The sequence below is a fragment of the Hetaerina americana genome, unplaced genomic scaffold (genome assembly GCF_022747635.1).
Source record: "Hetaerina americana unplaced genomic scaffold, ioHetAmer1.1.p SCAF_13, whole genome shotgun sequence".
NCBI classification, from domain to species: Eukaryota; Metazoa; Arthropoda; class Insecta; order Odonata; family Calopterygidae; genus Hetaerina; species Hetaerina americana.
The window spans coordinates 5,851,474-6,097,775 of NW_027286403.1; the positions used below are offsets into that span (position 1 = coordinate 5,851,474).

General features: G+C 36.8%; 5 protein-coding genes and 1 long non-coding RNA gene across 12 annotated transcripts in view; 2 read left to right on the forward strand and 4 right to left on the reverse strand.

Moving 5' to 3' along the window:
- Window positions 1-49,622, reverse strand: part of Lap1 (leucine rich repeat containing protein 7 lap1) — a 60,217-nt gene extending 10,595 nt beyond the window's left edge. The window contains exons 1-12 of the mRNA XM_071583174.1: window positions 49,519-49,622; window positions 48,844-48,977; window positions 48,610-48,764; window positions 48,191-48,326; window positions 46,412-46,701; window positions 35,666-35,740; window positions 35,462-35,587; window positions 35,158-35,377; window positions 33,216-33,572; window positions 32,089-32,321; window positions 24,012-24,143; window positions 4,618-4,937 (exon numbers count right to left, since the gene is read on the reverse strand). Coding sequence (XP_071439275.1) covers window positions 4,618-4,937; window positions 24,012-24,143; window positions 32,089-32,321; window positions 33,216-33,572; window positions 35,158-35,377; window positions 35,462-35,587; window positions 35,666-35,740; window positions 46,412-46,701; window positions 48,191-48,326; window positions 48,610-48,756 — 2,036 coding nt within the window. The 5' untranslated portion in view covers window positions 48,757-48,764; window positions 48,844-48,977; window positions 49,519-49,622. The remainder of the gene's footprint in view (window positions 1-4,617; window positions 4,938-24,011; window positions 24,144-32,088; window positions 32,322-33,215; window positions 33,573-35,157; window positions 35,378-35,461; window positions 35,588-35,665; window positions 35,741-46,411; window positions 46,702-48,190; window positions 48,327-48,609; window positions 48,765-48,843; window positions 48,978-49,518) is intronic.
- A 16,128-nt stretch (window positions 49,623-65,750) lies between these two features.
- On the reverse strand, window positions 65,751-81,003 carry LOC139686064 (peptidyl-prolyl cis-trans isomerase-like 4). Of its 4 annotated transcripts, none has more exons than XM_071583176.1 (10): window positions 80,769-81,003; window positions 80,522-80,655; window positions 80,308-80,440; window positions 79,950-80,054; window positions 79,641-79,796; window positions 77,291-77,387; window positions 72,296-72,537; window positions 68,708-68,886; window positions 68,563-68,612; window positions 65,751-68,301 (listed from the first exon to the last, which is right to left on the reverse strand). In XM_071583176.1, exons 2-10 carry the CDS (start codon window positions 80,589-80,591, stop codon window positions 66,508-66,510), a joined length of 2,826 nt encoding a protein of 941 aa, XP_071439277.1. In that variant the 5' UTR covers window positions 80,592-80,655; window positions 80,769-81,003; the 3' UTR covers window positions 65,751-66,507. The 4 variants fall into 4 exon arrangements, with proteins under 4 accessions (XP_071439277.1, XP_071439279.1, XP_071439276.1 ...); XM_071583178.1 differs by having other exon boundaries at window positions 65,751-68,298; window positions 80,522-80,666; XM_071583175.1 differs by having other exon boundaries at window positions 80,522-80,666.
- LOC139686066 (CAP-Gly domain-containing linker protein 3-like) lies at window positions 81,001-108,032 on the forward strand. Of its 3 annotated transcripts, none has more exons than XM_071583179.1 (12): window positions 81,001-81,267; window positions 81,687-81,752; window positions 82,066-82,351; window positions 86,968-87,084; window positions 94,407-94,539; window positions 94,650-94,799; window positions 95,361-95,577; window positions 99,030-99,151; window positions 105,171-105,314; window positions 105,526-105,787; window positions 107,172-107,506; window positions 107,726-108,032. In XM_071583179.1, exons 3-12 carry the CDS (start codon window positions 82,082-82,084, stop codon window positions 107,923-107,925), a joined length of 1,950 nt encoding a protein of 649 aa, XP_071439280.1. In that variant the 5' UTR covers window positions 81,001-81,267; window positions 81,687-81,752; window positions 82,066-82,081; the 3' UTR covers window positions 107,926-108,032. The 3 variants fall into 3 exon arrangements, with proteins under 3 accessions (XP_071439280.1, XP_071439281.1, XP_071439282.1); XM_071583180.1 differs by lacking the exon at window positions 81,001-81,267 and adding an exon at window positions 81,358-81,375 and having other exon boundaries at window positions 81,693-81,752; XM_071583181.1 differs by lacking the exons at window positions 81,001-81,267; window positions 81,687-81,752 and adding an exon at window positions 83,046-83,074 and having other exon boundaries at window positions 82,316-82,351.
- A 384-nt stretch (window positions 108,033-108,416) lies between these two features.
- Window positions 108,417-116,621, reverse strand: LOC139686144 (serine/threonine-protein kinase nekl-3-like). The gene is made up of 6 exons (XM_071583328.1): window positions 116,535-116,621; window positions 114,578-114,857; window positions 114,271-114,490; window positions 113,148-113,350; window positions 112,725-112,838; window positions 108,417-108,726 (listed from the first exon to the last, which is right to left on the reverse strand). The coding sequence occupies exons 2-6, from the start codon at window positions 114,827-114,829 to the stop codon at window positions 108,613-108,615; spliced, it is 903 nt and encodes a 300-aa protein (XP_071439429.1). The 5' UTR covers window positions 114,830-114,857; window positions 116,535-116,621; the 3' UTR covers window positions 108,417-108,612.
- Window positions 116,622-116,962: 341 nt separating this feature from the next.
- On the forward strand, window positions 116,963-119,679 carry LOC139686145 (uncharacterized). 2 transcript variants are annotated; one of them, XR_011700305.1, is made up of 4 exons: window positions 116,963-117,205; window positions 118,000-118,121; window positions 118,197-118,393; window positions 119,511-119,679. It is a non-coding gene; the product is annotated as an uncharacterized lncRNA (long non-coding RNA). The 2 variants fall into 2 exon arrangements; XR_011700304.1 differs by having other exon boundaries at window positions 118,197-119,679.
- Window positions 119,680-121,314: 1,635 nt separating this feature from the next.
- On the reverse strand, window positions 121,315-181,446 carry Zir (dedicator of cytokinesis). Its single transcript, XM_071583182.1, has 39 exons — window positions 181,249-181,446; window positions 180,939-181,035; window positions 179,248-179,426; window positions 177,962-178,178; window positions 173,815-173,988; window positions 168,017-168,138; window positions 167,354-167,633; window positions 166,075-166,243; window positions 165,801-165,994; window positions 164,687-164,867; window positions 158,575-158,700; window positions 158,172-158,310; window positions 157,229-157,370; window positions 156,802-156,990; window positions 156,535-156,638; window positions 156,277-156,445; window positions 154,127-154,305; window positions 151,656-151,753; window positions 148,676-148,805; window positions 146,352-146,520; window positions 145,984-146,142; window positions 144,738-144,994; window positions 138,255-138,436; window positions 138,021-138,160; window positions 135,812-135,988; window positions 135,600-135,726; window positions 135,332-135,522; window positions 135,085-135,219; window positions 132,965-133,117; window positions 132,207-132,365; window positions 128,773-128,949; window positions 128,322-128,582; window positions 128,147-128,241; window positions 125,691-125,862; window positions 123,430-123,610; window positions 122,848-122,993; window positions 122,167-122,293; window positions 121,751-121,877; window positions 121,315-121,663 (listed from the first exon to the last, which is right to left on the reverse strand). The coding sequence occupies exons 1-39, from the start codon at window positions 181,287-181,289 to the stop codon at window positions 121,507-121,509; spliced, it is 6,222 nt and encodes a 2,073-aa protein (XP_071439283.1). The 5' UTR covers window positions 181,290-181,446; the 3' UTR covers window positions 121,315-121,506.
- Between the last annotated feature and the right edge of the window lie 64,856 nt (window positions 181,447-246,302).

A 246,302-nucleotide genomic window follows, 5' to 3' on the forward strand; every position in this document is an offset into this window, starting at 1 on the left:
CGGTGTTGAATATTTTTCAGAGGTATCTCGATCCCTACTTGAGGTGTTTTGTGGAGGGCACTTTGAGTGAGTACGCCGTCCGTCGGATGGGACGTTAAACTGCGGACCCCTTGGCGCCTTTCGTAAAGAGTAGGCTAATGCCGACGCCGGGTTTCTCTCCACCCTTCATCCTTTCCTATCCATCCCCTATGGCGCAAATGACCTTAGCTGTCGGTCGCCTCCCCTCAAAACTACTACTACTAGATGATGAACGCAGTGGCAGACCATCGACATCGAAAGTCGGTGAAAAAATTGATAAAGTAAAAGAAATGTTGGTCAATAACCGCAAATTAACCATCAGAGAAATAGCGGAGGACTTGAACATTGCCTATGGATCCGCCCAAGACATTGTGGTTAATGATTTGGGTTTCCGTCGTGTAGCAGCAAAGTTGGTGCCAAAAGACCTCAATTTCATGCAAAAAAGAGACCGTGTTGACGTCGCAAAAGACATGATTTGCGAGGCTGAATCCGATCCCACATTCATCAAAAGGATCATTACTGGAGACGAGACGTGGGTTTATGAGTACGACACGCAATCCAGACATCAGGCAAGTGAATGGCGTTCACCAAATGAGCCGAGACCAAAAAAACCACGTCGTTTTCAGTCAAAAAAGAAGGCAATGCTGACGGTTTTCATGGATTACAACGGTGTAGTGCATCATGAATTTTTGCCAGAAGGCCAGACAGTAAACAAAGAGTATTATTTGGGCGTTATGAGACGTTTGCGTGAAGCAATTCGCCGAAAGAGACCAGAAATGTGGGCAGAAAACTCGTGGATTTTGCACCATGATAACGCACCGTCGCACAGTGCTATCATTATTCGTAATTTTTTGACGAAAAATGCAACAAATACCATCCAACAGCCACCGAATTCACCTGATTTGGCTCCCTGTGACTTCTTTCTGTTCATTCGAGTTAAAAAACCATTACGGGGAACGCGTTTTAGCAGCCGAGAGGAAGTAATGGAAAAATCGCAGGAAGCACTGATGGACATACCGAAAACCGACCGTAACTTTTGCAAATGTCAAGTTATGACACTAAGATTTAAAGGGAATATCAACAACAGATGTACCAATTTAACAAAAAAAACAGAACTCAAATCGGAACGATGGGAGCGCCACACGGTGGTTATTCCGGGAACTTTTTGATCAAGGTAGTATATGACATTTCCTTTGCGTAATGATAATGTATATATTTTGGAATATATCCACAATCAATTGTTATTTATTTAAGGTTTCTTATGATGACACCAAGCTACTATTTAACTTAATTCTTTTTATTAAGTAAAACTTGGGTGTTGATCAGAACAAAAATTATCCTTTCATTGAAAAGAGAAAATTTTATCTTTTTCACAATTTGGTGAAGTTTCAACCTATTATGCACTTTATTTACCTGCACACAAATTAGTGCCATTTTGCTCTTGGCTGTTCACAGAATCATTGTCTATTTGGACATGAAATATCCACTAAATTATGAGCCTATGCTTACATATTAGGTTTAATTGCAATAAATATTCCTAATGTTGCTCATTTATGCAAAAGGAGAAAGTTTTCTCATAGTGGAAACTATTGAGAAAACCCTGGATCACTGAAGTAAATGAAGTAATACATAACAACCCTGATATTGAATGGAATATATTCTTGGCCCAGTGACAATTTACAACCTCTCTTTTAAGAGAATTAATGATGCAGACATTAATTTTAGCTCTTAGTTTCTTGACATTGGTATCAGACATATTAAAAATTGACTTTTCTTGCAAGGCATCAACTATCAAAATGGTTGCACATGTTGATTACTGATGACCCCATGTATTACTGAAAGCCACTGCAAATGACCTCAGAAGTCGGTCGCCTTCCCTAAAACTACCACTGAAAGCTGATGATATATAGAAAGGGTAATTAATGAGATCAAAGAAAAGGAAAAAAGGTGTGCAATATACTGAGAAAAAATAAGTGCACTACAATATGTGGATATCATAGCTACACTTAGAGTAAATATATAAGGACCTGACAAGTATACTAGCCTGTATGGAGAACAACCAACAACCACAACATAAACATGGATAAAACCAAGATAATGATCTGCAGGAAAGTAAAGAAGATCTTCATGTAAGATGAGGAAATGAAGCACTGGAACAAGTGAAAGATTTATTACTTGGGCAGCGAGATTACTAGTAATAGAAGAAGCAGCTAGGATATGGTAAGCAGATTGGGTAAGATGAAGGCTTTCAATCATAAGAAATTAACACTAATATAAAGTACGAGGGTCATCCGGAAAGTAGTACCCGTTCGTGCCGCATGAAGTGCTGACGACGCGAGTAGCCGCTGGACGAGGTCAGATAGCTTCAGTGGCTTGTCTGCCTTCTCTGAGCCAAGTTGCGTGACGCTAGCATTGCCTGTGTTGTTTCTGTGATTGTTTACAATGTTTAAAAAAATTGAGAACGCCGCCAGTTGTGAAGTGAGGGCAGTGATTAAATTCCTCAATGCAAGAAACGTTCGCCCATGTGATATTCATCGCCAATTAAAGGAGGTGTATGGAGACAATGTAATGGACGAGTCGTCTGTTCGGCGGTGGTGTCGCAACTTCAACATGGGGAGGGGGAACACACACGACGATGAGCGTTCGGGGAGACCGTCTGTCATTACAGACCAACTGGTGAGCTCAGTTGACGAATTCGTGAGGAACGATCGGCGCGTCACAATTGATGACATCTGTGAGCATTTTCCCAATGTTTCTCGAACAATTGTTCATGAAATTGTTAAACACCATCTGCATTATGCAAAAATTTGTGCAAGATGGGTCCCTCGCGTATCTCAATGAGCTGGCGGCGAAGGACTATGCAGCAGGAATACAGAAACTTGTCACACGTTATGACAAATGCCTTAATTTGCTTGGAGATTATGTTGAGAAGTAGTTTAAAGTATCCTCTTTCAAATAAAATTTTTTATGTTTGTTAATATTTACTTTTGTGTCTTTATTTCACGAACGGGTACTACTTTCCGGATGACCCTCGTAGTACTATATTCCCTTCAAAATTAGAAAGAGAACAAAGCAGAAAACTTTGGCTCATGTGATTTAATGAGAACCAATGGCATTGGAAAAGGTTGGAGCTTGACCTTTTGAAGCTGATTCTCTCTCTGATCTCCTGCATGTTTGCATCATCGCCTCAAGTGCATTGTCTCAAGGTGCTTCTTAGGCTTGCAGTGTTCTCCCTAAATGAATTAATCATTTTGTTGGTGTTTTGCATTCTTTTGTGAATATTATTTCAGCTCAATACTAATTCCCATGGATGAATTCACTTTTTTATTAGTTTTTTGGGAATTTTGGGCATGACATTTTAAACAACAGACCTTGTGAGTTAATTAGTTGGTAAGGTAGTGTGATCTTAACAAGTAATGGAAAGGAAGTAGCAGTACACCACACTGCACAGTCCACCAAGAAGATTGATCCTGTAGCATACATTTAATTGAGTGATGACAGAAGCAGCATAGAAGACTACTCCATTAGCTGGCTTAACTTAAATGTAAAGATGTGAGAATATATATACTTGGAGCAGTAGTTTGTTGCATGAAAATTTTTATGGATTTCGTGCCCTCAAACAATCCTTTCCTCTTCAGGTAATTCCTATACTCCTCACACAGCTGAGCCCAAGGGTATCCTTCTCATTTCAATCTATTTCTACCATGAGGTAGAAAGAGAGAAAGCAAGAATATTGAGTTAATAAAATTTGGCAACACCTAACATGAAATGTCCTGGGAACACCCATCATCCTAACCCTTCATAGAGTGCATTAGCTAGCAGAACTGAGGAATTTCAAACGGCCACCCCAAATGGCATTTTGAACCGAGTATATTTTGGACATCATTATCAGTTCATTAAAACTTATACCTATATGGAATTTACTTTTCTAAGGATAAGATACATTAAGGATATGAGCAATACAGAAAATAAAATAAGTAGCAATGAAATTATGGTGTTAGAGAAGAATGATGAAAATAAAATGCATTGATACAAGGTAAATTATGAAAAATTACAGTAAAACATGGACGAGGAGAGAAGTCTATTGAAGATACTTCCTTCTTCTGCAAGAAGAGGCAATAAATTATGCGCATTTTGAGACACCATTATTTTTCAGAGACCATTATAAAAGGACCTGTAGAGGGGTCAAATTATATAGCCGGGAGGACTATTAAAAAGCAATCCTCTGATTGATAACCCATGATGATTATTTCATGCCTTGAAACACATGCAGTTTCTCCAGGTATGATTAAATATCATTATTTTGCACAAAAAATATTGGCACCCACTTCTCTCAGCATTTTGGACAAAAAAACAAATAAATTTCTTAGATCACAGAAAAATTAAGGCCAATTTTTCTACGCTCCCACTAACTATTTACTATTTCCTCATTGTTTCCAGTATATGAAACAATTTGGAAATTTCTACAGATATGGTGTCTAGTATACTGGACAACTTATCTGAAAATATTCTTATGATACGTTACACAAGTTCAGATAATTCAAAGCAAAGCAAATGGCCAATTCTAAGCCTCCCTCACCCACTACAAAGATACTTTACCTCATATTAGATACTTCCGCTGGTGGTGATTTGCCATAGTCCAATGGTGAGGGCCTGCAGTCATTTCCATTTTCAGATTGAATGATATCGTTTGAAATATCTACACTATCTGTCTTGCAGTCTGGTTCAGCAAATTCTGACATAGCCTCATGCATAGAATGATCCTCAGTCCCATTCTGTTTTAATTCCATTTTTTTGAGATCGGAATCTTTCTCAGCACTCATGTCGACTGACTCACTGGGCTGCATTTTCACTGATGAGTTTTCTTCCTTCACCTTAGGTGATTCATCATTGTCGGAGGATCTTTTTGAAACTGGCTCCTATACAAAAAATGAAAAAATCTTTTGAATGACCATTGTCAACCAAGTTCTTATAACATTATTAGTGTAGTTAGTTTCATCACACAAACTAAAATCTAGGATCGTTACAGAATTATGAAATATTTTGAGTAAGCGCAAACAGCTACAAAAACTTACTAATGAATGTAAAAATGCAAGCAAAAGCTCTAATGGAAATCAGATGAAAAATTCAATATTCAAAATATTTTTCTCTGATTACTCCTCAAGCTTAAAGAGATAAAAACGATTATTTGGGCTTCAATACATATGCGCCTCTTCGCTAACTAGGGAGAAATTTATTTGCTGCATTGGATAATATATATCCACAGCATATGAAAATCGTCATGCTTTATGAAAATATGTACATAATATAAAATTGCATTTCCTTTCCAAGTTTAGAATATACCTCAAGAGTTCTCATGGGTGTCATAACAACTATCCTCAGCTCTCAAAATTAAAGAATATTACCAACCTCAAATCTAATTGAGTTGTTTACACTGAAGAGAAAATTTACGTTAGTTGAACTAATAAAGAACATATAATGAGTTCACAAAGCAGTCTTGCTAGAAATATAAAAAATCAATCACAAGGCAACAAAAGTGCAAAGACAATCTACTCACAAAATACTTATGTTATTAAATAGATGATCACACAAAATCAAATATTACACTCATAACTGCCTAAAACAGTCACCTCAGCACATAATTTAGTGAAAAAAAATAACTCAAAGCTAATAGGTTATGTGACATGACTTGTGCAGTTTTCTTTGATAGCATCTAAACATATACTACATGTCAATCATTACCAACTATTTCCATTTAAATAAAAAAATTACAGAATGTCATTAAATTAATTCATGAAATTCCATTTCTTCTAGTATGTTCATATGAGGCATAAATAGAAAAAAAAATAGTGCAGGGGTTTCAAAATTCAAACGCTTTCCAATTGCTATGTAATTAGTGGTCTCACAAATCTAGATAAGTAATAATTAACCAAGCATTCTAAAAAAATATAAGGTAGAAATAACAAAAGCCAAAAAACAACAATTATTACATAAAATGTGATTTGGTAAATTTTAAAACCATTACACATAAAGGACAATCCTTGCTAACAAACAAAGCATTATACAGCTAGGCCTACATTTAAATTAATACTAACAAGTTGAGCGTCTTCTTTTCAAAGGGAACTTCAGCCTTATCAACTGATCTGGAAAAAATGAAAGAGCCACAGAAAACAAAGCAAGCAATTAAATTATGCCAATTATACCCACAATGTTTCATGTAATCCCAATTGCAAATCAACAAAATGCTTACAAAAGGATTTTTACTCACATTCACCCTCTTTCTGGTAAGCAACCTTTGCAAAGTCACAAGAAACTGAGAATGAAGAACAGTCACAGGACAAAAGACTTCAATCACAAATGAAAGAGTAAAATGACAAACCAAACGTTCACATCACAGAACTATTCAAGCAGCCTAACTATTTAACACAAACAGTATGAAAAATTAATACCTTAAGTTAATTTTTCAATGAATAAATACAAGAAACTTTAACCTACATTGAATTATACACAAATCACAAGTTTTTAACTGCCGCCAGTCTGTTTTTGTCATTAATTTTGGAAACTCCCATTTACACAAACATGAGAAAATCTCTATATCTTTTTCAACAATTTAAATTGATATGTTACCATAAAATTAATTGGAAAGATAAAATCTATAAAATGAACTTAGCATTATGTCTTATCTATTAGAATATAAATCAGTCTACAAATACTCTCCAACAAACAATAAAGAAAAGGTACAGGAATCATACAAGTCCTCACGTCAATCTGGCAGGGGAGAACAGTGCTAGGGTAGCAAACAATGAGATGGTTTCTCACTCCAGGTTTATAACCATAAAAATTCATTGCACAGGTTTTAATACAACCATTTTAACTAAATAATTTCCCCAAAGTGACCACACAAACCTAAACTGCTAAATTTACATGTATTCAATATTTTCCTCATAGCATTTGTGGGTACATAAAAATTGATAAAAATTATTTCTAATAATAGCACTAGCTTCAGAGAAAAAATCAGAACCAATATGGAGTATTTATCTATCATGGTATTCTCGCCCTAAGTTGTAATTGCCTAATAATTAACACTCAGTTGTAGTGCCACAGTAAGTAGGCAGTTGTTTTATAGCACAAGACAGATAAGTACACAAATATTATTTCAATGCACATAGATGAGACTTACAATTCTCTACCTTCTTGCCAATGACATATGGCATTGAAAGTCATCAGTTCAAAAAATTACTGAAATAGTTATTCATATTGATTTTTCATGAAGAAAATACAAAATTAATTTTTCCTCTAACTATCCACTTCTATTTTCAGCTAAAAAGGTTAATTGTACAAAATTCCAGATTATACTATTCAAATCTAGATGTTTTCGAAGGTTTTTCTCTTTCCTGGCTTCGAATTTCATTTTCTTCATCTCAATAAATTAATATAATATTTAAACAATAGTGGAAGTAATTTTAAATAACCTATATGACATTCATTCGGTGACAAGCAAACTTAACAACTATTTTAATGTGTTGTATAACCACCACCTCACAATTTCACAATAGTGAACATCCATATAACATATTATTGAAACTAGAAATTTTTGTTCATTATGAGCAGGCATCCCATTACTCTTACACAACAAAATTAATAATCCATCTCAATGACAGTTGCTCATAATTACTATTAATAGGCTAATGAAATGAGAACAAATTACATAGGAAAAGTTATACATTTATACTTGGGAACTCGATTACTCCATTCCAATGATATTTGATGTCAGATGCTAAAATTATGTTGATTATAAAATTAGTCTACTATTTTATCATTTTAAAAACTATAAATACAGGAAATGCTTTATGATGCACAACGTTTCTCTTAGTTCAAGAAAAATTTTTTATGACAGTATTAAAATCCAAATTCATATTTTAAAAGCATACTTAAAACCAAAAATCTCACAGATATTCATAGTTAACATACTCAGACAACCTTAAAATATTTTTTTTTAAATTCAATCATCTCCATAACAGGCACATTTCATTAATGCCAGATAACATGTCAACAGATGGAATTAGATTTCACGATATTAGAAGAGAAGAGTGGCACTTCCTACATATTAAAATGTTAGCTAAATGTCTTAAAAGTAATGCTATAGCTATAATGGTTTACAAATAATGCAATAACTTATCAAATGAACTAATTATACCAAATCATTTTATTCACAAGCTTTACAAAATGATGTCACTTACAAAGAAATCTAACAATTTTAGAAGAACACACATTCTAATTATGAAAAAAAATAATTTATTTTTCTTAAGTGTTCATAACATTATAAATTATATAATTTTCTGAGGATCATTATTTAATAATTTCCTTACTAATAAATACACTGTAACTCTTGCGTCGGACAAGATGTGGGAGAGGTTCCTGATGATAAATATTGACACTCGTAAATTGAATTAATTAACTTGAAGAGGATTCATAAAGAGTATCTACCCTGAGAAAACATGAAAAGCACAAAAGAGTTACAAATGAAGTAATGTTAAAACATTAAAAAATTTCAAAATACCACAAAATAACAACTTATTACACTATACAATGTTGGCAACTAGGCTTAATGGCTTTCAAAACAAACATTCAGAGTTTACCTTAGCTAATAATACATAACAGTGCTTTGAGAAGCAATTCAGATTACTTGAAATTAACATGGTTAAAAAAATAATAAACATAAGCTCTTAAATCAAGATTTTAGAATGCTAGTATATTTTGATAAAACAATCATATTATGTGACTACAAATATATGATGAATTCTACGTGCTATAAACAATGCTTCAGAAGATATCTCCAAAATTTCTTCACCAAAATTGTTAGTATACTAGCTAAGAAAAATCACAAATACTAACCAAAGGAAAATAAATGAAAGGAGGAAAGTAAAACAGGAGGAGCGAAAGCAAGCCATACTGGAAGTTGAGATATTAATAGACACACCCACATTTAAATAGTAAACATGTGTAAACGCACGCTTCCAAGATTAGCCGAAATCCAATAATCTAAATCAGAGGTCAGCAACTAGCAGCCTGTCAGTCAGATTCAGCTCAGAAATGATTTCATTCAAGCCCTCACGTGTTAAAAACACCACACAGTAATAAAACAGTCTTTGTCACCCTGGAAGGCCAATTGTAGTGTGGATGGCCTACCAACATTTATGAACTTGATAGAAAATTTCTGACAGTAAAGGTTTGCCAGACCTTGAGTATAAAATTGTGTAGTTAACTCCCATAAATTATATCAATACCAATAAGACAAGTAAAACAGGAACTGAATTAGGAATCATTAGTTATAAGAACTGAAGAATTATATACCAACTTGAAAACATACTTCCAAACTCTTGTTATAGAATGATACTTTGTTAGAAAAATACGTCAAAGTATTCACTTTTTCGGTGATTATACTCCATAGAAACATTGGCATTATTATAATACAGCAACTAATCCATTCCTAGCTTCCAAATACTCTTCCGCCCTTGCTTCATTGAATCATAAATTAGTTCTGCAGATGTGTGGCATGAGATTTAAATGTAATTAGTGAGCACAACTTTCATAAAGAAAACTATATAGATGCCTAAAATTGTATTTGCAACTACAAGTTCTATGTATGAATTAAAAATAACTGCTAAAGCTTGGTCTGAAAGTTCACACTTTGGAAACGAAGACCGAGTATGGGTTTGGGTTTCCAGTGGCACAAAGAACAATAACAAAATACAACAAGAAGTCTGATTCAGACCATGTATTTAGGTTTGAAGACCATCCCATATGGATATGATTTGGTCGGAAGCTTTATAGCTCACTTCCTCAGCATATCCACAATTTAACAATATGGTTCTGTCCACAGCACCAAAGTTTGAAATATAGCTCAGAGTAATTAACCCAGATAAGTAATAACTCAAGCTAAAAATATGCAGCTTGCACTAACTTTTGAAGTTCATTTCCGTAGTACTCCATAGTGTTAACCATATTTAAAACAATCATAATTGATGGTTTCCGGCGTAACTTTATGGAATCGATTCATAGTTTTCATTTCCAATAAAACAATCATGTTTCACTATATACATAACAAAGCACATAAATTAGAACATGATATTCAATCTGAGAGGTCCTACACACATTATTTCAATGATATGGCACGGTCTTGAACTATTTTTTGTCAATTTAAATGTCAGCGATGTATATACATGTATGTATGTATGGACAGTTTTCACAGTGCAGGCTTTTATTGAAGGATTGAAAAATATAGGTGTGCTACAAAAGGTATATCTAAACAATATTTTTTCATTGTTCTGGACACTGGAGAAAAGAAATCATCAAATTGTTTTGATCACTCGGCGATTTATAGCCATGGCATCAGGGAGAGGTATACATGGGGTGGTCAATAATTCCTTAGAAAATCCAAGACATAGCATGTATAGTATCAGAAAAGATTTGCTTTTGTAAAGTCTTATCTTTCAATAGATTACTTTTGAAGTTTCAGCTATGGTTTCATTTTCATAGATGGCTGAAGCAATTAACTTTTGTTTATTTAGAAAAATGGAAAAAAATGAGTTTTTCCCAGTAATTAAACACTTCTACTTAAAAGACTTAACACTAAAAGAGATCAGCGCCTAGTAGGATGATTTCCATGGCACATCTGCTCCTCTGTTTGTGACTGTTTACAATGGGATGAATGAGTTTAAACATTGCTGAACATCCACAAATTATGAACATTGTTTGGGATGTCCAGTGGAAAAGACTTCTTTCAAAATGATTAACCATATCCACGAAATGGTTATTAGTGATCGATGAATCAAAGTTCATGAAATAGTTGAGGCCACATGCATATCATAAGGTACAGTGTTTCTAATTTTGCAAGAAAGTTGGGTGCAAAAATATCTTGGTAAGGTGGATGCTGTGTTTGCTCTCAGTAGAGAATAAATGCAATCATGTGGTTGATTGACTTGGTTTGGTGCTTTTCTGTTACAATACTGATGAGTCTCAGTGTCGATGCGTACTTGTGGATGAAACATGGACACACAACTATACTCCAGAAACAAATGTCGAAAAATAAAAAAAACATCTACCCAAGATAATTTGTTTTTCTATTTTTTCTTAAGGACTTATTGAACAACCCACATATCTTGTGAATTGATGGCAGGATAAATCACCTTTGATTTTCTATTTTCATTCATTACCAGGCTAAATGATTGTGCAGAGTATAGTAAAAGTTTTAACAGAAACTTTAAGTTTGAAATGTTGTAGAAGAGCCTCAAAGAGTAGTCACTGCTTGTTATTAATGACAGTAAATCTGAAGTAATCAATAAATATATAACCATGTAAGACAAAACACTGATTCACCATAAAAAATTTCCTAAAATAACAGAGGACTTAAAATCATACGAGGAGTTATCAATCATTCACATAGCTATGAAACCACAAACAAATTGGAGAAACCTAAATGTGATTTTTTTAACAGAAAATGAATTTACAGATGTGCCTTCATAGACACTTTTTTAAGTTAATTCTGGAAGGAATTTAAAATATTTAAAATTGAAAAAATGTTATGAAAAATATCTTTTAAAAAATCTGTAAGTTCTGCCATTTCATTAGCAATGATTCAACAAAAAAGTAAAGAAAAATCCAAATGACAACAGGAATAATATTTTAACTAGAAAATTTTCATAGTTACCAACAATAATGAATCTCTCAATGATGAAATTTTACTAAAAGTATAGAGATTGAGGTTTGCAACAATATAACAAATAACCCAACCAAGTCTCTAACATAATGATAATAGCTGCAAACTATTAGTGAAAGCTATGCATACATAGTTTCTACTTATAAGTACAAGCATCAAAAAGAAAAATAATTAGAAGAAACTACAGGAGGATTTTGGAACTATCCTATAACCTGTATCAAGTTCTTAAGGACAAACAATGCAATAACAGAAAGTATTCTGACCAAAAGAACCCATATATTTGGAGCCATTCTATCACTATCAATAACTGTGCTTATAAAAAATGAGTATACGTACTACAAGGAAAAGGAGATCTTGAGGAAAGGAATAACAAAGTGAGAAAACAACTTCAACAATTGACAACGCTAGTCTTGGTGATGCCAAAGTTAACTTATGAACTGAAGAATTAATTGCAACCTATATGAATTATACTAACACTACCTAAGAAACAGATTTTATTGTAATCTTAAGTATGACACATTAATTTACAACACGAGGCATGTCATTTATCAAGAAAAAAAACAGTGAACAGAATTAATGATAGATGAATTGCCATCTCGAAACTTATTTCTCTCATTTGCAAAAATTTTATTAAGTGAAAAATTACTCTGAATGACCATTCATTTGAAGATAATCTCACATGCAAGAAAAGAGGCAAATGAAAGTTAACACTAGAGAAAGATAATAAATTGTCCCCACTCCTCTGTGATGATTATGAGGTCATACAATAAAATTACACTAATGAAAAACTGATGGCCTCCATATCAGTGCAAATGTAAAATAGAAGGCGTCTCATTTATTGAATCAATACTGCACAAAAATAACATTTATGATGATAATTACACAACTACTTTCCATTATATGATTAAACTAGTGTATTAGCATGATGATTGATTAGGTGTGCCTAATTAATTTTTAGGAAGTCAAGCATGGTGCTTAAAAAAATGTTCTCACATACTGACTGAGTCCAAGGAAAACTAGTCATATGGCATGGTGTTGTCAAGGTCATGCAGCAACCTGAGTGCTCTTAAATGCCAAAATACTCTAAATACATTAATCTGCTTTTAAAAATTACCAATAGTTAAGCATTTTTTTTCACGAAAAGTCACTTGAAAAAATCAGTAACTTTAGATGAAAACAGAAATATGTACCTTTTTGTATATTAGGTATCTTCATTTTTACTATAGTTAAACAGATGATTGGCTTTAAATATATTGCAACTTACGCATTTTTTGTTCAAATGCAAAACAAAATGAAAATTTGATGAAAAATTGGTAGTCTTTTCAAGATAATGGCAGTCCAGATTGCAAAGAGGAATGGATTTCTAACGGGCTAGCTACACAGAAGTGAGAGGAATCATGAATGTCATCAAAGTCTATTTTAAGGTCTAATGTGTCTCACAAAAAGATACATTTTTTCTGGAAATATTTTGGTCTGAAAGGAGTTCTAAATTTCTGAATTTTACATATTTAATGCATGTAAAAGCGACTATCCACTTATCTTAATCCCCATTTGAATTATAAAAATACTGGCAATAGCTCAAAAACAATCAAGACAGAAGACTTTTTTTAATGTGATTTTATTTATTAAGGTAAATTGGTGGGAAAGGAAAATAACTCGCTCTTTAACTGGACTGAGCTAATAATTGAATATTATTCAATTACGAGCTCAGTCCATATCTCATCCACTCTAAGTGCCTGATTTTTTAATTATTATGCTGGTTAATCATGTTGACCATAAGCAGCACAAGGAAACGATCTATACATCCTGCCCCCAGTAAATCATTCCTCGCACAACAAGTACAAAGACTAATTGGTGCAATTTTGTACTTTTTGTACTTGTGCTGTACTGAAAACATTTTCACTTCAATTGTGTATTTTTGAGCTATTCTAATGATAGAATAAAATTCCAAGCTAGTCTGTTGCAAATTTCATTCTTCTGCTACAAATGAAATTCACCACAAAAGCTCTTCCCTAAACGCATGTAAAGATCAAAAGAAAATGATGAACTGCTCCTGTCCAAAATAATGTATTCATCATTATTCTGGATAACAAGAAAAAATGGGGCAATGCCCATCACCACTTAGATTAACTTTTACCAGAGAAAACAATGTTGTAGTGGTGCTTAGGGGTATACTTAAAGGCTTTTCAACTGGCCAACATGCCATTTTAAAGAAAATATTGTTTATAGTTTGAATATGAAATGCTTTTCATGCCAACATAGAATTGTTAAATTAAATGCCATGCTCAAAAATAGATATAAAAATTGTTAATAAGCACTGGCTTATGTAGTCTTCTATCATCAATTGTAATTGTAGCACAAACATACAAGTTTAGTCCCCTCACAATACTATCATCCTATCATTTACAAAGAACTAGCACCATCACCCTATGATTTACTGAAGGACTGTTAATATGTCATGCACAGAGCGTTCTTAAGTATCTCATAAAAAATATCAAAATTAATTCCCTGGTATTTCAACATACTTTATTTTGTTTCATAGTGAACATTGCTATTTTCAAACACTCACTATTAGGCACAACAACTGACTAGTACACTCAAAATAAGTTATATATTTTTTAGCAAATAATTAATATTACCAATAAAGTACAATCTGATTACCACTACTAAAATCATGCCTAGACTAGTTAAAATACTAGGATCAGCACTTATAAAACTTAGAAGGTATTGACTGATATACACAAATACTGTTATCTCTCACAGACCATGTTTAAAGAGAGACAAAACCAGATCTAAAAATATAATTTTAATATCATAGGTAAAAGATGGCTCACATTCCACATCCACATTAGTTAAAATATATTCTTTTAAATCAGTAGCCAAAAAGAGGTCCACGTGAAAAAATGTTCACCAGATCACATCATGACACTGAATTAATGCCAGCCAATCATCTCCCAGTAGATCTTAATGAGTCTGATGCAAACTCAATTTATCAATGTAAAACATTCATCAGATATAAACTGACTTTCTGACTATTCAGTGTAACAGGAAGTAATTCAAATGAGCAGTGCAACTCCACTGAAACAAATGGACTGCATCACTGCTATAAATAACACTTATTTTATTGACCATCAAATATCCTTTGCACTGTCTAATTTGTTCAAGACTTTGAACACAGCACTTCAGTCAAATACCTGATTTTCTCATAAAACTGACAACTAATTAACCAACTTCTACTACAATAACAACACCATATATATGGTTCATTTTTCTAAATAACATATGAAATTCAAGCAACCTTCATGGTTTTTAGCAACAAAAATGGAATCATAAAAAGATCAGCAAACAACTAAAGGCACACATTAGAAAAACGGACAAAAAATGAGCTATTTTCACAAACCTATTAACAGTATGTACTAATTATTTCTGACACTCTTTAAATAACAGTTATTCAAGTACATCAATATAAATAAAATGTGGAAGATTGCTAGTCTTAAAATACTGAAATAAATTAAATACATTAACCTCACAATATGAGTTCTTCAGAGATATACAAGGTATGGTTATCAAGTAACAAGACTGAGCTTCTGAGAAGTAAACAACCTTGGAAAAGCTTGAAGTATGAGAGGTGACCTTGAACAAGCATAAACAAGATAGCGCACAACACACATACAATGTAATTAGCTTGCTGTCGCACTTTGTTTTGTCTCTCGTGGATTAAAATCATGAATGTTTTAAATTTCAGCAACAGGAACTACACAGATGCAAACAGATTCTTAGGGGCAAAGAAGCTTGCTGTGTGTTTGTGCACTTCTTAGTAGAAAGATTGACTCAATATCAAATCGATTTATCCAAAAATTGAACTTTCTTCTGGATATATACACATAAAAAATTTATGAGAAAAAGTAAAAAATAACTGAAGAAATCACTGGAAAGGTTCACCAACTAAGCATCTATGATTGCAGGAATACTGATTAGGAGGTCACGTTTTACAAATCAATGTGAACAAGGCAAGCACTCTCAAGGTTTTCTGGGTCATGGTTAAAATGAAAATTACAAGCAAATTTGCTTGGCTGATACTTGGCTGATATTAACCGAAATTTAGAAAAAAATCATCACCAGTGCTAGGTCATCCAATATCATCCTGATGTGAAATTGCAGCCATGCACACAAGAAAATCCAAATGGTAGCCAGAGATAGAGGACATCAAATTAATAATGTTCAATGCCACAGAGTTCATTTTAATTGTGAATTAAGAAAACTTTTGAAGCACTGTTCTATGGGAAATACAGCTCTACCAAAACTATTGCAAAGAGATTCAGAAAGGTAGGACCAAAAATTAGAAGAAGCAGCCATTTGGAGGGAGATGGTTCTCTCTCTCATCAGAAGATGATGACATCCCACTCTGTTCTCTCGGTGAAACAGTTTTTCACCAAGAAATGCACTATGAAGCCAGAAATGACTCCCAAACATAAGCCTAGCCAGAACCGGGTCTAAATGCAACTTTTTATTTTTTAAATTCAATTCTGCACTAAAGAGTTAACTTCCTTCAAGCTTATATTTTATGTGCTGGGGAAAACAATAAAGCTTCTGAAACAATTATTCAAACATGCTTACTTGGTTTAAAGCATTGATTTGATCGATGGAAGACAAGAATAAAATGATGAAGAGCATGCCAGAAAGGAGTACATTAAATGGGAATGGAGTTAAAATATAGATAGCTTTTGATAAAAAAAGCTACACATTGCCAAGAGTGTCTTATTTTTAATAGAAGTAGCCTCATAATATATTAGCAGCAATCTAATTACTCAATAGCCACACCATGTGATACACACTATGGAACACTTCAAATTCCTTTAAGTTATAAAACACCACGGTTTTAAAAAGTTCCACGTATATACTCTACAGCACTAAACTCACATCTTTCATCACTATTACTATTTACCACCAGACACAACCATGAAGTTCCTATTTACCTTTGTATAAAAACTGAAAAATAAGATAACCTAAAACTTAAATTACTCCAACATTTCATCATCCAATATGGTAACAGTGTGTCCGTGGATAAGGAAGCCATAAATTAGTAATCAATAGCCATATATATTGAAGATTAGTCAACGTTCATGATATGGTGATGTACATGCTCTTCACCAACTAATCACCATTTAAACTTTGAGCAGCAAAAGAATTCATCAATTGTACATTAATTTTCTTGAAATTGATACAAATTTTATCTGCTGATAAAGACAACAGGAAACAGCATGTTGTGACTTCAAGAGGTTCTAATACTTTTTCATACTCATGAAAATATTTGTGAAAATAAATTTGAAACTTACACAGATAAAACTATTCCAATAGAATTAAAAATTACAACAAATTGTGAAAAAATATGTAAAATTAACCAAAATGAATTAATTCTCTAAACTTTGTTTTTCCAACTTTTACTTTTTAAGAGATGAGTTTAAACTTCAATTATATGCTTATTAAATCTGCAGATACTCAATATGAACATAGTGTTCATCAATGAAGTTTGAAAAGTAACTTAACCTTGAAGTTGTAGTACCTTAGCTATCAATAAATATTCATCAAAGGTATTTTTTTCTAATTATGAAAACTCAATCAAGTCGCAGATTTATTTTGTACCACAGAAAACTCCCTTGTCTGAGAGTCTGATTTTAAGTCTTGCAAACTTCATATAAGAACTCACTATGTAAGCACAGTTTGACTATAAGCTGATATGAATCGTCCAAATGTAGAGACTATTTGACATGTGGTTAGTAATCAGTGTAATAAGTAGACAATGCACTCAAGATCATTAGGTCAATTTCCTAGATTCTGTGAAGGTAAATATTTTATCAATGAATTGTCCTCCTGTTTTAAGAAATAAGGGGATCGAGATGGTGCGGGGGCTAGCGTACTGGCTTCCCACCCAGAGGGCCCGGGTTCAAATCCCGGCGGTGTTGAATATTTTTCAGAGGTATCTCGATCCCTGCTTGAGGTGCTTTGTGGAGGGCACTTTGAGTGAGTACGCCGTCCGTCGGATGGGACGTTAAGCCGCGGACCCCTTGGCGCCTTTCGTAAAGAGTAGGCTAATGCCGACGCCGGGTTTCTCTCCACCCTTCATCCTTTCCTATCCATCCCCTATGGCGCAAATGACCTCAGCTGTCGGTCGCCTCCCCTCAAAACTACTACTACTACTACTTTTAAGAAATAAACTAACTCCAGTTGCATTGCTTGTTATCCCTCACAATTAGCTGTAACATAGTGTCAATTATGGATGAGCTAAGCAGGGTTTTTTAAATAAATCAAATCATGAATTGAATATAAAATGATTCTCCAATTTTCACATCACCTATCTGCCTGAATTTTCCCAGTATTGCATATGTGCAACACTTCCAACTGGAAAATATAAAATAATTTTTGTCTTAATACTAACATAGAACATTAGATATGCCAAAATACCCAATTAAAAATCCTAGAACAATGATTTCTAACTTGAGAAAATATGAACATTCTAATATTAAAGAAAAAAAACTCCATTCAACATTTTCCACAGAAATATAACATAATATGCTCACATATATAGAATAATCAACAACAAAAATATTTAGCTATGACAAAGGTTAGGGGTGAAAAAAATATTGAAATTACAAGCAAGACTCAAATTTATGGAATAATGGGTTAACAAATAGTTTTGGAACGTATGATTTTCACAGCCCAATTGCAACAACATTTATAGGTTGTATACCTACGTACACTCAGTGGCTCCATCATTGTCAATTAAAACCTGTCCAACCACATATATGAAAGCAGACTGAGAATTAACTTGAAATTCCAACAATTATCATTCCGTATTTCAGAATAAAGAAATATAGAGGAGTCTGATACCATCTACTTGATTTTAAGGCTGCGTACGATAAATTTTAAAGTGTAAATTTCATCAAATTTAATAAATAACAGAATTAATTCATAAAAATATTTGGTGAAGTCACAACCTGATGCAAATTTGTGCGCTACCTTCTTCATAAGAGCTTAAATAAACAAGAATGAAGTGATTGCACCACCTGTGTATCTCGAAAGTAGGTGTCCCAAATGATCCAAACACCCTTCCTTCGATTATCCCAATTAAAAGCAGCATAACAAATACTACCTTGATCAAAAAGTTCCCGGAATAACCACCGTGTGGCGCTCCCATCGTTCCGATTTGAGTTCTGTTTTTTTTGTTAAATTGGTACATCTGTTGTTGATATTCCCTTTAAATCTTAGTGTCATAACTTGACATTTGCAAAAGTTACGTAGCCAAGAGTACATCTATCTCTGTGTGTGTTGGCGATTTTTTACAATTTCAGAAATGGATTTAAATTTGCAACAACGAACTTGTATTAAATTTTGCGTAAAAAACGGATTTAGTGGCGCACGGACGTTGGAAATGTTGGAAAAGTGTTTCGGCAACGATTCTCTAAAAAAAACGGTCGTTTACCAGTGGCACGAGCGGTTCAGAAGTGGTCGTGAGTCAATCGAAGATGATGAACGCAGTGGCAGACCATCGACATCGAAAGTCGGTGAAAAAATTGATAAAGTAAAAGAAATGTTGGTCAATAACCGCAAATTAACCATCAGAGAAATAGCGGAGGACTTGAACATTGCCTATGGATCCGCCCAAGACATTGTGGTTAATGATTTGGGTTTCCATCGTGTAGCAGCAAAGTTGGTGCCAAAAGACCTCAATTTCATGCAAAAAAGAGACCGTGTTGACGTCGGAAAAGACATGATTTGCGAGGCTGAATCCGATCCCACATTCATCAAAAGGATCATTACTGGAGACGAGACGTGGGTTTATGAGTACGACACGCAATCCAGGCATCAGGCAAGTGAATGGCGTTCACCAAATGAGCCGAGACCAAAAAAACCACGTCGTTTTCAGTCAAAAAAGAAGGCAATGCTGACGGTTTTCATGGATTACAACGGTGTAGTGCATCATGAATTTTTGCCAGAAGGCCAGACAGTAAACAAAGAGTATTATTTGGGCGTTATGAGACGTTTGCGTGAAGCAATTCGCCGAAAGAGACCAGAAATGTGGGCAGAAAACTCGTGGATTTTGCACCATGATAACGCACCGTCGCACAGTGCTATCATTATTCGTAATTTTTTGACGAAAAATGCAACAAATACCATCCAACAGCCACCGAATTCACCTGATTTGGCTCCCTGTGACTTCTTTCTGTTCAATCGAGTTAAAAAACCATTACGGGGAACGCGTTTTAGCAGCCGAGAGGAAGTAATGGAAAAATCGCAGGAAGCACTGATGGACATACCGAAAACCGAATATAAAAAATGTTTCGAGGATTGGATCAAGCGCTGGCATAAGTGTGTTGCAGTCGATGGGGATTACTTTGAAGGGGACAATATAGATTTAGATGAATAAACTTGTATTTTTAATTTTCTGAATAAATTCCGGGAAATTTTTGATCAAGGTAGTATGCTTACTATAATTATGAAATATAATTCAATAATGTTTTTCTGTACTAATCACTCCTCATCATGAATGAGGTTCACACAACACATCACAAGAGTGAGGTCATATGTATATCAAGCTCTTCCGCACCCGATATTATACACAAATACTAACAAAACTACTGAAGCTCTCTGATGTGGGATTTGGCTCATAAGGAAATTTGCATCCATATTACCCTGATTTCAGTTGATAAACCTTTTAAGAAGTATCACAAACTCTTTTAATATGAACATCAAACAATTCCACAAAGTGAAGCCTGAAAGTGTAACATATATTTTATGAAGTAATTAAAATCTGAGGAAGTTTGACTGATTAATTTCAAAATCAATATTAATAATCCTTCACACACCTATCGTGATTGCTGGCATTGGCATTATTCAGCATTAGCATGGAAATAGGAATAAACAAAACAAATCCCATATTTTCAGCTTATAATATACACATTTGTACACCAAAATGTGCTCTAAAATTAGCATTCATCTCATGGGCTGCAAACATATTAGTATAACTTTGACCTAAAAGTGCAAGCTGATTCACTGGAAAAATTCTTAATATTACATATTTTTTCCCACCTCAGTCATAGGGTTGCCTTTAATAGAGATTTTGATAATTTCACAGTGTTGATTCAGTAGCAAGCAACAAAGGTTTAACATTTTGTTGTAAGAACTTCCTAAAAATACCAAAATAAATCAAATGTAAATAATGTCACAAGTTAAGTTACATCTTGCATATGTTGCTGCTGTGAAACTTATGTGTGATTGGCTAACAGGGGCATTACCACTCTGTTAATAAGAGGGTAATCTGAAAACTTTCTGAACTCAAAATGAATATGACAACACACTTTAACAAAAGTTAAGGAATGTGTTTGCACATGCAATATAATGTACAAACCACATTTTCAGTCATTTTGGAACCTCAGTATTTGTTTGACAATCGTTTTAGAGTCACTATGAGGGTTTCGGGAAAATGCAAAAAATTGACTAAAAAGCTGTCATTAAATATTTGTTTTAAAAGACAATACACCTATGTAAATCATTGGATGCTACACATGGGGACTTTGCTAAAACCAAGAAATTTTGGGCAGTTTAATTTAAACATGGCCGTACTAACAAGGCTGATTATAAGCGTTTGGGGCAGCCATAAACTGCAACAACTGATAACATTGTAAAAAGTTCACCAAATGATACTGGGCTACCATCAAATTATAGTTAGAGAGATAGCAGAGGCTATGGACATATCAAAAGAGCATGTTCGTCACATACTGACAGTTGGACTTATGTAATCTATCATTAAGTACCACATTCCCTCACTTTTGACCAAAATTGCATTCAAATGAATATTTCCATGGCCCTGATGAAGCAGTTTAAGCGAAGCAAATGAGATGTTTTTGCCTCAACGCATAACTTTAGATGAAACTTGGATCCACCACTACACTCCTGAGATGAAAGTACAGTTAAGCTAGTGGACTGCAAAGGGTGAATCTGCTCTAGAAAAGGCAAAGACAGTTAAATCGACTAGGAAGGTGATGGTGACTGATTTTTAGGATAGTCACAAAATTGGGTTCATCGATTAACTTCAAAAAGATAAATCAAATATGGGGCAGTATTATGCATCATTACCTAACAAATTGAAGGCAGAAATTGCAAAAAAGGATGGCATTTAAAGAAGAAGAATGTGCTTTTCTATCAGGACACCACACCTGCTCACACTTCGGCAGTCACTATTGCTAAAATTTACGAATTGCACCTCAAATTTGTTGAACGCTCACTGTACTCGTCCCCAGGGACTTTTTCCTGTTTCTTTACCTTAAAGTTTCACATGGAGGACAGATTTTCAATTGGACGAGGAGGCTATCACAGTCATAAATGCCTATTTTGTGGAGAAAGACGTCAACTACTATTTGGAAGAGTTAAAAAAGTTAAGAGCCTTGCTTGAAAAAGTGTATCGACTTAATAGGAGACTATGCTGAAAAATACAAATAAATTTGAAGAAAAAATGTGCCATTAGGTCTGTTCTGTCAGAAACTTTTCAGACTACCTTCATACATGGATTTATTGTATCCCTCCTGATAAACTTGGACTCTAAAGGTATTCAACCTTAAATAGAATGAGTGTCATTAAGGCAAAGAAAATGGTTGCTTACAATACAAATGTTGGTAACATGAAAATAATAACAGAAACTAAATGTTGCATAAACAGTTAAAATGATATTGAAAAACCTCAAGGCATCATAAGAGAGAAGATTGTCATTGAACATTGCATTTAATGTTGAATTCGTGAATTGCACTTCAGAACATGAAAACAAGGCAGCTTAAATGTATTTTGGCTCAGTGACGTCGGATTTCTGGTCTTCTACAAAGAAGAAAGGTTGTGTAGCTGCTTATTTTTCATTTAACAGTTCAATTTCCTTTGTATTGAGTGTTAACATCACAATACTTTGATCCTTTTCTGCCTGATCCAAGTATTTTTTGTATATTCTAACCTGAAAATCAGAGTGGGTCTTACAGGCCGGGAAAGATGATATTAGAAACTTGACCTAGTATATAAGGCATTTCAGGAAATAATATAAATTATGATATAAACCTATATTTTCCTAATTCCTTGGATTACATTCACTTGTGCATAGCACCATCTCTTAACAGAAAATTTTCAGAGCTCATCTATTTCCCTTAAGGTCTATATCATGATCACTCTGTAGATGGTTACTCTTAGGTAAGACTACAATCGATCTAGTTATTTAGCAATAGGCAAAACTAGGGATATTGGCCAACCTAATATCAAATTTTCCGCGAGCTGATTATCCCTTCAATACAGAGTACACTTGCTTGATATAAATATTCTTATGGCGGCCAATGTAAGGATTAACTGTACCTATATATATCATGGAACAAAATTCATTAGAATCAAGACATAAATTTTAGCAAAAATGATTGCACAGAAGCATTAAGAAGACAATCACACTTCTGTCAGATAATCATGCATCATACATCTACGGTGTGTAATGATTTCATACCCTAGTTTTAAAAATTAAGCAATACCTATTAGATTCAATTACAGAATTGCTGCCAACATTTGACTACACTACAAGGTTTATTTTTAAAAGTAATAAATCATGAAAGTTGGAAAAACAAATACTTGAATACCAAAAGTGTAAACTATACAGTCTTAAGGAGACTCTCAGTCAAAGTTTCAATGCTAAATCATTTTCTTCCGCTTTTGTAACTTCATTTTATAGATGAACTGTTACTTCTAAATCTGTCACCTTCTGGAAGTCACAATATGAGCCAAAAATGTTACCAAACACACTTTTCCACAGAAATTACATTTTAGAGTTCAGCTACCTATTTATGTTTTATTGTGGCAAGAAATAGAAAACTCTTTGGGAGGATTCCAAATAAAAATTGAAAAGATTAATAACTGACCACATTCTAAACATAAAAATAATGCCAGAAAGATGATAAAAAAGCAATGGCATGGCAATGCTTGCAATCACATTCATTTATGCACCAGGTAAAGTAGGGAATCATTATTGAAATGACACTAGTGTGTGGCATCTCCACACTCTCTGGAGAAGATTTAAACCAAAACTTGAAATTGAAATACATTAAGAACATTAAAAAAAGGTAGAGTCTAAACCAAGTTATTCTCTCAGACTAGGATACAGAGAAAATACTCATTTTCCACACTATTCAGTAAAACGGTACACTTGCAACAATTAAAAATGTTTAAGCTAACTTAAGAGCCAATATCTATTTCTCACCATTCCTGGATCATGCACTTCATTCACTACACTTGGAGAAGTTTGAGCTTTGGTCACTTTGGCTTCTTTTATCTTGTTTTCCTGTATTCCTGATGGAATCCATTCTGCAACTACAGGAGTACCACTCTCTCCCTAAAATATTAATTTTTATATCACTAGGCAAGCTGCCAAGTTTCACAGACACTGAAGAACAAAAAAAAACCATTAGATGAGGGATGAACATGATGCTTTTTCTCATTCCAAACATGGAAAGTTCCAAAATTTGCACATCTTTCAGGAATACATTGATGCTTCCCTTAACAGGTTCATATGGTGTTACAGGTGAGCTGGAAGTTGAGAAATCAGGTAATCAAGACGAAAGATCTTTGATGACCCATTATAAAAATGGCCATAAGATGAATATTTATTTTCAGAGATGCTGCCACATTAAACAAGAATAAAGATAATCAAAAACCAACCTCTAAATGGATATTTCAACTTTTCAAACTTACTGAGATGCAGAAAGTTAGCCCGAATCCAAAATTTGCTCTTAAGATGCTTAGGTACTCATCCAAAAATGAGAAATTTTCTCATGCTTATTGCTCAAAAAGATTAAAAGAAAATGTTAGAAAATTCCAAGGCTAAAGATAATTTTATTCCCTACTAATCATGGAAATATTTAGTTATTTCAGGCAATGGACAAACTCAACGCACAATGGTATATGAAGACTTGGCATATAAGATATGCAATATTCTGAAATAATCACTCTGAAACTATAGGAGACTGGAATGAAAACGAAATTTGATATATCACAGATGAAAGAGGCAGCATTCTCAAAGAGAAAAAAAATAATCATTACTGTGCTGCAGAAGTCTATGGGAGAAAGCAAAAAGATGCCTAGTATTGATATTATTCTTATTTTATATTTCAAAATTTCAGAAACTTAATTTGCTAAAATATTTACTTCTTAAGTCGTCAAAATTCTTATACCTAGTATACATGAATGGAAATTGTCCACCAACTACTTTCTCCCCCACCCTTCTGCTACTGCCAACAGTGCAATTGTTAATTTACAAAAAGAGTTAACTATCTATATACTTGTCATGTAATAATAATGATATACTATACTTAAGGTGGAAAATTATCAATGAAGGAGCTATTATTAAAATTTAACTACAGTGAAAAGGAAAATCCACAATAAATTATAGGTGATGACACATCTAACTCAATAATATGCCTCATTTAGGTTATAAAGTTTATGTATACACGTAAGTAGGGGATTTTTCATTCAAATTTTAAAACTTAGCCATAACTCTTTTTTTTAAATAATTTATTGCTTTGGATTCCATAAGGTATCAATCCAAGGTGCATTTACTTACTATTGATTGAGACTACCATGAAGTGTTAAATGTGAGCTCGGTGAGGAAAGGACCACTCAAATGCATATTTGAATGCTCCTAGATATACTTGCATTGAGAGTGAAACAAATGCTTGAACATTTGATAATAACTACAAGACAAAATATGTAGGTCGTTCACTAAATCCTTAGAAAATCCTAGAGATGGCACTAGTAGTATCTAAAAAGGTTTGCTTATAGTAAGCCTCATATTTTAAAAGACTGCTGTTTAAGTTTCAGCAATGCTTTCATTTTCATAGCCAATTAAAGCAACAAACTTTTGTTTATTTAGAAAAATGGAAAAAATTAGTTTTGTGCGTTCATTAAACATTTCCATTTAAAAGGTTTAAAACGTAAAGAGATCAAAGCCAAGTTGGAAGTTCATGGAGAATCTGCTCATGTATTTACAACTGTTTACAATTGGATAAAGAAGTTTAAACATGGCCATACATCCACAAATAATGAATATCGTTCTGGACTTCCAGTGGAAATGACTTAATCCCTTAATCCCTAAAAGATTGACAAAATCCATGATATGATTTTGACTGATCAATCAATCTATGTTTGCAAAATAGTTGAGGTTAGAGACATCACAAGGTACAGTCTTTTCAATTTTGCATGAAAAATTGGATGTGACAAAAATCTTGCCTAGTTGGGTGCCATGAAGCTCTCAGTGAAGACTATATACAATTGTGTGGCTTATCCGGAGGCTAGTTTGGTTCTTTTCCGTCGTAATTCTGATGAGTTTTTGCATTGATAGATAACTGTGGATGAAACATTGATACACTAAAGGAGGAACGGTCCAAACAAAGTTTCTAATGGCGATCCAAATGCAAAGAAGGTGAAGATGGTAAAATTGGCCGACAGGGTGATAGTCACAGTTTTTGGGATGAACACGGAATCATCTACATTGACTGCAAGCAAAAAGGGCAAACTATGAATAGAGAGTATTATGTATCATTATTACAATGATTGAGTGAAGAAATCAAGAAAAAACATTCTCATTTGGCAAAAAAATTCTCTTCCATGAAGACATTGCACAGGTGAACACCTGCTCAGTTTTGTAGGGAAAAATTATGGAATTAAAGCTTGAATTATTACAACATCCATCCCAATCACCAGATTTGCCACCCAGTGACTTTTTATAATTTCCAAACTTGAAAAAATGGCTCGACGGAAAACAATTCACATCAAACTAGGAGGGCATCACCAGCACTGATATGTAATTTCAAGCCCTTCCAAAATACTACTCATTGGAGGGCTTAAAACAGTTGGAGAAACATTGGGAAGAATGTATCAACCTAAAAGAAGATAATTCTGAAAATTAAAAAAAAATCTACCCAAAATAATTTTTTTTTAAGGACTTACTGAATGACCCACATAATTTAATGTATATTGAAGGACATTCAAAGGTAACTTACAAGTAATTTATTGGTGCTTAAGGTGCATGCATAAACTTAGCGTAAACTACGCGCCCATGCACACCCAAATTCCTGAGACAGATCAAAGGGTAATAGCTTGAGTTTTTCTTTTTCACCAATTCCAGCTTACCAAAACACATGCCACTCAATTAACCTTCTTATTTTCTCCCACCTACATGTACAATCTTGAATCACTGTTCAAGGGTACTGTTAAAATAGTTCACTAGATAATCATTTCCCACATCACTGTTTTCTCAGTCAAATTGTCAACCCTATTCATTATAAGATAATCATACATTGCACAGTGAAATTTAAATTAATAAAGACAGAATTAAGTGTGGTCAATCACTCTTCCTTTTGCCGTACCATAAGTATTCTTCTTGTTTTATTTTTAAGCTAAATTCATCACATATTTTGGTTGAAAAAAATTCACCGATTCAGTAATCACTTTTCTTTACTTTCATAAGATCTGCATATGCGCATTGCATTAGTGCATTCATTGGCTTTAAGGGATCTCGTCAAGGCGTACTGAAACCTAAAGTCTGTCAACCTATTTATACTTTTCTCTCAATTTTATGATTCTATGAATAAAAATATCCAGAAGTGGACCATTATTCTTTCTCTTTTTAAGTTCTTCTTAAATTTAGTTCAATATTCTTTTACAGTGGAAACAATGAATCATATCACTAACAATATATTTTTCAAGGAATATGGAAGATACTGATAACAACGGGCAAATAATACAGATCTGTAAGTACGCAGGTCTCTTTTATTACTTTGTTTGTGGGTGAAAATAATATGAAACCCCTAACATGCAATACTGAATCTTCTACCACTCAAGGAGTATACCCTAACTCCAACTCCATCTCTAAGGGGGCATATGAGGGTCCTACCAAACATCATTCTTCTAAACATACTGTCCAAAGGGAAAGATCGACTATTCAAGCTAATGGTCAAAAAAGAGAGAATAAAAACCAAGAGTATACAAAAACAGTAGAAAGAAGCATAACTTCACTTGTTTAGACACTCGCTTCAACACAAGAAGAAACACTGAGCCCAAATATGATCCAAAAGCAGCCAATCCAGAGAACCTCCCCTGTATCATCAAATCACTGGGGAAACCTACGATCCAGATAATATGATCACGGCTAATAAATCCTGCCTTCAAAAAAGTTACAAGTGAATAATTTAAATCTAGTACAAGCATTCTAAAGCACAATGAAAAGCTATAAAAACCACAAATGGTGAAATTATACCTTTAAACCTACAGATGTGTTGAAATTCCAGGTTTTCCTATCTTATCAGCACATCCCCAACACAGCTGCTATGATGAATATATTCGAATTGCCATAAATCTGCAGAATGGCAGGAGAGCATAAAAAGTTTCTCATATTCAAAGAATGGTTTCAAAGTTAACTATCACAGAGAGTCATAGGACTATGTGATGACTTATAAGGCCAACATAGATACATTTCATTTATTCTATGTTTTCAAAAAAAATGGAGAATCCTGGGGTTGGTCGAAGTAATCAAAATTATGAGGTTTTGCTTTAATCAAATTGAATGGTTATTTTTTCATTTTTGTAACATTTCCAAGCTACTACAGGAAAATATAAGTTATTTAAAAGCTAAATATGCATATAAAAACAATTACTTTTACCACTTCTAACAAACTTTACTTTTTACACGTAAAGTGGGCACCAAAACTTATTGAAATATTTTCATGTCATTACATGTATTATATGAGGAAAATAAGATAGTTGTTGGAAGGGTGTAAGGCCAGTATATTTTCAGGATTTCTCCTAGATAATACATACTCCACATACAACTTAGAATGTAGTTTTTTTAGACTCTAGGGAAAAACTAATGTAAAATTTGGACTTCTTTGTATTTCTTGTACCAATTTTAACATTAATCATCTGGCTTTTCCTTTTTGAATCTTAGGATATGGCCATGCTAAGGCCATAGGGTACTAAACATAAAATTGTCCTTCAACATTCTGGAAGCTTCTCTTTATAAGTTTTTTATTGCTTCTAACCATTGATTCTTAAACTTTAAATGTGAGGAGTAGCATTTTTTGTCATTTTATTACAACTCTAAATTATCAATAATTCATATTGGCTAATTACTTCTACACCATTTCATAGTACATGGAATGTAGCTGTTCATATCAAAAGCCATCTGATTAATTCTTCATGTAATTGGTAATCTGGTTAAGGTAGGTTTTCCATGGAAAAAGCTCCCAAGAAACCAAATAGTAGTGACAGTTTCCTTGCCTCTCTTTTAAACAAAATCCAATATTCAACATAAAAATAAGCCACTCTTCAATTCTGCATACTTGCTCCCTCCCTTCATTTGGTCCAATATCACTGTCCTATTCCTGCCCATTCCTTGTTTTCTTAACATTCTCCCCTCTAACACATTCTTTAACATTACACCGCCAAAAAAAATGCTCTGCATCCATCATTCCTACCGCTTTTTGATTTTTCCCAACAATCCTTCCTCCTCCCCCACCATTACTAGCACCTTCTCATTTGTTTACCTTTCTGTCCACTTGACCTTCTCCACACCACATTTCATAAGCCTCCGATCTATGCCTATCATCCTCCTTCAATGACCATTCTTCCATACCGTACATAATTACACTCCATGTCAAAAGTTTTAATGAACCTTTTCTTAACATCCTCACTCAACGTCCCTGTAATTAGTTCCCCCCTGCATTTATGCTGGCCTTCCTCTTCCTGGAGAACTGCAAAACATTTGCTTTATATACATATTTTCTTTCTAATAATAACAGACAAAGACTATTACAATTTTCTACTTAATATCCACATAAATTTTCCAGTTATTAAGCGGAAAATTGTAATAGTCTTCGCCTCTGTTATTATGGAACAAGTCAACCACATCACACCAGATTTTGTAATTTATCATTCTCATCATCTTATTCATAATGCATGGGTTCCTTATTTTTTTCTATTTACAGTTCCTATCATTTCATTTGCAACCCTCAATGACCCTTTTTGATATGTTCCCACTTTTCCTCTGTAGTGCTCTTTCCTCACTAATGATTGATTCTACTGCCTTCTGGTACTCCTTTGATTTGATTGGTGCTTCTACATTCCATTTCCTAACTGTCAGCCTTGTTTTACCTTTTTGAATGCTACACCTTATAATTGTGATTTGAGTATGCATCCACTCCCGGGAAACTGAGAATTAATCATGCTGTTCCTAACTCATTGCATAACCATAATGTAGTCCAATTGATACCTTCCTGAATTATCTGGCATTTTCCATTTGTACCTATGCCTTTTATCATATCTAAATTAAGCACTGGTGATGATTATCCCCTATATCCTGCAGAACTCTATTGCTTTCTCCCCAAAATCATTCCTTGTTCCTAAAGAATAGTTTCCTACCTCACTACCATTTCATCTTCGCCTGCCGTCATGTTCCAATCCCTCACCACTATCAAATTCAGGAACACCAACAATTATGCCCTCTAAGTGAGTATAAACCCAATCAAATTCTTCCTCCCTTTGATTGCTTGGTGGTATGTATGTCTGGACAATGATCAAATTAGTTGGTTCCACTTTTGTTTCTACTATATTAAAACATCTATATTTCCTCTATTCATTTCTCACTTTATATTTTCTAACTTTCCTGCCCTCAACATCGTCCAAATATTCCAAGTCCCTATTTTCACTAATTGAGTCAGCTTCTGTATCGTCTGTACTGCTACTCTCACTTTCCTTTGCAAGGATTTAATGAGGTGCTGACCCCAGAAGCCTTCCCTCTCCCGCTGTCAGCCATTACACATGACCAATTGGGCCAAATCTTTTAGTTGCCAGGACTCATTCTAATAATCTTCTCCATCATCAGTTTGAGGGGTATTCATTGAAGTAGTTTACTGTTGCCTTTCTCCAGAGCATTTTTAATGTGATAACATCACTCAACGGCCACCCCGTTGTGGTCAGCCACCTCCCTGAGGAACAAATGTTGTGCAGACTACCCTTTACCCTATCTGGCATAGGTGACCCTACCAGGAGCATATATCATTGCTCCTGTCATACAGCTTTAGGGATCATCAAAATGCATAAGCTCTTCCACTACGTGACGGCTGTAATCCATTGGGAAGGGTTTTTCTATGTACAGAGGATAGTTAAATAAGATTCATAGTTTTTGGCTAAATGAGGTGAAATGAGATCATTATTTACAAAAAGAAATTTTGCACTTTTCCACAAAATAAGTATAGTAAACGATGAATGTTTCACCTCACAGATATATCTTTCGGTCTTGCACCTGAAGATGACTATACGGCTTGAAAATTTTATCATTTACTAAACTTATTCTGTGGAAACTGCTAAATTTCTTTTTAATTATGAAAGTTATAACATCACCCTCTAATTAGGATGACCATTGTGTTCACACCCTAGATTTCAATGCTCTATATTCTTTGCATGCAGGCTCCTTAATTTATAAGTGTGCTGTGCATTGGTGACCTGCTTGTCATTTTTGCTCCAGTTTTTGTATATACATTAACTTCTGACCACTTCAATTTAGGAGGAACCTCATGAAATTTAAAAAATTACCAACTCTGTTCAATTTTCAGCTAGTCAATTTTTTATAATACAAAAAGACAAATTCCAATATTTCAGGGATGAGGTTGACACCCACACTTAAGGAGTAGTATAAGTTTCAAGCTACAAGGAAAAGAAAGATCAGATCATCAAGCAATCAAACTTTGTCAACTTACATCAATCTCAAATGGAATAATAACTGGTGGAGAGAGATCACTTCCACTTAGGTTAGGATATTAAATAACTCATTAGTATTTGAAAATATTTTAGCAATAAAATATATAATAAAACCATTGCTTTCCAGGATCTACCAAAATCTTTGCAAATTCAATTTGAAATGTGATACATTGCTTACAAGTATAACTTTCTTTCATGAAAAATTAATTAGTTCACGATCCACTTTAGCCTTTGAATGAATAATTACAAATATATAAATAGATAATTGTCTTTTATTTTGGGTGAGATTGAAGACTTTTTAGCACCCTCATCCACCTAAACCCACACCTCTTTGAGGAACATATTACTATTGATTGCAAATGTAAAGCTGATGAAGGTACTATTAAATGATGTAGTTAGTTTTGAGGCAAATAAAAGTTTTTATTATAACACTGTCTTACTTATAACTGACAACATTTGATTAACACAATTAGCCACTCTAAAATGGGTCCCCATGGAAGATAATGTACTAAAATCTGGAGCATTACCTCTTGCTGGTGAGGTGGACAAAAGGAGCCTTGGCAAAGTGGGGGTGGTGCAGGTACAGGGCCATTAGTGGCATGGCTAACCCTTTGCAAACTTCGAGCATGCCTCGCCAAAGCTCTTAACTCTTTTGGATAGGGTGTTGGTGCCCTGAGAAGACGACCTCCAACATCTAACTCAGAATCAGCAGCAAACCTAATGTGCCTTCTCCTTATTCTTTCTTCTTCACTTCTGCCATCTAAAAAGGATGAAAAGTCCCATATTATCCAATAATATCCCCTCTCCCCAAAACATTTTAAATTCATACAGGTTCTGTCTTAATTTCACCACCTTGCAACATTAAAGTCAAGACACACACAATTTTAAAAATTAATTCTGCTATTGCTAATTGCCATTTAGCAAAACACCACAGATTTTCTAATTTTATCATTCAAGATTTAACTAAAAACTCCTCTTGACATTATCAGCCTCAAAATATTTCACTTTGGAATCAAACTTAAATGAATTAAAGCTCATAGAGAACCATACATAAGAGCTGAATTATTAAATATTTTTGCCATTGACTTCTGCAGTTACATTTTCCAAAGAACCTACAACTACAGTGGTCTTAAATTTAACAAAAGGGCATGATCAGTGCAACACAAGATTACATTGAAATTGAAAAATAAATAACTTGGCTTTTCCACAGAGAAAATTTATCTACGACCTAGGTTTTTTTTATGGTATAACATCTTCAGGTTTAAAGATGTTATACCATAACAAAACCTAGGTCGTAAATAAATTTTCCATGAGGAAAACGCTAATTAGTTATTTTTCAATTTCAATATGAAGATTTTCCACCAAGGTACGCCAGAAACAGTTTTATTTAACAAGATAACATATAAGGGAGCAAAAGTGCAAGACATATATACTTAACAAAATGGGTTGAAAAATACTTTTTGCATCAGGTTAATTTAGTATAAGCCAATGATCTAAGAAGTTAACCACAATTGGGGTCAAGTGAAAACCTTAATGATAGAAAGCTTATCAAATGAGAACATCTGGAAACATCAACTTTTAATTCCATGAATTGATGAATTACACACACCCCGATATGGATGTTATACATAGAATTTAGTAACTTTCAACTAACCTCCTTCTGCATCACTATCTCCTACTGGAATGTACCCAGGGACTACAACTTGGGGGGGTGTTCGAACCTCAGCAGAGACAGAACATGTTTGAGGTAACATAAAACATGTAAGGACTCGTTGACCAGTTAAAGGATCCACATCAGGCTGAAGTGGAACTAATGGTTGGGCTTGGTTATCTGAAAGCCATAAGGCGGCAAGGGATGATAGCCCAAGCAGAGAGACAGGTAAGTTGCTGAGGCGATTTCCGCTAAGGTTGGCCACTTTCAAATTGGTCAAATGCCCAATCTCCCCAGGAATTTGTACCAATCTGTTTCCAGCCACACTCAGGATACGAAGATTGCAGCAACTCCCGATTTCTAAAATGGCAGAGAGACAAAATCATATCAATAGAAAATGATTCTAAACTCTAGGTCATGTCATGAAATCGTCCTCAAGCAGTTCCAGGGCTACCTTACTGGACTGAGAAATACTAAGCCTATTGCAGTGACTCAAATTATTTATAGGTTAATTGAAATGGTACATAAATATTATTTTGGATCAAAACATTAGTAATAAACATTTTGTTTTAATATTTCAGTAATTTTTCTATTCAATGAAATGCAGGTAGCGCTTTGAACCTGCTTACACATCCAAATAAGCCATAACTTAGCCGCAGGTTTAACTAGGGGTCAAGCCAGTAATACATACACAATAGGAATACACTCCCCAACCAAAGCTAAACACACAAGCAAGTTCCGCTCCAGTTTTAAAATCACTCTCAAATCTTGAGTATGATCATAATACTAAAATACAATGATAATGATCCTATGTTCAATTTATTCAATAGAATCATTGATTAATTAGTGATATGACCATATTTGCCTACATTACTATTTCAGACAACTAACTAGAATTTAAACGCAATTTACAACTATCTTCATGGAACTTTTTAAGCATGAGCATAATGTACAATCATGTTCAACACATTTTATAATACATAAACAGTTCCTATTGATATGGTAAGATCTCACCTCATAATTCCCAAAGAGAAGGTTGCAAACGGCTTTAGAGCCAGTTTGATGATTTTTCAACTGTTTTTATGAACAATTACTTTTATTTATTGACTACCATGAAACAGATAGAGAAATGATATAAGTGAAACAGTCATTCAAGCATTCATGAATGAATTCATTCATAATTTTCCACCATGCTGCCACATATGAAAGAGTAGAGCATGATGCAGTTTCTCATATTCTTACTATCAGCAACTTCCTTCATGGAGGAATATGAAACCACTTCACCTGATATCAAATTAAAGGCTTAGCCACTTATTTTTATGATTCCCATTCCCGATGTTTTCCGCATTTTTACAAACAAAAATGCAATCTTTATTCCCAATTTTTCCCTAAAGTGTCTGGAAACTGACAAGGTACTTTTTATCTGTTGATCATTCCTCATCACTTATCATGCTACTAGTATCACTGAAGTCGATCCAAACACAATTTTAGCTTTTGATAGGTCCTGATTTCTTGAAGAAATGTTGCAACCACAAGCTGACCTCACAACTAAAAGTAAGATCACCCTTATTGGGAATTCCCTTATTATATTCCTGATTCTAACATCAAATTCCTAATTTTTTTTTAAATCTGCCATTTTCCCCTTTATTATTCAATTTTTCCCGAACTGAGAGGCCACCTTGACTTATTATGGAACCCAAATTATCCAACACATCCAAGCAGGATGCAGCAGTTAAACATCCTTAAACTCAATAACACTCAGGTTTTGTAACAGAATCAGCTTCTCCATTGAGCAAATCATGCCAGCTGGTATTTTGAAATTTTACCATCAATTCATCAACAACTCCCTGGTAAAATAATTAATTTGAAATGTATTTATCTGATAAAACTGCTCAAATACTATGCTTGTTCTGAGAATTTAAGTTTGCTTTTGCAGTTTGCTCACCTGGAGGCAAGTCTTCAAGCATATTTTCATCAACATTGAGAATTTGAAGTTTTCTCAATAAACCTATTGAGGGAGGTAAGGTCTCAAAATCATTTTGGCTTAGAATCAGCTCCTCTAACATGGCCATCCTTCCTATTGACTCTGGTAGCACCGCCAGTTGATTGTCATCCAACTTCAGGGTCATTAAATTCTTCAGATTCCCAATAGAACCTGGAATTTCCTAAAGACAGAGAAAATAAGAAAAATAGAGTATAAAACGTACCATTTTAGCTTATTTTTGCATGAAACAGGTACTGAAGTTTACCTGGATTTCATTTCCTGAAAGAGTCAGATCACTTAGTTTTTGGCAGTTTTCTATATCCGATGCTACCCAGGTAATATTGTTGTTACTAGCATCTAAATGAATTAGTTTCTTCAAGTTCCCCACAAACTGTAAAGATAAAACAAAGATTAGCGCATACATTAAAACAGAACTAATTTAATTTCAGTATTATGCATGTCAACATACCTGTGGAATGCCTCTAATTCTATTAAAATCGCACCATAATTCCGTAATGTTTGGTAACTGACCAACAACTTCTGGCTAAAGAGAAAAAAAAGTACATTAAAAAAACAAAATTATTACAGTGTAGAGCTAAAACTCTATAATGGCACAGCTCATTACACCTTAAGAGGTCAACTATGGTCAATATTCACATGAAACTAGCAACTTTTACACCGATAACACACACTAACTTCAAATAGAGAAGATGAAATACTTAAGATTGGAATTTCAAAATAAATGGAAACAAAAATTGTAACAATTGATAACAACAGTACAGCATCAACCTTAATTTCTTCTGCCAACATTTTTTACAGTGACTTAACCTTATTTCTCTTCCCACAAGTCTTTTACTCACATAAGTCTCAATGGAAATTTAGCACAGATGGATACAAAAATGCATTGAGAAAATTATGATAACATGTGAATTAAAGAGAAGCCTTAAGTTTTACAAACCAACTCCCATGCTCAATAGCTGTTTCTGCATGCAAGCAAAGCACTAGAATGCTCTTCCAAAGGAACTACAGCTTAAACATGCCACCAAGTCTTGTCAGCTAAAATTTTAGGTACGTAAATCCTAATCTACCTGTTCACAACAGTACAGTAGTAAATTTTAATGGATTGTCAAAGATGAGCGACAAATAAAGTGCCAGAACTTACTCAGTTACATGTGATTGGCATTAGCGGGGAATGACAGCCAAGAAGGAAAGCCAATGAAAATCCAAGCACCTACTCAAAAGAATTCAACACCAATATTAAACTACTCTGGGCATGAATAATGATAGTCATGAAATTTAAGAATATCAATGAGTCAGTAAAAACTGACCGTTAACTATTCTCATGATAAATTATTGAATGGAACTACAATAAACCCAAAACACACAGACAAAGAATAGATCTATTGCACATTACTGGATTAAGATTTCTTATTACTTGGTTTTTAACCCCTTCTTTCCATTATGGAATGAATCTCATGATTAAAAAATAATTGTTTTACATCAATGCTTGAAAGGATTATCTATGACCAACCTTGAACGCAGTCAATTTACAAATCCAAAAAATGTGCTCCTGATCAAGTTGTCTGAATGTACATTTTATTAAATTAAAAAACTGGTACTATGCAGAGTTAAAATATACGTCTCTACACAGAATGTCAATGGTCATTTTTCATAGTAGTTTTAGGGGAGGTGACCGACAGCTGATGTCATTTGGCCCATAATGAATGGACAAGAAAGGATAAAAGGTGGAGGGAAACCCAGCACTGGCATGTCTACTCTCAATGGAAGGTGCCAAGGGGTCTGCAGCTTAACATCTCATCTGACAGACAGTGTGCTAACTCAAAATGTCCCACACAAAGTACCTCAAGCATGGATCGAGATACCAATGAAAAATATCTACTGCCACTGGGATTCGAACCTAGGCCCTCAGGGTGGGAAGCCAGTATGTTAGCCACCGCACCATTGCCATCCCTCATTTTGCATGTACTACATACATCATATTATTTATTATTATTTTTCTGGGGGGGATCGGGATGGTGCGGTAGCTAACATACAGGCTTCTCACAGAGAGGGCTCAGGTTCAAATCCTGGAGACAAAAAATATTTTTCAGTGGTATCCCGATCTCTACTTGAGGTGCTTTGTGGAGTACACAAGGAGTGAGAACGACGTCCGTCGGATGGGACGTTAAACTGTGGACCCCTCAGTGCCTTTTGACAAGAGTGGGCTAATGCCGATACCGGGTTTCTATCCACCCTTCTTTTCCCATCCATCCCTAATGGTGCAAATGACCTTAGTTGTCGGTCGCCTCCCACAAAACTACTAATACTTATTATTTTATTATAATATACATATTTATTAGTAACTCATATAGGCCTTCATCACAATCAGATGAAGGTGGCTGGGAAAACCTAAATATTAATTCTTAAGTGAGCATGTTTTGGTTTATTTTATTCCCTCTTCAGTGTTTCTACATTTGTGGATTTATATATTTGACATGACTCCCTCCACAACATTTCCATTAATCAATGTTAAAATGCATCAATTATTGCCTCCCTCATGCCTTCATACAAACCACTGAAATTGAATACCCTCAGGGCATTGTGCATTTGGCCCCTGGGAGCATGTCTGCACACAGCTCTGAACCTTGCCCACTATGGGGCATACCCTTCTTGTTCCCATCACCAGTCATTCTGGCCAATCACCTCCAAATTCCTCCCCTCCTTTGCCTTTTCCCTAGCCCCCTCTCTCCTCCTCTTCTTCGAGGCCTGTCATCCTGTCCTGCCCATCATCAGTGCCCTCAATCTTCATCCCTCATTGAAACACGAGGTTGTGCCACCGAAATATTCATTCAAAAAACTGTGAGGGCACTTTTGTGTCCCGCTATGTGCTCTATACCATCGCCGCATGTGACTTAACACAAAAATTTCTGGTTAATGGTTAAATTGTGAGACCATCCTAATAAATCTGGTAGAGTTGGAGTCACATTTCGGACTATAGAAAACATAGTTCCTTTGGAATTGGTCAAGGTATAAAAAGGCTGCGTGTTTAAAAAGTTAGCTTCAACTTCATGGACTTTGGCACATCGCACACGACTACGAATGCCTTTGACATTGTATGTACAGTATTTCATCACAACATCTTGTTCCTTTAAAGCTCTCAAAAGTTCAGAGTTTAAGAGGACGCCTCAATAGCTTAACTGACTAAAGCACTCGACCGGACATAGAGGGATTCGGGTTCGAATCCTGGTCAAGGCGAATGACTTTTACACTCTGAAATTGTTCCATTGAAATGCACAATAGTGGATGACTCTGTTAAAAGTTACTGTGGCGGCATCTCCCGCAGTTTCTTTGGAACATATCTAACAGGTTTAGAAAATAACATAGGCCCTGCAATTACATCTCTTTTCCTAAAAATATCTTGAAGACTTCTATTAATATGAGCATGAATTTGTAAAACACTGCCTAATGTTTGTAATAGTAAAATACTTACAAACAAGGCAACAGTGTTAATTTTCAGAGATTTAAGAAATAGTTGGGCATTAAGGATTTAATTAATCCATATTTATGATTGACAGAGTGGATGTGCTGCTTGGCAAAAAGTAATAATTTACAATATCCACGAATGTGAATCCAAGAAATATCTAGAAAATAAATGTATAAATAGGGAAATAAAAATTAATACTGTCTTTTTAAATAGAAAAGTATAAAATAATAAGGAAATGGTTTTTTAAGCGTAATGTTTCACCACATTATTAAATAAACATGATTCAAACTCATAAAAAAAGAAAGATTATTTCAAACCATCATTATACCCTGAATGGATCAGATTGGAAGTAATAAGACAAACCAATTCAAACATGATGGGTTAACAGACGTTTTTTGTATCAACTGCATCTCTAAGGAGAAATTATGTTGGAAAAATCTTCATTCATGGCATTTGAAGAAAGAATCAGTAGGTTTAGAGTGCAAAAGAATCAGCAGGTTTAGAGTGCACTGAAATAAAAACATTGGTATCTATTGACTGTTATTTGGAAAGTTTCTCCAAAACATTAATACACAATAATATTGAACTGATTTAAATCTATCTGGCTCAGACTGAACAGAAATGAGAATTAAAACACATTAAAAAATAAAAATGAAATATTGACTAATTCTTTTAAGGGAAATGAAGCTTGAAACACCTTCATTCGTGGTATTTAGAGAAAGAATTATATTCAGAGGAAAGAATTATATTCAGAGGTCCACTTTATGCTACCATAAAATGGATCTCTTACAGTGGATAAGTAAATTGTCAACAAGTTGGCATTTTTGGGAAGTTTCACTAACAAAGCTCTTACCACATATGTTCCCTAGGTCATAGTCTAGTAAGCACAAAAACAATTAAACATGCATCAAAAACACCAATTCTAAAATTCCTGCTAGGAATTTCTCCAAATGAATTAATTATTGGAATACAACAGAAATATAATTTCCTTTTATTTACACCTTAATTAATCTCATACCTCTTTACCCAATACAAATAATCAAGAAAAAAACACCCATGCCTGAACCAAGATCTTAACCCATTACCAAGTGATTAGCAGGAAAGCACACAGACCACAATATTTAACCTAGCCAGCAACATGAATAGCATCTAAATATTCAACCTCTCACACAAACATAATTGAGACAGTTAAAGACACTTACTCACACCCCTTCCATAGAAATGACAGCATGAAAGAATAACAAGATTATAAACCCAAATAAAACCTATTACTGTTACCACTATTGAAATATTGAAAGCACCAGTCTATGATGACATGAAAACATAACAGAGAAAAATGTTGCGGGTGTAACTAATTTAAATTTTAAACATTTATTTCAATTGAGTTATAAAATTTCATAAAAATACATTTTCAAAAAAACCATTTTCTATTTGCTTCTAAGTTTATACCCAATTAAATTTCATGAGAGAGAATTATAGAAAAATCACATACATGATAAAATGTATCATAATTCTAACTAAAACACACATCACACTTATCAATTCCTTCAGGATGGTGTAAAATACTAAGATTAAAACTTAGAAAGTTTTTTTAATTATTTAAAATTTTACCATTATAATTAATCATAATATTGTTGATAAGTCTCTATGATTATTTTACTTACAGGTTTAGGTAAACACTTGACACATTTCTCTAATAAAAATGTTCATTAAAATACATGCGTTTATGAAGAATAAAAAATACACAATTTCCTCTGGTACCTCAACCAATAACTGTTTGGCAAAAAGAATTCTTTTTCAATCTTCACTGTGCAAATTCAAACACTGTACTGCAAGACATCAGACAAGGGTTCGATTAGAAATGAAGTATGGATGGCTGTCAACCATAAAGGCTAAATATACATTTAGAACAGCATAAAGTTAGTCTGCAACAACTATATTAACTACAGAGCTTTCCCATTGTTTCATGATATTCTAACACATAACCACATTTTTTTCCTTTTTAAAGATTAAAATGTATTAAGGTACATGCTATGCTCACTTTTTCAGGCTTATATTAGAAGTTTATTAATTTTAGAAGTTTTAAGTTGAAATGTAAAGCAGCCACTGGGTAATAAACTTCATTGTAGTCATGAAAATATTGTTTGTATGTGATGTGGACGGCATATTGTATGTGATGTGGAAGTGTCATTATGTAAAAATATTTTATCTCTTCTGTTTTTATCTGTTCGTATGTAATTTTCGTTGTTAGAGTTATCTTTGACCTAACCTGACCGTTGCCACCAGGAAATTTGCCTAATTGCAACGTAATTGTGTAAATAAAATAAAAATAAATATTCAGAAAATAAGTAGTAGTAGTAATGGCTCACATTTACTCACAAGAATAAAGATTTTGGTAAAGGTTAGATGGACAAAAAATGAAAAATTAAAAGGGCAAAAATCATGCATCTGCGCCATATGATGTGATACCATGAAGAGGGAATGCAAAATGTCTTTAAATAAAATAAAATCCTAATTCAAACTATTGTAAGGCATGTTAGAATAACCCTGAATTCATAAGTTTATATGTAGATGGTAGATACATCTCCATTCATTATTTCTAGCATATTTTTTGCTTTAACATAATAATAACAAATTCCTTACCCAATGATTGAAGGAAGTCTCATTAGAGAATAATTTTAACTGCTCACTGCATGCAAGAAACCCTACCATCAAGGTAGCTTTAAAAAAGCAGAGTAAATTCAATTGGAACATTATACTTCCTAGAGTAGGGCCAATGTTGATATGACTCTTAAAGTATTCATTTATGGTTCACTATACTGGTGGTCTACAATCCCTCAGAGTACATACAGGATCACTGTGAATGAGTGGATTCTTTTCCAGATATGTATTTCTTTTTCTGTTATACAGGGTGCGTTCCGAAGGTAATTCAATTAATTATTTTAAAGTAATTTATTGAACAGATTTGCAGAAACGCTTAAAATTCTTCAAAGTACTGTCCTTGGACCTCCACACATTTTTTACAGCGACTCTGACATGACCAGTACGCACCCTGGATGGCGTCTTCAGGGACCTCTTACAAGGCCTTTACCATAGTTGATTGGATCTCTTCCATGGAAAAAAAAACATGTTTCTTTCAGGGCTGCCTTAATCTGAGGGAACAAAAAGAAAGTCTGCTGGGGCGACATCAGGACTATAGGGGGGTTAGGGCAGCATTGGCACCTGCTGTTTAGCCAGGAACTTGCAGACTCATAGCACGTTGTGGCAAGGTACATTGTCGTGATGGAGTTGCCAGGTATCGGAGATGCCTTTTCTTTTCCTGACGACCCTTTTAACAAGTAACAATGAAAAACTCAACAGTAGACGACAATTTCAGTTCATTGGCAACCATCTTGATACTCAATCGACGGTCAGAGTCCAACAATTGTTGAAAATGAGCCACATTGTTACCAGTTTTGCTGGTTGATGGCCACCCAGAGCATTGTTCCTCGTGAAACTCTTCCCGGCCCTCCTTAAAGGCCTTTAACCACCTCAAAATTTGTGAGTAGGAACAGAGTCCCGGTAAGCTTCACGAATCATTTTGTTCCTCTTCTCAAGAGATTTTTTCAGTTTAGCACAAAACTTAGTAATTGTGTAATTTGCTCGATCATTGACTCAATTTTTTTCATGGCACGGTCGGTGCGCAGAGATTTACAATAACTGACATCTGACGCTTCCTAAGCTTGGAGAGCTCTGAGACCAGTTTCACTGCAAAGCTTAGCATCCCCTCCCCCACCTACTCCAAGGGGTTTGATCACACTCCGACCAATAGCAGTGGCACGGGAAATTCACTTGCATTACTTTTGGAACCAACCCTGTAACTGGAGACCAAACTCCTGACACTGAGGACATCATGATATTAGCTGGAAAGATCCTTAAAGTCCGTTTTGTCTCAGTAGCAGTAGCTGACCATATTATTTCATTGTTATATACTTTGTCATTTCATAATCACCATTATTGTTTAAATGAGAAAAGGAAGGGGACCCTGTAGGATGCCAACAACAACTTTTACAAAATTGGATATAAGTCCATCAACTAGAATATATTGTTTTCAGTCAAGAAATATAAACTTAACATATTACTTTAGCTTCCATTCACATATTTACAGTCAGTAGACAAGATTACTATGCAGTATTTTTTAGGTCTAAGAATACAGGTATATTATAACTCTTACTTTCTTGAATCACCTGATTTGAGCATGTCATGGATGAAAAAAAGCTTAAATTGTGTTTCATAAGATCTACTGTTTTAGAAACCACAATGCCCTTCATCCATTTTTCCTACCTCCTTACGATTTCTCCCAACAAACCCCTCTCCTCGCCCACCATACCTAGTGCTTCCTCATTTGTTTTCCTTTCAATCCATTTCACTTTCTCCATTCTTCTCCACACCCACATTTCAAAAGCCTCCAATCTACTTCAATCATCCTGCTTCAGTGACCATGTTTCCGCATTGTACATAGCTACACTCCATATTAAAGCCTTTACGAGGCTTTTCTAAACATCCTTGCTCAACATCCCTGACATCAACTCCCTCCCTAGTGATCTCATTACTGCAATGGCATCACATGTACCTCTCCCCTTCATAAACCCAAACTGATCATCCCCTAAGTAATCTTTTGCCCTACTCTCTATCTTTTAGTTGATGATCCTGGGAACAACTTAAGCTGCATGGGATATCAAACTTATTGTTCTGTAGTCCATACATGCTGTAGCCTTCACCTTTTTCGGGAGAAGAACAAGCACTGATCTTACTAAGTCTTCTGGCCAGTTTCCTTCCTCATATATTCTACGAATGAGTCCATATAGACTCTTCCGCCCACATTTTCCTAAACCTTATAATAGTTTTGCAGGAATGGTGTCTATTCCCACCACTTTATTTAATTTCATCTCCCTTAAAGCCCTTTCTATCTCATCGTTGAGTATGCCTGGATCTAGCTATCTTCCTTTACGTCACATTCCTTTTCTATGTCTAACCTTGTTGGCCTAAGTTCTTTACCATACAGTGCTTCTATATATTCCTTCCATCTTTCTTGGATCTTGTCTGAGTCAACTATTATCTTACCCAACTTATCTCTAACTGTTAGCACAGATCTTCCCTTCTTACTTCCTGATAGTGATTTAACCTTGCTGTAGAGCACACCAGTTTCATCCTTCCTCTGCAAACTTTCCATTTCCTTGCACTGCATCTTCCACCATGCTTCTTTTGCTTAATTTGTTGCCCGTCTCAATTTATTAACTCTATGTACTTCTTTTGCCTAACTCAGGGTTTACATTCTTCCATTTTATTCTCTCATCCATCTTTGTAACATCTCATCTGTGATCCATCATTTCCTTGTCCTTTTCCTGTTAATGGTTCCTATAATGTCTTTTGTGGCTTTTGATATCCCTTTCTTGATACATTCCGATTTTTCTTCGATAGTACTCAGCTCTGTACCTGCAACCATGATTTTTTATACAGTCTGCTGATACTTCTACCTTATCGATCCATTTAATGCTTCCACATTCTATTTCCTTACCCGCCACACCTGCCTTATCTTTTTGAAAGGGATGCTACATTTGATAACAATTAAATTGTGGTCAGTCTGCATCCACTCCTGGGAAGCTGTGCGAATATATCACACTATTCCTAAACCTGTGCCTAAACAGAATATAATCTAACTGATACCTTTCTGAGTCACCTGGCATTTTCCATGTATATGTATGCCTTTTGCAGTGTCTAAACCAAAAGTTGGTGATGACTAACTGTCCTCCTGCAGAACTCTACTGCTTTCTCCTCACGGTCATTCCTCGTGCCTAAACCGTAGTCCCCCACCTCATCACCATTCCTTCCTTTGCCTACCATCGCATTCCAATCCCCCACCACTATCAAATGTTTCCCTGCAGGAACACACATGATCATGTCCTCTTAACTGATCGTATATCCTATCGACTTCTTTCTCCTTATGGTTGCTCAGTGGCATGTACACTTGAACAATGACAAAGTTCGTTGCTTCTGCTTTTATCTCTTCAAGGAATATTCTATCCCTTGTGCGTTCTGTGTTGACTACACTTCTTCCCACCCCTTTATTTAATATTATGGCAACCCCTCATTGGCTTTCGTCTCCACCGCTGTATATTATTCTATAATTATCACTCCATTAATCCCTGCCATCCTTCAATCTCACCACACATAAACCTATAATATCTATATTTCCTCTTTCTATCTCTCGCATAATATTCTCCAATTTTCCTGTCCTCATCATTGTCCTAACATTCCAAGTTCCAAATTCTAACTTTAGGTCTTCTTCTCCTGCTGTTGGTTTTCCCTTGCAAGGGTTTCATGGGATGACGACCGCGGAATCCTTGCCTCTCCCACTGCTGGGCACGACACTAGGCCGATTGGGCCGAGTCTTGTAGTCATCAGAACTTATACTCTCTATATTGTCCATCATTATATTCTTGGGAATAATAATTGAGGTGGTTTCCCGTTGCCTTCCTCAATAGTGTTTTCAACGTGACAACATCACTCAATGGCCATCCCACTGGGGTCAGATGCTTTTGCAGCCGCCTGACTGAGGCGGCTCCTAACCGTCAACCTATCTGTCATGGGTGACCCTATGAGGAGCAATTATCATTACTCCCACTAGCACAGCACTAGGAGTCATCAGAACGCACAAGCCTTTCCACCACATCAAGGATGTAGTCTATGAGAGAGTTCATTTCAGTACGTAATATAAATTTCATAAAGTAACACCAGAGAAAATAAATTTTAATTCAAAATAGGTTTTGTGCAATAGGCTTTCATTACCAACATACCTGTATTTGAAATTTGAAACAACTTCAGCAAAGTTACTTGCTGTAAAGTAATGGGTGATCTGCTTTGAAATCATGCAAAATGGCAGTTTATAAAGGAAATCACCTGTTTTTAGGATTGAACACAAGAATCTTGTTTGACTTTCCTCATACATGAGTGATGACAAGTGCCAGATCTTATTTTGCACATGCTATATTTTTTTGCTGAAAGTGGCCCACTTTAAGTGTTTCCTAGCAATTCATGAAGTGTGTTAATGTATATATCTGCTTTTTATACATTTTGCAAAGGTTCAGGACCAGTTAAAGAAGAGAGGGATCAAAATGAATGCATACGTAATCATTAGAGCTCATCAAATATACTTGAAAATATGCATTACTACAATTGCATCAACAAAATTTCATATTGAACTAAATAAGTGAATTTATGTGAAATAATTATATGAGTCAAGCAGTGACATTTGGGTGTAGTGTAGACAATTAGTGGATAAAATTAATTGTTAATGATGCATTATCAAAATCACAAAAAAAACACTACAGGAAACAAGTTTTCAAACATGAGATGATTCAATGATACCAAAATGACTCCTCAAAAGAGGCAAATACCATTTGCTTTCATGTTTCAACACTTGCTATATGAATCATATGGTTTATGGCCATTGTCCTACACTAAAGAATTTTGAAATCACAGAAAGAGAAAACCACAGTTTTCTACATTAATGAGAAATTACCACTTAATGCAGACAAAGGTCATTCACTGGTAGATTCCAATAAACCAAGAAATTATTTCATCCTTACAAAGAAAATTCTAGTTAAAAAGGTTTATTATATGGTCTCTCTGAATAAAAACTAGTACTCATGAAAATTCTAATAATAAAATAAAAATGATTTTAGTACTCACCACATCAGAAAACTCATTTTGTCCAATGTCCAGCCGCTGAAGGTTAACTAGCCGAGCTATTGATTTAGGCAGGGTATTTAAATGATTTTCTCGAAGTTCCAAAATTCTAAGCTTTTGTAGTCGCCCAAAATTTGCAGGCAAGAACTCCAAATAGGCATCATTTAAATAAAGTTCTTCGAGGGCAAGTAGTTGCATAAATCCTTCAGGTAACTTCTCCAAAGGATTCACACTAGCATCCACCATGGTAAGCACCTTACATCCTTTGATGCTATCGGGTATACCAGAAATTGCTGAAAAATATATTAAACATTAACAAATATATTTTAAAACCAAAATAGTGTGCACCCAATAGTATTAGTTTCAATTTGTTTCCCCCCATGATTCCTGTAACCAAAAACCATTATTTTTAGAACTAACTTGCCAGTTGCAATCATTGTAATCATTATAATACATTAATTATCAAGTGCAATAAAAATTTCTAAAATGAACAGAATATGCTCAATGTGTTAGGGCAAAAATAATAAAATGACAATACGCAATTAATGCATACTTAATTCATTGACACAAATCACCTAAAATAGGAGTGCTCTACATAACAAATTTAACAATTCCCCACTCCTGAATAATCACAAACGTTATCATAACAATAAAGATAATATATGTTCCAAAGGAACTACTCTTAAAACAAGTACCACAACATTAAATATAAGATTTTATGGCTTCCAAATAGAGAGCATTAAATATGCACATATCTTTTTTTTCACTTTATCAGTATTTGTATGCATGGCCATTGCTATATCATGCTTTTTAATTTAATTACATTATACTATTTCATTTATTATGATACTATTACTGTCGATTGCATATGTGATAATCTTTTTGATTTGCCTTTGTTTGTACATGAAAGAAAACCTATTTGGGCAAATAAATTACTCTTACCTACTTTAGTTTAGTACTACAACACAAATGAATGGATCCAATTTTCATTTTATACCTGCAGTATGCATCCAGTTTGTTATTTATACTACTAGTATGAATGAAAAACATTTACAAAAGGGTTTCTCCATTACTGCATGTATTACAAAATTGGGCCAAAACTCAATGCTTCATCTCAGGCCTGAGCTATAATTTTATAACCCAAATTCTCATAATCTAATATTCAAAATACTTATTGCAGTATTACAGAATAATCATTATTATTGGTCACTAGTTCCATACGTAAAACTGCAGATTAAGACAATCAAAATAATTTTTAAAATGGAGAATTCGGTTGCAATTTTACATAGTTGCTATCACAATCTCATTCAGAAAAGCAACTATATACAGTTGCCATTTACTATCATGGTGTGTAAAAAGTACTGTGGTTGGAGATGTTTCTTCATCCTGTTTTCTAAGCAAGTTCAAATTTAAATGAATTTGTATTCCAAATCAATAGGTTTAATCGCCAGTCTTTGTATAAGACTAAAGTTTTCACACACACTTATGTAATCTCATCTTTGAAATTCGGATTGAATAAAATAACTCATTAACAATTGCTGTGCCAATCTTGATTGCATTTGGGTGGCAGGAACTTGTTAATAATGTATGAGCTTATTAACCAGTGATCTGTAAATGGAATACTGTGCAAGTGGTAAGGTTAATATTGGATTACAAAACAGCCTTTGATAAACACGAAATACTACTGTTACATTTAATATCTATTTTGAGATATCTATTTTAAACATAATAGAAAACATGCATGTCGAGTAAATATGGATAGAAATCCAAGGTAAAACGTACCATTTTTGCTTATATCAAGATGCTCTAAGTTTATTAATGATGATATTGCGGCAGGAATGCTCTGAATTTCATTATCACTAAGACCGAGATGTCTTAGTCCATGGCAGTGAAATAAGGGCCTGGGTAAGTCCTTTATCTGAAATAGTGACCAAACAGGGCACATACATTAGAAGTTAACAGACACTAAAATGAGGCAGATGCACATCTGATGTTAGAGAAAAATATTTCATTGGACAACGCACTGAAAAATAAGTATTCCCACAAATTAACCAAAAACAATTGCATTGACACATGATTACATCTTTCCCAGCAAAATAATAGGAAGGCTCTTGTTATTCTTCAAAGACAAACTTAAACCATGGCTACAAACACACACGCATGTAAAAAGAATGATTGAGAATAAGTCGAACAATTCATACCCTGTTAGCATCCAAGTACAACTCCTCCAACGTTCTTTCAAATGCAAATACTTCCGGCGGCACATCGGAGAGTGAGCAATGACGGTAATCAAGCCGAACAATGTCCTCTGTATCCGACTTAATGCATGAAAAGCATTTCCAGGGCATGGCTTCAGCTGGAGAAATAATATACGAGACAATAACCAAACGTCAGAATTTTTAGTGGCGTAGCTCATCTAGCACCGATATACTTACATTAAATGTCATGGGTAGAATCCCAAAAAATAAACTGAAATACAGACGTTAACAATATCAAATCATAAAATAAGCTTCGCACGAATTCGGCTCGTTGAAGTTAACATGTAATAAAATATTCCAAAGATAAGATTCTGAAACATAAGAAAATAATTCAAAACACGTATGGTCACACTTAATATAACGAGTTTTCAACCGCAAACAATTCAAAATATAGCAACTAAATACATCTTTTAGCATATATTGCATATATTATAAATTGCCAAATTTTCAGGTAAAGCACACACATTTCACGAGGCGTTAATTCAGCAATTATCATTCATGACTTGGCTTCTATGACTGAGTTTCTTGAGAAATTTCGTTTGCAAGTGACACTATTAATTGCATACGATTATGTTTGCCTCTTCTTAAGTGTTTTTGAGTACTTGGTGTACCCGCCCACACAAAACCTGTTTCACGTCAAATTAGGAAGAGGCCACTGAGAAAATATTTCTCAGTCAATAGCCTGTGCGTCAAACTGAAACGTTAGGCACGCCAATATCTTGACACACCTTTTGTGTAAACTACACATAACAGATAACCGAAGTAGATAAGCGGAAATGAGAAGTTTTGAATGGTATAACGGGTCTACTTATTAACTCAATTAAGAATGAAGTGTGAAAGAATTACACTTACCGCGCCCCACTTTCCGTAGATACAGATATATTAATTATCTACAATAAATTACATTTAAACGTAAGGTCACAGCATTGTAGGAAACACTTTTCGGTTACACTTAGGGCACTGCTCTTCCATATTTGTACTCATTGCACTGATCTCGCACACGAGAGACACTACGAAATGATAATGATAATAACAGAACATCCCCAAAAAGCGTTACGAACAAACTGGTGGTCCAGCGCAGGGCGACTAACCTTAGCACGTCATATGTTGGCAATCGGGTCAGATTGATGAGAAATAGTTAAATGTATTTTTTTCATAAATAAGTCTTCTCGAAGTTATATTTATGGGAATAATTTGGAGTAAATAAATAGGTCACTGAAATTAGTAAATTGAAATACTGCGGTAATAGGTGGTATAAATAGTTGTTAGTGGTAATGGTGGCAAATTCGTTGAGGCTGACGATTTTTTAGTTAAATTAAATGTCCTACGACTAATTCGAATCTAATATTAATTCACAAAAGCATTATTTCTCTCCCTTCTGACGGGATACTCGAACCTACATTAATATAGGTCACGTAGCTAAATAATTTCCAGTATCATTTCAGGTATTTTATTTATCGGGTAATTTTTCGAAGTGTGCAAAATTCTTGTTAGAATCTATTTCCTAGTATTTTTCCTAACTTAATTTGTCTTCTGACTATTTCGTGCTAGTCCTGCTCAAAATTTTATAAATTCCCCAAGCTTCAAAGACTTCCAACAGGCATACGCATTTCTCAGGTTTCTGGTTCTTATATGGTTCAAGTTTCTGAGCTGAAAGAGTTGGCAAATGCCATGCTCCAAGCATATGCATTTACCGTAAATGTGCTTTTTAATATCTGGACACAACTAATCTTTTTTTTTTTGGCACTTCCGCCAGAGTTCCTTCCTCATTGTGAAATTTTCTCTGGTTAATTCAATTATTTTCAGATATCATTGCTGATTTATTGGTTTTCATTCATTCAATATGATCTCTCCAATTTTGTTCTGTCTGCTTTTCTTCTACCTTTGTACAATAATGATTGCCCATATTTCAAGAATCTCATTTGTTCAATTTATTATCGTTAATTTTCACGTCAAATATTACTTGTTGAGCCTGGAAGATATTCATTAAGAATACTATCCCAAAAGTAACTAAAGCTTAATTATCAAATATCGGCCTGGCATCCATGGTTCGAGTCCCTGTCAAGGCAACTTTTTTACACTTGTGATCTGCTCAATTCTCCCTTCCCCACCATTCCTGTGTTCGTCTTTTATATGTTCCTATCCCTTTTCCTTGCATATGTATACATGTGAATATAAATGTATACACACACATACATATATATATATACATTTATATTATTATTATTAGGTAATCTACTGGTTAAGGTAGGTTTTTGGATGGACACAGCTCCTAATAAATATTTTGTGACTCCTAGCAAAACAACATCCTACTCTACATCAGGCCCCTCTTCATCTCTGAGTACCTTCTTCCTCCCTTCATCCCGTCCAACATCCCTATCCTAATCCTTCACTTTCCTTGTTTGCCCAACATTCTCCCCTCTATCACAGTCTTCAACATCGCACTGCCGGTCAATACCCCCTTCATCCACTTTTCCTGCCTCCATAGGATTTCTCCCAACAAACCCCTCTCTTCTCCCACCATACCAAGTACTTCCTCATTTGTTTTCTTCTCTGTCCATTTCACCTTCTCCATTCTTCTCCACACCCACATTTCAAAAGCCTCCAGTCTACATCTATCCTCCTGCTTCAATGACCACGTTTCCGCGCCGTACATAGCTACGATTCATATCAAAGTTTTTACGAGTCTTTTCTTAATATGCTTACTCAACGTCCCTGTCAACAACTCCTTCCTCCTTGTGAAAGCCTCTTTGCCTAGCGCAATTCTTCTCCTTACTACTTTGTAGTAGGGACGTAAGGAGAAGTCGCACTGAATTTCCAATTCACTCAGCATTGCTTGCAACCCCTTGGCTGACTGACAAACTAAAGCTTGGTCATCAGCAAACCTAACTGATTTTACGAATTCCCCGCCCACTTTTCCTTCCTCCTCCATTCCTACCTCCAGTTCTTCCCGTGCCTCCTTAATCATTTCCTCTGCATACAGCTTGAACAGTAACGGTGATAATGGGCAACCCTGCCTTACACCTCTTCCTAACACTGCCCATCCTGACTCCCCGTTTCCTACCCGCACCTGAGCAGTCTGAGACATTTACAGGTTGCGGATTAGCCTCCTTTCCCTCCAATCTATTCCTATTTTCTGCAGAATACTCATTAGTTTTTCCCAATTCACCCTATCAAACGCTTTTTCGAAATCTACGAAACAGGCAAATACCTCCTGGTTGTGTTCTATATTCCTCTCGATTAATAATCTCATTACTGCAATGGCATCACGCGTACCTCTCCCCTTCCTAAACCCAAACTGATCATCCCCTAAGTAATCATTTGCCCTACCCTCTATCCTTTTGTTTATGATCCTGAGAACAACTTAAGCTGCGTGGGATATCAAACTTATTGTCCTGTAGTCCTCACATACTGTAGCCTTTATCTTTTTCGGAATAGGAACTAAAACTGATCTCACAAAATCTTCCGGCCAGATTCCTTCCTCATAAATACTACGAATCAGCCCATGTAGCCTCTTCCTCCCACATTTTCCTAAACATTCAAATAGTTCCGCGGGAATGTTATCCACCCCCACAGCCTTATTTAGTTTCATCTCCCTTAATGCCCTTTCTATCTCATCGTCTAGTATGCCTGGACCTAAGCTATCTTTCTCTACGTCATGTTCCTTTTCTATGTCTAACTTTGTTGGTCTAAGTTCTTTACTATACAGTTCTTCTAAATACTCCTTCCATCTCTCCTGTGTCAATTATTATCTTACCGGCCTTATCTCTAACTGTTAGCGTAGATCTCCCTTTCTTACTTCCCGATAAAGATTTAACTTTTCTGTACACCGCACCAATTTCACCCTTCCTCTGCAAACTTTCCATATCCTCACACTGCGTCTTCCACCATGCTTCTTTTGCTTTATTTGTTGGCGGCCTCAATTTATTGTTTAATTCTTTGTACTTCATTTTGCCTAACTCTGTATTCACATTCTTCCATTTTCTCTGCTCATCCATCTTTGTAATCATCTCATCCGTGATCCATGGTTTCCTAGTACTTTTATAGTTAACGGTTCCAACAGTGTCTTTTGCGGCTTTTGACAACTCTTTCTTGATACTTTCCCATTTTTCTTCGATAGTACTTAGCATATATATATATATATATATATATATATATACATATACACACACAACACAGACACAATAACACAAATAGAATAGAATAGCAGCATTTAAGAGGACACATTATATATATATATATATATATATATATATATATATATATATATATATATATATATATATATATATATATATATATCTATATATATAATGTGTCCTTTTAAATGCTGCTATTCTATTCTATTTTTGTTATATTGTGTCAGCCCATTATATATATATATATATGTATATCCCTCCCCGGACTACAACCTTGACGTGGTGGAAGGGCTTGTGCGTTCCGATGACCCCTAGAGCTGTGCTGGCGGGAGTAATAATTATTGCTCCTGGTAGGGTCACCCATGCCAGATAGGTCGAAGGTTAGGAGCCAGACGAAAGGTAGTCCACGCAGCGTCTGTTCCTCAGTGAGGCGGCTGCAATGGCGTCTGACCCCAGTGGGGCAGCCAGTAAGTGATGGTGTCACGTTAAAAACACTATTGAGGAAGGCAACGGGAAACCACCTCAATTATCATTCCCTAGAAAAATATGATGGACAATAGAGATATTTTGAGTCCTGGCAACCACGGGGCTCGGCCCAATCGGCCGTGTGTCGTGCCCGGCAGCGGGGCAGGCAAGGCTTCCGCGGTCGTCATCCCACGAAACCCTTGCAAGGGAAAACCAGCAGCAGCAGGACAGAAGACGCAGGAGAAGAAGACAAAATTAGTTAGAATAGGAACGTGGAATGTTAGGACAATGATGAGGAGAGGGAAATTGGAGAATATTAAGCGAGAGATGGAAAGGGGAAATATAGATATTTTAGGTCTATGCGAGGTGAGATGGAAAGATAGCGGGGATTACTGGAGTGATAAGTATAGAATAATATACAGCGGCGGGGACGAGAGCCAACGAGGGGTTGCCATAGTATTAAATGAAGAGGTAGGAAGAAGCGTAGTCAACATAGAGCAGGTAACGGATAGAATACTACTAGTGGAGATAAAAGCAGAACCGACGAACTTAGTTATTATTCAGGTATACATGCCACCGAGCAACCATAAGGAAGAAGAGATCGATAGGATATACGATCAGTTAGAGGACATGATCACGTGTGTTCCTGCAGGGAAACATTTGATAGTGATGGGGGATTGGAATGCTACGGTAGGCGAAGGAAGAGATGGTGATGAGGTGGGCGACTACGGTTTAGGCACGAGGAATGACCGCGGGGAGAAAGCAGTTGAGTTTTGCAGGAGACAGGGGTTAGTCATCACCAACACTTGGTTTAGACACCACAAAAGACGCAGGTATACATGGAAAATGCCAGGTGACTCAGGAAGATATCAGCTAGATTATATCCTGGTTAGACACAGGTTTAGGAATAGTGTGATAAATTCCCACAGCTTCCCGGGAGCGGATGCGGACTCAGACCACAATTTAGTTGTTATGAAATGTAGCGTACGTTTCAAAAAGATAAGGCAGGGGCGGCGAGTTAGAAAATGGAATGTAGAAGCGTTAAATGGGTTGAAAAGGAAGGAATACAAACAGGCGGTAGAGAAAATCATGGAGGATGGTAAAGGGCTTAGTACTATCGAAGAAAAATGGGAAATGATCAAGAAGGGGTTGTCTACAGCCGCAAAAGACATTATTGGAACCGTTAACGCTAAAAGGACTAGGAAACCATGGATCACGGATGAGATGATTACAAAGATGGATGAGCGGCGAAAATGGAAGAATGTAAATACAGAATTAGGCAAAATGAAGTACAAAGAATTGAACAATAAATTGAGGCGGGCAACGAATAAAGCAAAAGAAGCATGGTGGAAGACGCAGTGCGAGGATATGGAAAGTCTGCAGAGGAAGGGTGAAATCCGTGCACTGTACAGCAAAGTTAAATCGTTATCGGGAAGTAAGAAAGGAAGAGCTATGCTAACAGTTAGAGATAAGGCGGGTAAGGTAATAGTTGACGCAGGAAAGATCCAAGAGAGATGGAAGGAGTATATAGAAGAACTGTATGGTAAAGAACTCAGACCAACAAAGTTAGACATTGAAAAAGAAAATGACGTAGAGGAGGACAGCTTAGGTCCAGGCATACTAGACCATGAGATAGAAAGGACACTAAGGGAGATGAAACTAAATAAGGCCGTGGGGGTAGATAACATTCCCGTGGAACTTTTAAAATGCTTAGGAAAATGTGGGAGGAAGAGGCTATATGGGCTGATCCGTAGTATTTATGAGGAGGGAATCTGGCCGGAAGACTTTGTGAGATCAGTTTTAGTTCCTATTCCGAAAAAGGTAAAGGCCACGTCATGTGAGGACTATAGGACAATTAGTTTGATATCCCACGCAGCTAAAGTTGTTCTTAGGATCATAAACAAAAGGATAGAGAGTAGGGCAAATGATTACTTAGGGGATGATCAGTTTGGGTTTAGGAAGGGGAGAGGTACGCGTGATGCCATTGCAGTAATGAGATTATTAATCGAGAGGAATATAGAACACAACCAGGAGGTATTTGCCTGTTTCGTAGATTTCGAAAAAGCATTTGATAGGGTGAATTGGGAAAAACTAATGAGTATTCTGCAGAAAATAGGAATAGATTGGAGGGAAAGGAGGCTAATCCGCAACCTGTACATGTCTCAGACTGCTCAGGTGCGGGTGAGAAACGGGGAGTCAGGATGGGCAGTGTTAGGAAGGGGTGTGAGGCAGGGTTGCCCATTATCACCGTTGCTGTTCAACCTGTATGCAGAGGAAATGATTAAAGAGGCATGGGAAGAACTCGAGGTAGGAATGAAAGTGGGTGGGGAATTCGTAAAATCAGTTAGGTTTGCTGATGACCAAGCTTTAGTATGTCAGTCAGCCAAGGGGCTGCAAGCATTGCTGAGTGAATTGGAAATTCAGTGCGACAGGTATGGGATGAGAGTCAATATTAAGAAAACAAAGGTTATGCGATTTTCTAGAAAGAAAAAGGCCAGGCTTAACATTAAAATAGGAGGGCAAAAACTAGAGCAGGTAGAGCAGTTTACGTATCTCGGTAGTGTTTTGGACCAACACGGTCAAAGTAGTAGGAACGTAAGGAGAAGAATTGCGCTAGGGAAAGAGGCTTTCACAAGGAGGAGGGAGTTGATGACGGGGACTTTGAGTAAGGATGTTAAGAAAAGACTCGTAAAAACTTTGATATGGAGCGTAGCTATGTACGGTGCGGAAACGTGGTCATTGAAGCAGGAGGATAGACGTAGACTGGAGGCTTTTGAAATGTGGGTGTGGAGAAGAATGGAGAAGGTGAAATGGACAGAGAAGAAAACAAATGAGGAAGTACTTGGTATGGTGGGAGAAGAGAGGGGTTTGTTGGGAGAAATCCTGTGGAGGCAGGAAAAGTGGATGAAGGGGGTATTGACCGGCAGTGGGATGTTGAAGACTGTGATAGAGGGTAGAATGTTGGGCAAAAGAGGAAAGGGAAGGAACAGGATAGGGATGTTGGACAGGATGAAGGGAGGAAGAAAGTACTCAGAGATGAAGAGGGACCTGATATAGAGTAGGATGATGGATTTTGTGTTTTGTTAGGAGTAATAAAATATTTGTTTGGTAGTTGTGTCCATCCAAAAACCTACCTTAACCGGTAGATTACCTTAAAAAAAAAAAAATATGTATATATATATATATATATATATATATATATATATATATATATATATATATATATATATATATATATATATATACATACACACACACACACACACACACACACACGAGGGTCATCCGGAAAGTAGTACCCGTTCGTGCCGCATGAAGTGCTGACGACGCGAGTAGCCGCTGGACGAGGTCAGATAGCTTCAGTGGCTTGTCTGCCTTCTCTGAGCCAAGTTGCGTGACGCTAGCATTGCCTGTGTTGTTTCTGTGATTGTTTACAATGTTTAAAAAAATTGAGAACGCCGCCAGTTGTGAAGTGAGGACAGTGATTAAATTCCTCAATGCAAGAAACGTTCGCCCATGTGATATTCATCGCCAATTAAAGGAGGTGTATGGAGACAATGTAATGGACGAGTCGTCTGTTCGGCGGTGGTGTCGCAACTTCAACATGGGGAGGGGGAACACACACGACGATGAGCGTTCGGGGAGACCGTCTGTCATTACAGACCAACTGGTGAGCTCAGTTGACGAATTCGTGAGGAACGATCGGCGCGTCACAATTGATGACATCTGTGGCATTTTCCCAATGTTTCTCGAACAATTGTTCATGAAATTGTTAAACACCATCTGCATTATGCAAAAATTTGTGCAAGATGGGTCCCTCGCGTATCTCAATGAGCTGGCGGCGAAGGACTATGCAGCAGGAATACAGAAACTTGTCACACGTTATGACAAATGCCTTAATTTGCTTGGAGATTATGTTGAGAAGTAGTTTAAAGTATCCTCTTTCAAATAAAATTTTTTATGTTTGTTAATATTTACTTTTGTGTCTTTATTTCACGAACGGGTACTACTTTCCGGATGACCCTCGTGTGTGTGTGTGTGTGTGTGTGTGTGTGTGTGTGTGTGTGTGTGTGTGTGTGTGTGTGTATATATATGTATATATATATATATGTATATATATATATATATATATATATATATATATATATATATATATATATATATATATATATATATATATATATATATATATATATGTACAATACACAGTAACACATAATATAGAAACACAAAAAAAGAGAACACTCACACGTATTTTCTTGATATTTCGACGGAAACAATCCGTCTTCCTCTGAAGATGTAGAAGTAATTAGAAGTGTTCTCTTTTTTTGTGTTTCTATATTATGTGTTACTGTGTATTGTACTATTCGGCACTTCCGTGTTACGTCTATGAAAGCATATATATATATATATATATATATATATATATATATATATATATATATATATATATATATATATATATATATAAAATGGGCTGACACAATATAACACAAATAGAATAGAATAGCAACATTTAAAAGGACACTCACACGGTAAATAGTTCGAGCTTTCGGCCCTCTCAGAGGCCTTCTTCAAGTCAGAAGTCTTGAAGAGTCTTCAAGTCAAGTCTTCTTCTTGAAGAAGGCCTCTGAGAGGGCCGAAAGCTCGAACAATTTACCATGTGAGTGTCCTTTTAAATGTTGCTATTCTATTCCATTTGTGTTATATTGTGTCAGCCCATTATTGTGCCGCTCATGTGAGTTTTTCCGTACAATCGTTATATATATATATATATAGATTTTTTACATACATATATATACTTATATATACATATATAGGCTGCATAGGTGTCTGACCCCGGTGGGGCGGCCATTGAGTGATGGAGTCACATTAAAACTACTATTGAGGAAGGCGACCACCACCTCAATTATCATTCCCAAGATTAAAATGACGGACTTTACAGTTGCCCATCCAAAAACCTACCTTAACCGGTAGATTACCTAGTAATAATAATTTTGGAAAGTAATAATTTTTATATTTCTTCTAATCCATAACATATTATTATTCTTTGTAATGGATTTGTTTAATGTTTCAAAAACTTAGTTTTTTGGTGAGATTTGGTTAATGTCTCAATTTGCCTCTATTTGCTTGTTCATCAAAATCCTCTAGAATTTGATCTCCTGGTTCATACTGTTCTTGAGAGCAGAGGTTCATTACTTGAAATTGTTTCTAATTGGTATTGTTTCCCTCTTCTCTTCATAATTCTTGGTTTTCAAATGGATTTGGATTGAAGTTAATTGGTTAGGAATGGAATTAGTTAGTTCTATAACATGAGTTTTCAATCTCTGTTGAACAGATGCTAACCACCTTGATATTTCTTTCAAGTCTTTAAGTAGGTTTGATCTGGTTCTTCCACTGCCTATTCTATTGGGAACATTCTCTTCTGCTTTTGAAGCCAGTTTCCTCTTCACTTCAGTTGATCCACTGGTACTTATTTGGCAATGCCTGATTCACACCTGCACTATACCTATAGGAACCACCCTTATCAGCCATTGGGACATGTCATGTCAGCATTGAGTCAATAATCACAGAGTTGAATATTTATTTTATTATAGAACATGCTTTATGTGAAATAAAATCAAAGAAGCCTCTGGGAATAGATAACAACCCTACATAACTACTCAAGAATTTAGGAAAGCTAGAAGAGTTCCTTTGTAGCATTGGGGTGGGAGTTGGGAATAGAGATTTTGTTAGGTCAATATAAGCACCAATTCCAAAACAGGGTAAGGTCTGCGAGGACTAATTAATTAAAAGCTTTATTTCACATTCATGAAAGGTGGTATTTCAGAACATCAAAAAATATTTGAGAAGATATGAAATGATTGCTCAGGCGATCAGTACAAATGAAGAGTTTTACCAGTATGAGTGTGTCCTTTGTGGATTTGGAAAATGTGTTCAATAGATGAAACTGGGAACAATTGTTGAACATTTTGTAGAAAATAGGAATTACCTGGAGAGGTAAACTACTTATCCTGAATCGGTGCATACCTCTGACAGTGATGATAGTGAACTGAGTCATGAGGTGCAGTATTAAGCAAGGGAGTAACCCTGGAATGCCCACCATCACCTGTTCTTTTCAATATATATTTGGATGAAATGGTAAGGGATGTATGGTAAAACTGGAGGCAGGTGTGAAAGTAGGCAAAAAAATCATAAAATCAGATTTGCGATTGGTCAAGCCTTATTTACCATTCAGTCAAAAAATTACAATCATTGCTTAGTGCATGACAGAATCAGTGTGATAGGTATAAGATGAAAATTAACTATGAAAAAATGAAGTTAGTAAGATCCTCAAAAATAGAAAGGCCGCAATAGCAATATATTTGGGGACATAAACAACAGGCTGAACTGTTCACCTATTACGAAAGGATGGAGCAGTAAGTGTATTAAGAATATTTACATGAAGTAATGAAGCTTTTACAAAGTGTAAGGAGTTGATGATGTGGACTTTAATTGAAGGTATGGAGAAAGGCCTAGTCAAAATTTATTATGGAGCCTAGTTTAGTCACCATCATCATCTTCTAAAGGGGGAGCTTTTGTCATTGCAGCCATTGGTCTCTCTTCATTGCAGTTCTTTTCAGTTTATTGCTGTTCTTACTCTCATAGTACTTTTTATATCATCTATGAATTTTTGTCCTGCCTTCCTCTTCCTTATTTTCCTATTATTTTTTCCAGGAAGTTGTTATGTCTGAGAACATATCCAACTATAATTTTCCTTTTCTCCATTTCTTTTATTGATTCCTTTCCTCTTGAATTTCTCTAAGTACTTCTATGTTGCTTTTCTTGTCCATCTATCTTGTTATTCTTCTCCAAATTCACATTTCCATTGCTTCCAACTGAGCCTTTTCCCTCTTTCCCAATATCCAAGTTTTGCATCCATGTAGTAATGTACTCCAAATTAACGTTTTTGCAAGGGATTTTATAATTTCCAATTTTCTGTGATTGTTTCCTATAAGATTCATTTTATTTTCACATGCCTTCTTTGCCAAGGCTATTCTTTTTTTACTGCAGAGGTGTATCTGGTGTCTCTTGTAATTACCCTCCCAAGGTAGCAGAACTCTTCTACTTGGATTATCATTGATTCCCCTATCATTAAATTAACAGGGGGTTCGCTCCTGTTTCTAGAAGCTATCATAGCTTTGGTTTTCTTCACAATTATTTTCTGTTTCCAGTTTTTCAAAGCTGTGGAGAAGGTTTAGAGAATTCTATTCATATCTTTGGCTGATTCTGAGAGAGTCACAATATCATCTGCAAACCTAATGCAGTGTATCTTTCTTCCATTTATCTTAATACCATTTGTTTTTCCTTCATTTTTTCTATAATCTCTTTGATATATAAGTCAAATAAATTTGGTGAAAGTGGACATCCTTGTCTTACTCCCTTTCTAATTCCAAGAAACTGTGGGAGATGCTGCAACTTTTGACAGAGTCATCTGCTAATATGCATTTCAATGCAACAATGTCAGCATAAAAATCATTCGACTTGACCAGGATTTGATCCCGGATCCCTCGAGGTCAGGCCAAGTGTTTTGGCCAGTTAAGCTATTGATCCCTTTCTAACCTTTGCTTCTTTCTAACATCCCTTTACTTCCATTTAAGTGCTTTGTTCTGGAAGATCTGAAATATAAGATTCCTGTCCTTATAGTCAATTCCTTTCCTCCTCATCGCTTCAAACATAAGTTCCCAATGTAAAGTATCAAAGGCTTTTTCCAAATCAATGAATGTAAGGAAAGCTTTTCTGCTCATTTCTAGCCTTCTCTCTAGAATGAAGTATGGTGCCAGAATAGCTTCTTTCGTTCCTTTACCTTCTGGGAAGCCTAATTGATCTCCAAAATTTCCCTCCCCTTTATATTTGATTATGGTCCCTGTTATGTGTAAAAAAAAATTGGAATAATGTGGCAGGATAGCAATTGTACTGTAGTTCATGCATTCAATTGTTTCACTGCTTTTGGTATCATAATAGTTTTTCTTTTAACAGTCTTCAGGTATCTCCTTATTTCCATAACATTCATGGGTCAATTTTAGTCTTTTTTCATTTTATTTCCAAGGTTTTAAATATCTTAGCTGACATATTCTCCACAGCCGTCGATTTTCCAGCATTTATTAGCTATTGGAGAAAATTATTAAATTCCCTCTTCGTGATTGGGGACCCACTTTCTGTTCCTGCTTTTTCTCTACTTTCATAATTATTTTCTCTTAGAGCTATTTCTTCACAATGGTATAGCTGGTCTATGAATTCTTTCCAGCATTCATACACTTCTTTATTATCTACTAACAACCTTACCTTTTCGTTATTAATCACTGTTGACCTTATTCTTGGTTGATAATGTTGAGCTTTTATTTTACGATGGTCTAGATCTTGTTTTCCTGCTTGGATATTCTGCTATTTCCTTCAACCATAGTTTTGTTCACATCTTCTTTTCTTCTCCACATTTGCCTGTTACCTTATTCTTTACTCTCCATATTCTTCGTTGCTCTTAGCTTATTTCTCTTCTCAATTAGGTTTAAAATTTCTTCTGTTATCCAAGGTTTCCGACCTACAAGTCTCTTCCTACCCTGGACTTAATCTGTCACTTCTACTATTTGCTGTATCATTTCATTCTACTTTACTCTTTCTTCCCATTTCTCAGCTATTTCAATCGACTTCTTCAGTTTTTCCAGTGGCCATTTATTCTCAACTACTCTTCTAATTTTTCTGCCTTTTGCCATAACTAATTTATAATCACTGTCAAAATCTGGACCTGGGTAACTGTGGCTGGATTTTAATTGATTCCTGAACAATTTTGAACGACTATGTAATCAATCTGATACCTTTTGATTTTTCCTGGTGCTTTCCCAGTGTACCTTCTTCTCAAGAGTACTTCAAACAATGTGTTTGTGATGACCAGGTTGTGTTGATCACAGAATTCTAGCAGCCGTTCTCTTCTATCACTAATGTTTCCTAGACAGAATTCCCTGAGGTTTTTGTCATTGTGAGATCTCACAACAGCACTAAAATCCCCCATTACCTTTAATTAAATCTTTGTCTTTTGTTACCTAATCAACTCTTCGTCACGGGTGGTGACCTAACATGCCCTTGCAGTGGCTTGCGAGGTATTATGTATATGCACATCAATATCCTTATAAATTCTTACCATCTCATCTTCTGAACTTGATGTTGGGACGTATACTTGTATAATCACCATGTCAGTAGGTATGCTTTCAATTTTAATCATCATAAGTCTATCATTTACCATACATGAGCTAGACCTTTATTTGCCAACTTGGAATTTAGAATTAGTGCTATCCTATTCTTTCCCTTCTCTACAGATTGTTTTGAAAGCATCACTACTGAATTCTCCAATTCCTATCCACCAGGTTTTACATATCCCCAGTATATCTATATAATTTTCTTTCATTGCTTTCTTTATTTCCTCTAATTTACCCAACTTCAGTAATGTTCTCACATTCCAGGATCCTACTATTATATCTTCCTTACTTTCTGTCATATGGATTTCGCTGGATAACAAATTTAAAAGCATTGTTCCTTCTCCTGCCGGATCTTGAGTTCTGAAGCCCACAATCATTAATATTCCTTTGTATGCAATCCATAACCCATTGTCCCTGGCTGTATAAACATAAGATATCCATGAGGATCCTTAATGACATGGTTTCTCCTCGCCTTCTCCATCCTATGCTGTGGGCCATCTTTGTGACTCCTCTGCCTTTAGGGACTGTTTCTAGTCCCTGGGACCAGAGGGTGCCCCATCTCAATCGAAGGACCTTCATTCGGTCTCCAGTGCCACGTTAGCCACCCTTAGGTGCCCATCCCCCACCACGAGGTGTGGTTGGATATTTCCCTTCATCGAAGAATGAGACCTAAATGACATTTCTCAACCCCTCCAGCATTTTAGGGGACAGTTTAGCAAGACTTGGAAACTGGGTCATTGAGGCAAGAGAGAGAGTAGAGTAGTGACTTTAGCGATTACTGTTGAGAAGAATGTAAAAAGTAAAATAGAAAGGAAAAAAGTTTGAGACAAGATGCGAGGACTAAGAAAGTTGTTGGGTGAAATTGGCAAAGGCAGGGCAATTGGATGAAGGATTTATACTGAGAGACAATGGGCCAAGATGGTAACAGAAAGGAGAATGCTTTGAAAGCAAGGTAAAGGGAGGAAAAGAAAAGGCTTTTTTCATAGAATTGAGGGAGATTTCATCATGTTTGTTAGAGCTTAGGAGTAGAGCAGTATTAAGTGCCAGGGATCTATTTAAAATCTGTTAAATACAGTAGATGATTGCAACTAAATAAAAATTTTCCATATGGTATTTTGTTCTATGAAAGTGTTTAAGAAAAAAGTGGCATTATGAAATGGCAGTCTACCATTGAAGGGAGGTAAAGAGTTGGCACAAATATTACTATATATTACTTAATATAAGCCTTGCACAACAGGTCATAACCTGACAACTAAATACACAATAAACCCTTCAAACCCACGTACATTTTATGTCTCTTAATTTCATCCATGAAGGAAGAGATGGTGGGGAAGTGGGGGACTACGATTTAGGAACAAGGAATGGCTGCGGGGAGAGAGCAGTTGAGTTCTGCACGAGACAGAGGTTCATCATCACCAAAATTTTTAAGATAACACAAAGGGCATAGGTACAAATGGAAAATGCCTGGCGACTCAAGAGCAGTATCTGAGTTTATTACTTATTATATTTATTTAACAACTTCATTGGGGCTGGACTGAGAATTAACGGTCCTTTCTTCTTACTGAACCCCTAAGCTGACTTCTGAACTCCTAAACATTACATTGAAGACAATTACAAACACCTAAGCACAAGATAGAGGAAAACCCACCCGGAATAAATGGAAACCGTGGAGTCTGGGTTAGTGGGTGAGGATGTTACCCTGCTGATATGGGAGCTGGCATATTAATTGTTACGGTTAGGCACAGATTTAGGCACAGCATGATCAATTCACACATTTTCCCAGGAGTGGATTCGGTGATACATTAAGGATGTATTGAACATTATCAATGGCCATATCAACGGCAAAAGCCTACAAAGATCAGATTGGATGCTATGTCAAGATAATTCATGGCCACACAATGCAAATGTTATAGCAAAATAAATGTGAAGTGTTCCTCATTGTCTAGACCTAGCCCTATGGTTAAACTTATCCTGTTCTTCAATATGAAGAAGCACCATGGAACGTTATTTTCATCATCAGAAGCAGGCACAAAGTGTACATATTTCAACCTGCACTGGCTAGCTATTATGCAATACTGGAATCCAATCTATAAAACTTGTGCTACATTTACATTAAGCTTATAATAAAAATATATGCTTGGATATGATCACTCTTCATTAAAATGCCTTTTTACAAGAAGAAACTTGGAGAAATTTAATATCCAAAGATATTCCATCTGCTGTCATCTATAACTAGTACATCTCATTTCTAGGAATGAAACCTTTTGATGCATAGGAAAGAAAAACACTATATACACACTAATATAAATTTGCTGCAACCGGTTTTGATACAGCATATTATCACCTGGCTGCAGTAAATTAATAGCAGTCTTTTTTTTCTTTCCTATGCACCATAACGGAGTTCCACCAAGTAATGCCATCAACCATCAAATGAAAATCTTTAGGTCAAACTGATCAATCAATTCAGACAAAAGAATACCTCAGAATTGATCCTAGGCATATCACATTTTAACAGTGGAATTGGATGAGAAAAATTATCACCTAGATGGAGCCACGGATCTTGTTGCAGGATCACCAATGCATCAGAATGGAAATTTCCGAAAAATGTTTGACCCATTTTAAGAGCAGTCAACAAGATTTTCTGCGCTGGTTTGTCACCACAGATGAAACTTTGGTTTACCACTATACCCCAGAGACAAAACAACAGTCAACACAGGGGAATCATTGATTCACCACCACCAAAGAAAGCAAAGGCAATATGGTCTGCAGTAAAGATGATGGCTTCAGTTTTCATGGATGCAAAAGGGATCCTGCTGATAGATTACCTTACCACTCGTTATACAATAACTGGACAATACTATGCAAGCCTTCTGGACCAACTACAGCAAAAATACACGAAAAAATGACAGGTTTGGCAAGGAAGAGAGATCTTTCATCAAGACAATGCACGCCCACACAAATGTGTGATTGCCATGGCAAAAATACATGAACTAACATACAAATTGTTGCACACCCATTTTATTCACCTGATCTGGCTCCATCAGATTTCCATCTCTTTCCCAAGCTCAAAATTTCCCTTAGTGAATGGAGATTCTCTTGAAGCAAAGAACTAACAGCCAAAGTAGACGGGTATTTTGCAAGCCTGAAGGAATCTAACTATCAAGATGGGATCAAGACATTGGAATACTGCTGGACCAAGTGCATTAGTGTACAGGGAGACCACATTGAAAAATAAAATTAGTTTCACTGTGTAAGTTGTTTATTTCTATTTCATTCCAAGAACTTTACAAACTACCCTCATACTATTAATAAAATTGCACAAGATAAATGTATTTTTCACTTGTTAATTTCAATTCAATGTTAAACTTTTATACACAGCTTTGACATAACACCACCATTAACACTAAGCACAACATTTTATTCACAATAGATTAATGTTCCAAGCATGGTCAGACCACCTAGAATAAGAGTCAACAGATTACACACTTGACAGCTTTCCACTGAATAAGTTGATCCTTCATTCTGTCTTCTTTGTGAAAATATTAGAGTTCTTAGAAGCTGGTGACACTTTTCCCATATACTAGTGTAATTGTTGAGGGACACGACCAACAGCTGAGTTTATTTACACCATTATGAATGGGGAGGAAAGGATTAAGGGTGGAGAGAAACTCGGCGTCGGCATTAGCCTACTCTTAACGAAAGGCACCAAGGGGTCTACTACAGCTTAACATCCCATCCAACAGACAGCGTACTCACTCAAAATGCTCTCCACTAAACACCTCAAGTTAAGATGAGGATTTTGATAAAAAATATTTTGTCACAGGGATTCAGCCCAGGGCCTCAGGGTGAGCACCAAATTTCTTACCCACATAAATCAGGGACTCCCAAAAAGTTAAAAATATCACCAAGGGTGTCCACCATCTAGAGGCATCACCTGGAATCAAACCCAGGCCCTTGGCTCAGTAGCTCAGGACCACATTTCCTACAGGACAAATAAAATATCAAAATTACCTTCCTCGGATAAGTTCTCCACCCTTACTTTTGATGGAATTATCTTTTCTGTGTGTTTGCTCTTCCATAGAAGATTCACTTTCAGTCACATCACTGGAACTTAAACTTTCACTTGATTCCATTTTCCGTTTCTTCTTCTTCTTCAAAGAAACTGTTGAATCAGCCTTTCTAGCCTTGCGGGAAATTTTAATCTGTTTATTTTTCTTCTGAACAGCAACACCTTTCCTCAACTTCTTTTTTCTCTTCAGACTATTAAGCTTCTTAAATTCAATGGAGTCTGATGATGAAGATGACTCCTCAGAAGTTGACTCAGAAGAGTCATTCTTTCTTCTCAGCTTTTTCTTTGGTCTCTTCTTAATTTTCTGATGTTTGCCTCGGCTTAGTGACTGACTTTTTGGTTCTGATGATGAAGTATTGGTGACCTTCCTCTTTCGGTGTTTCAACTTAGCTTTTGAGTGTTGAAAAGAGCTATCAGAACTTTCTGAGGATGAGCTCCTTTTCTTACGGTGAATGTTCTTCGATACTTTTACCTTCTTTGCTTCTACAGCAGGTTTCTTCTTGTTCCCCTTCCGCTTCAAATTTAACCTTTGCTCTGTGAGTGAACTTGAACTAGTAACAGATTCACTATCATCAGACTTTGACTCCAAGTCACTGTCATTACTACTACTGAAACAAGTACTTCCACAACTACAACTAGTGTCACTACAGCAACTACTAGAACTACTGAATCTTCTCCTCTTTTGGATTTTCTTAGAACTGACTTTGCCACCCTGATCTTTTTTCATTTTAACTATTGACCAGGAGTGTTTTTTACCATCTGATACAATCTGCCTAGATACTTTTTTATCAGAGCTCTTTTTCGATGTTCCAGAACTTCTTCTTTTCTTACCTCCTTGACCACCATTATATTTCACTGAGCCACCACTAACAGTATTGCTGAGCAAATTTTTGCACATCTGATCTTTCTCCTTATTCTCCAAATTGTCTCTTCCTCTGCCACTAGTTACCTCTCCATTATATTTACTACTTCTATCATAATAATTTGAGTGAATTTCACCATTTCTTTTTCTTATGCCATCCCCATTACCAGAGCGCTCCCTCTCTTCACTTCTTTTTCTTCTTCTGTCTCTTCCACCCCTTTCCTCATTTTCTGAACTCAGGTCAGCTTCATTTCTGTACACTTCCATTTCACTCCTATGATAACGGTCGTCCCTCTTCGGTCTATAACTCCTGCCTCCAAACTTTCTCTCCTCATACCTAGAATTTTCACCATGGTAAATGTGGCCATTCTTTTTTAAGATTCTATCATTTCTCCCACCGTGCCCTTTTTCTGAGCTCCTCCTCCTATCTTCTTCCTCATACAATATTGTCTTCAATCTGTCACGACCTTGATTTCTTCTTTCCCATTCTTTCATAGTATCTAGATTCTCCATCATTCTTTCTGAACCTCCACCTCTCCCATTGTAGTAGTCCCTTCCTTCTCGGCTATGCCTTTTGTCCCAAATATGATTAAACTCAGAGCTTCTATCTTCTTTATTCCGTTCATAACTTCTTTGGCCATTATAATCATGCCCTTTGTTCCTATCAATCAAATGTGCCTTATCCCTGGGTTTACCATCATTATATTCCCAGGTCATATGTCTTCTTCTAATTTCCACAGCCTTTTCCTGGTATTTAACCCATGACTCTGCAGTACTTTCTTCATGACCTCTCTCCTGACGAACAGGTGATCTACTCATGCTCCTAATGCTCACAGCTTTTTTGTTGGGGTTGTTATTATCTTGCTCCTGCTAATAAGTAAATTCAAGTATATTAGGTGGATGGTAGCCAATTATCTTTTGACAGGCTTTTAAGTATATATGATGATAAAAAAGTTCTCCTGCAATTATTTTCCCTCTTAAGTTATACTTCATCCAAATTAAATTGAAACAATGATTTGCATTCCTTACTTGAGGGCAATATGATAACTTGAGTGATGATATTTAACCTCTCATTTTTCAGGAGATCTCTAATTGAGATATTAAATTATTAACCATTTGATAAATTCTCACCCTAAATCCTTCTCTCTCCTGGTTATTGGGAAAATAATCCACGCCTTTTCCTATTTTGGTAAGAGGAATCACAAAAATTATCAAAAGATGACAGATTTTTCTCATTATTGAATACCATCAATTTCTTTATTTTTGACAAACTTACCTTTTCCTTTCCATCTCATTTTGGCCACACTTTGGCTAAAATCCACATGGATTCTCCGGTCATCAATCAGAACATTGTCCATCTTGAAATATGCACTTTCACAGGCTTTCTTATCCTCAAACTCAATGAAGGCATATTGTAAAGAATCTCCTGTGTTTTTATCTCTGATGACCTCACAACTGCAATGAAAATATGACTTGGTGAATACTTATTGACAGATTCTCTGAATGACCCACCCATAGATTACAGAATGCAATGCCCCTTTGTTATAAGCTCCATTAATACTTTTGAGCCAATTCCATCGCATTACACAACAGCATAAAGGAATCTTTATGGAGCAAACAATTCTCTATAAACTTCTTTCAAACAATACTTCATTAAATTAAAAAAAATAGAATTGAGGTAATTACAACAAAATACACCCTCCAAGCTGTGCTTCAACTCACATAAATGTTTCCACAAGTCCTAACGACTATAAACTTTTTAAATCAGGTACTACACTAAGGACATAAAATTTGTGGATGAGTGAGAACTATTGCTATGGTGGGAAGAAGCATATAACAGTATCTCTCTGCCATCAAATTACCATGCATAGTGAAGAGCATCTCATGAGGTAAACCCAGGTGGTTTATAACAAAAATCCCATCAGCTTGTTCTAAGGTTAAAAGTTGTCAGGAGAAACTTAGGATTCTAGTTGAGCTAAGGTTACTTTATCTCAGAAAATATCTGGTGGTCTATGTCCCCCTGGGATATCAATAAATCAATCCTGGTGTGTCATCAGGTTTTAGAGAGCCTAATTCCCAGTTCACCCATCCACATATGACCTTGAGGTTTTGCAAGCGGCTGCCTTACATGTACCTGACTCACTCAGCCAGCAAATATGGTGGTTTAATGCTATTACAAGGGACTTTAGGAGCTAAATTATTTCTTTATCCCAAAGGATCAAAAATGAAATAATGATCAAAGGCTCAAGTCAAATGGCTCTGTAAATAAGGAAACTTTGCTACGAGACTCCCTACATCATCTCTTTCCCTATGGAAGGACCTCACATAGACTGAGTAAAGGAGGACCAGCTGAAAATTTGTAGTAATTTTCATAAAAATATCATGGTAATACTTCCGGAGAAAAAGCTATTTCATGAAAATTCTTACTCCTATTAAGTTACATTTCATAAATATCAATCTCACATATGCCAACTCTTTACACTCTTCCATGTACCAAAGTATAAAAATCAGAAAACACTTATTTAGGTGACAGAGTGAAGAACTACAGGGAATGACTCATTTTTTGCTTTGATTATTCTAAGAAATAATCATATATTTGAAGGATGACGAGGGTCATTTCAGTCCAGAGAATGAGGTTTTGACCTATACTAAAAATTACACATGACATTGGTCAGTTAATGACTGTTGCTGAGAGTGAGTTAGTAGGCTACTGTTCTGCTATACTCAAAAGGAAAAGGTGATGGATATGTAGAAGATAGGTAGCGCTAGAATAACTACATCTGTGAAGGGGAGGGATAAACCTTTAGAGATACATCTTAGCACAACCCATTTATTGAGATGGCTTTTGTCACTACCAATCACAAAAGAAATTATTCAAAATTCTAGCAAAGCAAATCATGCTCAAATATATTTGCTGATTTAAATTAGAGCTACGCTGGATTCCGATGCTAGATAAATTAGAAAATACATTAATGTTTGCATGTTATATCAAGCATGGAAGAGCAAGATGTTTTCAAGAGAGCTATCATCTATTGTTCATGTAAACTGCCTTGGAGAGAATCAATTGCAGAGGTGCTTTAAAAATGCACAAAGTAGTAGCAGTAGAAGTAGTTAGCAAATTATATAGGAAGAAAGAACCTAAGTACATTTGGCAGATGAAGTAAGCTTCTTTTTTTGTTCCTTTGAACTGAAATAGTGCATGAAACAAGATAAGTTGATCTAATTTCAAATGCCTATATGTACCAAATATATGAACATACCACCCAACATTTTGAACAATGATTACCATTATTTACTGGGAACAATGAAATAATTGTACACTAAAAATACAGGGGTTAATTTAGGATAGAGATTTGAGGGGGAGGGCTTCAACAGTGGGGTGGATTGAGAAGTGATATTTGCAAGAGGTATGAAACAGTACATTACATACTCTAGTGGGAGTCAATTTAATGGAATCCACTACTTAAAGAGGAAAACATTTTCAAAAATTAGCATATCACAAAATAAAAATTGAGCTGGCTGGAATGTTATTGTAACTGAAATAATTACGAGGGTTGAAGTTAGTGGACAGCCAGTGTTTACCTTCTATCTAATCAAGACAATCAAGGTTTAAATATCAAACATTGAAGTGAAACATAGATAGCATTTGGCTTTACTTTCATGTAAATACTAATGCTTTGAACACCCTGTGTTCAACTTAATGCCTAATAAAACACTCAAGATTTAAAAATAAAAACATGTCGTGGAAGTAAGAGAAACGGAGAGCATCTGGCCTTACTCTTTGAGAAAATACCAATACCGAAGCTAAAGATAAAATCTACCTTCCTGGCAATAAGGAAATCAAGCTAACAAAAACACCATAAAAATTCAAAAACTTTCCGCCAGATATGAATCATCAAATAAAGCAGCAATCATATTAAGCAAAAAAGGGTGTGAAGAACGGGAGTGTTATATACATATACATACATATACATATACACATACACATACATATACACACACACACACACACACATATATACACACACACATATATACACACACACATATATACACACACACACATATATACACACACACACACACATATATACACACACACATATATACACACACACATATATACACACACACATATATACACACACACATATATACACACATACATAATATATATATATATATATATATATATATATCATCACACCCTCTACTCTAGTAATTAAAAAATGCCAAAGTAGTGATTTTTCCTCCAAACTAAACGGTTTATACCTTTAACGATGAGGTGTAACCAAGATATTCATGGTTGCTTCAAGGTAATATCATATCAATTGGCAAGCCCTTGTTTTTACATTTATTTTCATTTGTTTCACTCAAATCCCATTCTCACACTTATTTTCCACATTTCCACTGGGGAGGTGCATCCCACCAGTTTTCAGCACCCTTTGTCCAGGCTTCAACCAAACAGTACCACAAAGCAATTAATTTCATATTATTGAGCAGGTCTTAGAACTCAACCAGGAGAGTAGCAACCATCCACTGGTTCAAAGGCAAAAATTTAGTGGTCCAATTCCAAAAGAGGGATAGCACAGAGTCTAAATAATATATTCTTGGCTATCCTTGGAATGAATATTCCCACCAAATTATTTTGTATACAGTAAAGTGTAGCTAATTTCCTTAACAAAATTTTAATTACCCCAAGATTTTCATGATGGGTAGGTTGGGAGTTTGGGCATGAAAATTGGAATGCAGGGTAATGGCTCACATCAGGTAGCATTATTGATCCCATTGCACAATAGCCTGTAACACATTAATGAGCATATAAGAATTAATAGATGAATTACATAACTTAAAAAAATGGTACCTTTTCACTTTGCCAAATCGGCCAAATATGATTTCCAAATCTTCATCTGTGGTTACTGGGTTCAACTTGCAGACAAATAGAATGTTCTCTGGGGGTGCTACATCTGCATCTGGGATATCCCCAACAATCTCAAGAATGGTAGCACGGGCCTGAGCTTCTCTTTTCTGCATCATCTCTTCAACTTCTTCAACAGTTTTTCCTTTAGTGTCATCAACTTCTTCATCCGGAGCAATGCGTCCATTCTATGAAACAAAATGATAAATGGCCATTCCATCACAAATATATTTATAACAATTATTCAAAATGTACACAATATATCAATCAAAAAATTTCTTTCCTCATATTTCTAAACATATAGAAATAGATAAAGGATGAAGGCAATTAAAAGCAACTGGACTTCATGGGCAATGCAACTGACAGTCACTGCATAGACCAACAATTATAATTGCATGATGAAAATACTGGTGAACAGTATATATCACAGTACAATTCTCTTAATGTAGTAATTAATTTATTATGATACTTTAAATAAACAAATGGTATACAATGCATTAAATGTGACACATGTAATGCATTTCCACATTTTTTGAGACATGTCCTTCATGGTGAAAGTGGATGGCATTATTAGTATTCAAAGAGCCGTTATTTCCTATTTTTGTATTCATGTCATGTATTTTTGTATCCAAATAATTTGCCATTGCTAAAAATAGGTGCAAATACATCTTGGGGTTTTCAAGCCTTTTTGAGATCAATAGTTTTCTTTATGCTCCTCAGCCACTAGCTCAATATAAGATCATGTGTAATCCAACCGTTGCATCTTATCATTAGTCTATTTGAACCATACACATGCCTCCCCATAACATTATCAAGGTGAGTAACTATATACCATATATGCTTGTGTATGGGTAGACCCCTTCAATATTTAATTAAAATTTCCAAATTGTACCTCATGTATAAGTTTACCCTAGGTTTTTCCGTAATTATCAAATATGGCTAACTTGATTCCAGTAGATTAATTTTTCTTTAAGGCATTTTCTTTAAAGGCACATTCTCAACAAAATGGGCTAAATGAGAGATAATTTAACATTTTCAACACACAGGTTTGTTAGGCACAAGTTAACAAAACTTTAGTATTAGTCACGTCACACAACAATATATTAGGTTTCAGATACTATTAAATGCATTGGCTACGTGAAATGGCATCAGAAGCTATCCTGTAAAAGCCGTCAATGACATTTCTGGATGCTATCCGAGAGTTGGGCTGCTAAGACTGTGGAATAATAATGATATCACTGAAATAGTATCGACAAATGCTTTGCTCTGTGGTCACCTGTCAAGCTCATCATACAACATGAAACATGGAAATGAATAATAATTCAGGGAGTTGATGGAGCTGATTTTTATCCACTTGCTACAGGCTGTCAAACATTGATGTGTAATAGTTATGAAGAGAAGGTTATGAGATCTATAAAACAGTTTTGTGGTGCACAACAAAGATTTTGTCCATTGGTTTCAAATTCTCTAAGACAGCCGATTGCCCTCTGCTTTCCTTGGTGGTGGTGGAGTAACATCCTCACCTGCCAACCCAGAGATCGCTGGTTGATTTCAAACTAGCTGGGTTTTCCTCCACCTAGGATTTGGGTGTTTCTAATTTTCGTCAATGTGTGTGTGATATTCAGGGGTTAGGTGGAAGAAGTGACCATAATATATCAATCTTGAATCAATGAAGTCGTTAAATAATTAAAATATTGAAGACTATGATAGAGGTTGAGAACATTAGGTAAGCAAGGAACAGGAAGGAATATGATAAGGATGCTCAGCGAAATGAAGGCAGTGTCCATTATTGAAGAGGGGTTTTTTGCTGTGCCAGATGTGAGGCTGTACAAGTAAATGTATCACTGTACCGTTATCTAGCCTGTGTTCATCCAAAACCTACCATAACCACAGAATTATCAATAATAATAACAAACACAACACTGTATAACTATATATTTATGTCAGCAATTTTGTTTGTTAAGTATTATCAATATCCATTCATACTCCATTGCCTCTTCAAACATCACTCATGCCATAGGGCATTAAAGAAATTGCATTTTAATATGCAATTGCATAAAAAAGTAAAATCAACTTTGACTATAGCAATTTCCTTTCAAAAAACTCTGGAATCTTCTCCTAATGAAACGCTATTATTCATTGAATGAATTTTTAAATGGCAAGCAATTTTGCATTGTTTTTATTGCATAATTTAATGTATATGTTCTTTTTGAAGCAGGTTCTTAGTATTAATATGCTGTATTTTGTACTTTTCTTTGTGTTTGATGACTCCCTTGTCTATATGATATGTATTTCTTCATTTTTACTTATTTAGTGACATTTAAATATGTCATGTAAATTAATATTTGATTTACATAGGTAATTACCTTCTTTAATAAAAAACCAAGGGCATCACTTGAACATGGATTTTTCATTATAACATAACATGGGGATTTTTTATATAAAATACCTATTATTGAAGTTAAGAGAGGATTGCTTTGAAAACCTATGTATCAGGGTAAATTAAGTGAGCATTAATAGTCATATATGTAATATAAAGAATTTAGTATGTGTAAATGTAATACAAATCATTTGGCTTCAGTTGAATCCGATTTACCATTTTGGGAAGCTAGGAAAATGGACTCACAAAAATGAATATAAAATGTGCATTCAGACAAAACATGATGAAGATGTTGGGTAAGCTGAAGGCTCAAAGGAATGATTATAGAACATATTTCTTGAAAAACCTCACACATAATTAAGCTTTTAGTACTATGTATTAGTAATGGATAATTACTGTATAAACAAGTTTAAAACATTGAAGTTGGGTTAAAGCAACATATAAACAAAGATGGCATAACTGTGATATTCCAAAATATCTTTGGCCTCATCAACCGTCTTCCGTTTTACATTCGGTCCCGGTGCTTTCTATACTTGCACTCCTCAAGGGCTTAATCAAATTCTGTAATTTTTATGATTTGTCTAACTTCCTCACCAAGAACTGCAATTCACGATATCATTTCCTGATGGTACTGTATACAATTCCTGCATACAATTGTCCTATACACAATTCTTCCCCATACAATTCCTTTGATCTCAATGTAAATAAGGGGGATCTGACAAATAAGGAGGATTATCAAGGATGGTAATTGAATTTTTTGCCAGAAACTGGCAAACAATCAATGTTGAATGTGCAGGTGCATTGTCATGGTGAAGGATCTATCCATCATGTTTGGTTAAAACAGTGTGCACTGTTGATTTACCTAAATTCAGTTCATCAGCTATGTTTTGGACAGTATTTCGATGATTGGTAAGGACAAGGGACTGCACACGATTGTCAAAACAGGTGGTTGGAGGTTGCCCTGGCCTTCCATCATCCATGGCGTCTTGTCGGCCATCTTTAAAATGCTTAATCCACTAGAAAACTGATGTTTCTTCAAAGCATTATCACTGTTAACTGCTGTCAACATTTCACTGATTTATTAATAACTTTTACCGCACTTCACCAAAAAAAAACCTAATATTGATTCGTAACTCTGTGATTTTGGCAATTTCCATTTTCAACAAACAGTAAATACAAGGACCACAGAAACTAACATAACTTGCACCATATGCACAGCTTGACGATCCGCCAAGCACAGACGGCTCATTGGGTCTCAGGCAACTAGTGCCGCTAGTGGGCAGGTACAGTCCACCTCAAGGCAGCCAGATTGCACCAGTTCACACATTTATTGCACAGGCCACGTCTAAGTAAAAATCAACACCGCCTTGAAAGGCAAATAATTTTTACACTGGAATATATTGCATTGTAATGCACACTTGGGGGATGGCTCTGTTAAAAGCTACTGTCACGGCATCTCGGGCAGTTTTTTCGTAATTTGTCACTTAATATTACTTGGTTCTTCAATTTGAAAATGAGTGCTTGTTCATATTTTCTCTTCTAAGAAGTCAATACATCTTACTCTCTTCTTCACTGCATTCATTAATCAGGATTAACAAATGTTAATTTGGTATTCATCACTTTAATCATTTTTACCGAATCAATAATAAATACATACACACCTATATCTTTACAAGTTCCCGCATACCATTTTGTCTACTAACTGAAGGCTTACAAGGGGGGACCGCGATGATGCTCTAGCTAATGTGCAGGATTCCCACCCAGAGGGCCTAGGTTTAAATCCCTGAGGCAGCAGATATTTTTCAGTAGTATCCTGATCCCTACTGGAGGTGCGGAGGCACAGTGAGCACGCAGTCCATCAGATGGGACGTTAAGCTGCTGTGCCCTTAGTGCCTTTTGTTAAGAGTAGGCTAATGTCAACACTGGGTTTTTATCCCCCTTTCATCCTTTCCTGCCCATCCCTAATGTTGCAAATGACCTCAGCTGTCGGATGCCTCCCTTAAAACTACTACTGCTACTAATAACTGAAGGCTCGCCATTGGTTAAAATCATTCTCAGACTATATGAACACTATTTTAACACATAAAACTTCTACCCCTAGAGTAACCACACCGACCAGATCAAACTCAAATTCATAATTGCAGTAGGCGGAGGTTCACAGTCCATTGGTGTAAAACTTCGCATGGGGGAAGGACTCGGACCTCAAGTTCAAAACATATCCCCATATCATAAAAATGCTAGTCATACAATAAGAGATAAATACGTATAAATTATAAGACTTGGGTATTTCAATCTTGTTTTTTTTGGAGTACATCAAAGTTTCAAAGCATTTCATTTTCTTCACAATTTTCATTTAACTACAATTTTGAGGTTCTAGGAAGAAAATAGCATGGTTAACGTGCACATAGATAGTGGAGAGTTTACTGTCATTTATTTCGGAATGTATAAGAGACTTTAGCCTGAGGTTGTTCCAGCTCTTGTGGCAACTATGTGAGAACAGTGATAGTCTACAATTATTACATGCCAAAACATGAAATATGTACTAAAACCAAGGGACTAACCATGAGTTTTTCTCTAGTTGGCTCTGGAGATCTATCAGGAAAGATTAGATTAGGTGGATCATTAAAGGGGTCCTCCAGTATGACCGTGTGCGTGATCCTGTAGTAAAAAAAGTATTCCAACATTATACAAACATTATTATAAATTATCAACTATGAAAAAAGCAAATGAATTTCAGAATAACTGAAGGAACCAGCTTGAACAGAAGAAAGAATACTCAAAAGGGGTAAAACCTCTAAAATCACATAGATGATATTTTTAAAAACATAGTCCAGGCAATGAAATTTCTTCAGTTAAACCAATTACTTAATAACAGAATATGATGTGCTAATCTTGACTTTCATTAAATATTAAATACTAAGCATAAAAATGTATTCCTGGAGGAATTAATTAGAGAAAGTGCAGTCCAAGGAAGTGATGCAACTTGCAGAGAATATAATTCCTAAACAAATTCTTCCAGTTTCATAAAGGAGAAGATTTACTAGGATTATTAAATTCTGATCAAAGATAAGTATTACAAATTTCCCAAATAATTCATTTTTTCATGACTCCTGAAAAACCATTTTATTTAAATGTGCACTGCAGAAATTCTAGTGTGATAATTTGATGATAAAAAGCTGGTAGGGCAGATAACTTGCAACAAGTTGTGCAATCCTGAACAATTGCAGCATTTCATATAATGACATGACCTGTATACCAATGTAAAGTATTCCACCAGTAATTTTGATTTTCCATCATTAATATAGTTACATAAACAGAAAATGTTGACGAGTGAAAACTATCACTGCTTTACTAGTGGATGTAATCACCTATCGAATAAAATAATCTTTGCCACCATTCTTTCTTAACTTCAATGTGCAATTAATATCAATGCAATGTTCTGCATATACTTAATCTTAGTTTTTACCAAATTCAGAGAAATGAAATCAGTGTTTAACCAACACAATGAAATTCTTATAGAAAACATGGAATGGAATAATAGAAAGATGGTGACACTATGAAGTTTGTATGCACTGAACCACTTATCTGTGGAATATACGCTCACCCCACTCAAGATATTCAAAACATGTTGAGTGGATGAGAAAAAGGATAGTATGGCAAGGTCCACTTCCCCACCCTCTAATCCAGTTCTTCTGATTCAAGAGTGTCCTCCCTCCTCCATTCCATTCTATTAAAACTACTTATTCAGGTATTTTATGTTTTAATTTTGAAGAAATAAAATATTTTGAGGCAGATTTCATACTTTTTATCCATTCACAGCAATGAGGTACTCCCTGTAGCAGTACATATGAGTCGGATCTCTTGCCTAAATTTTGAGCTCTGGTAATTTGTAACATTCCAGTCAACCAAAAAAAAAGACTTTTGCCTACTCGTACAAATGCCCAGACATTTCTCAGATTTCAAATGTTTAAGCCCATTGCCAAACTGATACACATGAAAGGAAAACTCTTCATGACTAAAATAATACACCTTGACTATTTGAATACCTATTTTGGTATTTTTTTATTTCTTTGTGCAATTGTACATGTATTCATTTATGACCAAAGAATTCAATAATTTCTTGGTACATTATCATAAATGCATCTCCTGAAAATTCAAGAATATTTTCTTGAAAACTTGACTTAATCCAGAAACTGCACAATTGTGTACCAATATCTGCATTGGATTTAAAGCACCTAGTTCAATCAAGTATATAAGTTTTCAGAAGATTTTTTAAGTGCATGTGTGGTTGAAAGGAAAAGGCAAACAAAATCACAATTTCAATTTTGTCACAATATTGACAATTCAATGAAGATGATAACCCACAAATTGAAATCTTGCAAACCCCTTGCTACATAAGCAGATACACATCATACATGAATATTTATATTATGTATAAGGAAATTCATCACCAAATATGCTGGTAATTTACCACTAAGAATGTAATGAAAATAAAACCTGGAAAATTATTTACTAGCTGCCATACCCAATTGTATCTTTAGTTATTCATTTAAATTTGGGTGGAAGTTCTTTTGTGACTTTATGGAAAGTAATCAAAGAGCATCACATACTGAAACTAACCTATAGAATGATTACCTTGAAGACTATATTATATCCTTTCAAAATAACACCAAAACGATTAATGAAAATAATAGTTTATTTATATAATGAGCATTGCCTCAAATAGGCAAAACTACTAAATCTAAAAAACTGTTATCAGCACGATAAACAATGAGCATTATTTACACACTTGATAGATCTTTGCATGCAGACGACATATTAGTCTGGGCGAAGACTAAACATAGTAGACCAGATGAAAAACCATTTTTGACATTTAGAGAAGAGTAGAAAAACCTTTCATGCAAACACTACCTTATGTCTCTGAATGGATGGTGGGCTTCATCACAAATGACTTCCTTTATTTGGATTAGAACATCAAACCCTTCCGTTACTTCTCCAAAAACACAGTGCTCATCATCCAATGAATGTAACTCGTCTCCCAAGGTGAAGAAGAATTGAGATCCCACCCTAAAATGTAATTATTCAGAGGCGACATTAGATTTGCAAGAACATGACTGCTATTGACAGCATGCTCTATCTAAAAAGGAAATTGATACTGATAGCCAAAATGATTTTACTGCGACTGAAAGTTATAGGCATTAAAGAGGTGAATCTACTCACATGCGATTGCCACAGCTGACCATTGACACCAAGCCTGCCCTGCTATGCTTGATTTTGGGCATCTGCTCTGCTTGATAGTACCTAGCATCATCACCTAGAACCATACTGTAGATAGTATTGATATGAAAAAAATTGGTATTAAAACATGGGATGCATTTTGATCTACAGTTCTAACAAAAAATTGGTATTAAAACATGGGATGCATTTTGATCTACAGTTCTAACATCCGTGCACAAATTAACCACAAATACTGGCACAACAAATACTACCTTCAAAATGTTTGTCGAATAGCGCCAATGACCAACTAAATCACAACCTATACCAATAAACTATGGGTTGACATGCAAGCATAAATTACCTATATATGGACTCCCCGCCATTCCCTGTCCCAGTTGGATCGCCCGTTTGGGCGATGAAGTTGTTTTGAACAGAATGAAATAGACAAAAATTGTAATATTTCATTTTACACAGCTTCAGGAAGTTCGTACAAGCTAAAAATAAAATGAATTGATTAATTCCTTCGTGGAAATGCCATATTCCAAAGAAATTCAAAACTACATTCAAAGACTTACTAATGGGTCTTTCATTGATGTAAAGGTCCACTGTTATACACCCCATTGTAGTTTCAATTACAACTGCCATTATAACTAGATGTTGTTCCGTCGAGTTGTAGTATAGCTCGTTGTACTAACCCGTAAAGTTGAACCTATAATAACCCTATTTAATTTGGAATCTTTTAGGTCGAAAATTGTAACCATTAGCAAAAATTTCTCTTCAAATTACATGAAGGCAAATGTAATTTATAAAAATTCAACTTACTGGTTGAATGTTCTATGCTGGATCACATCTTGAACAATTAAATCGCAAATTGCCAATAGTACTTCCCTTTATTCTCATTATTATGGAGGGAAAGTTTATTCAACGAATACCATGGAGGATCTAAACTATTATTAACGACTACCATTCAATTTGACCACAAGAGAAATCCAGTCAAGCAACTGTCACGTCGACTTCATCTAGGGGCAGTCATACAGGCAATCGAAGCCGACGAGCCACACTGCGCCCTCTTTTCTTGATCTCATTTCAATTAAATTGCTAGGAACATTATAGATGTGTAAAAATGTATAATCACATGAACCTCATTCTTGTATCAACAATTCTCGTCACTTATTATTCATCTACAGTAGCAATAAAGGTATCAAAATACAGGATTTCAATTTTTAATCTAGACAGTCGACATCAAATTAACGCACGTTAAGCGCACCGATGGGAAATCAGATGTATACAATGAAAAGTCAACGCGTTAATATGGTCAATGGTATCTTGAATTTTACCTTCTATATTAACCTATTGGTTCTACTTAAAGTTGGAAAAATATACTTTTCCAGCCAAAGGGCCATGTAGTCTGTAACTTCAGTAATTAAACGTAATTAGAACTTTCAAATCTCTGGCATTCCTGGTGGGGAAGTAATACTGCCTCTAGTATTTCATTACTGGTTTCATTATTTATCTCTATTGTCACTTTTCCTTTAAAGAACTAATACTTACTCATTATTTAAGTACTGTTCATGCTGCTTAATACTGGTGTTAAACATTCGAATACTCTGTTCAGGATTATTTCAACTTCATAATTGATTCGTAGTAGCCTCATATGCAATAGCTCAGAGTGCAGTACTAATTACTTAATAATCCGTTACTCACTAATAACTCGTTTACATGGTTCTTGGACTTTCGGAGGTGAAGCATTTTTCGTGTGGGATGGCTAGTGCAGTCAGCTGGCTCCAGATATCAGCTGTGAACTTGGTGAGTGTTTTCTGCCAACAAAAGTAGTAGACAGGTGGATTACTTGAGAGCTTGTGGTACCATCATTATGGTATTATTTTGAATTGGGTGAACCTAACCATTTCGGTGGTTAAAATTTATATTAGAAGAAGTTAAAATAGAAAATGAAGATCTGACTTATTTCAACACACGTTAGTGTTGGTGGTGTTAGAATACGAAGTGAAGTGATTTATGTGCCCGTTGAATTGAACAGTGAAAACTGAAAAAAGATGGTATTATAATACGGAAGATGTTTTGAACATTGAAAATTAAGAGGACGTATATTTACTTACAGATCCATATTTTTCACGATGGTTACTAGAGGGAGAAATAACGAGAAGAAAACCGAAGACGTGCGGGATCTGAAGAGAAATAAACGTGCTTTGCCTATATCTCACGCACCAGTAGATGCACCTCTCTGCTCCGGCTGCAAGCAATTTGACTTGGCATTTTTTGATCCAAGTTGCCCTGGCTGTTTGGAAATTATAAAAAACCCCAAAACAACGATAGCAGAAATATTTGCGATATTGAGGCAGTGGGTGCCACAAACTCAAAGGAATATTAAAATATTTGCAAACCAAGTAAGGAGCTTAACTTATGATTTATGGATTAAATAGTAATCTTAATCACGGGCCAATTTGATTTATATTTCGCTGGCAAATCCATGCAGACACTCATGATTTGGCCATTAAAAATCGTCATCTCCATTCATCATCGATGTATTTCTCTCAGAGATTCGCCAAATGCCTCCCAAGATGATGATCATGAATGACAATAACAACTAAAATTTGCTCGCTATCGTAGCTATTAATTATGCTAATAACAATGTGTAAATAGGTATGTGTTGAAAATTTCTGCATTAATTACTTTTCATGCCTCACTACCGCCTTTATAGCTCAAAGCATTGCTTTTAGAGCTACTCTCCACCTATCCAAAGGCATGATTAGTGGGTGCAATAACCTGCTGTGTGGGGGGCTATGTTTGTGGGACTCTAAGCTAAGTAGTACTCCTATTCTTTACTCAACTGACTTTCGTTTTCAAATTTACCTGCACATGAACGTTTTGAATTTTGCACCAATTAAGCTTCCCAACTATTTATTGGGGAACTAAGAGGTCCCAACTATTTATTGTGAGAGGCCCCCTTCAACTTGGTAGTGCCTCAGCTGCAAACTCCTGCTGCACAGTTCTAATAATTGAAATAAATGTAACCTTCCCTGCATTGCCTTCTCCTACAGTGAAGATCTTAATAAAATTTTATCTTGTCCACCAATATGGGTATGCAAATATAGGACACATCCAATTAGGTAAGTGAATACATTTTATGAATGCATATTATGTTACTATCTATGCATTATGCTTGCAGCACTGAATCTTCCACCTGACCCCAAATTCCTATCCTTTTCACTTTTTTCTCAACTTGTCCTGTAGCATATTAGAAAAATTATGATTTCCCCTTGTTTGGATGGTATCTCCTTACAAGTAATATGGGTGCAGCAATGGTCACAATAATGCCTCACCCATCATGCCAACCAATTCACGAGCCATCTTGAGAGTGACTTCTCTCCCAGTAAGCTCATAGTTTTTTGGGTTCATTTCATTGATGTTAGTTTTAAATTAGTATACACAGAATTGATTACTCTGAAATTCTCTCCAAACTCTATTGATCTCTCATTTGTCTTTAGGATCCTCCAACTCCTAGGAATTCCATGAGAACCAACATCGCACCTGCCAACAACTTCCTACCCTTGCTTTAAATCAAACAAACTCATTGATAATCGTGGATTAAATATGTGTAATGGATAGATAAATGCTCAACATCACTTAAAACAATTAGACTGGTAGGGTTCTCCGCATGTTGTTATTAATTAATCTTAGCCCAAGTTATATTTTATGGTTGTATTCCAAATATATATGTATATTTGATAAATAAATGATGATAGGGATTTTTGTTAATAAATAACACATAGTTTAAATAACTTAAAAGATCGCCAATCCTAGGTGCAGTAGTGTGGTAGCTCATGGTTGAACATTCAATTATGGAGTATAGGGTTTCGGTGCCTAATCTTGTTGATGCCACTGTATGCCAACCAGCTTTACCCAATCAATGTGAGTTATGGAATTAGCTTTTCCGTGGAATCAACAAACAGGGAAAGGGACTAGATCCGTATAATTTAGTTAGATTTTCGTATGACATTGTTTTGTGTTAGGTGAGCTCTTCACTCATCTAAAAAAAAATTGAAGTTGATAATTGTATTTTATATTAAAGTCTAATCCCTGGAAATTTTTAGCCATTCCTATTTTGAATAGATGCTAACGCTCCCAGCTGCACATCATTAGTTATTTGGCAGGGTATACATATGAGTGTAGAAATAAGAGCTTCATGTATTTTGATAGCTCTCTACCCCGCAACACAGATTTAACTAAGGTAGTTAATCTTTCATGTGTCGGATAGAGTTTTGGGATAGAAATTGGATTCTCTCAGATTCAGGTAGCATTCCATTCCACCGAGCCAACCCAAAACATTAGGAAATGTGAAGTCGGAAACCATAACTGACCCTGACTCAGGTATGATATGGAATGTTAGTAGATCTGAAAAAACTGCAATATATTAATCGTTAAATTTAATTAGGGAGTAGGCGGGAAGTGGTAGCAGAGCTTAGGAGTTAGTTAGGGATGGGGGTAAAGGTCTCTGTCATGCTTCCAAGTCTGGGCTTAATGTTGCATGCTTATCAGAGAAATTTGTGTCGTTACTGTTTTACTGTTGTTAAACTTCCGTATGAGATTTGAGTAATTAACCACTGGTCAATAAGTACATGGGAGAAATTATGCAAGAGTTAAAAGAAACCCAAAAAACTTTATTCACCACCCTCACAAAAATATGAGAAAATAAAGACTGCTTAAATGCCACAAGATTTCTTAAGATAAACTTATGTGAACAGTATAACAAACCCTCATTAAAAATTCACACACGACCCAGGTTTTGATAGTAGTAATAGTATTTAGGGGAGGCGACAGACAGCTAAGGTCTTTTGCGCCATAGGAAATGGATAGGAAAAGATGAAGGGTGGAGAGAAACCCGGCGTCGGCATTAGCCTACTCTTAACGAAAGGCGCCAAGGGGTCCGCAGCCTAACGTCCCATCCGACGGATGGCGTACTTACTCAAAGTGCCCTCCACAAAGCACCTCAAGTAGGGATAGAGATACCTCTGAAAAATATTCAACACTGCCGGGATTTGAACCCTCTGGGTGGGAAGCCAGTATGATAGCCACCTTACCATCTCGACCCCCCCCCCAGGTTTTGATGCATCACTACTTAGCTCTGCTGACTTAATGATGATGATAATATGTCAAAATCCAGGTCCTGGTTGGCTTTTTAACTGTGGTTTGTGAAAGTTTTCTAGGAAAGAATAAGATGGTACAACATTGGAGCAAATTATATTACTGCAACATTAGCACATTAGAACACCCATGGCCAGTTTCCATCAGAAGGAGAGATGTTTTGATTTTCACTTTGTTATAAAAGATGAGGATAACCTAACTTAGGGCAGGGTAAATTCTTCTTGAGAATTGTTTGTTGAACATGTGTATTCACCTACTCTCCTCTGCCAGTCTAAACCCTTTTCATTAGGATCTAAAACATATAATATACTATTCAGTTTATCCAATCCCATTTGAAAAAAAACCCTAAGGTCTGTGCTTCATTGCCGTTGAAGATGGATGGACACCATCAATGCATTACGAGGAATTTAAAGAAGTATTCATTCTTTACACTCATGTCCTTAATGACTATAAAAGTTTTAATTTCAACATCCTAAGTGGATTTTAAAAACTACTTTCTTGATGAGGTTCTGGATAGAACTTAAAAAATCTTAATATCGGATTGAAATGTGGAGCTTGACTTTCTGCAGTTCTGTTTTGGACCATCCTTAAACTGAAGTTTCAATTTTTTATCCCCCTGCTCTGAAACTTTACCCAAATAGACACTTTGTAACTCTCTGATCCAAATATACTTGTACTGAAATTGATAACTTTGTACCTTGTTAATCCAAAACTAAATGGTGAGTTATGTGAAATCACATCCCCCATTTTAACTCCCCCTTATTCTCCACAATTTGCATTCCTTTAAAATGTCACTGTCAAAATCTAAAAGCTTCTGTAAACTTCTGATTCCATTCTTCAACCGCTCTCTGAGTACCATCCCCCAAACTATTTTTGGACTTTCCATCAAACCTCTATCACCTCCATTCCCAAAACATTTATATTGAATGATGATCAAATACAGTTGCCTAGACCTAGCCAGTCTTCCCAATATCCTAAGGCTCTGCCACCCGCCCACACTTACTCACCAATGTCTCAAAGTGTCACATGCCTATCCGTGCAATCAAATATGTCGCAAAACCTGTCCCCACTTCCATTTTCCTTCTGGATTCCAGGCCTCAAACAAACTCACAATGTTCCCTCTTTTCCTATGAAAATTTGGACATGAGAAATTTTTACAGGTTTTTTCAGACATTTACCTGATATATGCTGCAATAAGCTCACTTCATACTGACTAAACTACCACAACCCTTTCCAACCACCTCCAGGATCATAGAGCCTCTTCATCCCTGTTTCTTATACACAGTGCACACCATTGCTCTAAACTAATATAGAAAGGTCATAGAGTTATGAATAATAATGAGCAATAAATAGTTGCTGTTTCCATCCTTCCTAGCCTCCTCTCCTGAAGCAAGATACAAAGCTCAAATATGTAGAATAGAAACTGTCTAATTTAAAAGCTTTCTCTTTATGAAGCCTCACAAACTTATACCTTTTAAGTGCCAAATTCCCTGTGAGCAATGCAGAAGAGTTATCCCAAAAATGCCAGTATTGCTGTAGGTGACTTTTCTTGATGGTGATGCATGAAACCACAATTGAATAATTCTTATTTTTTTAATTTATTCCCTTTTTTGTACATTATGATATAAGTTTTATTGACTTTTAGCAAACTATTATGAGTAATAATTTTTAAGGACATATTTCTTAAATTCTGCATTTTTTCCTTAAAATAACCTTGCAATTTTGGCACAAAATTTGGCAATTACACATAGCATTCAAAGAGTTAATGAAATACACAACTTCTCTTTTAAATGTCTCTGAGACTTTATAAAAATCCTAAATTTTCCAGTTTTAATGTGGCTTCATTAAAAATAAACAGGTTATCCAGCGAGGAGCACATGTAGATGATCGAGATGGCTTGACAGATATGACCTTGCTTCATTATTCCTGTAAGGCAGGAGCCAGTGGTGTTGGAGATGTTGACAGTGCTTTAAATGTGAGTTTTCATGATTAAAGTGTAACCTCCGTGCTTTTTTTAATGCTTGTTAAGTTATCTTTAACTCCTTATCATAGGCTGTTTTTTGTAGTAAGTTCATAAAGTGCCAGCTTTTCAATTATTAGGTTTAAACTAAAAATATATTAGCAAAGTTTGATGCAATAAATTTTCATATCACATTAATGGCATTGGAATATTTGTCTTTATTTCATTTAGCTTTCGATTCCTATAGTTTAATGATTATTCTTTAAGATTGCTGCGTTATTGTTATTTGTTTTGCTACAATTGGATTCTGCTAATTTATATAATTCAAATGTCAGTAAAAATATCCCAACTTCAACTTCTAAATGAGCTTTCAGTCATTAAGTCAGTCCCCTGGGTGTTGGGTAAGCTGTTGACCTTTAGATATCCTGTAAAATAAGCAATCATACTCGACAAATACAGTCTTGGAAAGCATGTTGTTGTAGTGAGAGGAAATAAGGAGTCTGTCCCCAAGTAAAATGGTTCAAAGTTTACCCAAATGAAATCCTATAATGGTGCTGTGACTTAGCAAGTGGCTGAAATAGGGCACCAATTACATATATGAGGGGGCAGAGAACATAGAGTTTGGTACAGCCACACTCATTTCACTCAAGCTATGTTAAAAATTACCTTAATAGCTGCAGCACTTCAATGTACTTAGCAGCAGGAAACCACCACTAAATGTGGGTGACCTGAAAACTTTCTGACCTTAACATGAAGATGGCAGCATTTTTCAGCATAAGTTAAGGAATGTGTTTGTGCATGCATTGAAATGTACTCACCGCAATTTCTGCCATTTGGGGCGATAAGTCGTTGTTTAACAATCTTTTTAGCAAATTGTTGTGAAAATAGAAAAAATTGAGTGTCTAGCAGTCGTGAAATATTTGTTTTTGAAAGGCAATATACCTATGCAAATCTAAGACAGGTTGGACGCTGTGTACAGGGACTCTGCAGCATTATTTATGACCATGAAATTTTGGGCACCTGAATTTAAACATGGCTGTTGCAGCTTGGTTGATGTCGAGCATTGACCAAATGCACCATTGTCCAAGGCCATCATGATGGCCAAAAACTGGGACGTACACAAAAAACATCGAAAAAGTACATCAGATGATACTGGATGAATTAAGGTTAAAGAGATAGCAGAGGCTATGAGCGTATCAAAAGAACATTTTTGGCATATACTGACTGAAGAATTGGACATGCGAACGCTATCCCCGCATTGGGTGCCGTATTTGCTCACTTTGGATCAAAAACACATTCAAATGAACATTTCCGAGGCCCTGTTGGAGCAGTTACAAAGAGCAAGTCAAATTTTTTTTGAAAAGGATGGTATTTGAAGAAGAGGAAAGTGTTTTTCCAGAAGGACAACTCCTGCTCAAACTTCAGCCGCCGTCATACCTAAAATTAATGAATTGTACCTCAAATTAGTTGAACACTCACTGTATTCACCAGATATGGTCCCCAGCTACTTTTTCCTGTTTCTTTACCTAAAAGTTTTGCTTGGAGGATGGAGATTTTCATTGGACGAGGAGGTTATCTTATATGTAAATGCCTATTATGTGGAGAAAAACATCCACTGCTATTTGGAAGAGTTAAAAAATTTACGAGCATCCCTGGAAAAAGTGTATAAACTTAAGGAGAATATGTCTCAGAATAAATTTGAAGAAAAAATGTATGGTTTATTTGTTAGGTCAGAAACTTTTCAGACTACCTTTATTTTTTCCCAAGTATCAGCACTCGCCAATTTTTCTCTTTCACTTTTTATTGAATCAAATAACAGATTTGATGGAAACCTGTTCAATAAAATATTCTTAATGTGAACCAGTACCTTATTTGAATTTTCAGGCTGGGATTATATAAGTAAATACATCAGTGAAATCTACTAGTTGCGACTAGCAGTTTTAGGTCATCCCTGGCATATGGAAAGTAACATAATTTCATTGCAGAGATCAGGGGAAAGAAATTTGATATATTAGGTGTAATTTTAATGAAGTGGCTTTTAGTAGTAGGCTTTTTGAGTGGTAGCTATGGGATAATTCACTAAGTGTCCGTAAATGGAAAACTGTAAGGCCATAATAATATTAAGAAGTGCTGCAATGAAAGCAAAGAGCTTCCTTCAGTAAAATGAAATCATCATCATGGCAAAAGAAGCAATAAAACCTAAGTTACTGTAGTAGCCCAAGACTAAATTCTGATAAATTAAGATTGCCCTCCCCTCCGGCACGCAAACCAATCCTGACTTTACCCCTCCCAAACCTTCCTGATTATCTCCACCCCACCCCCACCCTGGCTGTATATATAAGAAGGGCTGCAAATGTAGAGAGCTCACCTGATGATGAAGTTTTACTTCAAAACCCGGGTCGTGTGAATAAATCGTTTTCGTGTGGAACTACAAAGTTAGTCCTTTCATTTATTTATAATGAATAGGTTCCATAAAGTTACGCCAGAAACCATTGATTAAATTAAGATTGTCAAATTGAAGGATGTATGTACGAGTATATATTAATTGCTCTGAACTAACAAAAAAGTAACAGTATAACATTAATTTATCCTTGCTGATTGGAGCGTAATTGTAGGAAAGAGTTAATCAGTCAAAAGATTTATATTAGAAAGTGAAATAGAAGATTAGAAATGCTTGTGGAGCTCTGTGAACAGGACAAATTAGTGGTGGAAAACCCTATTTTGAAACCACTTATGAAGGAGATGGACACAGAAGATGCTCAGAGGTGTAAAAAGACACCATATACATGGGAAAGCCCAGAAGTACCCAGCCTGACCTAGAGATGGTGGTAGTTGTTTGAAAAATATCACTGTATCAGAAAATATGCAATCTATAAAGCATATATTTCAAGTTTGAGGATGCTACGTTGTTTAGTATTTGTTTGGCTGCCATCAATAGTAAACATTTTCAGTGAAATTGTGAAAATGGAGAAAATTGGTCATCATTATGTGATACAATACTTTATTTGAAAGGCCTCAGCCCAACCAATATAAAAGCTGAACTGGATTCTAATCTGGGTGAGTCTCCTCCTTCATTTACAACAGTAAAGTATTGGGTAGCAGAGTTTAAACGAGGTCGTAAAAGCTGTCAAGACAAGCATCGCTTTGGTCAAACAAATGAGGTGATGACTCCAGAAATGGTGAAGGAAATTCACAAAGTGATTACTGGATGATCGGTGACTGAAAGTGCGCAAGCTAGCAGACAGTAGGCATTTCAAAAAGTGCGGTGCATCGCGTATTAACTGAAAATTTGGACATGAGGAAGCTGTGTGCAAGATGGGTGCCACGCTTGCTCACACTCGAGCAAAACCAGTGTCATGAAGATGTTTCAATTGAGTATTTAGCAAAGTTTCACAGCAACAAAGCAGAAGTTTCACACCTGAGACAAAAGAACAGTCAAAACCATGGATTCAAAAGGGAGAATCGGCTCCAATGAAGGCAAAGACTGTTTCATGTGCAGGCAAGGTCATGGCATCAGTTTTTTGGGATGCGCGTGGGATAATTTTCATTGACTATTATGAAAAAGGAAGAACTGTCAACGGTGAGTATTATGCGAACTTATTGTAACGTTTGAGCAAAAAAATCAAGTAAAAGCAGCATTTGGCTAAGAAGAAAGTGTTGTTTCATCAAGACAATGCACCAGTTCACAAAGCTATTATTGCAATGGCCAAAATTCATGAATTCAAGTTTGAATTTCTACCTCATGCACCCTATTTGCCAGATTTAGCCCCCTCGGATCATTTTCTGTTCGCAAACTTGAAAAAATGGCTTGGTGGTCAAAGATTTTCCAACTGTGAAGAAGTGATGTCGGCAGTTAATGGCTATTTTTAGGAGTAAGACAGTTCATATTATAAAAAGAGTATCGAACTTATTGAACAACACTGGGAAAAGTGTATAGAGCTGAAAGGAGTTTATGTTGAAAAATAAATATATTTTTTTCCAAAATTTGTGTGTTTCCTTAGTTGGGTCAGGTACTACCGGGATTACTCTTGTAGATTAAATTGTGTAAAGCAAAAATGTATTAACTATACAATATAGGACTGCAAAAGCTATCCAAGGAAATATAGCAATATAATAATAACAGCATAAGTAACAGAAATGCTAAAAGCAACTGAGTTAAGGATGGCTTTTCAATGTGCATGAGAGAAAGGATGGAAAACCTCAGCTGCTCAAGATCAATTGAAGGAAGATAGGGAGAGTGGCTCACTGAAGTCCGTGAAAGAAACTGGGGCAAAGAAAACCATGGATTACATCAGAAATAATAACTAATGGGAAAGAGAGGGGTGTAAAAAATCAACAATTGAGGAAGGGTAAAATTGTTACAAAATCTTAAGAGATGCAATCAGCCTTAAGGCTTAAAAAGATAACATAAGATGAAACTTAATGAAGAAATCGAGCATAACCTCATCCAAGGAAAATAATGAAGTAGCTTACAGAATGATGAGAGAGTATTTCATTAAACCCAGAGTAAGCAGGACCTTTCTGTCCAGCAACAGTGACTTTCTTATGGAAGGTAGAGACCACGCAAACCAATGAAAAGAGTATTTGGGGAAACATTATGACTGAATATAAATGCACCCCAGAATACTGGGGGAAGAGAATTCTGTTGGAAATGATGAGAGGGGAAATTATATTCTCATTTGATGCTGCAGTTAAGGATTTATGGGCAAATCAGGTACCATAGATTGGCAAAATACCCTCGGAACAAATAAAAATTCAGGAAACAAGATCCTGACGCAGCTAAAAAACCAAGTATGTGATGTGTATAGAAGAAGAGAAATGCTGATGTAGTTGACAAATGTGGATACCTGACAACAGTTTGTCTAACAACCCATTCATCAATAATTACAAGAATTATCAACCAAATAATGAAGAGCGAAGCCAAAGAACGCTTACAAGGGTGGTTTGAAATGTCAGTGCAAAAATGAAAATACTTACTCTTTGGGATAAACCATTTTTATTCTTTGATGTAGTTTCTTTTTAGACATAAATTTCATCTAATGCTGCTACAGTTTGTCAATCCTCTCCAAATGAGTTGGAGATGCCACAACAGTAACCGCAGAGTCATCTACTCCATAGAACACTTAAAAATATCTGCAGTTTGATGAATGTTAGTGGATTACTCCATTGAAAGTTACTGTCATGACATATACTACATTTCTTTGAAATTTTGATTGGTTAAGTATTTGAAAATATTCTATTGAGTGATACAGTTGGAAGACTCTACCAAACCTAAAGGTTCTTTTCTTGCCTGTTTATGATTTTAATATGTAGCTGTAACTGCTGGTACTCATGGAATTGTCTTTCCTCAGGGGTGTGGTTTCAATTCAACTAGGTATAATTTTACGAGAAAGAATTGGTTTAAGCCACAATATAAGTAATTCATTAATATATTTACAATGCTGTTCTTCGATCTTAAACTAGCTCCTCAGTATGTGATGCAGCAAACCATTTCATGAATCATCAATGGCTTAAACCTTTGGTCTGTTTTCATCCAAGCGATGTGTCATGGTTCTATAAATTGCTTCAGATTTTTCCTGTACAATTTTATGCTGCATCTTCTTATACAGGATCTTCACTTGTTCTTTCCTGGCTTTCCTTGTTTTTGAAGGTTATAATTTCTCGACTTTCTGTTATATATTTGCCCTATTTCAGTCCTTGAGTTTTTATACTATCTTCTTTTGTGTACAGCACTTTGTCTGTGATCTATAATTTCTTTTTCATAGGCGTCTTTAGGCTAATGGTTTTTTCTTCAGCTTCTTAAAACCTATTCTTCATCCTTGCCATCTCTCTTCAATTTATCGTTTTTTACTTCTTTCCTTTTCCGTTCCCTGCAGGAAATTATTTTTGGCTCAGATTCCTATACTCCTATTCCTCTACTACCATTGAGTCTGTTCTCTTCACAATTATCAGCATATTATCAAAGTTGCTGTTGATAGTTTTTGCTGTTAATCATTGATTTCTTAATCTTTGGTTTACTGCTCAATTTGGTATTTTCTTGTATCTCTGGGCTTCTTCAATATGGTGGTGTCTTGTGGATGGTTCTGAAAGTCTGTTCTTCACTACTAATTTGTAATGTTCACAGAATTTCAAAAACCTTTCTCCTTTTCATTTTACTTCCTTGGGCCAAAGCTTTCTAATATATTTATTGCTTACCCTTCTCCTACAATTGCATTTCAGCCTGAAAATATAGTCAGATTTTCTTCTTCTTTCATTTTTTTTATTACTTTGGTGATATCATCATGTACCTCCCTCCACTGCATGATCATTGTCTGTTGTTGGCCGGTAAACTTGTCCTACCCATAGGTTTCATTTGATATTTTGCTATAATGTTTCTTTAATTAGCTTGTAGGAAACTTTTCACTATCAATACTCACACACTTTCAAATTATTAGACCTACTCCTGAATTTATAATAATGGAGCCTGTGTGAATTATCACATAGGGAATACCAATCCAAAACATTCTTCAGGCCATTTCACTTCACTTACACCTATGTTGTCCAACCTCATTCCACATTATCTCTTTTTTTGCATCTTGCAACCTTCCACTTGCCAAGAGTGACTGGAAATCCCAAGTTACAGTGCTTAATTGATTGACACATTTGACCACATTCTTGAATAATCCCCTCCTGGAGTACTAGTTTGTAGACATGAGGCGGTTCCATCATGCCTATTACTTAAATCAATAAAATAAAGAGAGCAGAATGGAGGAACTGCTGATCCTCAGAATGTTATTGTTGTTGCTTCCTGATGCCTTCTACATCTCAGGACTGCAGCATTGAAACCAATTTTGACAAGCCTGCAATGGGGTGAGTGTTACTGTACTGATCATGTCTCCACTCCCATTCATATTTTTAGGACTTCCGTCCCTTCCTCTGGGTAATTGACAGCCTATTGTTTGACAATAGCATTCACCAATTTCAGCAAATGACCTTCATTGGGTTTAATAGAATTTTAAGCCATTTTACTCAAGGGTAATCTCCTACATCCTCCAAGTAATGCCATTCATTGTCCATGATTGCTTTTTCATAGTGTGTAGTCTATTTAATGGCTAACCTTTATGTGTTGACTTTGACCAAACTTCATCAACCTAGTGGATGTGCTCAATGGCTTAATGCTTGGTCATGAGTGATTCTTTATAGTTCCCATACATAAGCATACCTTGTTTCACTGGAGTTCACTTGACAAATTAATTGCCGTAAAGGTTTTCTTGTGTGGGTCTGTTGCCGGGTATAGAAATTCCAGTGCATTTTTGAATCTGGAATATAAAAATTGAAATATTTTATTTCTATTTTAGGTTGTTGAAATGCTCATAGGTAGTGGTGTCGATGTTCACTTGAGATGCAAGTGGACAAAAATGAATGCCTTACATTATGCTGCATTCTTTGATGTTGCACCTATCATAAAAGTTTTGATAGAAAGATGTAAAGGTAATCATTATATTGTTCTCATTGAATTTCAGTATCTCTAAATGATAATACTCCTTTGTAGAACTGTAATTATCTTTTACCTTCAAATACATTTTCAATTTAAATTTCAGGTATTGACATAAATAGCACTTGCCCAAGCTATGATAATGGAACTGCCCTGCATATATGTGCAACAAACCTTTGCCTAGATGCTGCCAATGTCCTTTTGGAATTGGGTGCTGATGTTACCTCAAAAGATGACTCATCTAGGATTCCATTAGGCAATTATATTTCCTTATTATTAGATCTTACCATGAGAAAATTTAATTTTGTCGATATATTGGCTCTCAAAAGGGTGTCAAATGAACATGATCATCATATTTTAATCTTAATTTGTTTACTACAACCCTCCATTTGTCTCTATTTAGTGTTAATTACCTCACTCCTGATGGCTTGACTGTTTTACATCCTTGACTTTTCCTATCTACTTATCTTTTATATGTACACATGTGCTGGTCCAAATTTTATGGGCCTTCAACTTTATAATAAACTCCCAGCCGAGATTAAGACGCCAAGAAGTGTGGCTGCAATTAAAGTCAATCTGCTTAGGTTCTTAAAATTAAAAATGTTTTATTCAATTGCTGAATTTCTGAATAATGCCTGATGTGTTTTCTATCCATTGTATGTATTTTGTTACTTGACCTTAATGTGTCCTATATCAAGTGTAACAGTTGTAGCAACTTAATCGCTGGACAAATAAAATGTATTATTATTATTATTATGTAGAATTACTATTTCTGGAAATCTGATAAACCTCATGCTGTGCATCTTACTTTTTACAGAATGCATTCCAGACAAGTCTACTTATGACCTTATACCTGATGTTAATGAACAAATCATCAGGATGGAGAAATTACTTACCCCTGGGTATAAGCTAGATGTGGAAGAGATAGGAAAAACAAACCTTGGTGTCATCTCTGGGAAAGCTGTGTTGAAGGCAATGAATTTATGTCTAAATGACAGGGTGATAATTGGTGGCTGTAAGGCTGGAATTCTCAGGTGAATAAATATTATAATTTCATGTATCCTTTAGAGTGCTGTTAAGTCTGCCTGCTTTGATGGAATGATTTGATAGAACGTTATTTTTGCATTGTTTGAATTGTTGGCCTGTAAGCAATTAGGAGAATTTTCTCATGCTTGCATTTGTATTTTATTTTGTGGAAATTGTATCAGTGCTCTAAAGAAAAAATAAAGGACAGCATTTTAAAGCATGTTACCGCTTGATGTAAGTCAGGCTCACTTGGTATCAGTTTTTCATTAAGGTTTTAATAAAATATGCAGCAGGGATGACTGAAATATCAGAGAATATTAGATATTAGGCCTCCCTACTATGTAGTGCTGCTTGTAGTTTTCTCATAAACAGAATAGTCCTTATTTTTAGATGTAACCAGTTTATTTCCATACTGTATAAACATTTAAAGATAATTAAACAGCCTTAAAAACCCTGTGGGTATCTAATCATATTATGGAAAACCTCGTCTGTTTTGTCATTTCATAAACCCATTTTTCGGAAGAACAAAACAAATCAATAAACTAAAATGTAAAAACCCTCATTATTTATTTAAACTCTTGTATGATGATGGTAGGTGGGGGATGAAAGTTTCACTTACTCTGTCTTGTACTCTTTGCCCATCTTATAAATAGATACAACCCCTGGTCAGCAATCAACACATCCTTATATGCATGTTCAAAATTAAGTTTATTTTGTTATTCATTCAATATATACTTCTTGATGATTCTAGATTTTTTCTCATGGTCTCAGTATTTGAAGCCTTAGGGCAGGTATACCGTGGAGTATAAACTTACTCTCTTAAAGCTAACTAATTAGTTTTGGCCAAAAGGTTACATAAAATATATTTTGCGTACATTTGTTTGTTATGCATGCATATACAAATGTATATCACATACATAATAAGTTAGTAATATTTATCACATAATAATTAGTTGAAGTTCCAAAAGGCAAAAAGGCTTCCTCAGGCAAGCTAGCAAATTATGCCTTTTGTAGAGAAATGCAAATCACTACACAAGGCTCCTGACTTCATCTTGTTTCTGCAAGTGACAGGAACTTCAATGACTACTGCTACCCATTACCTTTCTTTCCATTCATTCTAGTCATCAACATTAAAGTGGTTATGAAGTGGTTATCCCCCATGGTTTATAAAAAATACCCGGAAGAAATGGTAGGAGAGGTATGGGGAAGCACGGAGGATGGAATGAAAATTGGTGGGGAACACATTCAGGCAGATTTACTGATGATAACGCTTTTAGTTGTATTTCAGTGATGGGGTTCCAATTGTTGCTGAATGTTTTACAGAATCAGTGTGACAAGCTTGGGATGATAAGAAAACAAAAGTCATTAAATTTCACAGAACTGGGAAGGCAAAGCTAAGCATTAAAGTATGGTGTTAGAAACTAGAGCAGGTTTACATATTTAGGAAGTGTTTTGGGAAAAGGTAAGCAAAGTAATAGTGACATTTAAAGAAGAATTGAATGAGAAAAAAAAGCTTTTACAAAGAGAAGGTACTTGATTACTGGACCATAGGTCACCGAGGCAAAAGGATGAATGTAGATGTAGACTTTTCAGATTCAGTTGTGCAGAAGGATGGAAATAGTGAAATAGAGAGAAAGAAAAATGAAGTTATAGATGTGTCAATTGAGGACGGAAGGTTGTTTGGATACATTTTGAACACTGTTATAGAATAAGAAAGTTGGGTAAAAAAGGAGAAAGGAAAAGATAGGCATATTGAACTGAATGAAGGGAAGTAAGAAATGCATATGTTGTGTTAAGAATGATTCATTATATTTCAGGTATTAGATTATTAATTTAGTGTCTTGTTAGGAGGAGCTTGGAAATGCAACAATTCTTCAGTGGAGGATGCATAAAAAAAGCATTGATTGGCATGTAGACTACTATTTAATAAAAAATAATTCTGGTAGATGGTAGTGCTAAGTTGATGAGTACAATTGATATTCCATTATTTTTCTATTCCTTTCTGTGAACATAAACATGATTGTGGAATTCTGATGGCGATTTCTTATGCTGGAACTGTAGATCTTTCAAAATCTTAAGATTTCTCGGGGAAGAAATTGGTAGTAGTACGAGGGTCATCCGGAAAGTAGTACCCGTTCGTGAAATAAAGAGACAAAAGTAAATATTAACAAGCATAAAAAATTTTATTTGAAAGAGGATACTTTAAACTACTTCTCAACATAATCTCCAAGCAAATTAAGGCATTTGTCATAACGTGTGACAAGTTTCTGTATTCCTGCTGCATAGTCCTTCGCCGCCAGCTCATTGAGATACGCGAGGGACCCATCTTGCACAAATTTTTGCATAATGCAGATGGTGTTTAACAATTTCATGAACAATTGTTCGAGAAACATTGGGAAAATGCTCACAGATGTCATCAATTGTGACGCGCCGATCGTTCCTCACGAATTCGTCAACTGAGCTCACCAGTTGGTCTGTAATGACAGACGGTCTCTCCGAACGCTCATCGTCGTGTGTGTTCCCCCTCCCCATGTTGAAGTTGCGACACCACCGCCGAACAGACGACTCGTCCATTACATTGTCTCCATACACCTCCTTTAATTGGCGATGAATATCACATGGGCGAACATTTCTTGCATTGAGGAATTTAATCACTGCCCTCACTTCACAACTGGCGGCGTTCTCAATTTTTTTAAACATTGTAAACAATCACAGAAACAACACAGGCAATGCTAGCGTCACGCAACTTGGCTCAGAGAAGGCAGACAAGCCACTGAAGCTATCTGACCTCGTCCAGCGGCTACTCGCGTCGTCAGCACTTCATGCGGCACGAACGGGTACTACTTTCCGGATGACCCTCGTAGTTTTAGGGTAGGCAGCCGACAGCTGAGGTCATTTTCGCTATTAGGGATGGACAGGAAAGTATGAAGGGTTGATAGAAACCTGGCATTGGCCTACTCTTAATGAAAGGTGCTGAGGGGTAATAAGCTAAAGCTTATCATCCCATCCAACGAATGGCATACTCACTCAAAGTGCCGTCCACAAAACACCTCAAGTAGGGATCAGGATACCACTGAAAAATATCTGCCTCCTCCAAGATTCAAACCTGAGCTTTCTGGGTGGGAAGCCAGTACGTTAGCCATCACATTATCCCGATCCCCCAAAGAAATTGGTTATCCTATATTCAAAGTTAACTGGGAATAGTAAAAATCCTAAAATATTAGATTTTGTTCTTTCATAATTAAACCAATTACCATAACCATTAGGAATCACAACTTAAGTAAATGGCCTGAAAATTTATGATAAAACTAATTAATAACTTTTTGATTGATTTCATAATTTGATAAGAGGGAAAGTGAGCATAATGCAGTTTGCAATAATCATTTATGTGTTTTAGCTTTGCATTCTTGTATGGCTTTTAACTTTGGACTGTGGATTCAATATGCTTGCTTTAATATAGATATTGTGGAAGCACTGAATTTGCTCCTGGTATTTGGGCTGGAGTTGAGCTTGATGATAATGAAGGCAAGAATGATGGATCTGTGAATGGTGTGGTGTATTTTAAGTGCTCCAGTAACCATGGTAATTATTGGTATTTATTATATTAATATAAGTCATAGTTACGCATTAACTGAAACATTTTCCATGATAATCTTTTGGTACAAGGTGAAGATGAGTTGCACAATAATAGTATTATGGACAGTGCATGTATGTAATAATAATATGTAACTATATGCATAGTCTTCCTTGGAAATCCACCCTTGAACTGGTCCTGAAAAGTTCATATGGCTGCATTTGAGCAGTTATTTCCATAACCTTTGAACTTGTGGCAAATAATCTATAGGGTAAGAAAATATATATGTGGGTTGTTCAATAAGCCCCTAGAAAAAATAGAAAAATAAATTATTTTCTTTAGTTTTTTTTATTATTCAACATAATATCCTGTTAGCTCAATACTCTTTTCAGATCAATTCTCCAACTTTTTAAGCCATCCAAAAAATAGGATTTCAGAAGGTGCTCAAGGCATCTGTGTTGGCGATGACCTCCTTGTCTGACGGGAATCATTTTCCACCTAGCCATTTTGTACATTAAAAAGAAGTCAATTGGGGCCTATTCCGATATGGTGAATGTTATAATAATTTGAACTTTAATTCTATGATTTCACCGTTGAAATTGTGCAGCAGTGCATCCATTTATTGTCGTGATGGAAAATAATTTTTTTCTCTGCAAAATGAAGATGGGTTTTTCTTGATTTCTTTGTTCATCTGGTGCAATAATGATTCATAATACTCTACAATTATTGTTTGTCCTTTTAGCAAGTAATCGATGCATGCTTTCTGTATGCATCCCAAAAAAATCATGGCCATCACCTTGGCTAATACCCTCTTTTTGCTTTCTTCAGAGCGGGAGCCTTTAGAAACCCACTTTTTCAATTGTTCCTTGGTCTCTGGAGTGTGATAGTGTATTAATGTTTTATCCTTAGTTATGTGCCAATGCAGAAACTTGTCAGTATTGTGCAGAAAAGAATTAAATCAGCCATCTAATCAACCACGAGATTTTTTCACCACCGAGAGCAAGCACAGTACCCATCTTGCTGTGATATTTTTCATGCAAAATTGAAAACACACTACCTTGTGATATGCATGTGGCCTCAACTATTTCGTGAACTTTGATTCAATGATCACTCAAAACCATATCATGGATTTTAGCAATCATTTGGGAGGAAGTCACTTCCCCTGGACATCCAAAACGTTGTTCATTATTTAAGGATGTACGGCTGCATTTAAACTCATTTATCCAATTGTAAACAGTTACAAACACAAGAGTAGTTGTGCCATGAAGTTCATCCTACTGGTTTTATTTATTTTGGTGTTAAGGCTTTTAAAAAGAAGTGTTTCATCAATGCACAAAACTCATTTTTTCCTATTTTTCTAAATAAAATTTTTTTTTGCTTTAATCAACTTTGAAAATAAAATCCTATGATGGATATTGCAGAAAATTTAATAGCAGATTAGTGAGAAATGAGGATTACTTAAAGCAAAACTTCAACGAGCTCCATCTCTTGGATTTTCTAAGGAATTATTGCACAACCCTTGTAAAAGCATTATGGCCTAGAGTAATGGATTGAAATAATGATGAGAACAGTTATTTTCATGTCCAAGAGAAATATTATTCCTTGAAACTGACCTATTTTATGCCTGCATATGTTTTCATGATGCACTAAGAAACAAACATATGTTACTTTTAACTTGTTTGAGTGTTGGATTCCAGTCCCTTTGTAAGTTATTTCCTGAACCAAGGGCTGTAGAAAAATATATCTAATCAGTTTTCACAAAAACGCTGCTAAAAAATTATTAATTGTGAATAATTTTAAATGTATGTATGCCTGAATAGTTCTGTATGTTATCCAATTATTTGTAAAAAAATGTTACCTAAAATCTTATTCAAACATAGTGGGACAATACTTAAAAATTGAGTTTTTTTCAGGAAGTTTTGTTTCATGGTATAACTGAAAGGAATCATGATTTATTTTAAGGCTAAAAGTTCATAGTATGATTTTGTGTAGCCTTGGAAATATTTTTTGCCATAAGAGTAGAATTTTCTGATAACTGATTTTCATGCCATTAAACAAATATGTATTATTCCTGGTTTTTATATCCTCACATAATTTTTGGACTCCATGGACAGAGATAAACCCCTCCATGTAACATCAGGCATGTGGCCCTGCTATGCTATTGACTCATTGAGTGCTTTTAAAATAATGCAAAATGGCACCATGCTTTTATAATATTGGCGTTGCTCAGCTCATTAATTATTACATACTAAAATAGATTGAACTTTCCTGAGAGGTTATTGTTTATATGTAACTATTCATAACTTTCAGTTGAATGCTGCATTGCTATCTTGACCTTTTAAAAGGTATAGGTGCCTATTATATTTATTAATAATATGATACATATAACCAATTAGGTAGGGAGTTCACAGTCCCTAAAAGCTATTACACTACTATGTGAAAGAATTTCAAGAGATTTCTGCACAGCATTAATGCCTTGGCTTTTCAGTTTCTCATGTCTTTGATTCTCATTTGTCCCATCTAAAATCACTATCTCATTTATCCTTTCTATCGCAGCCTTTAGAATTCCACCACTTATTATCTTCGTTAACTTTTTTTGCACTAAAAAAATTCACATAACTTCTTCCTCCCTTCCCCTACCAAAAATGGGCGCTTGAGATTTTAATTTGACTAATGAAAATTGAAAAAATAGACTGGGGTTGATTCTTCCCATTATATTCATACGGCCATAGTTATCGTTCACCTCATACAGACTTTGATTTAGTTTTAAAAATTCTACCAACCAGAGAATTCAATCAACTGTCTGGTCGATGTATTTGGTTTTCTCCTTCATTCGGATATTTATTCCCCCTTGTCCACTAGAATTGGAATTGTGCTAGATAGTGGGTATTTTGCCTTGCTGGGGTGGATAGTTAGCTGGCAAGATTAGTAGTTGAGTGAGTCAAGAAGAAAATGAGTTAGATAAAGAAAGAAGAATTGGACGATTGTTACAGATGGACAGTATAACCCGGTGGAGGACCCGAGAGGAATTTACGCAGCGGGTACGCCGGGAAAATACCAAATCTTTTACCGTTAGCTATTTTAGTGAAAGGGAGGAAGTAATTTAGGGAAAATTGGAGGAAGGCAAAAACGTGGATGGAAGTGGGGTGTTTGAGAGATAATAATAATATTTATTTGCCCAGTAGACAACAGACATTGTGAAATACACCAGGCGAGTGCACACAGCAGATGAGGAAAAATAAGTCATTCTCTGTCAGCATCATGTAGTAATCTCAAAGGATACTCCAAAGCACCATGAAAATGCTCATGCAAAAAGATTTTTTTAAATAACGAATATCTCTTCATTTTTAATATAAAATGGTAAGTTATTATACAATATTTTTTATAATATGTGTAAGTTTGTCAATCTTTCTTTATCATTTTCTATGAGCCTGATGGAAAAAATAGCTTCTTTTGTTCCTATACTCCTAAATCCAAATTGAACCTCATTAACCAAGTCTTCTGCTTTCTGCTTCATTGTTTGGAAAACTATTCTTGCCATATCTTTGATGCATGGAAAGTCAGACTGATTTTTCTTAAGCCTTTACATTTTTTTATTTTTATCATAGGATAGTTACTTTCTTCTTGAGGTCCATTGGTATTTCTCTTCTCATAGGCATATCACATATGGATTGTATAGCTGTGTCAAAATCTTTATTTCTCGAATTTTTTTTAGTTCTAAGGATATATCATCGATTCATGATGCTTCATATGCCCTTAAGCCCTTTACTGCAGCATATACTTCAGATCTAGGTACATAGTCTCCTTTCTCATTATCGTCAACTCAATCCTCCTCTTCTAGTATTCTTGCATGAATTTCTTTTCTGTCATAAAGAATCCAATATTATTTCCATCTCTATAATTTGTTTGTATCTTCAGAAAGAATTTAAGTACTGCTAACCTGAGTTTGTTCTGCCTTTACTGAAATAGTCTCATGGTTCTGTGAGCGGCTTCAACATATCCCTGAACGGAGACATACTGAACTTCTTCATACAGGGCCCTCAACCATTTTTCTCTGAGCCTTTCTGTCTTTAGCTGATTTCATTTGTTAGCCTCCTGTAGCATCCTTCCTCATTCTTAAGATCTGGTACTTTCTTCTCTCTTTTGTTAGGTCCAGTACCTAATCTGTGGAACATGGCTTCTTTTTTACATGCATCCATCAGCCTATAGTTATCCTCGCAGGTACTAAAAATCCAGTTTTCCTTTTTTACTAGCTTTCCCCAATTTTTCCTTTGATTTTACATTTTTTCATTTCCTCTTCCAATTTCCATTGAAATCAAGCCTTGGTTCAGTTTCCTTCAGACTTGCTGCTTGTCATTGAGTCTTCATTCTCTTATTCAGCTATTTGAATTTCAGATGACACTTCATTCATTCAGTGGCTTTCAACATCTGCTCTCGGGTAGATTTTGCAGTGCTTTATTTGATTCTTAAATCTTTGTTTCACAAGTCTTTTACCTCCTATGATGATCACAAGTGATTCTCTTTTACCTCCTATGGGATATTTTTCAGGCATCCTCAATGTGGGCGAGTCTGAAAGTGTGTCTGCCACCACTATTTTGTACTGCTTGCCAAATTCCAAAACCATTCTCTTCTATCATTTGGCTTCCCTTGACTACATCCATCTTATGTTCTTTCTTCCTCTTGTTGTTCTACAGTGATTGCATCTCTGTCTCCATGCAGAATTATATTTTTATTTGCATTCTACGTTTTTTATTTATTTGATGATATTGTCACACCCCTCAAATTTGTCACAGTCATATCTGATGTCAGCATGTAAACTTGTACCACCACACTATCTGTGGGTTTCATTGCTATCTTCACCGTAGTGTTTGTTTCTAGTATTGTAGGAGACTCTTTACTCTAATTGCAGTACTCTTGCACAGTATTATGCCTACTTGCATATTTCCATGTATGAAGCCAGTATGAATGACCCTGTAACTACTACTCCTAAAGTCTTATATATTGGGATATCTCATTTCACTTACACCCCAAGACATCTAACCCCGTTCCAAACATCTCTACCTTTACAATCTCTAGTCTCTCACATGCCTATATATTCCAAGTTCCCACCCGATGATGATTGATACATTTGGCTGATGTACTATCTTAAGTATTCTCCAGGTAGAGGATCTGAATGAGGGACCTCCAAAATATTTTGCTCGAGAAGCTTCCACCACGTCTTTTAATTGAACCAATAAAAGAGAATTGGTGAGCTGCTGCTCCTCGAAGGATGATTTGTGGTTTCATGTCACCTTCCACAATGGAGTGCTGCTGCAGTGAGATGTTACTGTAAACCACTGTGATCTCTACGTACACTCATATTCGAGGTCTGTCCAATAAATACGCGAACCGAAGCCAAAAAAACTTGATTTTGTAAAATTTAGTCTACATCAGTTTTGTCCCCTTCAAAGCACTCTCCATTTGTTGCTATGCACTTATTCCATTTTCTTTTCCACTGTTTAAAGCATCCTTGGAAGTCTTCGGCAGTTATTCTTTTTAGTTTTCTTGTCGTTCCTAGTTTTATTGAGTCCACATCTTTCCCATGATGTCCCCTCATCACATTTTTGCATTTTGGAAGTAGGAAAAAGTCGCAGGGGACTAGATCTGGCAAATTAGGAGTTTGGTATGACTGTTATGCCTAAGTGTAATAATTTACATGGCTTGTCTTTTTGTTCATTACTTTCAGTGTGCCAAGGCAAAACTGTTCCAAACCTATTTTCAAGTAAGCAATTAAACAAATAAAAATAATCATAAAACAATGTTCTTTCATAAGTTTTCTTTTGGAAATATAATTACTATATTTAGCAGAAAATGAACATTTCACTTAGAAAATACTTGCGATTGCTATCACAATTATATTTTACCCAAATGTCCAGCTTCCATAAATAGGGGAAAATGCTTTTTAGTGTGTAGGATTCACTTCAGGTGCTCATTATTTTGCTGAGTCACTGGAACTGCTTTGAATGTATTATGATTTTTTCTTTGCAGGTATATTTTCACCAATCGATCGAGTATGCAAAGTAAATGATGCATTCCCTTTGAAAATTTCCACATCTTGCAAGCCTAATTCCAAGCAGGTAGTAAATCATGGAAAAATTGACATTTCACATGTCACGCCAAAAGTTTGTACAGGTTAGTCAATGGGTGAATCTTGAGTATTCATGCTCCCTAAGCTTTAACTGGTTTGCACTAACATCTCGCCAATGAAATAAATCAATCAGTATTCCCTATATTTTAAATGTCATATGTGCAGTGTGTGTTGATGCAGTTCATTCATCTTTCATCAATCTTAAGTGTGTTTTTCAGTATCATTAAACAGAAATGTAATTATCTGTGTCAACAGGGCTGAACTTGGGAAACAAATTGAAGGAAATGAATCTTGGTGACAAAGTAATAGTTCGGAGAAATGGAGTTTCAAGGGAGAATGAGGACAGTTGTGGCTGGGTGCGATACATTGGAGCAACAGATTTTGCCTCTGGTACCTGGATTGGTGTAGAGCTTGACAGAAAAACTGAAGGTAGACATGATGGATCAATTGGCGGCAAATGCTATTTCACATGCCCTCCTCAGCAAGGTATCCTGATTCCAGTAGCCAGATTTAAAAGGTATCCTTTGATTATTTCATCTCAGTCACCATAACATTGCATGAGAAAAAGGACAAAGGGTCATAATGCCCATTTTATAAAAATTTGTTTGTCGTTGAAATCAAACTTAGTAGCACTCTAATAAAATGATATTCTTACCCGCCCTGTAAATTACTAGAGCGCAAAAAGTTTTTTGGTGTATAATTAAGTTAAGTCTATTTACTTCAGATATGACAAGCATTATATCAAATGAACTAAATAATGATTATATCTGTAGCTTTTTAAATTCAATCGTGTGTAATTCTGATAGTGTGCTTGACAGCAATTAGGATATACATTTTGCAGATATGGCAACTTCAAATATTAGGATTCAGAGGAGAAATAATGTTTCGGGTCCTATAAAGATTTTTAAAATATTTATGTTCCAACAGTGGATACTCTGGATGACAACATGTTATCATTGTGTAAGACAATGAGTAGGTATAGTCAATAAAGTAACTTGCATTCACTGGTATATATGTACAGGGTGCGGCAACATAACTTCCTTTTTTGAAAGGTTTTGCGTTGAAAAAGGAAGTTATGTTGCTTCACCCTGTAGTTAAGTATCTAAACTGTAGACATGCTTTTCGAACTCTGGTTTCTGGAATTGTTTTAGACTAGAATTGTGGGGTTTCCTCCTTGAGGATTAACTATATTGATATAAATGATACTCAATTTTATTCTTTTTTCAACAGTAATTTGTTATGCCAGATAGTTAACTCTCTCAGCCTAATTCTTAGTTTCATTGGAAAAGGTATAGCTCCCATTGCTCAGTTGAGAACTCAAGTATGCAAGCATGGGATTTTGCTCCCGAGTATTGTTTGAACAATTACATAATAAAGTGAATTATGCTATTTAAATATGTATCAGTCTGGAATTGAAAGTATTCAAACTAGCCAAGGTTTTCTTGTTACAAATTCAGTTTATATACAATAAAAATACTAGTCCTTGTCCTATTATTTCATGCCAGTCAATGTTTTTAGTAAATCCATCATTGAATAAACTTTTACAATTTGAAGGGGTGAATTAAATATTTGGGGTTCCAAAATATTTGTGATAATATTTCCATACGCATATTTCAGATATGCAGGAAATTTGTTTGAGGTCAAACTTTGCCAAGACATGTATTGCTTTTCCATGTTGTTGAGCCCATCACAGATGATGGTTTAGGTATTTTCCTATTACATTATACAGTTTATCTCTTAGTTATATTCCTGTAAAAGAAGGCAAAATTAAAGGGGATGGCTGGGGAAATTCAGGTGAAGAATGATTGATTTGAGCTGACCACAAATTGTGAATATGGTAGCAAGCTGAAATATGGGCAAGGGCTTGTCTATAATTAATGATCTTTGAATTTTCTTATCAGGTTGTCAACAAAAGGAAAAAGCTCCAATGTTGGATGTCATGCTTTCCAATCTGAAGGAAAAAAAACAGTGGAGACAATATGGGAAGCATATTGTGTATCATCGTCAAAAAAGAATTTAGTCTCTGGATCAAAAATCATGTCATCAGACTCTCACAATTCCACACCTAAGCATCTTCTTCGCAGTTTCTCTACTGGACATTCATTAACAGTGTCATTGGCATCTTCATGTCGACCTCGTAACTGCAGGGCTAATGTACTCAAAAGAGCTAAGAGTTGTGAGGGTAGTGGTCACACTGCTGCTATAGGGATGAATGCCCTATACAATCACAAAATAGGTAAGCCTTCATCATTTTGTAATAACATTAAATTCTTTTGAAATAATATTTTTTTAATTCTCCTCATTACTCATTGTTTCTGATTTCCTTCCGAGATTCATTTTTTTCAATTAACTACAGCCTGAACTCTAGTAATATTTTTTACTTATGACTGCTGTATAACTCATCTTTTCATTCCCATGTATGTTGTTATGTTGATGACAGTTAATGCTTTTATAGGCATTGTGAAGTATGTTGGACCTGTAGAATTTGCTGAGGGCAACTGGTTAGGGTTGGAGCTGAGGGAAAATAAAGGGAAACATGATGGGCTTGTCAATGGAAAACGTTATTTCACTTCAAAACCTGGACATGGCATTATGGTTCAGTCCAAAAATGTTACTATACATGGGATCAATGGTGAAAAGTTATTTGGCTCATAGTATTTCACATATTTGTTGAAAATCATAATATCTGAATCTTTTTATAAGTTGAAAATTGTGAATTTTTACCATTGTATTTTTGTAGTTGAAATAAATCCTTTTATTTATTAAAATGTATAAGAATGTTTATTACTTTCACCATAAGACTTGAAATTTTACTTTTCCCAATGAAAGGTTTCCCTCATAGAAAAACAAGGGAGTGTTGTAGCTCATCAGTTGTAATGGATGAGCCTACCCTTCTTCACTAAGTAAACTATTTTAGCTACACAGGGCAAGAACTGAAATATAAAAACTCAACATTTATTTGCTATTTATAATGCATTTTACAACAATATACTCAATTTATTCATTGAATTTTTTTAATGCTTCACATTTAAATAATGAATGGCTTGTGCATAATTTTGTTTCGAAATAATTTTTTACCATTTTTTTGTTCAATAATAGGAAATATTAATATTATGATTACAGTTTAGGATACAATTTAGCCAAAAAATATCAACCTCTGACTCAGTATGCATAAAAACAAAATAAGTTCAAGTGGCTTTTCATAAAATAATACCTATAATAAATATAGAGAATAGACTAAATATCTTGAGTATAGGATCATTTCATATGTACATATTATTATTTCCTTAATATCGAATACAAATCATCTGTGGTAAAAAAATTCAATAAGCTTTTAAAGTATTATGATGATTTGTTGAATTCATGCCACATTTCTTCTGCTATAGCATGCACTTGTTTACTGTCTGGCCTCTTTTTCATTTCCTTTTCTAAGCATACTCTAATCAGACCCCTCAGCTGCAAATGGAAATAAAATCATATTGGGTTGGTTTCCAGATGTCTTGTAGAATATTCTTTCAGAGAGATCACAACAAAGCATTTAAATTTTAGAAATATATGATCAATAATTAACAAAAACTTTAATGGGACATTATTAAAATTTTCATTCATGTCAACCGTGTTTCATGGAAGATATTGAAGAATATCAATCAAAATTTATTTGAACAAAAATATGAAAGATCTGCCTATACTGTCTGGGCTCAATTGGGATATGATGTGAGAATCTTTTATTAGAAACCAAAGTGTTCAAACCCTTAGATATTATAAAAATGCCAATTCTAAAAGAGTGATTTTCTATTTTGAGAAGATGATGAATCATTTAGCTAATTTCCAAAATTTATAAGCTCTAAAAGGGTTGATTTTTGAATGGAGGTGTTATAATTGGAATTCATTCTTCAATAAAACAAATATAAAATATTAAGTTGGCGAGGAAACAGGATCTGAGGCCCCACACATTTACGAATTTTAAATATGAAGTGTAATTATTGATTGCCCACTAAGTCAATATGTATAAAAATTACTTTACAGTCCTAAATCTTTTTTCTTAAGATGTTGAATAATCACTACCAAATGCATTAAATCCTTATGTTACTGTTTTCTTACTTCAACACGTTCATTTTAGTATACAAGTAAATTATTTTTTTCACTTTTCAATACTGGTTATTGCACTTATACATGCAAACTATGATTTATAAGTTGAATATGTTTGCACACTTTCTGACTTTTTGAATACCTTGAAAACTAACCATGAATATATAATTTTTATGAACAATCTTTTAAGATAGTTTTGCAAGTTTTATGGATAAAAACAAAAATTTTTCATGGTAGCTTTGTAACTAATCACACCATTCGACCTGACCGTTAATAATTATAAAAGTTGAAGTAGGTCCGTATTAAATGAGTTTGTAATTTTCCACAGACTTTATTTTAAGGTACAACATGTTTCACAGACTTGCAGCATCATCAGGTTTTGCTGCATGTGAACCAAACTAGTACCTGATGATCCGCAAGTCCGTGAATGCGATATCCTTAAAATAAATTCTGTGGAAAATTACAAACTCATTTCATATTGACATCAAACAATTCCAGGAAGTGAAGCCTTAAAGTGTAAAAGTATATTTGTGAAGCTAGTATGGTAGTACAAGCCAAACTCTACTTAAAACTTTCTATCCAACACAGCCATGCATCATTGAATATTTCATTCAAAAGTAAGTGCCTCAAGAATGAAGTGTTCCTAGTGTATTTTCAGATATCTGCCAAGTCTTCATCCACAACAGCCAAGAGAACAATACGATAGGCAAACATCCAGTGGCTAAGGGAAGAGCTGAAACTGCTGTATGTTAGAAGAGATTCCTCCTCGCATTATTTATATTGCTTGCACCTAGAACTTTGCTCCAAATTACATGCTGTAGAGTAAATAATATTGGTGGATGACATAGAAAGGACTACTGAGTAAAATCTCTTCTCGTAAATACAAATCCCAGAGGAAAAAACTCGGTAATCTTTTAACAACTTCACCACAAAAATACCCCTCAGTTACTTTTCACAACAATTCTTGAATGGCTCCAGATTTTATTCTGGCCACAAGAGTAGTTGACCTAAGTCACCGTACATTCACTGCGGCAGACCTGGCTCAAAAAGCTTGAAAAGCCTTTAAGCTTTACAAACTCTTTGGAAAGCTAAAAGGAATTAATGTGATGGGAAAAGCAACACTAGTTTCTTTTGATATAAATAACGTATTCACTTGAGTGCCCAGATCGGAAGCCTTCCTTAAAGCTCAAAATTTACTCAAGGACTCCAGCATTGCCCTAAATATTTCAAAAGAAATAATCATCCACATTACAATGGCAATTAATCAAAATCATTTTAGTTTCAATCACAATTTTTACATCCAAGCAGATCATCTAGCAATGGGTTCCCCACTTTCCCCCCTCCTAGCTGGAATCTTCATGAATTTGTTAGAACATCATCTGTTCAATACTGCCAATAAACACATGGAAAAAGTGGTATTGGTTCAGCCATGTTGATGATATTCTTTGCCTGTAGACAGGGTCAAATCACTTGTTTGACTCCTTCCACAATTACCTCAACACGATCCATCCAATTATTTCCTTGTCCATAGAAAAATAAGTCAACGGCATATTTAACTTCCTAGATCTAGTAATTACCATTAAAGAAAATGGACACTTGTTCTCTATTTACAGGAAACCCACACACGCAGATCATATTTCCCAATGATTCCACACACCTTTTTTCTCATAAATATGCAGCCATCCACTCAATGATCCACCAGCGCCTATACACCCCCATTACCCCCAACAAATTCAATAATGAACTTAGGACAATAACAAATACAGCCACCAGCAATGGGTGCAACTAAAACCTAGTTGGAAAAATACTTCAGAAAAAGGGGAGAGCAACTGCCATATGTAGAATTTCCTCCTCTCAGTCTGCAACAACTGAAGACTTCAGGTGGTGTTTGATCCCATTCCTAGGAGACATCTACGATGAAATCTCCCTACTTCACTCACCTCCCTACTTCACTCAAAGTGGCCTTTTACCCATCCCTTACTCTCTCCAAATTCATAGATAATGACTAATGGTAAAGATAATGATAATGGTAAAGACTAGCAAGAAACACTTATTAAATCAGGCATCTATAAACTAAAATATGATAATTCCAACACCTCTTATGTCCGCCAAACTGGAAGGAATTTTAAGATACGAGCAAAAGAACTTGCCAGGTGTCACAAAAATCAAAACTCCAATTCCCTCATTGCAAAAAACCTCATGGAGTGCAAACATAATAGCAATCTTGTCCCAGAAATACTGCATATCCTCATTAAAGGATTAAAAATGGATGCTCTCAAGCAAATCAAGTATCTGAAGGCACTTGGCAGACCCCAAAACAATACTTTGTTGAAACTAGCAACGCCCTCTCCTCTCCTTTCCAAGAAACTGAACTTGAGGGAAAACAAATCCAACAGTTCAATGTACTCATTCTCCCGTAACCCTCCCATGCCCCAGACCAAACCCAATGCCATGTCATAACCAAGGTACCACAGCCTTTCCCTTCCCTTTCCTGAAAAACTCAAACCCCCACCTTCAAATATCCACTCCTGCTCTCCCTCCTACAGAACCACCCCCTCTCCTTTGTCCTAAGGGTATATATTCAACTGCTACATGTGAACTACACTTGTAACTGATGATTCCGCAAGCCTGTGAAATGCATTGTACTTTTAACTAAAGTCTGTGTAAAATTACAAACTCATTTAATATGGTCCTCAAAGAATTCCACAAAGTGAAGCCTGAAAGTGTAAAGTATATTTCAAGGAGGCTTAACAAGCAAAGGCAAAATTCTGACACAGGTACTGAAAGGCAGTTGTTTGTCTGTGGTCAGCATTTTTTTGTTAGGATGAAGGCTAGGGATCCATGCCAGTGGGTGAAATAATCTTCAGTGGAAGAGGGGCAGATATCCCAGAATAGCTGCTTATTGTGTATCATCATCATTGGTATATCTTGGCTATATATAATAAAGTACAATAAAAAATATGTACCCGTGGAATTGAAGTTGCATAGTAGAATTTAAAGTCCACCCTTGGACTTTAACCTCTGCCATTTGAAATCGACAGCTAAATTTTGGAACTCTTAAGTTTGCAAGGAAAATGATATAATATCCACCAAAATAGGTATATTTTTTTATCTATCATTCGTAGTAAACCAGCTATTCCCATAAATACTTGGTCACTTGCCATTCCACCTCAGGAAAGTTTTACCCTGTTACATATAGCTTAACTTGTGAAAATAATTCTGTGAAACATCCTGACCACATTTTATCTTATTGAAGATTCCCTTATGAATAAGATGTTCTCTAGTATAAAACTCGAGTATTTCCGAAATTTGCTCCTTAATTATGGGATCAGAATGAAAACAAATATAACTATATTCAGACTTACCTCATCGGAATACAAATCAGCTGGAATAGGAGGGTAGTTAACATTTTCAATTCTTTGGTATATATGACTCAAATTCATCTGCCTTGAGTGAAATGGTGACTGCAAAGCTGCCATCTGTGAAATGAAAAGTTGCATAAAACTAAAATTTTCTGCAATAAAAATAAGGACAAATTGAATTGAATACAGGCAAGTTCTAGGTCTACTAACTTCAGGGGGAAAGCTGCATGTTACATTTCTTTTTCCAAAAATAATGCCAATTTTTTGGGGTACGGCTGTATGCCTACCTTGACCTAAAGCAAATAATTTTAGCCCCTCTTCCCATGAAACAGGAAGTGATATACAATTTTTACATAATATAATAAACTTTTTCTATATCCCAAAAACCATGCTCATGATGATTACTTCCATATTTCTGATACTTACCTCATAAATCAAACAACCAAATGACCATATGTCACTCTTGAAATCATATCCTTGTTCTTGTATCCGTTCTGGGCTCATATAATAAGGAGTTCCTAAGAATGAGTGGACAATGGATGTCTCTGGGCTGAAGTACCTTGCAATACCCAGATCTCCCAACTTGACACCATTTTTCGAGTTGAGAAACACATTTGCTGGCTTGATATCTGTCATGAAAAATCAAATCAAATGAAAATAAAAAAAAATACTTGTTAAGGCATCACAACCATGAAATAAAATTTTCCAACTTATTTTGTAGAAAGGCTTCTCATATTAGTGCAGGAATGGGAAGAATTTAATTATATGAATGTTAAAGTGTTTATTGTGACTAGAAATTTGCATAATCTTGAGCCCTATGGTATGATATGACCACTCACTAAAAGTGGACATGGGCTGGGTAGCCTAATTAAAACATTCAATAATTCACCTACATGTAGATTTGGGCTCACAATCCCTACCATGGGACAAACGTTCCGACCTTGTTACACTGAACAGAACATTCCACAGTTGCTCATGAAGCTATCAGATGAAAAAGATGCCTGTAATGACTTTTAAAGAGGTTATTTAGCTGTGATGTTAAGGATATTCTATCATTATTAAAATCACATAATCTAGCACTTTTGATGTTGCTCAAGTTCCCCTCATAATGACTGAAAAGATATTAGATATTCCCTTTCAGTGATTATAACTGAATAAAAATATGTATTTAAATATTTATTTATTCACCTTTATCATTATTATTGTATCAGTTTATTACCTAATATCTTTGCTAAAAATTTAAGAGGACAACATTTGCAAAAGGAATATAGTTATCAGAAAATTCCCAAACTAATGCATTTTTTCCTTCTCAGATATTGCCAAAGCTTTTTTTGTACTTATTTTTTAGGTTGCAACTAAAATTTTCCTAGATACAATTGTGGAAGACCATATGTACCTACCCTTAATAAATATAAATGCAATTAATATGAGGGGAGAGTACCAGATGATATGAATTTCCATAAAATTGCACGAGATATAGAGACATTTACAAATAATTTAAGTAAACAAACTTCGCAAGTAAACAAGTAAAATATTCCATATAACTCACCTCTGTGCATAATTTTCTGAGCATGCATGTAATCTATTCCACTTGAAATTTGAAGTACACACTTCCAAATAGTTTTTTCAGGCATTAAATAGCCTAAATTTGAAAAACAATTAATCATTTTTGAAAGATCCCCAGCATCTGCCAATTCAAGAGCAATGTTAAGCTCTGAACCCTCAATGAAGGCAGCTAGATATCCAATAATATAACGGTGGTTCAGTTTCTGTAAGGAAAAAATTGCATCTCTATTTATCATAGTATTTCAAAGTAATCTTTATTACCTATTTGGCAGACAAATGCAGATGCTAACCTGAAGTAAATGAGCTTCTTTTACACAGTCTTGGCGAGACTTAGAATCCACCATGTTCCACAAACTAATCTTTTTCAAAGCAACATCTCTCCCAATAAATTTACAATAAGCTCGATATGCAGTACTAAATTGACCCCTGCCAATTGGCTCCTGGATGACATAACTAGAGAGTGAGCAGAGTTGATGGTTGTTTTGTTCTATACTCTTCAACTGTTTTATTTCTTCAAGACTGAGAGATATGTCGTCACTCATGTCTACAGGATCAGTATGGAAAGCCTCACTGAAGGAAAATAGAGCTTCTTAAATAATAACATTTCATCTTCTACTATATATATTATATATATATATATATATATATATATATATATATATATATATATATATATATATATATACATATACATATACATATACATATACATATACATATATACATATACATATATACACACACACACTCATCAGTTTTATCCAATTGTAAAAATTTTATGATTCATCAAAATTGTCTTTTCTGGAGAACTATAACAGAAATTGATTTCTATAAGTTCAACTGAAATTGGATAATTTTTTTATCCTTGATTCAGCCACTAACCCACTTTTCTCGCAAAAAACTGAGACGAAAAATTCAATAGCTAAGGACAACTTTTCACTATAAGCACTTAGGTTCATAGATTTTGTGATACATTCCTCAGAAAGGAATTGGTTTTAAATATTCTAATTATAACATCTTTTTTTATCTCCCAGCCAGAGCAAAAATGTACGTAAACCTACATGCAATTGAATTTTCTGGTGTTTTACTAATGTACTAAGTAGTAGTTTTTAGGGGAGGCGACCGACAGCTGAGGTCATTTGCGCCATAGGGGATGGACAGGAAAGGATGAAGGGTGGAGAGAAACCCGGCGTCGGCATTAGCCTACTCTTTACGAAAGGCGCCAAGGGGTCCGCAGTTTAACGTCCCATCCGACGGACGGCGTACTCACCCAAAGTGCCCTCCACCACAAAGCACCTCAAGTAGGGATCGAGATACCTCTGAAAAATATTCAACACCGCCGGGATTTGAACCCGCGCCCTCTGGGTGGGAAGCCAGTACGTTAGCCCCCGCACCATCTCGATCCCCCTAATGTACTAAACAATTCTTTCAGTAGTCGTCCTGTTTTTTTCAAATAATATGAGATTATCGTTTAACTATAAAACACTGATGCAATTACTAGTAATGTCCCTTCTCTTAACTATTTAGCTTCAACAAAAAATGTGACATTTGTCATCATACATATTGAGTCAGAGCAATATACTACCAATGAAAACAAATTTAAATTGCTACTTTGCATTAGTTTTATGTGTAAACAAATATAAAATAAAGGTGGGTAAATAAAATGCATTAATTGAATATAAAAAAAAAACACAGTAACCCTAAGGACAGGTTGATGGGTATAGTTAAACCAATACTAATCCCAATGGCATGTGAGATTCACACATCAGGGTAGGGAAGGCGACAACCTTTCACTGTGCTGCCTATGGTTTCCCAGGAAGTTCTGTTCCCCCAAAAAATCACACAACTCGAGTGAACCTGAGGGTGCCAAGAGGTGTGCCCGGGAAGTGAAACCACTCCCTCCGTTCAGTGGTCTAACTCTACCATGGGTCCTAAAATTGAATACATCTAGCATGACTTTATTTAAGTGATAATAATCATCAGTTATTTGTTTTTCTTAACAGCTTGAAGTACTTTGTCTCACTTGATGGCGCTACAGTGAAATAGCCAATATTTTGCCAGCTATACCTATTACTATCCTAAAATGATACCAAAAATCTACCCATACTGGTAATATTGAATTGGAACTATTTTTCGCTTGAATATATATATGATATTAAACATAACATTTCAAGAAATGACAGATGAAATATAACATCTTTTCGACGCTAAAAGCACAGCTACTTAAGAAATAATAGCGCTACTTACCTTATGCAACTTACTAAAGTAATAGGAGATCAGATGGCTATATTTATCAACCAAGAAACATAAAATAAATTATACGGAAGTCACAGACCAAAGATAACCCTTGTAAACTTTGCTAGGAACATGCGAAACACGACAAAAGCAACAAGAAGAAGTGTGCCATCAAATGCAGTCAATTCAAAATTACCGGATTTTACTCCTACCCCTCCACTCCTTGAGGTCAGTCGGCGTTGCCAAAACGCTTTATACTGGAACTTTGGACATCAAAACTAGAAAAAAAAGCAATGAAATATTCAGTTTTTCTATTTTTCAGGGACAAATGTCAAATTGCATTTTAATACGTTCTATTTATAATACTTTGTACCAAGCCGGTGTCAGTGGTAGGTTCATTTTTCGGGCTTATTCCGGGCCATCTACGAGCAGGGGTCAGAACTAAGAGATGCCCACAGACCTCCTCCCTCCTAAATGAGGAGGTGAGGGAGGGCAGCGTCTACCCGGGAAAGGTTTCAATTTCGCTTTAAACCTATCTCGGGAGCTTCGAATTAAGCTCAGTAATCTGGGATCTTTCCCTGTTGTATATTCCATAAATCAGCAATGGGACGGAGAAGATGTTGCGTGTTTGGCTGTGACTCAAGAGGAAGAAAACAGTTCAACTTTCCGAGGGTAATTGAGAGGTGAGTAAGTTGCGTAATAATATTAATGCCTAACGAAGTAACGCGCGCATGTTGCCAGTCAATTATAGAATCACTTTAAGCTTTAATAATCATCAAGAAGTTATTTCATGTGTGGGTTAAATATACACTACTCATGCGAAAGTCGATAGATAGAATAGGTTCTACTTGCCTCGGTTAGTGAAGTACTGGATCCAAATGCAGTATGTTCGAAAATTGTTACCCTACCAATACGATTCTATTGTAATATGTGTATTTTGAACTAAATTTTGGCCAAGTTGTTGATATTGATTGATATACATTAGGAAATGTTTGCATTTCTCTAAATTTTATTTGTTTTACGTGAGGATGACTTGGCGGGCCAATTGCCGTTACGGCGTTGCTAATGTTTCGGAATGTAAGCCTGATATTCACACTTAGAATTCAGTGTTATTTATTAATAATATGTAATATTTATAACCAAAACTTACTTATAATAACTGAGATATTACAAGAATATTGCGAGCAATTATTAGGGTGTAATGGTTTGTTGCGGGCATGATTGAAAATTTTCAGTGGCCGCCACCAAATAATAGAGGTTTTGGAGCATTGCTTATTTTTGATTAGTTAACTGTGTGAGTTAAATAAGCTTTAAAAAGTGAATCACTTCACACAACCTTTTTTACAATATCATGGTTCAAAATTGATTTTTTAGATGCCCCGTTTCCGTTGTTATTTTAAACTGATCATCAATAATAATTTGGTGTGTGATGTACCACCTTTAAACTAATACCTTTTTTTATGTTTCATTAATTTAGGCTCTTTAACCTCACAGAGGCTCATTTGTTTCCAACATTATTTCAGAAAATGCATGTAAAATAAGCTGCTCAAGTTTTTGGAAATCACGTTGCTGCACGAGTATATGCATTAGTGGGAAGAGGTAAGATATGAGAATTTTTTTCTAATGGAATGTATTGTTTTTTAGCATCATGAATATTTTAATTTGCTCTTGTAGCTATTTTGGGCATGATCAGCTTTCTGCAGCACAGTTCCTGATGGAAGTGGATTGTACTTATGACAACTTCATTGGGATAACAGATAACCAATACAAAAACCCTTGAGTTGGCCATCATGAATGTGAGACCTCATGTGGATCACGGGCAATCAGCCCTTGCAAAAATCAGGTCATGGAAGTTTATGGGAAAGGAAAAGGTAATCCCCCATCCTTAGCAGGATGGGTGGTTAACAACCATAATGGCGGTAATGTTGCTATGTGCTGCACTGGAAACTAAGTCCGGGCAACAAAAGAAACCTTAGTCATGATGCAATAGAACATATTTTCAATATTATTTGGTAAATCTGCAGATAGTCACATCCCAATTCACACCAGTTCCAGACAGCATTGAAAACTGCAATTATTAATAATTTTCTCTCCAACCAGACTTAAAGAAATACCATGGATGATGGCTGTAATCTTTTAACTGACTTATCCTCTCTTTTTCGTGAAAATATTCGTTAAATTACATGAAAACCAGCTGACGAAAAAGAAAAGTTGTTTAGTGACAAAGAAATATATTCAGCTGCATATATGGTGCAGACAATTCTTAAGGTTCATCCTTGAGAGCAATGTAGAGTAGCCCCTAGAGCAGAACCTAATTTATTACAGGATACCTTATTTTCTTTTAGATGATGACACAAAATGACCTGTCCCTCGGAAGAACTTTTTTCTGCTCTTGGCAAAAGCATCAATGCAGCTAGATATGTACTAACAATTAGGTCACAGGATAATTTTGTGCAATTTAATAACTCCAATACTGTCTGAAGCAGCTGATTTTCAATTTTTGTGGTGTCACTCATGGACTAGATTTTGAGAATTAACTCCTTTCAGTTCTCACTAAAGTATCATGAATAAAATTGGCCTATATTTTTTGCACTTGACACATTTTTTGTCTTGTGCCTTTCACATTATACAGGCAATGCACAATGTCCTGGCACTACTTAATGGTTGTTTCATATGCCTCCTGGGAATCTCTTTTCCACATGGGTTTTTCTAGTGAAATAAGGGGAATGCCACCAATCTGATAACCTCATGAATGATGGTGGAATATTCTACCATAATATTTTTTGTTTTACAATTTTGTTGGGATGCCTTCATCTTAAATTATTTTCATGGTGATTGCAGCAGTCGTAGTCTTTTGTTTCATAGATTAGTGTAAAGAAAGCTGATCCTTAAGCTGTAAAGTGATCAGATTTCATATACATTTCTCATGAGTCCACAATTCCTTGCACAATGCCACAATTCTAATTAAATTCTTTTTCTTTTTTCTAGAAAATAAGGAATCATCTTTGGAAGATTTAGTATTACCTATCAAAAATTGGCATTCATTTTGTAAGTATTTATTGTAAAAGTATGCATTTCAATGTGAAGTCCAATTTTTAATTAATAATTTGTGGTTTTTGAATTGCACCTGTATTCATTTCTCTGTTCAATAAATATATATAGGCCAAGGCCATGTTTTTCTTTCCTGCAAACATCACCCAAATCATTTCCTTATGCCGGGGCTTCATTTTGGCGAGACAATTTAATGAATAATTGAAGAAATGAATAATATATGGAAGACAATTTATAAAATACGAAAAATATTCCTAAGACTGAATTTGAGCCGCGGCGAAGTAATGCGATGTCAGCGACATTTATCAACCAAGAATATAGTGTAACTGCATCATGGTTTCACCATAAAACAACTCCCTTTTCGAACAGGGGGGTCAGAAAGCAGAGTTGAGTCTTGGAACGGGAGTGAGCGAACCTTGCTTTCTGTAGTGCCGTCAATTAGGGCAATATTTTTTTAAAACATTGTCTGCTCTACTGTTGAAGGGAATGTGATCTTGCTTTCAAAGCCTAGTCAGAAGGAAGGCCAGGCTGAATAGTGGACGTAGAATTAACCTTTGAATTAGGTAAACGTGATAGATAACTAGAAAAAAATAGGTTCTATGATCACTAAAAATTATACCATAAAATATAGATTAATGTTTGCATTCGCCTGAAAAGCCTGGCATTGCATATTGTTTTCCCGTTTTAGATAAAATAATTTTTTCCCTTAGATTCTTAGCAGGCCATTTTTTTCTATGGTTACCGTCATTAGATAGGTTAGCGGCAATTTTTCCCTTTTGGAATCCTCCCGATCTTGTCTAAGTCTCTCCAACTCCAGGTAGGGATAGCAGCCCATAATCCCTTTCATAGAGAATGGCTGCATTCACATGGATCAAGGGAAGTGTTTCTCAACTGGGGTGCTATAATGACACTTCAGTAGTGCAATTAAAATAAGTAAATATTATGCCAATGAAAAATATATAGGTAATTGGGAAAGAGCTTGATGAAATAAAATCTGCAATTAGCAGGGGAAGTTGAAAAACAGCATAGGCAAATACTGCATTATTCTTAAAAAAATAATAGGATATGACCTGGAGGTATAACAATTTTTACTTACATTTTGTATGGTTCAAACCTCTAATGTGTAACACATTTATGTGCTGATGAATAACTAAACTACATCTATACATATATATATGTATATATATATGTATATGTGTACAGGTATATATATATGTGTACAGGTATATATATATGTGTACAGGTATATATATATGTGTACAGGTATATATATATGTATATGTGTATATATATATATGAATGTATATATATGAATGTATATATATGAATGTATATATATGAATGTATATATATGAATGTATATATATGAATGTATATATATGAATGTATATATATGAATGTGTATATATGTATGTGTATATATATATATATATATATATATATATATATATATATATATATATATATATATATATGTATATATATATATATAATATTTGCTATATTTTTAGTTATGTTAGTAGGGTCAACATCAGAATTCAAACAAAACATGGTGCTTTCTGATTGTTACCATTGGGATTGAATGAGGAACTGAAAGCAGCAGATCATGCATACAGTTTCATATAATGACTTTCACAAATAATAAATAAAGGTAGACAGCTAAAACAGATAAAGTAATGACAAATAAGAGGAAATGACAACCTTCTCGCACTGAGTTTATGAAGACAATAACCGACACAAATAAAAGCAATATAATTTATTTGGCTGTAAAACTTTCTCAAACCATCACTGCACAATAAATACATAAAATTCCATACTAAATATTTACCTGAATAGCTATAAAACAGATGACATTTTAAAAAACCTTTAGTAAAAGTTCACACAATCTTGTCACATGACCGTTTGAAATAAAATGGCCTCCTTATGACATGATTTACCTCCTGCTAGGAGGAATCCTCCCAACATTGCAAATTGTAATTAATGGCATTAAGCGATCAGTGAAGCGATGATAATTCCTTTCTAGCTCTCTTTGGTAGTCACGCTGATCAGGCCCAATCAGATTTTTATTTTTGCGTAGAGCATCAGCACACCTAAAAAAGTTATCACATAGATCAAATTTAAAGAAATAAGTTAATGCATGTCAGCTGGAATTTTTAAGGATTAGCTTGGACACTTACTTTTTGGAAAACTCCTTAAAACAAAGTCTTAATTTATTTTGTGTCTTGGTCGGTGCTTTCTGATTGTCAACTAAATCTGATAAGAAAACAGTAGCAACTTCCATTGGCCCCTGGTTCACAGTTGTACCTACAAAATAATTTTTATTATTGACTTGGTTACTCCATCAACACAAAATTAATATTAATACAATCACGACCACTTATGCACCCAATAATTGAATGTGTATGCATGCCTTTACACTTACAAATTACTTCGTTTTAGCTCCAGTGGAAATAAAATCATAGTTTTTTGTTGAAGTTATTCCAAAAGTGTAAAAATGCTCACACATTCAATGTATGGACTCTTATCATAACATTGCCATGTAACATTAAGATGCCATGGAGAAAAATCTGCGAAATATATTTCCAGCACCTACCAATGCAACCCTGGAGAACCATTTGAAGAATTTTAGGATCGGGCGGCTCCTGAGTAGTTGCTAAAGAAAGTTCCACAGTTTTCTTCTGAATATCTTCAATCGCAACTTCAATTGGGGTCAACACAATCTGTAATATTATGATTCACATATATACTATTGTTTTATTCAAATTAGGAACACTTAAAATTGGTGGGAAAATAAATTATACAACCATTCTCCACCACTCTAACTAGAATAAAGAATCTTAATATTAATGATAGTTATCCTATATATGCATACTGTGTATTCATTTGGGTCTGTGTAAATTGTGGCCAAGTATTTTCTAGAGTGGTGAAATTTCTAGCAATGATACTGCAGGGAATTCATGTCAACAAAATATGTCATTGGAAAAAGCACAAAGTAGTCAAACAAAGTTGAAGAACTATGTTGTGGAAAGAATTCAGTATAAGGATAAAAATACACAAAAAAAATGAAGTCTATCTTCTTACCCATAAATGCCTAAAAATCCGAAAACTATCGATTCTTGAGCAAATCTTACCCTTATCCATCATATAAAATATGAGGCTATTTAACCCCACAAATAGGTTGAGATTTTGTCAACCTTATGCCTTTTTTATCAACACCACAAGCTGTAGTATGAACAGCTAAAAACCTTATCACTATTAGAAGAGACATCATTACCTGCTTCCTGTCAACCACTTGTATTCTTGTTTTAACGTAAGGGAAGTGATTAGCTGTTGTCAATATAGTCTTCCTTTTATACTGCTCATGAAGTTCTCCATGAGCCCGTCCATCAGGTGTAAAAGGTGTAGCATAGAGGAACCTTTCTGAAATGAAAATACCACATGAGTATTAATATTCACATAATGTCCCAAATGATGATTTGTGGATTTCTACAGCTAAAATTAAGACATCAATTCATTTATGGAGCTACAGAAGTAGAGTTCAGGTTGTATTAATACAAGCTACTTCATTTTTTTAACTCTCCAATCATATTAGTTTGGAAATAGCCCATCAATTAAGCACCAAAAATGTTCAGGTACATTGTGATTTTTTACAATAAATCTCTTTAAAATCTCAACATTTCCAGAAATTCAATGACTTTTCCTGACTTCAGATTTTTTGGTAAAAACATTCAATTCTCCACTTTAGGGCATTCCATATTTACTAGGCTTTCATCAACTCCATTCATACTATCACCATATAACATCATCATAAATGAACACTAGCACTATAGCATTAAAAAGCACAAAGAAAACTTACTGATATTGTAGTTTCTGTCAAAATGTGTAAGTCGATATCGCATTTCATATGCCTCAAAATATGGTTCCACGTATGTGATTTGAATGAATGCCTTCTCATAATCCAAATTTTTTGGATCTACTGAGTTAGAATCTTTGATTATAATGACATTATCAGCACCAAATCTTTCAGCATAAAAATTCTGCAATGAAAAATCATTAATCCATAATTTTATTTCATTAATGATTAAAGGTGAGACATGACTTTGAAGAAAAATGGCTTTTTTATTACAGAAATAACAGGTCTAATTTAAATATTGTTTACCTTTGATCCAATATTAAAATATGTGATTTAAATGTAATTTTATAATTAAACAATGGATTGAAACATACATTTATATGTATATTGATTACTAATTCAAAAATAAGGGAAAATTTAACCTAGAATGCCTCTTTATTTAAAAAGCCAACGATTTTATCTATGACAGTAGAGTAGGTAACGTTTTTGAGTAAGTACTTAATTTGAAGCCCTTCATTCCTGCATCACTGAAATTTTCTACTGCCTAAGATTGCCAGCATACGAGGATATTCCCAAAAGTACCCGACCCAACAAAGAAAACAGACATTGGAAAAAATGTTTTTATTTTTCAACATAATCTCCTTTCAGCTCTATACACTTTTCCCAGAGATGCTCAATAAGTTCGATGCCCTTTTGATAAAAAGAAGTCTTGCTCCTCAAAATAGCCATTAACTGCCGACATCACTTCTTCACGGTTGGAAAATCTTTGACCACCAAGCCATTTTTTCAAGTTTGCAAACAGAAAATAATCCGAGTGGGCTAAATCTGGCGAATAGGGTGCATGACGTAGCATTTCAAACTTTCATTCATGAATTTGGGCCATTGCAATAATGGATTTGTGAACTGGTGCATTGTCTTGATGAAACAACATTTTCTTCTTAGCCAAATGCGGCCTCTTTTGCTTGATTTTTTTACTGAAACATTGCAATAATTTTGCATAATACTCACCGTTGATAGTTCTTCCTTTTCCATAATAGTCAATGAAAATTATCCCACGCGCATCCCAAAAAACTGATGCCATGACCTTGCCTGCAGATAAAACGGTCTTTGCCTTCTTTGGAGCCGGTTCTCCCTTTTGAATCCATTGTTTTGACTGTTCTTTTGTCTCAGGTATGAAGTAATGCACCCATGTTTCATCCATGGATATGAAATGGCACAAAAATTCTGCTTTGTTGCTGTAAAACTTTGCTAAATACTCAATTGAAACATCTTCACAACACTGGTTTGGCTCGAGTGAGAGCAAATGCGGCACCCATCTTGTACACAGCTTTCCCTTGTCCAAATTTTCAGTTAATATGCAATGTACCGCACTTTTTGAAATGCCTACTATGTCTGCTAGCTTGTGCACTTTCAGTCGGCGATCATTCAGTATCACTTTGTGAATTTTCTTAACAGTTTCTGGAGTTGTCACCTCATTTGGTCGATCAATGCGATGCTCATCTTGACAGCTCATATGACCTCGTTTTAACTCTGCTACCCAAAACTTTACTGTTGTAAATGAAGGAAGAAACTCACCCCGAGTAGAATCCAGCTTAGCTTTTACATTGGTTGGGCTGAGGCCTTTCAAATAAAGTATTGTATAACATAATGATGACCAATTTTCTTCATTTTCACAATTTTACTGAAAATGTTCACTATTGATGGCTGCCAAACAAGCGCTAAACAACGTGGCGTCTTCAAACTTGAAACATATGCTTCATAGGTTGTGTACATTCTAATACAGTGAAATTTTTCAAACAACTACCGCCATGTCTAGGTCAGGCCGGGTGCTTATGGGACCCCTCTCGTACTTAAAAAAAGGTAAACCTTTTGGAAATTACCATATAAATTGAACAAGATGTGAATTTTTGATTGGTTTTTAGGTAGCCAGTTGTCATGAGCATCAAATTAATAATCTTTCAACATAATTACCTATTTTTATAGACAAAGTCACCTTTAAAAACTGCTGGAGCTTTAACTGCATTTAAGAAATTCTGTTCCAAGTCTCCAACCCTGCTTTTGTTATCAATTTCTCTAGCTCACTTTAAATTCCCATTTGCTAATTGAAATTATTACAGAGAAGATATTTTGTTTTAAAAGCACCAAAAAGAAAAGAAAAATACCACTAATGCATTGATGTACTACTAATCTCATGTTCCCCAGAGATTGGGAAGAACAAGTTCTTATATTAAAAAGTTGTGATCAAACAAAATTCATTGCATTACCTCTAGCCTGCTAAATATTTCTGGAAGCTTTGTGAGGGTTGGCTCCTTATAAATGAATTCTTCACCATTTAAGTCACCAAACTTGGCACCATAAAAACCAACACGGAAGTATGTTCCAAAAACCCGCTTGCCCTGAAGCTGTTCAACTCTGTTAAATGCTTCATGCAATTTCCTGAAACAATACATTACATTTTAGAGATGCACTCTTCTTAAGTTCCTTATATATTTCTGCCATAGCTTGTGTTTTAGCAACACTTTAGTAACAATGATTTAGAAACAATTTAGTAACAACATAGTTTGTTTTAGCCATAATTTGGCAGAGACAAAAATATCCTGGGTTTGATTAAAGATTTATTGAATGGTCGAGTACCAAGAGTAGTCATATATGCAGTTAGCTCAAATGCAGTAAACGTTACTTCAGGTGTTCCCCAGGAGTGTTATAGGACCTATTTTATTCCTATTATGCTAATAACATAGACTCCATAGTCACTAGTAAGATACGTACAATTACCGACGCAGTGGTTTACTGTGATTACCATAATTCTGAGGACACAGCAGCTTTATCAGGTGACCTTAATGCTGTACAATGCTGGTGTGGCACCAGGCAATTAGAATTAAACATTAAAAGTGCGTAGTGATGAATTTTTTGAAGAAAGAGCAATGCCCTGCTGAACACCTACTGCATCGGGAACACTAAAATGGAATGTGCAGACTCGATCAAATACTTAGATGTTGTTACCCCCACTTAACTTCTCCTGGGTGAAATACATACAGGGAATATGTGAACAAGCTAACAAAAAATTAGGATTTATTTAAAGAGTACTGGGTAAATGTGTTGAAAAGGTCAAAGAGAAATGTTATCTTTTGCTAGTTAGGCCTCATTTAGAATATGCTGCCAGTATAAGGGATCCTCATGAAGTTGGATTGATTGCCTAATTGGATCGCAAGCAGCGTAGAGGAGCTCAATCTGTAAAACATTGTTATGATAAACTTAGGAGCATATCCAAAATATTAGAGCAGCTAGGCTGGGAATCACTCCTGGAGCGAAGATTAAATCTCTTGCATAAATTGGAAGGATGTCTCTTTAGCAGTGATGTTGAAAATGTATTATTATCCCCATTGTACTACAGTAGGAGAGATCATTTAAATAAAATGAGAGAGATTAAGTGTTGTACAGATAGAGTTAAGACATCAATTTTTCCATGAACGATGAGGGATCAGAATAACATTGTCCAACCACAGTAGGACTTCTAATCAAATTTCTAAAACAATTTCCATTTAACTCTTATCTCAATGTTTTATCCATTATGTATGTGAATCCTGCAGGATATACTTTGTTAAACTAACAGCATTTGCCTGCTGGTAGCCTTTTTTCTTTGGAAATGCTGTTTAAATTTATAAATGTTTCTAGCATTTGCACTACAATTTTAGTAATTACCGAAATATTTTGTTAAATTAAGTTATACCATGGCCATTAAATTATGCATTTAGTAGTATTTTGACAATGTCAACAGCAGTGCTGCAAATATAGAACTGCTGGTGCTCAGCATCAACATTATACGCTCAAGCTAACTAAAACTGTAACATGACATCAAATTCAGGAATGAATAAATGGAGAGCATTTGGAAATATGTTTCAAATGCTATAATTGAAAATGCTCAATCTACAGCATTAATAAATTGCCAAGTGAGTGAAAAACCTATAACATAACCTTCAAGTAATGAATCTCCATTTGAAAAAAAAAACAATTCTACTATGATAGGAAAGTAACAAAATAGATACTTAGTGTTACACAAAAAATTCAACTAGTTTCTCTAAAATGTAGCACCTTCAGGACTTCAGAAGAGCGACTTTTGTCTCATACATAATTAGTATAGTCTAATTATCCATTAAAGATGTAGCCTAAAATTAAAAAAGAAAACTTAGAGGACTCTATTATGCATAATTAATATATCTTCTGCAGTGAAAATACTAACTTGAAAACTTTTTAAAGTTAGTCTTTTTAGCTGGTAAATATTAATCTGAATAGAGAGCCCCCATATGGCATACCACTTCAGAGCTCAGTAATTATGTTAGGTTTCATGCGGCAGCCACAAATGTGTAATTATTTTTTCACTGCACAACGACAGGCTTATAACTGAACGTGGCGGGAATTGCTCAAGCAATGAGAATGGTCAACAACAATGGAGCAAGCTAAGCTGTGAGGTTGTTTCTAAGCACTTATAAAATTGAAACAAAAACCTAATAAGTTTCTTACAATAATACACCCATTAACAAAAACCATCCTGTTTTACATAGTACAAGTGCTGGAATGGTTCATCATTTTTTTCATCATTCAGTTTCAACGTTTAGATTGAACCATTCTTAAAAACCTACTCAAAATAATACACTTAAATTTCCCAGAGGCATAATATACTAAAAGAGCTATGGCAACATGCAACTTATTCTATTCTTACCCATGAATGTTGGAGAGTTTTTTGTAATCTCTATTAGATTCAGCAACAGGGAGCAAAATTTTGTACACATAATTCATTGCTTCATACATTCCAGCCTGTAATAGAAAGTAACAATTAATCAATGAACAGAATATAATTAATAAGCTGCAAATCCATATGAGTGTCTCTCATCTACCGTGTTGAAAGAGTTGGCTGCATGCTCCAGCAATCCTACCAAACCACTTTCAGTGAAGTCTTTTCCAAGACAAACACCTTCTTCATCTGGGCTAAGTACATCATCAGAAACTGCACTTTCTTCCAGAGAATTGGGTGTTATATGCTCAAAGCTGACAGCTCCAACTGGGAGATGGGGTAGGTCTTCCAACATGTGCAAGTATTCTGATACCAAAGCAGCACTATGAACCAAACACATCGCAGCTTCTGTGTGATTGTTCCTCTGGGAGAAAGGAAGTCTAGCTATTATCAAATAACTTTAATAAATAAGGCAAAAGATATTTTGAATGAATACAAATTTGGATGTATATGCAGCAATGCAGATGTCTCTTTCTTTGGCATTTGCCAGCATGATCATTACATGGAAATTAAATAAGCAATATTAAATAAATATGTAAAATGTAAGACATTACCTCCATGTGCTTTTGGGCCATATTGGCCAGCCATGTCAAGCGTAGGTCTGGAGAATTTTGATAGCCTTTGGCAATACGGTACATTAAATCTAAGAGCATTTCTGGATCTTCTTGGAATTCTTTCATTTTCACAGTATCAGACAGTATCATGTGTAGGTTAAACACTAAGTCCTTCACCTGAAAATAATGTGCATGATACTAAATATGGTACACGCAAATAGCATTGTCTAATGTATCAAAAGTTAATAGTTTGTTATCCATAAGCCCCTATACGAGGGTGGCTCAATAAGTACCTGTGTTTGATGACAAAGGGCGTTTCTGAGGGAAGTTTATGTTATCGTGTGCTGTCACCTATCAAACGATGGTGAAACAAGTTTCAGACAGATTTAAAGGCTAGTTTGGATTCGGCAGCCATTCGAGTAAGACGTGTTTCGCGATTTTCGCTAAGATGGAAAAAGAGCAGTATCGTTTGGTAATTTGCATTTTGTTTTTGGATGGGAAGAAATGCGAGGAGATAAAAGTAAAGTTGGATGCTGTTTATGGGGACACTTCGCCATCTATGACCACAGTTAGATATTGGTTCAACGAATTTAAACGTGGGGGAACATCTGTTTTTGATGAGGAGCGACCAGGACGCCCGGCAGACGTGGTTACCAAGGAAATCATTCAAAAAGTCCACGCCATGATTCTCGCTGATCGATGAACAAAAGTGCGCGAAGTAGCAGAGGCCGTGGGTATGTTGACTGGAGCAATTAATATTTTACATGATAAGTTGGCGATGAAAAAATTGTCGGCCCGATGGGTGCCGTGATTGCTCACGGTGGACAACAAGCTGATCCGGCTGTCAACTTCGAAGCAGTGTTTGAAGCAATTTAAGCAAGATCTGAAGGTGTTTTTGCTTCGAGTTATCACTGTTGATGAAACCTGGATTCACCATAACACACCAGAAACTAAGCAACAATCAAAACGATGGATTTCTCCCGGTGAATCTGCTCCAAAGAAGGCGAAGATGGTCCGATCAGCCGAAAGGCCATGGCGATGGTTTTTTGGGATGCAAATGGCATCATCCTCATGGATTTTTTAGAAAAAGGAAGAACGATCACTGGGAAATACTACAGTGAGCTATTGGACCCCTTTGACAAAAAATTGAAGGAGACAGGGCCACATTTGGTGACAAAGAAGGTGCTGTTTCACCACGATAACGCACCAGCATATTCATCCAGAGTTGTCGCCAACAAAATGCATGAAGTATGCTATGAATTGCTGCCGCACCCCCCATATTCACCCGATCTGGCTTCCTGCGACTTTTTCTTATTCCCTAACATGAAGAAATAGCTTGCGGGAAAAAAAATTAGCTCAAACGAGGAAGTTATCGCCGAGACAGAGACGTATTTTGGAGAGTTCGACAAATCCTATTTTTTAGAGGGGTTAGAAAAATGGCCGGAACGTTGGGAGAAGTGTATCTTTCTAAAAGGGGACTATATTGAAAAATAAAAAAATGTTTTTGAAAAAATGGTTTCTTCATTTCTAACACGGGTACTTATTGAACCACCCTCGTTAAAGAAATAAAATACATCAACTTTCCTATTGCTTCAACATTGAAGAAAAAACCAGAATGGCACCTTTATTCAATTACACTTTAAGCACAAGATTTTAACTTAACCTCACAAGGTATAACAAAATCCAGCATCGTACAAAGCCTGCAGAGACGCCCATGGAAAACTGGATTTTGTTGAATACACTCTTATGAAATACAACTAAAAGTTTAGAGAACACTGCTGATTCATTGTTCTCAGTCCATATTAAAGTAACCCAATTCCATGGCGAGAAGACAGGTTTTTTGAGAATTATTATTATCTACATAAAAGTAACACATTTTTCCTGACCATTGTTACTGGTCAGTAGATAAATGATTTAATCTTGAATTGATTTATTTAAATACTTAGAGGAAGGGGTTTTTACAGACACTAAACAAACATTTCTACAAAAATTATCTCCAGAGATATAACTGGTTTCCTAAAATGGTTCTCAAAACGATTTCAAAATATTTCAGAGAAAGAATACTCAATTTATATGTGAAATAGCTATACCCAATAGATAAAATTGTATTTTCCCAAAGACATTTATTTTCTTCATTCTGATATGAAGTTTTCTGTTGCAATAACTGCAAGAGATGATATAACTGAGACAACAGTGAAAATTGGTTCAGTCAACCTCATGTTATTTGGAAACATGATTAAAGAAAGATCAAAATGCATCTTACACCATGGCTATGGTAAGCAAGAGGAGAGAGAGTTCAGAATGTTTTCTTAACCAACTCTAGAAGTCTTCTGGCAACCACTGATATACAAGGTCTGTCTCAAAGGTGGTATGAATTATTTTTTCCCAGATAGATGGACGAACAGGTGGCGGTTTCTCTGGCTGGGTATGAGGGAGGGGAGTCTCAAGAAAGACCGAAGACCAGTGGCAGTCAGCTCCCAGCCTTTGCAGAATGCAGATCATTCACTTGCAATCCCTCAATAATGTGACCTTGTTATGCTCCATCATGAACCAGTTATTGGAACAGCATTATGCCATCAAATTTTGCATGAAACTGGACAAAACCAGGAAAGATACTAATGACATGCTCAAGGTAGCTTATGGTGATAATGCCTGGGTAGATTGGGTGTTTTTGAGTGGCACAAGATGTTTCAAATGCTGAATGTTCAGGATGGACTTTGACCTAAAAATGGGACAAAAATCCTGCAAGAGTGAAGGAGATTAAGTGTTTGCATTTTTTCTGATGAACTTGGCATCCCTAAAAGTGATGTGCATCAACTAGTGGCCAAAAAAATGGGCATGAGAAAGGTGTTTGCAAAGTTGTTGCCACGAGAGCTCTCAGACGAGCAAAAGGAAACTCGCATGCAGATCTGCCAAGAGCTTTTCAACCATATGAGTGAGGATGCAACTTTTTTGATGTAGCCCCACCAGAATTCTTCCTCCTACCCCATCTCAAATCTGTGCTGAAAGGACATCACCACAGCTCAGTTGAAGTGCTACACCAGGCTGTGATGAGAGAGCTTAGCAGCATTCCGGGGGCCACCTTTCAGAAGGCATACGAGGCATTGAAAACACACTGGCCACACAAGTGTGCTACTTTGAGGACTAAGTGAATGTGTTAATTCTGGCTATTAATTTTTTTAATTGACTCAGCCCTATTACTTTTGGGACAGACCTTGTATTACTCAATATTTGCATTATTTTTATGAGATGTTTAATAAAGGAAATATTTGATTTTTGCCTTTTACAAAATAGACCATAACATGATCCTTTTTTTTTGGAGCATTTCTAAAATATCTCTAGTCTGATAAATAAAAATACAGGGAGGATCAGTAAACCACTATTTATCTAGCTGAAAGGAAGCATGAGTAATAGAAACTTTAGACTTGTACTACCTGCTCTGGAAATGTTGTGTCCTGCAGTTCAGAATCTTCCTCAGCATAAACTAATATAGTTTTCAGAGATCTCCTGAGTGATTCCTCGCTGAAAGTTTGACTTGTCCCAACCAAAGAAGAGAGAGACATCGTAACTTGCATTTTCACTCGGGCAAAATTCTGTGAAAAAACAGAAATTATTAAACGTAAAACCTTGATGTCATTATTCACCTTTTAGTATATTATTACAAGATTCAGGTTGTGACTGCAGCAGAAAAGGGAAAACTTGGCAGAATGAAACTAATAAAAAGGAGATGGATTCATATTTCTTCCAGGCTTGTCTCTCTTGTGCAAGACAAAAATTCCAGAAGTATGAATTCAGCAAAAATACAAGTATTTCCATTCAAGCTAAAAGAAGTGTTTTGAATAATTTTTACAAGCTTTTAATTAGTGATTTGTAACAAGTAGCATGCTGGCTCAGGGGGCAGAGTAGTTGACTATGGATGGGAGAGGTCACACGTCCAATTCCAGGGGATGCCTTACAGATTGAGTATACCTTGGGACATTCCCAGGCACATACAAGCTGGGGAATACCCTGGTATGTGCTTTTATTGGTACTAAAACTTTGTAAAAAATCAGAGGTGGGACAAGTAAAGAAACTGATAACATAGTCTGATGTCTGAATTTGTCACACTGTATAGCATAGTTCAAGATGAGCTCTAACCTTCCATGGTAAATTAAAGGATGATTAATATAATGTGAGCAATCTTAGTACTTACATTTCCAATTTCAAAGTTTTGCCTCATTAAAAGGTATAAAGAAGCAGAAGCTTGTGATCTTACACTCCCAATATTGGAGCTGCAATGTTTCAGAAGTCTGAGACAAAGATCTGCACAGTGCTCTGTCTCTTCATCAAACAATAAGTTTGGATACTGAAAAATAATCAAATTAAAATTAATCAGTATACAGCACATTTCTTTAAAAACCCTAGGATACACCTATATTATAATTAGCTCATAACTATTGTAAATTGGGATTATAGATAATACAAATGATGCCAATTTCATCTAACAATCTATCTTCCTATCTTTACAAAAGTACTTCTTGTGTATTCCTTGAAAAAGCAATTCATTTGAAAAAAAATATGGTATTTCTTCTTTCATTTCCAACTATGGGAACAAATTTGTATACCTGACATCAATGAACTATAAGTGGTATATCCATTTGGAGGCTCTTGTGAACTTCTTATTGCATTGTTTGGCTACAGTTGTTTTATAACTTCAATATGAAGGATGAGGTACACCCATTTATTCATCGCCTCCCTCCAACACTGAACTTCCAAGATACACCATGGTAAGAATTCTGCAAATTTTGAATTTGGCTGAATGTAACTTAAGTGAAATGTAGTGTGGTATCTCCATATATATCTCAAAATACCATGGCTAGAATGCTAAGCAGATAATGATAGGGATCACAAATTTTGCTAAGATTTGAGAGGTTCTCTTGATCTTCCTGATCATGGAAATATCCCTTTCTGGGTGTAGGCAAACTATTGAACCTACAGAAAATCATGCTTCATACTGAAAAACTTATTGCAAAGCAAGAATATGGCAACATGCCATATTACTACAACTAGAGAAAGGAAATAAGTTTGAATAATCCCGGAATTTATAAGCTTGAACAAAATTGATACACAAATCAAATTAAAAGTGAAAAATAAGCCACAAGAGGTAGTAAAATTGCTATTTCTTTACCTATCTAAACAAACTTTATTTTAGAAATTCTAGGGTATTTTACATGATTTTCAAAATAAAAATTTTAAGTAATGATCAGTGACTTGTTAAATTCTTACATGAAAATGTAATGTAAATGCTATCACGGAAACCCAGCATCGACATGCAGATGCTGGGTTGCTATCCATCTTCCTCCCATTCCCTGAACATATTATCCCCACAAAATCACCCATCTATCCCTAATCACACCAATTATTTCAGTTGTCAGTCACCTTCCCAAATAACAACAATTAAAGTACTCCCTAAACATCTAAAAGGCTTTTACCTACCACAATAACTAAGTCCTGGTCAAGGCGAATGATTTTTACACCCTAAAATTGATGCATTGTAATGCACACTTAGCAGATGACTCCATTTAAAGTTACTGTTGGGGCATCTCCCGCAGTTTCTTGGAACAATAATTAATCTTTTTATGATAATTTTTCATTTGTAACTAATATAAAGTTAGTTAATCACACATGAATTGTTTTTCAAATTTTATCAGGATTCATAGATTTTTGTGAATCTTAAATTATTAAAAAATACCCACAGAAAAGGGGGCAAGGTAGTCAGTCCATGGGTGGAGTGCTGGACTACTAAGCGTCCGTGTTCGATTCCCAGGCAAGCCTCTCTGGGTAATCTCTGCTTTACCTGACCTGTGTGATTTTTCGGGTGCTAGAACTTCCTAAGAAAAAATAGGTGGCACAGGGTAAGGATCTGACCCCCCCTAACCAGATGTGTGAATTTCACACACCATTGGGCTAAGTATTGATGAACTTTACTGACACCTACTTAACTGACCTTCTGGTTGATTACAGTGTTTATGGTATTTTTAACCTCAGAAATTAACCCAAAAAAATATATAAGCCAAAAATAACAATCATATTTGGACATAAACTCAAGGGGAATCATTAAAATATCTGCTCATCACTCATTATTCTTCATAATTAAAACTCAACAAAAAAAACACTTGAATTTGCATGAATTTGCTTACAGTTTCTAGGCAGATAGGAATTCTATTCGACGATTTCCTCAATTTAACATTCAACAATATTACCCCAGAGGAATATGCTAGGGCACACATTCTTCTGGACATAGGAAAAGCTCTACTATGTAAATGCTATTACCTTGTATACAATGGACCTTTGTGTAGCAAACATGTACTGTAAAATACATGTGCTTTGATTTCTGGCTAGAGCATGAAGTAAAACTTTGAGCACACTACCCAAAAGACCTTGAAGGTTATCAGACATGGATGCCACCTGTGGATATAAATTATAATTAAGACTTATCTGTGCAACAAATTTAAACACAGTTGTCTGATGTTTCAGTAGCATAGAAAAATTTGTAAAAATAAAATTTAACTTTTATTACCTGCACAATACATTCAAGTGTATCAAGAATAATTAAGCTGACCTCAGTGGCCAGGTTTCCCTCAATATGTGCATCTGTTTCTACTTCAGCACGTGGCCGTTCTGGAATGTCAGAACTTGGTCTCCACGCCATTTGATCTTTACGCCAACGTAAACGATCACCTGGCCAGCCTGGGGAGGGAGGATTTCGCTCTGAAAAGAAAATTATTGGCTATAAAACATGCGAGAGAAACTACAAAAAAAATGAAACAACTGCAAAGAAAGAGAACCTTTCCGGCGCATCATCATTTCACTTCGAGCAGACCCTTGACCCAAAATTACATCTTCTAATCGAGATTTGATGTCAGATGTCTTTCGAAAGTTCTGTTGTGCGCATCGTTGGATCGCTTTCTTGCCCTTGAAAATGAAGTGTTGAGTATTAAATGAAGAATGAACAAGGCTATTCATTTTCAATTTAAAAAGCATTTAAGAGAACATTTACCTTATATTCAAAGCATGATATGCATATGTTGAGTACTTCCAACAGCTGATGGATTCTAGACAATGGAAGTTCAGTCCACCACAATTTCAAAACATTTTTGTCAACATTTTTCACAACCCACAGGAAACAGATCAACAGGTTTCGAGTAGTTTCACTGCCAAGGGCAAACTTTCGTGCCTGGAAATTTATTTCCCCATTAATAATGAACAACTTAATAAAAATTCCTCATTTCCCAATGCAGAGATGCAGCTATTTAATAATATTTACCTATTTCTTGGAATATTAAATAAATAGCTAATGCCTACTGAAAAAGGAAATAGGTTTCACAATTTCATCAGGTAAAATGCATTTTATCTTTTTGTTGAATAGTATGGCTGTTCATGTTTTATGGATATTCAACTTTTCCACTAAGCAAAAACAGGAATAATAGAATTCAAATAACTAATTGTTATTAATATATTTAGATAACATAAACTAGGGCAAGGGGAATTCAAAGGAAGCAGGAGAGATGGATACAGAGCATTTTGATTGGTAATGGAATGCTTAAAACTGTGATAGATGGGAGGATGTCACCTAATTGATGCAGTGTTCTGAAAAGGATAGGTAATTGGATGGGAAAAAATTGTATGGAAATGAGGAACAATTTATTGTAGGGTGGAAGGTCAGATTGAGCATGGTTAGGTGTGACTAAGAAATGTAATGGTGCTCAGACTGTTCAGTCCATTCAAAATCTACCTTAAATGGTAGACTACCAAAAGTAATTAATATATTTCATATAATTTAGTATTGTATAAAATCTGAAGAGCTGGCAAGACAAATTGAATAAGAAGTAACTCTTAAACTTGAGGAATTAGAGTCACAAATATATGAACTTTGTAGTAAAGGGATACCAAAAAGAGTTACTTATATAACATGAATGTGCAATTATACTAAATATAACTTTTTAATGGTAATAACCTATTTTCTGAAGGAATATATGATATATACCTATATATATGTGGGTCGCGGTAGTCCAGGGGGTAGAGCATTGGACTGCTGACCGGAGGGCCCGGGTTGGATTCCTGGGCAAGGCACTTTGGGCACCTGCAGCTCCACCCAAGCTATGTGATTTTTCGGGTACCAGATCTTTCTGGGAAACCATAACCAGCAGAGAGAAAGTAACTCGCCCCCTACCCTGATGTGTGAATTTCACATGCCGTCGGGCTTAGTATTGGGTGAACTCTACCATCACCTACCAAACCAACCTTCGGGTTGATTACGGTGTTTATGGTTTATCTATATATATGTGGGTCAGGAATGAAAGTGCACGGGGATTTTGTAACATCAGTTAGGTTTGCTGATGACCAAGCTTCAGTTTGTCAGTCAGCCAAGGGGTTGCAAGCGTTGCTGAGTGTATTGGAAATTCAGTGCGACAGATATGGGATGAAAATCAATATTAATAAAACAAAGGTTACGTGATTTTCTAGAAAGAAAAAGGCTAAGCTAAAGATTAAAATAAGAGGGCAAAACCTAGAGCAGGTAGAACAGTTTACTTATCTCGGAAGTGTTTTGGACCAACACGGTCAAAGTAGTAGGGATGTAAGGAGAAGAATTGCGCTAGGCAAAGAGGCTTTCACAAAGAGGAGGGAGTTGATGACAGGGACATTGAGTAAGGACGTTAAGAAAAAACTTGTAAAAACTTTGATATGGAGCGTAGCTATGTGCGGTGCGGACACGTGGTCATTGAAGCAGGAGGATAGACGTAGACTGGAGGCTTTTGAAATGTGGGTGTGGAGAAGAATGGAGAAGGTGAAATGGACCGAGAAGAAAACAAATTAGGAAGTACTTGGTATGGTGGGCAAAGAGAGGGGTTTGTTGGGAGAAATCCTATGGAAGCAGGAAAAATGGTTGAAGGGCATGGAATACTGATGGGAGGCAAAACTTCCTCTGACTGGTGGTAAAAGAGTCTCCATTTTTAAAGAAAACAGTCTCTATGATGAACGGTTGGTGTTGCGCAGTCCACCTCTCCATTGTAACTAAAATGCTGCTCTAGGGAAAAAACTGTAAGACCAACTGCAGCCCTATACTACAAGTACAGCCTGGCTACTACTAAAGCCAAAAACCTCAGGTAATGCTGACACGCTGCAGCACTATGACTCCCTTTCACATGTACATGCTCTTCAGTGACACTGGTGAAATTAGATTGGCAATTAAGAGGTACTCAACTTACTTGTTTGAATGGATCATAAGATTCGGCTCCACTTGTTTTAGTCCCAAACATTGATGTTCCAGCTATTGCCATGGCAACTGACTGATTGATACCATTTTGCTGGTCCATATCATCTTGTCCTTGTGCAAGTAACATACGACCTATATAAAAAAAATAAAATAAAAAATAAGTTATTAAAGCAAACAAAATTCAAGTTAAATAAAAGCTGAACATAGAAATAAGCCTAATTTTTACCCTTATTTTCCGTATGGAAACAATAGAGTTGCGCCAAGGAATCCATGACAATTCCTATCAAAGGCAGATACAATGCAGCCACTCTTGCTTTGCACTGTGGCTCAGAGTAACGTGGATCACAGTCATGAGATGTCATCAGGTTGCGGATAATGTTTACAGCTTTATTATGCAGGCATGGATTCCTTAATTAAAAGGAGAATTAACCAAAGTTATTTCTATTTAAATGTCAAGCAATACATGAAAAGTATTTCCTACTTAAGGTATGACAATACTTTCACTTATCATTACTCTAAACTTGAGTCAATTCTTTCCCTATTAGAACACAGCTGAGGAACAGTATGGCTTAAGAAGACGAATGGGCAAAACAAGCAATAGGAGTAGTGTGTACCATCAGGGAGTGATGTCTGGAAAAGGGAAAAGGTTTCTTTGTGTGTGTGTTTCATTGATTTTATGAAGGCTTTTGACTGTAATGGAAGGAGAAAGGCTGGAAGAAGTGGAGAGGTACAAATATCTGGGTGCGGAGGTTACAAAAATCTGGAAAGTGAAAAGGAAATTAAAAGAAATAATTTCAGGAAAATAATATGTTATGAAGCAGAATGGATATTGGACTGCAAAAGGGACTAGTTAAATGTTATGCATGGGGTGTTACATTATATGAATATGAAACATGGACTACATTAAAAAGAGATCATGAAAGGATGGATACATTTGAGATGTAGGCATGGGGAAGAATGCTGACCATAAAATGGACACACAGGGTGAGGAATCAGAAGGTGTTGAGGAGAACTGGAGAGGAATGCTGAACACAATCAAAATAATGAAAAGAAATTGGCTTGGACACACACTACAAAGGGACTGCCTCTTGAAGGTGGTGCTAGAAGAAATGGTGGGAGGGTGGTGCAAGATAGGAGGAGGGTGAAAATGACAGACTATGTGGAAGACTGGGGATGGGTGTCTGGAAATGAAGAAAAGGGCACAGGAAAGGAAAGAATGGTAGCTCATGGACACGCCAACCATGGCTAATGACCTATGATGATTACATGGAGACTCCTCAGTCAGTCAGTATATTAATCTGAATAAGACGTAGTTTAAATATCAAAGCAGAAAATTTTGCCCTTAATTATTGCAACCAATTTACATGTTTTAATCATTAGTTGATGTTGAACATTCTTGCCACATAACATTTCTCTTTAGAGGGGGAGTGATTGCTAGAGCTGCATTCCTGCACCCTGTTTCACTTATGAGAGATCTGGCAGCACACCTCCAGGCTCGACTCTTCCAACCGACTGCCGACTCAGGCCTCGTCCCTCCTATATAACCATCCAGCCGCCGTATGGGCGGCCGACCTGGCATAGGGAGGAAGGACGGTCTGAGACGGACGGTCGGCCGGATTGTCGGCGGTGGAGATGTACTGCCAGGTCACAACCTGTGACATTTCCTTTATTAATACCAAGTACATATGTTTGATATCCGGGTTGCGAAATATCGCCCCTTTACCTTTACACAAAGAGAACATAACTGACATATTATCACAAAATATATTTATATTACAAATACTCGGTGCTACTTGCGCCGCATGCAAGGCAGCCATTAAGGCTGCGTAGGCTTCCGCCTCCAGTATGGGAAGTGTCTCATCGAAAGCCCAAATCTCGGTCAAGTTCAATTCAGGTATCGTCCAGGCTGCCTGGAATGGCGTGGCGTCCGCGTATACGTGATGACATCCGACTATCCATGGATCGCAAAGAGGTGACAATAATGACTCTCCTAGACTTTACCAAAGCCTTCGACTCTATTGACAAAGATATTCTCTTAGCAAAACTTCAAAACCTGAATTTTTCTTCCTCGTCTTTACTGTGGATTCGCTCATACCTAAGTAACCGATTCCAAAGTGTCACTACACCTAATTCATCCTCTAACTGGCTTCAAATACACAGGGGTGTTCCACAAGGATCCATTCTTGGACCTTTGCTTTTTTCCCTGTATATAAACGATATTAGTAAATGCATTTTAAATTGCAATCATCACCTTTATGCCGATGATTTACAAATACTACCTTGATCAAAAAGTTCCCGGAATAACCACCGTGTGGCGCTCCCATCGTTCCGATTTGAGTTCTGTTTTTTTTGTTAAATTGGTACATCTGTTGTTGATATTCCCTTTAAATCTTAGTGTCATAACTTGACATTTGCAAAAGTTACGGTCGGTTTTCGGTATGTCCATCAGTGCTTCCTGCGATTTTTCCATTACTTCCTCTCGGCTGCTAAAACGCGTTCCCCGTAATGGTTTTTTAACTCGATTGAACAGAAAGAAGTCACAGGGAGCCAAATCAGGTGAATTCGGTGGCTGTTGGATGGTATTTGTTGCATTTTTCGTCAAAAAATTACGAATAATGATAGCACTGTGCGACGGTGCGTTATCATGGTGCAAAATCCACGAGTTTTCTGCCCACATTTCTGGTCTCTTTCGGCGAATTGCTTCACGCAAACGTCTCATAACGCCCAAATAATACTCTTTGTTTACTGTCTGGCCTTCTGGCAAAAATTCATGATGCACTACACCGTTGTAATCCATGAAAACCGTCAGCATTGCCTTCTTTTTTGACTGAAAACGACGTGGTTTTTTTGGTCTCGGCTCATTTGGTGAACGCCATTCACTTGCCTGATGTCTGGATTGCGTGTCGTACTCATAAACCCACGTCTCGTCTCCAGTAATGATCCTTTTGATGAATGTGGGATCGGATTCAGCCTCGCAAATCATGTCTTTTGCGACGTCAACACGGTCTCTTTTTTGCATGAAATTGAGGTCTTTCGGCACCAACTTTGCTGCTACACGACGGAAACCCAAATCATTAACCACAATGTCTTGGGCGGATCCATAGGCAATGTTCAAGTCCTCCGCTATTTCTCTGATGGTTAATTTGCGGTTATTGACCAACATTTCTTTTACTTTATCAATTTTTTCACCGACTTTCGATGTCGATGGTCTGCCACTGCGTTCATCATCTTCGATTGACTCACGACCACTTCTGAACCGCTCGTGCCACTGGTAAACGACCGTTTTTTTAGAGAATCGTTGCCGAAACACTTTTCCAACATTTCCAACGTCCGTGCGCCACTAAATCCGTTTTTTACGCAAAATTTAATACAAGTTCGTTGTTGCAAATTTAAATCCATTTCTGCAATTGTAAAAAATCGCCAACACACACAGAGATAGATGTACTCTTGGCTACGTAACTTTTGCAAATGTCAAGTTATGACACTAAGATTTAAAGGGAATATAAACAACAGATGTACCAATTTAACAAAAAAAAAAGAACTCAAATCGGAATGATGGGAGCGCCACACGGTGGTTATTCCGGGAACTTTTTGATCAAGGTAGTATATCACCATTCCCGCCTTCAAGACCTACCTACAATTATAAACGAAATTAATGCAGATCTGGCTGCTTTGTCACTATGGGGAATAAAAAATTTATTGAAAATAAACCCAATCAAAAGTCAGTCCATCATAATTGGATACCATAAAATACATTCTAAAATAAGTATTGATAAACTACCACCACTAAAATTGCAAGGATCTATCATACCATACCTAAGGACAGTAAATAATTTAGGCTTAACCATAAATGAAACATTATCTTGGACTGATCATGCAATTGCTATCTGCAGAAAAATTAACTCATCCCTGCATTCACTGAAAAGGTTAAAGCACATTGCTCCCCCCTCCTTAAAGATGCTTCTTGTGTCCACTCTTCTCATACCCCACTTTGATTACTGTGATGTACGAGTATACCAAGACCTCGTAGTATACCAAGACCTTTCAGGCGAACTAAAAACCAAACTCCAGAAGACCCATAATTCCTGTGTGCGGTTCATATGTGATCTTAGGAAGTACGATCATATTTCCGACTCATTTAATAGAATATCCTGGTTAAAGCTAGAAGGCCGCAGGCATTTACATATTCTTTCACTTCTCTACGGAATACTTTCAAAGCACACCCCTAATTATCTATACAAAAACTTCCTCTTCATCAACTCAATCCACAACAGAAATACCAGGGGTAATAACAAACTTCTTGTCCCACACCATCGCACGGAAATCTATCACAAATCTTTTCATGTTACAGCATGCCGTCTGTGGAACTCTCTCCAGATGACATAAAAAACTCTTCATCAACAACAACATTTAGAAGAGCACTTCACAAGTTCATTTTCCTCAGGTACTTAACTTAACCAGTATCCCTCCGTCATTCCACTCAGCTGTTATACAGATCACTGTGTCTACTTTGTTTTTTACCCTGCTTTTTGTTTTGTCATCTCAAGCGGTAGGAGTTTGCGTAATTATTTTTAGAAACATCACGCTTCTCATTACTCCGCATGTGTTGTCAATGTATTTAATTTCTCCATTTCAATTTCAGTAACTTAATAATATGTATACTCTGTAAAAATGATTGTTACAATGTACATGTATCTTTCCTCTAATTAATAGGGTTTTCGCAGGTTTTTCACACCCCCCTTCTCTTCGTGGGTGTTTTTCCTGCGTGGGTTTTTACTAGTTGAGCAATGCCACGCTCTCCCTAGCTTTTCCCACAAACCTCATTCTTTGCTTAGACTTCCCTCATTTTATTGTACTCTATCTTCACTGTCATTTAATTTGAGTATTTGAAAGAGTATTCTTAATTTATATATGTATATGTATGTATGTATGGGTGTGTATGTGCGTACTTATGTATGTATTTATGCATGTGTATGAATGCATATATGTATGTGTGTGTGGATATGTATGTATATGTGTATGTATGTGTATGCATATAGGTATATATGTGTGTGTATGTGTATGTATGTGTGTGTCTATATATATGTATATACTTTTTTCTTTTCGATGTGCAAATTTGGATTAATGAATTTATAGTATGTCTATCTCTATGTGTTTATGTTTAGATTTGAATGTAACTGTAAGTTTAAATGGCTAATATAATATGTATATGACGATGGGTTAAATGGAAGAAGGAACCATTTGGTCTCAATTTCGCCCAAATAAAGACCTCTATCTACGAGGGTCATCCGGAAAGTAGTACCCGTTCGTGAAATAAAGACACAAAAGTAAATATTAACAAACATAAAAAATTTTATTTGAAAGAGGATACTTTAAACTACTTCTCAACATAATCTCCAAGCAAATTAAGGCATTTGTCATAACGTGTGACAAGTTTCTGTATTCCTGCTGCATAGTCCTTTGCCGCCAGCTCATTGAGATACGCGAGGGACCCATCTTGCACAAATTTTTGCATTATGCAGATGGTGTTTAACAATTTCATGAACAATTGTTCGAGAAACATTGGGAAAATGCTCACAGATGTCATCAATTGTGACGCGCCGATCGTTCCTCACGAATTCGTCAACTGAGCTCACCAGTTGGTCTGTAATGACAGACGGTCTCCCCGAACGCTCATCGTCGTGTGTGTTCCCCCTCCCCATGTTGAAGTTGCGACACCACCGCCGAACAGACGACTCGTCCATTACATTGTCTCCATACACCTCCTTTAATTGGCGATGAATATCACATGGGCGAACGTTTCTTGCATTGAGGAATTTAATCACTGCCCTCACTTCACAACTGGCGGCGTTCTCAATTTTTTTAAACATTGTAAACAATCACAGAAACAACACAGGCAATGCTAGCGTCACGCAACTTGGCTCAGAGAAGGCAGACAAGCCACTGAAGCTATCTGACCTCGTCCAGTGGCTACTCGCGTCGTCAGCACTTCATGCGGCACGAACGGGTACTACTTTCCGGATGACCCTCGTATCTATCTATCTATCTATCTTATGTCATCACACGGTATTTGCGATGAATGCCATTTTGAACCCAGTGAATTACAGGTGGAGCTAACTTATAGGCAAACCTTTTACTGAGAGGGTGGGTGGGGAAATGATGGTCTGGTGGAGAAGGGGGAGGGCAGACAGAAGCATCCGCTGGGTGATGCACATGAGGTGAAATAAGTGCATGCAAATCATGAGTGTTTACCTCTCTATTTCTTTCCCTCAGTCTGGGGGAAGGAATTCCCTTCAATCACCCAACCCAAACCCCTTATCCAATGCAGCAACCTAACAAAACTTAATTTTTAAGAGTGAATTCAGTGTGCTCATGAACCTACACTATAAAATAAGAATGCTTGACCACAATACTGTAATTTGGGGTAATCTCTAAATAATATCAACATCATTTGAAAAATTATGTCCCGATTCCATGTAGGAGAATTAATTATCTGCCCTACACCAACTATGGTTACCCAGATAACAATTATATCAGGAAATTATGAATGAAACTAAGCTAAGCTCAGTGTCTCCAAAGCTTCATCCAGATTTGGACCCTCCCTCATTGGCAGCTTAGTGTTAATTGCTTAATGACTAATACCAGCTGATCACATAGGGACTACTAATTTTTAAACACTAATAAAAAGCCAAGATATCTAAATACTTACTGGAGATCCAAAACTGTAGCTAAGTCACCGAGAACTAATCCAACAAGGAAATGTTGTTGTCGAAATTCGGAGGTTAACTCAGCAAAACTGGTCTTATCTCCCCCAACTAAAGTTGATATGAATGATGATTGACTGGTTGATGAAGCTATTGATGGGTTGGGTGATGCAGGGGCTGAACTTGGGGTAAATGGAGTTCCAAATGGTAAATTTAGAGCAACATAATGCTCATGACTGCAAATTATTCTCAGGAAATCCAACTGCAAAGTAAATATTTGACAAAAAGTTCACCAAAAGTGCATGGCCCAATTTGCACTGTCAAGACAATCAAAATTTTGGTGTTCTGATAGTGAACTGAATTCTAAAATAGGAAGTACGTCATTCCCTTTATACGAAGTGGTCATTAACTCTAAGGCTCATTTGATATAGTTCTGTAATAATGGAGAGTAATCACCATGTTGAATACATAAAACAGAAGCAAAATTGAAAGGGCAATATTTATTGGATTAATTTATACATTATTTTTAAAGAAAGACACATAAATGGAAACTTTAAACACAGGCAAAAATTTTTTAGTTCAGAATAAATCGAGCGTTAAGAATATATACCATAGCTAAGGAAATTTTTTTAAGCACAATATAAAAAAAAGGAACATAAAAATAATAAAAGAATGGACGGTATGATATACTGGAGCGAAAGCCTGCAAGCAAAGTTAGTTTATTTTTATTCAAAACAGGTAAGTACGACAGAACAAGTTCCCCTTGAAATAATTCCTACATTAAAATAATGTGAAATGCAAGCATCAGCGTAAAGGTCAGTTCCTTAGCCTGTGTCAACCATCATTTTTCATGATGATTTGGTTCTCAAAACATTATATTGCTTAGAAAAACCAGGGAGTAACCAAAGTCACCAGGCATTGAACCTGGGCCCTCTTTTAAAAAACAGTGTTCTGCCAAAGTAACTGTGACTGCAGCCTCTTATTGTTACCATTTAGGTGTTTGAAATTTTTTAGAATGATTTACATTTTATGCATGCTATTTCCTTTTTTCTTCTGAACTCTTCACACAAAGATTTGGAATATGGAAAAGAATGAAGCAGTAAATGCATTTTCAATGTTTAACTGCCATTAACAATTAGGCCAGGAACGTATACAATGAGAAAAGTGAAGTAAACTCTGACTTTGATAATGACTAGATGAAAAGTGATGTATGTAGCGCATGGAATAAAAAATGAAGGGAAAAATATTCACCTTTAAACTGATGAGACTTCCGGCATCTGGCAAAGAGGAGATTTTGGCTGATATCTGCTTATAATATGATTTAATAAGGTTAAATATGTATCCTCTGTCCATTATAGATAATAAATCAAAGAGAAAAAATGCAAGACTAGAGTTCAAGCCTTGGGTGAGCTGTGGAAACAAAAATATAGTTGGGATTTTAATTTTGGTTGTCAAACAAACATCAAGTCATTTTCTTCATAAAATACATTAATCTTAAAAATGATAAATACATCAAAGCTAAATAGCTAAAACACAAGTTAGGTCAAATCTAGGTTATTTGAACAGCCAATTCTTAATCATAAGTGATATGACAGAAGCATAGTTTAGGACCACAGTACCTTAGGGTCTTTATTGTAATGAGAAATTATGTCATTTGTGACTGTTGCCACAAGTGTTGCAATGTCATCAGCAAACTGCTCCAAAAACCTCATTTTGCGGGGTGCATCAAGACATTGAGTGGCTGCAAGGTGCTCCACCATACTCTTGACAACAATTTCAAAGAAAAACCTAAGGAGAAATTTATTTCCATTTTTTTATTAAAGGAAACAACTATCATCAGTAAATTATTGATTTCCATTGGGTACTCTGAAATAAGTATCCCTTCAGTTTATATACCTGTATTGTCCTTCAAACATTTTTCTATATGATACAAGGTCTGTTCAAAAAGTATCACAACTTATGTGTTTTTTCAAAAATTATATATCCATGAATATCTATTTTGTCCCCTTCAAAGTTATCTCCATTAAATAATATACACTTGTGCCAATGTTTTTTCCTATCCTCGAAGCACTTCAAAAAATTATTTTTGTGATCTTGTTCAGCTCCTCCTTTGATGCAGTCTTTGTTTCGTCCATCAGAGCATAGCGTTGTCCTTTCATGGGCCTCTTTAAGTTTTGGGAACAAGAAAAAGTCACTGGGGGCCAGATGTGGGGAATATGGTGGCTCCGGCATCATTAGTGTTTTGTTTTTGGCCAAAACTTCGCGCACAAGTAACGAAGTGTAAGCAGGGGCGTTGTCATGGTGCAAAAGCCAATTTTTGTTCTCCCGCAAATCCGGGTGTTTGTGGCGGATTGCTCGGCGGAAATTGCGCATAACTTGCAGGTAATATTCCTTATTTACCGTTCTACCCTATGGCTAGAACTCATGATGCACCACACCCCTGCAATCGAAGAAAACTGTAAGCAAACTTTCACATTCAACCGAACTTGGCGTGCATATTTGGTCTTGGCTCGTGCTGCAGTTTCCATTGGGATGATTGAGCTTTAGTTTCCACGTCATAACCATAAACCCATGATTTATCACCAGTCAAGATCCTCTGGTGCAAATTTGGGTCATCATGGACGTAGTCCAACACCTCAATAGCCATGTTAATGTGCTGCTGATTTTGGTCGAAATTGAGCAATTTTGGTCCTAACTTCGCGGCGACCCATGTCATGCCCAAATCATCAGTAAAATTTGAATGGAACGAGCCAATCGATATGTTTAGGTCATCAGCAACTTCTCTAACGGTGATTCTACGATTGGCCAATACTATTTTTCATGGCCAATATTTTCTTCACTTCATCAATGTTTTCATCTGTTGTTGATACGCTCGGGCATCCGGCACGCTTAGTCGTTCACATCTTCTCGGCCCTCTGAGAAAATTTTGTACCACTGATAAACGTTGCTTTGGTCCAAGGTAGCTTCTCCATATGCCACAGCCAACATTTGGAATGCGTCCGTGCACTTAATTTCGTTTTTCACACAAAATTTGATTCTTTGATCCTTTTTTGGAACAGGCAAAAGTCGAAGACAAGCCAAAACACGTTCAAGCAAAACAGCTGTCAACAAGTAACTAAAAATTCAAAATGGCCGAACTTTTCAGCATCAGGGAATGACAAAAGTACCATCATAACGCCACAAAAAATCGAAAATCAAATATACGTAACCTGTGAAAATTCAAAATTTGCTATACTTTTTAAACAGACCTTGCATATAATTAAACTTTTTCTAATCCAATAACACATTCTTTTCAAGAATTTGTCACGATGAGTGCAGTTTGCAACTTTTCCAAGTAAAGTTTGCCAATTTTAATGAAAACGATTTTCAAGTTGGAGGTTATACCAAAATACTTTGCTTAAATAATGCTTGCTTGAATCACCAGGGTGTTTATCACTTGCAGCAGGAAAAATGTAAAACAAGAGTAACTAACTCATGGTTATTGTAATTATCTTATAAAGTGACAATATTACTTCTGTCCCTTCCCAGTACTTGTCACCTCTGAGATAACTCACCCCAAAAAACATAATTTTGAACATAAGCTATTTCTCCAATAATTCTAACTGATACGGGATATCCAATGCATGAAAATTTCCCCCAGAAATTAACACTTTTATAACTGGCAAATGCACTTACATTAACCGCAAATACCAGTTTGGAAATTTTCAAGCCTTTTCAACCGATAGCTACCCTTATTTCTGGCATGCTAGTAATGTATTTGTTAAAAAGCTCAGGTCCTTAAGGGTGCTTGATGAAAATTATGATAAAAGGATGTAAAATGATGACTTTCCTGAAGTCACATATAAAGAGAACTCAAAAGAATTTTCATGGACACACATGCCATGGGATTAACAAATTAAAAAAATGAAATGACCAACAGCTTAACACATAATCATTTACTTGCCATGCATTATTCAAAGCCAATTCTCTAACAGCTCCACTGGATACTACCCACTGAAGGGCTAATTCTTCATGAAAAATTCTTCGAGGTTGTGCCTTAGATATCAGATTCATGAAATTATCATGATTAGCACCTGAAAACAAAATTATTTTTATTGATAAATCAAGACTAATAAAAGAGGAAATATAGGAAGTTAGATGAAACAATCAAATCAAAAGTTCTACATTCTAACATGAATTACAAATTTATCAAAAAAGGGTGAAATGATTTATTTTGAAATTTCCTTATAGAGGAAAGGGAACAGCACTCACATAGAAACAAAATGGTTTGCTCCAAGAACACAATACATTATAAAATTTCCATGAGCTAAAATTAAGGCATGACGGGACCTGATTTAAGTCTCCATTATAATTATTACAACTACAAGAGAAAAACAGTGGAATATTGATGCATCTGCTCATCATAAGTAATAGAAATTAATGGCCCAATTACAGATGGCGACAAAAAATTTCATAATAATGTTTGAATGGGTATTACCCCATTTGACTCATTACCATAATATTTTGCTTGCTAAATATTTTAAAACTAGTAGTTTCTAACACTGTGCCATGTGCCAGACAAATAATTTTAGCAACAGCTAACTGAGAAGGAAACTACAATAACACTGAAGTTGTGGAGCATGCCGGGCCCTAGTGTGGACTTTATAATCATTCCTGGAAATTTGCACTTGAGTTGAATCAAAAAGTCCTTCATATAAGCTATTGAATGCTCAAACAAAAATTTAAATGGCATCACAATGACATCACCTAAACGATGTCTTTTTGGTGAGAGTATCATAAAGGGCTGTTTCCACCAACTCAATACTAATACTTTACTCAACAATATTTTTATTATCTGAGCCAATTAGGTAGCCCAATCGGATTTTGCATTAACTACATACATACTGCAATAACATAATTAACGCCCATTCTAATTCTAGTTTTTCCCCGGATAGCACAGATACCAGACGGTATGAGGGAAGAGGATGATGTGTCTTAAATAAAACTTCAAACGGGAGGCTAATGTACAAGGTAAGTTCAAAAAGTATCATGAATTTTGAATGTTTGCAGGTTATGCATATTTGATTTTTGGCATCTCTCACAGGTACCGAAATGTTCAGCCATTTTGAATGTTCAGTTAATTGTTAACAGCTGTTTTGCTTGGATGTGTTTTGGTTTGTCTTCAATTTTTGCCTGTTCCAGAAAATGGACCAAAGAATCTGTATCAAATTTTGTGTGAAAAACAAAATTAAGTGCACGGACGCATTCCAAATGTTGGCTGTGGCATATGGAGAAGCTACCTTGGACCAAAGCAACGTTTATCAGTGGTAGAAAATTTTCTCATAGGGCCGAGAAGATGTGAACGACTGAGCGTGCCGGATGCCCGAGCGTATCAACAACAGACGAAAACATTGATGAAGTGAAGAAAATAGTATTGGCCAATCGTAGAATCACCGTTAGAGAAGTTGCTGATGACCTAAACATATCGATTGGCTCGTTCCATTCAATTTTTACCGATGATTTGGGCATGACATGGGTCGCTGCGAAATTAGGACCAAAATTACTCAATTTCGACCAAAATCAGCAACACATTAACATGGCTACTGAGGTGTTGGACTATGTCCACGATGACCCAAATGTGCACCAGAGGATCTTGACTGGTGATAAATCATGGGTTTCTGGTTATGACGTGGAAACTAAAGCTCCATCATCCTAATGGAAACTGCAGCACGAGCCCAGACCGAAAAAAGCGTACCAAGTTTGGTCGAATGTGGAAATTTTGCTCAGAGTTTTCTTTGATTGCAGGGGCGTGGTGCATCATGAGTTCTTGCCACAGGGTAGAACGGTAAATAAGGAGTATTACCTGCAAGTTATGTGCATTTGCGCGAAGCAATCAATCAGAAATGCCCGGATTTATTGAAGAGCAAAAATTGGCTTTTGCACCACGACAACGTCCATGCTCACACATCATTACTTGTACATGAATTTTTGGTCAAAAACAACACACTAATGAGGCCGCAGCCACCGTATTCCCCAGATCTGGCCCCCAGTGACCTTTTTCTTGTTCCGGAAACTGAAGAGGCCCATGAAAGGACGACACTACGCTACCATGGACGAGATAGACTGCATCGAAGGAGGAGCTGAACAAGATCACAAAAAATAATTTTTTGAAGTGCTTAGAGGATTCGAAAAAACATTGGCACAAGTGTATTATATCTAATATAGATTACTTTGAAGGGGACAAAATAGTATTCATGAATACATAATTTTTGAAAAAACACAAAAGTCGTGATACTTTTTGAACAGACTTCATATTCTGCAATAGGAGGGGTTAAATCAATTTTTGTGAATTCAACAAAAGTATTTATGAGGGGATGGAAACATTTACGAAATTTGCAGCGAAGGAATAAGCAACACGTTCTGCAAAAGGAGTGGCATGAAGAGAATAATGCATCCCGCAAAAGGAATTGGTAAGAGAAAATAGTGCCTCCTGCACAAGGACCTGAGAGAAGAGATGGTGAGTGAGGAAAGGAACGGTGGAGGAAATGGTAGTATGTCTTCTGAGAGAGAAAGTAGAATGAGGATAGTCATTAGATGAGAGGAACTGAGGAGCAAAGGGTGATGCATCCTCCTGAAAGAACTGGGTAAACAGGATAATATGTCCTTAAGGGAGGTACAGGGACCCTGGTGCAGGGTGCAGTATTCCCTCTGAATGCAACTGCAGGGAGAGAAAGAGGATGGTGCATGGAACGAAGACAGCAGAGACTGGATACTGAAATGGGTACACAGAAATGGATGGTGGGAAGGGGATTATGAATCCAGGTAAGTAAACTAGAGGGAGAGATGGTTCTTCCTACAAATGGAACTAAGGAGAAAGGTATTGCATTCTCTTTAATAAATTTTTTACCCCCATTTCTCTAGAGGTTAATAGCAGTTGGAAGTACCTGTTCTCATGCTGGATGTACGATCTAAGCCTTTTGAAAGAGAAGAGACTTCTTCATCATTTTCTCCAGCTGCATGAAGGTCTGGATTACTGTTACTCCTGAAAAAGAGAAATAACTTCAAATATTGTCCACACAGAGATTCAACTGTGGGTTTAACATCCTACAAAACAACCATAGAAAATAAATACTTCACTATTCAGTCGATAATTTCTGGCTTAATTTTGAGGAAGTTCATGTTGATTAAATGAAGAACAGTATGTATTTTTCCACTGTTCTTTATTTTGGTAATACTAAGTTCAATGCTTAGGCATCATCATCAGCTCCACCAGTGAAAATCCGGCAGATCATCCTGCCCCCCCCACATCGGCCAAGGATTCATTAGCGGTCAGTAGGGTATATAGGTATGATGAAGCCTAAGAGGAACAGTCAGTCAGAAAATAAAAAGCAGTGAAGGTATGCCCCAGATCTCTCCTGATGATGACGCCTAAGCATTGGAACTAGTAGTACCAAAATAAAGAACAGTGGAAAAATACATCGTGTTCTTCATTATACTTCACTATTCATTTATTTTATATGCTTAACATTCCATTATTGTACGTCACCCAAATCCATAGCAATCACTTGACAAAAAATTAAAATATAGCATGAATATATACTACTTTACTGAGCGATGAAGCTTCTTTGGGTTCCAAGTATACTGAAAACCCTAAGAATAAAAATCTATTAAACCCATACTCTTGTTGTTATGATAAACTTAGTAGCATATCCAAAATATTGGAGGAGCTAGGCTTGGAATCACTCGTAGAGCATAGGTTAAATTACAGATTAAATCTCTTGCATAAAATGGAAGGATGTCTTTTTAGCAGTGATGTTGAAAATGTATCATTACCCCATCATACTATAGTAGAAGAGATTGTATCAATAAAATTGGAGATTAAGTGCAGAACAGATACAGGGGTGCAATGCTTAAATCTGGACAATTTTCAATTAGAATTGCCCGCCATATCGTAGTTCCACTGGAGGTCACCATTGGCATTCTTGAAAGCTATAGACATCTAGTAAATGGCCATAACCTCAAAATGGTCTAGACGTTACGGACAAGTGCAGAGTACTATCGAAGAGCCCCAATTATCGAAAGTGTTCACACTGGGTGTTCACCCAGTGAAATAGTTTGATTCTTTGGGTACCCAGAATCAACTGTTTACGATATTGTGGCTAAGTACATAGAATGCTTCTGAGAAGTCGGGGGGAAGGTTTCATTCACCCAGCAAGGAAACCTCATTCAAGGCAATGGATGTTTCTCTGGATTTAAGCACCACACTCTGTAGATTTAAGATGCCATTTTTTCCACGAATGATAAGGGATCAGAATAACATTACCCGACTGAGGTAGGGCTCATATTTGGATCAAAATTATTCTGGTGTGTATTCAACCCCAGCCACATGCCCTAGAGGTGGCTTGCATGGTACTAAAATGCCTATATATCTAAAATTATACTTGCCACCCCATTGTAATGATGGGCATTATATTAAATATACTGTATTTGATGTAGTCTAGTTTCACCAGTGAAATAAAATGGTGCTTAAGTTTATCTAATGTAATAGCGGTAGCTTTATTTATTAATAGGCAAAATATGTACATTTGCATGGAGCTGTCAAGAGGGAAATTCAAAAAGGTACACTTCTGAAAATATCACTATTTAAGTACATACGAAATACCATAAACAAAGTAATTAAAATACAATACACAGATTTGAAGACAAAAATAAAGTTATTACGTTTCCATATATTTACTAATATCATACATGTTTTTTGTAGATTATATTTTACACGGTTTGAACTTTCTGTGCTCCAGGCATTGTAAATAGTAGTTTGTTCAAGAGTATGAAACCCTAGTGTGTGACTCTGATGAGACTCTGTGATGTTCTATGGCCTTTTAAACAAATAAGTTCATGTGATCTTGTGTTGTAATTATGGAAATCCAAAGTCTTTACAAAGGAATAATGGTTTTACAAATTATGAAAAAAATCTGTCTTTATATGTTAGTTTTTAACCAATTGGATCATGGAGTAATTCATACAATTATGATTACGTCATGACACTGCATGCACAGTAATTCATCAGAATATCTTGCTCCTTTACAGACCTTGGAAATTTAGAGTTTAAGAGATTTCTTTGGTAGCTTAACTGGCTAATAAGCCCTGGAGGAAATTGAAGGATTTGGGTTTAAAATCTAGTAAAAGAAAATGATTTTGCACAGAGAAATTCTTGCACTTGATACTTAAAGCTTCAGTTCAAAAAAGTGGGAGAGGAGGGTTATCAACCATAAAACATTATTAGCAACTTGAAAATGTCAATGAGCGCTGTGGGTGTTTATTATTTTATAATACAACTTCAACCGGTGAATCTATCTTTGCATTTGTAAAGTAAAAAAATATAATTTGAATATTCAAATAGAGAAAGATTCAATACCTGGTAGCTTTTCTTGCCTGATCCTTCAATGAATGTAGCATATAACCTGGACTCTGAGGTGGGGACATCCCTGATATTGTGTTATTATCAACTGCATAAGGAAAATTGCACTGATAATTAATGTATGTAGTTAGTAGTGAGTGTCTCCCATGCTGATCATGATGACCTTCTTGCAGCAGCTGAAATGACAGGCAAAAAGAAAAACAAAGGATGGGAAAAATTAATTTCTATTGTTCATAAAGGCATACTCACACAACTTTATTTGTAAAATACATTTTATCCCTTGAATCCTCTGCAAATAGTACCTATGCCTTCAATAGTATACCATTTTACAATCTTGCATTCAGAGCTTTAGGTAATACCATAGGATCATGAAAGATTGCAATTACAGTATGAAAAGGAACAGCGAGCTAATATCGGTAGGAGAAAAATGAAAACCTACCTAATACATGGCATATTTCAATAGTAAGTGTCTTTTTCTTATATTTACATATTGGCATGTCAGAACTAAGTTGTATACCTGCAGTGCCATTTATTGATTACTTCCTAAGTCACTGAAGTTTTTATTTTGAAGGTACAGTCATTTGACTGCTGGTGTTTGCAGTTTACAATTTACTTGAAAATCATTGCACCCTCCACAGGTGAGTTGCATTCTGCGATTCAATTTTTGTGTGCAAAGGATCATTAGCTGCCCAAATTCATCCGGAGTTGTGCCTAGTTTATGGACCAACAGATGGAAGGGTTAGAAAATGGTGTTGAGACTTCAAAAATGGCCATATAAATGTACATGTTGAAGAGAATTGCAGGCCCAGTATCGAGAGCAATGAAATCATTCAATAAGTAGGTCAATAACTGTGATCTAGGGCTCTGGCTAATAACTTTCCTCTTCCTGGTACCTGATGATGACGCTTGAGCGTTGAAACCGGTTGTACGCTAATAAAGGACAGTGGAAAGTTACTTTGCATTCTTAATTTTATTAACTTTCCTCTTGTTAGACACACTACTATTTACACGAGTGTTACAGAAATGCTCGAATATCACAAATGGTCAGCAAGGTAGGTACCGAAAATGCTTACCACCTAACACAAAGTACAAAGAATGCTGAGTGTACAAGTATTTTTGGACTGCTATCCCCATCCTGACCTTGTACTTAGCAACAGTGGCTTGGTAAAATAACATTCTGAAGATGAAGAGGGACTCAGGACTGCCATTGTCAACTAGTTTAATTCCTAGGCGGCAAACTTCAATGCTAGGGGATTAAAGAACCAGGTACAAAATTTCATAAAGTGCTTTAGAATGATTAGTGATTATGTGGAAAAAAGTAGTTTTGCTTAAAACTAAAACCACCAATAACATTTTTTATAATGAATATATTTTTTATGACCAAATGGCCCTTACTCTTTGAATATGCCTCTAAGTAATAAATGAATTAGAATGAAAAATAAGATGATGATAATATTAAAATTTTCCTACGACCAGTAATAGCACTCACTAAGTGGGAAGAAAAATGGTTGAGATGATGATCCTTCTTTGCAGTTACAATGTCATCAATAAAGACATAGTTTAATATAGCTTACATTACTCTCGTTTGCTACCTATATCACTCTGGAAGAGTGCTTCATCATGAATTATTTTCGTTTTCTATTAATAGCACTCATAACTCAATAATATAAGCCACTTTATTAATTAGAACGGCTAATGTGATTATGTTTTAAGTAAGAAATTCAAGTTTCAGGAGATGCGGGAGGAAACTGAGTAAAGAATTGTCAAGCAAAGATTAGTCTTCATTTGAGGAAGAATTGCCTTTGCTGTATGTGAAATAAAATTATGGACCTGTAGTCCTTTTACACAGTCACACAATTCTTTTTATATTTTTAAATCAACATTTATCTAATAAAACCTTCTAACCAATTTATTTCCTCATAAATGCTGCAACATCAACTAGTAGGTCCAATAAACATCCTTCATTTTCCCTCAACAGTAAACAGGATCATAACAACATATATCAAGTATGCATCGTCATTACATGTAAACTAACAGAAAATGTTAATTGTAAGCATTTGGGTTAGCTTTAGGGATATTATACTACTAATGTAATTAAAGTAACTACTCACAATAATGTGATGGTTAGGAAGATTAAGGATACTTACAGAAATGTTTTGAACCAGCATTGCGATTGCTTCAAATGTGTTTTGGCCCAAATTCATTGGCTGTCCTCCAATGATGGGAGGTTTCACCATTAAGTAAATTAGCTTGTCAAATATCAAAGGCAAAAATTTAACAAGTGGCTCAAGTTTGGCATGCTTCAGGTCCAGAATACTGTAATTCAGAAAAAAATTATTTTCAAGGAGAAATTGAGAGCATTTAAGATTTCCCACATAAAATTAGAAACATCAAAATTAATTTACCTATTTTTTAATTCATTTTCAATATTTGTTTCTCCAATCCTTGGTGGAATGTTTCCTTCCTCTATTGCAGAACAGAGATTCAAAAACCTGTTCAAATATCTATCCTGGGGGAGGGGGGAACAAGAATATTTAGTTAAGTAGTTTTTAGACATAATTTTAATAGAAACATGAGAAAAACAGGTTTTAAAGTATATTCCCATAAAGTGGTGGAACTTTCAAAATAAATATTAGATCCAAGGGAATTACTTGAATTACTTGACTTATTACCTGAATGTGAACTGAAGAAGTTGCATCTAATGTGACAGAAAATATGCCCTTATGGTTGTCAACCCATTTGGTTCCAGGGAGCAAGACATCAGGAGGAATGTATGAATAATTAGGTGGTGGATGCTCCATCATGACAGGCAGGCAATACTCACCAGTTTGAAGGCAACCATCCTTAAAAACAGGAAGCCACTGGAAAATATGGCCAGAATCAGAAAATAGAAAGGCTCAACACTGAAATTAAAGCGATAATTAGTGAAAGTTCCCTTTCAAAATGAAAATGGCAAATTCAATTCAAAAGATGTTTATACTTAAAGCTATTTTATGAAAATGGTACTTATACACATTAAAAGATACAGCAATGATTCTTAATTCAAGATTCCATGTAAAATTATGCAATGTAAAAGAAAGGCACATGATGTTTTCTTACAGTAAACCCCACTGGAGTCTCCACAGTTGTCTGCTCAAGTTTTCTTTGGCAACTTATGTGATAGAATGTAAATAATAAGTGATGATGATCAGCCAAGTTAGCTGGAAGTCTTATTTTTATTTCATCATAAAATCCAGGACACCTGCAAAGCAATGTTTAGCTTTGATGACATTTTGTCAAATTTTTCACAGAATATAGAAGGGCAAAACTAAATGAAATTTAAATTTTAAAAGCCAATTTTTTGTAATTTTCTGAAGAAGATCTCCCAGTTAACACAGGTCCTGATAACATAAAATTCACATTAGCATGTGCAATCAGTTGGGATCATAGATAAAATGCTGGTTCTTTGTCGCCTCTTAAAATTTTCCTAATTGCATTATACTTCGGAAGTAATTCCTTTCAGCCACAAACACCTAAATATTCATTCTAATCAGTATCAACTCTAAAAAATTACTAGAAAAATATAATTCTTAAAATTGGAAACGTCTACTTATTATAATTAGTGATAATGACAATTAATTCAAGTTGATCTAAGCCAAATAATAAGGATTTCGATTTTTAAAGTTCAACTTGTGGGCACAAAAAATAAATTTTTTCCAAGAACCTGCCAAAAATCTGCTTAAGTAACTGAATCCTCACAAACTCTCTCACATATAGCCGCATAGCAGCACACCCTTCTTAATAAAAAGTTTTCACTTCTGAAACGGGGAACTTTTGAACAACATTTCTCTATATGCTCTTATGTTATTGCATACTCTGAAATTTAAATATTTGTTGAAATAATACAAATATATTTTATCCCACTCTAAGCGAATTATAATAACATTATTTTATTGATTTAGCAGTTTCAAGAAAACATTAATGCAAAGAAATAGTTCACTCATTCGATGAATTTATGAAAATAAAGAGCAAAGTGACAAAAACAAAAGGGAAGATTACATACTTGTTATGGTAACTAACAGTTGTATAAGCTTCTGAGGTATACTCAGGACAAGATGATTTTCCAAATATCACAGGTAGGGCATGCTGCTCCTCTTCACCACTCATTAATTGAACTTTAACAGCAATATTTCTAGCAGATCCTGAAAAGTGCAATTTAAGGTTTCACTAGATTAAATGAAATAAAAACAGAATTTCTAAAGGAAGGAGCTCTAGAACTGATTTTTTAGCCCTCTTAGGTGATCTCTCACATTCTCTTCAAAGAAAATTGATAATAATAGAGCTTCATTGAAATTTATTACAGATCTTGAGACATTTAAAACAAGTTATTTCCACCCCATGCAAAAGCCAATTAAAATTAACGCATATATTAAATGAAATGTGGGTATTTCATTCATATCACTTACCAGCTCTTCCAGCAAAATTAAGGTCCTTTGGGTAAACAAACAACACATTTCTATATGTATAATGAGGAATAAATACTTCTCGAGATGGGAATTCCAGGATTTCTTTGGTTGGCCTCCCCTTTTCATCTGTCATCAAATAGAAAATGCATTTATCTTCTTAAAAAATCCAGGGCTCTAAAGATTACTTCAAAAATATGATTAATGAAGAATTACCTTTCTATTATAATAAATAATGACAGTGAGTTAATGAAAATAAACAATTAAATAATGATTAAAGTTCTGATTAAATTACAAAAGAAAGCCTAGAAATAAATCATAAGAAATAATTATTATTATTGACATATTTTTAGAAGATATGCAAATGAATTCTGCTTAAATGCAAATTATCACAATAATATTTCAAACAATGCATGCTTATTAAATAATATTATTCCTGATATTATTAGCAGTATTCCTTTCTTTGATCCAAGACACAATGGAATCGTTGGATAACAAATATCAAAAATTATGAGAATTATATATAATTCCCAAGGTACAGTTTACAAGGGCGGTTCATTAAGTACCCGTGTTTGAGGACAAAGGGCGTAGCTGAGGAAAGTTTGTGCTATCATCGTGTGCTGCCACCTATCAAACGATGGTGAAACAAATTTCAGACTGATTTAAAGGTTAGTTTGGATTTGGCAGCCATTCGAGTAAGACGTGTTTCGTGATTTTCGCTAAGATGGAAAAAGAGCAGTACCGTTCGGTAATTCGCTTTTTGTTTTTGGATGGGAAGAAATGCGAGGAGATTAAAGCAAAGTTGGATGCTGTTTACATAGACAGTTAGATATTGGTTCAACGAATTTAAACTTGGGCGAACATCGGTTTTTGATGAGGAGCGACCAGGATGCCCGGCAGACATGGTTACCGAGGAAATCATTCAAAAAGTCCACGCCATGATGCTCGCTGATTGACGAGCGAAAGTGCCCGAAGTAGCAGAGGCCGTGGGTATGTTGACCGGAAAGGCAATTAATATTTTACATGATAAGTTGGCGATGAAAAATTTGTCGGCCCGATGGGTGCCGCAATTGCTCACGGTGGACAACAAGCTGATCCAGCTGTCATCCAGATTTGTCGCCGCCAAACTGCATGAACTACGTTATGAATTGCTGCCACACGCCCTGTATTCACCCGATCTGGCTCCCTGTGACTTTTTCTTATTCCCTAACATGAAGAAATGGCTCGCGGGAAAATTTTTTCAGCTAAAACGAGGAAATTATCGCTGAGACAGAGGCATATTTTGGATAGTTTGACAAATCCTATTTTTTGGTGGGTTTAAAAAAATGGCCGGAACATTGCCAGCAACCATAAGGAAGAAGAGGTCGATAGGATATATGATCAGTTAGAGGACATATTCGCATGTGTTCCTGCAGGGAAACATTTGATAGTGATGGGGGATTGGAATGCGACGGTAGGCGAAGGAAGAGATGGTGATGAGTTGGGGGACTACGGTTTAGGCACGAGGAATGACCGCGGGGAGAAAGCAGTTGAGTTCTGCAGGAGACAGGGGTTAGTCATCACTAACACTTGGTTTAGACACCAAAAAAGACGCAGGTATACATGGAAAATGCCAGGTGACTCAAAAAGGTATCAGCTAGATTATATCCTGGTTAGACACAGGGTTAGGAACAGTGTGATAAATTCACACAGCTTCCCAGGAGCGGCTGCCGACTCTGACCACAATTTAGTTGTTATGAAATGTAGCGTCTGTTTCAAAAAGATAAAGCAGGGGCGGCGAGTTAGAAAATGGAATGTAGAAGCATTAAATGGTTTTAAAAGGAAGGAATACAAACAGGCGGTAGAGGAAATCATTGAGGATAATAAAGAGCTAAGTACTATCGAAGAAAAATGGGAAAGTTCAAGAAAGAGTTGTCTAAAGCCACAACAGACACTATTGGAACCGTTAACACTAAAAGGACTAGGAAACCATGGATCACGGATGAGATGATTACAAAGATGGATGAGCGGAGAACATGGAAGAATGTAAATACAGAATTAGGCAAAATGAAGCACAAAGAATTAAACAATAAATTGAGGCAGGCAACAAATAAAACAAAAGAAGCATGGTGGAAGACGCAGTTCAAGGATATGGAGAGTCTTCAGAGGAAGGGTGAAATCGGTGCGCTGTACAGCAAAGTTAAATCGTTATCGGGAAGTAAGAAAGGAAGATCTGTCCTAACAGTTAGAGATAAGGCGGGTAAGGTAATAGTTGATGCAGGAAAGATCCAAGAGAGATGGAAGGAGTACTACCTTGATCAAAAAGTTCCCGGAATAACCACCGTGTGGCGCTCCCATCGTTCCGATTTGAGTTCTGTTTTTTTGTTAAATTGGTACATCTGTTGTTGATATTCCCTTTAAATCTTAGTGTCATAACTTGACATTTGCAAAAGTTACGGTCGGTTTTCGGTATGTCCATCAGTGCTTCCTGCGATTTTTCCATTACTTCCTCTCGGCTGCTAAAACGCGTTCCCCGTAATGGTTTTTTAACTCGATTGAACAGAAAGAAGTCACAGGGAGCCAAATCAGGTGAATTCGGTGGCTGTTGGATGGTATTTGTTGCATTTTTCGTCAAAAAATTACGAATAATGATAGCACTGTGCGACGGTGCGTTATCATGGTGCAAAATCCACGAGTTTTCTGCTCACATTTCTGGTCTCTTTCGGCGAATTGCTTCACGCAAACGTCTCATAACGCCCAAATAATACTCTTTGTTTACTGTCTGGCCTTCTGGCAAAAATTCATGATGCACTACACCGTTGTAATCCATGAAAACCGTCAGCATTGCATTTTTGACTGAAAACGACGTGGTTTTTTTGGTCTCGGCTCATTTGGTGAACGCCATTCACTTGCCTGATGCCTGGATTGCGTGTCGTACTCATAAACCCACGTCTCGTCTCCAGTAATGATCCTTTTGATGAATGTGGGATCGGATTCAGCCTCGCAAATCATGTCTTTTGCGACGTCAACACGGTCTCTTTTTTGCATGAAATTGAGGTCTTTTGGCACCAACTTTGCTGCTACACGACGGAAACCCAAATCATTAACCACAATGTCTTGGGCGGATCCATAGGCAATGTTCAAGTCCTCCGCTATTTCTCTGATGGTTAATTTGCGGTTATTGACCAACATTTCTTTTACTTTATCAATTTTTTCACCGACTTTCGATGTCGATGGTCTGCCACTGCGTTCATCATCTTCGATTGACTCACGACCACTTCTGAACCGCTCGTGCCACTGGTAAACGACCGTTTTTTTTAGGGAATCGTTGCCGAAACACTTTTCCAACATTTCCAACGTCCGTGCGCCACTAAATCCGTTTTTTACGCAAAATTTAATACAAGTTCGTTGTTGCAAATTTAAATCCATTTCTGCAATTGTAAAAAATCGCCAACACACACAGAGATAGATGTACTCTTGGCTACGTAACTTTTGCAAATGTCAAGTTATGACACTAAGATTTAAAGGGAATATCAACAAAAGATGTACCAATTTAACAAAAAAAACAGAACTCAAATCGGAACGATGGGAGCGCCACACGGTGGTTATTCCGGGAACTTTTTGATCAAGGTAGTACTCCTTCCATCTCTCTTGGATCTTTCCTGCATCAACTATTACCTTACCCGCCTTATCTCTAACTGTTAGGACAGATCTTCCTTTCTTACTTCCCGATAACGATTTAACTTTGCTGTACAGCGCACCGATTTCACCCTTCCTCTGAAGACTCTCCATATCCTTGAACTGCGTCTTCCACCATGCTTCTTTTGTTTTATTTGTTGCCTGCCTCAATTTATTGTTTAATTCTTTGTGCTTCATTTTGCCTAATTCTGTATTTACATTCTTCCATGTTCTCCGCTCATCCATCTTTGTAATCATCTCATCCGTGATCCATGGTTTCCTAGTCCTTTTAGTGTTAACGGTTCCAATAGTGTCTGTTGTGGCTTTAGACAACTCTTTCTTGAACTTTCCCATTTTTCTTCGATAGTACTTAGCTCTTTATTATCCTCAATGATTTCCTCTACCGCCTGTTTGTATTCCTTCCTTTTAAAACCATTTAATGCTTCTACATTCCATTTTCTAACTCGCCGCCCCTGCTTTATCTTTTTGAAACGGTTATTCCGGGAACTTTTTGATCAAGGTAGTATATAGAAGAACTGTATAGTAAAGAGCTTGGACCAACAAAGTTAGACATAGAAAAGGAACATGACGTAGAGGGAGATAGCTTAAGTCCAGGCATACTCGACGATGAGGTAGAAAGGGTATTAAGGGAGATGAAGCTAAATAAGGCCGTGGGGGTGGATAACCACTGCGGAATTATTGAAATGTTTAGGGAAATGTGGGAGGAAGAGGCTATATGGGCTGATTCGTAGTATTTATGAGGAAGGAATCTGGCCGGAAGACTTTGTGGGATCAGTTTTAGTTCCTATTCCGAAAAAGGTAAAGGCTACATTATGTGAGGACTACAGGACGATAAGTTTGATATCCCACGCAGCTAAGGTTGTGCTCAGGATCATAAACAAAAGGATAGAGAGTAGGGCTAATGTTTACTTAGGCGATGATCAGTTTGGGTTTAGGAAGGGGAGAGGCACGCGTGATGCCATTGCAATAATGAGATTATTAATCGAGAGGAATATAGAGCACAACCAGGAGGTATTTGCGTGTTTCGTAGATTTCGAAAAAGCTTTTGATAGACTGAACTGGGAAAAACCAATGAGTATATCGCAGAAAATAGGAATAGATTGGAGGGAAAGGAGGCTAATCCGCAACCTGTACATGTCTCAGACTGCTCAGGTGCAGGTGGGAAACGGGGAGTCTGGATGGGCAGTGTTAGGAAGAGGTGTAAGGCAGGGTTGCCCATTATCACCGTTGCTGTTCAACCTGTATGCAGAGGAAATGATTAAAGAGGCATGGGAAGAACTGGAGGTGGGAATGAAAGTGGGCGGGGAATTCGTAAAATCAGTTTGGTTCGCTGATGACCAAGCTTTAGTTTGTCAGTCAGCCAAGGGGCTGCAAGCATTGCTTAGTGAATTGGAAATTCAGTGCGACAGGTATGGGATGAAAATCAATATTAATAAAACAAAGGTTATGCGACTCTCTAGAAAGAAAAAGGCTAAGCTAAACATTAAAATAGGAGGGCAAAAACTAGAGCACGTAGAACAGTTTACGCATTTTGGTAGTGTTTTGGACCAACAGGGTCAAAGTAGTAGGGATGTAAGGAGAAGAATTGCGCTAGGCAAAGAGGCTTTCACAAGGAGGAGGGAGTTGATGACAGGGACGTTGAGTAAGGATATTAAGAAAAGACTCGTAAAAACTTTGATATGGAGCGTAGCTATGTACGGTGCGGAAACGTGGTAATTGAAGCAGGAGGATAGACGTAGACTGGAGGCTTTTGGAATGTGGGCGTGGAGAAGAATGGAGAGGGTGAAATAGACAGAGAAGAAAACAAATGAGGAAGTACTTGGTTTGGTGGGCGAAGAGAGGGCTCTGTTGGGGGAAATCCTACAGAGGCAGGAAAAGTGGATGAAGGGGTTGTTGACCGGCAGTGGGATGTTGAAGACTGTGATAGAGGGGAAAATGTTGGGCAAAAGAGGAAGGGGAAGGAACAGGATAGGGATGTTCGATGGGATAAAGGGAGGAAGAAAGTACTCAGAGATGAAGAGGGACCTGATATAGAGTAGGATAATGGATTTTGTGTTTTGTTAGGAGTAATAAAATGTTCCTGGTAGTTGTGTCCATCTAAAAACCTACCTTAAATGGTAGATTACCTTAAAAAAAAATGAAAAAGCTAAATCAGAAATTTTTGCGGACATCAAAATTTTAAAGTTTCATCCTCTACAAAAAATGGAAACATCCAAAAACTAAGGTCTGAAACAACATCAATGGTTCTACAGGTAATTGACTGCTGGATAACATGATACTTTAGAATAACTGTTTAGCTTTAAATCTCTAAATAATAATAAAAATACCTTTAACCCTATTAAATTAATTAATTTCTTAAAAAGCATTATACTTTCTAATGGAATGACTGATTAAGACGACCGCACACATTATAACCCTGCAAGTTCAATTAGCATACCTGGATAAGGGAAGAGCCTTGATAGCTCTGGGGTAATACAATACTTAGGCTCTTCGGGAGAAGGAGAAACATCCAGTTTTAGTGTTCCTGGAATACATTTTAGTTTTTTCATGACCGAGCATGGTCTCTTAAGCTCTTGTAAAAATTTATACAAATCTTCATCCCTCAGTTTGTCACTTTCCTAAAACAAAAGAGAACAATCCATACTGATACTTTTATTTACAGTTATACTTACTTACTCATTAACCACTTTGAAACTTTTACAGTTAACCCTAATTAATCCTCATATAGGGATATAGGGAGACAGTCCTGATTAAGTGAAAGCGAACATCAAGTGAACTATGTGGGGATTTAATACATACAATCACATAGAATATTTCCCTGATCTCGTTCATCCTTGATCGCTGATGACTTATAATGACGTCATATAATGCATTAAAGCCTCAAGTGAAGGAAGTTCAAATTTAAATAAAATAATCACCTAGTTTCCCAAAAATATATCAATAATAATTCATAAGGAACTTTGAGCAAAACAATTGTAATAAATGCTCAATAGCAATATTGCATTTATCTATGTATTGCCATGCATTAAGATACCTAAATTATAAGTTCTTATTCAAATAAATGAGGGCTTAATTTCAAAAAAAATGCTGGTTTTCTTTAGTAATATTCAGTTTCAATGTTGCAACACATAGTAACTGCTATTCTTGAGCAATTTAAATGCTACCTTATAATAGTGAAATATATTTACATGCATAATTTGCTGATGCTGCTAAAATATTTAACAATTTAACAGCAGATGTTTTTTGATGAAGCAAGGCTTTGGTGAGTGGCACTAAGATTCCACTAGACGGAAGTGAAACGAGATGCAGACTTATGGAGGAATGTGGTGGTGGAGTTAATCAGCTGTTGACAATTGAGTATGCTATGAGAGTGTTTGTCTGCATTTTAGGCGATGATTATTTCATTGTCAATGATTTGGGATTTTTCCTTGTTTCTAGTTTACTAGTCTATGTTAGTTAGAAAAAGCACTTTCATTTCATCTTCTGAATTCTTAGAACATTGATTTGGCATTTCATAACTGGGGAATGAAATGATAATGGAATTCACTTACTTGCTTAAAAAAACTTGAAACAGTAAGTTTCACAGGCCTGAAGGTATCTAGGCTTGATCCAAAGTCTTCAGGTGACCAGCTTCTTCTTTTTTCAGACACACTACGCCTCTCAAGTGAGCCTCTTCGAGTGAGTGAGCCCACGTCACTAGCTTTTTTTCGGAATTGATCAAAACTACCACTGCTTGATTTGCGATCTGAATGGTGAATAAAACTGATGAAACCAGAAGTATTTGAGATTATGGAATGCAGGAGGAGATTCAAAGAAACAACTTACCCAAACTGTTTGACCCTGTACTTTCTTTATCACTTCCTGAATCCCGCTCTAAGCTGTTCACACCTGTGATGATGTTCATCAGATAAATGGCAGTCCATGCAAATGGCATTCTATATTTTCCCAGCCTTTCACATGAAGCAACTGCATTGACTCTTACCTTATCACGATTCTATAAAAAGAACAATTGATGCGGCATGAAGAATAGTTAACATGATGCAACCTTGATTTAAGAGCCTGATATCACTTAAAAGTTGATTTTATATTAGCAACCGAGTGATGCCAACTAACTTCTGTGGTCCATTCATGGGCTTCATTCTTAACGTTTTTGTATATTTGGCATGGTTTTCCAACTAAAAGAACCAAGTGGAAGCACAAATAATGTCATAATTGAGGATTTCCATTTATTTTTTCTTGGAACTGAAAGACTACTTTATTATTTTATACTTTAACAGGTATCACTGAAAAGTTTTTAGGATTAATCAGGTACTTGAAATCATACATAATATTTATTGGCTTATGGGGGAGGAGAGAGGATTTTTGAGAGAAATCCAACTTGGGCAGTAAAGGTTGATGCAGAGAATTTTAATGGTCTTGAAATGTTGAAGACTGTGGTAGATGGGAAACAATAGTCAAGTGAGGAAGGGAGGAACAGTATAAGCATGCTAGGCAAAATGAAGGGAGATAAGATATCTGTGGACTTGATGATAAGTTCATCATCATGCAGGATTTCAGGTTGTGCCTCGAAAATTGTATAATATGTTTGCACTTATTTCAATTAGGGCATGAAACCTTAAATTAATAACATTTACAGAAACAAAGGCAAGCAGGATTATGTATTGGACGGTTTCTGGGTCAACTATGTGGAAGTTCATGTTCATTAAATGAAGAACACAATGTATTTTTTTCAATGTTTTTTATTTTGGTACTACTAGTTTCAACTCTTAGGCATCATTATCAGGTACAAATTAGTCAAGTTGGGGTCCATTTAAATACCATTTATACCCCACTGTGAACCCCACTAATCGCTTTTCCTGACGCTTACCACCCCTCTCCTCCTTCCCATCAACGCCGATCACAACCCCAGCTCTTTCCCCTCATAATGATACATATATGGACTACTACTTGACTAATTGTACCTGATGATGACGCCTAAATGTTGAAACTAATAGTACCAAAACAAAGCACAGTGGAAAAATGCATATTTATATATTGTCTGAAGTTAAACTACCTGGGTTTAATTAAGTAATACATTCACTGACCAAATGGCAATGTTACTAACCTTATCATCCTTCATATACGGCTCAGCATATTCACTTATATCTCCCTGAAGAACTTTTTCCAATTTAATCACCAGAAACAGGTCAGTTGAAGGGTATGTAATGTCAAAAATGCAAGATCTACTCAAAGTGCTAATATCACAGTACGGAATGTGTGAACCAAGCATTCTCTTCAAAGCTTCAGAATTCATGTCAAAATAAAAATTTTCCGAAATCTTCTTTTTTTCTTTGGCATCATATAAAGCCATAATGGCAAAAATAGGTTCAACTTCTAAATCTAACCTGAAAAAGAATTAAAAATTAAAAGAAGATCATCAATGGCATTATATAAATGATTATATAATCTATGAAATATCAGTATCATTGGCAAATCATAAATCCTAACATCATGTTTTTCATGAGTTTTCATTCATGCCAAACTAAAAGAAATCTCACTTTCACCTTCACAAAAAAATTACTTACTTTCACTAATTAAAAAAATTACTTACTTTCACTAATTTTATCCATACTACTCTAACCTCTACCTCCAGGGTGGAAGGGCAAATACTTAAAAAATTAACTTTTTAAAACTACCACACCTCTGGTAAAGTCACTATAAATACAAAGGGTAATCGTTTTTTATAATTCTAACATGACAATAAAATATTAAAACAAAGCAATCATACTTCAACTGAAGACATTTCACCAGGATCCTGTGGCCTATATGTTCACTGGGTATTTCAGCTGGGAATCGCCGTTCAATTATTTCCTCTTCTTCTTGGGTAGGAAATAATGAAAACAATGCATCCTGTTTGATGAAAGATTTATGTGCATCAATACATAAAATAAAAATAACAATTAGGACATAAGCATCTTCTTTCATGACATGTATTGGTCAGAAAAGAATTTCATGCTATTTACTAGAAGGCTACCATGCCATTTTGCTAACTCCTCAGAAGAAGGGCAACACAAAATTAAGAGCCACAGTGAGTGCAAAAGCACAAGGTCAGACAAGATGGATTTAAGATGTGAAAGCAGACAGGATAATGTAAAATGAAAAGGCAGCTACTTATTCTATTAATAATAATTAACCAGATAAAATATTAAGCATTATTCATGTAACCACATGGCCTAAGTGCAGCCACATAAGAATTATCACTACTACATAAAAAAACACCCCAGAACTGATGTACTTAGGAATAATGTCACACAGCCATACATAGTTCATCATACTAAGTGGTAGAAAGAGCTTCATTTGACTTACAACCAACTTGGACAGGCAGGTGTTTGTGTATGAGGGAACCCAAAAACCTAGAGATCAGAAAGGTGGCAAGGAAACATGAGGTATAGGCCTATTTAAAAGAGGATGATGGGGATATTGAGTGATGACGTGCAGACTGATGCATGAAGTACACAGAAAAGTAGACAGTGGACAGAGAAATGAAGGAAGACCAATGTGATGTATACTTGATCATGGTTTTAAACACTTGACAACAAGTAGCCTTGTTATTCTTCTCCCTAGCAAAGATAGGAAACAGAATAAAGACAACCTGATGTATTTAATTAAATATTTTCATATCATTAAGGCTTTGTTTGCTATTGTAGCCAATGAAGGAACAGTTTTTTTTATACAATAATATTCAAACAGGGGTCGCGGTAGTCCAGGGGGTAGAGTGTTGGACAGCTGACCATAGGGTCCTGGGTTCAATTCCCAGGCAAGGCACTCTGGGAACCTGCAGCTCCACCCAAGCTGTGTGATTTTTCGGGTACCAGATCTTCCTGGGAAACCATAACCAGCAGAGGGAAAGGAACCCCTTACCCTGATGTGTGAATTTCACACGCCGTCAGGCTTAGTACTGGGTGAACTCTACCATCACCTACAAAATCGACCTTCTGGTTGATTACTGTGTTTATGGTTTTTTTTAATATTCAAACAACGTTGACACACTGATTGGGATTATGGTAACCTAAAGTGATGATTGTTTTTCATGCAAAACTACAAGTCCTTTTAAATTGAACGCTCAAATTATTGGAATTTTATAATGCCAGGTGAAAGGTAAACAAAGAGACGCTCGGGGGAAATATTTTTTCCACTTGTGTGAAGAGGATAAAAGGCAATTTAGCCTTAGATTAGGATAAGCCATAGACATATGTGATTTCTCCATTAAGAGATGTCCCAAATTTGGCTAAACAAGTCCTTGCAGGCCTGCAACTTATTGTAGAGCATAATTTTAGGAATTTTACTGGAGTCAGATGCCTTTGCAGCCACCTCACTGAGCATCAGCTGTGCAGGCTACCTTCTGTCTGGTTCCTACCATTCAACATATCTGGCCAAAAACCCATATAGACACTAGGGGTTATCAGAAAACACACACATATGCCCTTTCATCAAGTCAAGGTTTTGGGAGGGAAGGATAAAAGGGAAGAATATTAGGCAATCGAGGAAGGAGATGGAGTAGGATAGGGATAATCACAAGGGAGAAAATCCTATAGCCAATAAAAATAATTAAGAAGAACTACAATATTTCGGTCACCAGGTGACCATCTACGGGGAGAGAATCAAATGGGAACTTGAACTTGGAGGAAGAATATGCACCAGGCACTGTCCAAAGTCAAGTGGGTGTTCAGGTCGGGGGGTGAGGTATATATACCTGGAGGGGCAAGGGGGGAGGGGTTAAGTGATGGTCGGTAGGTGGGGGGGAGTTTGTTGAGGTCACGTGGGAAGGAGTGGGGGAAGAGTGGCGGCTATTAAGAGGGTGCTGCCTATTTTTGAATTGACTAACGAAGTTAAAAAGTGAACAGTTGATGATGCCTGGTTCATTGTTCATAAGTTTATTCTTGTTTAAGTGAATGTGTAAACTCGTAGTAGTAGTAGTTTTTAGGGGAGGCGACCGACAGCTAAGGTCATTTGCGCCATAGGGGATGGACAGGAAAGGATGAAGGGTGGAGAGAAACCCGGCGTCGGCATTAGCCTACTCTTTACGAAAGGCGCCAAGGGGTCCGCAGCTTAACGTCCCATCCGACGGACGCCGTACTCACTCAAAGTGCCCTCCACAAAGCACCTCAAGTAGGGATCGAGATACCTCTGAAAAATATTCAACACCGCCGGGATTTGAACCCGCGCCCTCAGGGTGGGAAGCCAGTACGTTAGCCCCCGCACCATCTCGATCCCATGTGTAAACTCTCACAAGCATCGAGTTTACAGTGTTGTATCGGTTTTAATAATGTTAAGTCGTTAGGAGTGATGGAGTGTTCCGTTTCAAAAATGTGTTTGGCGACAGCTGATCTATCGAAACGTCTGTTCTTCAAGTGTGCTATGTGTTCCTTAAATCTGATTTTGGGATCACGTTTCGTCTGTCCAATGTAGGAGAGTTGGCAGTGTGAGCAAGTAATTTCGTAAATAACTGATTTGTCTAACCGTGGTGTTATGTCTTTCGGGTTCCCTAAACATGTAAGAAGAGTGTTACGGTTAGAGTAAGTGACTTTGGTGCCCATTTGTTTAAAGACCTTATCAAGGCATCGGGTTAATGTGGGGTAGAAAGGTAATGCGATAAATTTATTATTGTTGTCTTCCCGTTGTGGAGGAGTTTTGTATGTTTATTAGCAAGTTTTCTTTTTTTGTTTCTAACTAATTTGTCTATAATTTGGGGTGTGTATCCGTTGTTAATGGCTATTTGTTTGATGTTTTCCAACTCTTTGAAATAGCGTTGTTTGTTGAGTAGTGTCGTCAGTAATCTGTGTATGAGAAAATTAAAAGCTGCCACTTTTGTTGAAAGGGGTGGTGTGAATCTGCTTTGATGTAGTTGTCGGTGTGGGTCTGTTTTCTAAAAATGTCAAACTCTAAGATCTCTTGGTTTCCAATTACTAGTATGTCCAAGAAAGGCAGTGAGTTATGTTGTTTGACTTCAAAGGTGAATTTTATGGAATCGTGTTTTTTGTTCAGCTGGTCCAAAAAGTCATTTATGTCACACTTGCTGGTGTCAAAAATGGCAAAAATGTCGTCTACGTATCTAAGCCAAGTGTTAGGGAAATAGTCAAACGTGTGTCTACAGTCTTTTTCAAAGTAATGTAGGAAGATGTTAGCGACAAAGCAGGAAAGAGGATTTCACATAGCCTTGCGTTTGTTTGTAAAATTTTTGGTTGAATTGAAAGTATGTTATGTCCTTGCATGTTTTATTGGCTATAGGATTTTCTCCCTTGTGATTATTTCTTTAACAGCCAATAGCTCCACATCCTCTATTTTTACGATAGGGATGTTTGACAGAATGGAGGGATGATGTAGGTATGTAGAATTTAAGAGGGGCTAATTGTGTTGGATGATAGGTTATGTTTTGTCAGGAGAGGTAAGGAAATTGCCACTGTACTGTTTGGTAGCTTAGGTCCATCACGAACCTGCCTAAATTGATAGATTACTGATAATAATAAACTTCAAGTTTCACTGTATATAACGGCTCATTAGCACTGGCCTTTCTTCTATGCATTATTGCTGGGATGTTATTAGATTTTCAGTGTTCAAACCTATACAGTGATACCTCAGAATATGAGCGTAATTCGTTCTGAAATCTTTCTCGCAAAGCGAAACACTCATATCATGAAACAACCTTTTCCATATGAATTAATGTGAAATACGATAATGGTATCCATACCAAAAAAAATAAATCATATACAAGGTTTATTCAAAGAAAATTATGCATACATTGCTCAGGATTGTGGACCAAGTTCATGTTTTCTTCTATCGTGGAATGAAGCAATGGGGAATGCAAACTTGATATGTACATGCAAAAAAGAATCAAATTAAATTGTTAATTACTAATGATACCTAATTCCTTTTCACATAAAAGCTGTCAAGGGACATCTGTTTTCGCTGGCGCTTCAAAATTTGGTAATCATGCACCTCAGATTGATTGCTGAATAAATTTATGGCATGCATCGCCACTGCCTTTTTAGGGCGATGCCTCATACACATCATACGATGCAGAAGTTTACCGTGATTCCCATACCTCATTTAGCCTGCTCTTTCGGACTAAACACTTTTTGAAGGCTCATGGAGTTTCTGAATGGTAAACAAGCAGGGGTTTGCTTCTTAAATCATTGCACGCATTAGTGTAAAATTGCAGCGCGAGACGGTTCATTGCCCTGTGTTCAGGCAATACATTCTCTTTTATTGTTATGTCGAAATATAGGTTTACTTCGGCATCTTCTTCCTATAGAGAACCATCTCATCACAATTAAATGCATGCTGTGGCAGGTAACCCTCAGAATCTATGAGCTTTCTGACGTTAACGATGAAGTTCTCCGCTGCCTTTGACTCCACGCTTGCTGCTTCACCATGCCTCACAACGCATAGTAATGGGGGACAGTTCTTCTCAATAAATTCTTGAACCATGCACAGCACCCCTTAAAAATACTTGCTCGGCCATTGATGATCCTGACATCTTATAAACAAGATTAGTGAAAATCACTTTCTCCCAAATTATATTCTCGTTAATGGTATCACATTTCAATTGCTTTTAGTTAATGCACATGAGAAGCAACCTATAAACATTACTGAGAATGCATTAACTGTGCCTAGATACTCTTACCATTCTTTTGAAGCATCTATCTCCTTAGTCTCATCAGTGTTCTTGAAGAGAAGGCCAATCATGGATGTTGACTAATTGTTGAAGTACATACTAGATCAACCATCCTCACACCTTGTTCCCTATTTTCAATGATTTTAATTTCATTTGTCATTTTTTATTTTCTTATGGTTATCTTCTTCCAGATTTTTCTTTGGGGTCAATTTTCAAACCATACACAAAATATTGTTGAACTTGGCACAAAAAAATCACTAAAAATATATTAGAAGACAAGTTTGGAAAAATGAGTGATCACTGGACACTCTAAGATGCTAGCAGAATGAGTGCTTGAGACAGATTGCAGCAGGCATGCATGAATGAAAATACATATGAATCCTGGAATTCCCTTCTTGTCACTCGTTATGTGAAAAGTGGTTCGTTAAGCAAGGTTCCACAATATATCAAATGGTACATGTAAAGTTAGAAGAGAGAAAATCAAGACAGGCAGTGATAAGCAGGTAAGCAGGCAGTGAAAAGTGGTTCGTTAAGCAAAGTTCCACAATATATCAAATGGTAAATGTAAAGTTAGAAGAGAGAAAATCAAGACAGGCAGTGATAAGCAGGTAAGTAAGATAGGGTTGTCCATCATTGCTGGTATTTCTTAAGCATGCAGATGCTGAGGAAATATTAAGGCTGGCATGGGAAAGGTTTGAAATGGGAATAAAAGGGATGATTTAGTCAACAAAGTCAGGTAGATTAGGGGGTGATCAAGGATTGGTTTCTCAATCAAGCCAAGGGATTACAGTTTTTTCAAGCATTTTCCAGGAGAAGCATGGGATGATGTTTAGTCACAAAGAATAAAAAAGAAATGATATTCTCAAAAAGTAGGTAGTAAAAGTTGAAATACCCACTTCACACGCTCTTACCTGCCTCTCCTCAGTTCTTCTGGCTTCATTCAATTCATCCACCGTCTCAGGTGGGATTCTCTCAAGTAGGGAAGGAATAAGAGCATCACTAATCGAGTTGCGAAGGTCGAAGCTTGCCCAACTACCTCTTGGGGTGTCCGCCGAATGAAAGGACTGCTGTGACAAGGATGATTCCTATGGTAGTATGCAGAAAACATTTCCATGAACAAATAATAAAATCACTGCAATGAAGTTGTTCATCTAAAATTACACAAGGCCTACTAAGAAGCATAAGTCAGAGGAGTGTCCAATAAATTGCACTCAAAAATACTTTAACCCCTAGTTTGGCGGGCTGATATATCAGCTCAAATGTTGACAGTTTAAAGAGCTACAATTTATTAAATTTTTATTGCATAGAGGGTATTTTTCTCTAATTGAAAATAAGAATTTTCTGCTTTATATAATATGCATTATTTATTTTCTATTTTAAATATTTTTCATAAAGTATGAATCTTATGGTAATTTTGACACTGAAAAGTTCATGTGTGAGGAAGCTCAGCCTAATTGCACGCCCATTTTTTGCCATTCACTATATTTTCCCAAAATAATTATAATTTTTCCCATATGTCTTTTATGATTTTTCCTTAAATGTAAAAACATCAATTTCAATATAAAATATGATAATACTATTGGGTCTGAAAATCATATTGCTAAAAAAATATTGTTGCAACTTAAAAATAAATACAATTATATTTCAAATGATAAAAAAGAATAGTCTTATTATTGAATAACTCTACGGATATATACCATATTTTCCCATTGATAACATACGCGCTTTTCTATACAAAAATGTTCAGATGATCAAAAAAATTACAATGCGCGTTGTAATTAAAATTGAAAAAATCCAAACATTTACATTACTATGTACACAATAATTTAAAGAAATCTCTCCCAAAAATAAATTAGTCTGCCTTTCTAATTGCATTCCATTTTACACATCTGCTACTATTACAGTTATTTCATCTCATAAATCCATGACAAAAAGAAGAAACATATGATTTCTATACTTCATTTATTCTAATACGTAGTGCTTCTTTATTCTAAGGTATAGTACTTCACGTATGCGTCGAGTACGTCGTATTATATACACGTACGTTTAAATATGTGATAGGATAGTTAGATCACTCGAATCTAAGAAAATCATCATCTGAATCACAATTAAATGAAATAAGTGCATCTATTATCTCTTCAGGCACATTACTGAGTTCACTCTTCAAAGTTAACTCTTCCTCATCTTCTTGCACTGGCGTTGAAATATTGCTTAAAACTTTTTCAAATCCATTTTTATGCAAATCAATATGACACCCTGCTAACTTTCCAGGATCCACCCGCTTATTTCTTCATAAGACACTTTTTTAATCCTTCCCGCTTCTGTGCAGTCTCTTATACCAGACATCATCCACTTTTCCCAGCTAGAACGTAACTTTGATTTAACATATGTATTAATGGACAAATCCTGGCAGCCTCACGATTTCCTTTTTCTTTCGCGAAATTGATGAATTATAGCTTAAACATCGCTGTATATGATTTTCTTCTCCATGGGTAATTTTCTTGAGAAAATTCTAAATCACAAATGCTTACCTCAATTCATATTTGAAACAATCAGCATGTAGGTAGCACTATCATAGAACTTGGAGGGTGTATAAGACAGCTAAGCGCCAACACTAACAAAGCGAAGTAAAGCAAGAAAATTCAATTTTATTCATTTTCTTAATTGTTTATATTTCATTTGCTGGAAGTTACTTTATATTGCAAATATATATCTATATATAGAGATGCGCGAAATCTTTACACATTCAAGATAACTGTGAAGCTCTAGGCGCACGGTATCTATACAAATTCATGATAACTACAAAGTTCTGGTTGCGCGTTATCGATGGGAAAATATGGTTATCATAATGAAGTGAATATTGATATCTAAAACAATTACATCATAATGTTAATTTTCCTAAGAAGATACATTTAACTAAAACACTCCATGCATTTCTTACTAGAAAATAAAATATTTAAGCCCTTATATTCACTAGTGAAGCACTGCCTCAATTTGTACTACCTAAAGCAGTTTCTCTAAACAGATTATGTAGGACAAAGGCTGTGAAGAAAAGAGATACCTAGGGGAAAATTAGGGTTACCTCTCAAATGAATCTCAAAATGATAGATAGAGAATATTAACAGCAACAGTACCTTTATCTACCAGTAGGCAAAATACATTTGCATGGAGTTGTCATGAGGAAACGCAAAAAGGCACACAATAGCAAATAGCACCATTTAAGTACATATGATAGACAATAAACAAAATAATTGAAATACAATGCACTAATTTGGAGACAAAAACAAAGTTACCACATGTTATAATCCATGTATTCATTAATATTATGGAACAAGTTTTTCGCAGAATTTCTTTCACACATGGATATACTTTACACTTTCAGGCTTCACTTTGTGGAATTGTTTGATAGCCATGTTAAATGGGTTTGTAATTACAAAAATTGCAAACTCATTTAAATTTTATAAACAGTTTGAATATCCTGTGCTCCAGGCATTTTATTGCAGATGGTAGTTTGTTGAAGTTTAAATTCTTGTTGTGTAATGCTACTGATGATGTATTTTGACATTCTATGGCTATTTATATGAATAAGTTCATATTATCTTGTGTAGTCATTAGGAGAGTCAGAAGTTTTTACCAAGGAATTTTAGTTTTTGTACATCAAATTCACTGTTTCCATTAGGCTAATGCATGTTTTTAGCAAAATGTTGAGTTTAGCATATATCAGTTTAGTGAGAGTTCTTAATGGAACCTATATTAATTCTTTAAAATTTTTTTTCTGCATCTGAAATATTTATTTTCATATAATGTGAGGTTCCTCATAGTGAAGTTACGAAGGGAATTCTCAAGTGGACACACACATAAAAGAACAGCCAGGGATTTAGATTTCGCTAAATCACACATACCATCCCAGATTAACTTAATTTTCTTGTTATTATGTTTTGTTTTTCCCACAATAAATTTGAATCCATCTAAATTCCTATTAATTTAGAATATTCTTCCTTAATGAGAATTTTATTTAACGTTATACTGATTGATATTGCCTTTTTAATTAGAGGATGTAAAGTTTAATGACATTGTCTTATCAACATTAAAAATTAATTTATTTGATTTTAACCATTGCAATAAATTATATTGGGCTAGATTAACTCTGTGCTGTCTTAATTCACAGCTGTTACCTTTCACTATAATTTTTGTGTCATCTGCAAATATAACAGGTTCAGTTTGATGCAATAATTTCAGAGAGTAAAAATCATTTGCCTTGACCGGGATCCAAACCCGGATCCCACGATGTACAGTCGAGTGCTTTACCGCACATTGAGGCAGATCCGGGTTCGAATGATTTTTACACTCGAAGGCAAATGATTTTTACACTCGAAGGCAAATGATTTTTACACTCTGAAATTACTGCATTGAAATGTATATTAGTGGATGACTCTGTTAAAAGTTACTGTTGCAGCATCTTCTGCAGTTTCTTTGGAATAGGTTCAGTTTGAGAGAGATATTCAGATAGATCAATTATAAAGACTAAAAACAGAATAGGTGCAAGAATTGAGCCTTGGAATATACCATAATTTAGAGGAAGGGGATCTGAGATAATGATATTTATTTCTACCATTTGTTTCTGTCTTTTAGATAGGGGTGAAACCATTAGTTAGCTCCTCTCTTACTCCTAATTTATCTAATATCTTCGGAGTTTTAAGTGATTTATTATAACAAAAGCTTTTTTGAGATTGATAAATAAGCCAAGGGCAAATTCTTTACTATTTTTGGCCTCTAGAAGACTAATACAAAAGATAAATAAATCATCAATGTTGGACTTGTTTTTCCGAAAACAAAATTCATGTTTAGACAGTATAGAATTTTTCAAAGCCAGAGATTAGTCTATTAATTATTGCCTTTTCAAGAACCATTAAAAATGAAGGTAAGAGGGATCGAGGTCTCCAGTTCTTATTATTTTTGTTCCTTTTTTTTGAGTAAGATGGCCAGTTCCATAAAATGACATATTTGCAAAGATAATAAAATATGAGATTTATTTATTTTAAATTGAATCATACTAACCTTGTATCCATCATCATCAGGTGAGTTTATAAATGCAGCTTGCTCAAGGTCCACTTCAAATTCTTGACGTGGTATTGCTTGAACAAGGGTCAGTCTTTCTCCAGCACGATCCCTTACCCAACAACTGCTGGAATGATGCCGATAGCGGTGGCTAACAATTACCCAGTCTGATGTATATAACTGAACACAGTCCCGAATGTGAGGGGGTAGCGACTCACTGAAAAAAAAACATTTTTGGTACATTAAACAGATTCAGGCGAGATGTAAAGGAAATTCGTCATTATGAGAAAAACAAATTAGCACTTTTGCACAGGTATATTGGTAACATACAATGTGTTTTGGTTCACAGAACAATCCTCAGGAACAGTAAAACGCATTGTAAGTTGCCAATACACATGAGGAAAAGTGCTAATTTATTTTTTCTCATCATGACATTACTAGTTTGGAGAGTGACTTGACCATTCCATTGTCAATGAAAAGACTTCCACATGATGTGGTGAGCTGAGCCACAATCTTGGTTGTTCAGTTCAACACCACTTCGCACCACACCCGATGAAGAATACCTTACCCCACCATTAAAGTTGCCTGTAGGAACATCACCAACAACAATGGCTTCTCATTGAGTTTTATCGGCTACAAAAGTAAAAATTAAATTTTTACTCCCTTCACATAATATTGAGGTAGACTGGATTTTTTCTACTAAGACTTCAAAAAGAATGTGCTCCTACATTTCTTTATTTTTTCCCACTGTGTTGCACAATAATGTATATAATATAAAAATAATTAATACTAATTAGTATATAGTATACATTGACAAAAGATGAGGAAAAATTTCATCTAAATTAAAACAGCAACCACAATACTGCCCAAAAGCTAGATACCAGGTTTTCTTTGAGATTAAACTCAGTTGGCAAGAATTATGGTCATCCTGAATGTGAACTCAAAGCACCCAATGCCTTTCAATATTGCTTACATAAGTTTTTTATGATAAATAAAAATATTTACCTCCTAAGAGGCAGGAAATATTCCTTAGTTGAACTTACTGCTATATGAATGCTAGGATGGACTCTCACCAAAATCTGCTGCAAAATATTGTAGTTTTGGTAAGAGCTCCTATCTCAACAATTAGAAGGCAGTAAATTCAATTGAATTATAATTAATGGCTCTAAGGAAATGAAGAGCAAATTTATACATTTTACTAAAGCAGCTATTCTATTTCACTTCAGGATGAAATTATCTTTGCACATGCATACAGTAAGAATGGTAACAAATAGTTAAATACAAACATTGTTTCAGATGGTGTTACAGGCTGAAGTGTCCTTATCTTTCTTGGAAGGATGCCAACTTCTACATCATTGGCAGGAAAATCCAAAACATTTCTCAATGGATCACGGTCAACTAGTAACTGATGTTGTTGAATAAATTCTTCATAATCTAATGGATCAACTATATCGCATAGGGACACCTGTTAAAAACAATGAAAACTCATTCATTCTATTATCAATGACAAAGTTCTACCTGTCTGACACCAATACATCAAGGCATGAACATGAACTCCACACAAAAATCTAACACCAGCCATCAAACACGAGGAATGGAAATCATTGAATGCTTAGCCATTTAACAAATGAAAATCATAAATTTCTCATAAATGGACCTGTACATGCTCTTGAGACATCACTGGGATACGAAACTAGATCATGCTGAGCAGCTACATGTTCCATTGACTCGTCTGCTCACTAAACACCACGAAATATAGATTGCTTGAAAAAAGCCATCATATTTTCTCATTCACTGAGGGTTTTGCATGACTTAAGTAGAGGCAGAAGGTTAGAGAACAACAAGGAATAGATAGCTAATAAAAACAAGGGCTAAATGAATTACCAACCAACATAATCAGGAGCAAAATGGCAAATATTAATTAAAATATAATTTGGACTGCCTAACTATTTAAAAATTAATGGATTGTAAACTAGAGGAATGCTTTAGATGCATTTGGACGAGGAGAAACAAGGGCAAAAAAAACTCTTTTAGTATTAGATTTACCTAGTACCCAGCAAGCCATCGCTAGGGTGTGTGGCAAGGGGTGTTTTACACAAGACTACTTTTCACTAAAAATTCTTCCCTCCCAGCTCAGTTGGGCTGTTTTGATCCCTTATTGTTAGTGCAAAAAATGGCATCTAAAATCTGTCTGTTCTTCAGTAAACCAGTCATTTTCCAGACATAATCTACCCTTCCATAGTATGATGGGGATAATCATACATTTAGGTATTGCAGTTAAGCTTCTTACAAATATGTAATTGGAATAAAATGGTATACTCTTGGATTAGGAAGAAACATTTGATAATGAAGATGTTAAGAAAATGTTATATTCTTCATGCAATTGGAGTAGCAAATAAAGAAGAGTGATCATTGCCTGGACAAAACAGTACGAAAAACAAAATGTGGAACCAACACACAAAAGAAAGCATAGAGAGAAAACCAAGGCATGAGTAGTTTCACATATTACCTCCATGATTTTGTGGACAGGACGATTATTGATAAAATACAATGGTAAAGACAAGAGCATATAATCGAAAATATTAATAGCATTTATCATTTTTTCAATCATAAAGCAATGGTGAAAGACATGTAAGAGTCCCAAAGAAATATAAACCAAGCACTGGATTAGTCACTGAAAATGTAAAGGTAAAACAAAGATATTTATGCGTGAAAAATCAACACAAACGAGATCGAAGGCCACGGAATAAACAAAGAGCTAGAAAAAGGAAAATTGCTGCAGCCGCGGGATTTAAGGATGTTTTCTAGGCATGGATCACAATAACGTACAAAATGCTTAGATCTAGAAACAATCAACGCCTAATATTACATTAGGTTGAAGATTACTGAGTACACCAATTACAATAGACTTGACATATCAACAGAAATCAATCATAATACACTATTATTCAACTGACTACTACTAAGATAAACTTACAGAGGATGAAAAGCCGGAAACACAACTCCCAGTTTTCGTCAAGTCGCGATTGTAAGATGGGGAGGATATTTGCCTCCGCACGTCTGCGGCATGCTGCCTGAAATACCAATCAATTTTGAAATTAAAACCACGGTGAAAATATTATACTGAAATGTAATGCGGGCGCAAAACTAAGTGTATATTGATAACTTAATAAATTAAGATCTTCAAATGAAATATATAATTATCTTCAAAACGTATTACATAAGCAGCTTCAGCCGGCATAAATCATTTTAAACCTAAGAGAATATTCTGTCAATATTAAACTTACTTTGATAGTTTTTGGGCAAAAGCCCTTTGAACTGAAGCCATGCAAGCGGACTACAAACCAATTAAAAGCCCAATTTCATTAGAGTAATATATACGCAGTCTAATCCCTTTACTGATATTTAAACATGTCCCTTTTTTCACGCAGTGTAGTATGATTTCCACCTATTGACATCTTTATCAGACAACACCCTTGTAAAACAAAACAGCTTTACCCTCTGTGAGATAATCGACTTTTTGAACGACTACAGTGCGTCGACCTATCGATAGGGGTACAGGCGGAAAATAGCAGCAAGGTGTTATGCCTAAGTTTAAACGGTTTAGACAGTATGAACCAGATTCTTCTATACAAACAGTAAGGAGGAAATATTGAAAAACGAATCCCTAGCTTTATTTATTGCAAATTAAAGGTGAGTTACATACGAATGCGTGGGAGTGAATGTGTAGATCGATGGTAAGTCTTGTTTATATTCATAAAATCGTATTTTTCATGGTCCGTGTTGCACATAATATTTTGGCGCCCGTATTTGGAAAATTAATTTAAATTAATGTAATTTCGGAAATAATGCGATATTGAGAAAAAATATTTTCTTCTCTACTTTGGAAATTGAAGTAGCTTTCGAATCCATTGACGTGCGAATGAGGCTGGAAAAAATTTAATTGGGTTGAAAATGAGACTAACGCAGAAATACTAGGCATGGTAATGACGGAGTGTATTCTTGGGAGTAACTCAGACGCTTTAGGAAAGGTATTTGCAGGGCTAATTTTCAATGGAAGGTTGAAGACTGAAATGGGGAGAGTCGATATGAAAAACGATTGTTGAAAAACAATACAGAAAGCAATTAATTACACAAAAATGTTTTTTTTCTACCCAGGAAACTGCTATACACGCGGCATTCCTGTGCATATTTCTTTTAATTTTGATTCTGCGTCCTTATAACTTGTATTGCCTGCTAATCATTCAAGAGGTTTTTTTATTTCTTTGCTTCCTTGCGTGTTATTTCACGTATATCAAGAGTCAGTAATAAGTGGCTCAGTAAATAACAGGAAAAATGCCCACAATTCGTAAGTGTAAATACATTATCTCAGGAAAATATGTTAAAATTTATGAATTTGTAATGGGACCAGTGGAAAATATTTCAAATGAAAAATGTAGATCAGCGGATACAATTCACAAAATTGAACGTAGTGATTGTGGCTACTGTGACCACGAAGTTCTATAATATCTATGGATGATGTTTCTCCCTACGACCAATATCTGGGCATGTTTTAATAAGAGGGCACCCTTGCAAAACTAAACAACTTCAGCCTATGGGAGCTAATCGACAATTTGAACGATTGTCGCGCGTCGAGTTATCGGTGTGGCTATTGGCGGAAAGTAGCAGATACAAGATTGTGCGTTTTGTTCACACAGGGTCAAGTCCATTGCTTAAATAAGAGTATTTGGAGATAGGAGATTGGACAGGAAATTACTGGCTATATTTTATTACGTAGTAAAGGGTGAGTTACTCATTAATGCATGGGAGTGAATGTGTAGTTTGATGGTAAGTCTTGTTTGTATTCGTAAAAAAGTATTTTTAGTAGGTTGTATTCGTATAAGTTTGCATGGTCTGTATTGTACATAATATTTTGGTGACTACTGCCTTTCCGTGCTTGGAAAATTAATTCCAATCAAAAGAAATCCGAAAACAATGTTACATCGAGAGAAAATATTATCTTCTCTACTTTGAAAAGTGAAGCTTTGGAATCCATTTACATGCAAATATCAGAATATAAAAAAGAAAAGATATAAATATTAAAATGTGCCACCAAGGTACTCCTTAAACGGACTATGCTAGTTTCTCTATTTGTAATACAGTAACCATTTATGTAATCATTTCAAAGACTCGTTATATTTTTATGTATTTTATAATTTCGGTGAATCTGAAATCAACTCAAAATTGCTATATCGGACACTCCGAATGAGATTGATTTTTCCCGTCACCTTTTTTTTTAATGAATATATTCCATCGTTTTTAAACGGGTTGCAAGTGGATCAAAATCTGGCGCATCAAATCTATGAATGTTCACATAATTCTTACATGCAGTTACACGGACGGGGAGCTCTTTTAAATGCGGATTCGGACGAGGTTGGAAACAATTAAATTGGGTAGAAAATGAGACTAACTCAGAAATACTAGGCATGGTGATGACGGAATGTATTCTTGGGAGTAACTCAGACGCTTTAGGAAAGGTATTTGCAGAGCTAATTTTCAATGGAATGCTGAAGGCTGAATTTGGGAAGGTCCCCATTGAGAGAGATTATTGCAAAACATAATAGAAGGCCGGGGACTGTTTACCGGGGATCTACCGGGGAAAGTTTTTTGCCCGGGGAAACTGTTATTTATGCGAGATTTCAGATACATTATTTTTGTACTATTGGCTTTATGGCCGTTCTAAAACTTTTAATGCTTGCAGATTATTTTCGAAACTTTGGACTTTTATTGTTTCCTTGCGCCTTCTTTCACGTATATGAAGAGCCAGTGATCCATGGCTCATGAAATAACAGGAAGGATTTCCTACCTGAGAAATGATGTTAAAGCTAACAAGTTTGTAATGGCAGCGAAGAAAAAATACTTCCATTGAAACTTTTAGATTAGTTTAAAAAAATCACATCAGAGAAGGTAGTGATGGTGGCTTCCGTTAACACAACTTTAGTTTTAAATATTTTAGGATGATGCTACCCTAGCGAAACATCTGGGCATATTTTAATAAGTTAGCCTTGGAAAACTAACTGCATCCACCCTGTAAGCTAATCGACTTTTTGAACGATTATCGTGCGTCGACCTATCGATAAAGATGCAGGCGGAAAGAGAAAGTTGTATCCATCTGTTTTGACGGTTTAGACAGTGTCAACTACAGATTTATAGAGATAATAAACAGAAGAAATATTGAAAAAGAAATCCCTGCCTACATAAATTGCGAAGTAAAGGTGAGTTACACGTTATAGGTCATTGCAGTTAATGTGTAGTTTGATGGTAAGTTTCGTTTATATTCGTTAAGAACGTATTTTGCATTGTTGTGCGTCGACCTATCGATGAGGGTATTGGCAGAAAGAAGCAGATAGTAGATTGCTCGTTTTGTTCTCACAGGGTGAAGTCCATTGCCTAATAAAAGTATTTGGAGAAAATAGATTGAACAAGAAATCACTGGTTATAATTGTGCGAAGTAAAGGGTGAGTTACACACTGTTATTCATTGCTGTGAATGTGTAGTTTATGTTAAGTCTCGTTTGTATTCATAAAAACGCAATTTGTATGGACCGTTGTACATAATATTTTGGCACTCACTGCCATGCCGTGCTAGGAAAATTAATTTCGATTAGAGGAATTTCGAAAATAATGCAATGCTGAGAAGCAAAATATTTTCTTCTCTAGTTTGGAAAGTGACCTTTTACGGGCATCTGTCAGTTCCTCTTTGCGTAATCCAGCAGTTGCGTAGTCATCTTAAAGATTCTTTAAATTATTACTTACATTATATTTCCGGTGGAATCTCATGTCAATCCCAATTTGCTACGCCGCGCACTCCGAAAGGGATTGAATGTTGCCTCCTCTTTCCACAGTAGCCTCCTCTTTTAAATGAATAGAGCCCATTGTTTTATAACATGTTGCAATTGGATCGATTTCAGATGCATCTACTCCGTGAATTCTCAAATTAATTACTAACGCAGTTACGTAGATAGAATGTGGACGTGGATAAGGTTGGAAACATTTCAATTTGGTGAAGAAGAAGACTAACGTAGAAATTCTAGGCATGGTGGTGGAGGAGAGGATATTCTTGGGAGTAACGTAGACGCTGTAGGACAGGTATTTGCAGTGGAAAAATGTGAATGGAATTTCGAAGGCTAAAAAAAGGGATGATTACTACAAAGAAGTATTGTTGCAAAACAATGTAGTAAGTATTCATTCACCCGGAAATGTTTTTTCCACCGAGGGAATTACTATACAATAATCATGTGCCTTATTATAGCATTTTATTGTTCACTATACGCCCTAAAGTTTCTAATAAAAGCGGATCTTTTGTGGGCCGGTTAACCACTAAGACGATAAATAGTGGCAATCACCGGTGCTATGGTTTCAAATTTGGCAGAAAATTTGTAATTTTATTGCTTTCTTGCGTTGTACTTCACGATTATTTGAAGTTATTAATCAGTGTCTCGATAAATGCTTTTTTTGTTTACATATGAGTAATTCTGGGGATTGGTATGGTGCAGTGGCTGATGTAGTAGATTCCCATCCAAAAGGCCCGGGTTTTGAAATCTGGATATGAGAATTTCGATTTTTCCTCTCCATTCATAATTGTTTGCTTAAATTTTTGTGAATTTTTCTTTGTAGTCACTCGAATTTGATGGCAGAGCAGCGATTTACATTTTATAGTTAGGTCACAGAATTGTTAGATGACTTACCAAAAATATAGCTTGTTTCTAAAACCGTCTTTTGCGCTGCTAAATTCTTATATTTACTCTACGTAATGACTCTAACTCTCATTTCAAGTGCTTACTCGTCGATTGCTAGTATCCTGAATTAACTTACGACTGCGAACTATGAAGTTGTTACTGCCCTGATCGCTGTTTTGCTGGATATAATACATTCGCAGGAATGGTGCCTGGAGACCCTGCCATGTCAACCCAGTTCCCTCCACTACCCCTCCCCCCAATTAAGAATAGATTTTTGCGTATTAGGGATGTGGCAATAAAAAGATGATTCATGGATATAAAAATTTAGAGGTTTAATAATAGTCAAGTTGCAAGGATTATTTTAGTATTAATTTTTTTGTACTTCTTTGTCCAATAATTTTTGGGCGTTTACTGCAGCTGATTGTGTGGCACTGAAAATTTTTAAAACTACCCGGCCGTGATTTTCAGCACTGTCCTTTGGTCGCTAATGGGAACTGTGCTCATTCTTATGTAAGTTACACAAAACCCACAGAGAATAGCTTAACAGTTAGTGTACATAAAAAGAAAATCTGAATGTTTTCAATGCAATTCCGCAAAAGAAATAAATTATCATTGTCAAGACCTTTGTTCCACCAACCACTTGCACTAACCTGAAACAGACAATTAAATTAATATGCTCTATGTTTTGCCATTGCATGTGAAATTATTCAAGCGCACTAATTTTTTATTCTTTTCATGCATTTAAAATATCTCCCTAAAATGAGCAGGGATACAACTATAAGGGTGGCAGTTTTATTCCTCAATTATATTGCATTTAGTTAATAAGTTAAGTTAATTGTAATTTTAGGGAGAAATCTATAAAAGATACGTAGAACATGCATATTCATTCTACATTTCGAGGCTTTCATCAATGATAAACACTAAATTCTATTTTCATCATCCAAAAGTATTTATGCATAATGAAACATTCAGAAGGAATAATATATAGTTAGTTAGAGATTACCTCCAACGTAATAGTTGAACAAAGGAAAGCAATTTAACTTGTGTTAACGGATTCACCTCATGAGAAGCCTGCAATTTAACTTGTGTTAAAGGATTCACCTCATGTGAAGCCTGCAATTTATTTCATCGATGGCAGCACTGGGTAGTATAAAAACTGCTAAACATTTGATCAATTATTACGATCATAAATGCTTTTAAAATGTCGTATTTCACTACAGCTCAGAGTCATTTTGTGTATGGCATCATCTTTTGGGACCAGTTACCATTATTCAAAAAAGAAATTTTCCATTCAAAAGAGTGCTCTCAAGGCTATGCCTGAGAGTACCATAATGATGAAACTCTCGGTGGGCCATTATATGAATCACTAGAAATCCTATTGCCATGCCAGTTTATCTAGCACCTTGGAGAGTTAGACAGATTAAATAACTCTCCTTGTGAATCACAAAAGTCTATATGACTATGACTCCCGTCATATGGGGTTAGGTGGAAGATGGGACCATCTACTCTCAATATCGCCCCAATAAATCCCCATTCATACATTTATTCTACCTAATATCTATAACTGTCATTGCAAGTACCTAGTCATCAATTGCTAGTATCCTGAATTGAATTACGACCGCGAAATACCCTGGTCGCTATTTTGTTGGTTATAATACATTCGCAGGAATAGAGACCCTTTGATGTCAACTCATCTGATCCCCCCTTCCTCCCCCAATTCCACTCAAAGAATAGGTTTGTGTATAGTGGGAATATGGCAGTAAAAAGATGATGCCTGGGTATGAGGTAGGTATTTATTGGCTCGTGCGGATTAACGAAAGTGGTAATGAAAAATCGAATCGTTTGCCGTGGTTAACCGTCCGTTTACTTAGGTAAATCTCCCGAGATATAGTTTGTGTCCTGACTGACCATGGGCGGACGTGTCGCCGCATTTATGGAGCATAATATTAAGTTCAGTTTAAGGAAGCTTGGAACATGAATGCAATCGGAGAGAGGCCGTGAGGAGTAGTGTTTCTCAGTGGAAATACAGAAGCCGTCGGATGGATTTTATTTTGATCGACTCTGGCGTAGGGCGGGATTGGGAGAAAAAGAGAGGCGGTTGATGCGAAGGTACGGGTGCAAGACAAATGGTTGCATGCAAAATGGAGAGGGGAGGAGTGAATGGGATTGCGGTGGGCGGCGATGCGAGCCAAGACGAATGGCAAAGATCAGCAACGAGGGTATGCACTGATCACAAGAGGGTTGGGTTGAACCCGACGGGTGAACGGGGCAGAGCTTTGAAAAAAATGAAAATAAAATTGCCCTGGAGTTATATTGCTTCTTCCTCACTAGTATTCAAGCAGCAAGGGCTCCTGGGTTTGATACGGATGATGATGTGAGACATAAATGCCTTTGCTGTCATTGCGGTAAGTAATGGCCGAAGCGAAATGTGTGCTTCGGAATGGAAACAGCTGACGGATGTGCTACCTCTGCTAAGGCTTCTTGCCACTCCATCACTTGGAGCGCTGCTTTTTTTCATTTTTAACCCGCTCTCCTTATTCCTCAAGCGTCCCCACGCGTCAGATTTAGAAATATTGCGGGCGCTACTGGGCGCGAGAGGGCAATAGTGATGTTGCAGTTTAGTGAGTGGCAGAGAGAAGGAATATGTCCGTAACACGATTAATGTCGCTACTAAATTTGAAATGTCGCCGCCAAACCGAATATAATGGTGGGAAATACAGGCCAAGCACACTTCCAGTCGTTAGTGAGTCATAAATTTCATTGATGTGTTTGGTATTCATGCAATACACTGACTGCCATTTGGTGATTTAAATAGCGGCATGTAGTGATCTTATCAGACGTATTTTGAATTCCTGGAAGAGCACGGGAGGCTTCAGGTCAATTTAAGGCAGGGATTAAAATGCCTGGAAAGCCTTTTGAAACATGGAGGTTTCGCACTTTAAAACTCCACAGAAGGAAATATCTTTTAGAACAGAGCATCACCACTGCGCAGGATGTCACAAACCCGAACTTTTACTATTGCTGAATGTTTAAAGCAGGCGCAAAAACCATATCATTATGAGATTCGTGGTGATCCACTGTCTGTGCACTTCCCTTGTTAGCATAAGGCTCCTATCATAGGCCGAGAGATGATTTCCTTACTGGCGTGTAGCCTAGCGGCCGGAAAGCATCAAGGGAGGAGCGGTCACGTACTCGAGAGGCTGACCCTCATCAGATATAACCATTATGTGCATGCATATGTGAGAATTGATAAGAGTAATGAAACGCTGACACGAGGTGTGCATGACGAATGATAACGCCATTACCATTCTTCGCACTTCATTCGACTTGGTGTCTTGGGCAGTAGTCTGGAGGCACGTAGTGGGATTAGATTGGAAGCTATCCCAGAAGTATGCCTTCAAATCATACAGTGCTTTGAGATCCTTGAGGTATTTTCTCGACTGCTGAACTACATTTCGAATTTCTCCTTGCAAGAATTTTTTTCCCTCCGAGCTAAGATCTTCTTCCAACTTTATCAGATCACATGATTAACACTTCATCCGTTAGGGTCAACGGCGTATGACATTTTAAAAGTAGCCTAACTAATGCAAAATAACACAAGGTCTTCGCCATTTATTGTATTTACCTACCTCTCGTAGAGGCGCAGGATAATTTTTGAAAACGATGGGGACAAACCTGGTCAGGTCTTGAGGAGCAATATAACTATCAGTGGAGAGACTGCAAGGCCTTCATAAGTGTGATTGGTAGTATAACAAAATCGAATTAGAATTTATTCGCAAAACTTCTTTTAGTCATTTATTATTTTACATTAGGGATATTTTTTGCGAAGAAAAACATTGTTCATCGATAAAAAGTTACACAATATTTGAAGAAATAACTTCTTTATGCGCATACATAAAAGGTACCCTGCAAGCCACTACTAGGGTGTTTAGCAGGGGGTGATTACACCCCAGACTACATTTGACGCAAAATACTTTCGCCCCTAGCGCGGTTGGACAACGCTATTCTAATCCCTTATCGTTCGTAGGAAAAATGGTATTTTAAATGTATCTGTTCCACAATTTAGACATCCAAATTTATTTACATGATCGCTCTTACCGTAGAACGATCGGGCTAATAAAACATTTTCAATATTATTGCTATAGAGACCTGCTTCCAATTTATTCAAGAGATTCATTTGATCTGTAATTTGACCTTCTCTTCGTGGGTGATTCCCAACCTAGTTCCTCAAATATGTTTGGTACGTTACTCAGTTCATCAGAACAACGTTTTATAAATCGAGCTCCTCTACGCTGCACGCGATCTAATTCGGGAATCAATATAATTAACTTATAGCATAATGGAGAAATTCAAAGATACTGCGGGAGATGTCGCGAAAATACCTTTCAACGGAGTTATGCGCTAATGAGCATTGCTATGCAACATTCCAAAGAGTAAAGATCATTCGCCTTGACTGGGATTCGAAACAGAATCCATCGATGGCCGAGTGTTTTAGCCAGTCAAGCTACCAAGGCGTCCTCTAGCGCAACGCGCACGGCTACGAATACCTGTGATATTTCATGTCACGGTATGTCGTCATAATATCGTGTTCCTTCCTTTAAAGTCCCCAAAATTACCTAGGGACAGAGAACATCTCGGGGGCTTAACTGGTTAAAGCACTCGGGTATCAAGGGACCCGGGTTCGTATCCCGGTAAAGGTGAATGCTTTTACACATTAAAGTGTTGCATTAAACTTTAAGGAGCTACATTTCTTCAAATAATAATAACTGCCTCCCTCCATTTGTCAAATAATAATCTTATATAGCACTAGTGTTGCAGATTATCATTTACTGCGGAGTATATTTCTTAACTTAGGTACACTTATGAGTTAACAGTTGTGGATCAGTGAAGTCTAAGTTATGCTTCAAATTACTGACACGGGTATGAATTAATACAGGGTAATGTACGCAGGGAACTCAAAAAAATGGATAAAATCCTAATCGCACATCCCTAAATGGGCTGATTGATCCTACAGCCTTGTTCTGAATTATGAAATCTCCTGCTTTGACATCCTGTAGTAAAATATAAGATATTGAGCTCTACGGCCTTGTAAATTAATAAAATAAAATGAAAACGCCTATAGCCGTAATAAGTTAGCACCACTTGTCCCGCAATGAAAACAAAAGTGTTCTTTTGATGGCTTGTGGGGAAAGAAACTCCACAACAATGACCAACTACAACCCCTCAACCATCTGCAGTAGTTTGCGGAAATGTTACTTCCTCGCCAGTGACCAACGACAGAGACAAGCACTCAAACCCAATTGGGATCATTCACAGGGTTAACTAACTCCGTTAAGGATAATTGGGTTTATTAACAGGTATCAACTTTCCGTGACTGTTTACGGGAATAAATTCCGCGCCAGGGACAAACACAGAGCTGACGCACTCACGGGCACTCAGGAAAACAGCTCATGCACCAGAAGCAGCCGCGCGCACACACTCCAGCACGTACGCATAACTTACGTACACGCTTACTTACTCGCACGCATACACATATTGGTATTTATATCTCCGCGCAATTTTATCGTTCATTAGCGAAAAAATACTCTGACATATGAAATACGTACATTACTTGGCGTATTCAGGCTATAAAATAATAAAAGGTATAATAAATGAAGAAATTATAAATTAATTTTAACATGGTATATCTCCAAGCATTTCTCAAGAGATAAATCCGTCTTAGATTACGTTATTACAATGATGGTCGAGTGAGGATTGATCATGGTATATTCGATGAGTACAAATTGAGAGTAAATAGGACATTGCACTTTTAGTCCATTGAGGGTGGCATCAATTGAAATGGAGAAACCTTTGGTGGTTGGTGAGCTTGATATGAACTGATGTGAGACCCTGGTTGCTGGAGAAGATGTTTTTGGTATCTAAAAGAGTGGTATTGACGTCGAAAGTCGACGAGTAGATGAGATAGAGAAAGGGGGATTTTTTTAGAATTTTTAGAACCCTGCAAGCAACCTCTACGGTAAGTTTCAAGGGGTGAATACACACCAGACTAATTTCGGCACTAATATTTTTACCCCTTGTTATTCGTTGATGAGTTCTGGTGTTGTCAACGTCGAATATCAAGTGCCAGGTTCGTGCTACGTGTCAAGCATGTGACACATGTCAAGGTTGGCGTCAATGTTCACCCCCTCGAAGAACCTGAAGCCCTGCCATCTTCAAGAAAATCTCTCACCTAGGAGAAGTCGTAAATCTTTGCCAAAGAATGGCATTCCTGAACTCAGTATTTACTAAATTGAGAAGTGAAACAAAATTCAGCTTTACCTAGAAGCATTCTAAAATTATATAATTGCGGTTTTTGGTTTATTTTGACCCTAAAGAGAAACCAATAATAATCTCTCTGCAGATGCCTATGCAATTGATCAATTGTATTAAAATGATTGCGGTTCTACGCCTGTTTTTAAGCTAGATCTTTCCGGGATTGCTCTTTTCTACGAGCCGTATTCAAAACATACCACGTTTTTGGACAGAAACTTCGAATAAAGCATAATTTTCCTGAGTTAAATGCATGAAAAAACTATTATTCGTCACTTGGAAATAGCAGCTGCTAGGAAAAAAATCGCTTGCGCCGCTTTACAGCAACGCTACGAAATCTTACATGAGTTGGTATGAGAACTTACCGCAACAAAGTACTTTGACGTAATTAAATGAGAATTCTGACATTAGAAATTTGCTGAACGCACATTATGACCAGCATAAATTAACTCTTAGTCTTTTTTACAAGTTCCACGGCGAAAGTTTACCATCAAAATAACCTTTTTGAACACGACTTTGGCGGTAAAAACTCGCCGTCGGAGATGAAATCGCAGAATATTCACTTATTCCTTCCAAAATTTTCAATATGGCGGACGTTAATTTTGAAAGAACTCATTTCTTTGCTAGGACACGAATATTTACGCAATCTTACCTGCGTGGAATGAACGCGTTAAACTAACATAAGCTAATAAAATGAATAGCATTCAATTGTTGGACTGGCGTAGAAAATGCCCTAGGAGAAAATGCTCGAATTCCGTTCAAATGTAATAATACGGAGCACATTAGTTTTGAAAGAAGTCATTCGTTGCGTGCACACAGTTAATTACGCAACGTTAAATGCGCTTCTAAATGCTTATGGTACAAGACGAACAATTATTCTGGCTGAAACGAAAAATTATACAGAAGAAATACTCTGACGATATAAAATGAGAGGATCTAGGACCAATTATATAATTTGAAAGAGTTCATGAATGGGATAAAATTGTTGTAAATGAATTCGATCATCTAGATACCTAAAAATTAAATTACTACTATGATTGATAATTGAGTGGATTACCAAAAGCTTTGTTAGAATTAACCAAACACTAATCCATACTGAAATGTGCCTTGTCACTGCCAAAATTATTTCACACAAGACATTCCAATGGTGGGCCATTTGTTATTGTTTGATGATATCTGGTGCTTTGAACATCGAATATCACTCGATCAGTCGATAAATGAATAAATATCACTGATTTGGGAAATGAACTTGGAGAGTGAATCAAGCCGTGAGGCCAGTTAAAAAATGTCATCAATGCAGCTGCCCAAAAAATATAATTTCATTGACTATGAGGAGAGCAATTCATTATTGTCTAGGAGGCCCATCAAAAAAAGCTAGAATACCTACGAGGGAGCCATTTTTGTCTCAATGGCAGTGCCTTTTATCCTTAAGAATAATTTTTCTTTGAAGAAGGCATTTTTTTATGCATAAAACTAGTGACATTCAGAAGGGTGCTAAAAAGCTGTTATGCCTGTGGCACTAAAATGCCTTTGGCTGACCCTGTCAGTAGATATGTAAAACATTTCATGAGAATTAACAATTGATCTTCATTTAAACTAATGCAGAACTATAAAATAACAGTTGAGTAAAGGAAAAGTCTGAAAATCCATATACTATTTCCTATGAAAACAAAGCACCTTTGGATATTTTTGTCACTTTTGACAATTAATTATAATATATTTATAAAAAAATTGTAGAGGACCATTAAGTTCTATATCTGGAGAACAAAATAAACATTTTTTATTGTATACACTGCATTACTGCACCTGCATTAAAATGAAATATTCAGGGGGGCAAAAAAATAAATAAAAACCATAATGAGCTAACTGTGAACCTTTTAATCAGAATTATTTCCTTAATGGTTTTACCTAACACTAGAATATGTGAATTGCAGAAAATATAGCATGTGACAGTTGGTTTAGGGTTGCAAAAGTAAAATTAGTTAATTAGTTTTTGGCACCTTTTAGAAAATATAGCATCTTACAATTGGAGTACCCATTTTCACATAGTTACCCAAGTTAAGAATTGATTTTGAACATTTCCAAGGAATTATTCCTGAATAATTCTACCCAACAGCAAAGAATCATTAAATTCTCTGCAAATTTTTGAGTCAACAGTATTTCATGGTTGGAAGGGAGAATACATACCCAGAATGCAATTCCAAATGTATTAAAAATTTGCCGGGGCCATGATCCATTGTTGAATAAATACCAAACCTTTTTCTGGAATTAGTTCACTATTATTTTTAAAAGAAGGTAGTAGCATTTTTTCAGCATGCTTTGTTCTTGAATGAATCATTTTACAAAATCCAGTGCAAACTCATTTAATCCCCCCTCACGGAAATAAATGAGAAACATTAGGTCAGAAATTTTTCCACAATGGTTCTATCTAATGGTATAGAGGATAATATACCTGTATTCTGTATGCTGTAATGAACATAGGCTTTTTCATTTGATTATAGATGCAGGTGTACATAGTTTCTTATTACTGCATATGATTAATGTGGCAGGTAAAGGTAATACATTCCATTCATCCCCGAATTAAATTTCTAAGTTTGTAGAGAATTTTTAGCTAATAATTCCACCTATCACTAATGTAAAATATTCTGCTGGCTGTGACCATTATACATGCACCTTTTATTACTGGCTTGGAGGCACCTTGATTCAGTCAGCCATTACTAGATGTGGCTCAAAATATGGGGAAGTAATTTTTGTACCATTGATATACATTAGTTACCATTAGTTACTATTTGTACCATTAGTTAATTGTGTTACTAAGAGATCTTATGAGAAGGTTTTTTTATTGTTTACCGGTATCATCATTAGAACTATGCTAAATAGGGGAGGCCTTTGGTCAACCCAATCACCAAATACCTTGGCAAAAACCTTGATCAAGTGAATCACTGACATAGTGGATAGGCAGGAGTAGAAGGGCAAAAAACATTCATTATGTAGCAAGTTTGAGATTAACAGCATAACAAGGCCCAGGATTAATACTTTGTTTTCAAAATTGTTGCTTTTTTTAAGTTCTCATACCTACATTAAATAAACTCTACTATTTATTTTTATTCATCTATAATAATATAGACATGCTTAAAGCATATAAGTAAACTGTTTAAAAAATATCCTCAAAGTTAATCCTTGTCCATGTGTTCAATTTTTGTGCATTGAGGTGTGTAACATTTTTCATAAAAAAGAGGAATTAAAAATAGAATGTTAGAGTGGGGTGTAAAGTAGCATTAGGTGAAAACATGCACTATGAAAAGAAATCCTCCACTCATTACCTACGTAAATATAAACCCTGACTGATATTACATGTAATACTTAAACCCATGTTAGATAATATCGAGTATATGTGTTTTTGATGACCAAAGAATATGAAGTAAGGAGGAACTAGTCTTGGAATAGGGGAAAGGAACTCATTAAAAAGAGTAGGCTCAATATAGACCATTTTTATTTATTCAGATCCCCCATCGGAAGGCACATCGATGATAGGCCCCTGCATGAACAGCTATACGAGGTATGCCCAATAAATACATGAACTGAGGCCATGAAAACTTCATTTTGCAAAATTTAGTCCACATCAATTTTGTCCGGTTCAAAGTACTCTCCATTTGTTGCTATGCACTTATTCCATCTGCTTTTCCACTGTTTAAAGTACCCTTAGAAGTCTTTGGCAGTTAGGCTTTTTAGTTTTATTGTTATTTCTAGTTTTATTGGGTCCACATCATCCCAGTAATGTCCCCTTATCACATTTTTGCATTTTGGGAAAATGAAAAAGTTGCCGGGGGCGAGATCTGGTGAATAAGGAGGATGATTGAATTTTTGCCAGAAACTGGCAAACAATCAATGCAGCTTAGGCATGATTTTTGCACACATTTTTTTAAAACCCAAATGTTTGATTAAAATAGTATGCACTGTTGGTTTTCCTAAATTAAATTCATCAGCTCCTATTCAGACAGTTTTTCAACGATCCGTAAGGACAAGGGATTGCACACAATCAATGTTGTTGTCAACACAAGTGGTTGAAGGTCGTCCCAGCCTTGCATCATCTGTGGCGTCTTGTCGGCAATCTTTAAAATGGCACTAGCAAATGGATGTTTCCTTATCACCATAAACAGCTGTCAAAATTTCAGTAATTCCTTAATAACTTTTACTGCACTTCACCAAAAACTTGATGTTGATTCGTTGCTCCGTGATTTCGTTAATTTCCATTTTCGACAAATAGTAAAAATGAGGACAGCAGAAACTAACATAACGGGCATCATATAGACAGCTTAACGATCTGCCAAGTGCAGATGGCTCATTGGGTCTCAGGCAAATAGCCCCACTAGTGATCCGGGCTATAGTCCATGCCATGGCCACCAGATTGCACCAGTTCGCATATTTATCGGGCAGACTATGTATGTTAGTTGTAACTTCCCTATACCCTATGGGGACGAAAAAACAGAGGAGTATCATCATAGTTGGGGATGTGGTGTCATGGATGGAAAGAGTTTTTTTGTGGGAATAACGGCATTTAAAGTAGGATCAAGGAAAAGGAATAGCAGAGGAAGAGAGGAAGTCACTAGGCAATATCATTGGCAAGACCTTCTTTAGACTAGGCATGATAGTTGACAAATATTTAAATTATCTAATGCAGTAATTCATTCATAAACTCTGCATACTTTTTACCTCCGTCAATTCATCCAAAATTCATAATCCCTCCTTCCCTCGGCTTCTATTTCCCAACATCCTCCCCTTTGTTACTGTCTTCAGGATCCTATTGCCTCCATTTTCCTCCTGCATTTCCTTTGTCTTTCCTTCTTTGAGGTTCTTCCAACATGAGTCTATACCTGTCCATAGCTTCTTCATTAATATGTCTTTCACTCAATATTATTATTTCCTTTCTTCTTCTAACCCACCTCTCAAATGCTGAGTGGAAGGCATTCTTAAAGGGAAAAAAAATCCTCTTTTTTAAATTAAAAAAATTATATTTATAATTTTTTAATTTCCTGTGAATGAATTACTTCACTTTTCAAGTATTAAGCAAGATGCAAGTAAAACTTTGAAAACATTCTGAAATTCTCCAATGTTACTGAAATTTATTAAATATCTCAAAATCTTTTACCCATATTTTACTCTCTTCTTTATTGAATATGAAATTGATGTGCAAGGGGAGGTGTAGTGCATGGGTGGGTGATTGGGCAGCCTTGTCTACTCAAGCCTCTACTAGGCATTGCACCTCCTTTGTACTGCTACCCATACAAATAAATCATCTACGGACAGATTCATTTTCATGTTCACTCATCCTATCCTCAACTTTTAAGAGTCATACATATTGTGCCTAAATTTTGTACAATTATCAGCTTACTCTTGAAACCAGAGGTGTCAAAAATGGTTTTACATGCACAATTCTAATTTCCAGGACTACTCATTGTAATTCCTATAAACTGCTCTTGTACCAAATCCAAGGTAGATGATCAAATTTGAAGTGATTGGTATCTAGTGAGCCCATTCATTGAATGCAGTTGTAGTATGCAATATTTTCAGAAGTGTCCTCGAAATTGGACTCCCATTTCAGAACACATTATGAAAATCTGTACTGAATTATTAGCCAGTTAACTCTTGCCACTCCCATTGTATTTTACTTAATTCTCATATTAATTCCTAAGTCTTATTGAAATAAAAAAAATTTAAAAGTTATCTTGCCAGGTTAAGTTGTACACCATATTTATTCATTCTTAAATACATGCACCTAAAAATTTGATTTTTCTTAATTGTTTAGCCAACAGCTCCTCCATCAACTGAAAACCTCTTTCTGCTATTATTTTCATCCTATTTGTTTTGCAATATGCATTTTTTAGATGGTTTAATGAGTACTTGTTAAAAAGAGTTTTGAAATAAATACAATTAAGAACTTGCACACCTACTTTTTGTTTCCTCCATCGTGCCTAATATTCTGCAGATGAGCAAAAATACTGAAAATATCCTGTCTGCGTGAAAATTAAATTTATGAGAAATTTCCTTGGGATTTCATTGGTACCTTACAGTGGATAGTGTACCATGATGTATGTGAAATTGAAGATTTTGGAAGCTATATCAATCAGACTTATGTTGTCATAATTGGTGGTACACATTCCATGAATCTAATATAATGGTTTTTCTCTTTCCACACAAACTTTACAATGCAGCTTTGAATTTGAACAAATGTAGTTGTAGGAATGTGGACCTGAAGAATTTATCATACCAAGGTGGCCTCTCAGTTGGGAAAATCGGGTAATCCATTTCTTCAACAATTTTGGTAAAATTGGGAAAAAGAGCCACATATTTTGAAAAAGTCTGGGATTTTTATATACCAATTGGCAATGTACTATGAAAATCCATAATTTCTGATTAGAATGATATTCCTTTTAGCTTTGAGATTGGCTTGCATTTGCCATAGGTCTTCTCATGTGCTAACCCCAGCAGAAACAGAAACTGTAGTCCAACCAACTTCAGTTGCACCAGTGGCAAGTGAGGGATAATGTACAAAAAGAAATATATTTTCAGATTTGCATCAATTGGAAGAAAATCAGGAAAAACAGCTGGGGAAAACTTATGAACAAGCATTCATGAAATGACTCCAAATCAAAATAACCCATAAAATGGGGGTGCAAACTGGTCAGTTGCCAGGAATATTCCTCTGGTTAATCTATTTCATTGGCCATGATCTCAGATTCTTTTTGTTGATTGCAGTTGTTATTCTATGATATGTTACTTAGTCTGGGATTTTGTTTTGTCTGGTCAGTTTGTTATCCAGCCAGCTTCCAAGGGTTTTCCTCTGTTGGAAGGAAATCCCAATGAACTAATTGTCTTTGTGGCTTTTTATTGGATTTTGTAGGCAAAGGAGTAGTAGTTTTTAAGGGAGGGGACTGACAGCTAAAGTCATTTGTGCCATTTGGGAAGGATGGGAGAGGAGGAAGGGTGAAGAGAAACCCAGCATCAACATTAGCCTACTCTTAACGAAAGTCACCAAGGGGTTTGCAGTTTAACATACCATCCAATGGACAATGTACTCACTCAAAGTGCTCTCCTCAAAGCACTTCAAGTAGGGATCAGGACACGACTGAAAACTATTGACCGTCTCCAGGAATCCAACCTGGACCCTCTTGTGGGAAGCCAGTACGTTAGTCACCACATCATTCCGATCCCCGGGAAAGGAATACAGCTCCGTTACAACTTAAGTACTCTTGTAATTGTTTAATGTTTGTGTTTAGGTAGGAATCCTTTCTTAGAAATATATTATCATCTGAAGATAAGCACACCCGCACTGTATAAATTCTCCGCTGCCAATTTTAGTTAGTATCTACAGCATAGACACAGTTATTGTTTTGAATTAACAGTTGCATAAATGTCTGAGCCCTTTTCCAAAATATTTGCTGTCATGTTGATGAATTTTTGAAATACATCAAAATTAGTTTAAAAATGTTATTGACCTAAGTTTGGTTGCGATCATAAGAAATTTTTTTATACAAAAATAACCTCTAGCCAATTCCGTGACAGAAGAGGAGTCGATTTTTGGAAATCTGGAAAGAAAGAACTGTTGATATTGGAGATTGGCAGATAAAACTACCGTTTCAAAACCAAAAAGATGTCATTAAATTGCTAGAAAAAGGAAATTATGGTGGCTATTGCCTTAACAGATAAATGCTAAACAATAGAAGCAAGTCCTCTTTTACTGTTTTATGGCTGATGAAAATCAAATACCATATTGCCCAGACATGTACTCTGGTTGGCACTGAAAACAAGAAAACAAAGCATCAAAAACTATTTCTAATTTTAAAGCAGTATCTTTGTGGCTATAAAAGGTAGTTAAAATAAAAGTGACAACTAGGATTTAAAAAAATACTCCATGGAAAAACAATCTTCTGCTGAAAAGGCCCATTGATTTTTAGCGGTGGTAATGAAGCGTAGGCCGGTTTGCGACAACAGTTGTTTATTGTATACGAGGTACAATGTGGTGCCGCAGGCACTCTGTCAATGGAACCGTACTCTAGCGCGTACGTAGAAGGGACTGCCTAGGCTGCCCGCTCCGGCGTTCACTCCACCCCCATAGAGACCTCTGGTGGGTGGTTACAAAACTACGCCGACAAGTGAGGCATCCGTCGCGCGCTCCTGTCTGCCGCCACATCACCCCCCTAGCAGTCATTTACCTTGAGGGTAAATGAAAAGACATTAAAAAAAAACTACATTCGAAGAGAAAAAAAAAAGGAAATGCATACATAAATTAATTTAAAAAATTATGTGAAGAATGACAATATTAACAAAAGAATGAAGTCATGGCGATAATCTAGGTATCGAAATCCTTGAGGTGGTGGGGAAACCGAACTCTTCGTCCAGCTTTCGTGGTGTACTCTGGGGAAAAGGGAACAGGGATCTGCTGCTGCTGTTCTGCTGCTCCACTTCCTTCTGGGCAATGATGGTCCGCAGTTTGTGGTTCCTCACCGGTGGGCATATATGCTGGTTTCAACCGGTTCAGAGAAATCACGGCGTCCCTCCCCCTTATGTTGACCACGAAATCCTTCGGCAGCCGGCTGACCACCGCAAATGGACCCTCATAAGGAGGCTGAAGTGAGCCCCGGACCGCGTCATTCCGCACGAACACATGAGATGTCGTCCGCAGGTCTTTGAAGACAAAAACAGGATGGTCCCCATGGCGGGAACCTGGCTGGGGCGTGATTCGTCTCATGTGGTCCCGGAGCTGTGAGGTGAAACTCAAGGGGTCGTGTGGTGGTGCCTGGGATGCTGGGGCGAGGAAATCTCCGGGCAGGCGTAGAGTCTGGCCGTAAAGCACCTCTGCAGGGGTAGCTTGGATGTCCTCTTTCCATGCGGAACGGATGCCCAGCAGGACAGCGGGGAGGCTGTCTGTCCACCACTCCGTCGCATGGCACATGATCGAAGCTTTCAGCTGGCGATGAAAACGTTCGACCAGGCCATTCGCCGCGGCATTGTACGCGGCGGTTCGTAGGTGAGTCACTCCGAGGAACTTCGTCAGCTCCTTGAAAAGATGCGACTCGAACTGTCTGCCCTGATCCGTCGTTATCCTGAGGGGCGTGCCGAACCGCGCTATCCATCCCAGAAGGAGTGCCCTGGCGGTGGATTCCGCGGTTATGTCCTGCAAAGGATAAGCTTCAGGCCAACGGGAAAAACGGTCCACGCATGTCAAGCAATATCGGTACCCGCGGGATGGCGGTAGCGGTCCTACTAGGTCGATGTGTACATGCTCGAACCTGGCGTTTGGCGGGGTGAACGTGCCGACCGGCGTTGACACATGGCAAGTCACCTTCGCCGCTTGGCACGGGATGCACTCGCGAGCCCATGTTCGACAGTCTTTATTGATGGAGGGCCACACGAAACGCTCGGCGACGAGTTTTGCCGATGCCTTAACGCCGGGGTGAGAAAGGTTATGCACTGAATTAAAGGCTTCCCTTCGGAAATTATGTGGAAGGAAAGGGCGGGCTCTTGGGGTGGAGACGTCGCAAAAAATTTCCACCTGCGCACCGGGTAGCACGATCTTCTTCATAGAGAGGGACGAGTTTTCCGTCAGCAGAGTTTGCAGTTCGTCGTCCTTCTCTTGGGCTATGCCTAAGGCCTTGTAGTCGATTGCGGGCGACACTGCCTCGACTCGGGATAGGGCGTCCGCGACGACGTTGTCCTTTCCGGAAATGTGGCGGATATCCGTAGAATACTGCCCTATCATGTCGAGATAACGGAACTGCCGTGGGGAGCACTTATCCGCCTTCTGTCGAAACGCGAAGGTCAGAGGTTTCTGGTCAGTGAAGATAATGAAATGCCTCCCTTCGATCATGTGCCTGAAATGGAGCACTGCTCTATAGACAGCCAGTAGTTCTCTGTCGTAAGCACTGTATTTTACTTCCGCGGGGCTAAGCTTTTTCGTGAAAAAGGCAAGGGGCTGCCAACCCTTGTGTGTTAACTGTTGGAGGGCTGCCCCCAAACTGCTGTCGGATGCGTCTGAAAATAACGCAAGGGGTAGCTCGGGGTTCGGGTGGGCGAGTAGGGTAGCCTGCGAAATCGCTTGCTTACAAGAAGCGAAACACTCTCTTAGGCTTTCCGACCACACCAGGACGTCACTGCCCTTTACCTTCCCCCCCAGGACATTATGGAGTGGGGCTTGCAGTGAGGCTGCATTGGGAATAAACCTTCTGTAAAAATTAAGCATCCCCAAGAATTGGCGTAACTTTTTTACGGTTCCGGGCAAGGGGAAATTACAAATAGCTTCCACTTTGTCTGCGAGAGGCTGAGTACCCTCGGCGGAAACACTATAGCCTAAAAAGGTAACTTTTTCGACACCGAAAATACACTTGGCGGAGTTTATGAGTACGCCGCTATCGCTGAGCCTCGTAAAAATTTCATTGAGGTGCCTGTTATGCTCTTCCTCGTCGGCTGAGGCAACCAAAATGTCGTCGAGGTAAACATAACAGAAGTCTAGCTCGCGTAACACATTGTCCATAAATCGTTGGAAAGTTTGCGCAGCATTGCGCAAACCGAAGGACATGTAGGGAAACTCGAAAAGCCCGAAGGGGGTCGTAATCGCAGTTTTTGGAACATCCTCCGGCGCAACCGGAATTTGGTTGTAAGCCCTAACCAAGTCAATTTTGGAGAAAACTGTTTTCCCGTGGAGCCCGGCGGCGAAGTCTTCGATATGGGGGACTGGATAGCGGTCGGGAATTGTCCGCGCGTTTAGCGCGCGATAATCCCCGCACGGCCGCCACTCGTCACCTTTTTTGGGAACCAGATGCAACGCGGAGGACCAGCAACTGTCAGAACGCCGCGCAGTACCCATCTGCATCATGAGCTCGAACTCCTTCCGTGCGGCGGCGAGTCTGTCTGGTGCCATCCTCCGTGGTCTGCATGAAACCGGTGGGCCAGGTGTGGTGCGGATGTAATGCACCGTGGAGTGTTTTAGCTGCTTAGGGGTCCCCGCCGGTCGGGTGATGCTGGGAAAACGGGAGAGCAGGGCGTGGAACGGCGTGCTGCCGGCGATGGACTTCACATGCTGAACCTCTCCCTTAGCCAAGTGCCCTCCGACGGAAAGGGACGTGAGACCGTCGATGAGACGGCAGTTGCGCATGTCCACCAACAGGCCGAAATGCTTAAGAAAATCGGCGCCTATTATAGGTTTGCCCACGTCAGCGACCACAAACCGCCAGGAAAAATCTCGCCGTAAGCGAAAATTTAAACGCAGCACTACCCATCCGTAAGTGGGAATGACGGAGTCGTTTGCGGCGTATAGGTCATAGTCCGTACGCACGCGGGGGCCCTTCAACAGCGCACGGGGGAAAACACAAAGCTCCGCGCCGGTGTCCACCAAAAACTGCGTCTTGGTGGCGTCGTCCGTGACGTAAAGGCGGCTGGAAGAAGGGCAGTGGTCGGCGGCCGCGTCTACCGACCTCCCTGTATGTTTCCCGTAGATGAAGTGGAAACGTTGGAAGATGAAGGGTTAGAGGCGGTGCACGGAGGAATACACTTTTTGGCCTTGTCGCCGAAACGCCAATGATACCAACACATACCGGAGGCGTCAGCGTGGTTGTTGGAACGCGCGCGGTTACGCGAGCGGCTGCGGGACCTTGGTCGGGGGTAGCGTGGCCCCCCTGTGGTCAATGCGGCAACCTGGCGAGAAAGCTCCTCGACGCGTTGCAGGAGTTGCTGGTGTGATGCCTCAAATCTGCTGGTGATCGACGCACTAGCCACTTGTGCACGTGGCGTGATCTCACTCAGTTTGTCTGCCATACGTGCCAGTTCCTCCAATTTGGCGGAGTCTTGACACGTTAAGATGGCATTCATATCCGATGGCAACCGATTTTGCCAGAGAGTTTTGAGGAAATCTTCCGAGACGCTCTCGCCGGCCAGCGTCTTAAGATGGTGGAGGAATGCCGACGGCTTCCGGTCGCCAATTTCCTCGTGCTCAAGGAGTTGGCGGATACGCTGCTCCCTGGATGTGGTGAGGCGGCTAATTAACTCCGTCTTAATGGCGATATATTTACCCGTGGAGGGAGGATTCGTAATCACATCCTCGACCTCGATCGCGTATCGGTCCTCAAGTTGATTGACCACGTAACCGAACTGAGTGTCGTCACACGTTATGCCGGACAGCCTGAATTGAATTTCCGCCCGTGAAAACCATAATTCCGGTCGCTCGGCCCAAAACTTCGGCAACCTAACGGCAATGCGGTCGACGCTTAATGGCGGAGTGTCCTCGTGGCATGGAGACGCCATGACCACGTGCGCGCTAACTTTGAGGAGAAAAAGAAAACGTGAAAAGAAATTCGCGTTCGGGGTCACCACTTTAGCGGCAAGTGGTAATGAAGCGTAGGCCGGTTTGCGACAACAGTTGTTTATTGTATACGAGGTACAATGTGGTGCCGCAGGCACTCTGTCAATGGAACCGTACTCTAGCGCGTACGTAGAAGGGACTGCCTAGGCTGCCCGCTCCGGCGTTCACTCCACCCCCATAGAGACCTCTGGTGGGTGGTTACAAAACTACGCCGACAAGTGAGGCATCCGTCGCGCGCTCCTGTCTGCCGCCACAGATTCATTAAGACGAACATTTTTGATGAACTAATGTTTCTAATGTATTCCATGGTGAAAGTTATTGATAAGGGTGAGCAACGAAATAAGAAATATGAAACAGTGATTGAATTGAGCATTTTGGACCTTGGATTTTGGACAGGAGCTGAGGGCCCCATTAAATCCAAGGCGCCAACAGACGGCATCAGTAGTCCAAGGCGCTACCCCTCATGGAATTATATTTTTTCAAAATGTAGTAAAACTTTCTATTTCAGGCTTGTGTGCTGCAGGGTGATACTTCAGAGAAATGCTATTCCAAAAATGAAATCTGTGATGCATATTCAATTCTCTCTTCTCAGATTAAAAATATTTTATAAAACATGCTTGGTTTAAGTGAAGATGTGAATCATATTGGTCCGGTTTGCATCTAACTGTCACAAAATATTCTTTTGATAGTAATTCTTGAAAAGTATTGCCAAAATATAGAAAAAATCATATGTAATGATCCCACTTTTACCATTGATGATTAGTAATATGCATCTGTGTTTCACTTTTCTCTTTGAAAATATTCATATACATCAACATAGAAGTGGGTAGTCCAAGAGTAGAAGGTTGGGCTGGAGGGCCTGGGTTTGATTCCCAGGCAAACCTCTCTGGGCACCAACAGCTATACCCAAGCTATGTAATTATTTGGGTACCAGATCTTTCTGAGAAACTATAACAGGCCAAGGGAAAGGAGCTGGCTCCCCTACCATGATGCGTGACTTTCACACGTCGTTGGGCCTAGTACTGGGTGAACTCTATCATCACCTACCAAACTGACCTTAGGATTGATTACTGTGTTTATGATTTATCAGTGTAAAATGGTTTTCTTCTGTACAATATATCTAAATTTACATTACCGAGCAGCCTCTTAATTCAGTTGACGTTTATCCCTTATGGGCTCTAAATGGAGTTAATGTTTGGAAGTTAAATTAACATAAAATTGGCAAATGTCCATCCTTGTAAAACATGAAAAAGAAATTTCCCATGCTAAAAATGTTCTGGACAAACTTTCTTGAAAGGATGCTCTGTTTTTATTGATTCTAATATTGAGGGGCATGCAGCATTGTCTGGATAAAAATCTGGACATAGGTTACATTGAATGAGATAAAGGATAGTTTTTTAAATGTTGGAAGAAGTTGTAAGGGCTGAGAGATGATTAAGAATATGCTGTAATGGCAGGGAATTCAGGGAAAGGTAGAAGGAAAGATATTTATCATCAGTTGGTGTTAAGTCTGATAAGATAATAGTTGAAACAGAAAAGATCCCAGAGGGATGGAAGGAATTTTTAGGAGAACTGTATGGAAAAGAACTTGGGCCAACAAGCTTAGACATAGAAATAGAATATGACTTTGATGAAGTTAACTCAGGCTCAGGAATACTCAATAATGAGATAGAAATGGCATTAAGGGAGATACTATTAAATACGGTAGTGGGGATAAACAATATTCCTGCGGAACTACTGAAATGTTTAGAAAAATGTGGAAGGAGTTTATATGGACTGATCGTAGTATCTGTGAGGAAGGAATCTGGTTGTAAGGCTTTATGAGATCATTGGAAGTTCCTATTCTGAAAAAGGTAAAGGCTACAGCATGTGAGGACTATATAAAAATAAGTTTGATTTCCCTCAAAGCTAAAGTGGTTCTCAGGATCATCGGCAAAAGGATGGAGAATAGAGTAAATGATTACTTAGTGGATGATCAGTTTGGGTTTAGGTAGGGGAGAGGCAGGCGCGATACCGTTGCGGTAATGAGTTCACTAATTGAGAGGAATATAGAATATAATGAGGACATATTTGCCTGTTCCATAGATTTCGAAAAAGTTTTGATAGTGAATTGGGAAAAACGAGTTAGTATAAGGCAGAAAATAGGAATACATTGGAGGGACAGGAGGCTTATCCGCAACCTGTACATATCTTATACTGCTCAGGTGCGAGTGGGTAGCATAAAGTCCAGATGAGTAGTGTTTGGAGAAGGTGTAAGGCAGGGTTGTCCATTATCACTGGTGTTGTTCATAGTATATATGGAGGAAATGAGTGAAGTGGCATAGGAAGAACTGGAAATAGGGATGAAATTTAGTGGGGAATTCGTCCTTTGTGAGGCGTACTTATGGCCAAGCTCTAATATGCCAGCCTGGCAAGACGTTGCAAGCATTGCTGAGAGAATTGGGAATTCAGTGAAATAGAAATGGGATGACAATCAATACAAGGAAAACAATTGTTATGTGGTTTTCCAGATAGAGAAAGGCCAAGCTTAATATTTAAATAGGGGGGCAAATACTAGAGCAGTTGGAGTAGTTTAATATCTCAGAAGTGTTTTGGACCAAAATGGTCAAAGTATTAGGGACATAAGGAGAAGAAATGCACTAGTCAAAGAGACTCTCATGAGGAAGAGAGAATCAATGACAGGGACGAAGTATGTAAAGTAAGGATGTTATGAAAAGTCTCATCAAAACTTTTATATGGAGCGTAGTTATGTACGGAGCAGAAACATGGTCATTGAATTAAGATAATGGAAGTAGATTTAAGGTTTTTGAAATGTTGGTGTGGAGAAGGATGGAGGAAGTGAATTGGATAGAAAGGAAAGCAAATGATGAAGTGCTATGTGTGGTGGGAGAGGATAAGAGATAGTTGGGAGAAATCATAAGGAGACAGGAAAAATGGATGCAAAACATATTGATCGGCAGTGGAATGTTGATAACTGTGATAGAGGGGAGAATGTTAGGCAAACAAGGAAAGGGCAGGAATAGCATAGGTTTGTTGGACAGGATGTAGGGAGGAAGGAAGTATACAGAGATGAAGAGGGGTCTGTTGTAGAGTAGGATGAAGGGCTTGGCTTTGCTAGGGGGAAAAAATATTTTTGGTAGTTGTGCCTATCCTTAACCTACCTTAAACAGTAGATTACTTAATTAATAAATATATTTAGATAATCAATTTATAATAAATATTATAGATAATTAATATTTTATAGATTAAAGAGGCATGGGAGGAACTGGAGTTAGGAATGAAAGTGGGTGGGGAATTCGTGAAATCAGTTAGGTTTGCTGATGATCAAGCTCTAGTTTGTCAGTCAGCCAAGGGGTTGCGGACATTGCTGAGTGAATTAGAAATTCAGTGCAACAGGTATGGGATGAGAATCAATATTAATAAAACAAAGGTTATGCGATTCTCTAGAAAGAAAAGGGCTAAGCTTAACATTAAAATAGGAGGGCAAAAACTAGAGCACGTAGAACAGTTTACGTATCTCGGTAGTGTTTTGGACCAACAGGGTCAAAGTAGTAGGGACGTAAGGAGAAGAATTGCACTTGGCAAAGAGGCTTTCACAAGGCGGAGGGAGATGATGACAGGGACGTTGAGTAAGGATGTTAAGAAAAGACTCGTAAAAACTTTGATATGGAGCATAGCTTTGTACAGCGTGGAAACGTGGTCATTGAAGCAGGAGGATTGACGTAGATTGGAGGCTTTTGAAATGTGGGTGTGGAGATGGATGGAGAAGGTGAAATGGACCAAGAAGAAAACAAATGAGGAAGTACTTAGTATGATGGGCGAAGAGAGTGGTTGGTTGGGAGAAATCCTATGGAGGCAGGAAAAATGGATGAAGGGCTAATTGATTGGCAGCGGGATGTTGGAGGCTGTAATAGAGGGGAGAATGTTAGGCAAACAAGGAAAGGGCAGGAACAGAATAGGCATGTTGGACGGGATGAAGGGAGGAAGGAAGTGCTCAAAGCTGAAGAGGGACCTGATGTGGGGTATGTTGGTGGATTGTTTTTCGTTAGGATTGACAAAATATTTATTTGGCAGTTGTGTCCATCTATATATATCTCCATATATCTCCATATATATATATATAAAATAAAAAAAACCGTAAACACAGTAATCAACCCAAAGGTCGGTTTGGTAGGTGATGGTAGAGTTCACCCAGTACTAAGCCCTATGTGGCGTGTGAAATTCACACATCAGGGTAGGGGGGCCAGTTCCTTTCCCTGTGCCGGTTATGGTTTCCCAGGAAGACCTGATACCCAAAAAATCACATAGCTTGGGTGGAGCTACAGGTGCCCAGAGACTTTCCTGGGGAATGAACCCGGGACCCTCTGGTCAGCAGTCCAACGCTCTACCCCCTGGACTACCACGACCCACATATATATATATAATTATATATATATACACACATACATATATGTATATATATATAATATTTATTATACATTGATTATATAATTGTATATATTGACGTGATTTTATATTTTACTTAAGTTTTAGCTTAAAAAGCTACCATCTAATCATGCTAATCATGATGTGGTGGCTCTCTGAAAAATGGGTAGTTACTTCAGTATCTCTGTAATATCCCTTGATTTATATTTTGTTTGGCATTAAGTCTTGGTTCCTCCAAAAATTTAGCCCTTTTACATTTTCCTCGTCAGTTGAAATAACTTAGAGTAAATTCATGCATTTCTTGTTAGTATCACTCAATTATTTTCAAATTCAATTGGGACTTGGTTTTCGGGACCTTTCCTCACGAGTTCCTTGAGATGTGAATATTGTTCCTCATAAACATACTGCTATGCAAAATCCACTACTAATAGTTACCAGTGATTTAATCTGACCTTTAGCGTTAAATGATAATGAGTGATTTCATCCTCTTATTATTGTAGGTGGGGTTGGAGGAGTCTGAAGGTAGTTACTGACATATAGATTCTGACAGGCTGCATTATTGTGGATAAAAAACAATGAATACTATCAGTTATGACATTGCATCATGGATATGTATAAAGGCGGAACTCTACTCTGTTCACCGTGCTTTCCTTGAGGCTGAACTCACTGAAGGTCAACCAATGATTGAAAATGTGTGCAGTCAGTGTATGGCCACTTATAAGCTTCCGTTCCTTTTTGTGAACAATGGCCACATTTTGGTTAATACTGCCATCAGCAATTCCATGGAAACTTCAGTATGTTTCATTTGCAAAGAAATTGCGCCATTGAAGATGAGATGTGCAGCGGCATGCTCTGAATGTTCCCGAAGAATTCACCATATGGAGTCTTGGGCGAGTACTCCACCATTTGTACAACTACCCGAGGGTGATGATTCATCAATTTTAGGAATCTGAGGATAGAAAAACTGTAGTATGATGGAGTGTTGTGAATTTTCACATTAATGTTTCAAAAGTGTATATTAAGAAGAAAAATTGCTGATCTGGTAAATTTTCTGTACCAATATTCATTTAACTTTAACCGTGTTGTCAATAAATCGCTTTTTTATCGAGTGACAGTATTTATTTCCACATTACCGTAAACATATCCCTTTGAACCTGGGGATAGCCATGGTGGGAAGCTATAATATTATACAGGTATGGACTACGTTTGAAATATGAAATGGAGGGGAAATAAATAAAAACAGTCTCCAGGAGAAAGGGAACACAGCAAGTTTGTACTTCCAAGGTAAGTTACACATCTTATTATTAGGTGGTTTCATAATATAATACCTAAGTCTATCGGTAAAAAATTAAGATAAAATATTTAGTAAATTTACAGATCATACAAATTTTATCAACCTATTTTGGTTTCCAATTATCCATACCATAATTGTTGTACCTTTTATCCACTTCTTTTATTTATATCTTGCTGAGCAAAAGATACCTTGTAGCCCATTTATTACAACCTAAGGCTTTATTCTACCAAATGGCAGAGCTAATAATTGCTATTTATTTACCATTATTTCAAAATTTTTATCAATTAAGAGTTGTACACTTGGGCTTTAATATAAGAAAGTTATATAGGAGGGATTCTATGAGAGAGGTACCTGATATCAACAAGGTTGGATATCAGACGTGAAGAATAAAAATTACAATTTTTGAGGCATTTGCTTACTCTTTCGTCTTATGGCAATACACTAGCATACTTATTACATTCATATTTATTCATTATGTTTGTTAATATATATATATATATATATATATATATATATATATATATATATATAATATATATATATATATTAATATATATATATACTACCTTGATCAAAAAGTTCCCGGAATTTATTCAGCAAATTAAAAATACAAGTTTATTCATCTAAATCTATATTGTCCCCTTCAAAGTAATCCCCATCGACTGCAACACACTTATGCCAGCGCTTGATCCAATCCTCGAAACATTTTTTATATTCGGTTTTCGGTATGTCCATCAGTGCTTCCTGCGATTTTTCCATTACTTCCTCTCGGCTGCTAAAACGCGTTCCCCGTAATGGTTTTTTAACTCGATTGAACAGAAAGAAGTCACAGGGAGCCAAATCAGGTGAATTCGGTGGCTGTTGGATGGTATTTGTTGCATTTTTCGTCAAAAAATTACGAATAATGATAGCACTGTGCGACGGTGCGTTATCATGGTGCAAAATCCACGAGTTTTCTGCCCACATTTCTGGTCTCTTTCGGCGAATTGCTTCACGCAAACGTCTCATAACGCCCAAATAATACTCTTTGTTTACTGTCTGGCCTTCTGGCAAAAATTCATGATGCACTACACCGTTGTAATCCATGAAAACCGTCAGCATTGCCTTCTTTTTTGACTGAAAACGACGTGGTTTTTTTGGTCTCGGGTCATTTGGTGAACGCCGTTCACTTGCCTGATGTCTGGATTGCGTGTCGTACTCATAAACCCACGTCTCGTCTCCAGTAATGATCCTTTTAATGAATGTGGGATCGGATTCAGCCTCGCAAATCATGTCTTTTGCGACGTCAACACGGTCTCTTTTTTGCATGAAATTGAGGTCTTTTGGCACCAACTTAGCTGCTACACGACGGAAACCCAAATCATTAACCACAATGTCTTGGGCGGATCCATAGGCAATGTTCAAGTCCTCCGCTATTTCTCTGATGGTTAATTTGCGGTTATTGACCAACATTTCTTTTACTTTATCAATTTTTTCACCGACTTTCGATGTCGATGGTCTGCCACTGCGTTCATCATCTTCGATTGACTCACGACCACTTCTGAACCGCTCGTGCCACTGGTAAACGACCGTTTTTTTTAGAGAATCGTTGCCGAAACACTTTTCCAACATTTCCAACGTCCGTGCGCCACTAAATCCGTTTTTTACGCAAAATTTAATACAAGTTCGTTGTTGCAAATTTAAATCCATTTCTGCAATTGTAAAAAATCGCCAACACACACAGAGATAGATGTACTCTTGGCTACGTAACTTTTGCAAATGTCAAGTTATGACACTAAGATTTAAAGGGAATATCAACAACAGATGTACCAATTTAACAAAAAAACAGAACTCAAATCGGAACGATGGGAGCGCCACACGGTGGTTATTCCGGGAACTTTTTGATCAAGGTAGTATATATATATGTGTGGGTTGCGGTAGTCCAGTGGGTAGCGCGTTGGACTGCTGACCGTTGACTGCTGAGCGTTGGAGGGCCCGGGGTTCGATTCCCGGGGTTCAATCCCAGTTCCTTTCCCTGTGCCGGTTATGGTTTCCCAGGAAGACCTGGTACCCGAAAAATCACTTTAGCTTGGGTGGAGCTGCAGGTGCCCAGAGTGCCTTGGAATCAAACCCGGGACCTTCTGGTCAGCAGTCCAACGCTCTACCCACTGGACTACCGCGACCCACACATATATAAATATATAATATATATATATATATATATATATATATATATATATATATATACATATATATATACATATATATATATACATATATATATTATTATTATGTAATCTACCGGTTAAGGTAGGTTTTTGGATGGACAAAATTACTAATTCAACAATTGTGACCCCCAGCAAAACACAACGTCCTACTCTACATCAGGTCCCTCTTCATCTCTGAGTACTTTCTTCCTCCCTTCATCCCGTCCAACATCCCTATCCTGTTCCTTCCCCTTCCTCGTTTGCCTAACATTCTACCCTCTATCACAGTCTTCAACATCCCACTGCCGGTCAACACCCCCTTCATCCACTTTTCCTGCCTCCATAGGATTGCTCCCAACAAACCCCTCTCTTCGCCCACCATACCAAGTACTTCCTCATTTGTTTTCTTCTCTGTCCATTTCACCTTCTTCATTCTTCTCCACACCCACATTTCAAAAGCCTCCAGTCTACGTCAATCCTCCTGCTTCAATGACCACGTTTCCGCGCCGTACATAGCTACGCTCCATATCAAAGTTTTTACGAGTCTTTTCTTAACATCCTTACTCAAAGTCCCTGTCATCAACTCCCTCCTCCTTGTGAAAGCCTCTTTGCCTAGCGCAATTCTTCTCCTTACGTCCCTACTACTTTGACCGTGTTGGTCCAAAACACTACCGAGATACGTAAACTGTTCTACCTGCTCTAGTTTTTGCCCTCCTATTTTGATGTTAAGCTTGCCCTTTTTCTTTCTAGAAAATCGCATAACCTTTGTTTTATTAATGTTGATTCTCATCCCATACCTGTCGCACATATATATATATATATACATATATATATATACATATATATATACATACATAAATACATATATATATATATATATATATATATAATTATATATATATATACGTATATATATATATATATATATATATATATATATATATACGTATATATATATACATACACATATATATATATATAAGTACATATATATATCTATATATATGCATAAAAGCCATAAACACAGAAATCAACCCGAAGGTCGATATGGTAGGTATTAGCAGATATGTGTATATTATTATTATTATTCGGTAATCTACCGGTTAAGGTAGGTTTTTGGATGGACACAGCTCCTAAATCAATATTTTGTGACTCTTAGCCAAACACAAAATCCTACTCTACATCAGGTCCCTCTTCATCTCTGAGTACCTTCTTCCTCCCTTCATCTTGTCCAACATCCCCATCCTGTTCCTTCCCTTTCCTCGTTTGCCCAACATTCTCCCCTCTATCGCAATCTTCAACATCCAACCGCCGGTCAGAACCCCCTTCATCCACTTTTCCTGCCTCCATAGGATTTCTCCCAACAAACCCCTCTCTCGCCCACCATACCAAGTACTTCCTCATTTGTTTTCTTCTCTGTCCATTTTACCTTCTCCATTCATCTCCACACCCACATTTCAAAAGCCTCCACTCTACGTCTATCCTCCTGCTTCAATGACCACGTTTCCGCGCCGTACAAAGCTACGCTCTATATCAAAGTTTTTACAAGTCTTTTCTTAACATCCTTACTCAACGTCCCTGTCATCAACTCCCTCCTCCTTGTGAAAGCCTCTTTGCCTAGCGCAATTCTTCTCCTTACGTCCCTACTACTTTGACCGTGTTGGACCAAAACACTACCGAGATACGTAAACTGTCCTACGTGCTCTAGTTTTTGCCCTCCTATTTTAATGTTAAGCTTAGCCTTTTTCTTTCTAGAGAATCGTATAATCTTTGTTTTATTAATATTGATTTTCATCCCATACCTGCCGCACTGAATTCCAATTCACTCAGCAATGCTTGCAACCCCTTAGCTGACTGACAAACTAAAGCTTGGTCATCAGCAAACCTAACTCATTTTACGAATTCCCCGCCCACTTTCATTCCTACCTCCAGTTCTTCCCGTGCCTCCTTAATCATTTCCTCTGCATACAGGTTGAACAGCAACGGTGATAATGGGCAACACTGCCTTACACCTCTTCCTAACACTGCCCAACCGGACTCCCCGTTCCCCACTCGCGCCTGAACAATCTGAGACATGTACAGGTTGCGGATTAGCCTCCTTTCCCTCCAGTCTATTCCTTTTTTCTTCAATATACTCTTTAGTTTTTCCCAATTCACCCTATCAAACGCTTTTTCGAAATCTACGAAACAGGCGAATACCCCCTGGTTGTATTCTATATTCCTCTCGATTAATAATGTCATTACTGCAATGGCATCACGCATATCTATATAGGGGATCGAGGTGGTGCGGGGTCTAACGTACTGGCTTCCCACCGCGAGGGCGCGGGTTCAAATCCCGGCGGTGTTGAATATTTTTCAGAGGTATTTCGATCCCTACTTGAGGTGCTTTGTGGAGGGCACTTTGAGTGAGTACGCCGTCCGTCGGATGGGACGTTAAAATGCGGACCCCTTGGCGCCTTTCGCAAAGAGAAGGCTAATGCCGACGCCGGGTTTCTCTCCACCCTACATCCTTTCCTAACCATCCCCTATGGCGCAAATGACATTAGCTGTCGGTCGCCTCCCCTCAAAACTACTACTACTACGACTACTGCGTACCTCTCCCCTTCCTAAACCCAAACTGATCACCCCCTAAGTAATCATTTTCCCTACTCTCTATCCTTTTGTTTATGATCCTGAGAACAACTTTTGTGGGATATCAAACTTATTGTCCTGTAGTCCTCACTTGATGCTGATCACATGACTGCGGGAAGAAAGCAATTGAACTCTAGAGGAGATGGGGTTAGTCAACCAACACTTATTTTAGGCACCACAAAAGGCGTAAGTATACATGGTAAATTCCAGGTGACTCCGCAAGGCATGTGTTTAGATTATATCATGGTGAGGCACAGATTTATGAACAGCGTCATCAATTCCCACAGTTGCCCAAATACGGATGTGGCACAATTTAATAAATATATAATGAAGCGTCCAATTGAAAAAGGTAAAGCAGGTGAGGTGGGTTAGGAAATGAAATTTAAAAGCATTAACTGGATTAAAAAGGAAGGAGTATCATTAAGCCATAGAGAAAATCATAATTGAGGAAATGGCGCTGTGTAATATCGAGAAAAATGGTATATACCTGTATGAAAAAGGGATATCCAAAGCCGCAAAAGAAACTATGAGAACTGCGAATGGGAAAAGGGCCAGGAAACCTTGGGTTGCGGAAGAGATGATTCGAGAGAAGGATGTGGAAGATTTTAAATAAAAAATTAAGTAGAAGGAAGTATGAAGAGTTAATAAATATAGATGGTAAGAAATAGAGCAAAAGAAGCGTGGTGGTGGACGTAGTGCGGACTGATGACAGTTTGCAGGGAAAGGGTGCAATAGGTGCGCTATACAGGAAAGTCAGTACACTTTTGGGAAGCAAGAAGGGATAATCTGTGTTAATTATCAGAGAGAAATCAGGGAAAATATAAGTTGAACCAGAAAAACTTCAAGAAAAATGGAAGGAATACATAGAAAAACTCTACAGGAAAGAACATATCACAGCAAGGTTAGACATGGAAGAGAACATGACGTACAATGAGGAGAGCTTAAATCCAGGCATACTCGGCATCGAGATAAAAGGGTGATTCAAGGGAATTGGAATCAAATAAAACCGTGGGGGTAGACAGCATTCCTGCGAAACTACTTATTGATTTAGGAAAATCTAGGAAGAAGAATTTTTATGGACTAATTCGTAGTACGAGGTCTGTTCAAAAAGTATCGCGAATTTTGAATTTTCGCGGGTTACGAAGATCTGATTTTTGATTTTGTTATGGTTGGTACTAACGTCTCTCACTTGTACCGAGAAGTTCGGCCATTTTGGATTTTCAGTCATCTGTTGACAGCTGTTTTGCTTAGATGTGTTTTGGCTTGTCTTCGATTTTTGCCTGTTCCAAAAAATGGATCAAAGAATCTGTATCAAATTTTGCATGAAAAACGAAATGAAGTGCGTGGAAGCATTCCAAGTTGTCTGTGGCTTATGGAGAAGCTACCTTGGACCGAAGCGACGTTTATGGGTGGTACAAAATGTTCTCAGAGGGCCGAGAAGATGTGAACGACGAAGAGCGTGACGAACGCCCGAGCACTTCAACAACAGACGAAAACATTAATGAAGTGAAGAAAATAGTATTGGTCAATCGCCGAATCACCGTTACAGAAGTTGCTGAGGACCCAAACATATCGATTGGCTCGTGCCATTCGATTTTTACCGATGATTTGGGCATGGCACGGGTCTCCGCGAAATTCGTACCAAAATTGCTCAATTTCGGCCAAAAACAGTGACACATTAACATTGCTATTGAGGTGTTGGACTCTGTCCGCGACGACCCAAATTTGCTCCAGAGGGATTCGAATCATGGGTTTATGGTAATGGCGTGGAAACTAAAGCGCAATCATCCCAATGGAAGCTGACAGAATGGAAGCCAAGACCGAAAAAAGCGCGCCAAGTTCGGTTGAATGTGAAAGTTTTGCTTGCAGTTTTCTTCGATTGCAGGGGCGTGGTGCATCATGAGTTCTAGCCATAGGGTAGACCGGTAAATAAGGAATATTACCTGCAAGTTATGCGCAATTTCCGCGGAGCAATCCACCACAAACGCCCGGATTTGCGGGAGAACAAAAATTGGCTTTTGCACCATGACAACGCCCCTGCTTACACTTCGTTACTTGTGCGCGAAGTTTTGGCCAAAAACACAACACTAATGATGCCGGAGCCACCATATTCCCCAGATCTGGCCCCCAGTGATTTTTTCTTGTTCCCAAAACTTAAAGAGGCCCATGAAAGGACAACGCTATGCTCTGATGGACGAAACAAAGACTGCATCAAAGGAGGAGCTGAACAAGATCACAAAAATAATTTTTTGAAGTGCTTCGAGGATAGGAAAAAACATTGGCACAAGTGTATATTATTTAATGGAGACAACTTTGAAGGGGACAAAATAGATATTCATGGATATATAATTTTTGAAAAAACACATAAGTTGTGATACTTTTTGAACAGACCTTGTATCATATAGAAAAATGTTTGAAGGACAATACAGGTATATAAACTGAAGGGATACTTATTTCAGAGTACCCAAAGGAAATCAATAATTTACTGATGATAGTTGTTTCCTTTAATAAAAAAATGGAAATAAATTTCTCCTTAGGTTTTTCTTTGAAATTGTTGTCAAGAGTATGGTGGAGCACCTTGCAGCCACTCAATGTCTTGATGCACCCCGCAAAATGAGGTTTTTGGAGCAGTTTGCTGATGACATTGCAACACTTGTGGCAACAGTCACAAATGACATAATTTCTCATTACAATAAAGACCCTAAGGTACTGTGGTCCTAAACTATGCTTCTGTCATATCACTTATGATTAAGAATTGGCTGTTCAAATAACCTAGATTTGACCTAACTTGTGTTTTAGCTATTTAGCTTTGATGTATTTATCATTTTTAAGATTAATGTATTTTATGAAGAAAATGACTTGATGTTTGTTTGACAACCAAAATTAAAATCCCAACTATATTTTTGTTTCCACAGCTCACCCAAGGCTTGAACTCTAGTCTTGCATTTTTTCTCTTTGATTTATTATCTATAATGGACAGAGGATACATATTTAACCTTATTAAATCATATTATAAGCAGATATCAGCCAAAATCTCCTCTCTGCCAGATGCCGGAAGTCTCATCAGTTTAAAGGTGAATATTTTTCCCTTCATTTTTTATTCCATGCGCTACATACATCACTTTTCATCTAGTCATTATCAAAGTCAGAGTTTACTTCACTTTTCTCATTGTATACGTTCCTGGCCTAATTGTTAATGGCAGTTAAACATTGAAAATGCATTTACTGCTTCATTCTTTTCCATATTCCAAATCTTTGTGTGAAGAGTTCAGAAGAAAAAAGGAAATAGCATGCATAAAATGTAAATCATTCTAAAAAATTTCAAACACCTAAATGGTAACAATAAGAGGCTGCAGTCACAGTTACTTTGGCAGAACACTGTTTTTTAAAAGAGGGCCCAGGTTCAATGCCTGGTGACTTTGGTTACTCCCTGGTTTTTCTAAGCAATATAATGTTTTGAGAACCAAATCATCATGAAAAATGATGGTTGACACAGGCTAAGGAACTGACCTCCTTTACGCTGATGCTTGCATTTCACATTATTTTAATGTAGGAATTATTTCAAGGGGAACTTGTTCTGTCGTACTTACCTGTTTTGAATAAAAATAAACTACCTTTGCTTGCAGGCTTTCGCTCCAGTATATCATACCGTCCATTCTTTTATTATTTTTATGTTCCTCTTTTTATATTGTTGAAATTGGTATACTTTGTTATCCTTTGGTATCCTTTGTTTATATTTGCATTTTCAAGCTCCTCCTTCCATCCTTCTTCCCTCTCTGTTGGATGTGATGTCACACTCGGTCCGCTGCCAACAACAGGGTGTCACCTTTTTTACCTGTGACTTTAGGGATGGGGACCATAAATTAATAGAATTCCCCCTTCTTACTTTCCAGTGCTAAATGATCTGTCTTGGTATGGTGGAGGTCTATCGTATTAATGGTTATGGTTCATTTTATTCTCTTCTTTTTCGTGTGACAAAGAATGATTTTAGTGGGTGAAATTAAAAATTGTTTGGAACTAAGTTTTCCGCCGACATGCATATTAATAGGCACGATATTTGAGGCTTTTATGAATATTTTTTCCCTTTTCCTAATCGTTGAAACAACATTTCTCTCCCTTATCTCTTACCCATCCCACCCAATGCTTTTGGTGGATTGCGGGGTACTTATGTAGATATAGACGTAGATGAATTGTTTTCAAATCTCTCCGCATCTATATCCCCGTACGTTTCCATCTCACTTTCTAATGGGAAAGAAGAAAAAAAGTTTGAAATATTTCCCCACAACTATAATAATTAATTGAGAATCGATTGAGTGAAATATATTTTCCATTACATTTAAGTCTTTATGCACACAACAAATGACAAGAAGATTATTTAACGAGAAATGTATAAAGAAATATGGAAGAGTGGTAAAGAATACTTAAAACAGAAGCAAGGACACCTTTACAATGGTTATTTGAGCAGATGAAAGGTGAGTAGAAATCAAACAATGTGAACGGAGAATTCCACACCAGCATTCAATTTTGGAAAGTTTTCAGCTTGTATATAGAGTAATACGTAGAAACTTATTTTTTTATGTGTTAACTCAATGCACTCCGTTAAGTACATTAAAAATAATTCTTTATGATTAATTCATCTCGTCGATTATTAAAACGAATTCATATATTCGGTCATAAAAGGGAAGAAACAGTTTGTCTTTCGGTTCACAAATTCTATGAGGACCCATGCTAGCATTCTCCCTCACCGTTAAAAATACACTCTTGTATGAGGGTATTTCCAATGACAAGGAATGTAATGTGCGTGTGCAAGCATAAGGCGTTCTCAGACATTCATGTTACGCTTTCATTTGCTTAAAAATATTATTCACCTTCAGAAGTTATTTTCCTTATTCCATAATAATTAATTCTGATATTAATACTAGCTATCAATCCCGTTCCATGTGTGAATACATCATTTTGGGAAATGTGTGTGGGAACGCCTCTGTCCCAAACATATATTCACATTTTGAATTTTGCATTATACGATTATAATTCCAGAATAAAGCTTCTTGCAACATATAATCTGGTGAGATCCTTCTTACTCGCTTCCACCATAGAGACTGTTAGTTTTTATCCCCTAAGTGTTGCTCAAAAAAATCTTGACGGGCTCGAAATTCATTATATTAACGCGAATTGTTTACAGAATAAAAACTCGTGGCACAGACGCATTAAATTTGACATTAAAGCTTCGCTGACAGATAAATCGAGGTAAATAAAAACTCCATTCAGCTGGGTTCGTTTGAACGAAAAAAAATAGGAATTATGGTTTTAATTTCTAGAAGTGAGATTTCTAATTGAATTTACTGGGCCACGCAGAGAACGTCACTAATGTAATATGCAAGCACATAAGGAAGGTAGCTGGAGGAAGGAGTGCGAGTGGGAGGGTTGGAGGACGGGGATCGGAGCGTGGGAGTGAAGGGGGGGCCAGCAGGTGGCGGCAAGGGGTGGCGGATGGGGCGGCAATGTCGCCTGAGGGTGTGGGAGATAAACGTTTGCCTGGCGGTCCCGGTTGAGCGGGATAGAGGCCGCTGGCGGGGAGTGGGGCGGGTATTCTGGAGAAATAGGAGCGAGGATGAAGGAGACGGCATCAAAAAGGGGGTACGGGAGAGTCGGAGACTAAGAAGAGCCGTGTTGCCATAGCTAGGAGGATATGCCATCCAGGTTTTTTTATCTTCGAAGAAATGGGTCAAGCTGAGGGCTGTCCCTAGCTGGAAGGAATTGTGATTACCGGGAAATGCTGCCTCTAATTTATTTTTGCCGATTAGGTACAGCAGTCTGTTAAGATTGCGCCGAAATGTTACTCAACATTACAACAACTATACACTTTACTGCAAATTTTAGAGGCGCAGTGCAAGACAGATTTCCTGAGAATGATAAAAGACGGTTCTTGAAAATTATTGCAATGGTAGAAAAATTAGGAATTGAGTTTAAAATGGTAGTTGCCCACCGACTTGGGCAGGTTTTTGATGGGACAAGGCAGTACACACTGCTAAGTACCAACTATCATGACACAAAAAATCCTTGCACCACGTAAATATGATGAATACGCATTCTTTAAATCTGAATGCTCTCTACTTCCCTCAATTCCGTCCATAATTCCAATTCTCTTCTCTCATTTACTTCGCATTCCCCGTACATTGTAGTCTTCTGTATTCCAGTCTCTCAGTACCTCCAGCATCGACTCATCCTGCCATCTTCGATTTTCTCCGAGCAACCGCCTATTTCTCTCTTATCCTATTAGGCGTACAGCAACATTTGTTTCCCTTCCCATGCAAACTATTTTTTTCTTCTTATCCACACCCACTTCTCAAAGCCCTCCAATCTACGGCCATTCTTCTGCCTCAACGACCAAGGCTCTTCACCTTATAAAACTTATCTCCATCTTAAAGTTTTAACTTGCCTTCTCTTTAAAATATTTATTTAAGGTGCCTATCGTCAAATTTATCCTCTCTGAAATCGATTCTTCAGCCAACGCAATACTTCTGTTAATATCCCCACCACTCTGCCAAACCTCATCCAAAACATATCCAAAATATATATCGTTATACCTATTGCAGTTAATGTTCTCAAAATTAAATTTTTCTCTTAGCCTTCCAATTTCTTGAGAGTCTAATTATTTTCGTTTTCTTAAAATTACTTCTCATCCTATGCCTACCACAAATGATATATGGCATACCTACTGAGTGATTTGAGCATATGCAAGTCAAAATCCTAGATCATTAAGTGTTATTTCAAGTGAGACAATTTTGCAAACTTGTCTGTTTTACTTATGGTGAATGTAATTGTTTTTCAATGGAATGCTTAATGGGTTACATGACATTGGTAATTAGGGCTGGAGGAATCACCTCTCAAAAAGATAATTCAAGTTATATTTCCTCAGGGGAAGAGCTTCCTTTGAACTGTACTCCGTTGCCTCATTGAGTATTGCGTGAAAGTAATTTCAAGAGATGTTTCTGTACACTTGCTATACTCAATTTTCAGCTGTGGATTTCCTTGCAACTCGTGTTCAGAGAGTGCAATATACCTCCTCTTCCACCCTTTCAAATTTCAAAAAACCATACCCCTAACTCTATTTAACTCCACGGTGAATGAGGACACATTCACGGGTCTCCCCTTGTATGACTAACAGTTAGCAGGCACAGCTATTATTTTGATGCACCCATTACATCAAGAACCTCATAAATTTCATTTAAGTCGCCGAATGACACCTGAAATCGTTCCCTGAGAGTTGTTTGCAAAATGAAAATATTATTGTAGATGGGAGAAATAACGTTGAACATAGAATGCGTACATATTGGAAAAAATATGCTTAGTTTAAGGATATATTTTGTTTTAGTCAGCCAGTTAGAAGTTGTCTTTCAAAGGGTCCGGAAAAACTTTTTCATAGTGCCGTCCACCTCTCAAGAGTACAGCATTTCTAAATGGTATTTGCCATTAAAATAATGACCTTAACTGCTTGAATGTGGAAAAAAATGGGAAGCGCTGGGTTATGTGAAAAATTATGAAAATAAAATGGATGAATTAATAAATGAAGAGTGGCTGAAGTAAAAAATATATTGGTGAGACCTAGAATGAGAGAAAAAGTTCAAGAGCACATCCTGAATCAAAGCGTTTTACGGTAGGCCTGAACCTACTTTTTCTCATCTCCATTTATCATTAATAAATATAAATTCTGTCATCTAGTTGTTTAGCTGAGCATCCATATCATGTCTCCAGGCGAGTGCGTGGCAGCTACTATATAAGCTTTTAATGTGAAAGTGGTGAATCAACCCGCGAGTCCTAAGCGCGGACACTAAGAGAAGACTGTACCGGGCGTGCGTGCTCCCAGAAATTACGTACGCATCACCGGTATGGTCTGGAGTGCCAAAGACGAGTCTTGCTCGAGTCCAGGTAGTTCAGACTGCTGCACTTCGGTGTATATTGGGGCGGGGTCGCTACGAACCCGCCTCAAGCATGCACCGCGACGGGAATTTGGAACCGCTAGACGTTCTACTTCCGAAGGCAGCGCAGGATTTCTTCAGAAAAGCAGCGGAGTCGGACTTTGCTGCTATCAGAAGAATCTCCGAGGTACAGGTCTGGCCGTGGGATCGTCACAAACGACCCATTGCTAGCCTGGACACCCCTGCATCACTTCCGCCAGGGAAGAAGCCAAGGAAGTGCTAAGAAGACTTCCCTGAAGTAATAAAGCCGCCAAGAGACTACGCAGAAGAACACAAAAGGTCTTCATAGTCCCAAAGACTGGTAAGACGAATGGGACGCCTCCACAAAGAGGTAGTCACATAGGGCGACATTAGTGGTGAATCATGAAGTTTTCATTGGTGAATTGTAAATGGCTCCAAGATTTTGCTTGGAAAATTTTCGGGGTATTTAACTGTGTAATTGTTTCCATCGCGAATGGCGGAAGTGAAAAATAACAAAAACATTAATTTATAAGTGTAGTATTATATTTCCTTAATTTATAAGAGTGTCGTTATGTGCCAAAATAGTATGACACACGTTACACCTTTCTAGGTGCCAAAACTGGACTTGAGGGGCGTATAATGTTTCGTGTCTTATTCTGGTTTTTGTTCTGCATGACGGGTATGCTGGATTTCATCCTAGTTTCTCTAATAATCGTAGAGTACTAACCTTCCAATCGGAGAATTTTCGAAACGATCTTCTTTAAATTTGGTGCTGTTAATAGTAGGTAAAAAGTCGTTTAATTTGTTTTAATACTCTCTTTAAATATTTACAGAGAAATTCCATCAATTTCCGTTGTCTTTCTCCAATTTTGAAGGTATACATGTACGTGGCTCATGTGCAGTTAAGCCATATTAATTACCTCAAATCAATCTTTCCAGCTACATTTGTAATTTTGCGTTTCGATTGTTTAAATGTTGTAATTAATTACCATAAACCTGTTAGTATTTCATTATTTGCTCAATGAATTAGCAAAAAATTAGGAACAAGTTATTAATTCTCATTTGAAAGATATCCAATGAACCTGTGTTTACAAGCTTACTAGAAAACCTCGCCATTGGGAGGTGGTAGAGGGGGATTTGGACTTGAGTGCATTAGGCATAATCTCTCCTCGTAACTAAGAATTCAGGAGGCAAAAACAAATATCGGTTTGAATTTGGATGTAGCAGTTCAGACAATCCAAAATCTCGAAACTTTTGCGTTAACACCAAATGAATTAACTTACGAATAGAGTCAGAACGACACTGGGAAATTTCTCGCAGTTGCATCTTTAAAAAGTCCCCCCATTTATATCACTTGATGATGGTAGAGTTCACTCAGTATTAACCTCGACGGCGTATGAAATTCACACATCAGGGTAGGGATGTGTGAATTTCACACTTTCCCTGTACCAGTTATGGTTTCCCAGGAAGATCTGGTACCCAAAAAATCACATAACTTGGGTGGAGCTGCAGGTGCCCAGAGACTTGCCCGAGAATCGAACCCGAGGCCCTCCGGTCGGCATATATATATACACACACATATACATATGCATAATTATATATATATATATATATATATATATATATATATATATATATATATATATATATTTTTTTAAGGTAATCTACCGGTTAAGGTAGGTTTTTCGATGGACACAACTACCAAACAAATATTTTGTGACTACTAACAAAACACAACCCTAAATTCTACTCTACACCAGGTCCCTCTTCATCTCTGAGTACTTTCTTCCGCCCTTCATCCCGTCCAACATCCCTATCCTGTTCCTTCCCTTTCCTCTTTTGCCCAACATTCTACCCTCTATCACAGTCTTCAACATCCCACTGCCGGTCAACACCCCCTTCATCCACTTTTCCTGCCTCCATAGGATTGCTCCCAACAAACCCCTCTCTTCGCCCACCATACCAAGTACTTCCTCATTTGTTTTCTTCTCTGTCCATTTCACCTTCTCCATTCTTCTCCACACCCACATTTCAAAAGCCTCCAGTCTACGTCTATCCTCCTGCTTCAATGACCACGTTTCCGCGCCGTACATAGCTACGCTCCATATCAAAGTTTTTACGAGTCTTTTCTTAACATCCTTACTCAAAGTCCCCGTCATCAACTCCCTCCTCCTCGTGAAAGCCTCTTTGCCTAGCGCAATTCTTCTCCTGACGTCCCTACTACTTTGACCGTGTTGGTCCAAAACACTACCGAGATACGTAAACTGTTCTACCTGCTCTAGTTTTTGCCCTCCTATTTTAATGTTAAGCTTGCCCTTTTTCTTTCTAGAAAATCGCATAACCTTTGTTTTATTAATGTTGATTTTCATCCCATACCTGTCGCACTGAATTTCCAATTCACTCAGCAATGCTTGCATCCCCTTGGCTGACTGACAAACTAAAGCTTGGTCATCAGCAAACCTAACTGATTTTACGAATTCCCCGCCCACTTTCATTCCTACCTCTAGTTCTTCCCATGCCTCTTTGATCATTTCCTCTGCATACAGGTTGAACAGCAACGGTGATAATGGGCAACCCTGCCTTACACCCCTTCCTAACACTGCCCATCCTGTCTCCCCTTTCCCACCCGCACCTGAGCAGTCTGAGACATGTACAGGTTGCGGATTAGCCTCCTTTCCCTCCAATCTATTCCTATTTTCTGCAGAATACTCATTAGTTTTTCCCAATTCACTCTATCAAACGCTTTTTCGAAATCTACAAAACAGGCAAATACCTCCTGGTTGTGTTCTATATTCCTCTCGATCAGTAATCTCATTACTGCTATGGTATGACGCATACCTCTCCCCTTCCTAAACCCAAACTGATCATCCCCTAAGTAATCATTTGCCCTACTCTCTATCCTTTTGTTTATGATCCTGAGAACAACTTTAGCTGCGTGGGATATCAAACTTATTGTCCTGTAGTCCTCATATGATGTAGCCTTTGCCTTTTTCGGAATAGGAACTAACACTGATCTCACAAAGTCTTCCGGCCAGATTCCCTCCTCATAAATGCTACGGATCAGCCCATATAGCCTCTTCCTCCCACATTTCCCTAAGCATTTTAAAAGTTCCACGGGAATGTTATCTACCCCCACGGCCTTTTTTAGTTTCATCTCCCTTAATGCCCTTTCTATCTCATTGTCTAGTATGCCTGGACCTAAGCTGTCTTCCTCTACGTCATTTTCTTTTTCAATGTCTAACTTTGTAGGTCTGAGTTCTTTACTATACAGTTCTTCTATATACTCCTTCCATCTCTCTTGGATCTTTCCTGCGTCAACTATTACCTTACCCGCCTTATCTCTAACTGTTAGCATAGCTCTTCCTTTCTTACTTCCCGATAACGATTTAACTTTGCTGTACAGCGCACCGATTTCACCCTTCCTCTGGAGACTTTCCATATCATATATATATATATATATATATATATATATATATATATATATATATATATATATATATATATATATATATATATATATATATATATATATATATATATATATATATATATATATGCTTGCGTAGACGTAACACGGAAGTGCCGAATAGTACAATACACAGTAACACACAATATAGAAACACTTAAAACAATACTTAACACAATACAATACACTCAAAACACTTAACACAATATAGAAACACCATTACTTCTATATCTTCAGATGAAGACGGATTGTTTCCGTCGAAATATCAAGAAAATACGTGTGAGTGTTCTTCTTTTTTTTTGTGTTTCTATATTGTGTTACTATGTATTGTACTATATATATATATATATATATGACTTGCGAAAGCCCTTGCTAAATTGCTAAGCTGATGCTACGACGGTAAAATCAACAATTTTACGAAATTTACCAGCCATGAAAAAACATATTTGTTGCCGTGCCCCTTCATTCGCTAATTCTCCAGTCGCGAAACCGTTTGACTCAGGTAAAATTATTGTAAGCTGGTTTCAAAGAATAGCAATTATAATAATGACTCGGAATGACTTGGCTCTTCAATTGACTGTTTTAAGAACCAAGAACTTTCTCGCTCGTGATTCAGAAATTAGTTTTGATAGCAATTTCTTTGTGATAGCAGAAGTTCCACGTGGGTATTTCATAATAGGTCACTAACAGGAGTTTTCTTCTGCTCACCTCATGGACAAAGCCGATTTGCTGTTGTCAAGATTATCATTTCATACTTATTTATCGGGAGCCTAAGGTACCAGTAATTTATTACTATGGTTTGGACGAAGAAACTCCTTTACAAAAGGTATAAACCACGTGATGTGCGTGCAAGGCAGAAATCACTAATTCATGTACATAAAAACAGTGCGAATAAAATCAATGAAATTCACATCCAATAGAATACCAAGACTTATCGATGCAGCCACTTTAATAAAAATTAAAGATGAAAATGGGCATTTTTATAACGCCCCCACTATTGTAGGCGTAATGCGCAAGGCGCGTAATTTTAGTTTTCCCTCAAGTTTGGGAAATTCAAGCAAGTTCGTAATTACGGAAAAATCAATCGCACTGGGCATTAGAAACAACTCGAGTGCAAATCAGTATTAATGGCAGCATTTATATATTATTTGTCTTTGGAGCTACGGTCGAACTAATTGGCCGAGATCACGTCACATATCTGAACTCATGAACACTAGAGATTCAGGAGTGATGTGGTGGAATCGTTCAATAATGACAGAAGGAGGGAAAAATATTTGCAATTTTTCCATTTTAATAAAAAAAACAAATTAATAAATAAAGTGGAAAATTGCGAGTGTTTTTCTCCGTTTCTCTCATTATGCGAACTCAGTTAGAGAAACTTAGAGAAAGCGCAAAACAATATCCGCTCAACGTCCGTTTCGAACCAAAGGTCTCCAAATTTCCCGGTAGGTTTGCCACCCGCCAGGTGATCTCCACTAGCACCATATCGGTTCACTAAATGAATTAGAATTTTAAATCCAGCACACATTTTTAAAATGCTCAATTTTTCTCGCGACCCAACATCCACTAGCCTTCAAATTCCTGGGATGCTAAACTCTGGTCTGCGGAGGGTGTCGAGGAAATGCGGAAAGGGTTTTCCGTGGAGAAGAGGGAGTTAGTAGGATTATGGGGAGGGTGAGTGTTTCGGGTGGCCGGGGGAAGGGGCGAGGAAGGATGGACGCGGGTGTGTAGGTCTGCGACGAGTCGCCTCACGGAATACGGAACAAGGGAGGATTCTGGCACGGGAAGGCGGAGGGAGAGGGGAGGGAGATCGTGTGGGAGGGGATTCCGGAGAGGGGCAGTGGGATTGGAGGGGCCGTGCGTGTGGGGAGGAATTAGCGGTTTGTGAGAGGGCAAAAGAAGTAGCTGGTGTGGCGCGAAAGGGCGAGACGGAGGGGTTTGCAAGATCCTCATCTGAGAGAAGCGCGAGGTAAGTAAGTGTTGAAATGGGTGGGGCGGCGGCTTAGCCAGCTAAGCGAAAGAATGACTGACCTCGTACATGATAGATGACCCCTTTTGGGGGGGGGATTTCACCGCGTGCTCCGGTGGACGTCTCCCGCTTGAGAGCCCGTCAGTACCTAAGCCGAATTTGGGATTGCGACTTTTCTTGTGAGCGCGACATATCTTCATCATTTCAGAGATTTTTGTACCAGAGGAGGGAGGAAATAAAGAATTGTTTAAGGAATTGCAATGCCTTCGGACAAATGCCGGCACTCATGGAATTTAAAAAGATAGGACATTTGAAATTTCCTCTTTACCAAAAGACACTGAAGTTAGCAGAATGGCGAATTGGTGAATTATTTTAATTCTTTTCAAAGAAGATGGAATTCTTACTTCAGCATATTTCGTATTGCTGTACATAATGTGCATAAAACCTCACGAAGTATGTTAATAAAAACTCTAAGCATCTCATCTGGAATAAAGTACACTCTTTCAACATAATAAACCTTGCGTTGCAACTGATTTCTTGAATGCTGGCTCCCAGCTCTTATTTATGCCACCTGAATTGTGTAAGCCAGTTTGTCAGTTCCCAGTCAGCCTGTCTTGGGAATAGCCTTTCTTTATAGCCTCGGTTCTTCTTAATACGTCATGCGTTTGCTTCTGGCCTTTCCCCCTCTACCAGACTACTCACAGGTCGACCAACCCTATCCGGCTCTGCTGTCGCACACTGGGCCCAGCGGCCAGCCTCAGTGACCGGGAATCGAGATATCACTCGGACGCCTTAGTATTTTAAGCTCCTAAGGCAATTTAAATCCCATTACCGAACGGGAGTAAGTCTCATTTTCTCACCAATTCTCTCAACGTTCTTTTTCGCAGTTACATTTAGGTTGGATGTTGGAGCGTATGCAAGAGAATATATTTTAGAGATAGAACATAAAAATCACTGAACACCGAAAGAGAATGAATGAAATATACTCTTTTTTCAATGAGTAAATGTATGCTAGGAATTTCCTAGCTCACAGTTACTCATTTGTGAAGTTGTTATACCTCAGATCATGCCCAGCAAATTTGATTTTCCTTTTCTCCATCTCTTTTATTAGATTCCTTTCCTCTTTAATTTCTCTAAATACGTCTATGTTGCTCTTCTTGTCCATTCATATTGTTCTATTTATCCTTCTCCAAATCCGTATTTCAATTACTTCCAACCAAGCCCTATTCCTCTTTCCCATTTTCCAAGTTTCACATTCATAAAATATTGTACTCCAAATAAGCGTTTTTGCAAAGAATTATCTAATTTCCAATTTCTTGTGTTTTTTTCCTAAAACATTATTTTTATTTTCATATGTCATCTTCACCAAGGCTATTCTTCTTTTGACTGCTGAGGTGCATCTGTAGTCTGTCGTAATTACACTCCCCAAGGTAGCAGAACTCTTCTACTTGGTTGATCCTCGATACCCTATCATTAAATTTACGTACAGAGGGCTCTGTCCTGTTTCTAGAAACTATTTAAGCTTCAGTTTTCTTCACATTTATTTTCAGCTTACATTTTATCAAAGCTGTGGACGTGGTTTTGAGCACTCTATTCATTTCATTCTGCCAGGGTCACAATATAATCTGCAAACCTAATGCAATATATCTTTCTTCCATTTATCTTTATAACATTTGCCTTCTCCTTCATTGTCTATATAGCTTCTTCAGCATACTGTATAAGTTAAATTGATAAGTCAAAAGTGGACATCCTTGTCTTACTTCTTTTGTAATTTTTACTTCCTTTTCACATCGATTAAATTCTATAAAAGTGCTTTGGTTCTTGTAGAGCTGAAATATTAGCTTTTGTCTTTGTAATCTTATTTTTGTAATCATGGTTTCGAAAATAAGTTTCCAATTTACAGTATCGAAGGGTTTTTCCAAATTAATGAAGGTAAGGAAAACTTACCTGCTCATTTCTAGCCTTCTCTCTAGGACCAAGCGCAGTGTCAGTATAGCATCTCTCGTTCCTTTGCCTTCTCGGAAGCCAAATCGGTATTCTCCAACATTTCCTCCACTTTCGTTTTGATTATGTTCCATGTTGTATGTAAAAGAACCTCGCAAGCATGTGACAGAAGAGCAATCGTTCTGAAATCCATGCATTATATTGCTTTCCATGCTTATGATATCAGAATAGTATTGCTTTTAACACAGTTTTCAGGCATCTCCCCATTTTCATAATATTCATACATTGCTTTAAAAAAATTTTCTTTCACTTAATTTCTTATTTTAATATTTCAGCTGGTACATTATCCACACCCACCGTTTTTCCAGCATTTAGCTTTTAAGGGACATACTGAAATTCCCTCTTCGTGATTGGGGACCCACATTCTGTTCTTGCTTTTTCTCTACTTTCAATATCATTTCCTCTCATAGCTATATCTTCGCCATGGTATTGCTCCTCAAAGTATTCTTTCCATTATACACCCACTTCTTTATTATCTAATAACAACCCGTCTACGAAAAGAGCGTCTACGTATTCAAAATCATACCGTATATTCAAAACTCAACAGTATATTAATGTTCTAAAAACGCCTCTTGCTTATAAAGGGTACATATAAGTATATGTCGCTACGCACTCAACTGGTGGCGGTCACTACTCCCAAACAAAAACCTAACCATACTAATAAACCCGAGGGTTTTTTTGATGGGTGAGAGTGGGGCTTAAGTTGCACTAAGCCCAACGGTGGGTCGTTTTACACATCTAGGTTGGGGGGCCAGTTCCATTCCCTGTGCCATCCATGGTTTTCCAGGAAGATCTGGCACCCAAAAATATCACAGAACTTGGGTGAAGCTGAGGGTGCCCCGATACGTCCCTCGGGCTCCTGTCAGTAGCCCGGTACACTGCACCTCCTTCCCAAAGACCTTTGACAAAACATAGGCTGACTTCAGATCGGGAGATCAATCTTGAAGGATATTTCGGTGAGTTACATCACCTATCAAATTCCTTCGGGAGAGAATAGAGAATTTTCCCCCAAGGTACATTCCCGGCAGTCAGCACTGCACTTATTAAAGCGGAGCCGTTAGCGCTTGGTCTTCCTGTTCGTTTTCTCGGTAGAACGCATTGTTTCCACTCGCCCAACAAACGCAGAGCGTGCGGAAGGCATAAAGGCCGTGCCGGCATACGCGACATCGGTTTGCAAGGCTGCATTTGAACCGTCTGTCGATGTAGCTATGATAGAATAACTAGATCAATTAGCCGGCCTCAGAGTGGCATTCTGCCCTTTTTGCAGGCTGCAATGTGATCGTTGCCAGAGCCTTGGGTACACTAAAAATTATGGCAACCTTCCTCCTCACTGTGTACGCTGCGGTAAGGACCATCTTTCGGGGCTTGTGAAAAGTTTAAAGAAGTTGAGACCACTTGCAACCTTTGCCATGGTTCCCATCCGGACAATTACCGTGGTTGCCAGACCCATAAAGAGGCTAAAAAAGCGCACTTTCAAAAACGCGTGGCCTTAACTAACTCTCGGGCAACTCAGCCCTTACGAATATACGCCTTTGCTACCAGCGACTCCGTCTCCTTTCCTTCGCTACCTTCTTCTCAGTCAGTTGCCCATCCCGTGGTGACTTCAGCTTCATCATCGCCACCTTTGGCTCCTCAGACACCCTCCGCTGATACCGCGGATCTATGGCCTTGGTTCCGCGAGATTAATAGTAAAATCTCCGCGCTCCCCTCCGTCAGTGACAAAAATTCGTTCCTTCTGAAACAGCTCCTTCTCATCCACACATACTGGGCACACACAATGCCAGCATTTCAACATTAAAAATTTTGTCTTGGAACTGCCAAGGCATTGCGAGGAAAACACGTGAACTCTTTTAACATGCTCTAGACAACCACATAGGCATTATTCCAATACAGAAAACACACCTCAAACAACAGATCAACCTCGCGCATGTACATTTTCAAATCCATCGACAGACTTCATACCAAATGAGGAGGAGTAGCTGTTCTAGTCCGTGACTCGCTAGTCCACGCCGTTCTGAATGTACCTCGGTTCAACCACTTAGAAGCCCTAGGAATCACACTCACCACACCATACGGTAACATTCACGTTCACTCCACCTGTCGCCCTGTATCCAAGAAGATAAGCACTGATAATCTCCGCGCACTATTTTCCAGGCATGCAAACGGTCTCTTTTTCGGTGTCTGGAAGGCTAAGCACGCCGCGTGGAACTGCCACACCGGGAATTCCAACGGTAAGACTCCTTTCCTACATCACTGGCTAACCCATATCAACCCTAGCACCCCTTGACCCTACCAACCTGGACCCTGGTAAAAAGAACAGTTCAGATATTCTGTACTTCTGGGTCTTTCTCAACATTCCCTTTGACGTCACGCCTACCGTAGCGCACTCCTTTACCTCTGATCACCGTCCTCTTTCATTTCGCTTTCCGATCTCCTCTGTCATAACCTCACCCCCTTCCAAGGTGATTACGGACTGGCAACGGGTTCCGTCCACTTTAGTAGTTTTTTCTCCTCCGCGTCGCCCCTTGTCTCGCCCACACCGGCTGATAAACAGGTACCCACATCTTTTCTTTCAAGAACCCTTCTTAATGCCAAAGAGTCTGCTTTGCTTTACCATACCAAACCACCGCGAGATCACGGCCACGTTCCCCTAGATGTAGTGGAACTCATTAAGCAAAGGAACTCTGCACGTAAGCGATTACAGAGATATCGCCTCCCTGACGACTGAGCGACTTACAATCGCTTGTGCGCCCGGGTTATGAGTAAAATCCGAGCTTTTTCGGGCAAGAATTGAAACGACTACGTCACCAAATTGTCGTTCGAGAATGGTTCTCTCTGGCATGTATCCCGATCCCTTCGCCGAAACCCGAAAATCCGCTTCCCTCCGTTTTGCCACAACGGATTCTACATCTTCGATTATTAATCGAAGGTCGAAATCCAGGCGGACTACCTCCAAAACACCATGTCTCTGCTTCCTCCCCCTCCAAAATGGACTCACAAATTCGATCTTTTCTTCTTCCATCCTCCTTCAGTCCCCTTTCAACCCTGACCGACCCTCAGGACGTCAAGGCCGGCACTGGCTCCATCACTACCCGCAACGCCCCTGGCCTTGATAAAATTACCAATGTCCATCTCAAAACTACCGTATCCTCCCCAAAATTTCCCTCTTTTATCACGGACCTCTTTCACCAAAATTGCTTTTCTTCCTACTTTCCTTCCATCTGGAAAATTGGTAAAGTCATACTAATCCCTAAACTAGGAAAAGACACCTTTACCCCCGGCAACGGCGGTCTCATCACACTCCTGTCCAACCTGTCCAAAATTCTGAAAAAATCCTTCTCCGCCACCTTGATTCCCATTCCAGAGAGAATAGCATCATCCGTCCGGAACAGCTTGGATTTCGAGAGCGTTCTGCTGTCCCACACCATATCCTACGCCTCGTGGAAGGCGTAGTACGAGGCTTTAACTTCCGTCGACCCACGGACGCCGTCTTCCAAGGCGTCGCCCGAGCTTTCGACCGTGTGTGACGCGAAGGACTGCTCTTCAAACTCCACGCTGATGGGTTTCCCCTGCCCCTAGTATCCCTTCTCCGAATTTGCCTTAATCGCCGTCAATTTTGCATTGCTGTAGGAAACAGTCTCTCAGTCTTGCGCCCTTCGGAGGCATAAGTCCCCCAAGGCTCTCTGCTCAGTCCGCTCCTCTTCAATATCTACATCAATGACAAGCCCACGCACAAGCACACCACACTACATATGTACGCGGAAGAAACCGCGATCTCCGCAACATCACGATACACCCACACTAACATTCGCACTAAACACTCATTTAAAAAGAATCGACACATTGACTATGGCATTGAAGATACAAATCAACGCAAACATATAGTAAGCACACGCGTTCATTTCGAACGCACCAGAAAACATGCCCCTCGCGACGCCATCAAACTCAACAAAACACGTACGTGCATTTCTAGGGCTAATGAATATCGGTTCCTCGGGAATCATCCTGAACACTCGTCTAACTTTCTTACCCCAAACCGCATCGCAATATCCGAAGTTCTTCATGCCTGTTTTGCAATAAACGGCCTCTTTTTCTCTCCTTCCTCCCTCAGCCACTCTGCCAAAGTACGGCTGTATATCGCCCTAATTCGGCCAGTCCTCCTATGAGGATGTGGGGTCTTTGGCAAACGAAAACCCATTATTAATTCCATGGAAACGTTTCAAAATGAAACCATCCGCTCAATTCTCCGCGTGAGTAGACGTACCCGTATGAAAGACGCCAAATATGTACACTATCTCCCATCAATTCAAGACTTCTGCAAAATATTGTCAAAAATATATAACGGGGGGCTGCGACTCTCTGGACAAAACTTATTAAGTGATATCTGGTCCTTCTGGTTTAAGTGATAGCTCTACTTCCGACAACACATACACTGCCTAAAAATACAAGGTGTGATCGAAAAAAGACCAGACTGATTTTATTCTGCGCAAACCGTTCAACGGATCGAAACGAGACACAAAGCGCCATCTAGCGACACATCTGACGCCTAAAACGATAGTTATTGCGTTTTTTTACGTCGAGTCGTTACGCAGCAGCAGCGGTATGTGTCTTAACCTGTTCGTCGACGCGTGCAATAGCAGCAATGAAGGGGCTAGAGGAACAGCGGGTGTGCGTGAAATTTTGTTTCAAACTTGGCAAAAGTGCTACGGAGACATTTGGAATGATTCAGCAAGCCTGTGTTAAGGAAGCTATCAGTCGAAGCCAGTGTTTGAAGTGGTACAGTCGTTTTAAATTTGGCAGAACCTCAAAAGATGAAGATTCGCGAAGGGGCGGCCTTTCACTTCAACAGACCCCAGCCATGTCAATTTGGTGAACGATTCGGTGCAGGAAAATCACCGTTAACTATTAGGGAGATAGCCGAGGAAGTGAACTTTAGTTTTGGATCCTGTCAGACAATTTTGACCGAAATTTTGAGCATGACGCGCGTCACACCATGGGTGCTGACTGATGAACGGAGACAAAAACGGGTGGACATTTGTCAGGAACTCCTGGATTGAGCCACTGCCGACCCAGGGTTTCTTAAAACCATCGTAACGGGTCACTAAACCTGGGTTTACGGTTATGATGTTGAGACAAAGGCTCAGTCTTCTCAGTGGAAAGGTTCTCATTCTCCGCGACCAAAGAAAGCTCGTATGTCCCGGTCCAATGTGAAGGTCATGCTGGTGTGTTTCTTCGATTGACAAGGGCTGATTCATTACGAATACGTCCCTCAAGGTCAAACCATCAACAAAGATTTCCACTTAAAGGTTATGAAGAGGCTGATGGTCGCAGTGAGCCGAAAAGGGCCGGACATGAGGAGAAACAATGCATGGCATTTCCACCGCGATAACGTGCAGGCTCACAAGGCGCTGATCGTGGCAAGAGTTTTTCGCCAGAACCGGAACTTCCGTGATCCCGCAGCCACCCTACTCTGCAGACGTGCCTCCATCAGACTTTTTTTTGTTTCCAAAGTTAAAATCAACCTTGAAAGTTCGCCGATTCGACTCTATTGCGGACATTAAAATTAAATGTACGGCGGACGTGAAGAGGATCCCGGCTGGAGGAAGGCGGCTAACCAGGCAGGGTTCAAGAGCTGGAAGATACGTTGGCAAAGGTGTGTCGTCAGCCAAGGCATGTACTTTGAGGGCGACAAGTTCAATTAAGCTGTATCCTTCGAAATTAACAATTTATAAAATTAGTCCTATCTTTTTTGGATCGCACCTTGTACGAGTATACTCACCTATGGGTCTTTCCTATGCCTGTAGTTAGTACTCTAGTAGTTTAGTACTCTTATTTATATTTGGTGAAAATCAGACCTAAAATCTTGTAATCACCTAAATTAAAATCTTAATTATACACAAGAATAAAAATAAATATATTAATTACAATAATAATAATGATATACCATTACAAGAAAATCTGTTTAATAACAATTCTACCAAAAATTAAAAAATACATGCATATATACATATATATATATATATATATATATATATATATATATATATATATAATGTATGTATGTATAAATATACACATACAGAAAATTAATCAAAATTTTAGAAATATTTATAACTTTAAAAAAAGATTTTATACATGTTTAAATATCTTAGCCTTAGTTCGTAAGTCTTCCTCGTCACAAATAATATTAACTCAACCACCCTTCTATTCCCCTGACAATTTTGAAATTATACAGCCAAGAAGACCGGTAGAGGTGAGTTCTTCTCACCGGAACGGCCTACACTGGCGTGCCCCAGACTTGTTCGATATCCAACGCCACTACTATACTTGGCCTAGATGATAGGGGAATAAAATAAGCCGGAAGATCCCTATAACGAAAATGTAAAGGGATTAGAGAACTAGTTACAAGTACGATCAAATTAAAAAATTCAATCATGAGTTATTTGACTATTATCAGGAAAGTATTGCCGAGTTAGATCATAAGGACACCAATGATTCCCTAGCCGCTGTTACCCAGTTACACGGATAACGTCACCCAATTGCAATAATTTCCTCGCGAGGTTTTGAAATATTTTACAAACCACCTCCCTATTGACCACTCAATTAATCGACATCTAAGAGAAGAACTGAATTTGCTATCACTGTCGCCCATCGCGCATTTTGTGACGTGCTGGGGATCTGATTTCTCAGAATAGTGGCTTTAGTCTTCCTCAAAGAAGTATTTTCTTTGTCAAATCTCCTGCTTTTCCTTTCCTTGGGAGTGAAGGTTTCTTTTCTTTCATCAAATATTCTTTTTTAAACAGCTGGCAGCATGGCGATCGCCCTCATGATTCCTGGTTCATGAACGCCCTTCGAACAGTGCTGACGGGCGTTTTCGTTTGTTGAAATATTTTCCTAAAAAATGATGGAAAATGCCTTAAACTCGCTCTTTACGCTAGATTTACTAGAGCTGGTAAATGCACACATTTTGCGAATTTATCCAAGCAATTTTTTTAGAATAAACCATTCAAGAAAATCGATCAAACCATTTGACTTAACAGTACCTATACTCACTTCAAATACCTGCACATAAAAGGAGCAGAGCGATTTCGGCCTTCAAACCCTTTTCAATAGCATTCTATACCTTATATTCATCGCAAAGCTCATTCATACCTGTATATAAGGCGTAATGCCACTTTCGTGAAAATTTTAACCGAGCCACTTGGAAACTTGTCTTCATCTAGTGCAAGTTGACCGAGGTGTGGATCACATATTTGTCTCTAAGAAGAATGGAGGCAATACTCGTTGGGATAAACTTGGGCGTGAAAGAACTCTCCCCTCGGCCTCTACCATATGATGGGAGGTATTTGTATTAAAATGCATGTATTAAGGCATTAAAAATTGACTAATACATAAAAGAGGAAAAAACAGTAAAGAAATATCATCGGGAGTAGCTCCAAGGACTGAGTCTATCTCATAATTGACAAATGATTTATGAAGCAGCCTCTCCAGTTTCTACGCTGTGAAAATATGGGTTCGTGAAAACATTTACTTCAAATCAACGTTAATTTTAAACTGGCCGGATTCCAGTGCCTAAACACAAAACTCATGTCAGATCGAAATTTAAAAACGAGCTAAGCTACGGGAGAAAATGGTTATACTACAGGTCAGCATGCGACAACCTTCCACTAGCTTCCACAAACAAGGTCTTGGCCTATTGAAATTGTAATTACCATGCTTAATTATATTAAGATAGACAAAGCTTAACATAAAGCATATGAAAGTACTTGCAAAAAGTACATACCTGTACTTGAAAGAATCAGCAACCAACAAATCGTCCGGTCCGGACGAACCCTGTATACCTGTAAGTAGATAAAATTACATAAAGTACATGCAAGTGCATGAGATCGCAAAGGATCAAATATAAGTGTAATGTCAGGTTAAATAGTTCTCCTGGAATATGGAATATGTAGAAAAAATCAACATTATTTTTGAAAGGATGGTAAGAAAGCATCTTTGAGGCCTTCGAACGCCAAACACCTTCCGAAAAGAATCTGACTCATCCAACGAAATGGAGTGATAGTCACTCATTTGAACTTCTTTCGACAGGTAGGAGTTATTTGTGCACTATTTCATTGAACTAAATATCCAAGATTTAAGCATTCGGTTTAGTTGATGAATAATGCGAAGACAATTTTATTTGAATGTTTCTATGATCAAGCGTTAGTTGGCCAGCCAGTCAAGGGGCTATAGCCATTGCTGAGTGCTTTAAAAAACATGTGTGATAATTATGGGATGAGAATAAATTTGAGAAAAACAAAAATTATGAGAATTCGTTGAGGAGGTAGGCTAAGTTAAACTTTGAAAAATGAGGGCAATATTAAAGTTGATGGAATATTTTTTGTAACTGAGACCAGGATGGTCACAATAGTAGCGATATAGGAAAAAAAATTGCTGTAGGCAAAAGAGTGATTCAAGGAGGGAATCCATTACAGGGACCTTAGTGAATGAGGTTAAGAGAAAACCAGTGAAAACTTTGGTTTGGAGCGTGCTTGTTAGGCGAGACTAAGAAACAATCTCTGTCCATCCACAACCTACCTAAAATGGTGGATCATCAAATAATAATAATAATGCATATACTTACATGTAATTTGCTCTTGGTGTGAAAAGAGTGATCTTGTAGTGTCTTTAAATTATGATGTCTCTATTATTTCTGTCCATTAAAATTGTAAATTATCTTTCAAAAAAGTTAAAATTAACGTCGGTCCAATCAAACTAAATCAATTTTCTCCAAATTCTCTTAAAATCGTTATAAAAGGCAGGCTGGAAATTACGTCAAGCCATGGTGGCCAAGAGGACTTTCAAAACAAATTTCATTTGGCATTCGCTTTAGGTAAATCAAATTATTAACTCTTCTATTGAGTTTACTCTCATATTTTCAACGATACTGGCAACTTTTAGCTATTTTATGACTCAAATTCTTAGTTTTAGGTGGTGTTACTCTTGCACATGAGAGGGCCCTTAAAGGAAAATTCCATAGAACTATTACCTCTTCAACAATCTTGAGGTGTGTTGATTGTGTTTAATCATTCGAATTTATGTCGCCTTTTTATTATGTGCCGTAATTTTACTTTGTTTTAAAGCCAGGACCAACATTTGAATTAATATTTTCTTGAAGAAAAAGAAAATTAATTTCTTTGCTCCTAGTACTTTCAGTTACTCCTAGGAAGTATGTATGCGTGTACATAGACTACGAAGACCAGCACAAATGATGGGTGCTGATTGCATCCGATAGGTGCTGATTGGTGGCCGGGGGATTCTTTCGCAAATTCCATGAGAGAATACGTAGGTAATTGAAGCATAGAATCCATCTCTCCATTGAAAAGATAACCATGATTTTCGGATGGATTTATTTATTTGAGCAGCACGTTTATATTTTAGTGCTTTAAATATGTTGCTGCGTAGGTTTTCGCGGCGGTGGTTTGAAGTATTCTGCATTGTCGGGTTTCACCGCGTCGTTGTTTGATTCTGACAACAGTTTCGCCGAAGTTGCATTCGGCGTCTTCAGGTCGAAGATGTTCGGCGAAACTGTTGTCAGAATCAAAAAACGACGCGGTGAAACCCAACAATGCAGAATACTTTAAATATGTTGTTTACATGTGAAAAATTAATATAATTTTCAAATATTTATTGTTGATTGTATTTTAAAGCTAAAATAGGCCTAAAAACATTTTTATGTCAGAATATTTAGACAGTGTTTCAGATAACATAGCAAGCTTATGATACTGGTATTACTTTAATATCAGTGAATATTTTTTGCGAAGTCCTTTGGACTTGATTTTCTCCCCATATTCCAATATTGAGGCCAGGATTGCTATGCGAAATTAGTTCCTGGATCGCCCCTTCAAACACTCGGAATGGAAACAGTGGCTCACTCATTTTTAGCTAGCTGGCTGGGGTTTGTTTCCCGAACTATCTGGTAAAACTCAGCCGTAAATATGTCCTAAATTACGAATGAACAAACCAGGTGTAAATGAGCTAAATAAATCACAGCCTGCGGTATGCAAATATCTTGGCCACTTGGCTCTTAGCAAAAAATAACAAATCACTTGAATCACATCACTTACCACGACTTGAAAGCATAGTAACCGAACGAATTACTAAATATTTTTAAGGGAAAAATTTGCTACAAATGGGAAATAATACGTGAAAAAGATTACGTGTAAATGGATTTACTCCGAATTTTTTTACAGGAAAGTCCTTCCAATCACTTCTCTCTGACTAAAAAAATTAAATTAACTATCCTGGCTGTTGAAACAGTCATCGTATGCGCTTTAATTTAGATCTGATATGGCATCTTTTCCAACAAACATCTTACGGCTGTCTGAAAATGTTAATGAAAATTTCCGGAGTTTTAAACGACATTGCCATGGAAATGGAAAATTCATGAAGAACCAGGTGTTTAGGGAACATCATGAGATATAAGTACATTGAATTCGGTAGCACTATAGCAGAAGAGAGGGTTCTACGAGGAAGACGAAGGGAAATATAGATAAACTAAATATAAGCAGAAATATACGTAGCATGAAGAAGGCGGAAAACTTTCAGGAAGTAAGTCAGAAATACCTTAGAAGGTATAGACCAGAGGACTGCATTTAACCAATCTTCTGATCGAAATATTGATATTGAAGATTATTTTTAGCTAAAATTATTAAAAAGCAGTGAGATAGACCGAAATAAGCTACAGAGATATTTATGTAATAAAATATTCGGGTTTGGAAACTCTCTATAGATGCTATCTATGTAAAGTACTAGACTCGAATAGGGCATTATATCTTGACTCAAAAGAAATCTTGAAAAATAAGGTACACCTTTGCACGTGCTTCAGGTTGAATGGTCGCACGCAATCTTTAGGAATTAACGGATGAATTCCTGCCACCACCATTGCTTCATATCATTAGCGTACTTGATAATATCGCAAACTTCAATATTTTATGCGCGCATTTGAAAATGCAAAAGGTAATGAAATAGAAACATTATGAAAAAGATAAAATTGATATTACATGTACGATCTATAGTTCAAGTTGATAAATCAGATAAAGCATATGGAAATCTCGTCTTTCACGGCAAGACAACTTTTCATAAGATTTTGGTAATTTGTTAAGCCGCACTATATGCTATGTATGAGCATTATTCTTAAAATGTGAAAGAGTAACTTTTATGTTTTGGAATGGAAATTTAAATTTAACCTTAAACAATGATTAAGATGCTCTAATTTGATTTTGGCTTTTATAAACAGCACAAATTATGATTCCAAGAACACGGGGCATTTTTTTACATTCTATCTCTTTTCCTTCGGGCGGATAACTTATTTTGTGGCGGCATGCGTGTAAGAATTTATTCACCCAAAAGCACGTTTTCCCATTTACGTGGAAGTTTCCTTCCGCTTTGTTTCTTCCCCTATCTTCTTCCACTCATTTCAGTCCAAATCCTCAAAATCCTTTCGCCCCAAAATCCTTCAAGTTGCTTTTGCTTGTGAAATAATTAAATTTCGAGTTTAGGCGTTGGGTAACACAGCGTTGATTTCTCTTCTTAAATATGCGGACTTCTTCACTGCCCAATCATTAAACTCACGACATAAATTGCCATACATATTTTTAAGCAAGTTGGCAGTTATTAGCATATGTGTAGGAATCCTATTACAAAATTAAACTTTTCCGGAAAAAAATAATTTCACAAATAAGTAGAAAATATGCCGATGAATATACAAAATAAAAAAATTAAATGGTTCATGTAGCTTTAAGTAGATATGGATTTTTAATATTGCAAAAAATCAAGAGTACTCCAATAACTGGAAAACTATTGTTACTTTGTTCGCGAAGGTACGGCGTTAGCATTTCTTTCAGATCGATATAGTTAGTTCAAGCTAATTGTCGGATTCCTTTCAAGATAAATTCGCTTATGACCCATGCTCAAATTTATTAAATGATGTTGGATACATATTTTCGTAGCTTTTGAAGAGATTTATCCGAAAGAAATATGATGAATATGATCAATAATATATATCTCCATCATTTTATTTCTAAATTTTAAGTTAAATTTGCCTTTCCCCCAAATTCTTCAAATGGTCCTTCCCCGGAGTCCTTGAATGAAATTTACTGGGGCATTTCAATGATATTTAAGCTATTTATATTTTCAAGAGTACTTATGTTCATTTCATTGTAACATATTTGCAGTATTCAAGTCATGCAAATTAAAAATAACTATTAAATATGTGGCGGTGGGTACTTTCCAAAAAACTTATAAAACTATTTTATTAGTTATCGAAAAAACCATTCCGGATTTTAGAGACTGCTTTCTTTCTCATTTACAATATAATTAAACACTGGAAAATTATAACCTGCGCTTTAAAACTTAAAATGAAGAATGTAAAAAACATGCATGCCTTGGCACCTTCGATTCATTTTTTAATAAATATAACCTATATGGTTCAGAACCCAAGCAATAAACCAAAATGATTAATATTGATACCTAATTAGAAGTGAATGTGTTCATTGGCACCAAAAAGGTGCCAATGAACACATTCACTTCTAATTGCCAATGCCAAATTCAAGGTATTCATTCATTCAAGATTTATATTATTATATTGTTGATATAATCTTGTTCCCAGCCAACTTAGGAGGATGAAGTGGAAAATTTGCTATTTGGTAAACCTTTTTTCAAGACTCTACCGGCACATTTCACGCCAAGCAATTATTAATGAACCTGAAACTTGGAGGTGGGAGGTTTTTTATTGCCCATTATTCTTCCTTCGATACATTTTATGAGGAAAGTATTCTATTTAAAGACCGTAAAATACCACAAGTCATCTTGAGAGACTCGTAATCAAGAATGAGCAGGATTTACATTGGCAGCATAAGTGAAAGGCTTTCGAGGAAATCAATATCTACTTCCAGAGTTATCTTTACGTAACTGACGAAGCGATGAGTTGGTCATTAATTTGTCGATTCGATGGCGATAGGTCACGGCAGAGCTGCAACCGCTTTGAAATCCCTCGAAAAAGACCCGTAGGGAGAGGCTAATGTACGGCGTAATGAAATTAAAATATTAGTCTTGATTAGAGTGTCAAGGGCTTACTTTCTGGAGGACTGGAGGAAGCGAGCCACATTAACATTAGGGAGTGTAATTGATAAATTGAAATGGAAAAGGTATAGTTTTAGTGAAGGAATTTCAAAAGACTGTAGTTGAATTTCTTGAAATTAATGCTTAAGACGAATGTCAAAAATAAAAGGACTCCTCCTTCCTAGGAGTTGATTGCAATATTATGTTAAGTATAATTATGTAAATTCGTTATCAGGGAAACATCTCGTCGTAATAAGCCTCTGATTCTCATCACCTTATTCCAGCACGTATTTTTAGAGATGTTAATTTCACTTGCGTTCGGCGCGTTATTCAGACAATTTCACAGATTTGTCGATTTAAAATCAAATACTTGTCGATTAAAAAGCTCATAAATTTCACTGTCATCCAGAGTATTTCCAAATTTAACGGTATTGTTGATATCGTTAAATATGACTCTAATTTTAACTTTTATAAACGACAGAAGGCCAATATTTTATTCAGATTATAAGAGATTCCTAATACTGGAGTGAGTACATTGCGCTTCGTGTTTTTAAGGAGTTGAATACATTTAGTATATTAAAAATAAATTAGGGCTATAATTCTGCAATTTGGATGAACAAATAATTTCCAATATTAGAATTGGCGAGAGATACACGAAAAGTTGTGAATAGACTTGAAATTAGTATGTTTTTTTGTTTTATGCCTTCTGGGTTTTAATTACGCTGCTAGGGAAAGATATAATAGTTTTACTGCCCAAAGTTGACGAACACACTCACCCGAATGCCACGTATTCAAACAAGGATGCATTTTCGCTTACCATTTTTGATTGCTTGTTTTTGGATCAGAAATGAGCAGGGGCCTTTGATCTACTTAGAAGACTGTCCTTTACTGTCTTAAAAATGCATGAGTTACTCTACTGTATGACCTCCCAAGGATGCATTTTCGCTTACCATTTTTGATTGCTTGTTTTTGGATCAGAAATGAGCAGGGGCCTTTGATCTACTTAGAAGACTGTCCTTTACTGTCTTAAAAATGCATGAGTTACTCTACTGTATGACCTCCCGCAATCACAGAATTTTTTCTGCATCCCATGATGCAGTTTTCTTCAATGATATACCGCTATCTACCGATCACGGATGTTGAGACCCAGCTCCAATGATGCATTGTAGCTTCAGGAATCGTGTTGAAACCGTAAGGTAAATTTGGTGGAACAGTGATGGCACTTAGTTTGTCTCATGTTGATAACGACAAAACGCGCGCGTTATGAAGAAGATTCGCGATCCTGCCCCTGATTACTTGTACATATATGATACTAATAAGAAAGCTATTATGTATTTCCGCCTCATCTGTATCAACTTTTCTCATGATAAAATGTCATGATTAGCTTTACCCAATTATTGAACGTAATTTGTTACCCCCGGGATTCCTTTCCTTGTCACTTTTTTGATAATAACGCCAGCCACTCGTTAATTTTCTGCATTCCTCCACTCGCTTCATTCAGCTCCTCTGCATAACCGGTTTTCCTCTAATGAATTCTTACCTTTAGATCTTATCTTGTCTGTTACTATTACCCATTATTTCTTTCTCGATCTTCCTCTGCTCGTTTATCCAGCCATCAGTACCTGACTTACCAATGTCAGCATCCTGCTATGCCTCATTAAGTGTTCACTGTAAGAATTTTATCTGGCTTTCTTACTTTTGTTTACTTTCCACACATTTTCATATTTTTCGTTTGGAAGGGGTACAATGTTATGGTAAATTCGTCCATTAAATAATTCAAATAATTTTTGTATTCTTCAAACTGTAAACATCCCAAAGCAAACCATGAATTTTTTGAAAAATACACGCGTACTTCTCTTGCAGATGGAGTAATTTCAGGCAGATAAATATTATGAATGAAATTTCATTCATTGCGGCCTAGTCGGCTATTTACGCAACTTTAATTGATGTTACATTGTTGATTGCTATTTGACAAATGTTACATTATTTCCGTAATTAATGCATTCGATCTAGAGGAGTTGATGATGAAAACACCCTCATTTAGGTACGCTCTTTTTCCGTTTGAAATGATTTTGATATCAATCATGGCCTTTAATGTAGTTACGTGCGCGATATTGATGCATAAATTAAAAATTCTCACCTTGAGATGCGCATTCATTGGGTTGTCCGGTCTGTCGATGACTGTTCTCAGAAAACAAAGGGTCGATACCTGAATGTGGTTTTGTGTCAGGACTTGCATTGGAATCCACGGGGATATCGCGCGTATATAACGGGATGCAGAAATATTCCTGCAGCTATAGAATTGCCATGTTGAAGGAGCATATGGTTTCGAAGTTCATTTTGACCAACTGACGGCGATTGTTTCGTTAAAATTGGAGTGCTGAGTTCTAAAATACCCCTGCGGGTAACATTTACGGAGGCCACGGAGCACTGAAAGCACTTATGGGATTACGTAACTATGAAATCAACTCATGCGAGCATAACGTCGATAATCCATCTGGTTCCCGAGAGAAGCTTTTCAAAGCCAAATGCAACCGGCGCTTTCGTTTGCCCCTAACGATAACAAAAATGTTTGCGACGGCTATTTGTACAAAGTTATATTTTCTGCATGGAAAGGTACCGCAGTCTAGTTTCCTTAGGAAGAAGTTCAGTGAGATATAATTTTAACTAAGTGGATTAAAAAATAAGTCCAGAAATATTAAATTGCTATGTCTCTATTATAATGACTATAGCTATGTAACAATAGGGAGTTAATAAAACCAAAGTCTCTCTTTCGCTCCTCAGGCAGCATGAAATTTTTCCAAGGTTTTCATCTTGATACCAAATTGATAGATCTGTATTTTGTGTATCTGGCGGTAATTAAACACTCAAGAGGTATAATGTATATACCCTCGTGTCGTATATTATACCCCTTTGACTTTTTACCCACTCTTATCAATGGAAG

Excerpts from the sequence above, each read along its gene's own strand:
- LOC139686064 (XM_071583176.1), bottom strand. The coding sequence starts at position 80,591 with ATGGCAGTTGTAATTGAAACTACAATGGGGTGTATAACAGTGGACCTT. Across the intron at positions 80,055-80,307 it reads GGCGGGGAGTCCATATATAG|TATGGTTCTAGGTGATGATG; the intron begins GTAATTTATGCT and ends TACTATCTACAG. Across the intron at positions 68,613-68,707 it reads AATGAGATGGAAAGGAAAAG|GAAAAGGCGTGGATTATTTT; the intron begins GTAAGTTTGTCA and ends TTACCAAAATAG.
- LOC139686066 (XM_071583179.1), top strand. The coding sequence starts at position 82,082 with ATGGTTACTAGAGGGAGAAATAACGAGAAGAAAACCGAAGACGTGCGG. Across the intron at positions 82,352-86,967 it reads TTAAAATATTTGCAAACCAA|GTTATCCAGCGAGGAGCACA; the intron begins GTAAGGAGCTTA and ends AAAAATAAACAG. Across the intron at positions 94,800-95,360 it reads CTCATCTAGGATTCCATTAG|AATGCATTCCAGACAAGTCT; the intron begins GCAATTATATTT and ends TACTTTTTACAG.
- LOC139686144 (XM_071583328.1), bottom strand. The coding sequence starts at position 114,829 with ATGAGTGACGACATATCTCTCAGTCTTGAAGAAATAAAACAGTTGAAG. Across the intron at positions 114,491-114,577 it reads AAGAAGCTCATTTACTTCAG|AAACTGAACCACCGTTATAT; the intron begins GTTAGCATCTGC and ends TTTTCCTTACAG. Across the intron at positions 108,727-112,724 it reads CTGATTTGTATTCCGATGAG|CTGAGGGGTCTGATTAGAGT; the intron begins GTAAGTCTGAAT and ends TTCCATTTGCAG.
- Zir (XM_071583182.1), bottom strand. The coding sequence starts at position 181,289 with ATGGCTTCAGTTCAAAGGGCTTTTGCCCAAAAACTATCAAA. Across the intron at positions 168,139-173,814 it reads GAAGAACTGAGGAGAGGCAG|GATGCATTGTTTTCATTATT; the intron begins GTAAGAGCGTGT and ends TTCATCAAACAG. Across the intron at positions 157,371-158,171 it reads ACTGTTAGTTACCATAACAA|GTGTCCTGGATTTTATGATG; the intron begins GTATGTAATCTT and ends ATTGCTTTGCAG.